At 42.2% G+C, this 222,000-nt stretch overlaps 6 protein-coding genes and 1 long non-coding RNA gene across 15 annotated transcripts; 3 read left to right on the forward strand and 4 right to left on the reverse strand.

Annotated features, from left to right (window-relative positions):
• Window positions 1–11,495: 11,495 nt before the first annotated feature.
• On the reverse strand, window positions 11,496–17,285 carry LOC309528299. 2 transcript variants are annotated; one of them, XR_014217627.1, is made up of 2 exons: window positions 17,042–17,285; window positions 11,496–12,413 (listed from the first exon to the last, which is right to left on the reverse strand). It is a non-coding gene; the product is annotated as an uncharacterized lncRNA (long non-coding RNA). The 2 variants fall into 2 exon arrangements; XR_014217628.1 differs by having other exon boundaries at window positions 16,396–17,285.
• A 170-nt stretch (window positions 17,286–17,455) lies between these two features.
• On the forward strand, window positions 17,456–33,131 carry YWHAQ (tyrosine 3-monooxygenase/tryptophan 5-monooxygenase activation protein theta). Its single transcript, XM_082215668.1, has 6 exons — window positions 17,456–17,686; window positions 19,036–19,423; window positions 30,178–30,301; window positions 30,448–30,611; window positions 31,583–31,678; window positions 32,058–33,131. Exons 2-6 carry the CDS (start codon window positions 19,130–19,132, stop codon window positions 32,115–32,117), a joined length of 738 nt encoding a protein of 245 aa, XP_082071794.1. The 5' UTR covers window positions 17,456–17,686; window positions 19,036–19,129; the 3' UTR covers window positions 32,118–33,131.
• A 5,535-nt stretch (window positions 33,132–38,666) lies between these two features.
• ADAM17 (ADAM metallopeptidase domain 17) lies at window positions 38,667–65,792 on the forward strand. Of its 2 annotated transcripts, none has more exons than XM_082215515.1 (19): window positions 38,667–39,232; window positions 46,679–46,811; window positions 47,729–47,862; window positions 48,348–48,436; window positions 48,847–49,018; window positions 50,237–50,364; window positions 51,643–51,732; window positions 52,293–52,406; window positions 52,795–52,939; window positions 54,664–54,755; window positions 55,547–55,699; window positions 56,279–56,478; window positions 57,001–57,104; window positions 58,183–58,317; window positions 59,277–59,407; window positions 60,788–60,866; window positions 62,882–62,970; window positions 63,217–63,273; window positions 63,976–65,792. In XM_082215515.1, the coding sequence occupies exons 1-19, from the start codon at window positions 39,073–39,075 to the stop codon at window positions 64,327–64,329; spliced, it is 2,559 nt and encodes an 852-aa protein (XP_082071641.1). In that variant the 5' UTR covers window positions 38,667–39,072; the 3' UTR covers window positions 64,330–65,792. The 2 variants fall into 2 exon arrangements, with proteins under 2 accessions (XP_082071641.1, XP_082071640.1); XM_082215514.1 differs by having other exon boundaries at window positions 38,668–39,232; window positions 50,234–50,364.
• Window positions 64,815–75,948, reverse strand: IAH1 (isoamyl acetate hydrolyzing esterase 1 (putative)). Its single transcript, XM_082215702.1, has 7 exons — window positions 75,531–75,948; window positions 72,406–72,458; window positions 71,774–71,922; window positions 69,911–70,072; window positions 68,668–68,789; window positions 68,146–68,369; window positions 64,815–65,878 (listed from the first exon to the last, which is right to left on the reverse strand). Exons 1-6 carry the CDS (start codon window positions 75,618–75,620, stop codon window positions 68,184–68,186), a joined length of 762 nt encoding a protein of 253 aa, XP_082071828.1. The 5' UTR covers window positions 75,621–75,948; the 3' UTR covers window positions 64,815–65,878; window positions 68,146–68,183.
• Window positions 75,949–78,238: 2,290 nt separating this feature from the next.
• On the reverse strand, window positions 78,239–94,935 carry CPSF3 (cleavage and polyadenylation specific factor 3). Its single transcript, XM_082215530.1, has 18 exons — window positions 94,747–94,935; window positions 90,542–90,605; window positions 89,783–89,880; window positions 89,436–89,564; window positions 89,062–89,239; window positions 87,912–88,001; window positions 87,092–87,242; window positions 86,771–86,946; window positions 86,251–86,409; window positions 85,283–85,429; window positions 84,483–84,635; window positions 83,671–83,779; window positions 83,308–83,406; window positions 82,950–83,044; window positions 82,455–82,542; window positions 80,762–80,831; window positions 79,960–80,056; window positions 78,239–78,442 (listed from the first exon to the last, which is right to left on the reverse strand). Exons 1-18 carry the CDS (start codon window positions 94,815–94,817, stop codon window positions 78,338–78,340), a joined length of 2,079 nt encoding a protein of 692 aa, XP_082071656.1. The 5' UTR covers window positions 94,818–94,935; the 3' UTR covers window positions 78,239–78,337.
• A 51-nt stretch (window positions 94,936–94,986) lies between these two features.
• ITGB1BP1 (integrin subunit beta 1 binding protein 1) lies at window positions 94,987–108,476 on the forward strand. 3 transcript variants are annotated; one of them, XM_082215684.1, is made up of 8 exons: window positions 94,987–95,060; window positions 95,871–96,082; window positions 96,749–96,850; window positions 97,498–97,576; window positions 98,559–98,695; window positions 105,936–106,028; window positions 106,639–106,788; window positions 108,101–108,476. In XM_082215684.1, the coding sequence occupies exons 3-8, from the start codon at window positions 96,779–96,781 to the stop codon at window positions 108,170–108,172; spliced, it is 603 nt and encodes a 200-aa protein (XP_082071810.1). In that variant the 5' UTR covers window positions 94,987–95,060; window positions 95,871–96,082; window positions 96,749–96,778; the 3' UTR covers window positions 108,173–108,476. The 3 variants fall into 3 exon arrangements, with proteins under 3 accessions (XP_082071810.1, XP_082071811.1, XP_082071812.1); XM_082215685.1 differs by lacking the exon at window positions 94,987–95,060 and adding an exon at window positions 95,181–95,205; XM_082215686.1 differs by lacking the exons at window positions 94,987–95,060; window positions 95,871–96,082; window positions 96,749–96,850; window positions 97,498–97,576 and having other exon boundaries at window positions 105,940–106,028.
• A 641-nt stretch (window positions 108,477–109,117) lies between these two features.
• ASAP2 (ArfGAP with SH3 domain, ankyrin repeat and PH domain 2) lies at window positions 109,118–216,598 on the reverse strand. Of its 5 annotated transcripts, none has more exons than XM_082215481.1 (29): window positions 216,214–216,594; window positions 181,093–181,165; window positions 177,698–177,843; window positions 173,931–174,005; window positions 171,953–172,002; window positions 165,871–166,000; window positions 162,064–162,149; window positions 153,325–153,400; window positions 152,564–152,650; window positions 148,707–148,810; window positions 148,209–148,278; window positions 139,627–139,714; window positions 136,698–136,746; window positions 135,856–136,022; window positions 134,724–134,857; window positions 132,675–132,769; window positions 131,357–131,413; window positions 128,875–129,064; window positions 126,917–127,002; window positions 126,616–126,731; window positions 125,307–125,374; window positions 124,834–124,947; window positions 122,676–122,928; window positions 118,632–118,793; window positions 117,487–117,649; window positions 116,815–116,867; window positions 116,054–116,154; window positions 113,915–114,037; window positions 109,118–112,740 (listed from the first exon to the last, which is right to left on the reverse strand). In XM_082215481.1, exons 1-29 carry the CDS (start codon window positions 216,337–216,339, stop codon window positions 112,666–112,668), a joined length of 3,117 nt encoding a protein of 1,038 aa, XP_082071607.1. In that variant the 5' UTR covers window positions 216,340–216,594; the 3' UTR covers window positions 109,118–112,665. The 5 variants fall into 5 exon arrangements, with proteins under 5 accessions (XP_082071607.1, XP_082071609.1, XP_082071610.1 ...); XM_082215483.1 differs by lacking the exon at window positions 216,214–216,594 and adding an exon at window positions 188,749–188,809; XM_082215484.1 differs by lacking the exon at window positions 118,632–118,793 and having other exon boundaries at window positions 216,214–216,598.
• Between the last annotated feature and the right edge of the window lie 5,402 nt (window positions 216,599–222,000).

Genomic DNA, 222,000 nt, shown 5'->3' on the forward strand with positions numbered 1-222,000 from the left:
ATGCGCTGCTCTGGGGGAAGCAATTTTGGCCATTTCCTCCTTCTTCCTCTACGCCATGAAAAACCTCTTCCAGAAATGAAAGGGGATCTTCCATTTGCTATGAGCATGTCCTGCTATAAGTTCTTCTAATCGCTTAATTGCACAGTTGTTTCAAAAGGCTATTTGAACAAGTACAGTAGTTAAAATAAACCACAGTTAACATCTTTGTTCTGGAATCGGTAAGAAGGAGAAAAGTAGGCAGAGTTCTGCAACAGAAGAGTTGCTATGGCAATTCCGCTCTGAAGAAGAGCAGGATAATTAAAACATAACAAATCCCACAGAATATGTCAGTTCCTTTGCCACCTAAAAGTTACGCTGCTTCGCCCTTCTAGGGCGGTGCTCGGGTCTTATGGCACAATTCCCTTTTTCGTCCAGTGAATGAGCATTTCTCTCTCATTTGGTGTACACAGTCTGCAAGTCATCCCTCGAAGCATCACTGCTGTTTTTACATTACAAGCATTACATTTTCCAAAGTGATGAGTTCAAATGGTAATAGCCTCAGACTGGGACAATGCAATATTCCCTCCGATAGTTCATTTATGACCACACAGTGTGGCAGCAACCAAGCCTGTGGTGGGAGTGCTCCAGGATCCTTTTAAGAGAAAAACTATGTGAGGAAACACCAGCAAGCTCCCATTCTAGTGAGCCCCTTCTGTTTCTCAAGTCACCTTTCTTTCCTTAGGCTTCAAGTGTTTGGCTTCGGGCTGTGTGACTCCCTACTATTCAGAACTGGAGCACATCACCCCTGCATTTAAATCAGGAAACACTGGTGAGTGACTGGTTCGCAGCACCCTCCTGTTTTACAATTTAAAACACTCACTTTACGTCCTTAAGATATCAATGACTTCCCTTCTTCCCTTACCATGCTTTCTTTTACATTCCACAAATCCCTGCAAATTTTTACAAAAATTCCATTATTGCATCCATCAAAACTTGTTTACACTGTTGAATTTATCTTAATGCTGCCAGCGTTTTCAGCTGTACACAATTATTTCCCAAATAATCAATAAACGTTTTCCAATCTTCTGTAAACGTATGTTCTTCTTGTTCTCTTATTCTATATATTAAGTCTGCAAGTTGTGCATATTCTGTCAACTTAAGTTGCCATTCTTCTTTGGTTGGGACCTCACTTGTTTTCCATTTTTGGGCTAATAAAACTCAGGCTGCAGTAGTGGTATACATAAATAACCTTTTTTGACACCTGGGAATTTCAGTCTGAATTATCCCCAACAGAAAGGACTCTGGTTTTCTGGGAGGAAGTACTTTTAAACATTTTTTCCCCAATTCATTATGGATCCTTTCCCAATACTCTTTCACAAGTCCACCACATATGAAAGAACATTCCCTCCACCTCTTTGCATCTCCAGCACTTATCCGATTCAGATTTATATATCTTAGCAAGCCTACTCGGAGTTAAATACCATCTGTAAATCATTTTCAGGTAGTTCTCCTTCAAAGAATAACCTCAACCTCCAGCCCTCAACCTCGGCCCTCCAGATGTTTTGAGACTACAGTTCCCATCATCCCTGACCACTGGTCCTGCTAGCTAGGGATCACGGGAGTTGTAGGCCAAAAACATCTGGAGGGTTGAGGTTGAGGAAGCCTGAATAACATGCTGTAAACTTTGAGTCACTTTTCCAGAGTTTTCCCCAGAGGTTAAAATCTATATTGTGCCCTAGATACACACTATACATTTAAAGCACTATCATACCACTTTAAACAGCCAAGGATTCCCTCAAAGAATCCTGGGAACTGTGGCATGTTAAGGGGCTTGTTTGGAGACCCCATTCCCCTCAAAGAGATGCAGTTTCCAGAGAGGCTTAATAATCAACCCCTCTGATCACTGCACTCCGGGAATTGTAGCTCTGGGAACGGAATAAGGGTGTGCTAACAACTCTCAGCACCCTTAACAAACTACACCTCCCAGAATTCTTTGAGGGTAGCTGTGACTGTTTAAAGAGGCATGATACTGCTTCAAGTGCAGATGGGGTCAGATTCCAGCGGTTAACGTAAATGGGAGTACAGCCTAAAAAGTTGAGGAACTGGCCAAAGTGCATATATGCTGTGAATCCTGCCACTGTGGGAAGGGTGCTGCCTTGGGAAAGGAAACTAATCAGTGTGGAAGGTGTGGAGACACCCACAGTAGCCTTAGCAACCCCATTCACAGCAGACAATACAGAGACAGCTCCCATTTTGGGTGGCAACCATGCCCATGGCTACCCAGGCACCTAAATATACACCACACCTGCCCCCTACTGCATATCAGCATTTAAAAAAACAACGTGGTGGCAATGGCACTACAACTGCACATAGATTTCCCACCCACACTGTCACAACCCTGAGATTAAGAGTCTCAAGTTCTACCAACTGAGCGATTCACAGGGCTCAGTTGGCTTTTACGGTAAGTCTCTGCTAGAAGTCTGTACAGTGGTACCTCGGGTTTCAGGTTAAGAACGGACCTCCAGAACGAATTAAGTTCTTAACCTGAGGTACCACTGTATTTTATCAAGTCTGTATAGTGGTACCTCAGGTTAAGTACTTAATTCATTCTGGAGGTCCATTCTTAACCTGAAATTGTTCTTAACCTGAAGCACCACTTTAGCTAATGGGGCCTCCTGCTGCCGCCGGGCCGCTGGAGCACAATTTCTGTTCTCAACCTGAAGCAAAGTTCTTACCCCAAGGTACTATTTCTGGGTTAGCTCCATTGATTCTAGAATTAGATGTATTGTGTAGACAGCCCAAGGTTTTTTAGTTGGCTTGTTTCAGTAAACCGTAGCTCGAAGGCTCACCACAGTTTGTCCAGTTTTTGACATCATGCTAAACTGTGATTAATTCGAAAAACAGAAGCAAAACCTTGCAATCTCCTTTTCACAGCTCGCCCAGAGAAATAGAGGGGAGCAGGAATGCACAAGCCTAGACTGGCCTAGCTTCATTCATGTCATGATAAATTATAATTTATAGTTACGCCCAAATGCATCCCAAGAGTCACTGAAAGGAATGCCTTAAAGGAGTGATACCAGGATTCACTTGGCATCCCAAAGATCAGAAGGGAGAAACCCGATGGAAGCAGATTCCCTCTGGTTTCATTAGCTGATTCCTCAAGACCCGTAAAGACTATTTGAGTGATAGCCAACTAAGTCATACACAGAGTACACTTATTGACATCAATGGGCTTAAGTTTAATCTTTTGGTTTCAGCAGATCTTTTCCAAGGATGACTAACATTGGTTATCACTACTTGTTCTGAAAGCTGACTTCTTTTCAAAATCCCATTCCCTGACTGGATGACTCCTGGTGTAGAAGGCAGTATCTCAATTTCCTGTCTTTAACCTCACCATTTTCCAGAAGTATTGTTTCTTTTCAAAGACGAACAGCATTTCAGCCTTACAAGCATTCTCTTTGTATGTTATGCACAATGACGTTTTGCTCATATATTGCTCCAAATTTTCTATCCAGACCATCACAGTCAGTTCAAAATTGAAGGAAAACCTTCCCCTGAAATGTATACAGTGGTACCTTGGTTTTCAAACTTAATCCGTTCTGGGAGTCCATTCGACTCCCGAAACCATTCGAAAACCAAGGTGTGGCTTACGATTGGCTGCAGGAGCTTCCTGCACTCGATTGGAAGCCGCGGAAGCCATGTCAGACATTTGGCTTCCGGAAACCATTCGCAAACTGGAACACTTAGTCCCGGGTTTGCGGCGTTTGGGAGCCAATTTGTTCGACAACTAAGCCGTTTGGGAACCAAGGTACCACTGTATAGCCGGTGTTTTCTTTGGATGTCAGCAGTGTAATTAATTCTAGAAATCAAGCTATAGGAAGACCTTACAATAAGACTTCAGAGGAGTAGGCTTGATGAACCAAAGCTTATTGAATCAATGTTTTAAATTTTGTTCTTTTGTAGAAAACTATGGATTTGAAAATATTGCAACATCTGATGTCACTGGTCTATTATGTTTTTCCTTAAGTTTCTTGGGAGGTGATTTTGGTCTTTTCTAGGAAATCTATCGGTGTTCTCTTGCTACCTTCAACATCTTCTTTTTGTCACCCTGAGGACTGAGTTTCTTCTTATGCATAAACCATGTTACATACAAGCATGGCTGCATTTCAAAGCCATCCTACCAAAGAACAAGGCCTCCTTCTTCACAGTCTCTCCTGTATGGTGAGATTTCAGCAGCCGTTTTTGCAGTTCTTCCATTGCTTCTGCGATAAGTCAAAAGCAGAGTTGTTTTCTTAATGGCAGCAATTTGTGCAGATGGCGTGATGGATGAGGGGACCACACAACGGGATAATGTCAAACTGATATGAATATAAATATTGTGTAAACATATTGCATAAGAAAGCAATTGGTTGTTCCCAGCACACTTCCAAATGGAGGCCCTCTCACATTTCTCTGGGTATTCCTCCCACCCAGGAAAGCTGGAGGTGGGAAGAGAAAACAGATGTTAACTACAGATCAGAAAAGGGTTTCGAACTCTGACAATGTGAGTCTGGATCAGGAAGCTCCTGTGTATGATAGATCCCAGCCTCAAGTTTCAATCTGGACATTAAAATAAATTAATTAAAAAGCACTGCTGTACTGTAAGCTGAGGAAGACGTCATGCAGTACTGGGATATGGCCTCATTCAGAAAAGCAAAACGTCTTGCTGAACAATTTACTGGCTGTTATCCAAATCCCAGAAGAAGAAAAAGAAGAAAGAGACCATCACTCAAAAACATCATCCTGACTAAAGTGGTTTGCAATAAATTTCCCTGCAGGCAAGCAAAACATGCTTATTGTTCCTTAAGAACGACCTTAAGTTCCTTAAGAACGACCTTAGCTGGCGACAAAATTCAAGGTGCATGAAAAGTTATCTGCATTTCAGACATGAGGGTGGAGAGAGGTGAGCACATTTGCCTCCGTGTTCCCACCCATTTAAAGGTGGCAAATTGTTAGAGAAGGAAGGAAGAAATCCAAGGAAATCAACCTGTAGGAATCCTGCTCACCATAACAACCTGGAAAACAGATGTTTTCCAGTGCAGGCTTGGTGCATAACAGAACATACCATTAACATTCAACTGCAGAAGCAATTTGGGCAGAAGATAATCGCAGCAACAAGTTAAGGCAATTCCAGGGGAGGATTACTGCCATCACACCAAGGAGAATGTCAAAGCATTCATAAGAGATGCAAGGACTCCTAAGAGATGCATCACTAATCTTGACTCACTGTGGGTGTTTTATTCTAGGGATTAAGGTAGGATTTCAAACCCCCTTTCCCCCTGTCTTCTGCATTAGTCATCACCCTCCTGCTCCTTGAAGGAACTCTGCCCCTTTTCCCCTGCCTACTTACATCTGTATACTTGGGACTCCATCTCGGAACACCGAAATCTCTTGTTCCTTTCGCATCTGGCACTATTTTCTGGTGGGATTCAATCACATCTTGGCAAATTCAGGCTGCTCAGTTGAAGCTGATTAGGAGCTCTTGTGCAACAAACCCTAATCCCCGCAAATAACTGACTTTTTGCAAGAAGGAAAGTGATTGGGGAATGGACAGCAAAACGTGGCAATAACATTCGCTTGATAACAAGCAAATTGAGATACAGTGGTACCTCGCAAGACGAATGCCTCGCAAGACAAAAAACTCGCTAGACGAAAGGGTTTTTTGTTTTTTGAGCTGCTTCGCAAGACAATTTCCCCTATGGGCTTGCTTCGCAAGACGGAAACGTCTTGCAAGTTTGTTTCCTTTTTCTTAACACCGTTAATACAGTTGCGACTTGACTTCCAAGATCAACTCATAGAACGTGGTGTGGTAGCCTTTTTTGAGGTTTTTAAAGACTTTGGTGATTTTTGAAGCTTTTCCAAAACTTTCCCGACACTGTGCTTCGCAAGACGAAAAAAATCGCAAGACGACAAAACTCACGGAACGAATTAATTTCGTCTTGCGAGGCCCCACTGTACGTGCTTAATAGTACTGTCTAACAAACCAGGCTGCATGCTCGTTAAACAGGCTTTCTGTAAGTAACATGAACAAAGTTTTTTGGGGGGAGAACCTGTGGTCCTCCAGATGTTGTTGCACCCCACTGATACCATTCCTTACCATTGGCCATGCTAACTGGGGCTGGTGGAATCTACAGTTGACAACAACACACAGGCACCCCATCTTTGGCCTAAGCACACAAAACTAGATTTGCTCGTGCTAATCTCTTGTCACCCTTGCTTCCCAAATCTCCCCCTCACTCAGTTATTGTCCACTCACCAACTCCCACACAATTTCAATTTAGATCATACATGGTTTGGGGCAGGGACCTGGCTTTTATTTATATAATGCTGCAAACATCCTATGTACACTAATAAAAGGGAAAGAAGCTACCATCACGGACACATTGAAACTTGTAACTTTTGCTCTTGGCACCCGTCTGTCTCATGAGACAATGGAGTGCACCTCGGGGGGTGAAGTCAAACCACTGTATTTAGCAGCAGCAAAGTGGCCTCCCCAGGGCGCATGCCTGGACTGTATGTATGGAGGTCCTAGGCCATCTAGACAATAAGACCCCTCCTCAGCCTCACTGATGTGGTCTAAAGGAAAACAGAGCAATACATTTGGCACCAGCTTGGCTGAAGGAGTTGCCAGAAAGAGGCATGCAAGGTGCCATCCAACCGCCTTAGGGTCTCCACTCTGGATTTGTGTAGGGTTTATGCCATAGCCTTTTCTTCTCCTAAAGAAAGGCAGCAGATGTTTAGAATCAGTTTTTCTTTTTCTAGATTGACTACCTTCCCAGGCTGACGAGCCCAATATGCTCCTCACTTCCCTCTAGCATCTGCAGAAACTGCCTTCTTGACTGTTGGATTAGCTATTGGTCTCGTCTGCTCAATCTGCTGGAGCCTGTCTTTGCATGCAGGGGAATTTCCTAATTCACAGAGGGTTTGAGACCCATTGGCTACACTCACCTAGTTTAGCCAAAATAAAAAAATTCCTTCCTGTAGCACCTTAAAGACCAACTAAGTTAGTTCTTGGTATAAGCTTTCGTGTGCATGCACACTTCTTCAGATACTAGTTTAGCCAGCCATTTTAAGTCATTCCTGGGGTGTAGCTGCTGTCGCATGCTGGCAGCCTCCAGGGGGCGCAGGTGAGACTGAGTGAGGAGTGGGGACCAAAGGTGGACAACCCCATCCCTTTTAACGCTATAAGTATAAATCCCCCCTTTTACTTTTAGCATTCCAGAAGCTGCTAGAGCAACTGCAGCCCAGGTTTGACTTGGGGTTCCTCTGCTTCTCCCTGGGTGGGTGTCTTCATTCACATATTATATGCTAGGAATGTGCAACCTATGTACCTGTATGCACAAATAAATAAGCTGTACATTTATAGTTGTTCACATGTAGTCTTCAACAAGCGTTTTAATAAGTTTAATAACTTCCCACTCCTGCTCTCCCAAAGCTGTTTTCAAAGCTAAGTATTCAAAGAAGGGGAAAAGGTGCGGTTTTTATGATGAGCTAGCTGATACATTCCTGCCAAATGTCTTGCTGTAAAACAACAAAGCTTAGCAAGTGAAAGCAGATTGTTTTTATTATCCAAGTGAGCTTATCTATGCAACAGTTTTATTGATCTATTATCCCACCCTTCCTTCAAGGAGCATGGCGGGGTGGGGCTGGAGTTCATGGGGCTGCCCCCCATTTTATCACCACAACTGGTATGCTAGGCTGAGACACAGTGCCTTGCCCCCAAGTCATCCTGCAAACTTAATATCCGAGGAATAATTTGAAACCCAGTAATTTATTCATTTATTTCATTGATACTCCACCTTTCCTCCACGCAGCACATTTCTTGGCTTAGAGTTTGGAAAGAAATTGCCTTCCTCCTCTCTGGTTGTTTCTAAGCAGTTCTCACATATAGTTGTGGTGGTTTTTTCCCCCTTTCTTTCTTCCATTTTACACCAGCCCCAGGTGCCAAAGAGCTGCTGTTATTTACTCAACCGTGTTCTCAGCTCCCAGCTACTGACCTCCTACAATGACTTTCTCCCACTATTGCTGGAATCCTTTGCTTGGTGACTGTTATTTTCTCTTACACCAGGAGACCTCAGGCCTCAAATGCAGCCCTCCAAGGCTATCTGTCAAGCACTCAGGACTCTCCCTAGCCAAACCCTCTCTCACCTTAGGACATGCTCCTAACCAGTGCTTCTTCACAAGTGTTTTCCCACCCCTGGCTGAAATGTGTATTTGAACCCTGATAATGCCTGGAAAGGTGTGTGAGTGTGTTTAGAAACTAGCCTGATGGACTGAGGTAAATTGTATGTTCATTGCTTGGCCCACTTTCTCCTCAGGCCCTGCCCACCACTGCCATGCATGCCCCCCCCCAAAGGGAGTCTGGCCCTTGGGGTGAAAATGCCCCTCCTCCACTCTATAGTGTCAGATGCTTCGACCTCTCATCACCTCTTGCACTTCTTGAGCAACAGCTCAGTCTGTAGAGGCATGAGACACTTACTTTCAGGATCATGGGCTTGAGCCCTATGTTGGGCAAAAAGATTCCTGCATTTTGCAGGGGGTTGGACTAGATGACCCTTGTGGTCCCTTCCAATTCTACAATTCTAACAGCAGAAGTGTGTCCACAAAGTGTTGCAGAGAAGGGGAAGTCACCCAAATCTGCTGCTGGCAGCAAACATGACATTGTGAAAACTTGAACATCCTCAGGAGAGGGCAGGCTCCTCAAAAGGGTACCTCTGTCACCAATCTTGATAAATTCTTAGGCTTTAAAATATTTCTGCCTTAAACCGTTTGCCCTTTCAGTGACACATCGACCATCACGGGGCAGTAGGAAAAGGCAAAAGCCTTTCGGCAGGAATAAAGGTTGTCTTGTTGCATAAAATATAGAACAAAGGCCTGTGAGATAACCCACACAATCAGCTGCAATAACTGTGAATCATTGTTTCTGTGGGAAATAGTGGCAGAGGAGACTGCAGTGTGTAGGAAACGCATTAGCTGTGTTACATCATCCCATTAGAATGAATACAGATAAAGTAATATACCAGCCCGGCATGCTGCACATATAAGGGCATCCGAAGCCCTGTGAGTAACAAGGGAGTGCTTGTAACGTGAGATGCTGAGGTCTGTGCAAAGTTATAACATCTCTTTGAGGAAAAGGTGGGATTCACTTCTAGATTAAAGTGAGCAAAGCGTTGCTTTGAATCAAAGTGTGAAAATATACTGTGACAAATGTCAAAAGGCAACCTAGGGAAGATTCTGTTGCCACTCACATCAATGTTAAAACCCATATCGATCTCAATAGGTGCTTGTACTAGATCTGGCTTTGCTTCCTTAAGGTGCCAGGAAGATCTTTTGTTGTTCTAAAGTGTACATCAGTTGTTTCGGGCTCATCAATGACACCTGGAAAAGTTGCTGGGATTTCTGACAGACTTGTATGTGTGCTAGCTCAGCATAGAATAGGGAGGGATAGAGTTGTAACATCAAGGACAGCCACCTCATTTCCAAATTGGGTGCGAGCTCCTTTGTTGAGATATTATCATGGGCATTTGGGAGTGGTGTCTTGGGAATTACAGGCAGAATGTGCCTGTACTTGTCTCAATTTCTGTGGCCTCAGGAGTGAGAGGAAGCCCTATCGGAACAGGTGGCAAACCTATGCTGATGGTGCCATAGTTAGATATGTAATACTGTAAGTTAAGTTGAGCCAGAAGTTTTAATAGTTCTTAAACACACAATATGACCCTGTGATGCTTCACCACTATTAAATGGAAATACTTTTGAAGTAGTATCTTGGAATTCAATATGGCAGCAGCAACCCTTATCCTTCACTAAGGGTAACACATGTACCTAAACAGGAATCTCTTTTATCTAATGCCACAGTCTTGATCCGTACTGGGTCCCTACATGGGCGCTAGTTGTAGAAACTTTAAATGAATGTATACATCTCCTTCACAGTTCTTCGTCTGGCCCTAAGAGCAACAGCACAAAAGTTTTTTCCACTCCCTCAGCAATTCTCGCACTGAAAGTTGCGATGGATTGGGAAAAGCGGCACCAGTTTCACCACATGGGTCTGAAACTTAAAACCAATGAAGGTGTTGGGGTGCAGGCACTCTCGCCATAGCATGTCCTCTTCAGATGGGCATGATGAAATATGTTCTCACAAACAGGTGGGAAGGGGCCACAAGCAATGTATATTTAGAATCCCCTCCATGGGACTGCAAATAATTAGTGGCACTTTTGATCCACAGACCAAGTCAAAAAATCTAGGAGTTCCAGTTGCCATAGAGAACACTGAAGTTTGCTCCGAAGTAATTGGATAGGTAGACAGACGTTCTCAGAAGGTGCAAGATCCTGCAACATTCACAATGAGTTTGTTCTGCCTCCATCCCTCCCTAGTGTGACTTGCAGGTGAACTACAGTACATAATTTCATTATTCCATTCTCTGTTCTCTGCCAAAACCCATGCTTTGTGAAGACCAACCTAACATAAAAGGGGGAAATGACTGATTTAATGGTGCCTGATTCCCCCCCCAAAAAAAACCCCTGCTACTTGACAGAGTATAGTTCCAAAATATACAGATCTTTTCCTTGCAGCTAAAAGTAAGCTGACTTTTCATGATTGAAATTTTGTCATAGTTCTCAGAGATGAATGCTCTGTCAACTGAGCACAGCTCATTCTGTCTTGCTGCTATCAAGCTACTTTGAAAAGAGGCGAGTGGGACTCACACTCATATTTAAATGTGAAAAAATCAGCTGAGTAAAAGCTGTTGCCATCTTAGCCACATCTTTTATTTTGTGCCATCAACCAAAGAACAGACTATTTGCAATGGAACCTCTGCATTTCACTACTCATAGCAATGCCTAGTAGTACAGTGGTACCTCGGGTTACATATGCTTCAGGTTACATACGCTTCAGGTTACAGACTCTGCTAACCCAAAAATATTACCTCGGGTTAAGAACTTTGCTTCAGGATGAGAACAAAAATCGTGCTCCGGCGGCGCGCCAGCAGCGGGAAGCCCCATTAGCTAAAGTGGTGCTTCAGGTTAAGAACAGTTTCAGGTTAAGAACGGACCTCCGGAACGAATTAAGTACTTAACCCAAGGTAGCACTGTAATTGTTAACCCTTTGGCTGTCTTTAGACATCTGCTCCTCCTGAATTGAAAAGTCAACAAGATTCTCCCTCTTGTTCCTGTTGGTACCTTTCTGATCTGCAGAATACACACAAGTGGAGCTTCTAATAATTGTGTTTTTAAATGACTCCCAAGTATTTTGGAGTGATTTGAACCCACGTGACTTTGGCTTTCAATTTCATTTTTTACCAGTTCCATCATTTGGGGAAACTTTCCCTTTTTACATGTATATTTAACAGCTCTATGGTCACTATACTCCCAGCTCATTCAACAAAACATCTTGCACCAGATCCTAGGTGCAGCTCAAGATTTAGACCAGGGTCACCACCCCTCTAGTTGTTTCTGTGACCAACTATTCTAAAGCAGAATCATTTAGGATATCAAGAAATGTTACCTCTTCGTTGGGAGTGTAACACATATGAAGCCAGTTTATTTGAAAGTAGCGGATGTTACCCATTACTATGACATTTCCTCTTTTAGGTGCTTCATTGATTTCATTCTTCATCTCAAGATCTCACTGAGTATATTGATCAGGGGGACAGTAGCGCATCCTCTGTACTCAATTCCTTTTGGGACCTGTTTTCACCACCCATGAATCTGTGGAGAAGTCCACCCAATTTTTTTTAAGCTTGCTGGATTCAGTGCCCCCTCTGACATACAAAGCAACACCACCTCCCCAATGTCCTACCCTGTCCTTCCTGTAGAGTTTGGAAACCAGGGCAACACCACTGAAAAATCCCTCTCCCTTGTGCCTTCTTCTTCTGATCATGAAGGCAATTGGGGGAAGGGCTTCAGTAGCAGATCTGAAGACCTGGGCAGGTTGTGCCAAGCTATTCCTTGAGAAGACCTTACTTTTTGGTACTGAAAGCCAGTCTGAGGAAGAAGGACTGTGGCTCAGTGGAAACACCATCACAGATGGTCTCAGTTTCAATCCCTAACAGCTCCAAGCTGGGCTGGGAATGTCCCTGTCTGTCTTGGTTTACAGCAGCTTCCTATATTCCCTGTTTCCCCTCTGTTATTGACAGCCTTGTCTCCTGTCAATAATTAGCTGAAAGGCTCGTTCACCTTGAGACTCTTTAGCTTTCTTGGCAGGCACACTTCCTGTTTCTTCCTCTGCTGCACAAATTATAGCTGCTTTTGGGTCGGCAAATCAGGAAGTCTGACGAGTGCTATTTTTGCACACTTCAGCTCCTTGTTTCCGTTCTCCAGAGACTCTTAGCAGTGCCTCTTCCCATGGCGATGGCAGATTCATTGGTACTGTCTGCTGCTGCTGAACTGTAGCTCCAAGTCTGACCAGCAAGAGAACAATGAGCATTAAGCTTGTAGGCAACAAAATCCACTACACCGCAGCAAGTGCTGAGAATTACTGCATATTATCAACTGGAAGAGTGGGGATGGGGGAGAACTGGCCAGAGTAATCATATTGTGCTGCTACTAAGGGGTGTGCAAGGAAGGGGGGAAACAAAGTTTTGTTATTCCATTCATTTCAAAACTTCTTTAATTTCGCTATTCATTCATTAAAACCACATTCCTTTCATTATCGTTTTTATGCCATTGCATACAGACCATACATTTAAAGCACATTTCTGCCTCCATTTAACAATAGCCCAGTGCTACAAACAACCTATAGAAATCCCCATTGAAATCTGGTTAAATAATATATGGAATGTAGCTCTATCGGAACACCTTACAGTGGTACCTTGGGTTAAGAACATAATTCGTTCTGGAGGTCCGTTCTTAACCTGAAACTGTTCTTAACCTGAAGCACCACTTTAGCTAATGGGGCTTCCCGTTGGCGCCGCAATGCGGCGGCGCAATTTCTGTTCTCATCCTGAAGCAAATTTCTTAACCCGAGGTACTATTTCTGGGTTAGCGGAGTCTGTAGCATCTGTAACCTGAAGCGTCTGTAACCCAAGATACCACTGTAGTTGTTAAGGGTGCTTGGAACTGTAACTCTGAGATGGATATACTACAGTTCCCAGGATTGTTTAGGTGAAGCCATGTGCTTTACTGTATGTGGCGCATGCAGCCTGAACTACAAAGTACCTTGTTGAAAGCTTCCTCAACCACAATTCTGGGGGTGCCATAGGCAAACGCCTGGAATCTCATAGTGCTCAGAGATTGGGGTGCAGTGTAACAGTATCTATAGCATCATTGTGTTGTTGCTTTTAAAGCCTAGAGATAACAATTTCCCTAGGATTTGAAACATAAGAACATCTACCACTTGCACTATAAAACTAACTGTACTAGCTGGCAGGCCCTGTTAAATCCTGCAAGTGTTTATTATCAAAACTGCTATACAAAGTACTCTCTGACAAGACTGTGGAGAGCAGAAGTTTATCTCCCCTTCAACCCCCAATGGAAACCTCCCAAGAGATACTGAATTACAATTCCATGCAATGCTGTATGTTTCATCCTTTTTAAATTAGCATGTAACAATATTAATCAAATGCAGAGAGCAAAGATGCACTTGTAGCATTAAAGCGAATCAATACTTTTGTCATCTCATTCATCATTTACAAGTTATAGCAACCCATTATACTTACCCAGGGCTACTTAGGGAGTTTATTGCTAATGTTAGATTTGACCCTAAATCTATAAGGCCCAAGTCCAACATAATGACTACTAAATTGCCATGGAACAGAGAGCTACTGCAATGCTATTCCTGCACATCCTTTTTGGGTTTATTGCAAAACCCACCTTAAAAAAGAAACGAGAGAGACCTCCTTGGCCACATACTGCTTCATACAAGGGACTGTGATTCCTGGACTATGTGTTACCTTGTGAAATTACTCCTTCCAGAATGACACTTTCTCCCTCCCATCTCTGCACCAGTATTTTCTTTAGGTAAATGAATGTTGAAAGCGCATGTCTCCTTATCAAGCACATAAATGCTTATTTGCAAGTTTAACATCACTTACCAATGAAGATGGGATGCGGGTGGCGCTGTGGTCTAAACCACAGAGCCTAGGGCCACATGACTCGGAAGCTGTACGCCAGCTCCCTTGGCCAGTAAAGCGAGATGAGCACCGCAACCCCAGAGTCGGCCACGACTGGATCTAACGGTCAGGGGTCCCTTTACCTTTACCAGTGAAGATGGGTAAAAACTCCCCTCCACCCTGCACACAAACTGACAACTGATTGATTTGAAACTATATTTAAAATGACAGCACTACAGCCGACAAATATCCAACTTAGTCTGTCTTCTATTTCTACTAGTTTAGTATATGCTGGGCAACACTGTCTATAAAGTGTACTAATGGCTATTTGGCACTAGCATGAGTCTGCTGAATTTTCATATCTGGATACTATTTTGACATGCTGCCAATATTTCCCCATGGAAAACAATTATGAGCTGTATTAGCATGGGACTTCATGGGACTATATAAAGCAATCTTCTCAGTACAAAAGGCTTCCTCTCTGTCAAAGTTTAACAGTTAAATACTTAAGCAGTTAAGAGTTTCTTTTTGAAATGTGGCAAAATGCCTAATATTTTCTATTTTAAGCAATCTATATATAATACAGTGACTCCCAAGGACATTTGGTGATTGTGAATGAACAGCTGGCCAAAAAAACTTCAAAACACCATCCATATATAATCTGCTCCCCTTTTTTTACAATACTAAGTTCAGTGCTAGTATTAACTCCTTACTGTTGAGAGCGTTTCCCAGACCAAGGCTGTGTACACACTGTAACTTTAAAGAACAGTTGAAGCACATTCCCCATCTCAAAGAATTCTGGGCACTGTAGTTTGTTAAGTGTTGCTGGCAATTGTAACTCTGTAGGGGGCAAACTACAGTGCCCAGAATACTTTGAGGGAAAGATTGTGCTTTTGATGAGCTTTCAAGTTACGGTGTGTACACAGCCCAAGAAACACACCATTTACTGAGGCACTATTTAGGAAAGGAAAGCGCTAACAGTTCCCATTTAGAAATGCCCTGGATTCAGGAATGACCTACACCAGGGGTCAGCAACCCGCGGCTCCGGAGCCGCATGTGGCTCTTTTACACCTTTGCCGCGGCTCCGGGGCGGATACTAGCGAGGGGAGGAGGCGCATTGTGCGCCCCGACACTCCCCAGTGTCGGGCGCTGTATTGGCTATGACGCCGCATGGGGGCGGTGCGTGCGTTAGTTATGCACCGTCCCGACGTCACCTGCCCGCCCGCTACATTGTAAGGGGCATGTACGCTGGTCACTGCATTGAAAGGGGGCATGTACGCTGGTCACTGTTTTGAAGGGGAGTGAAGAACACACACACACAAAAAGGTAACTTGTTAATTTAACGTTTATTTCTATGAGGAGGAGTAATTCTGAGGGGTCAAACAAAGAAATAATAAAAAAGTGACAAAAAAGTTATTTTTATAATGACGAGTTTTGTGGCTCCCAGATTTTTTTTCTTCGGAAACGGGTCCAAGTGGCTCTTTTTGTCTTAAAGGTTGCAGACCCCTGACCTACACTGTAGCCAATAAGTTTATTTACTCTGGTTGCCCCCAAAAGCAGCAGTAGTTCCAAAATGCTTTAATAAACCCAAGCATCTTTGAGAATCTATTCTGCTGCTTTGTCACAGAGGGATATAGTTCGATGGTGTGTGCCCTGTCATCTTACTGTACTATAACTGGATGATGAGTTACACCATTATCCTCTGCTCTGTTGTGGTCCTGGCGAGAGATTGTTGGGGGGAAGCACTTTAAAATACTCCCCTTCATTGAAATCAATGGGGCACAAATTGCTTACATCAAGTTTGGGACTTTTTAAGAAGTTGCACAGTTACAAATGGTCGCATTTGGAGGCCAAGTCTGACAGATGGACGGAGCCACCCACCTGAAGTCACAATTATGTCAAGGGGTTTTTTGCCCATAGGGATCCTCAAAAGTCCTATTTAAAGTGTTATCTTGCCCAGCACTTTTCACAGGACTTTGTGGGCTCTGCCAACCATTGCTTCCTGCAAGGACCTCCATTGGCTCAGCCAGGCTTTCACCTGCTCCACACCTGATGTTGTGCGGTGGCTTGGCTGAAATGGCCTGGCAGGCCTAATTAGGTCTGTGAGCTGGAACATTCTGTACCCATGGTCTACAATGACTGGCAATGGCTCTCCAGGGTATCAGACAGGGGTCTCTCCCAACCATACCTATCAATGGCTACTAGCTATGATAGCTATGTCCTAGCCCCATTTTTTGAGGCAGGATCCTTCTCAATACCAGCAGCTGGAAATCTTACATAGGGGAGAATGCTCTTGCACTCAAGGTCCTGCTTGTGAGTTCCCCGCAGGCACCTGGTTGGGTGCTGTGAGAACAGCATGCTGGACTAGATTGGGCCATTGGCCTGACCCACAGCACTCTTCTTGCCTGGAACCACTTGCATGCAAGATGCATGCTCCACCCATGGGTCTTCTCATGTGCAAGTGCATTGCCTGACAGGTTGCTTTTGAAGGAGCATCTTCCAAGTGCCCATTTTTTAAAAATCGCCACGGGTAATTTTGCTCTGGGGTTGACAGTCCCTGCCACGTGGCCTGGAACATGAGTTCTTCAGCTTGCTGTGTGGAACCTCCCAACCGATTTCACTTTCAACCTGATCTTGAAAACGGCTACAATCTCAGGAAGGAGCAGCAGATTTCCAAGCAGGTCTAAACGGGGCTTTCCGCCTCCAACAGCATCCTTTTATTTTACAACTGCCATGGCTGTCGGACGTTTGCATGGCAGCACCGCTGCTGAAAAAGGAGGTTGGTGGTCGGCGGAACCAGTAGCGCGTCCCGCTCTGCACCATCGAAGCGCCTCTGCAGCCCTTATCTCACAGGCCCGCACTGCAAACCCCATGATACCCTGACATTCTCCTTTCCTGCGATTGCAGCAGGACCAGAAACCCGCAGCCGTGCTCTCCCCTTTCCCGCTACTCTTTCCCTCCGCAGCAGCACGAGACGCCTTCGCCTCGCTTCCGCACCGTCTCGTGCCTCGCCCTGCCCAGGGAAGGAGAGAAGAACACGCGTGAGAGAGAGAGAAAAGGGACAGGCGGAGAAAGGGCGGGGAAGGGAAGGAGAGGAGAGGCGGTGGTGGGGCGGCCTTGTAGCAGCATCGCCATGGCGACAGTGACGTCAGCCCACCCTGGACCTAATTGGAGGAAACCCCGTGGCCCCAGCTGCAGAAGCAACAGTGCACGGGCCAACCGAACTTGCGCGCCCTCCCTCCCAGCCGCCCGCGACTTTTCTGCTCACCTTCGCGGCGGCGCGCAGGAGGGCGATTGGCCGCGCCGCGCTCAGGGGCGGGGCACGGGCTCGGGCAGCGTGCGCCGATTGGCTGAGCTGCAGGCGAGCGCGGGCCTAGCAGCAGGAGAGGTTCGCTTTGTGCCAACGCCCTTTTAGCAGCAGCAGCGGCGGGAGCAGCAGCAGCAGCGCTGGTTCTGTGGCTGGAGACGGGAGCGGTTCTCTCTCGCTCTTTCTCTCTCCCCCCCTCCCTCCTCTCCTCCTCCTCCTCCTCCTCCCCACCTTCTTGATCCAGCCCCGGAGCGGAGCGAGCGCAGTCGACCCAGCAGGCGCCCGCCGGCCCGGCCTAGCGCCTCAGCGGACCCAGGTGAGAGGGCGGCGGCGGCGGCGGCCTTCGCGGCTAGGCGAGGCGCGCTTCCCGCTTCTCCCCTCCCCTCCCTCCCTCCCTCCCTCCCTGGCTGCGCCTTCCCTTGCCTAATCCCTGCCGCGTCGTCCATTTTGTGGAGGCGGCGCGGAGCTCCCGGAGTCGTCGTCGTCCCCTCCGCCGCCGCCTCCGCCATTTCGTACCGGCCCTGCAGAGCCAACCCCGGCATTTCCTGACGGACGGCGGGAAAGGAGACGGGCGGGAGCGCGGCTGAGGGCAGGGCAGGCGAGGCTGGGTGGCTGCCACCCGCGCCTCACTCGCTCCCTCCTCCGCCTGCGGGGACAAAGGCAGTGCGGAGCCGCCGCCGCCGCCTTTTCCCTTTGCCTCCGTGGGAGGGGGAGGGGGGAATCGGTCCTTCTCTCGCTTCTCCCCCAACCCAGCACATTTTTATTATCCAGGAAAATCGGCCGCCTTTTATCTCCCTCCCCCCCCCAAAAAGGTTCGACACTCCTTTCTCCTTCCTTTTTGTTTTTTTGCACACCGTCCTCCTCCAACGCCAAGCGAATCGCCCCGGGCTTCTCCGCATTCACTCTCTTTCTTTTCTCCCATCTTCCTTCCCACCCCAGTCCCGCCTGCCAGGCATTGCTTAGGGATCTGCTCCTGAGAAGAGTTGCTCGCCCTCTTCTTCTCCCCCTGCACCTTGTGCCTTTTCTCTCCCTCTCTCTGCTCTTTTTTCCCTCCTCCCCTTACTCGCCATTCACAAGTCCAGGTTGTAGGTCACCTATGGTGCCACTTCCATTCTCCTCTTCTTAGTCTGCTTTCTTACAAACACTGCATTGGGTTTGTGGGTGGGTGATTTTAGATGTAACGTTTGGATTCTCTCCCCCCTCCCTTAAATGGAATCTTTTTTGTGTCTTGCGTCTTTAAAAAACACAAACCAGTCTCTAGTGCCCAACTCCAGCATCACACACCTTGGATCTGTATGCCACACTACTCCTGACCGCCATTTCCAAAGGCCTGGCATTTCCTGTCCCCAAGGTGCTGGAAATCTCTTAGGTAGGGAGGGCCTAATCACCTGTTCTGAACATGAGTGCTTCTTCCACTTATGTTATCTCGACAGGCCCTGTTAGTGTTCCCTGGTTGACAGAAATGTTTTGGGAATGGTACATCTTTTTGTCAGCTTGGTTTGAGTTGAGGCTTTTAGTGACTGTTTCTCAATGGCCTTTGTTTAAGTTGCTCTGTCTCTTGTGGTTTGGATTTCCTAAATCTATAGGAGCTTTTTGTATGGCTGGTAACTCTGTTCTTTAGGAGTACTGTACAGGTTTCAGAATATTCGTCTCTTCCTGTTCCAGGTTTTGAGGTGCCTTCTGACTTTGTGAAAGGCCCTGCTGTTCCTTCCCCCCTACTAAATCAGTTGCCTTGCTGCTTATACCATTGCTGGCCAACATGGAAAAGACCGAGATGATTCAGAAAGCCAAGCTGGCTGAGCAGGCAGAGCGTTATGATGATATGGCTACCTGCATGAAGGCAGTGACAGAGCAAGGTGCTGAATTATCCAATGAAGAACGCAATCTTCTCTCTGTGGCGTACAAGAATGTGGTTGGGGGAAGACGCTCTGCTTGGCGAGTGATCTCTAGCATTGAGCAGAAAACTGACGGAAATGACAAGAAGATGCAGCTTGTCAAGGACTACCGAGAGAAAGTGGAGTCTGAACTTAAGTCCATCTGCACTACAGTTCTGGTGAGTTTGTTAAGCATACTTCACCTTTTTATTTATAGCTGACTTACCTCAGGCTTCGAGGCCTAGGAGTGGGATGAATTGCATTTTGTGAGATGTAGATTTAAAATGTAAGATGTTGAATTTAAATATAATATTTTGCCATACCTTGCCAGGAACAGTGAACGTACGTAAACAAATGTTGACTAAAGTGAATTTACTGCAAAAGTGGGTTTCCACTGACAGCTACTTGGAAAATGTGAGAATGGGGATTGAACTGTAAAAGCTGTTTAATCAGTAGCAATGCACTCTCATAATGCCTTGTATTAAAAAGTCTGTATTTGATGAAGTAAATAGGCTGAAAAAGCTACATATAGGTTCCCCTGGGGTTATATCTATTGCTTTGTTCATTGAAATATAGAAGCTAGTATATGCTAAATCCTAAATTCTATACGCTAAATCCTAAATTCATTGAGTAGAGGATATTCATGGAACATAGTTGGAATAAATCTCTGCTTCTAATAGTTTCACTTGCATTGCTCTTGCCTGTTTCTTCTATGGGTTCTGGCAGTAGTTTCATATTACCTACTGCAAGTGATGGAGAGCTAGCACAAGGTTATGAAGAAGAAAACACAGGTTGTCTGTTTCATAAATATGTCCAAAGCAACAGGCAATACTCTTTAGGCATTCGTATTTGGTCTTGGATTCTTTAAGTAGCTATTTTGTTTTTAATAAATCATGGTAAATTGACATGCCAAAGCTAGAATACAGTTTTTAACTGACCCACCAGAGTCTTCTGTGTTGCTGATAACTGTAGTAGTAATACTTGCTTTCTCTAAATTCATATTTTTGTTGTTACAAATCTGCAGTCATTTGATACATTTATTTAAAGTAATTTTTATATCTATCTGCAGGTAGGCTAGGATAATTAGAATTCGTTTGAAGTTTTTCTCCCATTTACTTTATGCCACCTAAATTTTGATTTGGATTGGGTTAAGGAGGTTGGCAACCAGTGAAGAACAAATGTCCTCTGGTACTTTGTTTCTGTCTGCAAAAAAGTGTTTCTCTGATCCTTAGGGCACCATCTCAACTCCTAGTGCATATTTATTTTGTAGGAAACATTGTACATGTTTGCTTCTAACATTTAATTCCTTTCACCAAAGGGGGGCTTTTTGAGTCTGTAAAATAAAAGACAGCATTGTATACTATGCAGCAAAGCACTTTTGAAGTTATGGGGAGTTTTCAATGAAAAGTAAAAGATCTCATTAGGCTAGCCCAAGCCCTTGGGTGTGTCTAAAGTAGCTCTTTGGATCCTAGCCACTGTCCTTAGTCATCTCTTTTGCATACCAGCAGTACAGAAATGCTCTTTGATTTCAAGCTTGAACTTTCTGGTCGAATATATGGCTATTTGGGGTGGGGTAAAGTGACAATGAATGATTCTAATCTTTCAAAAAAAACCACTGCACTATTTTTGGTTATTTTTAACACAATTATTTTGCTACAAATGTAGACATTTATATTGGTGTTTCCTTTTGAACCCTGCACATCCTATTCCATATAAAATTGTTATATTTGAATTGTCAATATTTCCCTAAATATGTAGTAGTGCAAGAAGTATTCTAAATTTTGTTGGCCCATGGTCTAGCTCTACTCTAAACTTCGCTTGAGCAGTGAACTGTTGGAAAGCTGTGTAAACTAATGATATGTAACAAATAAATTGTGACAAATTGGTTGATACTTGGAAAACACAAGAAAAATCAGTAAGCAGTCATTTGTTACACATCTTAGAATTGAAGAGTGAAACTGATTATAATGGAACAGATTGTGTGTCAATAGGACTTGCTGATCGGAAGGTCGGCGGTTCAAATCCCTGCAATGGGATGAGCTCTCGTTGCTCGGTCCCTGCTCCTGCCAACCTAGCAGTTTGAAAGCACATCAAAGTGCAAGTAGATAAATAGGTACCGCTCTGGTGGGAAGGTAAACGGCGTTTCTGTGCGCTGCTCTGGTTTTGCCAGAAGCGGCTTAGTCATGCTGGTCACATGACCCGGAAGCTGTACGCCGGCTCCCTTGGCCAGTAAAGCGAGATGAGCGCCGCAACCCCAGAGTTGTCCACGACTGGACTCTAACCTTTAACAGTTCATTAAATGCTTAGTCATGTTTAGGGACCTTCAAAAACTAGTTTAATACTGCCTTCAGTTTGCCAACAATATGTATAGTTGATGCTAGATTCATAAAAATGTATATATGTTTACCCGGCAGTACATAGAAAGCTTGCTAAGTCATTGTCCAATCAGCATAGTGGAAGCAAAGGACTTTCCCTAGTGAGAAACTGAACATACTTTAAGCAGTTGTGGTGACTCATGCCCATTAAATGCTGTGTTAAAACTAATTACGCAGGTGTTTGTAGGCACAGTTGCATTTTCCGACGTTACTGGACATGATTAGTTGGTCCTTTGAGCACCATGAGGTGGTGGGGAACTTAAGGCCCCAGGCCTGAATGTGGTACTCCAGGACTCAAATTTGACCGTGGGAGCCCCCACCCCCTTAGTCCAGGCCACACTCATCACTCTTTCCCTGTCTCTTCCTTGAGTACTTTTCTCTGGCTGGAGTGTGTCATTGAATTAGTAATGTCTTGCTTGTCTTGATGAACGCTGGGGAGAGGTGTGTGTCTGTCTAAAACTTTTAACTGACTGGTGTGTAGCTTACTGTACAAAGTGGCCCCACCCACCCCTGACATGTGGCCCTTAGAAGCTTCCCCATGAGGAAATGTGACCCTTTTGCTGAAGAAAGGTTCTTTGCCCCTGCCCCAAAAACAATGTTCATGTTCTGAAAACTAAAGTTTAGTGCATGGACATCTTTCCTGGGAGTCTTCTGCTCACGTGCACTTTTTCTCTCTGAGCTTTTAGATAAGGCTGCTTGCGGCAAACTATCTTAAAACATTTTTCCAAGCATGATGATAGGAAAGTACCTCATTTGCAGCAGTGAACTGTGTATATACCCCTGTATCATGACCAATAGCTGCAGACTGCAGTCCTCAGTTGGGCATGTATTGTGGAATTTAGGCAGGTAAGTAGAAATGGTCTGTTAAAGAGTAGACAGGAAAAGGAAAGCAGACAGCTGCTTCATATTTTAACTAGGTGGATTTTAAAAAGTTAAGAAGATACTATGTCTTGGTAACTAAGGGAATTCATTCCAACCAAGGTTGGGCACTTTTAAGTGATTATTTTGAGGGAATTGAGCATGCCCATAGGTGAAATCTGTGCAGCTTAAAATGTTCTGCTTTATATTTCATATTTAACAATCATATTTTGTTGATCATTTCTAGTTTTGCTAGTCTTCTAAGTTCTGTGCTGAAATGTCAATCAATAGCAAAACATTTTGACATTCTACCAGAAAACCAGAGATTCCAAACAAAGTCTTACTGGTGGGAGAAATGAGTTCATATATTTTGCAGAACAAAATGCTATCAGTTTCCATTCAAATGAGCAATGCTAAAAAGGGTAGCAGCACTTGTGAATGGCTTGGATTCTTCTATCTTTTTTTTACATAAAATCTGGATACAGTAGAACTTCTAGTTATGTACGGGCCTCCTTATGAACGCTTCAGGTAACAAGCTCCATTAACCCAGAAGTAGATGCTCCTTGTTGCGGACTTCGCCCTGTGATGCAAGCGGAAGTCGTGCGGCAGCGGGAGGCCCCATCAGTGAAAGTGTGCCTCATGTTAAGAAAAGTTTCAGGTTAAGAACAGACCTCCAGAATGAATTTAGTTCATAACTGGAGGTACCACTGTACTTGAATATCATAAGCTTTTTAAGTCCGGTTCCGCAATGCATTCAACAAGCAGGAATGCCTAGTATCTATGTACCATTTTCAGATGTCAGAGACTAATGTAGTAACAGTTATTTTAATTGAATTAGGATGTTTATGGAATAAAAGGATGTTCCCAGGCCTGTTGGTTAAAACTGAACACTGATAAATTGTATTTCTGAGAATCAGTGAGGGCTTAAATATACCAGGGCTTTTTAATTTTTAATATGGTTACTTCATGAAGAAACCTTCAATATCTCACCTTTTCACTGTTGTAGCAGTCCTTATGATGTCATACAACAACATAAAACGACAGAATAAATGATTACTGAATAAACCAATTTAATATTTGTGTATGTTCATCTCCTCATAACATGAATTCTCTAGGTGATACGCAACAGAAATATATGTATGCAGAAATATAGTTTAATATAATATAGAAATATAGTTTAATATAATAAAACACACAAGTATAGCAGGTAGAAACAGCTTAAAACTAGGGATCAGTATTGGGCCATTGCTACTAATGTATTGTTGGAGTTGGTTAAAAATAGTTTAGGAATAAATCTATGCAGTGTGCGCACAGAGGTACTGATTAGGAAAGGAATTTTGATGTACGCTAGTATTGTAATGAACTGAAATGCTATGACAGATTTAAACAGCCTTATGCTAACCATTTTGTGATAGGTGGAAAAGGGAGAGAATGCCTTTCTGATTTTACTAAATAAAATTAGTTTTGTCTCATGACCTTCAACAGCTATTTGGAGGTTTAAGCCTTGGTGCATGAGTAGAACACTGCATGTGCCTTTTAAGACCATTGCCGTTATTGATAGGTTGGCTATCTCCTTTTTAAAAAAAACAACAAAAAAACCTGTATTAGTGTCCTAGTTAGAGCTTGGTGTTACAGTTTAGTAACTAAGAAATGATCAATTTACATGCGTTAGTAGAAGGCACAAATCACTCCCTGGTAACAGAGAAGACTGTCAACCACTGGATAGATTACCACTGAGACTGAATGCAGGATTGTAACATACTTCAGTACTTTTTTTTTACTTACCATCCAGTTGTAGTCCACTGACTTCCTAATGCTTTCCAAATCAAGAAGCTTAGTGCTAAGAACCAGAGTACAATTCTGAATGCCAAAAGCATTCTTCATAGCTGAATTAAAGTGCAACATACTATTATTTCTTCTCCAACCTCTCCAAAGTGTTTTTATGGATTTCTGTAGTGGGGACCTATTAGTTCATTAAACAAAAGCTTAAAATATGTATTTAAACACTGCTACATCAGAAAACATAGCAAAGTAGTTTACAACATTAAAAAGGTGGAAACCATACAATGGAAGCATTAAAACATATCTCACAATATCTTTCAAAATGATAATAATTTATTATATAGGGTTGCATGTAGACATGCTGAGGTCAGAAGTATTCAACAAGTTGGGAGTAGCAGTAGCAGTAAGTAATTGGATTGGGGGGGGGAATACTTCGAAATTCACTTGAAATATAATCGTATTAACAATTTTGAAATATATAGTACAGTGGTACCTCGCAAGACGAACGCCTCGCAAGACGGAAAACCCGCTAGACAAAAGGGTTTTCCGTTTTGGAGGCGCTTCGCAAGACGAATTTCCCTATGGGCTTGCTTCGCAAGACGACAGCCCATAGGGAAATATCCGGGACAGCGGGGAAGCGCAGCGTGTCTTCCCCACTGTCCTCGGACCTCCTCCGAAGCCGGGCGGTGGGGCGGGAACGCCTCTTCCCGCCGCTGCCGGGCTTCGGAACGCTGCTCCGAAGCCGGGAGGCGGGGCGGGAACACCTTCTGAAGGCGGGCGGGGGGCGAAAGTCTTTGTCCCCCCTGCCTGCCTTCCCAGGGGCTTTTAAATCGCCCCGGACAGCGGAGAAGTTTTTAAAAATGCTGGGGGTGGGAAGAAAAGCCCTTGTTCCCCCCCCCCAGCCTTCAGAAGAGGTCCGGGGACAGACTGTCCCCGGACCTGGTCTGAAGGCGGTTTCCCTAGGAACGCATTAATTGATTTTCAATGCATTCCTATGGGAAACCGTGCATCGCAAGACGAAAAACTCGCAAGACGAAGAGACTTGCGGAACGAATTAATTTCGTCTTGCGAGGCACCACTGTATGGCAGTAGGAACATGTGTGCATCAGATCCACAGGTGAGCCAAAATTGCCACAGAATGCAGTAACAGGTGCAGAATTTGACTTCTTTCAAACAAAAGTAGTTTCTAGTTCTTATGGCTGAATATATGTTTAAGATATGATTGTGTAAGCTATGATTGCTGAAATTTCAGGTGCCATAGAAATTACTTGATAAATCCCACACCAGCCATCATAACAAGTGATCTTGTTCCTCACTCAGACAGTTGGCCAAGTGCAGAATATTAAGTTGTGTTAAGAGTACACATGTGGCCCTGATTAGTTAAACCTTAGGTGTGTTCCTAAGCATATTTGCTTGGAAACAAGTTCCATTGAAATGGACTTCTTTTCAAGTGAGAGTATTTGAGATTCAGCTTCGTACCTCTACTGCTGGAGCACTTAAATGTTTGAGGTTAGTTCAGTTTCGCAAGCTGATTCATTTTTGCAATCTGATTCATTGGGCTTGAGAGTTTCTCACAAGGATGATTAATGTCATGTGTTTTTGGAGCAATTAAATATGTGCTGGTACTAATTTAGTATATTCTAGCTTACAATAGAGAAGGGAGTTGACTATGCACACCGCTCACATTACAGTATTAGTATTTTATTTTTATTATTAAATTTGTACACCATTTATCAGATCACAGGGCGGTTCACAACATAAAAATACAAAACGAAAGGACAAAAGACCTAATAAAAACAAACCAATAGCATGCCCCCCAACAAGGACATTTAAAAGGCCATAGAATGTTAATCAACCGAAAAGGTATGCTTATAGAGAAACATTTTTGCAACAGAGAGCCACTGTAGAAAAGGCCCATTCTTGAGTTGCCATATGCTTCAGCTGAAATAAACTTTGCTACTTGTTGAGGATTCAAAGAGAAAGTGAGGAATAGATTAGATCAGGAAGTATATTACAATAAACCATAGTCCATAAAATTGACTAGTTGATTTTACATGCAGAAAAGAGTTGACCCTAGCTATTAATTGCTACTATAGGCTTACTGTACTTGAGGTTAACATTTGGCTACTAGCTGTCTTTACCATCTCCTGCTGACATTCAGTCCTTGTTACCTGTCTGTGTGATGCATGTTTGATTAACCCACACTTTCCGCACAAAAGTGTTAGATGTTGCATCTGGTTAGACAACAACGAGACATTGATTATAAATCAGAGGGGTAAGTATAGAATTGGAATAACTATGCATATATCTTCTGTGGATGTACCTCCATCACTGAAGCTGGAGCAAACAATTGGTATAGACTGAGTTGTCACTTCCCTTTTAGATTGAAGGGCTGAGTAGACTACTAGGCAGTGTAGGCCAGTCTGAACTCTTAACCTGTCTCCAGGTAGGGCTGGGCAAACTCTTGTCTGAAACCCCAGAGAGCTGTTGACAGTGTAGACAATACTGAGCCTGGTCTGATTCAGTGTAAGGCTGTGTTCTATGCTCTTAGCTCTGTGAGGGAGTGTAAATTACATTTCCCAGAATTCTTTTTTAATGAGAATGGCAATAGCTCAGTGGCAGAGTGTCTGCTGTGTATGCAGTAGGCCCCAGGTTCAATTCTTGGCGTCTCCATGTTGGGAAAGACTTCTGCCTGAAATCCTGAGCGGTGGCTGCCAGTCAGTTTAGACAATGCTGAGCTAGATGGACCCAATGATCTGACTTGGTATAATGCAATTTCCTTTGTTCCTATGAAATGTGTTATTACAGGATATACAATATTAAATGGCATCTTCGTCATTTAAAAACAAAATGAGTTGAAAAACCACCTGCATTTCATTAGGTGACTTGGGGTGATAACCACGGAGCACAGTCTTTAGCAGAATGGCACTATTAGTCATTTTGCAAGTGCATAAATTTGACTATAAGTTATAATTGCTAAAATAACAATTATAGTAGCTCTGCATGTAGAACTTAGGTCTAACCTCTTTGCAAAAAGCCCCATCCATGTTGGTACAGCTGGGCTAAAATGGTAGTCTGTAGGCTATACTGAGAATGACTCCTTCCTCTTTTGCCTGAACAAATGGTTTATGCTATATTATTACCAGACAACATCTTGCTGTGTGCATTAGTCACACCATTCAGATAAAGTAGTAAAGAATACATTCTGAAAGAAAGATATGGTATGTCTTTAATTCTAATAAATATATGAACTGTAGAACAGAAGATTTATTAACAGTAGATTGCATTTAATGATATTGGTACTATATATTTTCATAGAAAAGCAGGCATTGAATGCAAACAATATTTTCAAAACTTTCATCTAAACATCAAAGGGAAAGATGACTGTATTGAGAAATAAAATTGCTCTCTACTTTCTGAAGCTTAAAGGATCTTTGTGCAGCTCTTCAGAAACTCAGAGCAGCTTAAAGAGTCCGAAGACATTACCTGTTCTTAGGCTTACTTTCTAAAAGGCATGAGACAAAATGAAGAGGCGTGGATGTTGGAAAGCAAACTCAAGCCCCCTAGAGTTCTTTGTTCTTCCAGCTGGAATGGAAGCAGTTCATGGAGGGGAGGAGCTAAAAGTTACTAGTCTCAACAGAGCTGATAACAGTGTCTGCTTCCATTCTCCCTCTGCTGTAGCATGATAATACTAGTCTCTTGGCAGTTAACAGTGGAACTTAATGACATTTTAGAGCAATTCCATTTAAGAGGGGAAAGTTTATTCCCTGCTTTTGTCCGATTCCTTGAAAGCTTTGATACATATTCAAAATCAAAACATTTTGTGCATAGGGTGTGAGTCATTTAATAATGAGTCCTGTCAGCCCAATACAAGGACTTCTGCTCTCCTCCCCTGTGCATCCCTGAAACTAACTCTGTGTGTGTGTCAGGAGCACCCCTGGAACAGCATGTGGGGGCAAGAGAAGCAAGGATTGTTCATCTGGTAAGCTGAAATGCTTGTGCTGATCAGAAGAGTGCAACACTGAATTTCTCCCCTAGTGGCAAATTAAGCATGGTATGAAAATACCATGTTGCTAGCAAATGTTTGACACTGGTGTCTTGTAGGGAAAATAGGTCTTCTATTTCAAGTCTCTAGACTCTAGGATTATCTTGCTGGTCACACTTATGGCTGGTAAAAATATAAGTGTGTTCTTTCAAGTTAGTTTCAAAATATGTATCTGCCTCAAGTTCTTTTAACTTGCCTAGGTGTGTCTAGTTCTGACCATGCTGCTTCGTTACCCAGCATGTTGATTAGCCTAAAAATTGGCTGTCCAGTGACAGACGTCTGATACCAAAGAAGGTTCACAAACTTTAGTATCTGCGGAGGATGTTAACCAGAACTTTAGCATGACTGTTTAAGACTTTCTCTCGTAGACATACAAGGCTAATAGCCAAAGGTTCCAACTGGCTATTCTTTCTCATAATTGGATATGGTGTGCATACAGTTGGACTGTGGGTGACTTGTCAGGGCTTCAGACATCAACTTACTATTTACTAATCAAAAGCAGAAGTGACTTTAAATCTGCTAGAACAGCTGAATTAGATTATTCTCCACTGTGAGGAAATAGAAATCAGCTTAGTGGGAGGGGGGCGGGGAGAGCGACTGTGTGATGTATCATAGTGATCCTTTATGTAGGGGTGGCTTTAGCTAAAGTTTATGCTTCAGCCATAATTTAAATGCATATTATTGGCAAAAAATAGTTACCGTATTTTTCGCTCTATAAGACGCACCAGACCACAAGACGCACCTAGTTTTTGGAGGAGGAAAACAAGAAAAAAAATATTCTGAATCTCAGAAGCCAGAACAGCAAGAGGGATCGCTGCACAGTGAAAGCAGCGATCCCTCTTGCTGTTCTGGCTTCTGGGATAGCTGTACAGCCTGCATTCGCTCCATAAGACGCACACACATTTCCCCTTACTTTTCAGGAGGGAAAAAGTGAGTCTTATAGAGCAAAAAATACGGTAATTGAATCTGTACATTCCAATTCAAAAAACCCTCATTAAACAGATCTGTGACTAAATCAGCACAATTTTTTTAGCATGGCACATAAGGCAATAATTTCTATTTGAAAAATAAACCATTTGAGCATTGAACTATTTGAACTATATTGAATTGCTTGTGCAGTAAGATGATTGGCTGAAGCTGCTAAATACTTAAAAAGTAATCGTGGAGTGTCTGGATGGAATCATTACTTTGGGCAACTGTCACAGGTATAAGACAATCAAATGAACTGTGGCTGTGTTGTTGGCAGTGGTTTGCTGCAGAGGTGATGGGTGTAGCTTTTATATTCAGTGCAGCACTTAGTGTGCTTTAAAAAGCTATTGCTTCAATTTTTAATGCAACACTTGGGTATTTATTTTGAGAAGGAATTAATCAAAAGTGGAAACAGTGGAGAAATAACTAGGAATAGTACTATGGCCAAAAAAAAAATCACACTCCCTATACTTTATTTGTAAAACCTGTTTTTCTTGCGAGCTGTTGATTATGAATTTTTCTTTCGTAAGCAGCCTCTTATGTCAGAAAGTGATGTATCTCATAGTGAAAGAATGGGGTATTGGGCATGTGACCACAATTCCTAAAGGTTTGCTTCATACTTGACTCAGTTTTTACTCCAAAAAGTAAATCTAATTTTGGTTACAACACTTCAATCCTTCATTTGTGTTTCCCATCCTGAAAGGCAGTCTCGGGGGACCAACAGTGCCACTTCTTAAATTGAAACACCATTTCTCTTGCTACAGGGTCTTTATCTACTTAGTGCATAATATATAAAAATGGCATTTTAGCAATCATTCACATTGTGTCGGAACACACATCTGTGGTAGTATTTATGGCCTTACTATTGAAATTACTTAAAATTCCCCCCCCCCTCTTTCGTTAGGAGTTGCTGGACAAGTACTTAATAGCTAATGCAACTAACCCAGAGAGCAAGGTGTTCTATCTGAAGATGAAGGGAGACTACTTTCGATACCTGGCAGAGGTTGCCAGCGGAGATGACAGAAAACGTGAGTACCATATTAATTTAAGCCTCTGCTTTACAGTAAAGGTATATCTAGTCTTATAAATAATAGTTACATGTTGTGTGTGAAGATAATGTTAAGAACCTGCTAGTTTGTTTCATAATCCCCTTTGCCTTGCTTTTTCTTAACAGAAACAATAGAAAATTCACAGGCGGCTTATCAGGAGGCATTTGACATCAGCAAGAAAGAGATGCAACCCACGCATCCAATTCGTTTAGGCTTAGCGCTTAACTTTTCCGTATTTTACTATGAGATCCTCAACAACCCAGAGCTGGCTTGCACATTGGCAAAGACGGTAAGTTGACTTTGGGTGTGTGTGGGAAAATTAGTTTGAATAAGGGAGCAGGACTCCTTAACCACATTTGCTTATCTTCTTGGATACTGAAGTTGTATATATGGGTGTGTTCACTTTACCTATTCTTCATTCAGGGGACTGCGAGTATGATCTTGCTTCTACTTCCTCCTTGTGGCATTCTGTCGCCTGATAGAGCATGCAGAATAATTTTAACAGTGAAAGCTATGAACAGGCACATCATTGATGGCTGGTCTTAAAACATTTTTGTTTTGAGAGGCTAATGTTATTGTCTTAGAAGGGTTTCATTTCTAGGCCCACTTTGGGAAATAAGCACCTTTAGTCACAGTAGAACATGAGCAGAGTGAACATAATTTACCGTATTTTTTGCACCATAACACTCACTTTTTTCCTCCTAAAAAGTAAGGGGAAATGTCTGTGCGTGTTATGGAGGGAATGCCTATGGGTGGCATGCCTACGGATTTTCCTCCTCTAAAAACTACATGCGTGTTATGGTCGGGTGCGTGTTATAGAGCGAAAAATACGGTAGGTTTGATCTAAAGTGGCATCGTTACAATATTCCCCCATATTGCATTATTGTTCTCCAAAGGAAAGCCTACATCCATGTATACTCCTCTGAAGAGTTGAATGTTTGAACACAACCACAGATGTATAACCCCAAGTTAAATACCAGCCCACAGAAAACCTAAATTGCTGTACATTAAACTTGTAGTAGGAAATGTTCACTGAGTACCAACTTCTCTTGCTTCTGAAATGTCTTCCAGAATAGGCTTTGTACAATGACTATGCTGATAATCAAATCTTGTTTATCCTATATCAAAGCAATTTATGTAAAAAAGAAACAGCCTAAACTTCTGAAGGAATACCTCATCTGATGGCTTGTTTTTAAAACATATCTACTTTGGGGGGTTCTTTTGCCTAAAGCGTAAGAATAATCTGAATGTCTTTCCTAGGCTTTTGATGAAGCCATTGCAGAACTTGATACGCTGAATGAAGACTCGTACAAAGACAGCACTCTCATCATGCAGTTGCTTAGAGACAACCTCACAGTAAGATGTGCCTGGTCTTTCTACAGTCATTGTGCTTAGACTTTGGGTTCCCAAATAGTGTCAGCTAGGTTTTTGTAGTAGTACTCCTGCTGCATTTATTAAAAGGGAGTGGTGAGCTGGGGTTGTGATGTATGTAAAACTGAGAATAAATACCGCTTGCTTCTAAAAATATTGCTCATTACTAAATTGGAGATTGTACATCTAGGCTTGATAGACTTAACAGATATATTTAGAAATATAATAAGGTGCAAGTAAAACTACTGCTTTTCATGTAGTTTACCAGATGAGGCAGGTCACTGATTATACTTTTGTGCCAGGCTGCTAATGAGAATGGTGTTGCAAGTGAACCATACCTGATTATGGCTGTTCTTCTTTCCAGTTATGGACATCAGACAGCGCAGGAGAAGAATGCGATGCTGCAGAAGGTGCAGAAAACTAAACTGCATATGGAGTGTCATTCCCCTTCTCAAGAAACCTTTTTACACGTCTCATTCCTTATAGCTCCACTTGGATTTCCTATAGCAAAGAGAAGCCATCCATGTGTATGGAAATCAATTTATAGTCTTTTCACACTGCAGCTTTGGGAAAACTCCATTCCTTGATTTGTGTTTTGTCCTGGCCTTCCTGGTGTGCGTTTACTGCTGTAGAAAAGTATTAATACTGGCTTAATTTCCATATAAACATAAGTAACTTCCAAACACTTATGTAGCGGACTAAAGTTTCTGGTATTTAAAAAGAAATCTGAACCAGTTCCTGCAAGCAACTGTGGTGGTTTTTTTTTTTGTTTTGGTTTTTTTTTTTTTTGGTATTACAGTGATGAAATGAAAATGTAGTTAATGCAACTAAAGAGTGTTCAACACAGTTCAATTCTCCACATTCCCTTTTTATTCTGCAGGGGTTTCTTGGTGATTTGACTTTCCCGTGCTACTGTGTATTCGTTTCTGTAGGATCTGGGGTGTCTTGGGCCAAATGGGAAGCATGGCAGAGTGGCTTCCTATATGTGTGTACAGCAGGAGCTACTGAGTGTTTTAAATACAGGGATTCTTCTTACTCTTCAGTTGCTGCTGTTCAACTGCTATCCCCTCCCAATAAAATTTCACTTACACTCCTGCCTTTGTAGTTCTGGTATTCACTTGATTATGTACTAGAAGCAGCATGTTACTGCCAGAATACAGGGAGTGCCTTTTTGGCAGACTAAATTGCATGTCATTTCTTAACACTGGAATGGGGGTGGGGGGGAAGAGGTCATATGTCCGAGTATAAAACTTTTCCATGCAGATTTGTGCACATGTATGAAGGTGTCAAGTTCGTCCAGTGATTGTTCCTTAGATAGATGGACCACTATTGTGTGTTGCTAATCATTGATTGTAGTCCCAAAAAAGCCTTGTGAAAATGTTAATGCCCTATGTAACAAAATAACATTAAATAAAATTACATTTTATAAACCACTAAACTGTTGCGCTTTGTAACATTTGCATGCAGCTTCGTCTAGGAATAAATCCCATCTAAACTTGTTCTACTATGCTGTAACGGAACAGTTTTCAAACCTGTAATGCTTGCATCGTGTGTGTGTGTGATTGTGGGCGTGTGTGCACTTCTCTGATGCATTGCATGAAGTGAGATGATGTTCTGCATTCACTAAAGTTTTTAACATATAGCATGCATTCTCATACATATGTAGTGCATTGCAATGCTACTGTTACAAGAGGTATTCATACAGGTAAATTGAAGCATTCTGAAAATACTACCTGCTTTGACAGGGGCCTCCTACCTAGAGCCACATTTAATTAGCTTTAGGAATGCTCCAGCATCAGACCCAATCCCCTGGACCCTAAATGGAAGCATTTCTAAAAGCAGCTTTTAACAGACATAAAAGGCAGAACTCAGGTCATGGGGAAAATGCTTATCCCAAGACTGTTCCGCATGCACTTGCATTTGGTGTGCTGGACCATTTACCATATAGTTTTGCCATGCTGACTGTGCAGCTGATTGGGACCTTCTTGTTGCTAGGCACTCAATTTTATTTATTAAGACTGCTAATCGGCCACCTTGCAAATACACTCAAGGTGGTGAACATATATACAGTGGTACCTCAGGTTAAGTTCTTAATTCGTTCCGGAGGTCCGTACTTAACCTAAAACTGTTCTTAACCTGAAGCACCACTTTAGCCTATGGGGCCTCCTGCTGCTGCCGCACCGCTGGAGCACGATTTCTGTTCTCATCCTGAAGCAAAGTTCTTAACCTGAAGCGCTATTTCTGGGTTAGCGGAGTCTATAACCTGAAGCATATGTAACCCGAGGTACCACTGTAATTTAAACCTGTAAGAACAAAACTGCATTGAGCCAAATAGCTGGATGAGCCAAAGCTAAAACTACAAATACATATTCCTTTCTGCCTTTCAAAGGTAAAATGGGAGGACTGGGGGGAAGCTTAGTCCATTGAGGGAAAATACCCTGGTTTTCTTTGCCTGCTCTTAAATTTCTGGACGATGGTACTCAAAGCAGAGCCTGATCTGAGCACCACAGCTTGCATTGCGAACAATGTAAGAAGCTGTGCTCTCTATGTTAATTTGGGATCAGGTTGTGAAAGGTTCTAAACGCATGCAATACTTACACAGGCAAATATCCTGTGTCCTGTATATTGTTTGTTTTGGGACCAAAACCTCACTGCAATTCTCTTCAGCTTTTGTTACCTATGTTCTTTAACATCCTTTGTCATCTCAGTCAGGTGCCAGTATTCTAAAGACAAGTATTTTCATTCAGAAAAGGAATACTTGCAACATTCCCTTTCTTTCCCATATTCTGTCTAGCTGCTTCACTTGGGTTTCCAGTTGAGCAATTTTGCTTTGGTAGGCAGGCTACAAATAATAATTTTATTATTTATACCCTGTGTATCTGGCTGGGTTTCCTCAGCCACTCTGGGTGGCTTACAGCATATATGGTAAAACATCAAACATTAAAAATTTCCCAATGCAGGGCTGCGGTCAGATGTTTTCTAAAATTAGGTAGTTCTTTATCTCGACATCTGAAGGGTGTTTCACAGGCAGGGCACCACTACTGAGAGAAGGCCCTCTGCAGATTAATGGTAGATTAATCACAAAGTGTAGTTCGCATGTTAAGGTATTACAATTGTAGGGTTGGTCTAAGGAGCCACAAATTAATGGAGCTTGGGAATGGTTAAACAAAGGTTTAGAAATTACATGCATGAAACGATAAACTTACTAAGAATCTATAATCTGTGACTTCACACCTCCATAGTGGGCCGAATGGCTATAGCATATGCTGGAGTCACTAATGTGTGCTGCTGTACACAGGGAAATTGCGCCACCACTTTTAAGTGTACACCCTGGTGACTGCTACAGTGTAGAACAGCAGGTGAAGTTTAGCATATTGGTGGGAGTCCACATATTTGGTGTCATTGATGATGGCTATGGCAAGTGTGGGGATGAGGAAGCTTTGTCAAGTTTTGTGGCGTAAACACTCCACTACTAAGTGGCATGTATTGTAGAAAATGGGAATAAGGATGTGATCCTGTACATGCTTGCTTAATAAAGTGGGTGATGCTTGGGGGTTGGCTCCTGTTAACAGTATACACTGAATCTTCTCAGTAGTTAAACAAATGAGTCATTTGCTCATTTTCCGTCACCACTTCCTTTGAATACCTTTGAGCTGTCATTAATGGTGAAGCAAAACTGCTTCCAAAGAAAAGGTTGCTTTTCACTTCCCCATCTTCTGTGTAAGGTTTTCCAAATCTTGCCCCTCCAGGACTAGTAATCCAGACCTTACGAGACCACACTTGGCGGCTTACCCCTGTGCTGTCGCTTCTGAATTGGATGAGAACCTACAAGCAGCAACCTTGACCATGACCTGTGATTAGAATCTTGAATTTATTAAAATAATTTAGGAGTAGAGTGCCCTCACTCATTCCTCACCACATCCTTAAAAAAATTAGATGGCAGCAAGAATGTAAACCTGTGGCAGTTGTGAAGCTGTTATGCCTAAAAGGCTAGGAATGTTATGTGGTGATCAAGGTAGAAATCGCTTTGTTGTTGTTGTTTAGTCGTTTAGTCGTGTCCGACTCTTCGTGACCCCATGGACCAGAGCTAGAAATCGCTAGAAGCTCCCAATTTATAACAGGAACAGTGAAGTGAACCTCTTTGATCATTCTGTGACAGCCAGCAGGTGGCACTGTTGATTTTTACCAAAACAGATTGGATGGAAATGCAAGTTTCTGTGCCAAAAGCCAAAGTGGAGAATAACCTTGAGGCCTCTGTTCTAGTTAAAAGGTAAAGGAACCCCCTAGTCGTGGCCAACTCTGGGGTTGCGGCGCTCATCTCGCTTTATCGGCTGAGGGAGCTAGTGTACAGCTTCCGGGTCATGTGGCCAGCATGACTAAGCTGCTTCTGGCGAACCAGAGCAGTGCATGGAAACGACGTTTACCTTCCCGCCAGAGCAGTACCTATTTACTGGCACTTTGACATGCTTTCGGGAGCTCACCCCGTCACAGGGATTCAAACCACTGACCTTCTGATCAGCAAGTCCTAGGCTCTGTGGTTTAACCCACAGCGCCTCCCGCGTCCCGTGTTCTAGGTAGCCCATTCTAATTTAAAGGAAAGGGCAACCACTAGAGCTGAGTATTTAGTGCACTGTTAGTAATGAAGGCAAATAGCTGTTCAAAATGATTACACCAGTTTCACAAGGTGAAGTGTTCAACCTGGAATTTGAGGAACAGTCATAACTCCTGGCTCTTCCAAATGCTGAAATGTATCTGATTGGGCAGGGGAAGTTATCATTTCTATCAACAGCTATAACTTAGTGACCCTTCTAAGAATAACTGACAACAGGAAAGTCCCGATGACTAATTGGAAGAGCTTCAGTACTATTTTTTATGAGTTCTGTTAATAATGAAGTGGGAAACGTTGTGGCATTGTCTATATATTTAGAATTAAAAGGGCAGAAAGAACACAGTTCTTAGGAAATTATGCCTCTACCTGGTTACTCCCATCCCCAATATATTTATCACACTCCTTATCTTATTCCTACAGTAACAACTTTATTTGCTTGCTTCCAACCATATGTAATTACATGCCATTTTATATTCATTCTGGCCTAGTAACTCTTCATGCAATGCATGAAAAGGTCTCTCATAACCTTTCTTGCTGAGGAAGGAAATGTAACTTGGGAACATGTGTAAGCAAAATACCCTGTGTGCATAATTTTTCATTTAAGAAGGCATATGGAACAAAAAACGTGACAGAACAAAAATGTAACAAAGCTGTGGCAACTGCAGCTTTCCACGTTTCATAGATGCTGCTATAGGTCTCACACGTCTGGAATGGGTAAGGGATGCTCTTTTATCTGAATGACTTGGGTGGCTGCCTGTGCAGAAATGAGAAGAGTGGCAATGAGTAATGGGTAGAAAAGGAGGAGGTGCTAATTGGGAGAGGGAAGAAGGAAACGGTATTATCACTACAGTGGTGCCTCGCAAGACGAAAAGAATCTGTTCTGTGATTCTCTTCGTCTAGCGGTATTTTCGTCTTGTGAAGCAAGCCCATTGACGGATTAGTGGATTAGCGCTATTAGCGGCTTATCTGCTGATCAGATCAGCTGATAAGCAGCTTAGAAAAAGGGGAGGAAGGGGAAAAAACCAACAGGAACTCGCAAGACATTTTCGTCTTGCAAAGCAAGCCCATAGGAAATTCGTTTTGCGAAGCACCTCCAAAGTGGAAAACTCTTTCGTCTAGCGAGTTTTCCGTCTTGCGAGGCATTCGTCTTGCAGGGCACCACTAGTCTCATCCTAGTTTCCCACACTCTGCTAGCCACATGGGGGGGGGGGAATCTAAAATAGGACAGTATTTATCCACCCATTAGGAGGGGCTGCGCATGAACAAAACTGGATGGCATCTCTTTAAATGCTTGTTCCCAATCCTATGTTTGCCTGGATGAAGAAAACATTGGAAGATTTACACCTTCATAACAAAAGTATTTTTCCACCCACCCGTCCAGATGGGGGAGGAACTTGAAAAGTCCCTGGGATATGGAAAAAGTTACACCATCTCCTTGCAGACTGCCCTCTGGGTTGTTGTTTTTCTGCCTCAACATCTTGTTTTTCAGCCATGGGAAAAAAACTAATGACTTAACCTGGCGTTCTTGAATAAGTCTAGATTCCTGGAGAGTCCCTCTTATTAATGGGAATAGCAATAATTCACACACAGAAAAGCATCCCTCTATTCCTCCCTTTCCTTTAGAAGAAAATGTCCAAGGTGGCTAAGAATATGAACATACAATAAATAAAGCATTATCACGAGTCCATTTAATTTCAGTGCACACAGGTGGTGTAGTGACGATAAAGTTTTATTTTTATTATACATGTTTTCATTTATTTATTAAAAAGCAATAGACTCACAGGAGGGGGGCGCAATGAGCACAGCTGGCGAAAACAAAAACCACTGGATTTGCTAACCGTATCTGAAGAAGTGTGCATGCACACGAAAGCTCATACCAAGAACTAACTTAGTTGGTCTTTAAGGTGCTACTGGAAGGATTTTTTTATTTTGACTATGGCAGACCAACACGGCTACCTATCTGTAACGTGCAGTCAACAGTTAGCCCCTCGGAAATGCGCTTTAGATCCCGTTTAAAGCTGCACTCCTAAACACAGAGTTACTAGAGAGCAGGCACTTGGGGGAGCGGGCCTTTCTCCAGAGTAAATGTGCAGGGGGTCGCGATCCGCTCCTTCTGGTAAGGCTAAGCTAGGCAGACGCAACACACACACCGGTCCCTGTCCTTGTAGATTTGCCACCTTTTCTCCGGCCTTAGTTTCTGTGTCTGCACGAAAATAAAAACCCAAGCAACCGGGAATAATAATAATAATAATATTATAATAATAATTTATTATTTACACCCCGCCCATCTGGCTGAGTTTCCCCAGTCACTCTGGGCGGCTCCCAATCAAATGTTAAAAACAGTACAGCATTTTAAATATAAAAAACTTCCCTAAACAGTCCTTTCCTCTGCTTGGGAGGCACGCATCTGGCCCGATTTTCCCCTGCCGCGCCACAGCTTCTAAAGAGGCTTTTCTCCCGCACCCCAAGGCCGGCGCGGAAAGGGAAGAGCGCAAACGCCGCCGGCGCTTCGGGGCGTGACAAGGCCGCGTCTCGGCCTCCGAAGCGGAACAAAGATGGCGGCCGGCGTTCGCGCGCCCATAATGCTCCGCGGGAGGCCCAGGCGGCCGGGCGGTTCTTCCGGACTCGGGGCGGCGGCGGCGGCGGCCTCAGCTGGGCATCGCTGAGAGAGAAGAAAGAGGGCGAGAGGAGCGAAACTTATGTGAGAGAAAGAGGGAACGGAAGGGCTTGTCCGTCGGTTCCCTTCTGCTAGAGGAGGAGGAGGAGAGCCATGAGGCGCCGGGCGCCGCCGAGCTCCTTCCCGCTCCCCGCCCTGCTCCTTCTCCTGTTGGTCTTCGGGGCTCCCGAGTTGGGGGCGCTGAGGCACCCGGCCGCCCCTTCCCCTCGGCCCGCCCCACAGCACCGGGGCAGGCACCGGCCGCCGCGATACGGTGAGTTATTTGAGAGAGAGAGGCGGACTTCCATAGACCCTTCTTCCCCCCCCCAGGCACTTTCAGGGTGCGGGGGGGGACTTGGGGGGGCGCCGCCAGCCAGACCTGCTCCCCTCCCCCTCCCCCTTATCTCTCTTCAGGTTAATAGAAAATTTAAAATGAAGAATATGGGATATGCTGTGTTTGACGGGGGTTGTGCTGGGAGAGTCTCAGGCTGCGCTTCGTGGCTGCTCCGAAAGCTGTGCGCTGGAGAAGGAAAGCCCAGCATCCGAGGTGTCTTTGGTGGGGCTTTGGGGAGGGCAGGTCGCATACTTCTGAACATGCCTACTCGGAAGTAAGCCCCAGTTCGTTCAGTGGGGACTTGCTCCCAGGTTTGGCGTGCCTAAGGTTTGCAGCCTGAGTCTTTTTTTCTCCCCACTCCCCCCACGCCCCTTTGCTGAATTCATATAGTGGGTGTAGTGACTGGGTTTTGGAAACTCTGCAAACTGAGAAGCTGCTCAGTTCTTTCGGTTTGGTGGGGAGGGGAAAAACCCCAGCCAGTCTAAAAGCTGATTGCACTAGAGTAGGGTTTCCCAAACGTGGGTCTCCAGCTGTTTTGGGGACTCCCATCATCCCTAGCTAGCAGGACCCAGCGGTCAGGGGATCAGTGGCGTAGCGTGGGTTGTCAGCACTCGGGGCAAGGCAAGTAATTTGTGCCCCCTAACCCGTGGATTTGCGCCCCCTAACCCTAATCCCCAGATGTTGCGCCCGGTGCGGCCGGCCCCCCCCTGCACCCCCCACGCTACGCTACGCCACTGCAGGGATGATGATGATGATGATGGGAATTGCAGTTCCGAAACAGCTGGGGACCCAAGTTTGGGAAACCCTGCTCTAAGAGAGCAGGGCTGGGGAAGCAAGTTGCTGCCTGGATGCAAGTTGGACTGCCAGTTTCCATCAAAACCCCCCCCCCCCAGAGCCAGCGTGACCAATGGCTAGGGGCAGTGGGAGTGGTAGTCCAACCATGTCTCTCTAGGGCACATGTTCTTCTTCCCTGTTCTAGGAGCATGGAAGAAAAGATACACAGTGCTGATGTTGCATGAATGTTAATTAACTGTAGTGTTAAGCCTGTGAGGAAGTTGCTGGTTTGCCTCAGTGCTTTGTGGGAGGAAAAGGTTATTGTACAGAGGAAGGGGCTGCTCAGAAAGTGTTGTTGTATTTGACTACTATTACTAAGTCAAGAACTGTGGCTGCATATAGTACTGCTAAGCTCTCATTGTTATATCTGTACAGTATTGGATTTGGTCATACAGGTCCTGGAATGGGTGGTGGGCAGAATAAAGGCCCTTAAGCTTGAAACTGAATTCTTACAAGACCGAGCTCTTGTTGGAGGGGTGGCTGTGTATGGGAACTGAGCAGATTGCCTGTTCTGGATGGGGTTACACGCCCCCTGAAGGTTCCGCCACATGTGTCACTGGAGGTCCAAGTGGCCGCAGTGGTGCTACATGCTCTCTACTGGCTTTGGCTGATATTCCAGCTATGATAGTTCTTCATCCAGGATAACCTCACTATTGGTAACTTTAATAAAGTGCTCTAATTGGGGCTTTTATTGAGGTTGTTCTGGTAGTTGTAACTGGAACGGCGTGTAGTTACTGGCTAGATCAGCCAGCTGTGAGGATGTTACCCCTATTGCTTAAAGCAGGGACATCCAACTCCCAATAGACTGCAATCTACTCACAGTATAAAAAAACTGGCAGTGATCTACCCATTGTCGTTGGTTGGAACACAGTTGTGGAGCTTTTTTTAGGAAGCCAAAGTTGTGGAGCTTTTTTGGGAAAGCCAGAGTTGTGGAGCTTTCATTTTTTGGGTGTGTGTGTGTGTGAAGGAGATCACTGAGGGGCCAAAGATCTACCAGGAATACCCCATGATCTACCTGTTGGACACGCCTGGCTTAAAGCATTACACTGGCTTCCAATTTGCTCCAGGGTCAGTTGAAGCTGATGTTACTGTCATATAAAGCCCTGAACAACCTGGGACTGGGTTACCTAAGAGCATGCCTTTTCCTGTATAGGCCTGCCCGTTCTATGAGATCACTAGAGCAGGCTTTCCTGGTTGTCCTGCAGCCTGCATAACTTATCAAATGACAACCAGAGGAAGGGCTTCCTCTGCAGTGGTGTACAACCTTTGGGATCATTTCCCACTAGGTTTCAGGCAAGGTCCAGCCCTGCATGTAAAATTGGCATGTCTTGTTTTTATGGAAAACAGTGTAAACCATCCTAGAATTTTCAGTGAATAAATAATCACACTTTCATACACTGTAGAATTTCTTGTTGATAAATGGCAGTTGATGTTTTAAATAATGTACAATTCAGAATCATCACTTGCATTTGTATCCCACATAGCAGATGGTGAGTGAATTGTGTGTAGAAATTGGGGCCTGTAATGAGTTGATTATTTATAACCTATGAGAAATTCAGGGATGTTGTAATAATCCTCTTCCCAAATGAATGAATGGATGAGTAATAGAGGCTACAACTGGTACTGTTCATGAAAGGTTGCTATGTATCTTTGCCTCTAACAGGAGTGCTCTTATTTGAACTTCCAGCATTCTCCTTCTCCAGAATGTTATCTTTTGTAAGGAGAAGAATGAATTGTTAGGAGCAGGGGAAGGAGAATTTCCTTTGACTGGCAACTGGCTCCAGTGTGTGGTGACTTCCTAGCTCTAGGGTGATGATGTGGTAGCTGAGGGGTGGGGAGAGGGGGCAGTAGAAAGGGGGATAGTAAGGATTTGGGGTGGGGAGTGAGGGCAGCAGAAGTGGGGGGGGGAGGTGAACACAAAACAAAATGGATCAGTGAGGCTGAGGAAATAAGCAGACCAATCTGCTTTGAAAGATGGAAAAGAAAAATAGGAATCTACCCCCTAATAGCTATTTCTGAACCCCTGGTGATTGTCAGGGAGGCTAGAGGCTGCCAAGCCAAGGGGATCCCCAGCTAGGCAGGGGATTCAGGGAGCTCTGGAAGGAAAACTAGGTGCAGATTTCTGTATGGTTGCCAAGCAGGCAAGGTGCTAAAGATACTCTGCCCCAGGTATGTATGTGGCATGCAAATGCTCACTTCTGTCTCTAGCTTCCATCTCCGCTCTCCGCTTGGCTCCTGTTTCCTTTCTTGTCATTCTCCTCTTTATTCTGTTGCTGCTTCCTTTCCTGTGCTTTCATTTCTTCCGTGTTCCTATTATATTATAACTATAACTATTATATTAAATATAGCACAGGATTTTTACATTTGTTGCATTTACAAAGAAGTTTGGAGATGCTACTGTATCAAAGCTGCATGCTGTTTGAAAGTGATGCAAAGCAGAATAAATCTGAACAATGTTGCAGAAAGAAGCCTATGCATATTCCGAGTTGTTCTTCCTTGCTTGCTTCTCCCCCACCTCTCACTGTCCTTTCCATTTCAGCTTTCCCTTCTTCACCACTCCTGCCTCTTGTTGCTGCTTCCTCCTCCTCCCTGCACTCAAAATCAAGAGCCAGGATGCTCATTTGGCTATAACAGTCAAAATGTGGCTCATACTGCATTTGCTCCCTGCTCTTTCACTCCAGCACAAGTAGAACAGCTTTTTGGGTTGTTTTTCTTTTACTCCTCCCCTTTTCTTAAATATGTTTTGTACTTATCTGTATACCTTGGGAGTTCACTCTACTCTCTTGTTACCTTGCTTGTATGTGTGTGTGTGTGGTGTCATTTGGGCTGTATAACAATGACACTCTTTTCTTTCCCTGAAGATTGGAAGTACGACTCTTTTCCTGTGGTAAGAGGCAAGTGGTGGCCATGTGATAAACAGCTGCCCCTTTGCACCTAAGAGCTTCAATTTTGTATCTGCATGTGGGGAGTGGGGTGACACTGGATTGCAGCCTACAAAAAAATGCTCATTCCATTTTCGGGGCAGGGAAAGGAAGTTGCAGTCAATTTTTCTCTTTATTGTCAGTACTGTCTTTACACTTGTAGTTCCTAATTTCGCATGCAGCAATACACTGAAGCAATGTTGAAGTGCCACTAGCTCTGTGGAAGAGCATGTAACTTTGCATGCAGAAGTTCTCAGTTTGATACTGGTGGCGCTGTTTAGAACAGGCTTCCTCAAACTCAGCCCTCCAGATATTTTGAAACTACTGTTCCCATCATCCCTGACCACTGCTCCTGCTAGCTAGGGATCATGGGAGTTGTAGGCCAAAAACATCTGGAGGGCCTAGTTTGAGGAAGCCTAGTCTAGTTTAGAAGAACATTGTCTCACAAGGCAGGGAAAGACTGACAAAGACTTGGGAGAGCTGCTGACAAACAATGCTGGGTTAAGTGGAAAAATACCTGATTTGGCGTAAAGCAGCCACATATATTCATAGAACGATATCTTTTTAGTGCTCTTGAGTGTATTCTCATTTTGTGGGAAGGGATGGACAGGCAGTTGTAGGAGCAAATCCTGGTAGCTGATTACTTAAAAAAAATTCTCTGGAATGGGGTGTGGAGTGTCTGGTTTCATTTCCTGGTTTTGCCATAACTTCCAGTATAACAACTTGCGTTATGTGTACATCATGCTTCTTGGGCATGTGGTTTCCACACAACTCTCTTGAGAATAAAATCATTGACTTCTAAAGCACCTATTTCTGGGCTTGCTTGGAATAAAAAGACCTGGGGAAAATATTCTTCACAAGAAAAACAGGCACTATTGCGTGAATGCAAGGGCATTCTCTAAATTATCTTTACCCTGGCCTTTGACAGTTAAAGTATTTTGTTTTGTTGGACCTACCTCTCTCGCTTGATTTATACTGCTCTGCTCCATTTGGAATGGTGTGGCTTGATTTATGGCTTCCCCTGTTTTTAGATTTGTGTATTGTTGTAATCAACTCTGAGACTTTAAGTAGGAGGGTGGGTAATAAATCTTAAATAAATAAAATAATGAGTGTTCAGACTATTTAGAGCTGAGCTATGCAATCTGCAAAACTCAGGTGCTGCTGCTTGACGGGACCACTTTTGACTGGCCTCGGTCCAGTATACCTGAAGGAGCATCTCCACCTCCATCGTTCTGCCCGGACACTGAGGTCCAGCACCGAGGGCCTTCTGGCGGTTCCCTCACTGCGAGAAGCCAAGTTTACAGGGAACCAGGCAGAGGGCCTTCTCGGTAGTGGCGCCCTCCCTGTGGAACGCCCTCCCACCAGATGTCAAAGAGAACAACAACTACCAGACTATTAGAAGACATCTGAAGGCAGCCCTGTTTAGGGAAGCTTTTAATGTTTGATGTATCACAGTATTTTAATATTCTTTTGGAAGCTGCCCAGAGTGACTGGGGAAACCCAGCCAGATGGGCGGGGTATAAATAATAAATTATTATTATTATTATGACTGGAGGTTGTAAATGGCTGATTTGAATGCTCTCAGTGTTAGCATGTTGGCCATAGGCTTTAGCATGACCTTCTTCCTGGGAGTGAAGTTTTGGACATTATTTTGTATAATCTAAACATTTAAATATGTTAAATGATATGAAGAAATGCTAACACAGAGGTCAATGTGTGTGTCAATAAAAGCATTCAATATGCTACTGCTAAATGTATACCCCTCTCCTTTTGTCCAGTTTTTGAATTCTAAAAATAACTGCTTCCCTTGAAAATAATATTAAAATGTTATGCTTGCAGTAATAAATCAGCAGTTGTTATACCTGAAATGGACAGAAAATAAATGGAAACAAATTGATTTTAAATGTCACATTTTTAATTTATTTACGTAATGTGTTTGTTTGCCTTACGTATTAGTGGTTTAAACAAGCAAACATTTATAAAAGCCATTTGCAATTACTTTTGTAAATGCCAACTGTTATGGAAAGGTTAGAAATTGTTAGATTTTTCAGTTGAACTGATCTAAATACTGCTGCTCTTCGGAACAGATGTAAATAAGTCATTAACGTGTCTCAGTGTAGGTTATGATTAATGACAAGTAGTTTCTTGATCAGGTTTTCAGTCTTGGGCATATTATTGGTCTTGGGATATTATAGACATGTGGAAGATGGATTTTGAAAGTGTGCACTACTTTAACTTGGGGTGGTTGCCTGGACTTAGATTCTTGACATAGATCAGCCTTTCTGGAGACTTCTAGATCCTAACTAGATGCTATCTACCTTAGATACAAAGACGTGTGGTTGTGAGGGCTGATGATGGCTCTAAACTTGCCTTTTGTAGTACTTATGTACACTAAATGGAATAATGTGTAAATGGAATAACTCTGATGTTAATATTTGCCACTTAAATACAGAGATTGATGGCCAGTTAAGCAGTGGCAGGCTTAGTAACACATTTGGCAAAGGATGATGAATGATGTGGATGGCCAAAGTGGAATCTTTGAACGTGTAATTTGCATAAATACCTTTGGGGTTTAACAGAAGTTGAACATTTCTGCTAATAGGCTGATTCTAAGTTTCTTGCATATTTTTAACCCTCACAATGAAAATATCTATCCACAATGAACACCAGCAAAGTGTCAAGCGTTAGGTTTTATTCTTGTTTATGATCAATTTGTTAGTACGGTAGGTTATATTCTTGCTTTGTGAAAAATGGAGAAGAAAGTGGGTTAGATGGCATAGACTAGAGAGAGATGAATTAGTACATCTTTATTGGTAAAAGCTATGCATTAGAATGTGTTTCCTCAGCTCTTTGTGGAACTATCTATCTATCTGCATTTTTTTCAGTGGATGTATTTTGTTTTATTTCTATGCTACAGTATAGTAATCCACACTCACCAGGATTTTTCTTGCCTATAGAATCAATTTGAATCTAATTAGAAACCTCTGGTTATATTTCTGAGTCACTGATTCAGACTAATGCTTTATCCAGGGGAACTTGATGACTGGAATGATGAAATGGTTCACTATTTAAGTAGTGGGAAAGGGGAATCCAAAAAATAACAAATTTTATGATTGGACATAATGGGCATAATTATGGAAACCATAGTTTTCCTGCTATATGAACAAGCCATAGCAAATCTCAGGCTCAGGTTACATATTTCCACTTCCTCTTCCCCTCTCCTCTCTTATGGCTGCAAGGAGGTGCTTGTAAACCTCTACTTTGTTTTTCAACAAACCACAGTTCCCCACTGCATCTTAACTTGAGAAGCTGTGCATTGCTTAAGCTTTAGGTAGTGAACCAGGATCAGAAGCCACAATTTGATCATTGTTGCTTCTCATGAAATAGAGTGAAAATCCCTCAAGTTTAGCTCCTCAAATATAATGGAGAGCTGTGGTTCATTTAAAATTGGAAGCTAAAGTTCTGAGCGCCTACTTCATGTGTGCAAAAGCAGTAGAGCGACAGTGGAGTGTGTGAGCTTGAGGCATGCCATGGCTGATTGATGTGGTGGGAATTCTTGTCTTTTTATTACATCTAACAAGGACATTTTTCTAGCTGTTCTCTTGTTAAGCCTTCTATTTCTTCCCCACAGAGAATCTGGAATCTGTTCTCTCAGACTATGATATTCTTTCGGTGTCAAACATCCAACAGCACTCAGTAAGAAAAAGAGACCTGCAACCAGAATCCCATATAGAGAAACTCATAAGTTTTTCAGCATTGCATAGGTGAGGCATCTTTAGTGAGAAGTTTGACTTAATATTATCTTACTGATTCCCTTTAAATTGTTGATTTCTGTGTTTTTCTCTCTTTTTACGCATGCTTTTTTCTAAGTTCTGCTTTAATTTCAGTAATTGGCTTTTGTTTGCATTGTTGGGAGGCCTATAGATCAACAAATTTATTCAGATTATCATTAAAATTCTGTAGTGTACAGTTGCCCCAAGAAAGGTGTCCGTTCCCGTATTATTGAATGTTTACAAATTCTTATGCATTTGACTTTTTTGAGAAAGTAGAATAGCTATACACAGGAACAACTGTGGTAATTTGGGTTTCTCAACACCAAATCTTCAAAGAGGAAGAAAGAACTAAGAGTGTGCAATCATTACAATCAGCAGCTACTGCTCTCTTTTATAAATCTACTCTCCACTTCAGCACATACAATGTATTTAAGCAAAATTGTTCAGTTTGTATTATTGTATGAATTTTAGAGCATTAAGCACTCCCCTTGAACACACACAGTAGGTAGAATCGACACACATTAAAAAAACCTTCTTTTTAAAAAAAGTGTTTTTAAAACTACATTGAATTTTCCATAAGGCTCACCATCACTATCTAGTGTCACATTGTATATTGTACTTAAAACACACTTAAAACCTATTAATTGCAGCTGTATGGCTGAGTCCAAAGACTCAAGGTGTCTCTGAGCTAGGAAAGGGGACAAGGGTTGGGCCTCACAGCTGTGCAGAGCCTCAGGGACTCAAAGCACCTCTCAAGCTCAACTTGATACCAAATGTAATATCCTAGTGAATTTGGATCCATTAAATGTATTTGAACACCAAATGCAATATCTCAATGTGTTCGGATACATTAAAAATATATAGCTGATATAAATCTCAAAATTAAATGGAAGCAAATTCTTTTACAGGCATTTTAAATTATACTTAACTTCAACTGCGGACCATTTCCCCAAAAACTTTCAAGCACTTATAGTGAATGGCCAAGGCAAGGAAACCGAATATCAAGTACAGTGGCAGGAATTTTTCACAGGACATGTTGTAGGTGAGTATAATAAGTTGTTTTCGGCGGGAGGGGGAAAGTATTACTGGATTTTTGTATTGTCATAAAGAAGTGTTTTGTCATAAAGAAGTCATCTCGAACTGGCATTCTATATTATCATGAGAACTTCAGACATTGTTACTGGTTTAATCAGACCATTTACAAATGGTGTCACGTAGAAGTAAATGAGTTTATACCTATTTAAAATAATCCTTTGGGGGCTAGTTGGCAGATGATCTGTGTGAATCAGAACCTCAGAAGTTTAAATAATAATTCTTGAAAAATTGATCTGAAATGCTATCGTCTCTAGTATATATTTGTGCATGCACTGTTTTTCTTAAGGACAAAAAGATGTTGGAAGTCATTTGATTCATGGAATGAGATGTGAAGTGATATGCTTGTGACTAGGAGGAAGTGGTTGTTAAATGTTACAGCTGATGCTCTGGGTTCGTACCCAAGTTTTCTTTCCTCCTCTCTCTTTTCCTCAGGTCAGAGCAACTCCAAAGTTACAGCACACATAGGTGAAGACGACTTCACAGTGAGGATCAACACTGATGAAGAAGAATATAATGTTGAGGTACATCTCTCTATTGGAATCTAGATGCAGACAATATGAACTTTCAGTCAGGTTGCTTCCCGTTGTTTAATATTTCTAGGGATGGAATTGCTGTTTGTTTTAACCCTGTGTCAAATGTTTCTGCCAAATGTCTGTGGACTGATAGAAACAGCCATATTGACTGGGATGCTCATGTGAAATACTACATACGCAGGCAAAACTTACATTTGGTTTATGTACTGACTGTGCCGTTCCTTGAGGCTGGTGGACTGAGGCCTTTTGGTCAACTAATCTATTTAGTCTGCAGTCCTATATACACATATATATCTGGGGATAAGTCCCATTGAACTCAGGGGAGCTTCCTTCTAAGAAGACATGTATAGGATCACACTGTGAAAGACATACTTAGACATCTGTTTCTCTACCTGTAGCCCTTGTGGAGGTTTCTCAATAATACACAAGATGAAAGACTTTTGGTCTACAGATCAGAAGACATCAAGGATTTCTCACGATTGCAGTCCCCAAAAGTATGTGGCTATGTTAAAATGGAAGAGGAGGAGGAGCTTTTGGGTGGAGGGCTGAAGGAGAGTAAATTAAATAAAGGTGAGTGTTAAACTGCTTGCAATAATCTTTCCCAATCGAACTAGAATTTTTCACTGTACATTAATGTATGTAGTGAAGTGAGTCTTATGGACACCGAAGAGACAGAATGCATACTTCCTAGCACACTGAGACTTATATGTAATTTTTATTTAAGACAGGCATAAAAACGATTAGGGTCAAAGATTTATACGATCTGAAGAGAAACCAGAATATTCTGACTCTTTGATGTGGAGAGAGAGCTTTTTCCTTACACTTAAGCAAAGCAATTATTTCCGTATAAAAATAATAATAAATAATGAGAATAATAATAAATGGACTTGCTGCCTTTGGCTTTCTTTATGATACAGTAAGAGAGAGATTTAAAAATTAGTACTTCTTTAAAAATATACTGGTGTGTATTAAGAACTGAGAGCTCTTTTCCAGGCTATGGTGTTATGTGATTGCTTTTTAAAAATACACCAGTCCTTTAGTTTGTAAAAAGAAATAAAAATAATGTTGAACAATGTACCGGATTCAGCAAATAAAATCATTTCCTGAAAGCATAAGTTAAGGAGATCTTTCTCCTATTAAAATTTATTTAGTAATGTTATATGGTACATTGAAATTATCAAGGAAGTTGTTTTAATACAGTCATTTAGTTTCGCTAAAAAATAAAAATAAACATTCAGAGGTATGTATAAGTGAAATTTATCCTCTTACATTTGGATATTTTCAACGTGTTAAAAAAATGTAAATAATCTCAAAGGCACAGTATGTCTCCTGAAAATCCTAACAGGGCCCTAGGTTCCACAGAAGTGCTTTGCGATGTTGCCCTATATTTGATTTACGTGTTTCCTTGTTTTCTACAACACTGAACCTAAATAATTACTTTGTATACGGCGCAGGTTTTAAAGATAATCTGTTAATGTAATACAGTGGTACCTCGGGTTACATACGCTTCAGGTTACAGACTCCGCTAACCCAGAAATAGTGCTTCAGGTTAAGAACTTTGCTTCAGGATGAGAACAGAAATCACTTGGTGGTGGCGCGGCGGCAGCAGCAGGAGGCCCCATTAACTAAAGTGGTGCTTCAGGTTAAGAACAGTTTCAGGTTAAGTACGGACTTCCAGAATGAATTACAGTAAGTACTTAACCCGAGGCACCACTGTACTCAGTTCAACATAAACAGGTCTTAAATGGTGACAGCAACTTGGTATCTCTTTAATTGTCACAATAGCAGATGTCCCTCGAAGAAAAAGAGCTACCCCAGACCCCTTGAAGAACACCTGCAGGATATTGGTGGTGGCAGATTATCGCTTCTTTAAGAACATGGGCCGTGGGGAGGAAAGTACTACAATTAACTATTTGGTAAGCGTTATTGTCTGCTCTTGATTCCTTGATGAAATATGTCTAAAAAAACCTCTGTTGTAGTTAGAAAGCTAATAGAATGTCACTGTTAGACATAAGAAGAGTATGTTTAAGTATTATTTTACGGATATGGGTGTGTTTGTGTAAAGCCTGATTTGGGGTAGAGTGCAATAATTTCATTTCACTTTTAATTTGTACACTGCCTTTCTATATTACTATGCACAAGGCGGTTTGCAGCAACAAAATATGCAACAAGGAACACACACCATATAATAATCTGATCCAATACAAAAAGTCACAATGAAGCATAACTTTAAAATGGAACAACTTAGTGGTACCTCGGGTTACAGACGCTTCAGGTTACAGACTCCGCTAACCCAGAAATAGTACCTCGGGTTAAGAACTTTGCTTCAGGATGAGAACAGAAATCACTTGGTGGTGGCACGGCAGCAGAGGGAGGCCCCATTAGCTAAAGTGGTACCTCAGGTTAAGAACAGTTTCAGGTTAAGAACAGACCTCCAGAACAAAGTTAATAACCTGAGGCACCACTGTATATGGAATAAAAGTAATAATCAATAATCAATAATAAAATATCAATAATATTAGAATAGTACATAATAAAATTAAACTCTCAAAACATCAGCAAATAATAATTAAATTGAAAATCGCTCTTAATAATTGCAATAAATCACTACTAAACTATGACCAATAGAAATAACTGCAAGTCACAATGCATAAAACAGGCTCTCTTACGCTTAGAGTTTGTGTATCTTGTTACTTGGGGATACTGTTGATCCAATTTGATTTGCTGTTTCCTCCCACTGTCTTGTATAGTGTGTTTTACCCTGAAGGGCTCTCCAAATGCTGAACAGCAGTTTAAAATATAACAATGTGTATTCTGAAAGGAAGAGGTCATGGTGGTTGCACATGTTGCTTAATTTTACCCTCTTCCTCTCTCCCCCCCACCCCCACCCTAAACCAACAACATTGGCAGCATTGCCTACTAAATCAGAGGTGGAGATCCTGGCTTGCTCCAGATATTGTTGGTCTCCGACTCCCATCAGCCCCCGCCAGCATAGCCAATGACCAGGAATGATGGGAATTGTATCAATCTATGTCACAGATTCCCCACCCCTTGTACAGAACTTTGGAAACCTCTTTCAAAGCTCCTTGAAAGCTTCCCTTGGGTTTTTCTTTTCTTTTCAAGTGTTAAAATATGTTTCAGAATCTACTGACAAGAGACTGGACCTGAATAACTTCTCCCTTTTCTGTGCCTAGATTGAATTAATAGACAGAGTGGATGACATCTATCGAAATACATCATGGGATAATGCAGACTTCAAAGATTATGGCATACAGATAGATCAGGTATTTAGAAAATACTCTTCGGATAATGTTCAGATTTGATCACAGTTTATTTGTGTGTGTGTGTGTGTGTGTGTGTGTGTGTATACGCACACCATTGAATGCAATGGACCTTATGAAAACATAGTCAATAGTAGTACAGAAGAGCAGGCTAGAGTGTCATTGATAAAATTCTTCATCAAGAGAAATCCAGTTCTGATGGTACACACGAACGATGTAAATCGCAATTTTTTGCTTGATATGTTTAATTATACAAAGTTGCATCAACTTCTGGTTTACTGGAAATTCTGGGCAGCTTTCCATACACTCCCCCCCCCCCCCCATTTATAGTAAAAATTTTCTGCCTATAACTAGGATGTTCAACTTACAGTAAGTTTAAGGTGCAGTCTGCACTGATTCCATTTAACAGCATGCTTATTAGGTGCACAGCGTAAGCAGAATTCTGACCTAATTTTCTGAATCATCTGAGTTATAAGGAGAAAGCAGTGTGTGTATCAAAAAAATTGCTTACTGAGGCATCTGAACTAAATTACTTAAATTATTTATATATCTTTTGAATCTAGATTATTGTTCACAATGAGTCAAAAGCTGTACGTGCCGGGGAAAGACACTACAACATGGCAAAAAGTCCTCTAGATGACCGTGAGGATGCTTGGGATGTGAAGGAGCTGCTGGAGGTAGGCTGCATGTGTTCTATGATGGATACAATGGAAGCACCCCACTTATTAGAAAGGCTTGTCTTTCTAATAAACTGAATGCTTACTACAAGTAATACCGCATGCTTGCTAAAAGTAATACTGTGTGTTAATTATTTTAATCCAAGAGGCTTATCTAGGAGACTCCAAGTACCCAAGTACTTTATTTCAGGAATTTTTTAAAACTACCTGTTAGTAACTACAATTTAAAAATGATTGAGGGCAAGTCACTGTTTTTAGACAAGGATGATGGACCAGGTGATCGCTATTGAACGATGCTGCAATCTGCAAAGCTTGTTAACCAACAGTGTCTCATTTATGGAGTAAAAATTTTCCCTAAACTGTGTTTGGCACATTTCCCTCTTCACAGCAATTCAGTGCTGATATAGCAGACAAAGCTGCTCACGTGTGCCTTGCGCATCTCTTTACCTACCAAGACTTTGCTCTGGGTACTCTTGGACTGGCTTATGTCGGATCTCAAAGGCCAACCAGCCATGGAGGCATCTGCCCAAAAGGTAATGTTTTTTCCCATTTAACAAGTTTGCTTATTGTTTGTCAAAGTGCCTAGAGATAAGTGTACATCCAGGATATGTACTTTTAAAACGGGTTGGTGGTCTGTAGATTTACTTCTTATCCAGAGGCTGTTCTAGTGAGCAGGAGTTTTGCTCAGCATCCCTATTGCATTTGCAGTATAGCTTCTTCATTCATGGTATCCAAGTTGTGTTAGTGGGACACATCATGGAGGAGGAGGAGTTTGGATTTGATATCCCGCTTTATCATTACCCTAAGGAGTCTCAAAGCGGCTAACAATCTCCTTTCCCTTCCTCCCCCACAACAAACACTCTGTGAGGTGAGTGGGGCTGAGAGACTTCAGAGAAGTGTGACTGGCCCAAGGTCACCCAGCAGCTGCATGTGGAGGAGTGGAGACGCGAACCCAGTTCACCAGATTACGAGTCTACCGCTCTTAACCACTACACCACACTGGCTCTCATGGGTGGGCAAACTAAGGCCCGGGGGCCAGATCTGGCCCAAGTGCCTTCTAAATCTAGCCCGCGTGTTTTTACATGAGTAGAATGTATCCTTTTATTTAAAATGCATTTCTGGATTATCTGTGGGGCCTGCTGGTGTTTTTACATGAGTAGAATGTGTCCTTTTATTTAGAATGTATCTCTGGGTTATTTGTGGGGCATAGGAATTCCTTCCTCCCCCCCCCAAAAAAAAAAATATAGTCCGGCCTCCCACAAAGTTTGAGGGATAGTGGTGTTGGGATACTGTACTGCCAGGGAGATAAAGTCCATCATGGCCCCCAAGCCGTGTCCGGACATCCATCGATCTCCCGTAGACACGCAGTATCAGCAATTAGCGACATGAGCTCCAGAAATAGACTGACACATTCTAGAGCCGATGCACACTCTGTTAGCAGATAATGCACAGCGGACGTCGCACTCAGGAGAGCATTATTTACAAGTTTTATTCAGCGTTGATCAGAACAAAGAAAAACATGACTGCCTGCTTCAGTGTCTCCAGACACAGAGAGAGAAACGAAACAATAGGAAACATAAACATCCTGTGAACAGGAAATGCGCAGACTCTGTGACTCACAAAGCCTGCTCCCTTTTAAGGTGGAACGGAAATATCCTAACAAGTGGACCTGCCCCCTGCTGAAAAAGTTTGCTGACCCCTGGTGTACATCACCAGTCCAACACTATGCGTTACTGATACTGTAAAGAGACAGAGGATGCATTAATGAGGATACAGATTAGGGTTTTTTTCCTGGGGGTCGTGGTGGTAAAGGGTGGTGGAGAAAAACCTCAATTTCCCCAAAACGTCTGTCTTTCAGCTATCTAGCATATCGTAGCCACTGCTTATAAGAATGAAGTTCATGGTATGTGTCCACACACTCCAGTGTGCTTTAATGCACACATGCAGTTCCTCCCCAGTGACTTGGTGGGGTTGTGAGGCTACTAAGACAGGAAGCAATAATTTGCAAAATAGGTGGTTTCAAATGTAGGCCTGCCTCTACTTGTGAACAGTTCACCTTCTGTCCAGTTCTTGCTCTGAATGCCGCCCATGTCATAAGGTCGCCACCAGGGTTAGAGAATATATTCATCTCAGCTGAATCTGATAAGCCACTGAGGACTGCAGATGTTCTCAATTTTAGGCAACAGGCAAGGTTATCAAGGCTGTGTAAATGAATCTTAAATGCTGTAACATGATTTTCTACCTTTTTTTTTTAAAGCTTTTCCTAGTCCGAATGCTGGTGGAAAGAATGTATACCTCAACAGTGGCTTAACCAGCACAAAGAACTATGGCAAAACTATCCTTACAAAGGTATTGGAAGGAGTTGTGGGAAGTGGTTTCTTAACATGCCTTACAATTCCCTTAGTAGCTTCTGAGCTGATGCCCTATTAGATCTATTTTTTATTTGTCCAGTTGGTTATTTTCAGTTAGTTTCAAAGCTTGTTTTCTGTAAGTCCTGCTTGATATTTTTGAGTACCCTAGTTACCTCTGTGAGCAATTCTGTCCCTCTTCGGAAAGCTTTTGACCTTTTGGTGCCATTGTCAATCTGTCTCTTGGCCCTTCTCCAATTGTGCTGTGAGATGAAATTCTCTCTTACACTTCAAAGCAAGCTTTGGGCATCTTTCTTTGAAATGTTTATTTTCTCCATACATGTCCAGTATTAATTCAAAAAGGATTGTTTAATTAGCTCCAATTAGACACATCTTTTTGCTTTTATTAACATGGGTTAGTGAGGAGTTCTGGTGTTACACTGCCGTTTTCAGTTGTGTCATCACTGCCCCCCCCTTCCACTTGAAGACATGATTATGAATCATATTCACCTTTTGCTGCACCAATAAAATTTTAAGAACTTTAACTACCACTAGTGAGCAATCTGGCCGTTTCTGTGTGTTAAAGTAAAATTATCTGGTAGTCTTACATTTATAATACATTTAGAGCGCTACACACTTCATTAGCTTCTCAAAGGCAGCCTATAAAAGACTGTGTGATGTTAGCCCCAGCTACTCTGCGTGGCTCCCAACAGATTAAAAACAGAATAAAGAATCAAACATTAAAAACTTCCCTAAATGAGCATGCTTCTTTTGTGTGTATATTTTTATAAGGAAGCCGATTTGGTTACAACTCACGAGCTGGGACACAACTTTGGGGCAGAGCATGATCCTGATGGCTTGCCAGAATGTGCCCCCACCGAAGATCAGGGAGGAAAATATGTTATGTACCCAATTGCTGTGAGTGGTGATCATGAAAACAATAAGGTATTTTTTAAAATCATCTTTCTTTCTTTTTCTCTCTACGTGTGTGTGTGTGTGTGTGTGTGTGTGTGTGTGTGTGTGTGTATGCATATATTACAAACCTATGTAGGCAACTTGGTTCCCTACATATGGTAGTGTTGAATGGAAAAGGGAAGGAACCTGGAGGTCATTATTTTACTTAATATTTGCATTGTCAAACTATTTTTTAAAAAAATATTTTGTAAGGAAGGACCAGTGTGGCAGAGGATAAGAAAAGGAATGGATAGAGGAAAAGATGTCAAGCTGTAGATCAGGTTGTGGATGGAAGATGAAGGCTAAGACCTAGTATACATGGGAGTTATATGCCAACCAAAGTGTCTTATTCTGCTTTCTGAGTTCTCACCAGATACACTTGTTTCCTTTGAATTTGCAGGCAAGAAGGCTGCCGATGAGAAAGGAATAAAAAAAATTACCAGTTTAATTCCGTACCATATTTTGCACTTGTGCGGCAAAGCTAATAATTATATATAGGTTCGCACAATCCTGAATTAGTAGCTCTCTCACCACTAATTTGTTTCTTCCTCTTCTTATTGACACTTTCAGATGTTTTCAAGCTGCAGTAAAGAATCCATCCTTCGGACTATTGAAGCCAAGGCGCCAGAATGCTTCCAAGAGCGCAACAACAAAGTATGTGGCAACTCCAGAGTGGATGAAGACGAGGAATGTGACCCAGGCCTCTTGCGTCTGCACGTTGATCCTTGCTGCACATCTGAGTGCAAGCTGAAGCCAAATGCCAAATGCAGGTGAAAGATATTTCCTACAAAAGGGGTGGTGGTGGGAAATGTGGGGCTGGCAAGAGAGTTGTTTTTTTTTTTTTCATAGTTGAGGAAACACATGATTATGCTTGTTTACTTTTATGATGCTGTTTATTTTAATAACATACATTGTGTGACATGAGTTTAGTGAACAAGAGGCTAGTCCTTTGAATAAACTCTGATAGTTCATATGTCTGCCTTATTGAATTGTTGGTTGCCAGCTACTTAACTCGTAGCAAAGATGTAATTAAGTATTATGCCTCTTTTTTATTACTGGTGGGGTAGTTGGTGATTGCATGTCTAAATTAAGTGTATAGATAAATATTTTAGAACTGCAGTGTGTGTCTGTGTGTGTGTGTGTGTGTGTGTGTGTGTGTGAGAGAGAGAGAGAGAGAGAGAGAGAGAGAGAGAGAGAGACATTTCTGACCCTTCTTTCTGCTACTATTTTGGGTTTGTAATCCTGAATATTCAGATGTCTAAGTTTATTCTTTCTCCCTTCTCATCCCCTAGTGATCGCAATAGCCCCTGTTGTAAAGGATGCCAGTTCGAAAGCGCACAGAAAAAGTGCCAGGAAGCCATCAATGCCACCTGTAAAGGAGAGTCCTATTGCACAGGTACATCACTGTAGTTGTTAGTTACTCATTCACTTTTTGTCTTACGCATGTTTAGAAAAGTGTGTGCCTGTGCATCTTTTGCTCTTTCCTAATTTCCATTTCCATCAGTACAGTGTGTTTACCTTGTTTTGGAATAATGGGAGTTACTTAACCTTAACGACACATTTTTAAGGCTGTCCCAAGAAAGGTGCATTCTAAGAGATGCATGTTTCTGACTTGGGAATCACCTGGCGGGCGGGGGGTGGGGGAGTGTTTGCATTAATATGTGGCATTGCAATAAAGCAAAAATGCTTTGGCAGGCTGCTGATTCTGGGATGTTGAACATAAACAGGCCTTTCCTATAGAACGTAAGAGTGGAGCCTTTTTGGCTCTGGGAACCAGATCTTTAGCTGGATCCACTCCCATTGGCCAACTTTGACAGGTGCAGTGGTACCTCGGGTTAAGTACTCAATTCGTTCCGGAGGTCCGTTCTTAACCTGAAACTGTTCTTAATCTGAAGCACCACTTTAGCTAATGGGGCCTCCCGCTGCTGCCGCGCCGCCGGAGCACGATTTCTGTTCTCATCCTGAAGCAAAGTTCTTAACCCGAGGTACTATTTCTGGGTTAGCGGAGTCTGTAACCTGAAGTGTATGTAACCCGAGGTACCCCAGTATTTAGCTCTTTGGGCTGTGCTGATCATAGAATTGGCAAAGTCCTTTCTTCATATGGCCATCAGCAGATGGGAAGCAGGGGCTGGGGGCGAGAAAGAAGCCTGCTTTTTGCAGGCATCAGCTGCGTGAGGGAGATGTCCTTCTTTCAGTGGATGCCTGCAAAATCTAGTGTTGCCTCTTGGCATCTGTAGTAGGAATCTTCTTGAGGGAAGTCTTTCAGAGGGACTTGCTGTGTGAAGGAACTTGTGAGGATCTCTTACCTGTCCTTAGCAAGCCATAGAAATCCTAAACATGTCTGCTCAGAAGTATGTCCTGTTAAATATACTGGGACTTCATCCCAGGTAAATGGGATTAGGATTGCTGCCTTACTTTATTTCCAGATATTCGTATCCTGATGCAAGGCTTATTCTCACTAAATCTCTTCATAGGCAATAGCAGTGAATGTCCTCCCCCAGGGAATGCCCCAGATGACACTGTCTGTGTGGATTTGGGCAAGTGCAAAGATGGCGCATGCATACCCTTCTGTGAGTGGGGGAAGAACCAGAGTTCATGCGCCTGTAATGGTAAGGAGGGTTCCCTTACATGATGAGCCAGGGCTTACTTGACATTGGAAACTGATTGCTCAAGCCATAGACATAGCAAAGTGAAGGAGAGCAGCATGCATTTTCCCTTTAGAGCGCTGCTTCATTAGCTAGAGGTAGGCAAGGTCTCCTGTTAACAGGCACTAATATTGTCTGTGCTGGGGTCAGGTCAAGTTACAGCTTGAATGAACTGCTAGACTTTGATCAACTCTCATCATCCCTAGCTAGCAGGACCAGTGGTCAGATTATGGGAATTGTAGTCCAAAAACAGCTGGAGACCCAAGTTTGGGAAACACTGTTCTAGACCTTTGGTCAGATGGTAATGGTAAGTATTTCTCTGCTAGTGCAACGAAGCTGTCTTATATCAAGTCAGACCACTGGTCAATCTAGCTCAGTATTATTGGTAGAAGCTCTCAGGTTTCAGGCAGCAATCTTTTCCAGTTGTACCTGGAGACACCAGATAGAATATTTGGCCTTTTGCATTCAAGGCATGTGCTCTATGCCCTTCCCCAGTTCCCTGCCTACTCATTTACTTCTTGACCTTGTTTATGTGGCAGCGCTAGTACTTTCCAGTGCCACTCTTTGGAATAGTTGAAATAAAATGTTTTATTTGGTGGTGTTGTTACTTGGGACTGATTGGTAAGGAAGCTTTAAATATCTGTTGCAGGGGGACTAACCCTTGAATATCTCCATTTTACTCTGAGTTTAATGAAGTTTCTTTTTCCTTCTTACCAGAGTGGAGGGTGCTGCTTCTTATAAATTTTAACTTGTTATCTGTGTTTGAGTACCATCAGGAACTTGTTCATAAAATAGTGTGGTCTTCAAGAGTAGACTAATGAATTGAAAAGCTGTATGATCAGCAAAGGGAAATTACTTTTTCGTAAAGGAGTAATGCATACATATCCCAAAAGCTAACTAGGAAGTTGCATGTTTAATTTCAGAAACGGATAACTCTTGCAAGGTCTGCTGTCGAGACAAGGATGGGAGATGCAGCCCAACTGTTGATGACAACCGGAATTTCCTGTATTTGAGGAAAGGAAAGCCATGCACTGTGGGATTCTGTGACATGAATGTGAGTGTATACAGCGTTAGGATAATATTTTTCATCTCCTCAAAGCATACTGGTGCAAAATCAGAAAATAGATCACTGTGAAATTTTGTTCTTCTCGCATCATGTCCTAAAATTGGTCCCAGAGCAAAACCAAAATGGTCAGCTTAACACTGTTGCTGTGGTTTTTGCATCATTTGCCTATTTTCTGATTCTTCCCACTATCCCATCTACCTTTCCCCCCTTTCTCTTTAACAATATCCATAGAACCACTCAAGTAGTTTCATATACCATATGGGATTTTAGGCAGATTTTTGAGCAGTTTGTGTTTATTTAAACTGGCCACCTAGAGCAAAGTGTCCAGTTAACACCCATTGACACTACTTAATTTCCTAAGTAACGGTGTGAATCTGCTCACTAAACAGTGTTAGTTTTACAGCTAAATAGAACATGATTTACTGTGTGTCATTTTTATTACCATGTTTTGCATCTCTGTTGCGCTGTGTACATTTTGCATTTTCTTTTCTTTTTTTAAGCTATGGAGGGAAATGTATTTAAAATATTCTCATATAGGATCTCTTGTGACCAGTACCCATGGCAGTTTGATAGATTAAGTATTGGAATATAAGAAGCTGCGCACTGGGATATTCATATTTTCTTCTCCCTGCCCACCGTGTAAACTCCATCCTCACAAAAAATACTCAAATACTGATAGATATTGAGTAGACTGTAATACTTGCTTTTCAACACCTATGCTTGGCTGGTAAACTATAAATATTCATATTTGGGAAATAATCAAATTGGTTCCTTGTTTGCTTAGAAAATCTTTCTCTTAACTCAGTATATCTGGCAGAGGCAAATACATTGGTAAAATTCAATTTAAATTTGAAAAACCACTGTTTTTTATGCATTATGATCTACTGTTCAAACAAAACAAAATTACTTTTGGTTATGCCTAAAGTAGGCCTTCAGATTCCAGCTGAAGTGTTCCACCCACACAATATTCCTTGCCCTTTCCTCACAGTGTGACATGTGGCTGATGCTCTTGGTCACACTTGTATTGAGCTCATAGTCATTTCATCAGGGGAAGAAAAGCCCCTTTTAAATAAAGCTCTGTATTTCTGCTCATGCCCAGCTGCAGTCTTAATTCACATCACATATTTTCCTTCCAGAAGCTTCTTCAGTGTAACAATAGCATTGCCCAAACAAATTGACTCTGTAAGTTCCTACCAATTCATGCTGTGGTTTGAGCAGAAATATTAGGTGATAATTGACACCCAAGCACATAAAGGGGCTTCCTCCCGATCTTTACATACCCTTAAACCATAACTCATTCCCTCAAGATGGAATGACTGAAATTTACATTGCATAAAATGGCTTTCTAAGAAACATTATGTCTTGCAGGGTAAATGTGAGAAGCGTGTGCAGGATGTGATCGAGCGGCTTTGGGTTTTCATTGAGCAGCTAAGCATCAATACGCTAGGTAAGCTTCCCTTGAAATCCATAAACCTGTTCTTAACCTTGCTGTTCTGCATTCAGTGCCTTTATCTTTTGATTTCAGAGTGTGAGCATTGAAAGCAGGTGTTTCGGTTACCAATTTTTATGTCACCATGGGTAGTGGTACTTAATGTTGTTTTGTAAGTGGTAGCAGGAAAGTGCAAGACTGTACTTCAAGGTGTGTCTGAAGATCATACGTTGCCAAGCTGAGAAGATGCTTCAGGCCTCATGATCAAATCTAATGAAAGTGGGTGCAATACAACTTGTATGGCAGTACAAAGCATATTGCTGAATACTTAAGTGACCTTGATAACACAACACGAACACAGGTCATCTTTGCATATTGTAGTTGAACTGTAGCCCATTTTGCTTTAAGGTTTATTTTATAAGCATGTATATGTTGAGAGTAGAAGAAATCAAACATTGCCTTGCTTGGTCAGGCTGGGATCTGTTTGGTGAGAGTTTGCTAGCAGAGCATGAAGGAGATGGCTGTCAGAGAGAGAGAGAGAGAGAGAGAGAGAGAGAGAATCCTTCCATGGGAAATTTGGACACAAGAGTTCAAATTTGCCTATCTTGGCAAACAGTTGTTGATGGGCCTGAAATTGTCTTTAAAGAAATTAAAAGCTGCCTAAACTAATGGTAGCCACCACCACCACATCTTGTGACCACAGATGACTGACTTGATGTGTACATGCATGCACTTGTTCAGTGTAACAAACAACATTGCAGTGTGGAATACTCCACTCTTTTAGCCAGCTGTGCTTTAAACCCGAACACTCCATTCCATTCCATTGGACTGTGTTTGAGGGGTGGTTCCCTCCTGTTTCTTTCTGTATTTTTTTATTTCTGAAAACCTTGGGGCTCCTCCAAGTCTTCTGATATCATCTCAGTGGCTACATAAAGAAGCAGTTTGGAGACTGGGTTCACTATTAGCATAGAGGGAATCAAGAACTCCACCCCCCCAAAAAAAAATTTGAACTTGATAGTAATCAATTTCATTGGGTGATGCTGGGTCCTGGTACTAGGGGAGGGACACTTTATTCCATGCTTTTATAATGCTCAGATTGAAAACGAATCTTCAGCTTATAAAAGAACAGAATAAAGTGTCAATGAAAGAACTCCCTCCCAATGAAATCACCCAATGAAATTGATTACTAGCAAGTTAAAGTATATTTTACATTTGTGGAGATAAAGCTCATCAATTGGCTTAGCTGAGTTATTTATTAAATGCTTATTTCATGCCGGCAGCATGCTATGGCACTGTACAGATTAAAATACTTAGAATGTTAGATCCAATACTGATAAGGTGAAGACAATTTGATCACACTTAATTGATTTCTGCATGTTTAGTTAAGAAAAGAATTCAGAGTAGTCTCTGAGAATGAGACTATCAGCTGGTTTAAGTCACAGAAAGGAAACACATTGTAGAATCTCTTTCACTAAAGTTATGTAAAAACACTTTTTTAAGGCCATTTAACTTGCTTGTGTATAACTTGTTTCCCCCTCAGCACAGGTAAAGTAGATTTCCAGAGTTACAATCCTACTATTTGAAAGTTGGCAGGTAATAAGGTAAAATGGCAGTAAAAAAGATCAACTGTTGTAGGGCAGAATTGAAATAGTTTAAAAACAACAACACCCACAGAAGTCTTGGAGAACTAAGAGAACGCTCACTTGCAATTCCACAACATTGGGAAATACAGTAACATTTAAACATTTTGAAGATAAAGCACTATATACAACTAAGTCATAATCAGTTGTACTCATGAACATTTTCTTGGGTTTTTAAATTCATTCTGATCAACTTTAGTCCATTTCAGTGGGTCTACTCTGATTTAAAAACAAGTCATTCAGAATTGTATCTACTGAACAAATTATATGATCCTGTGACAGCAGATGGACTAGCTACCACTTGAAAAATATTTGTAGAATTCTTAACACTGGACCCAAATATATTTTGTCTGCCTCTGAAATTGGGTGTATCTTTTGTTTTTGTTTTTACAGGAAAATTTTTAGCAGACAACATAGTAGGATCTGTGCTTGTATTCTCCTTAATATTTTGGATTCCTCTAAGCATTCTTGTACACTGTGTGGTAAGTTTCAACTACAAAACCTCATGAAACAGATCTCTTTAATTTCTGCCCACACTTAAATTAAAGACAGGTGTTTATATTTTGCTTCATTTATTAAACACAATGTGCAGGTGAATATACTTGAGCTTTACTCATGATAGTGGGTAGTTAAACATTTAGGGAATGTTCTACCGTGAAGTTAATTGGAGTGGACAGGGGTGGGTGTCTTCCATAGCTGACTTGTTACATTTTCCCTCTTTTTAATAGGACAAGAAGCTGGATAGGCAGTATGAAGAGAACACCAAATCTCTGTTTGGCCCCAGTGTAAGTTTGCTTTTTGCTGAATAATGTTTTCAGTATCCTATTAGTTACAAAACAGATGTGACAGGCTTGCAGAGACTTCTCAGTACTGAGTACTATTCATGATGTTTAGGATGAACAAATTTCCATGGACTAAATGTATCTTCCAAAAGTTTACACACTTTTGGTAAACCACGCTGGAAGTTTTGTAGAATTGTGGTCTATACATCTTTTTGTTTTTAAGTCATGAACTTGCTTTCTGTTCAGCTGAACGCTCTAATTTTGTAGTACTAGGAATTCCTGTTCCCAGGGCATTTACACTTGTCTACTCTCATTATTTGGATTCTGCTTTATTTGAATCGGCTACCGTTATTGATGGAAAGTTCCAAGCACCAAAACATCTATCCCCCATACTCCTCCAACATGTTAAAAAGATATTGAAGAAATGAAACTAAAGTTACTTCAAGATCCTACAGTTCATAGTACATCAAAATTATTAAAGTAACTTGCTCCTCTGCCACTATTGATGCCAGGATTTGTATCTGCCAGAATTCTGGGATTGGTAGTGCTAGTCAGTCTTCTGCCATCTATGTTGAATCTTAGTACTGCCTGGTAGCCCTACAGAGCATTTATGGACAGCTTGCCCAGAGATTGAAGAGGTCTGGCACTGTGTTTTCGGCCACCAATATTGTTCCGTAACTGTGCTGCTTGTTTGTGTCCTTGCAGAATGTTGAGATGTTGAGCAGCATGGATTCGGCCTCTGTTCGAATTATCAAGCCGCCTCCTGCTGTGCCATCGACTAGCCGGCTCCAGCCCCTGCAGCCTATTGCACCAGTCTCTGTGGCAGCGGTAGGTCCGAAACTGGACCATCAAAGAATGGACACCATTCAAGAGGATCCTAGTACAGACTCTCACATGGAGGATGATGATTGCTTTGATAAGGTTCCTTTCCCAAACAACAGCACAACTGCCAAGTCGTTTGAGGATCTTACAGATCATCCTGTCACAAGGAGTGAGAAAGCATCGTCCTTCAAACTGCAACGCCAACACAGAGTGGACAGCAAAGAAACGGAATGCTAGTCTCTAGCTGCCTTTGGAGCTGTTGGCTCTGATGTGCAAAAATCATGTTCAATTTGATGAACTAAAGCCATTTCATTATAGAAATATCTTGTATGTGTATATATTGTATTGAAAAACAGAAACAAGGAAGTGACCTACTGCAGATGCTGGCCATGTGTATGATCTTCTTTAGTTTCAGTGTGAGTGCTATGTACACACAGACTCAAGTGTACTGAAACTTTTTGAATTTTTTTTCTTGTAGTCTTGATTTGAACATTTCCTTCAGCCTGTGGCATAGAGGCATAATCTGCCTAATACCAATTGTTTCTTAGTATTTTTATAAAGTGCCTTTTTGTAGTTGAACAGCACTGCAAAGTTTTTAGAATACAGAAGCCCCAATATGTAGTGATTTACCTTCTTGTATTACAGCATTCAGCAGTATTTTTCTTTTAAAATGGAAAAATGAGGTGAACATTTTAAATTAAGAAAGACTATGAAGTGTTATGGGGGAGGGGTTAAGGTAACACAGCAAATCTGATAAATGTGTTCATGGTCATTTGAAACAGGACTTTTAATTATGCAATTTTTGACCAGCAGCTAGTAGAGGCCTAAGCAATGTTAAAAGTTCCATTTATTTAAGCAGGGCTTTAAGGGCACATGACAATGTCATGGATGATGGCCTTTTTCTACAAAACCAAGTGGGTAAAAATGTGCATTGAAACTTTACTCCTTCAGCTGTGTGGGGAGATAATTTTATTCTAGCAAATTGCTGCCTGCCAAAATTTGATTAAAAATAGTGCTGCTGATCGTGGCTTTCATGTGATACAAATCTAGAAAGGAGATGTCATGAAAGCATATAGATGTGTAATGAATACAGTTTTTTGCTTGTTTGAAGGGGTGAGGTCCAAACAGAGTTCCTGTCCCCTTCCCCAAGCAGCCAGTTTTATATGGATGGTTTGGACACCTCCTGAGATCTGCAAGCAATAACACCACCATGTTGGTTGCTGAATTCATGTGGTCACTCCCTACCCTTTCTTATAGTTGGGGGTGGTGTTGAGACCCTGCAAAGTTTTTTTCCCATATAAATTGGCAGCAGGAGACTGATTTCAATACTGGGGCCTGTGACTATAGAAATGCATGGCCAGAAAAAAGTGGTGTTACTGCTTAAATAACTATTTTGCAACATAATCATGTCCTACATTAATTTGTGTAAAATGTACACATTTAATAGCTGCATCAAAAGCCAACAAAGTATAAAAAAATCCTTAGTTATGAAAGACTTGTATTTTTTCATATCTGATCAACCAAACCTGTGACAAATGTGTCTTTTTCATGGATATTTGTTACACTAATACTTGAACTTGTGCCCTTTTGGTATTTGTATCTATAGTCTGATTTTAGATTTCTTACTTAGCAGTAAAATTGTGTGAGAAGTGAACTCCCAATACAATGTAATAAAGTGATTTTTATACCTCTCCTTAAAAGCGCTGTGTGCAAGCTGACTTCTCTTTGTAGTAAATGCACCTTCTGTAGAGGTGTGATTTAATCAAAGGTATATTACCATGATTGCCTGTAATAAACAAAGAATGGATTAGTTATGAATTCAGGTACTGTTCTTCCCTTTTTATTGCATTCTGAAATTGATTAGGATGTAGTATTTCATTTTAGTAGTTGGGTTAACACCAGCATTTTGTATGCTAAAGATAAGCGACTGAAATAGGATTTTGGCACTGCCAGAACTTAATGTTATCTGCCATTTTCCAATAAAATCCTACTAAATTATTTCAGTTCCAAGATTTAAGTGATGGCTAATTGCTAAAGTTTTTTATGAAGTGGGATTAATGTTGGTTTGTACATTAGACTTTTAATTAGACACTGGCCCAATTTTGCAGTCACATTAAATCATAAAGCATGATAGGAACAAGTCACAGCAGACACTGAGCTCTTATGCTCTCCCCTTGCCCCGACCCATATTCTCCAATATAGCTGCAAGGAGTTCAGAATTTAATTTTTTGCTCTACTACTTATGTCAACAGTAACCACAGTTTTGTTAGTTTGGACAATGTAAGTTGTGCTTAAGTAAAAATAGAAAGAAAAGCTTCTGAACTCCTCATGGCTGAACTAAAGCAGCAAGTGGAGACCCTGCCAGGAAAACATGCTAAATTATGGTTTAGCATGATGTCTGAACACAGCCACTAGGAGGCTGTCAGCTCAGAGAGCCTCTCTAGTTACATTTAATTACAGCAACACCTTTCAACCCTCTTTTAGGCTGTATCTCACTTCCTTTATTTGTCTAGCAAAAAAAGCAACACCACTGAAAACAGAAGTCTGTAACTACTACCATGCTTTGACCTCATTTCTCTTAATAAAATAGCCACATGCAATCAGAAACTACATAAAGAATATAGATAGGGCAATGATATCCAACAGTATGCAACCAAAGAGCACAAATGGAAGAGCTGAAGGCGGCAATCCAGGCTTTAAGTAAATATGTGGGTTTCTGGGAAATGGTCGCTTGCCTTAAATAAACTGATATCTGATTTTATAACTAGAAATATTCACTAATCTTACATGCCGTGTAAAATATCTCATAAGTTATTTGAATAGCCAAAGGCAGTTGAGTTGAATATTTGAATAGGACAAAATCGTCAAAGAACACAGTGTGGCATGAGTGTTCCAGACAAACTCAAAACTTACTTTTTGTTTTCCAATTCAATTTTTATTGAAATGACAAAATATAAACTTCCCTTAATCTAAAGAATGTAAGAAATGAATTTGTTGAAAACTAATAATATTAAGTAAACCTGGGAGGCAAGTTCTTAAGTTTATGTGCTGCCTGGAGATAGTAATCTAAAATTAATTACAGCTTACGATTCAGTTCTAGTGATCAACTTGACCAGGGGTTGGCAACCTAAGACCCATGGGCCAGAAGTGGCCCACGGAGACTGTTTAACCAGGCCATGCGCTGCCCCCAAACTCAGCTGCCCATTCGGTGAGCGAGTTCCCCCGCGCTGCGTTAAACTGGCACAGTGCAGGGACTCTCTTCCGCGGCTCTGGAAATCGCTTCTGCGCAGACGCCAAAAATCACTTCTGCGCAGGCACGGTTTTCGGCATCTGGGCAAGCGCAGACGCAATTTCTGGCGTTGCACTGAATCTCCGCAGGAGTGATCCGGCCTATGCCCGGTAAGCCTTGCCGACCCCTGAACTTGACATTCAATGTGCTCATCTGCTATGGGCATAGGTACAGTTCCACCAGCCTCCAGCTGTGGAGTGATGCTAGTGTTGCTCTCCCCATCCTACCCACTAAAGTCAGTGAACTTCCTGCTGGGAAGAAGCTGAGATGACCTACGATCCAGAGCTGGTTCCACTGCTATGACTTAAGAGACATCAACTCCAATTGCTATGCCAGCTCCAGGCTTCTACCTGCCAGTGTGAACCTGGCCGGTGTAAACCTTGGGACTGAATATGGGAGTGGCTCTGCTGCCAAAAGTCTGGGTAAAAAGCTGGTCACAATAAAAAGAGCATATAAACTACTTGTTTTCTGTAGGAAAGATCGAGACAGTAAACACCAGTAGCTCAATGTTAATAGGAGTTCAAATAATATTAGCTAAAACACAAAATATTGTGTTAAGAAGCTTATAAATGATACAGTTACTATGGAATCACTCTGCTTCAAGTTCAGTTGGTCACTGCAATTACTGGATTGTTTAAATATGCCTTAAGTATTGCTTGAGGCACTGCTACAGCTTAATGCCACTGCTTAATTAGGAGGAAAAATTGAAATGATTCAGACAATCTAAAAATGTAGGAAAAAATATTTTGTATTTGAAAAGATACCTGCTGTTTTCTCTCCAGCAGCCACTGTTTTATAACTTTTATAAATCATGAAGATTCCCCTGAAGGCTAGCTTCAGGGTTGAGATGATCTACATCACGCCAGTAGGGAAGCATTACAGGAAGTGCTGATGTTCTTTGTTCCAGGAGTGACCAAAGCCGGTTTGCTAGAAAATTGTTTCCTTCTGCTGATAAATGAAGTCCATCGGAGAGGTAGCAGCCAAAGTCCTAAAACGGATGTTTTCAAAAGATACAACAAACTAGTCTGGTGACTTTTTAGAAGGAAACCAAAGCCAAACACATTTAAGCAAGCTACTACTGTTCTACAGAACCACGGCATGGGCCCTTTGAATCAACCTTTGCTTCAGTTTAATGAGTGTCCCAAATTGACACATTGTTTCTAATGACATTCTAAAAACTCACTATTAAAATGTCTAGAGACTGGTTTGGTTGTAAGTTGCTTTGGGTTGTTTTGCCCAACATAAAGCAACCAACAAATCCAATAAATAAATAAAACGGGTCATACCTGGTTATTTTTTTGCATAAGTGTCCACAGATCAATGATGGAAGTGCCACACTCACTGGCTACTTTAACACATGCCTTGGCATATTCTCCTGTGGTAGAGTTGAGGCGGTTTAATTTTTCACCTGTTGAGAATTGGGGGTTGGCAGGGAGGGGGAAAGGTCAACAAAAGAAGGGCTTTAGATTTTCGCTTCTTGCTTTGATAGCACAATTATGATTCAAGGTCCACATCCAAATATAATTTGAATATGGCTTCAAGGATCCATATGCCTAATTGTGGGTCAATATGAACACTTGCTAGGGTAAGTCAGGTTGCTGAAGTAATATCTGAGCTTTTCATGTGGGCAACTTTGCTCGCATTTTGGTCTGACCTGTTTGCTTTTCATACATCTTCTGGAATTTTTATTTAGTTTTTTGTGATTTCTGCTGTGTAATGACTTGATGTTATATATTATAATTCAATGTACCTTGAACACTCCATGTATAATTAGAAAGTTGGAGTAGAAATAAACTCGAGTGTGGAAAGGAGCCACAACAGTTCCCCCTTAGCTATGGGCACCAAAACCAGGCTGTTCTCAAGACTTCCCTGCCTGCATTTCCCCTTGGAAAACACACTCTAGCTGCTTGAAAAAAGTCTCCAGCGGCTCCACAAGATGCTTTTAGCAAGCCTAAAACCTTCTTGAGAGAGGGCAAGGAAGGGGCATGGTGGGCTGGGCAGCGAGGCCCCAAGGAGTTTTAGTTTTCCACCCCTGGAAACTCAGTACACAGCAAAATATTTTTGTTCACATACCTACTGCTGGGTGGTGGTTTTTTTCTTTAAATAATCGGATCTACATCCACAATGCTGCATGTTTTCATTCTTATTTTGAAGGTGTTGGATGCACAGACACGCACTTCAATTTAGTGAGGTGTGGATGATGGAACAAAGTTGGCAGAGACCATGTGAGCGGGCTAGTGAAAATTAACTTATAGCACTTCCCAAAACTACATTTGCCACAATACTAAAAATATGTTAAGCCTATTTGCTTGCTGTGCAGAAGCATCAGCTAATCAAGACATTTTGCTTTGCTTCTATAGCATTTAAATCATAGCATAGCAGTTCTATGATCACACAGCAATGGCCACCAGTTGTCACTTAAGACAGTTGCTTCCTATAGAACATGTAATAGGTTGACCACTAGAGTGTTCAGAGCTTAGGTACACTGTTTTCTTAATCCAAAATGAGAGGAGATAAAAACTCTCTTACCTTTGGCAATGCACTCTTTTTCCCAAGCTGCTTCATGCAGGGGTGGTGGCGTCACCAAAATTATTTTATCCTCTGTAATGTCCACAGACTTTAGGTACTGTATCATACTTTTCAAATTGTCTGCGTATTCATCCAGTGGCACATGCTGTTTAGGGTTCACATCTGTTCAGGCATGATAGTTTACATTTAGGTAAGATGGTTCACATTACCTTCCCACCTGCATTGCTATAATGGGCCATGTGTGCATCCATGCCCATTGATAAACCAACTATATGTTTACATTACAACAAGCTGCAGAAGAGGAAGGGGAAGAAAGGAAGCAGGACCCACACCAGCTCTGCAGAGAAGCCAGGCTCCTTCCTCCAACAACTATTTCCTGCCAGCAGCCATTACATCGGGTTTCAATAGAGAAAGGGAAGGGAGGTGGGGTCACTCCATTGGTGTAGCTGAAACCAACAACTTTGGGCTCCTCCTGGCCAATCTGTGACTAGGACGTTATGACCTGAGGGTGCTTATCTTCTCCCTCTTAACTCATTTCCCTTTTATGTTGTGTCTTTTTTAAGTTTGTAAGCCTGAGGGCAAGGACTGTATATTTGTCACTCTGGCAACTTCTTAATTTTTTTTTTTTTTTTTTTTGCTATAGAGTGGAATAGAGGCAATTTGAATAAATATTGAGCCATGAGTTATTGAGACAAGACAAGAAATACAATAAATTATCATTTTAAGCAAATGTAATTCTACTTTTGCTTACAAATATTACACTATTAGTTAGAGAGAGATGGACTGAATAGGCACAAACTACGTGCATAGACAACACAGCCCTGTTCTCTTCCTACACACATGCACAAACACAGGCAGAATGTAGAGGGAGATTTGCAGTCATGAGTGCCTCTCATTGTTCTACCCAGCTCTCCCTCTCACCTTGGTACAAGCAATCCTAGAATCAACAGTGCCTGCAGAAGCGGGACAGGTGTGCACTCAGTAGATATCCAACACCTACAGTCCACAAATGTCCGTGGTTTTATCTTGTGCTCAATTCCCTTCCTGTCATCAAAGCATAAGAGCCCTGCTAGCTCAGGACAAGAGCTCATCTAGTTCAGCATTCTGTTCTTACAGTGGCCAGCCAGATGCTTATGACAGGCCAAGCAGGACCTGAGTACAATGGCATTCTTGGGGGACCCCCCCCCCCAGTATTCAGAGGCATAATGCCTCTGACAGTGAGGGTAGAGCATAGTCACCATGGCTAGCAGCTGCTGATAAGTCAACATTGCCCACACTCCTGGCATCAGTAACTGCAAGCTGTGCAGTGCTCACATGGCATGGGTTGCACTTTTAAACCATAATTAAAGGTGCCTACTTAGAGCCACTTTCCAATCCTCTAGCTTACCACTTAAGCACTGAGCTAAGTGCATAGGAAGCTACAAGTGTTACAAGGCCTGGAATTTGCTGTATGTTTGGCCATAGAAACAAATAAATGTGAAATTCATTGCTGCTTTACTTAGTATTTTGTTTTGGTTCTACGCTGCTCAGAAAACATGTTTTTTATTGAAAGGTAGCACATAAACCCTTAAAAAATACGTTTAAAAATAAAGTGTTTGAAATGCTAACTCTCAAATATCTGTTACAGATAGGTAGCCGTGTTGGTCTGCCATAGTCAAAATAAAAAAATCCTTCCAGTAGCACCTTAAAGACCTTCTGAAGAAGTGTGCATGCACACGAAAGCTCATACCAAGAACTAACTTAGTTGGTCTTTAAGGTGCTACTGGAAGGATTCTCAGATATCTGAAATTACATGTCTACTGCAACCTGATGAACTATTCTGGAAAAAAATAGTGGGAAGGGGAGAGTAAAACTATACTGCACCTTTTAAAGCACCATCATTGGCTCCAAAGAAGACAGTTACAGCAACAGTGTTCTTAGCATCAGAATCTTTGCTGATCAATCTTGGCAGAGCAATTTTTGCCCACCTTGTGTTATAGCCAGAGAGTCCGCGATTCAGAACATCACATTTTCTAAAAGGAGTATATTTGGAAAGAAATGTCATCCTGTAATAATACCATGCTCTGAATGTGGAAGACTAGTCAGCTGTCTGCACAAGTATCTACTTTCTTTTCCTCCACTCCTCACAGTAAACTACATTTCACAATGTTAAAACAGAATGCCCTATTTTCACAGCATGTGTGTGCACTTGTGTATCTACAGGCAGAATTCACTCACATTTCCTGATTTATGTGATTGCAGGCTTTGTTTGCATTATCTTCCTTTTAGTATTAAGCAATTGCTTCTTAAAAACTGAGGCTTTACATTTTCAGTAAATGTTTCCAATAAACTTCAGAATTAAGAAGTAAAAGAACAAAATTAGCAGGGGGTTTTTATGTTACGCATCAAACAAATGAAGGCTCTCAAAAGAATAATTATTTTCAGATTATCTTCCTAAACACCTGAGATATTTCATTTTTAAACCCAGCTGAAACACAACATTAACTATGTCTTACCTAGCCAAGCGGTGAGCAAGTGAGGCTCCCCATCCATTTTCTTGGAAGGAAAACTAAACGAGAGGAAAGTAATGAATATTTAACAAAATTAATTTAAGTCGCACGTCACTGGATCAAATAATGCATTCCTGCCTGCTCTCCCTAGCGTTCTGGTCTCTGTGGTACTGTTGCTCTATCATCACTCCGCAGACAAGTTGGGCTTGCTATTAAAACAATATACCATATTTTTCCGTGTATAAGACTAGGTTGTTTTTCTTAACCAAAAAATTAGGTTTAAAATTGGGGCTCATCTTATACACGGGTAGTGCTGAGGGGTATTTTCTTAATTTGGAGTCCCCAAAATTGGGGGAGTCTTATACATGGGGGGCTTCTTATACACAGAAAAATATGGTACATCAGCTAAGGCTACCTGCTAGGACGCAGTGCCACTTCTTACCTGGTAACTTGCTGCTCTAGCATTGCTCCGAAGGCACTAAATAGATACATACATTAAAGAAAGGCCAATTAATGCAATCAACAGAAACAAGCAGCAAAACTTTTCTTGAACCTTCCCATGTGTGCAGCTTTGCGTGCTTCAGTGCTTTAAAAAGCTTAAGCCCAGGCATTACCCTATAGCACTACCTTTCCTCCACCCTCCTATTCCTTTTTTCCTTGTGTGCTGCACAATTTTAAATTGTAAGCCTGATGGTAGGGACCCTTTTAACACCATTTTCTGCAAACAGCTCAGTGGGGGGTGAGGCAAGAGAGGGGGGATTTAGGATGCTAATAAGTAAATAATGAATGAATGAATGAATGAACTATAGGATGAATGCAGGAAATGATTGCTTTCCTTTCCACGGAGGAACATTCGGAAAAATCTTTGTGTTCGTATGCAGATTTTGTAAATTATGAGAGTAAAGACAGATGAAGGGCAGGGGGTCTGGCAACAGCAACCCCCGTTATTAACAACACCACGGTTGCTTTTGCACGGTGCCACTGCTTGGAGAGTTTAGAGGACGCCCCACTTATCTTTACCTGCACTGCAGTGGCAAGAGAAGAGGCCTCAACCTTGAGCCAGCCCTAGGCAGTTGCCATTGTATTAAACCAGCATTTCGAAAACAGATGCCCCAGTCCACCAAGGCTGAATCCACATACAGTGGTACCTCGGCTTATGAACTTAATCCATTCCAGAAGTCCATTCTTAAACCGAAACTGTTCTTAAACTGAGGCGTGCTTTCTCTAATGAGGCCTCCGGCCGCCGGTGCCCTTCCACCGTTCGGATTCCATTCTTTGACAGAGGTAAAGTTCTCAAACTGGGACACGACTTCCGGTTTTGCAGAGTTCATAAACTGAATCGTTCTTAAACCGGAATATTCTTAAACCAAGGTACCACTGTACAAGCAGCAGGCTTCACTGTGTCTGTCTTTTAAACTCCACTTGCTAAACCATTTCAGATGTGGCTCCCAGCCTCTCACACTCAGTTTGGCCTTCAATGGCACTTTGGGCCACCAGGTAAAAATGTACCTCTCCCCCTCCCACCACGTTTTATTGGAGGGTGTTAACTGCAGCTGCTGAAACTTTCTGCAGCTGCTATTGCATGTGTTAACATGCTGCATGCGTTCTTGCCAAATTTTGTGCAAAAATGCATACTTGTGATTTTAAATCCTGTTAAGTTGCTCGGCAACCTTTTCGCAGGACGAGCAACTAACAACAACGATGATGATGATGATGATGATGATGATAATGTTATAAGAATTTTTTTTTGCTCCCTTTCCCTTATGGGGTATTCATATAGAGTCCTTGGTTTCCTATCCGTAGGAGAAAGAGGCCAAGCAGAGTATATTGAGCAAAGTGGCTAGTAAGCCTGATCTTTATTAAAGGAACTGTTGCAACAGGGTCCCTACTCACCACACATAGGAGGGAGGAGAACCCTGAACAATAATGCACAAGCCCTTATACAGACTTTTGGAATTGCCTACCCTGTAGCCCAAGTCCACCCTGCTAAAACATCATACATCATACATACATCACAGAAGGAAGGGGTCTACAGCAGAAATCCTACCTGCCAGGATACCTGACAGTGGTCACTGATGGCAGTACCTGGGCAGTCTGGCCATTCTTTTGTGATGGTCAATACTTTAGCTCCTGCGTCCAGGTCACAGGCTTACTATAAAAAGGTAAAGTACCCCTGACAGTTAAGTCCAGTTGCGAATGACTCTGGGGTTGCAACGCTCATCTCGCTTTACTGGCCAAGGGAACCAATGTTTGTCCACAGACAGTTTTTCCAGGTCATGTGGCCAGCATGACTAAGCCGCTTCTGGCGAAACCAGAACAGTGCATGGAAACGCCATTTATCTTCCTGCCGGAGCGGTACCTATTTATTTACTTGCACTTTGATGTGCTTTCGAACTGCTAGGTTGGCAGGAGCAGAGACCGAGCAACGGGAACTCACCCCATCAGGGGATTCGAACTGCTGACCTTCTGATGGGCCAACCCTAGGCTCAGTGGTTTAAACCACAGCGCCACCCGCGTCCCTTTATTCATACACAAATACACTCTTAAGACAGGCTCACTTTATTCATACACAGATATGCCCTTAAGTCAGGATCTGCAAGCCAAAAGACAATAGGAAGGCTTCCCCCATTTGCCTTCCTTACTGCAGAGGAGTATTTAAGGTCATTGGGAGTATCAACGTGACTTCAGGATTGCTCTCCCATACTATTTCAGACACATGGTTCATATATATTTAGATAGGTGTGCATTTATGAATATTTATTCTATATTTGAAACCTCAAAATTATAACAACAACAATGCTGAGATGACGACGACAACAACAAAGGCGATTTCCCCACCCCAGACCCCACTTCTGTGTCTGCAGCAAGACAAAACCAGCTTCCATGCCCGCTCTCCTCCTTCCTTACAATTCTGCTTCTCAGTGGCTCGTAAACGGGTGGCGGGTGGGAACAGGAGCCGTTGTTGTCGGTGGGGAAAGCAGAAGTGGGGTAGGAAAAGGCCCTACGGCGAGGCGTCAGGGGCGAGGCTTTGAGAAAGAGCAGGCGAAGGAGGCCCCTGGGCCGGCCTTGGCTGCCGTGACCCGCCTTCCCAAGGAGGAGGAGGAGGAGAAGCCGCCCCTCGGGAGAATTACCTCAGTGATGGAGTCTCCGAAGAGGATGACCCTCGGTGGGGACCACAGCAACAGCCGCCTGCCGCAGGCCTGGGCCTCAGAGAGGGCCATGAGAGTCGGTCGCCTGGGCGGCGGAGAGGCGGGCCGGTCTTGAGGCCGCTCTTTGCAGCGCTTGCCTTCCGCTCCGCTGAGCTGAGGAGGAGCCGCCGACGACGACAAGAGGGGCTTTAGGCGAGGCTTGCCGCTTTCCCCGCCGGCATTCAAAGGGGAAAGTGGGGCGCGCGCGTGGAGGCCTCTCCCTCCGTCTCTCCTGGCCGCGTTATAGCGAAGGTGGCGTAAAAAAACCTGAAGGCCAACCCGACGCACCTGGGGAGCCCCACACCTGCAGCAGCAGCAGCAGCAGCACACGAACGGTTCAAAGTGTGGCTGATTTAAGCAGCTGGGTGATCAGGGTTCAAATTCCACCCCCTGAGCTCCATGGCCTAGTCAGAATTTGAACCCTGATTTCCCAGCTGCTTAACCACACACGCACAATTTTTATTGCATTTTATGTTTTACAAGTTAGAATATTCATTTAACCAACCTTAAAATATCAATGACTTCCCTTCTCCTTCCATGGTTCATTTTGCATGACATAAATCCCTGCCTATTTTATATAAACCAAGCCATTCAGTATTCCATTATTACATCTTATCAAAACTTATTTACACTGTTGAATTTATCTTAACGTTTTCAAGTGTACACAATTCCCCCCCCCGTGTATTCCATAAACATTTTCCAATCTTCTTTAAACGTATGTTCTTCTTGTTCTATGTTAGATCTGCAAGCTGCACATATTCCATCAGTTTAAGTTGCCATTCCTCTTTAGTTGGGACCTCGCTCGTTTTCCATTTTTGGGTTAACAAAACACAGGCTGCAGTAGTGGCATACATAAATATCCTTTTTTGACACCTCATAGTGCAAGTATCGTTTATTAAATTTCTATCCTACCTATTTAATCTGAAGATCACAGGACGTTTTACAACAGGAAAAAAGTGAAATATATACATGGGCATAGCCAAGGGGTGGGGGCCAGCTGCCCTCCACCCTAGATCCACAAACATTATTGTAAAGCATTGAAAGCACTCTATTATTTGAGGTTGTGACACTCCCCCTACAGCAGAAGCCTGCCGCCCTCTAATGTCCGCTTCACGTGGGTATTTTTATCTGTGATTTTACAACTTTGATCTCCTAAAAAAAGAAAATTTGGCTGCCCCCCCCCCAAATACAGGATACACCCATGAAAATATAGGATAATTAGATGAAGCGAGCCAGGTGTAGAATCGTATGTGCCACTTTTGTCTTCTTGGAAGAAAGGTGGATATAAATTGTATTTATTTATAAAAGTATCTATACACCACCCCCTCCTCAAAGGACACAGTGGTGCATAGCAATACATTTAATGGCTACTGAAGAAAATTAAAAATGGCTGCATAGGCCTGCTCCAGGGCACCTGCCAAATTGGTTGGAAGTATTCCACAGCATGAGGATTTATTCCCTACCCCCTACAATTAACCCGTGTATCACTTTTAAACTAGAAACTGGAGACATTGCATGCCCAACTTCTGGTTGAGGTCAGTCGGGCCTCTGTAAATGCAATAAATAATGCTAACAACATTAATAGCAATAGCACTTTCCCACTCATGTTCCTAAGCAACTTTAGGGTGAAAGGTGGGTAATCGATCAAAATAATAACTGGTATTCAGTTGCATACTGTCTGATGCTGGAGGTTATGCTTAGCTAGACCTGCCCTCCATGAAGTTGTGTTATCATCTACCCATTTCTGCCATTGCCACCCCCATATTGTGTGAGAGCAGGCAGTGTTGTGTGCAGAAGTACTTTCCTTTTTGTCCATCTGGAATCTTACTGCCAATGAATTTCATGGAGCAACCTCATTCTAACATCCATCTCAAGTCTCTTCCACCTCCTCCTTGTGTACTCAGTTTGCAACTTGCTACACAGCAAAACCTAGCTGCTATGCTTTTAACAGCAACCTGATATGCACAAATCAAACAAGAAAACTTTTTGCAAAGGAGCTAAGTGCTAAAAAGCCAGGGTGGGGAGGGGAGACGAACCAAGAGCATAGCAGCTAAAATGTCTTAATTCACTTTGTCACTCTTGGAGTTAAGAAGCTAGCAGAGCCAGGAACGTTCTGGTGCATGTATGTAATTTTAGGTCTGTGTGATAATTAATGACTTGTAAGTCAATCAAGGACACAAAACACACATTGGGTCTAAAGAGGTGTATGTATCATACACATTCTAGGACTTTCCCGAAATCCAACTGTGACCTCTGGTGTCACATCAGAGATAGTTTCTAGTGTCTTGGAGCAGATTCCCAGGTGGTGCAGAGGGCTATAGTTAAAAGAGGGAGCTTCTGAAGCTTATTGAAGTTTCCACAAGTTACTTGTGATTTTGGTCTTTGTAAGTTTTATAATCAGGCCATTAACAAGAAACATATTTTTAAATATATTTTTAAAAGATAACACAATTACTTTGTTACAGAGGAGCTGTCCCTAACAATATGATGTTATCTTACACCTATAAGAGGTTGCATATTTCTGCTTCTTAGACCTTATTAAAAGGATCACTTCCTATAATATATTTCCATTTTATATCAATAAGTCTGCTATTGCCATCTGCCCACCTGCGGCTAAAACAGTTTTATGGCTAAGAAAAAGGTAAACGTACTTTGTTAAAGAACATTTATTTTTTTAAAAACCACATCGAGAATAAACAGATTTGTAACAATTTTTCTATAGGCCCCAAAATATACAATGGACAATCAGTTTATTGCACAGGGGTAATGGCATCGTAGAGTCGCTGTGCAGCTAACTCCACCATTTCCCGAAGAGTTTCATCATCATCTTCACATCCTGGTTCATGGTCAACAGTCTAGAAGAGAAGAAAATAAGAATCAATTTGCAAATCCCTAATTTATTTTTCAGATCTTCTTGAGAAGACTCTGCATATGGCAGAAATGACCGGCAGAATCCGAGACCAGGGAAAAGAGACGGCGGAAGAAGATTGGAAGAAATTTAAGAACTATCTTAAGAAACATTGCAAAATTAATGAATGTTAGAATGATGCTGGTTTAGAAATTAAGTGGATTACAGTTGTAAGGATTAAGTTAAAAGAAAATAAAGGTTAAAAATTAGATAAATTTAAGGGTGAGGATTTGCTGAATTTAAATTTGAAATTGGAATGCAGAAAGGGGAGGTATGAGGAGGTCGGAGAAGTAAGTTATAAGAAAATAAGGGTTTGAAATTATACTTGTTCTTTTTTTGTTTGTGTTTGTTTGTATTGTTGTGTTTGTCTGTATAATTTGTGAAACGTTAATAAATATTTTATAATAAAAAAGAGAAGACTCTGCATAGAAGCCAGACAATTTTTTAAAAATCTAAACACCCACCCACATAACTCATTCCATGAATCCAACATAAATTTAGACTTAAATTCCCCTAACTGCTCATGAAATGTGGTCGAAACTTTCAACGGGCTACCACAAACCCCTACATCTCAGCCTAAATGGCTTTCTAGATCTCAGCCAAAGTCATACAATTATGTAGCCAGTTACTCTTGGTTAGTACCATTGAGTTTAACAGCCTTAAGCAAGCTTGACAAGGCACTTTAATTCTAGGTGCTATGCCAGCAATAATGTGCCCAATTCATTCTTAATTAATTCATTTAAGAGCACGCAACCTCAATAACTTTGACTGGGTAGGTGGATGTAAAGAATGCCGTGAATGCTGAATTTGTTTAGTATATGTGCTGCCGAAGCGAGCACGAATGCTGAATTTGTTGACTATTTCATACCTATATAAAATGTCTATCAGGGAACATTGTTTGCCGTAAAGCAGCGGCATCCTGACGTAAGAAATGCCGGAGATCTTCTGGGTTGTTCCTCTTATATTGGGAGAAGTAGAGTGGGACTGCAGGGGGCAGGAGGAGTCAGCAAAAGTTGCCTCCCCTCCCCACTTCTCCCAATATAAGAGGAACAACCCAGCAGATCTCCAGCATTCCTTACAAAACATAATTTACTGTAATCCTTCTGAGTATTTAATTTATACACAGTACTTTTTAAAATTAACAATAATTGCAAGTCCCTTTATGAGCTTTAGTTGGAAAGTGAGCAGAAATTTAAGAAACAATTCTACATCACTCTATCATTCTATTTCGTGCTATCTTCTAGCAAGTGTGATCAACCAAAAGGTTAAGTGTTGAAAGTGGAAATGCAATAATGAATTGGAAATCTTCTGAAAAGAACGATTTATTCTGACAATGGTCACCAAAATGCATGGTTAGCTGTTAGATTTCAGAAAGCCTACTGAGGTGCTGCATACATTCCTAAGCATAAATCTCATCGGCTACACAAGACACAATACATCAGCATGAAATTTAGCTATAAATACCCGTGTATCCAATGAAAGATTTGCTGTTTTTCCATCCACAGTGATGCTCAGTACATTATCCTTCTTAGCACTTACACAGTCTTCTCCAAACATGTCCCTAGAAATGAAAGATTAATCATTAATAAACAGAGAATGGCACCAAATTATATAACTATTTAACTACAGTGTTTTCTGTTTAGCTGTGTGATCCTTTGTATCAATCAATCAATTAATTAATTTCTATACTGCTTTATATTTTTAAGAAAAATCTCAAAGCGGTTTACAACATATTAAATCAATAAAACAATTTGAAAAAGTCAATTATATACAGTCAAAGCAACATAACAGAAAACTAAAATATCATCTTAAAGATTTCAAAATAAAACATTACAAAGGAGGTCAACTACAGAATACATATTTAACATAGTAGGGCTGGGTGAGTGTGGGCCCTGCCCCCTAGGGCAGGTGGAAAGGGCCTTGCAGGGTGCAGCCTTCATGCCTCACAGCCAGGTGATGTTCCTCCGGCTTCTTTTGCAAAAATAAGCCCCACTGATTTCTATAGAACTGTAGCCTAAGAATCTAACTTTCTGTTTCAAACAAATTTCTAGAAAAGAACCAAATTCAAACCTTTTTAGAATGATTTCCATACTATTAGATGGATTTTAACACTTTAAAAATGTTGGGCCTTTCAGTATAACCGCTGGTCTAAATACAAGGTTTTGAGCAAGCCCCCCAAATTAATTTTGTTCAATAACAAAGGTACTAAAATATATGATAGTTATCTTTTGTGGGAAAGAGAGGGTTATGTGATGTTATAACTTACTGAAGCATAATCTCCATCTTCTTGTGATATGCATCTATCTCTTCTTTTTTAGGAATTTTATGTACCACAGCTGGAAAAAAACCCATACATTTTACATTCCATTGTAATTGCCATTTGTTATAATGTAGCTGGGCTACATATATGTAGCTATAATGTAACAGGCATTAAACGACAAGGAAAATATTAGCACATACTACTGAGTTCCTACAAGTCTAAATAGTTTCTTGTACATTATTATGTAAATGAAGTTGTGCTTAGCTAATTCAGATCATGCTGGTGTGTGTGGAGGGGAATAGCTGGATCTGAACTTCATGCTGTAATTATTGGATTCTTAGACATGCATTAGGTTATAGACAAGTATGATCATTATGGGCTGAATCCAGAATTTGCTGTCTGTTGCCAATTGAAGGGCTCCTTCCGTCCCTGGAAGGCTTTTGATTCACTGGAGAGATCCTCCTCACCAGTGGGGCAGGGGAGGGCAATGGCTTTTGCAGATTCTCCCTTCTTTTTGAGGTCACCAGTGCCACCTCCCACACTTTTCCAGGGGCAAAGGGGAGGAAAGAGAACCAACAAGGTCTCACACACCCTGTGGGTGTGAAATCTGTATCCAAGCAAGACACCGAATGAGCTTTGTGATGTTACAGGCTTCTGTTTCTTAACATGAAACGAGTTTGCAGCCTATTGGCATTTACAGAAGAACTATTAACAGCTCAGCTTTTAATAATAATAGTTCTTCAACTGATACATTTAGGAACCAGGTTTATCTAGTACCATTTCATTACAGATAATACTGTGAGCCCACATTTTATGTGCATTTAGCTTGTGCGCATTCAGCTTTATGCGCACAGCATAAGTTTTAAATTTTTTTAAAGGGGGCTGGGTTCTGGGGAAAATGACTTTGGTAATTCCACTCGCCACTGAACCCATTTTGGATTTAGGCATGATTTCCAGAATGTAACCCCTGCGTAAGTTGTGGGCTTACTGTATGTTTCTGCTCTGAAGATTAATTTCCCAGAACGTTAGATTCTGAACATATTTGACCTATAGTAAAAGGTAAAGGGACCCCTGACCATTAGGTCCAGTCATGGCCGACTCTGGGGTTGCGGCGCTCATCTCGCTTTATTGGCCGAGGGAACCGGCATACAGCTTCCGGGTCATGTGGCCAACATCACTAAACCGCTTCTGGCAAACCAGAGCAGCGCACAGAAACGCCGTTTACCTTCCCGCCAGAGCAGTAGCAGGGACCAAGCAACAGGAGCTCACCCCGTCACGGGGATTTGAACTGCCGACCTTCTGATCGGCAAGTCCTAGGCTCTGTGGTTTAACCCACAGCGCCACCCGTGTCCCTTATTTGACCTATAGAATTCCAATTAATAACATGTTCTATGACTGACATGATTTAATTTAGAAGAATGTCCCTGTGTTTTAATATACCTATTTGCACATGAAATTGACTTTAATAATGCTACATTATACATGCCTCAAAATCCAGTTTCATATTAAAGGGAGGAGTTTATATAATTCTGTTTATTTCAGCCCTGCTAAAAGTAATGGGAAGCCAGACAGTGGATTGTGTCTCAGGACCCTGGGCTTGGCAGAACTGTATTCTCCAATATAAAATTAGTTCACATCTTTTCACAGAAACACACACTATTAAAAGTATACTATATATAAAAATAAAAAGGGAGAATACCTTTATGAATTTTGGGATTGGACTGAACTTCCAGTATCACTGTTTTTACAGTGTCTGCATACATATCATTAGCAGGGTTTGCTACCCACTGGAGGGAGAAAAAGCAGAATGAGAGGAAAAAGAATAATTAAAGAGCACATTAATTGTTGGAATTCCATTTGAAGTAATTTTGTTTTTGGCTTTCTACATTTATTTGGTTTTGTAGCTGGTTTGAAATTCTGGTTAAGAGGGAAACTATGTTGGCTTTAACTATAAAGTTCAAAGTGGTTGCGACTAGGCTATTAGAATGGCTATGTTATGAGTCTGCCAATCTACTACATTCATCATTATCGGCCTTGCTCCCTTGTCCCACTGACTTCAAAGGCTTGGTTACCTGACATTGTATGTGGGGGTATAAGATTATAGCACTCCCTCACCTCAGGAAGCCCAACTATGTTTCAAAGCCTCTTGTATGTTATCACAACAGTTATACAGAAACTTGTATTCTGTCCTTACCTCCAGCACCACCATACCCGGCTCTTGGACCACAGTAATGTTTTTAAAAACCTTCAAAGCTGGCTTATCCTGGACGTCTATTTCTTTTATGTCACCTTGAAAAATATAAAATACCACAATAAATGCATCACTGCTTAAATATTTCTTGGGCACACACTGTACATACCACTTGGGTGCATCTATTGCAACTCATGAATTCAAAATGGTCCTAAAATGTGCCCAAAAATCTCTTCCAGCTGCACAGTGGGTTATGCTGGATGTTGTTTCAACAGTTTGTTGACCATTACTGATCTTTTCATCAAGCAAGTTCCAATAATAATTTTGGAGAGACTTCAAGCGGCTTCCTCTAGTTACGCACCTGTTAGCTTTTGTAGCTGATAATAAAGCAGACTGAAAGAGCCTGTGTATGGAACAGCTTGTGTTTGTGTCACAGTGCTCATAGCCAGATCAGTGTAATCTGTAAAAAAAAAGGAGAGCAAAAAAGACAACATTAGACCCTAAGTTGTTCCTCTGTAAATTTCTGCCTGAAATTTCCCTCCTCCTCACCAGCTGCACTGTCCCACACCAATTCCAGATTTTGGGGACCCACATTCACAGGAGTAGAAAGAAGAAAGATGCAAAAGCCCCTTCTGTGAACAGGAACTCTATACTGTTTACATAAAGAAAGTTAGGGATCCAAATCAATGGAACAAGGATAATAAATGTTTTCACTTTCACTTACTGGAGAGGTCACATGGAGCAAGTATGTGATAGTTAAAATTTCTCTTAACTAGTATCCCTGAAACGCGCTGCCCTTGTTCTGGTTTCTTATCTGCTAGTGAGCCCATAACCTAGAGAAATCACAAGAGAAAAATCAAGACTATGTGTAAGAAAGTGTATGGGAATTGCAAATAGGATAGATATTTTTAAATGGGTGGTGATGAAAAACAGTCCCCATTTGAACAACTGGATACAGCATCGCTTCTCATTCTGTGTACTAGACCATGTACCAAAATTTCAAGGTGAATTTATCAGCAAGCATGACTCAAAAGTACCCATCAATTACAAAACTCCCTTTACAAGCTGCCATGTTCTTTCTCAACTTCAGAATGGACAGCCCACCAATAATCCCATGTGATAGTTCTCTACGTTATGATTGGCCTATTCTTGTCTTTTTCAGAATCACTAGTTCTCCCGACCTCTCTGAGTAGTGGTCCTGGGTGGGGTCATAGACAAAGAGTGTGCACATGCATGTTATTTGAAGCTGTTAATATATTTCAAAGGCTTCATACAACTGCAACCCTGCAATATCCAACAGCAGATTATGGAGCATACTGAGCAGTGTATTTGTAATGGGCTGTGGATGAGAGCAAGAACAAGTTTCCTAAACAAAGGCAAGAGGATGCTATGCTTCCTGATATAAGAGCTGTGTGCTGTGTTCATCATCCAATATACTGACTTGTCCCTTTGCAAGAATTAGATATATTTTTGAAGAAATAACCCGATGACTAGGTAAATGTGCTTCTTGTGATGAAGAAAACATTAGCCTTTTACCTTGGCAAGCTTTTCTCCTCTGAAGTTTAGTGTTACGGCTTCAGTATTTCTAGGATTGTGGACTTCTATGTGAACTTCATCATTATCCTCATATTCACGTATTACTGCCGCTTTCAGCCTGGCCATTTCATTCTGCTCACCATGAACCAATATCTGCATGAAAAAGTCATTGTTAGTTGTCAAAATATAGGCACTCCTGATGCGTTGCCAGGAAGGTGGCAGCTTAGGGAAGAGGAGGAGAAACAGCCCTTCTTTACAAAAGGAGTGGTGGTGTCATGAATATGCGCCTGTATCCTACACCTGTATATGACTGAGAGCGCTTCACAAACCAGAGAAGCTTTTTTGAGTGGATGCTATGGGCTGCAGAGAGGGTGAAGTGAGACAATCCCTGAAGTCCACACAGCTCTTTGGAACTCAGCTCTCTTTGGATTGTTCTTTGACCCTTTCCCACATCATCTCCTCTCCATTTTTCAACCACTTTATTTTCCTGCCTCTTCTTCTATCTTCTTTCATTTCATGTTCGCTTGATTTACCTCCAAATCATTTTAGACAATGTAAGTCACATATTTTCTTCTGGAAGCTACAAGCTTTACACACTGTTTACAGCAGCACTCTCCAGAAAAATCACTTTTGTTTCAAACGTGGAAGAAAACCTAAAGCATAGTTTATCATGGAAGAGGAGTGGTGCTGCAACTTTGAATTACTGTTCACCTCTGGCTAGTTAAAATGGAATTTGTTGAACTGGCATTGGTATTTGACAAAAACTGTACTTCTTGAAAATAACAAAAATAAACGCTAACCACATGGGGAGGTTTTAGTGCCCGGATGAACTCGCTGGTTTGTTGGTAATCTGTGTGTGCAGAGAAAGAGATGTAATCCACAGACATCTTCAATGGGAGTTTCTGTCCTGACATAGTTGTAATTTCTTCAGGTTCAGACATGATGTGCTGCAACAATAAACAAAATGCACCCATTATATTATTTCATTCAGAATATTTATTTATTATGAAGATACACATTAAATATAAAGGTAAAAGCAGTAAAGGATCCCTAGACGGTTAAGTCCAGTTGAATTCAACTATGGGTGTGGCGCTCATCTCAACTTTCAGGCCGAGGGAGCCAGCGTTTGTCCACAGACAGCTTTCCAGGTCAGCATGACCAAACCGCTTCTGGCACAACAGGACACCGTGACGGAAGCCAGAGTGCACGGAAACACCATTTACATTCCCACCACAGTGGTACCTATTTATCTGCTCACACCGGTGTGCTTTCAAACTGCTAGGTTGGCAGGAGCTGAGACAGAGCAACGGGAGCTCACCCCGTCATGCAGTTTTGAACTGCAGACCTTATGATCGGCAAGCCCAAGAGGCTCGGTGGTTTAGACCACAGTGCCACTGCATCCCTACACTAAATATATACATGTATAAAAAACAGTCAATACAGAATTTCTTCCCAGCACAAACACACATTTCTATCTAGCAAAATATTGCAATTGTCCTATTCTAATGCAATTCACCGTGACATATCTAGTCTCCTCTGAATATATTCCATCACTGGATTCCAGCTTTGAGATTTTTCATACCAGTGTTTCTTGGTATTCTTTCATTCAGAATAAAAAAGGTACAAACTGAAGTATGCATCAGACTGTAAGTACAGGGGCACCAAAACAGTAGCCCAATTCACTCCAGATTTCCTGGTAAAATAATTAAGTCTTTTAAGCTGCCTGCCCTTCATATTAACATATACCACTAGTCAAAATATACCTCACCTTAGCAAGTGTTCCTTCCACACAGTATCCTGCTATGATGACTCCATTCCTCTTGTCAGTACACCAGCTCTCAAATAACTCTCTGGATAATCCACTCTGCATCATACCGGGGGAAGCCATTACAACACTTGGGCCAATGTCATCAAAATGATCCATGCTCTAGGTAAACAAAGAATAATTATTATTCCATTTTATGAAAGTCAGAGAAAAGTGTTCCACCTTAACTGTTACCCTTGCTCTCAGGGACAAAAAGTCTTTTAGTGATGTATTTTTATAAAGGACTCTATGGGATCCTCAGTGAGCTCAAAGTATTTCTGCAGGGTTCTGGCAATGATGCCATATACATGAATCCCAGAAGGATGCTTATCAGAGGCATGTTTAGTGCTAGTCCCAGGTAAGAGTTGCTGGTAGACTGAATTCTTCTGAAAAGGGTTTGATGCCCAATTTTAAGTCAGAATTATAGTTCTTCATAACCTTTCTATACATTCACGTTATTAAAATTTCATTTATTCACACTGACCTTCAGATTACTAATGTGCTTGAATACAAATGGGTTGTTGATGTTGATTTGCTTGCGGATTTTATCATTCATGGCATTGACATAGGTCTGATACACGGCCATGCATTTCTTTGCCAGAGAGGAAGCATAGTATATAGGTATCTCATGAAGCTCAGGATGATTTTGCCAGTATTCATCTAGGTTTTTTAAAAAACAACAACAACACAAAACTTTAACAAATTATGAAAACTAAGAACAGTAAATATAATTTAGATGGACATGTAGTTTTTTCAGACACAATGAACATGTAAAGTTGGAAAGAGGTGATGTGCAGGTACATACCTAAAATCAAAAGCAATTCTTGTGCTCTTCCCAAAGCAAACACAGGAATAAGACCTCTGCCTCCCCTGTTTACAATATCATGTACAGTGTTGCAGAATCTCGCCTCCCTCTCCTCACGTTTTTCATGGATGTGTGTACCATAGGTAGATTCCTAAGGCCAAAAGACACACCATTAAAAATAATGATGAGACACATGACCAGAATGGCAGTGTGACTATGCCACAATCTAGTCACAGCCTCACTATTCCTATTTGGGATTACTAAAAAATGCCACGGGATCTGCCACCCACATTCCAGAACATATGTAGACCAACTGCTCACAAAAATAGGAATTGCTTCTTCAAACCATCAAAAATGTAATGAGTTGTGTCGATCAGCATGGCTGTGGCACTATACCTGATCTCAAACATGTCTAGCATGAGAATTTAATAAACCAGAGCTAAATTTTGATATATTGTTGTAATTTTCTAAGACAAGAGTGTACAACTTATTTTGTATGATTAATCATGAATTGTAGTATGACGATAAACTTTGCCCTATGATTTCCCCCACAAAAAATATTCTTAAATCATATTCATCCCATATATACACATACAAATACACATATACGCCATTTAAGGGGTTTATTTTTCAAACTTGCAAAAATTACTTTTTGATCATACTTTATAAAATTACCAAAGAGCACTCCTTTTTTTTAAGTGCACTGCACTATTTGCCCACTTCCAGAGTGTGTTAAATAGAGGTGCCTTAGTTTGAAGGAGTGTGAACACTTTCTATGTTATTCGAGTTTTCACTTCGAATTATTATAGGAGAAGCTTACAATTATAAGAATATCTGGTTTAATATTGGGAATCTCAGCTGCCATCAAGTGCCTATCTTCTTGTCTTGAGAAGTCACCTGTGTATAAAAGCTTTGACAAAGAAACAATGTACACTGTAATTAGACAGAAAAACTAATATAAACCATGGTAAAAAAAATAAATTAAATTAAAAAAATAAATTAAAGGTCAATGTCTATTGGTTCATCCATAGTCCTTCATGGACCAAGCAGTAATTGCTTAAGGGGAAGCCTGTATCACAAATTATGATGGGAAGTTGAAATTTCATGCATACTACTTGAGCACTACAGATGGATAACCCTTAACTTCCAATAACAATAGCTTATACCAGGGGTGAAGAACCTTTTTTAGCCAAGGGCTGCAATTCCCTTGTGAGCAAACTTCAACGGGCCACACTCCAGTGGTGGGCAGAGGCAGAGGCAAAAGGTGGGTGGAAGAATCATAGAAATCTAGGATATGCTCACTGGAATTAAAGGAATCCCTAAATGAATGAGATGCGAAAGCAGAACTTATTCTGCTGTTATCACTACTTCTGATGCTAAAATTACTTCTGCTGAGAGCCTGAATATGTGCTAATCTTTCTATCCTGCAATAATAAAAGCTGGCAGTGTTTAAACCTGCTATTGTGTGGATTAATAGGTCCTTGGGAAGAACTGAAAATACCCATTTCCAAAAACTAAGTCCTTCATAATAGATCTGACATAGACTACATTCCAGTTGTACAAAATTCAGGTGCACACACATTTAGAATAAACACACATGAACACATGAAAGCTTCTTCACCCTCTATCCAGGCAAGCAAGGGGCATTATCAAATTTTCAGCCAGCAAGAAGTATTATCACACATTCCCCCCAAGCTAAAGCACTCAATGAAGCCATGGAAAAGGGTCAGTGAGGGCTGGGTGTGTGGCCAAATGAATGTCAAGGGCCAGGCAGAGAGGACTGGAGGGGTGCAGTTCCAAGGTTCCCTACCTCTGACTTACACCATGGAGCTTTAATGTGACAGGTTTAATAGAAATGTGATGGTGAATAAATCCTATACCGACAAAACACACTGAAGAGGTAAATTAATATAAATAAAGGCCCACTGATAACACGCCTACTTGGATTATCTAGTGAGCTAAGGAAATACCTTCACTCCAGCTATTTCAATCATAAACATGGCTGCTCCCAGAACGTGGCCTGCGTGGTAACACCAGAACTTGATTCCCGCCACCTCTTTCACTTCATGGAAGTTGATAGTTTCTATTTTGTCCATGCTTTCTTCCAAGTCCGTCTCCGTATACAGCATGTCATCTGCTGATATATTGCTGTATAAAATAGTAAGGCAAAATGTCATCCTGTTGCCCAGTTTTTGAAGATAAGATTGTGCCGGACTCAGAAGACGGTCGCCACAAAGTGCACAAAGGGCAACAATGCAACAGGCAAAAATATTACACATCCATTGTTCAAATTACGGTATCATTTCACAAAAGTTTTATCCCACAAGTATGAGGATGAACTCACCTAACTTTGACGTAATCTGACAGAAGCCACCTATAAATTGCTTTTGTAGCATGGGTCATGAAGGTCCTCCCTTTAAAACTTGTCTTCTGCAGAAACCATGGCAATGCCCCACAGTGATCCAAATGGAAACTGAAAGAGGCAAGATCAGATTTCAGAATCAAGCCCTATAATACCATGGCATGCAGCTAGATCATTTTTGTTTCAACAAAAGATCAAGTAACAAAACAGCTAACACTTAACACTTCAACATCAGCAAAGCTTAACAAATCTGTTACAGAGTCTCAGCATTTTAAAATAAAAACACAAAATCCCCCTCAGCCTTCAGCATCGAGCAACACATCACTTACTGACTAATCAAGAGGAGATCAATCTCAGCTGGGTCTATCAGATCGATATATGGAAGTGCATCCATTCCTTCTAGGCCAGGGTGGATTCCACAATCAAGCTAAAAAAAAAGATGACCGATAATTGTATTTCTACAAACAACTAGTATATGGTATTAACACATATACACTGATGATTGCTCTTTTACATCAAAACAGTAAAGTTTATGTTGCATCTTGATATTTCAAATATTTAAAAGCATGTGATCTTAGGTGTAACCCAAATGTTTCTCCTCTCATTTGAAGGAAATGGGTGGGGGAGTGACCAGCACTGTTGGCAATGCTCCATAAAAGGAACACAACTCTGGAAAGTTTCCATGTCAGCTCAATGCATCCCTGCACTGTCACTCGGACAGTGGCGGCGGTGAAGGCTAGCTTGGCAACCCCCGCCCGGCACATGCCTGCCCCAGGTGTTGGCAACCAACGTTATGCCACTGCTGAAAAGTGAGCAATGTGGTAGCCCTACAAAACTTCTGGGGAGGGCTTTCCTCAGTCTGGACACTGAAAATGAAAATGTCCCATGTCCATCCCAACTCATCAAAGTTCAGATAGTGTTTATGTGGGCTGTGCGTGTGAAACAATACAAGGAGAGAGCCAGAAGAGGCTCATATGAAAGAAGGCAATCCTTCAGAGGTTTGCAGTGGTAGAATGCTTTGAATATTTACTGTCAAAGATGTGTCTACTGTGACAAAACGTTAATAAATAACTTAGATCACTGATTACCATTATCTTCCTTCCTTTAAATTCCAGAATAATGCATGATCTTCCTACTTCCTGCCCTGCACCTCTGTGAAAAGAAAGTTGTGACAAATTACAAAAAACAATCAACAACCCACTGATATAAAAACAACTATATGTAACTGCCCAAGCAAAGTGATGTCTTTGGTTTAATTCCATGGCCTGATTTGGATGTAATGCCAAACTATGGTTTAACATTATGTGAACAGCCCTGGGCAAGCCTCAGGCTCATGTGCTCCCCAAGGAGAATGGAAGCTTTCATATTCGTTTTTAGCAATACATCTGAACCCTAAACTGCAGCTAATTTTGAACTATTGTTCCTTCAATCAAGCCTACTATTTAGCCCACATTTTGAAATAACTTCTGAGTAAAATGTATACAAGACTAACCAGAGTTTATACATGATTGGGCATAACATTTAAAACAGTTAACAATTGAAGCAAAATATTATAATCACCTCCTCACAACTAAGATGAGAGAGTATGCAAGTCCAAGGCTTGCCCAGGTTCATTCATATTGTGAATTTCAACTAGGAACCCAGTTCAACATCTGCACCCATTTTCAAAGAGAGGAACCAAAATTGGCAATAATGTGACATGTGAACTGAAACCTCTTGAAAGTCGTGCTTTACAACAGCACAATCCTAACCAGAGTAAGTCCTATTGAACTTAGTGGAGGTAACTACGAGATAAGTGAAGATTGTACCCCTAGTTATGTAAGTGCACATTTGGATATAAAGGCATACCACATTCTGTAATGAACTCAATTATAGTAAGAGACGTAGTTGGTCATTTAAATCATCTCAACAATTATTCCTTCTATAGCTCATCAGATTCAAGACAATTTGGGAGAAATGAGTTGCATTTCATGCTCCTCAGATTTCTAGAGATTTTGCAGAATGTAATACGGAACAAAACAGAGTTGCAAATATGGCTACAGGGGTCAGCTAGTCTAAAACAAATTTCACGAGGACACCTGTCCATACACACTAAGCCTAGTCATTTTTGGCTTCTGCGGAGTCCTAAAGCAAAAGAACCAACACACCACCAATTTACAATAGGTTTCCTGCCTGGTTGCCTGCAACATATCCAGGCAACTAGGAAAATGGTTATTTAGAAGCCAGCTACAGAATGTGGTATTTAAAGTAAACAAGTCACAATTTTTATGTCTATGGTGTAACTAAATAAAGTAGCAGAGATGATTAAACAAATCCAGGATCACAGTGAAACAGGCTCGTTCAGAAGTACATTAAATTATTACAGTTGAATGAAAGGTCATATGTCTAGAACCAAGGATTGTAGGTCACCTTTAAAGGATAAAGGGCTCCTTGTTGGAAAACAGTGAAAGAGAAATGATTAAGGGAGATGACGGATTAAAAATTAAGCATGAGCTTCCTATGAGCTGTTGAAGCTAAGGCCTTGTCTAGACAAAAGATGATGAGGTAATCCTATCATGAAATCAATGATGCTTCATCCATTTCGCTTAGCCAGCTAGAATGAAAGTTTCTACGATAACGGCCAAAAATTGTACAAGCTGCTGAGGCGTATAAGGATAAATCAGAAAGTTGGTGAGAAAAGAAAGGCTCCTTGACTTCTAAGAGTAAATGTGAGCCTTGCAGAGAAAGGTCTAGAGTAGATTAAATGTAGTAATGTATACACTGGTTCTATCAACAAAGTGCTTTGAAAACATTTCAGGCTGTTTCAGACTGAGGAGCAACAGTTATTGTAGCAACTTACCAATAAAAGTATACTAGCCTACTTCCTAACATCTTAGGGAGGAAGGATCTACAGTGGTACCTCGGGTTAAGTACTTAATTCGTTCCGGAGGTCGCTACTTAACCTGAAACTGTTCTTAACCTGAAGCACCACTTTAACTAATGGGGCCTCCTGCTGCCACCGCGCCGCCAGAGCACAATTTCTGTTCTTAACCTGAAGAACTATTTCTGGGTTAGCGGAGTCTGTAACCTGAAGCATATGTAACCCGAGGTACCACTGTACTGGGAAATGAATCACTAGATCTACCAATCCCACAAAATGGTGGTGACTCAGCAATTAATAAGATGAGAGATACACATAGCCCTGCAGTGGGGGGGGGGACTGGACCTGTGGGGGCATGTCTCATGTCCAAACATAACAGGAAAACATAGCAGCAGCATGTGACTCAGCATTTTGCTCTGCCATCTCCACAACATTTCTGACGATAGGCTTCCAAAATAATACCTGACAGCCTGAAAGGATTCTCATTGCTATGAATGAAAGAAAACAAAAATTCCTATTGACACCTTGTCTCATGAAGCATTTGCCTGAAGACATAAATGTGGAATCCATGAATGGGGGAGAAATTCCACTAGCATTGAGTTTACATCCTCTAAGAGAACACTGGAAGCTGACAGACTTTGTATTATTGTCTTTATTTACAAAAATGCAAGCTGACAATAACTGGGGACACAAGGCAGGCAACTGCTACTAGAGAGAAGGCCAGTTACCCCACTCAGATCCCCATAGAGTTCCTGCACTCTCAATGTGGGCTATCAACCAACTCAGCTCTCTGCCATTTCTAAAAGTGCTCCCTCGTCCACTTAACACATCTGTCCCCTATTCAAGGCTTGACAGAGTATCTCATTCAACACCACAGAGAGAATCCAAACAATCAAGGGACCATCTCCTGAGTCTAACCATGATCCCCCATAAAGCTTGAACCCTGGACTGTGAACCAATAATTGCTTAACAACACCATGTTTGGGATAAATAAAACCCCTCTGTGTGTGTGTGTGTGTGTGTGTGTGTGTGTGTGTAGATAGATAGGATTAAGTATGTACAGTGGTATCTCGGGTTAAGAACTTAATTCGTTCTGGAGGTCCGCTCTTAACCTGAAACTGTTCTTAACCTGAGGTACCACTTTAGCTAATGGGGCCTCCCTCTGCTGCCGCACGATTTCTGTTCTCATCCTGAAGCAAAGTTCTTAACCCAAGGTACTACTTCTGGGTTAGCAGAGTCTGTAACCTGAAGCGTCTGTAACCTGAGGTACCACTGTATATGTTTGTGGCTGGCATCTGTCTTGAGAGGCAATGGAGGAGTGTGCCTTTGAGAGTGAAGTCAAACCATTGGAGAGTTACAGAGCCTGTTGTGGCTGTAGAGACCAATACACTAAATAGGACAGACATGTTTCGCTGCAGCTGGGGCAGATATAAGCATTTGGTTATGCTGCTGTAGATGCACCATGGCGTTTCTTCTCTCTGTATGTCTGCCTTCCTCCTCTGGTTGCTACTGTAGACACACAACTTCTCTGTCTTGTCTCCAGGGACTGCAGTCATCTGCAAGGGTTGATGTTGCCAGCCTTCCTCATGTCTCCCTTGCAGACATCTTTGTAATGAAGAGTTGGTCTGGTGCCTGAAGCCAGCTCCCTGTAGAGCACTGTCCTTGGAGATCCTGCCATCTTCCATTCTGTGGACACGACCAAGCCAATGTCGCTGAGACAGGAGTGCAAACATGCTGGTTTTTTTGAGATCTGTCCCGCCATGTGATGCCCCAAATCTTCCTGATTTGCATAGAGATATATAGATAGGGACACGGGTGGTGCTGTGGGTTAAACCACAGAGCCTAGGACTTGCCGATCAGAAGGTTGGCGGTTCAAATCCCTGCAATGCGGTGAGCTCCCGTTGCTCAGTCCCTGCTCCTGCCAACCTAGCAGTTCAAAAGCACATCAAAGTGCAAGTAGATAAATAGGTACCGCTCCAGTGGGAAGGTAAACGGCGTTTCCGTGCGCTGCTCTGGTTCGCAAGAAGCAGCTTAGTCATGCTGGCCACATGACCCGGAAGCTGTACGCCGGCTCCCTTGGCCAATAAAGCGAGATGAGCACCGCAACCCCAGAGTCAGCGACGACTGGACCTAATGGTCAGGGGTCCCTTTACCTTTATAAATATAGATACTCTCAGAGATTTTATTTATCCAGAACATGATAATGTTAGGCAATTATTGGTTCACAGCACAGAATTGAAGATATCCTTCTCCTCCCTCCCTCCCACTCTATATATATGAGAGAAATGCTTTCGTGAGGGTTTGCAACGGCAGACATGGGAGCCCTTTAAGCTCTGCGCGCGAGGGGGCAGAGCGAGAGAGTGCGCACGCGCGCAGCAAGGGCGGTTGGTCAGCCGAAGGCCGCGGCGGCGCGAGACCGTCCCAGCCACTCACAGGGGCCGAATCAACAGCTGGTCGCTCTCCTCGGCGGGAATGAACGCCTCGGTCCTTCTCCTCGTCGCCATCTCCGCGAGGAAGAGGCACGGCGCGCCCTCTTGGCTTGGCCCTCGCCGGCACCTGTACTTCGTCCACAGCCTCGCTCGCGCAGCCGGAAAGTGAGCGTTCCCTCTCCATCATTTCCGCACCACCATAGAGTCTCTGCGCTAAAAAAGTCCTTCGAAAAGTCCTAGAGCGGACGGTTGCTACCCGGAAGCAGAACGGGGAGGGGCTTCCTTGTGCTCAGTATTTCATTGTGGTGGGAATGAAAGGTAGGGGTCATTTTTGGGTCAGGTAGGGGGTGATGCTCCTGGTGCCCTTTCAGTTCTGCTAAGAGCAGGGTAACTGGGTCAGTCTCTGGCAGCAAAGCCAGCAAAGTGTCTTGTGGCTCCTGAAAAGGCTGACCGACTTATTTAGGCAATATAAAGTTTCATGGAATGGAATCCACCTTGCCGGATCTACGAAGTACAGTGGCACCTCGGGTTACAGACGCTTCAGGTTACAGACTCCGCTAACCCAGAAATAGTACCTCGGGTTAAGAACTTTGCTTCAGGATGAGAACAGAAATCGTGCAATTGGCAGCGCAGTGGCAGCAGGAGGCCCCATTAACTAAAGTGGTACTTCAGATTAAGAACAGTTTCAGGTTAAGAACGGTTAAGTTCTTCACCCAAGGTAAAGGTAAAGGTACCCCTGCCCTTACGGGCCAGTCTTGACAGACTCTGGGGTTTGTGCGCCCATCTCACATTTATTGGCCGGGGGCCAGCGCTGTCCGGAGACACTTCCGGGTCACGTGGCCAGCGTGACAACGCTGCTCTGGCGAGCCAGAGCCGCACACGGAACGCCGTTTACCTTCCCGCTGGTAAGCGGTACCTATTTATCTACTTGCCCCCGGGGGTGCTTTCGAACTGCTAGGTTGGCAGTGGTACCTCACCCGAGGTACCACTGTATATTTGAAGGTGGCGAGTGAAAGAGGATTGTAAGGAGCGAGGTCGGAGAGAAACGAAATGCAGAAAACTCCAGGCAGTGGAAATGATGTTAACAGTGACCAAGCTGTTGGTTTTTGTTTTCTTTCCTTTTGGCAGGATTTGCGGCGACTGCAGCAGTGGCAGCTTTTTTCGCTGTGGTAATGTAGTGAGGCGGAGAATCTTCATTTGCTGTATTTCTGCCTGCGATGTCCGCTGTTGACGGCATAAAGAAAAAGAGAAGGGGGAAAGGGGAGGCACCCCTCTTCTGAAATCATGTGGAGAAAATGTCAGTTCTGAAACGAGCCAGGCTCATTCCTTCCACGCTGCAGGTAACGTCAAGACAAGTACAGATAGCACTGTAGTTTTTCAGAACGCCTTCCTCCATTAATTGTACTTTTAGTGGAGAAATGGGTTTCAACAAAAAAATCTGTGTAAACCTGCATGTTAAATATTACGTGTTTGGAATATTTACAAACTGTTAAAGCATAGAAAATGTCATGGTGATGTACAATAGCAATAAAATGGCGACAAATAAAGAGATATCAAGATAAAGAGATATCAAGTATTGCTTGTGTGTCAGCTTGTCCTTCTAGGAAAGTCTGTAGAAATTTGTTAGCATCCAATGAAATGTACACAATTTTAAAGGAAGGCATGGTTCTACAAGCATTCATACTGTTGACGGAGTAGTGACAGTAAGCATCTGCTTTTAGAATATTTTGAAGAACCTTTGTTTGAGTTTCGAGATATTTATATTCATTACTAATAAGCAGAGATCACAACCATGAAACATATATTTTGTTTTTCAGTTTTAAACTTGGCACTGTGGAAACCACAGCTTGACAGTCATTTAACGGCAGTTGCTTGACTCTGCCTTTTAACTGGCAGATTTGAACCTCCATAACAAATGTAAATATATATCTATGAGGTGTTTATGTGTATGTAGAATTGGAGTTATATTGGGGTGGCAAACAGGAGTCTCTTTTCATTCTTTACAGTATTCTCACTGATTCTATTTCAATTTAAAAATGTTCAGAAAAGGAAAAAAGCGGCATAGTAGCAGCAGTTCACAAAGCAGTGAAATTAGTACCAAAAGCAAGGTAAGCAAATTTGGGTATGCCTCCTTGAAAATTGACAAATTTTAAAATATATTCATATCAGTCAGTTATCCCTTGTATGACATTGTGGAAGTTTGGCATCTGCTAAATGGTGCATTCAGATGTACATCCTGAAGATATTTAGAGTTAGGGATGAATCTACATTTACAAAAATGTTCATATCCTTTTTGTTATACTTGCTATTTCTTCATGCAGACTTGGCATTCAAATTGAGAATAATTGATGTTACTAAAGTCAACCAGCTACATTAAAAATTGTACATATTTTGTACCGTCATGACAAAGAAAAATAACTCCTACAGTTATCTTAAGTCCTATAAGCATAGATGCAGCCACTGAAAGTGAATTGTAAATGATGAAATACTGCTTAGCTTGTGGAATAGAGAGAAAGAAGGAATTTAAAGTGTTCTTATTGTTGAAGGATGTTGTACTGCAATGTGATGTGTTATTCCGTAGCTGCATTTGGATGTAACAAACTATGGTTTATTGTTATAGGAATAAGCCTTCATTAATCATGCTTCTGGTTTAATTCATGCCTTTAATTCATGAGTTTATAAGAAACCACACTTTTAAATATTATTTGACCTGCATAACTTCATAATGCTTTCATATGTATTCTTCCTTATCTAGTCGGTGGATTCCAGTCTTGGTGGGCTTTCACGATCTAGTACTGTGGCTAGTCTAGATACAGACTCCACAAAAAGTTCAGGTAGGAAATTGATGATGGCCTAAAGACATTGTTATTTGTCAGAATGCATAGATGAGTTTCATAACTAATTGAAGCTGTATCTAGAAATGTGAACATGCTGACACAGAACTTTACTACTTTTTTAAAGCAGAAAACAACACTGAGTCTGCTGTTACTTACAAATTATTACATCATCTGTGCATATACAAATAAAATTATGTAATATAACCTTTGCAGTATATGCATCACATTTTTATATTATGATGTCAATCTGTGTGATTTGTTGTCTTTTTGTATAGATCTGCTGCCTTTACTAATTTGTATAATTTCCTCTGTATCTGGTATTTCTATGGATGGGCAAAAAGCTAGACAGGACTTCAGAATCCTGTTTTGTTCATGATGGAAACTTTGCTGGGCAGCTCCTCTGCCTTTTGAAATTTCACTAGAAAGTGTCCCTATTTTCAAGCTTACATTTGGTGTAATGTTGTGGTCATACCATGTTCTGAGGTTTCCTTATGCTTCCATGTATCCAAAGCAACACACTTGGTTTTATGCTCTGTATTTGCAGAAACCTCTGGTACCCCAATATAAGAAATTTAAGTCATCCCCCGATTCAGTTCTGCTTTCTTGCAAGATAAATATTTTAATGTGGTTGGAATAAGCCTGGGGAAAACAATAAATCACTTTTAGGTGACACTTTTATTTATTTCTTTTTTTTTTAAGAAAAGGGACACAATTCAACAGTTTGTCCTCACGTTCTGTTCCCATCCTCCCCCCATATGCTCCCCAAATCTGTCCTGGGGCTTTCTCCAAACCCGTGGAACAGATTTTGGGACAGTGCAAGGGGGGAGGTATGGAGACCACTGTTGCACAATAGAAGTAATTCCAGTTACAGTTATTTAGATAAATACTACACTGAGTCATTTTAAATGGTTGAATGCCCAATAAGTTTGCCAATTGATAAAATGATGGAGTAATGGTTTAAATGTCTGCTTCTTTATAGGCCAGAGCAATAGCAACTCAGATACTTGTGCAGAATTTAGAGTAAAATATGTCGGTGCCATTGAAAAACTGAAGCTTGATGAAAGCAAGACTTTGGAGGGACCATTGGACTTGATAAATTACATAGATGTGGCACAGGTAAAGACTGACTTTGGCTATATGTCCCCTTGGGTCTTTTTATGGGGAAACTGTGGCCCTGGGAAACTATCCTAGTCTAAGCCATCTTTATTTTTAAGAATTGGTTTCCAGTTCTGCTGAGTTCCAGATGACTGTTCCTCACTGGTATTGAAAGCGGGGCTGGGAGTCTGGGAAATTGGCTGTTTTCGATAACCTTTTTCTTGGTACATTGTAATGTCTAAACATTTGCTGTGGCTGATGGTCTCAAGATAGAATAGCTGAGCAAGGGAGTTAAAAAAAGGATCATGCTCCAGGAAACTTTGGCTTGTTTTGGAATCACTAGAAAGCATTTATTTCTGTTCTGCTTCAGAAACTTTTTTTTTTTTTTTTTTTTTTGCATTTTAAAATTTTATTGGTTTCCAACCAGTTATACATTTTTATCCATATCATAACATTCTTATCCATTTTGGACTTCCTTCAACGTTACTGACAATCATTCGTAGTTTTCCCTTTCATACGCATTCCGTTCTTACATATTGCCGTTTTCCCTCCCTTCCTTCATTATTTCTATTCGACAATACTTATTAATTCTTTACAGTGCCTCTTTTAAACCCACCAGCGTTGTATTTACATCACAGTTGTTTTCCAGATACCCCACAAATTTCCCCCAGTCTTGAATAAACTTTTGGTCTTTCGTGTATCTAATTTTCCCTGTTAATTTATCCAATTCTACATATTCTATCAATTTTTCTCTCCACTCTTCCACCGTTGGAATTTCCTCCTGCTTCCATCTCTGTGCTAGCACAATTCTTGCGGCCGTTGCCGCATACTGAAAAAGTTTACGGTCCTCTCTTTCTATATCTTTTCTTACAATACCCAATAGGAAGATTTCTGGTCTTTTAACGAAGGTATATCTCAGCATCTTTTTCATTTCGTTATAAATCTCCTCCCAAAATTTTTTAATTTTTTTGCATTCCCACCATTGATGGTAAAATGTCCCCTCTGTCTGTCTGCATTTCCAGCATTTATTATCTATCTTGTACATCCTTGCCAGCCTTACTGGCGTCATATACCACCTGTAAAGCATCTTCATCATATTTTCTTTCAAAAGCGTACAGGCCGTAAATTTTATGTTCACCTTCCATAACCTTTCCCAATCCTCCAATTGGATATTGTATCCAAAATCCCTTGCCCACTGGACCATCACTGATTTCACTTCCTCGTCCTTCGTATTCCATTCCAACAGTATTTTATACATTTTCGACAGATTTTTACATTCATTATTCACTATCTCCTTTTGATACCTAGACTCTTTTTCCTCGTAACCCCTTTCCTTCACCTCCTTTTTGAACATTTCGTTAATCTGAAAATAGTGCAACCAATCATATGTAAAAACTTTGACCTGGTCATATGGTTTTATTTTCCACTTTCCTCCTTCGTTTGTCACCATTTCTTCATATTTTCCCCACTTTCCTCTCATGTTGATTTTCTTTACCCCCATTATCTCTAACGGAGATAACCAGTGAGGAGTTTTGGGTTCTAATATGTTTTTATATCTATCCCAAACCTCTATTAGAGCGCCTCTGAAAACATGGTTGCTAAACCCCTTGTGAACCCTCTTTTTGTCGCACCAGAGGTAGGCGTGCCACCCATGTCTGTTATTAAATCCTTCCAAGTCTAAAAGTTCATTATTCTCTAATTTTACCCACTCTTTTATCCAGCACAAACATGCTGCCTCATAGTACAACCTCATGTCTGGTAGGGAGAAGCCACCTCTTTCTTTTATGTCGGTCAATAGTTTGAATTTAATTCTGGGCTTCTTCCCTTCCCAGACATATCTTGAGATCACCTTTTGCCAGTCTTTGAAATCTTTTGTGCCTTTTATTATGGGTATAGTTTGGAACAAAAATAACAGCTTGGGGAGCACCATCATTTTAATCATTGATATTCGTCCCCAGAAAGATAGTTTCATTCTGGCCCATGTCTCCATATCTTTTTTTATTCTATTCCAAACTGGGGTATAGTTGTTTTGGTACAAATCAATGTTCTTTCCGGAAAGCCATATTCCCAGGTACTTAACTTTTCTAACTACCTCAATCCCTGTTCTTTGCTGCAGTAGTTCAATCTTATCTTGGTCTAAATTTTTGACAATCATTTTTGTTTTCCCTTTGTTCAATTTAAATCCTGCTAAATTTCCAAATTTCCCCATCTCTTCCAAACTCTCCTTTATGCTTTCTATCGGCTCTTCCACAGTCAAAACCACATCGTCTGCATAGGCTTTAACCTTGTACTCGTTAGCCCCTAATGTGACCCCTTTAATTTGTCTGTTTTGTCTTATTGCATTTAGTAAGGTTTCCAGAATCACTATAAATAACAGTGGCGAAAGGGGGCATCCCTGTCTTGTTCCCTTAGCTATTTTAATATCTTCAGAAATGACGTTGTTAACTATCAGTCTTGCTTTCTGTTCTGTGTAGATTGCCCTTATACCATTCAGAAATTCCTGTCCCACCTCCATAACCTCCAAGTTTTTCAACATGAAGTCCCAGACTACATTGTCGAACGCTTTCTCCGCGTCTACAAAAATTAAGCTTGCTGGTTTATCGCACCTATCGGAAAGGAATTCAATAATGTTGACTATATTCCTTGTATTATCACTTATTTGTCTTCCTGGCAAAAAACCAGCTTGGTCTTTATGTATGATTTTTGATAGTATCTTTTTTAATCTTTTAGCTAAAACGCCGGCAAAGATCTTATAGTCCGTATTTAATAGGGAGATAGGTCTGTAATTCTTAATCTGTGTTGGGTCCGAATCTTGTTTTGGGATTATTGTAATAAAAGCCTCTTTCCATGTTTCAGGAATGTCCTTTTCTTTTAAGATGTTATTCATTACATCGGTCAGCGGGGCTATCAACTTATCTTTCATTTCTTTATAATAGCTTGATGTAAACCCGTCTGGGCCCGGTGCCTTCCCTCTTTTCAATTCTTTTATCACTTCTTCTACCTCTTCTCTACATATTAAGGCATTAAGTTGTTCTTTTTGGTCTGTCGGGATCTTCTTCAACATCTTTTCTTCGAGATATCTTTCTATTTTCTCCTTATTATTCCTTTCATTGTTCCTATATAGTTGTGTATAAAAGTCCACGAACCCTTTCCTAATTTCTTTCGGGTCTGTAATTTCTTCCCCATTTAATTCAATTTTGTTAATTAGTTTTTGTTCTTTCCTTCTTTTTACCTGCCAAGCAAGCCATTTTCCAGATTTATTTGCAAATTCAAAATTTTTTTGTCTTAGCATTTTTATATTCCATTCGACCTCCTTATTTATTAGCATTGCAAATTGGGTTTGTAGAGCCTTTATTTCTTGCCTTATCTTCTCATTATTAGGTTTTTTAATCAATTTTTGTTCGTTGTCCGTAATTTGTCTCAAGATCTCTTTTATCTTTTTTTCCTTGTTGTTCCTTTTCCATGCATTTTGTTGGATACATAGACCCCTCATCACTGCTTTGGATGCATCCCATACTACACTCATTTTTGTCCCTTTATCTAAATTATCTTGAAAGTATTCTGACAATTTTTTCTGTATTTTTTCAACAAATTTTTGGTCGTCCCAAAGATTATCATTCAGTCTCCATCTGAAAGTCCGTTCTTCGAATCCTTTTAACTCCATCTTAATCGGGTTGTGGTCTGAGATAACTTTAGCCTGTATTTCAATTTTTTGGATTCTTGGTACTAATTCATTCGACACCCAAATTTGGTCTATTCTTGACATTGATTGGTTTGGTTCTGAATGGTACGTAAATTGTTTTTCTAACGGATGCCTAAATCTCCAGATGTCAATTAGGTTACAGTTCTTAATCATCATAAAAAAAGTCTTTGGCAACTTCCCTTCTTTATTCTTTGTTTCCCTCAATCTATCCATTTCTGTTGATACCACGCCGTTCATATCTCCCATTATTATAATTTTTTTATCCATATATTCAAATAATTTTTCTTCCAATAATCTAAAGAATTCTGTCTTGTTCCCATTTGGGGCGTAGATTCCAACAATTATCAGTTCTTCACCTTGCCATTTAATCTGAGCCGCTATTATTCTTCCTTCCTCATCCTTAAATAGTTGGCGGGACTCAATTTTATTTTGAATATATAAAACCACCCCTCTTTTTTTCTTTTTGTCTGAAGATACAAATTCGTTCCCTAACCTTTTATTGATGAGGATCTTCCTGTGTTTTTTGGCCACGTGTGTTTCCTGTAAGCATATGATATCCAAGTTCTTCTTCTTTAAAATACGTTCAATTCCGTTCCGTTTCTTCTTATTATTCATTCCATTAATATTCCAGTTCCATAATTTTAACGTCATTCTCCTTGCCACTATCTGGATTTAAGAATTTAAACTTAAGGTCTTTCTGTCTCTTCTCCTTCTTCTTCTTCTCCCTCTTCGTCCGACTCTCTTCCGCTCTGTTCTTCTTCTTCACCTAGTTCAGATTCCTCCTTCTTTCTTAGTCCTCCTTCTGCTCCTTTAATCTCTTCCTCTCCTTGTTGTAGTTCTTTGTATCTTCTTGTGAATTTCCCTATTTCCTCAGGGCTTAACAATCTTCTTTTAACTCCTTTGTAAAAGAAAGAGACACCCTCCGGGAATTCCCATCTAAAATCGATCTTATTTTTCTTGAGTAGTTGCACCAGTGGTTTGTAAGCTTCTCTTCGTTTCAACAGCCTTATTGGAATGTCTTTAAATATAATTATGTAATTCCCGTCAATGTAAAGTCTCTTCTCTCTGTTCCTTTGCAAAATCAAATTTCTCATCTCTCTATCCTTAAAAGTAATTAGACAATCGCCTGGGAATTTCTTTAGTCTATTTGACTTAATTTTCATTCTGTAGGCATTCTGTATTGTCATTGCCAAATCCTCTTCCGGAAGCTCCATCCACTGCGCAATTTCTTTTATTAATCTTTCTCTTATATTTTCGTTTTGCATTTCTGGAACTTGCCTCAGCCTTAAATTAACCTCTCTCTGTTTCAGTTCATTCATTGCGATAGAGTCCTTTATTTCTTCTTGAATTTTGTTTAGTTCTGCAATCTCATTTCTCATTTTCTCCTCTTCCCTTTTCATCTCTTTCATTTCCTGTTTTGTCTTTTTTAATCCTTCATCCACTCTCCTTGAGACCTCCTTAATCTGTCCTTTTAATTCACTGACTGTCTCCTCAATCTTCTTATCCATTTTTCCTATTTTATTATCTACCTGTTCTAACTTCATCTCCAAATTCTTTTCGCTTTGTTTTATTTCTGCAAACATCTTCAATATTTCTGTTCTAAATTCTGTTTCCTGTTTTGAAGCTCTCCTGTCTGTTGGGGTCCCCCCCTCTCCCCCTTTTTTCTGTGTGTGCGACATATTCCTCAGTGTTTCGATAACAAATATGTAAACTGTGTTTTCCTGTGTAGTTATAGTTCCAGCACTATTATATACTGTTAAGCACTATTAACCTGACCATCAAAAACCAGGAGATATCACCTGTATAAGGGGAAAGAGCAGAGAAAAGAGAAAAAACTAACGCCTAAAAACTGTAGACACAAAAATTGCAGAACACAGCTTCCTTACACTTTCACCTCAAAGTCCTAGATATTATCTTAATTATTGTCCCTTCCCCTGCCAATTTGAGGGGGTTAGTTGTCTGTCCACGTTCTTCTTGCCCCTATTCGGGCTAATCCAAATCAGGTTGGTCCAGCTGACCTTCTTGCCCCTATTCGGGCTAATCCATCCAGAGCGTTAAACAGATAAAACTTTAGTTATATTCTGAGTAATCCAAAAGGCAATGTCCTTTGTTCAAGTTACAGTCAGCTTACCACTTCCAATATGATCCAATGTAGTTCAAAATTTTAATATTAAAACTGAATAATCCCAAAGATGTAATCCAATAATAAAGGAGGTATCTCTCCGACACAGTTATCACATAAATATTTCTCAAGGCCTAAGTTACCTCCTTCTAAGTTTCAGCTTGATATTGGTTTAAAACACTGAAAGGATAGTTCCACCAACATCAGCCACTAGGGGGATAGCTCTTCCAACTTAGGGAGAGATAGTCTTTACAACATATTCCACACTGCCTATTTCCAGCTGTTCATTTTGGTTTAGTTTAATTTTTAACTTTGACTCTCATTTATTTAAAGTCCTTAGCAGAAATTTAGAGAGAAAAAAGTGAACAAAAACAGTGGTGAACAAAAAAGGGGAACCTTCAGATGCTTTTCCCCCTTATCTGAGAGTACTTTAAAGTAATTTAATATGGCGTCGGAGGTCCTTCTTACTTTCCAGTTAATATGGCGTCGAAGTTTCTTTAAACTTAGTAGCCTCTTCGCAAAAGCGTTCACCAATAGTCCTCTCTGTTTCCTATAACTTCACTTATTGTAGCTACTGAGGATCTTTAATTCACACAGTTTCTCTGCTCCCCCTTTGTTCCTCCCTTTCTTCTTTTTCTTTATAAGAAAGTTACTTTTTAACTTGGCACAAATCCAAACAAACACAGGGGAGACAGTTACAATAGCCGCTAGCGGCAGCTTACTTTCACTTTTGGCTCTGCAATCAGCGCTGCGTCTTTTTCATTGAAGCCAGACAAACCGCTGAACTCGGAATCTTCTCCTTTTTAACCGGAGGCTTTCTTATTATTTTAAATCACCAGTTCTCAGGATCTTAAGTAGCAAATCCGGTTTTCTTTGTATTGAGAGCGGAGCGCTAATCCCTGCAGGCTCGGGGCTTCGCTATTCTGCCGCTGCAATGGCTGCCCGATTGTCTGCTGCCCGTACCGTCGCTCTCTTCACCTCCTTCCAGAGGTTACCTGGCGACCAGGCGGACAGCTTTGACGCCGCCGGGAACCTAGACCTCTAGACACCCTCCAGAGGTTCGTCGGGGGGTTTTCTGCGCCCTAAAAACCCCCCTTTTCGGCCAGAATAGCTAGGGCTTTCTCACCGGAAAAAACCCTCGCCTGCCGCGGGAGCCGCGCTCGCACCGGAAGTCATCAGAAAGCATTTATTTCTGTTCTGCTTCAGAAACTTAGCGTGTGTGCAGTACCTTGGCTTCTGCGGTGTAAAATGAAGTAGCAAAGTACCGTATCTATTATTGTCAATAAAGTTTCACAGAGCTATTGTCACTCTTTTGACTTATTTTGAAGGCTGTTGCTGCTTATTTATTTACATGAGAACATACAAGTTGTATCAGACTTGTTTTGTCATCAAACTGTCTCTGCCTACAATAATTCCTTTTTGGGTTTTTTCCAAAGCAAGATGGAAAGCTACCCTTTGTTCCAGGGGAAGAAGAATTCGTTATGGGAGTTTCCAAGTATGGTATTAAAGTCACAACTTTGGACCAGTATGTAAGTTGCTCCTGGTTTTAAATATGCCTTATTCAATTTATCCAGTAATACAATCTCAGAATATTTCTGACGATAATTGTGATATGATTTTTTTTCTCTCCTGAAGATACCAAAATGGACTTTGATTATACGAAGAATTCCAAGTTCTGAGTTTGGTGTATTGAAATTTAAATCCAACTATTACAGTTCTGTTTCTTTGCAGTAATAACCTTTTTCCTGTTAGACACACATTACCATCTTTTTGTAGACATTCTTGACTATAGTCTTTATTACCTTTTGCACAGTTCACTTAATAACAGATTTCTGTATTCACTCCAGATTTTTTTAAAGTCAATCAGTTCAAAAGCAGATGGTTTCTGGCTGATGTAGACAATTTTGCTACCTACAGAATAGCTTTGTATGTGCTAGGAGGTAGAGAAAGTTATGGGTGACTGCCAAGGGAATTTCTAGATTTGGGAAACTTCATAATTTTAAGTTTTGGCAATTTGCAGTTCTGAAAATTGATGTTTTAATTTACTCTTAGGTTGTCTTTTTTGTTTTTGTGATTTATATTGTAATGCCCATTGGCTGCAAGCAATGAAACTGACAAATTAACACATGGCATTTTCAGGATGTTTTGCATAGACATGCACTCTACCTAATTGTTCGGATGGTCTGCTATGATGATGGCCTTGGGGCAGGGAAGAGTTTACTGGCTTTAAAGACAACTGATACAAACTATGAAGAGTACAACCTTTGGATATACCAGTGTAATAGTATGGTAAGGTTCATGTTTAATATTACTTTAAAAAACACTTGCTGGATAATTCTAGGTTGACAATAAGTCATAAAATATGCAAAGTGCTATCATATGCTTGTGCCTTATGTCTAGCTACATGTACTGGACCAAAACATGACAAAATAGGTTTGTACCATTGCGGCCTATATAAGGAAATGTTGTGCAGCCATCTTGTGGCACAGGCAGATTTCATGGCTTGGTCTGCCCTCCCATATTTTGCTGCCTGTTTCCCAGATCGCTAGAATAGAGACAGAATTAAGATAGGAGCAATTACATGCATATACTAGAGTAATACTACCTCCTACTTAAGACATGATTTGTGGCACACCGGCCAGATTGGCCAGGCACCGCTATATGTGCAAGTGTCAGAGCGACTCTAAATTTCATGTGCATTTGTTCCTGCCACAGCCCTTATCTCCTGTAGCAGCAGCAGCAGCAGCAGTGCAAGTAGCAAAAGAGCAGGAGCCCATGTGAAAATAAGATAGTGGCAGTTCTGTAATTTCAAATTAATTGCATATGCTTCTTTGGTACATTTATTTTCTCCCTGTCAATCACTCCACCTTACAGATTTGTGGGATAAAGTACCCCTTTAATTAAATCTGTGGCTTTATTAATTAAAGGTGGGTGGCATCACCAGTTCACAGGGCTTCAAGTGGAAATTTGAACCACTAGGAGAGCATAACACTAACCTTTATTCTCATAGCTTTGTCGCTGCCATATATTTGAACTTTAAATGCACCAGCCTGGCTTTCCAAGTGCCATATGTATGCTAGCAAATACTGCACTAATATCACTTGGTGATAGGCTTTGAGTTTAAATGCCCTGGAGCCCTATACTGGCAACTGCTTGGTAAACAAGGGAAACCCAGTATACACGCAGGAGCTGTCCCTCTGTTAACAAATAGCCTATCTGGAATATCAAACTCTGATGATACGTTTCTGCTGGCAATTTCTAAAATAGCAACTCTTGTTTGCAAGTCACATTTCTGGACTGACCCCACTGCTCTACATAGAATGCTTTAGATCAGGGATAGGCAACATGGTGCCCTCCAGATGCTGTGGGCTGGAACTCTAATTACCTCCGCCACTGGTCATGCTGGCTGGGGCTATTGGGAGTTGCAGTTCCAAGTACCTGGATGGCACCACATTGGCTGCCTAGCTTAAGATAGGAAATGTCATCAAAGCAAAGCATGCTATAAGGGAAATGCTGAAACTTCGAGATGGGCTTGAGGCTGAATGCTTCTTCATGTTCATGAAAACAAGTATGAGCCACTCTTTCTGTTTATAAAATGCAGGAACAAGCACAAGCTATTTGTAAGGTGCTGTCAACAGCCTTTGACTCTGTTTTAACATCCGAGAAGTCCTGAATTTCTACAGCTGCACTTCATGCTGAGAGGAAGTACTGCTTGCTGTGACTGCAGCAAATGGAGAAAAATGAAAACAAGTATTTTGGAGTAGATGTGAATTTTTTTTGTTAACTGCTTGAGCATACTGTTCAAAGGAATGAAGGTTTTTTTGTGGGTTTTTTTTTTTGTAAAATACCATTTGTTTGTTTCCCAAACTGTCACTCAGAGCTCAACTGACCGTGCTTGAGTTTCTGTGCTAAATATCAAATCTTATGTTTAAAAGATTTATACCATTTTTGTAAATGAATAAAAAAAATGAATAGAAGGCGTGTCTTTCTAAATATGTTCTAATCTGACTACCCCCAGATGCCATTGCTTTTAGCAGTGGCAGCAAAAAAGGAAAATAGAGAGAGAGAGAGTGTCAGATATAGTAGGTCTCCCTTTCTGCTGGTGGAGGAGGAGGCCTGCTCCTTGCAAGCTGCCTTGCTGCAGGTATGGAAATTTACTGCTACCCTGCTGGTAGTAATGACAAAAAGGGATGTAAAAGAAGGTGTATCAAGGGAGTCTTTGAATCAGCTGGATCCAAAGCCCCCTTTTTCCCATGTCTCCAGCACAGGGAGGAAAGTATACTGGCCCTAGAGCCTAGCATATCTGGCTGTGCCCTCCCATTAAAGAAGAAAAACCCCCAGAAAAATGTCATCTTCCATTTTCCATCAAGGATGAGCACAGCAGGCTTTGGGTTGGGCAGTTTCTATACTTTGCATTCTCCTGCTCCCCATACAATTGAACTGTAAATCATTTAAAGTCCAAAACAAGATTTAAGTCCAAAAACATTTAAGGCAGGAGTTTGTCAGCAGTCTTCTGATTTGTCTTTAATACATCAAGGCTGAATAGCGGTAATCACTCAAGTTTATTCTAGTGTGGCTCATCTATAAGTGCTTTCACAATTAATAAAAAACGTCAAGGTGAGGCTTCAAAGCTGTTTATTTTTCCAGTCAAGAGACTGGCTTAACGTAAGTGAAATTAATCATGCTCCAATTATAAATCACTGCATCCAGACACTAAAAATAAGAATTGATTTAGGTTATATAATATATACAGTTGCTCTGCAACTAAACAATCAAAACCATCACGTTGAAAATTATACATCTCAAGTAGCATTCTGAACTGCATTTTAGGTATCTTATGCTCCTTTCTTAAACATTTAAACAAAAGTAATCTTACATGCTCACTAACAGTTTGTTGAACACCATCATCCCCTGTTGTCAGCTGTGAAAGAAGACCTGAACATTTTAGCATCTGTCATTCCTAAAAATCCAAAATGTCTCCTATTTAATTGGGTGAAATAGTGCCACGGAAACAAAAAAGAACTCTTGAAACAGTCTTACGTTACAAGCCTAGTGTCTGCACACTGTAGTGTGAAAAAATACTCTTACTCAAAATCTTTTAGTGGCCACTATTTAAGATTTTTCCAAAAGAGCTGAAAGCTCACACACTATGGCTGGGCTCTAAACATCTAAGGCCTTGGGAATATTCAAGTTAGAGTTGAAAATCCCCTGGGTTTCACAAGATGTTTGCCAGAAGGCGCAACTTTCACCCGGGTGCACACAGCTATTTGTGCATTTCCTTGGATTCCGGCCAGTGTGAAATTTAAGGGCCACATAAGCTTCCAAAGCATATGGTATTAACTAAAATTCTGTGTCAAAAAATACTGTACATAAGTGAATTGTGCAAAATAATGTGCCAATTTATTTGCTAGTTTACTAGGAATACAAACGTAACCAATAGTGTCAGTAGCCAAACTGAATTCATCAGCAGCCAGATAAACTTGTAGTGGCAAAGTATTTTGTTTCCTAATATACATATATATTTAGTGGGAACTTTGAATATGCAGACTTAGCTTTAAAACTTGCAATCAAAGCATCTCAAAGCATTCCAGTTTGTCCCCATATACAATGCAACAGCTTGTACGAAAGTGAGTTTTAATATAAGCCCACCGGTTTGCATCCGCAGATCTGACAAGTTGCTTCAAATGTACCACTTTAGCAAGGCAGTTTGAGATACAGCATCCCACCCCAAATATAAATATACCAATTGGCTTGTCTCCCCACCCCCCCGCATCTGTTTCAACCTATGCTAGCCAATATGTACATAATTTCTGTGTCAGAAATTCAAAGTTCTCTTGATAAATCTAGAGATACAATAGTCACAAAACTTGTGATGAAAGCCAATGTGACCTGGACGTAGATATTCTAATCCTATGCTACCAGTGCACAGTTTCGGCAGCATATGCAAAGTAAAAACCGTTAACAGTTATCACAATATACAAACATTAAAAGGACATTTTTGTAATATTCTGCAATAGTCTACCAATTTGGAATTATGAAATCTATTCACAATTATTAACAGTGTTAACTACCATGTTCAGGAACAGAAGTACACAGTGTGCATCTGCAAAGAAATAAGGAATTGCTTGCAAGACAGAAGTGTGTACCTTAATACAGAGGGTGTTTGGATGAATACCCTACTACATTGTCCTACGACAATAGTCTTAGGTGTGAACATAGCCACCGTGGTTGTTTTTTTTTAAATAAAAATAATTCTAGACAACACATTTTTTTGTGTGTTCGAAGAAAAGAACTGCAACAAAAATTTCAGCAAATGTGTAATCCACATTTATTTACCAATAATATTGTCTTGGGTTTTGTTACCTCAACGATGACTTAAGAATAGAATAAAATATACATTAAATGTATATTTTGTATAGAAAAGTATGACCTCGTATTCCTCATATTTACAAATTTGAGGTAAACAGGTTCAGGGTTTAAAGTAAATATCTACATCCAATTATTAAAATATCTCTTTAATGGGCCTTTCTAGACAAACTTTTTCATATGATCTAAGTATGGAAATACTTGTTCCTTTTGGGTAAGTGCGAGCATGTTGCATTTCTCCACATTCGAACAGCTTGAAAAACAACATTTCCTTCTAGAGTTCATGCTCACAGATCACAGGAGGCAGCCCTGTTACCCTTTCCCTTGAAGCCAATTCACCAGCATGGGGAAATGGCAGAAACTGGATATATGACAGGCTCTGTTTCTGCTTGTGTTATTTCATGATAGTTCCCTGGGAAGAAGGGAACGCCACTGTCCCCTTGGGCTCAGGGGCTTTCCCCATGCTGGCCTAACAAGTCAGGGGAAAGAGACTTTACAATAACTTTTCCCTTGAGGGGATAAACAGAGCTGTAGCATGTACTTCTGATTGGAACCGCGTCCTCTTATTGAGTCTTCCTTATCATAGATATAGGAGAAGTAGGCAGGGGACACACAAGCATACTCTTCTTTCCTGGCTGCATAAATTGACGATTCTTTCCCATCCCTTCATCTATGGGACAGGATATTAGATCCTATTAGCACCTACATTAGGTGTTTGGGCCCCACTAGTGCTGTCACAGGAAAATGCACTGGGGCTTATTGAGAAATATTTGCTAGGGTTTGGTTGTTAGATCTGAATCGCTTTAATCGTTGCTCGGGCAACAGATTTTGGTCCCTGGTTGGACTCCAGCTTTGCAAAACCTTTTAAAGCATTCTGCTCAGCTAAGGGTGGTTGGCAGGTATATCATTATCACTCATATGGAGTGCCTACAGCAAATTCCAATGCAATCAAAATGAATGAGGCTTCAGTAGGAGAATTATTGCGCTGGAAGAAAGAGCCCAGTCCTTTGTGGATGATGCTTATGTCTTGCCTGAAAACATAAGCCACTAAGCACCAGAGACAAGCAATCTGAAAAACTCTGTGTTCTGCCCTTTGTTATTACTTAGTGCTCTTTTAGGAGTTCTTTGTACTTTTGCAACGTAGTCAAGGACTCCACCCTCAAGTCCGCCAACCTCTTCAACTTAGCCAATCAATGGATGTGGACAAGGAATCAGTGATGGGTAGATTTTCTAGCCTCATGTTTTTGTAGTGTACTAAGTAAAGTGGAAGTAACTGCCACTCTTAAAACTGAGTTTTCACTGCAGCTACATTGTCCTGAGACAGCTCTCAAAGACACTGAGTGCAAACAAAGATCAGATATGCATTAGAGGCACCTGAAATTGGCACTGAAATGTAATATATTAGTGCAGTCAGGCCATTAATCTCTCTGCTAGTCTGCCCACTTTTAAAATTCTGAACCCTGTGGTGTGCATCAGAAATTCCCTTATTTGCTGAAGAGAGAAACTCTGGTGCATAGGTTAGTGAGAAAGTCTAAAAGGGAGATTTGAAATCAGTTTCACATATTTTTTTGGCGTTAATGGTTTTTTTATGGTCTTCCAGAATTCACAATGAAAATAGTTCAAGTGGATCTGCCTACTACAAAGTAAATCTTCCTTGGACGATTCAAAAACCTTAAGTTGCCACAACAAAGAGTCCACAGTGGTGTAACATTCATGAAGTATCCTGATGAAGCATCTAATTCCGGGCAGAGAGCTCCAGTGATACCTGGAAATGCAGTCTCTCCACCTGCAACGAGCAGTTTAATCAACAATAAAGTGCACAAATGATACAGGGAAAGCTCCTTTGTGGTTGGGATCTCCATCAATATGCCCAATCTGGAAAAGACAGAACATTTTAAAGAATTAAAAGGGTGAAGCTTGTCTCTATCCAATTAGGGGTCACTGAAAGTTGCCCTCCACTGTACTAGTTGCAACCATGTGCAATTGTCCCTCCAAACAAACAAGTCTTTAGTAATAAAGGAAAAAAGCTATACAGTCAAACGCCTTGGGAGCCAAACCTTTCGGCGCCCGGACGATCAAAAACCGGAAGTGAGTTTTCCAGTTTTTGAGCGTTCTTTCGGAAGCCTAACGTCCGATGGGGCTTCTGATTGGGTGCAGGAGTTTCCAGGCAGCCAATCAGAAGCCGCGCTTTGGAAGTCAAATGTTTCGGAAGTCAAATGGACTTCCGGAACGGATTCTGTTCGACTTCCGAGGTACAACTGTAGTTTCTTTACTATTAAACAATAAAAACCAGGCAATGCTGCTTTTAAGTGCAAACTAGTTATTCAGAGGATAGGCTGAAACAAAATAAAGAATAGACAGTAAGAACACATGCAATCTTTCATTTAAAAACAAAGGTTTATTATTATTATTTCCTTCAAATTTTCACCAAAAGCATGCAAATTCAAAGTTCCAGTGGAATGATATTTCTTAAGAACTACTGGTCCTGACTGTAATAAACAGATTGATTGATTCCTTAAGAGCCCCAAGTGGTATATGACACAGGACAATAATAAGGGGAAGACATATATATTTATTCTCTGTTTTGAAGTTCGCTTCAAAAAAAATTGACACAGGGAGCAAGGAGCCCCTATTTGAGAAGAAACAAACCTTTAAAATGCAAAACTAGTTGTGTGATTCTTTGGATCCTGGCTTAAGAGGAAGGGACTGTATACATTATAGATAACAAACTGGGTTTTCAGAAACAACGGTGTTTTGCAATATTATTTTTTAACCATATGTGTTTCTGCAGAAAGGATGAGTTTCAAAAATCTGTATGGTTCAAATTCAACTGAAATAACGCTGCTCCTCAATATTGCGTTCAGTGGATACCTCTGAAAATAACTGAATAGTACTTCAGTCAGGGATTCAGTTCTGCTGGTTGTTAAGAGATCAGTTCCCACCAACATACATAGTACGTACGTAATTACGTACGTACGTGTGTGTGTGTGTGTACACACACGACATACACACTACAGCCCTTGGCATGATTTAACTAATAAATACTTACCCACCACTCCTGATCTTCCTCACCATCAACTATGATGATATCGCCCTCTGAAAATGTAAGCTCATCTGGATTATCAGCTACGCAGTTATAAATGGCTTTTACTCTCTTGGGCTTTGTTTTTGACTGCAATACAGAGAAGAGCAATGTGTTGGAAACATAAACCAGGTAAAACAGAGAATACCATTAGCTGCAGTGAGAGGACAGCAGTTCACCACTTTTCGTCTACAAGAAGCTCAGGTAGCAGAAAATAGGAAGTCAGATAATTGATCCATTTAGCTTAGTACACTGACAGACAGCAGTTCTCCAGGGTTTCAGACTGAGGTGTCTCCTGGCCCTACCTGGAGATTGTACCTATCACCTGCTGCATGCAAAGCATGTCTTAACAACAACCTGCCCCCTACAAAAATTTCCGTACAAATATGCACACATGTTTAAAATCATCCCAATATACGTGTCTGATCTAAAATACTTATCATGCTTTGCTATTCACAAATTACAAAGGGGCTCCCTTGTGCACCACCACTTAATTAATACATGCAGCAAAATAACCTACGAAGCTGCACTCGGTGCTTTTGACTTTCAGAACAATTAATTTGGAGGTCCCGCTTTGGGTTTTAATACACATTAAGAGCATCCAGCAAGGGCATGCTATCGCAAACAGGCATTTCATTACATGTACAAACAGCTCCCTGAACATCGGTGCACAGCGGAACAGACATGTAGGACCTTTCCAACAAGGCAGAGTGCGCTCTCAATTCATTCGGTGCTTAAACTTTTCAAAGCAGTGACGAAATGTTGAGGCCAAGGCTCGTTATATTAACCCCTGAGATGCTAGTTTGGGAAATAAGAATGACACCAGGAAGCTAGCACGAGGCATCTGGGAGAACATCCACCTTCTAGAATATTCTTTAATGGCGCCATTCAATCTTCTTGAAATAATGCAACCCCCATGGAATAATAACCAGAAATTCATGGAATTTTCAGAAATTCATGGAATTTTCAGAAATTCATGGAATTTTCAGAAATTCATGGAATTTTCAGCCCTCTTTGTTTTATTACCTACCATATTTATGTCCAGTTAAATTTTCTGGTCAGCTTACAATGGCAATAAAAAATTAACTCACATTAATTTTGTGATCTGGCAAATGCCTCTGCCAGCAGGAGGAGGAGGAGGGAGGTGATTTTTGCAGATTCCCCTGGAGCCAATTTTTTAAGAGGCAGTGCATCCTGCAGGGGACAGCAGGAATTCGCAAAAAAAACCCCCAAAACCCTGCCTCTCCTTTTATTCCACTGGTTACTGGATCAAAAGCTCTCCTGTGAGAACAAGGCAGCCTTCCCTAACCTGGTACCTTCCAGAAGTTTTGGACTCCAAATCGTCATCATCCCTTAGTATTGGCCACACTTTTAGCCAGGGCTAATGGAAGTTGCAGTCCAAAATATCTGGAGGGCAACTGTTTGAAGACGGCTGGTACCAAGAGCACCAGCTGGATTCTGCCTTCTAATTTGTGGCTTGTTTCCATGGTAACTTTGGAAACCTTAGCAAAAAGTGGAATGGGTTACTTAGGCTGCAATCTTATACACACACTTGTTATTCTGAAGTCAATGGCGCTTAAGTATGAGTAGACATGCACAGGATCGTACTGCTCGTAGGTTATTTAGCGGACTTGGTTTAAAGCTGAATTCATCTAGCTAATGTCCTTTAGCTGAGGCCTGTACTAAAGCTTCAGCTAAGATGATTTACTGAGATCTTTTTAGCTAAAGCTCTTTAGCTCATTCTATATTCTCTCCCCCACCCCCCCACCCCATTCTCTCTTGCACACATACGCAAACAAATATTATGGATTGACCTTTGTAGTTAGGAATCAAATGAAACTAGGTTCCCTGAAAGGGCCCAGTGTACAAGGGACCCCTAAGTGAACAGTATCTGCAGCTCACCCAACAAAAGTTGTTGGTTGTTTACAGCTACGCCACACTAACTAGTTTCTAAGAGGTTTCTAAGAAGGACTATAAAAGGACCCATGTAATCTGAAGAAGTTGCTCACCCCTTTTGGAACCGTCAGATTCCACACAGTGCCTTTATTCCCAACGCGAAGAGCTGCCAAACACAAAAGAGATTGACCTAGATTCTTCACGACTTACTATTTGAGACTTCCTTGGCATTGGAGCTGGAGGTTGAATGTTTGCAGAAGGGACAACTTGGGATCCAGAAATCTCAGATGCAGATGAAGATGAAGATTCTCCTGTTATTAAAAATAAAGCAAATATTTTCAGTTAAAAGTGGCTCTTAGAAAGCTCTGTTTTTAGATAACATACTGTGCTACTTCTCTCTAGTGTACCAAGCCATTGTTTGTGGTTTCCCAAAAACGATCACTTTTTGCACTAAGTCCCATCAGCTGTAGGTCAGTTGTGTCAGAACCAAGGGTGCAATCTACACATACAGAAGTTGCCAAGTTCAATCCCAGGTATCTCCAGGTAAAGGACTGGCAATGTCCCCTGTCTGATATCCTGGACAGCTGCTGCCAATCAGTGTAGACAGCACTGACCTAGATGGAGCAATGGTCTGACTCGGTATTAAACAAGGAGAAGGGGACGACAGAGGACAAGATGGTTGGACAGTGTTCTCGAAGCTACCAACATGAGTTTGACCATGCGGGAGTTAGTGGAAGTCAGGAGTGCCTGGCGTGCTCTGGTCCACAGGGTCACGAAGAGTCAGACACGACTAAACAACAACATGTTCCCAAATAAATTTTAAAAAATAAAATACAGCAAAGTCATTGTGGTTAGGTTTTACTACCTCCCAAATAAACCTGTCAACAGTGCCAACAGTTGCTACTAAAGCAGGTAAATTAAAATCAGGATTTAATAATAATAATAATAATAATAATAATAATAATAATCACCAGACGATTGCTGCAGAGATCCAGGTCCTTTACTCTTGGCCAACCTGTCAGCCCTATTCAGGAGAAAACCAAACATGCTTGTCATTACGTCTGCAATCTGCTGTGTCTACGGTAATTTACTTTTTGAAACAATAATCAGAATGGGATTCAGTTAATGAGTCCCGTGCAAGGACTTTTACTTGTGCAACAGGGCTTGCACACACATACACACCCTGCACACACCCCGCCCCCCCCCCCGCAAATGAATTGTGAAGAAGATCAGAAGAATGCCCAGAAGAGTGCAGAGGGGGCAGGGAGGAGAGGGACAATTATTCTATCTGGCAAACTGAAATTCTTGCCCCGACAGCAAGATCACCAATTGCTATGTTACTTCAGGTTATCAAAGTAACACTCTTAAATGGCATTTGCTGTTGGTAAGTAATTATCTGTTGTTGTCCCCCCCCCCCTTGCTGCTGTCCGTATGGAACCTGTCCAACACGTGAACAGAACAAAACACAAGGTGAAATCTTCAATAAGGATTAAATAACTTCAATTCTCTATTAAATAGGGAAGCGCAAATGACATTTCTGCACAAGTGCAACAAAGCATGGACTGCCATAATCAGGCAACAAGGTGAGCACACTATCTTTCAGCAACCTGCAGGTCTTTTAGGAAGAAAAGGCGACACATTACCCAGAAGCAGGCTTTTTCTGAGAAATTCTACTTGGAGGCTGGGGAGGAAGTGGCGGCGGCGTAGGCTTGGACTGTGGCACCACTGGCTGTTTTGACTGCTGGCTCAAAGCTTCAAGAACACTGGCTGTCTTTGCAACGGGAGGTGGTGCTGAAGAGAGTATATCTATATATATAAAAATGCATGTACAATAATACGATGATGGTGAATGCTGGAATGTTTGATACGATTCCTACAAACAATACTATTGCTACCTAACTTTGTAATTTCTAAAATGTAAGCCAGTCCTTCAAAAACTAAGGCTCAAGACACAAGGAAGCTGCAATCCTATTCACGTTTCTGGGAGTAAGCCCCACATTGAACTGAACAGGACTTATTTCTGCCTGGGCACATGCTATATTGCATTGTGAGAGCCTGGACAAACTGGGTTAGTTTTAACTATGGTTTAATTAAATGAGCAAACTTATGAAGTTGGTTTGATTCATTAAACCACAGTTAAGACCTAACCACAGTTTGTCTGGGCTCAGACTGTCATTAAACTGTGGTTAGTAAAAAACCGAAGCAAAAGCTTCTACTTTTCTTCTCCGACAAGATGGGAGAGTGCAGAAGTTTGAGGCTCACTGGCTTAATGATAAACCAGAGTTTATAATTATGTCTGAACATAAACAATGCAGTGGGAGGCTCTGGCTAACTCATAGATTAAAACTGGAGCCAACAGTAGCTTACCTGCTATGAGGTACTTGTACTGGCAGTGAGGCTAATCTTCATGAGAGGTGGTTTAACATGAGTAGGTAATTTTAAGTCACACTTTTAGTTGTGCATCTGTAATATGCCTTCAGAAGTAACCATTAATAGAGGAACGAGGAACATTAAAACCACAATCTTTTCATCTTTTTAAAGAAACTTCCTAAAAGTTCAGGGAACAACCTAAATTCCTTGCAAAACTAATCTGAAATATCCATTCCTCAACAGTGTGTCGCAGGAAGTCTTAACAAGCAGCATGTTGAAGAAGCCAGATGGAAAAGCAGCAGGCTGAAAACTACATCCACCAGTGAGGAAGAAACATGAGTTGTGGAATGGGAAGTTGAGGCCAACCATGATTAGATGCAGCAAAAACAAAGGAAGCAGTGGAAAAGGGCAAACATACTTGTAGATGTTACACGCAATGGCGGAACAGGGGGATGGGCAGTTGGTGGATCGGATGAAGACCTTTGCCTGCTTATGCTTTCCATTCCTAAAGAATTTGTCTTCCACAGTGTGTTCGATGAAGGAGTTGTCTGAACAGCACTGCCAAGAAATGAAGACTGAACTAAAAAGAAAGGAAAACACTGTGTCATTATCATAATCACTGCTGGCTGAGAAGCGATGAGAAAACAGCACCTTTTTCTTAAGTGGACTGACTGGCTGTGAGCCAGAGGCACACGTACGTCTGCACAAGGACTGGGTCATTTCTAAGGACTTGTTCACACCTGAGTGTTTCATCACTTGGTGACTAGGCTATCACAGGATAAGCACGAGTGAATGAGCTGAAATGGACCAATCATCAGACAGAAGGCTTTTGCATCATCTCAGAACAATACTTTTCAATAGGGCACACATCAATTGATGCATAAAGCGCCCTCTCCCCCCCCCCCCTTTGCAGCTGCTTGGCTCCTGCCATACAAGGCTAAGCCTATTAAGATTTTACTTTAAAAAATAGTACAATTGGGAAGGAGAAACTAATTAGGTGTGGATGTTGTTGTGGACATCACTTTGCACAAAATAGGAGATGTAGTGCTCCCAAAATTCAGCAGCGGGAGTTGGTAAAATAGGCTGGTGGTAAGAAACAGGCTTGTCTCCTCTTATCCCAAACAATGGGCTACTAATCTCCTGATGCAGTGGGACAAGATAAGGCTGTGGTGGATATTCTACCTGTTAGCTCCCACTTCCTGCCATCTGCCCTTCTCTTTTGCCTGTGGTAGCAAGTGGCTTTCCAGGTATGCCACGCAGTAGTTGAGGCAAGGGGTATGTTGGCAGGGGACGCAAAATGGGCAGAGACGGTCACTGCTATTTTTGTCCAGGAGGTCTTTATCCACATAAGGTTTAACAACGTACGTGTGTGTGTGTGTGTGTGGAGTCCTAATAAAGAATATGGCAATACTGTACATAAATCTCTTTGAACAGTAGTAATCGTAGTTTGCTGATGTACAGTGGCAGATTTTTATTTTTTTTAGCAATTGTAATAGGAAAGAAGATTGCAAAGTTTTTGTTAGTTAATGAAGAAGCAAGGCCTGCAGCCACATTTGCTGAAAGGAAGCGTTTAGCCAGACAGCACATTATTTATGAAAGCCACCAGGGCCTTATTTGGGTACAACCGACCACACCACTGTTAGCTGTGTGAAGGGAGACAGTGGGGTCACCTCACCCCCTCCTGGCTGCTTCATCCCACAAGAGAGCCCCCCAAGCTGCCCACAAATTGGGGGCATGTCTACAGTGGAGCTGCCTGACAAACATGTGCAGGCCGTCACCCTGAACATTCAAGGCCCATTCAGCTCTGCCTACTCACATTCAGCTGCCCCATAGCATACATGCTATGCATGTGGACAGCTTTAGGGGCAGGAGATGGGATGCACACATGGCAAATGTTCCTGGCTCCACTCTCGCAACTCAGACAGTCATATAATCCTGAATGTTTCAATAGGGCTTCAGGAGAATAAAAACAATAATCTGTTTGCGACACGTGCTGTGTGACTTCATCTTTTTAAGCCATTCATCCTGAACAAAGGAATATTTAATACATATTTTTGTCTCCAATAACTATAGGACCATGAACGGTAAGTGCCCTCTCTTGCAGGACCTATGATGCCAAGACCAATAGGAGTGGGGGGGAATTTACCGACGTGTATACTAATCATGGATTTAAAGCGTGTTTACACACCTGTGTGTTTTTAGATGCCAATTTCAATCACAGCTGTCATCTGTGAAAGGAAATTCAGCTCTGGCAGTGTTTCTTATAGGACTCCTATCTTCATCTCTAGATAGGCACAGCAATCCTATACTGACAATGGGACAGGAACGGAGATATGCCACCACCATTACACTGACAGAATGGCTGTCCTATGCAATGCATGTTCTCGCTGGATTTGGAATGATTGCTCTCATTCATGAGACTATGCCGCTGCTGACACCCACACAAAGAGAGCCAAGGAACATATGATGATCAGGACATGCCCCTGTGCCCCAAATTGCACAAAACACGCAAGGCCATAAATTCCAGAGGCACAGCTAGCAATGCTATAGCTAGTCCCCAAGCAACCCTTAAGACAGAGGGCTGTATCCAACACTACAGCTCCACTGGTGCAATCAACTTTCACGAGCACAAGAAGAGTTACTGCTTTCTCTCCTGTCCCCTCCACCCTCACAATCATCACAGGAGGGTTGGGGAAACCTGGACCTGATCTGGGATGGGGTGGGGTGGTGGACATGGAGGTCCCATTGCACTGACAAAGCACATCCACACATGGCACAGCACTGGATGAATCCCCTTAAGCACGGTTTTGGAGAAAAGTGCACAAAGGGGGAAGCAGACAGTTGGGAGTCCATGGAGCATGTACATTCCTCTTGGGACAAGGGTTCAAGACCCACCCAGGGAAAATCTCCCCAGCCAAGCGGGGAACCAGGGCATGCCACTAGGGCAGCCGCAGACACACACCGGCAGCGGAAGTCACCAGGACTAGTTGGGAAGCAGGAAACCCACCCTGCAACCACCACACAGCGGTTCCCTGACTACTTAGCTGCTGCAGGAAACGGGAAACAGACACATCATGGGGCAATCACCAGGAACAAGCCCTAGTTGGGTGCAACAGCTCAGGTTTTACATGCTGGTTTCAATCCAGGGTATAACTCCACACTAAGAAATGATAAATGGTTCCATCCTCAGCACACCATGAGCCAACCAGAGGAGCAACAAACGGGCCAAAAGAATTGTAGAACTGGGAGGGACATCCGAAAGTCATCTAGTCCAACCTCCTGCCTGAGCAAACTTGCCGTTCTGGTGTCTACCCACTCCTGTGGGGCAACCCACGTGACCTCCTCCCCAGCACCAATAGGACAGCTGTGCCAGGAGTTTCCCAGCAGGCTTGTGGGGTGCACTGCCTAGGTACCCCCTAACTGTTGGGAGTGGAGTTCAGTGCTGGGTGTTTGTGCCTGGAATGAGGGACTTGCAAAGGTTTTAGGTGGAGAAGTGTTAACAACGGGCTCAAATTCTCACGAGTGTCAAGAGGGCAGGCAGTCTTCTGCCGAGTTCTTGCGTTGCACACAAAGTCCCCTGGTGCTCTGCGTCTGCTCACCAGAGTTCTATAGGGGCCCAGTTCCACGTGACCCATCAGCTCCGTGATGGAAGTCCCATTTATAAACTGGCAGCGGTGTGCTGTGACTGGACCATACCCTACAGCAGAGAAACTATGCTCTGTCATAGCAGCATGAGTGAGCCAGTTGTCTGCAAAGGGGCAGCTATTTTTACCCCCACCTCCATTTTAATTTGAAGTCAAGAAGGGCAGCCAAGGCTGTGCTTTTGACAGGGGCATGGATCAAAGCAATCGAGGGCATCGTTGCAAATGTGCTGCCCACAACTTGGCCACATTCCAGTCATTCTGCCAGTATATCCGAGGTATATCCACCAGCATCTTTTATCGCAGTAGCAGCATATCTGGCATAGTGGGAATAAAAAAATTCCTTCCTGTAGCACCTTAAAGACCAACTAAGTTAGTTCTTGGTATAAGCTTTCGTGTGCATGCACACTTCTTCAGATACACAGGAAGGAATTTTTTTATTTTGACTATGGCAGACCAACACGGCTACCTATCTGTAACTGGCATAGTGGGGTTTCTGCTAAAGCTGCTACTCAGCTGGTGTAACTTCAGCACAGGATTGCACCCTGAGACATTGTGTCCCCGAGAACCAGTCATTTGATTATGTGATTCTTTTCCTTTCTTTTTCCTCCCACCTCTGCACTGTGACTGTCCAAAATAGAAAGTGCAGATTCATCCCAATTTGAAAGAAAAGGAGGAAGAGGAGGAGGAACCCTCCGACCTCCCATCGCGCAGCAATTTATAGTTTCAATATACCTACCTGGAGAAAACAACCGTCAAGCTAAAATCTCCAAGAGAGAAAGAAAACTGTTGAACTCCACCTCCTGCAAAATGTTAGTTACCTTTCCCAATATTCCTGGGAGGCAAAGGAGGTGCACTTGTGACTGGTGCAGCAGGCTGCGAAGGAGGTGGGCTGCTACTGAGTATGGCTCCATAGGTCTCGTTCTGCAAGAGGCTCGGCATAAACCCTCTTTGCTTGTCCTTGGCTATATTGGCAGCATCTCTAGCCAAAGATGCCACGTTAGGCTGAAGCTGGCTCGATCCTAGCTGATAGAAACTCACAGGCCTGTCCTCTCTTCGGTTAGGGCTTGGTTGCTTAAAAAGGAAGGAAGAATACAAGAGAGAGTGATGTGGGCAAGTGTTTCAAGACCGGATATTAAAAAAATGCAACACACACTAGGGAGCTAATATTCATTTTGCTTTAACTGAGGCTGAAATCCTAAGCACCCTGGGCTAGTTCAGGAGGAAGGGCAGGATATACAATAGGTAAAGGTAAAGGGACCCCTGACCATTAGGTCCAGTCATGGCCGACTCTGGGGTTGAGGCGCTCATCTCACTTTATTGGCCGAGGGAGCCGGCGTACAGCTTCCGGGTCATGTGGCCAGTATGACTAAGCCGCTTCTGGCGAACCAAAGCAGCGCATGGAAACGCCGTTTACCTTCCTGCCGGAGCGGTACCTATTTATCTACTTGCACTCTGACGTGCTTTTGAACTGCTAGGTTGGCAGGAGCAGGGACCGAGCAACGGGAGCTCACCCCGTTGTGGGGATTCGAACCGCTGACCTTCTGATCGGCAAGTCCTAGGCTCTGTGGTTTAACCCACAGCGCCACCCACGTCCCAATAGGATATACAATAAAACATAGTAAAAATAAGTAACAATCGGGCGCAGGTGGTTAGCTTGTGGCGTCTCCAGTTGTGGGATTCCAGTTCCCATCAGGCCCAGCAAGCACAGCCATTGGTCAAGGATGATGGGAGTTGTAGTCCAACAACTTCTGGAAGATCACAGGTGGCCCATTAAATCCAGTGTTACTGAGTAAACACACACAGGTCCATACTGTTAAGGCCATGTGTACTCACTGTGCTTAAAATCAACAGCCATTTCTAACAACAAAATGACACTGTTCAAAATTTCCATTGGATATACATTTAAAACTAGAATTGAAGAAAACATTCATTTTTTAAAAAACAACAACCTCCCAATGATTAATAAAAGCAAAACCATCTCTCTCTCTCTCTCTCTGGAGGAAAGGGACATGTTTTAAATTAATCACTTGCCATTTTTGACCCTTAGCATGCTAACTTTGGTAAGAACTTTGCTAACTTTCTACCTGATTTTGTTGTTGAAGGTTTTGTTGTTTCAGAGAGACATGTGTCCCTATTAACTTCTGACTGAATCAAGGCAAATGGCTGGTGACTTTCTAACATTTCCCGATAAAAAGATCAGAGGAGCTGACCTCCATTTTTCTTCCCTACGAAGACAATACTAGCCCAAGTCAAAGGCAAATGAACACACATGCAGCGGACACATTCAGCCATGTCATCAAGCACAGAAAAGACATTAGTTGTGTCATTAATAGCCCTTAATCTTCTTTTCAAGAGTCCCTGGGGCCTGAAAGCCTATTAATAGTGAGTGAGCAGCAAAATGCTTCCTAATTCCCACCTTCACCACTGAGTTGGAGAGCAGCAGAGTTGAGGTTGAACAAAATGGCTGAGCGAAAACCTTGAAAGGCAAGCACAGGGTTTTGCAATACAAATACCACTTCCTACTTAAAAGGGGAACCTTCTGTTATGTTCCCAGGTACAAGTTGCAGCATGTACAGGTGGGAATGGGAACATCCTCTGCCTGACAACCTGGAGAGATGCAGCCAATCACTGTAGACCATACTGAACTAGATGGACCAATGGTCTGACCAGTTATGTTGGCTTCCCATGTCTCTAACTGTTCTATAATCTCTTCCTTCTAAGCAACCCTTACATCCATCATTTAATTCTATCTTCATCAGGAACACAATGGTAAATGAGTTTCGTTTATATACTGCCTTAAATTAAGCTGACTTCAAGCCAGTGCAAGCGGAGTGCAGCACCATTAAAATTCTCAGTAATTATTTTTTTTTTACAAAGAACACAGTGGTGATGATATTACTCTTGTTCCAGGCAGGAACATTTCCATTTTTTAAATTTGTTTTTAAACGTTGGGTTTCTGATCTTCTAAATGCATACCTGTAAATTTCCATCCACATCATCATCACTTTCGTCCAGGTCTTCATGAAGTAATCGCCACTCGTATTCTACATGAACATGAGAATTAAGTCTTCCAGCCAGAGCTTGGGTGAGCTAAGGTACCAAGAATGAGACACTATTCAGCACAGTCAGCTACTACAAACTGCCCTGTGTCCTTTGGATGAAGGGCAAAATATAAATTCAATTAATTAATGACATCAATTCCCTTTCTTTCACATTATGTGAGATCTTGATTCCTTTTTTTCTTTAGAAAAAGCCACAATTTAAGTACTCAATGGATGCAAGGCACATGTCTGTTGTTTTCAGGTATCTTAAGAGGTCAACTCAAACAAATATTTATTTACAAATTTTCCACCATTCTTGACTACCACAGAAACCTCATGGCAAGCTGCTAAATAATCCAGAAACAGTTCAGCTTTGGAGAACACACAGAAGAAACAAATAAATCTTACCAGCTCTTCACAGCGCGTGTGTTTTAAGCGTTTAGCTATATCGAGTGGCGTCTCTCCAGCTTCATTGGCTAAAAAGCAATGGGAAGAAAACGTCACATTCTTTCTTGTCTGCAATCTTATGTTGCTAAAAATGAATGTGACTTCTGAATCTGAAGGCAGAACTTGGGAGTTGGGGGGGGGCAGAGTGTGCATTTTTAGGAACCGCTCGTTCCAACAGGAGACAGAAAAATGCTTAACTCCCCAATAGTATAAAATGTGCTGCCTCAGCTTAGTGGAAACATTTTGCTCATAGTAAATATTCCATCATATTACCCAGTTGGATTCTGTGCCATTGGGTTAATACAGTATTTGTTATGGCAGGTTGAGAGGAGCTCCCTACCAGGACAGACTTTGCTCGTGTGCTCAAGACATGGATTCCATAAAACATATTTTGTTGCACTGTGCAAAATATGAGCAAGCCCGGGCTGAACTGATACTACCCTTGCTGGTACCTTTCCCGGGAAAATCAGAGGCTCACTATGTCAGGTTCCTATTGGAAGACCGGACAAATGCTAGAACATTAGCAGTGGCAAAGTTTTTATTGGTGGTTACAAGAACCAATGATCCCTATATTCTGAACAAAATGCTTGTTTAACCTGGAGGTAGGCTGTATGAATTGTGTATTGCTTTGTAACGATTTGCTGGGTCTCTGGACCATAATAAAGATTATTGTTGTTGTTATAAACATTTAGAAAACATTCCCATAAGCTGCTGCTAGCTTATGGAATAGAGTGGCACACAAATTAAATCAAGTATGTACATAAATAACAAAGAACGATGCCTTGCAGGCACTATGAAAACTCCATAAAAGCAGTGGTAACATAGTAAGCAAACATTTGACTTAACATACAAATTTCCACACGGTCTCAGTAATCTTCATTTCAAGTACAGTGGTACCTTGGCTCTCGAACTTAAGCCGTTCCAGGAGTCCATTTGACTCCCGAAACCGTTTGAAAACAAAGATGTGGCTTCTGATCGGCTGCAGGAGCTTCCTGCACTCAAGCGGAAGCCGCGTCGGATGTTCAGCTTCCGAAAAACGTTCGCAAACTGGAACTCTTACTTCCGTGTTCGCAGCGTTCGGGAGCTGATTTGTTCGACAACTAAGCCAAGGTACCACCGTATTGCCTTCTAAAGAGCTCTACGTTAAACATGTAAAGAAACTGGCCAAAGTCACCGCAAGCGTCCATGTGCCCCTATCACCAATTGTCTGTGTGTGGCAGGGTTGCGGGATTGATTTAAAGAATAGAGGAGTCACTCTTTACCCTTTTACCTATTTCGATGGAGGCCTTCCCTCTCAGGAGCAGCTTGAGGCACTCAACATTATCTGTCAAGCAACAATAATGAAGAGCAGTGCTACCTTTGCCTGTCTGCTTGTCCAGGTTGCCACTATGCAGAAGCAAAAGGGTAAAAGTTTAGTTCATACGCACAGAGTAGTACAGAGAATGTGATCTTGCTTTCATGCTACCAACAAATATTACAGCAGGCTTGTTTTCGCTTTCAAACTAAAACCTTGCCTTTCTTAATTCAAATATGAAAATGAAAAGTGTTTAAATAACGTTAGAATCGCTCACCTGTTTTGCACCAAGAAGTCAACTATGTGGAGTGAGGTCCGATCAACAGATCTCACAGCGAGATGAAGGGCAGTTTCGTCTTGTTCCTGAAATCATATGGTGTGTTTTGACCAATAGCAAGCAAGGAAGGGTTGTTGTTTTTTGGGGAGATACCTCCCTATTTTTTGTTACATTATGCTAAACAAAAATTTAAAAAACTTTACTATAGCTGGCTTTGGTCATCACTATCAAAATATGGCTTTGATTTAAGACAATTCATCCCTAAGTGATGATAATGTTAATTGTTCCAGGTCATCTAAACGGGGAAATGGTAGAAATATTATAATGACCATAACAATAATATTTATACCCCTGCTCATCTGTCTGGGTTGCCCCAGCCACTCATCTCACGAAACCAAAGGAACATATAGGAAAATGTACATGCATAGGACATTTAGAGAAGATAACATGTACAGCAAAGCTTCCCAAACTTTTCATGTTGGTGACACACTTTGTAGACATGCATCATATCGTGGCACAGTAATTCAGTCTTACTAGCAAACTGGAGGTTAAGCGAACCCCTTTCCAGCCCTGGGAGGAGCACGGGGTGTATGTGTTCGTGCAACACACCTACACACTGCAGCCGACACACTAATGCATTGCAACACACAGTTTGGAAAGCTCTGACGTACAATATAGGTATTTATAAACCAACACTACAAGCCTCCAAACTCAGAGGGGACTGTTTGAGTGCTTTGTGCTAAACAAGAAGATGGACAGGGCAGACATGTCAAAGCACAGAGAACTGGTGGGATCTGGCTATCCCTTGATACAAATAACACAGAAAGCTCAAAGCTTAAGAGTTGGGATGGTGCTGTTCTTTACTGGCAAAGAAGGCATATAGGGTCCAGCAAGTAAGTTAATTAGAAAAACAGCGAGCTGAATTATTTTATGCTAATTTATCAGCCAACTCATTAGTTTTACAGAACTAATTGAACAGTATTAAAATGTATAGAAGCAACTATCATAGTACTTCTAAGGATTAAACCACTCTGGGGATTTAGCACTTGGCTAATAATGGTTATTTAATTTTCGACTGTTACTAGGCTAGTAGGATGTTAAGCCATGCTTCATTAATAATGGCTAAACAGGATTTGTAATTGTACTATCAAGGATGGATCAATAGCACGTGGAAACTCAGCCACATAGCAGTAGCTGTGTGTGAATATTCTGTGTGCTCGCTTGCCAAAGAGAAGGAAGAAGAAAGAGGGTGGAGAGTGGAAGATAAAAGCAGGTTTAGCAGGAGGCCCAAGTTCAAAAAATTTGAGAAACAGAGATGCAGAAGTTACACTCATCCCATAAAACTATATTTTCAAAACAATAGACCTGAGATGGATCCAAACTTAGCCGTGTTTTGAACAGATCATGATTAATGCACAGCCCATTGATTTCAACAGGTCTACTTTAAGCATGGCCATCAGTGCTCCAATGTGGTCTGTGCACAAGCAGAATGGACTTCTCTTGCGCAATGGAATTTCACATTCTTCTCTTCCTCTCTACATGCCCTGAAAATCTGTTTTGGAGTATTGGGAAGCCCTCCAGATCAGTTGGGAGGGGGAGGGGTGCGCAGTGGGGAGGAGGCGAAGACCCCTTATGTAAACCGAAGTCTGCTCATGGGATGTCAGATTTCAGTCTATGTCTGGATCCATCCCCCTTTGTTTGGATTTTTGTATGCTCCCACCCATATCCAGTGGAAGGTACAAAATACTTTCACATTTATGTTTTACATTTTCTATGCTTAATAATGCAGTTTGATAACAGATGGATGAGCCATTTTGAGAGATGCAGTTTTCCTGACTTCTTTAGCAAACAGTCATCCTTTTAACATTTCAAGTGAGCGACTGAGTTACGATCTCACTTCCACAAAAACAGCACATAACATGTTAACATGCCGGGAACAGAAGACATTCTACACTTACATGCCCATTTGCGAGTGGAATTTTCTCTGTGAGATCCACATTCTCAGCATACACTTGAACCAATCCAAAAATGTCTCTGGTTCTGACTGCTTCACAGAGGCTCTGCAGTTTAGCCACGTTGTCTGAGTGTTTCTTCCTTGCATATTTTCTTTCAATATATTTGGCATTAATATAATCTTTTCTTGCATTCCTGAAATGAGGTGTGATTTTATTTTATGCAAACTCGAAATGAGACTCGCTTCACAAACAATATTACACAGGCTGCAATTCTTCAAATTACAAAAAAAGTCTGATGGGAATGGTTTGGGTTTCACTTTGAATGGCCTTGTTTGCATATCACAGTAAAGGGTTTACTAAGAATGCACTAATCTCATCCACTTTGCTTCCCTTCCCTGGCCCATAGGAGAAACAAACCACAATCCCTGTCTTATCATAGCATCAGAACTACTGATCATGGTTTATTTTGTTCCAAACAAACCTTGAAGCCAAACCAACCAACCTTGGTTGAGGATCATGGTTTGCTTGGAGCAAATAAAATAATAGTCCCTGGGTTTGGACATAATGCAAGGCCAGGGATCATGATTTGGTTTTCCCGTGTGCTAGCAGGGAGGAAGAAAGCAGGCGAAATTGGTGTGTTCACAGTAAACAGCTAACTATGGCTAACCACAACATGCAAACAGGGCCACTATGATCACTTCCCTCCATCTTTGTAACATATGTGAAAGTTTTGTAGTTATGACTGTTTACTTGTAGAAACAACAAACTGATTGATTGGGGTGAATGAATAAACTCTACTCGCTGCCATAAAAATCTGTTTTCTTTAGGTCTTTTTCAGGAAATGCATAAAATTACTTTGCAAATTGAATTAAAACTAATTGCAGGGTTATTCGATGGATGTGCTCTTCCAACAATTCAAGGAAAACCCCCTGCACTGAACTTAAAAGCCAGACTGTTCTGTTACCATTTTACATTATTTATCTTGAGGTCAGTTGCTTAAGTTTGCTGTCATGTGTGATTTAACATGGAATCTGTTACAGATTACAGAGGATAACCGGATCTCGTACGTTCCATTCAAACACCAGCTTTTAAGGCTTTAGTCTGCCTTTGTCTAAAAAACTGGAAAATCTGCAAGGTAATTTTAAGTCCCAACTTTTCTTCTTTGCTATCACTGGAGGCAGGGAGGAGTGTGTACCTATCAATTCTTCCTTTCTTGTTGCGCTACTTGATCTTTTCAAGCTGTTCACTAGGTTACTTTTAATATAAATGAGGAACAGTGTGGTGTAATGTTGGACTAGGACCTGGGAAGCCGGAGTACAAATCCCAAATCAGCCATGAAGTTCACTGGGTGATCTTGGGCCAAGTCACAGTCTCTCAGGCTAACCTTATCTCACAGGGTTGTTCTGAGGATACAAGCATGCCTGCCCCCTTGAGCTCCTTAGGGGAAAGTTGTGAGATAATTTTTTTAAAAAATAAATTATTTGCTACTACAGTGGTACCTCGGAAGTTGAACGGAATCCGTTCCAGAAGTCTGTCCGACTTCCAAAACATTTGGAACCCAAAGCATGGCTTCCAATTGGCTGCAGGAAGCTCCTGCAGCCAATCAGAAGCCGCGGAAGCCCCATTGGATGTTCAGGTTCCAAAGCATGTTCACAATCCGGAACACTCACTTCCGGGTTTGCAGTCTTCAGGAGCCAAAACGTTCGACTCACAAAGAGTTCGGGATCCAAGGTATGACTGTATGCTGACATTTTATTCAGAATGCACCTCAGCAGACCACGGCACTTTTCCCTGCCATTTCTTTACAAGCACAGATACCAAGAGTTACCTCTTACGTTTATAAAAATGTCACCAAACTGGATAGGAAAAAAAGATGTTTGATCCAGAGAGTTCTTGTGAAATGCCACTTGCAGGACGATCCCACAAAAATAAAGGGATGTGCGATTTTTTGCTGATTCCTCCTGTCTCCTGAAAAGCTGCTCCAGAGGGCTGGGGAAGTAGGGCAAATCAGGGGGGGGGGGGAAACCCCACCTGCCCTGCTTCTTCTAAGTCCCTTTTGTGCACAGAAGCAGCTCTTATGTTTGTGGAAGGGAAATAACTATCAACTTTATTTATTTGTTGATACAATTCTGATCTGTTTTCAGTCCTGTTATTTTAGCTTTTTGAAAGTTTTACATTGTTATTCATTCTTCTGACTGATAATTTTATAGTTTTAGCTTTTTCATAAATGGCTTTGGATTCTTTCTTTCTTTTTTCTTTTTTTACAATCGTGCAGCGTATAAATTTCATGAAATTAACAAAATAGGAATTTGTGTTCCAGCAGAAAGCCATCCTTGAAGTTTACGCTCACACTGTTAATGCTGCTGAAGTTCCCTAACGAGCAACTTGCTTAATTTATTGAGCTATGCCCAAATTTCTTTCCCCTCCAATTGCTCCTTTAAATGAAGCGAAGGAATTTTATGAGAAGGCTTTGAGAGTCACTTACATCTGAGTGAGAATGTGATCTGTACACATGTGGAGGTTGACGTTTTCAATTTGATTCCTAAAAATAGCAATTTAAGCTTATTTTAGTCATTAAACAAGGGTTATATATTGGCATGACTTCAATGATCATAGTTGACTTTAATGACTATGGTTGCCAGATGTCCATTTACCAAAGCGTGGCATTATCATAAAACATAGCTGTTTACACACAAGGAGATCTTAAGCTTTAATTTGCTATCTGTTTTAAACCAGAATTAGTTGTTCCGAGAGAGTCATGATTTATTTATTTTAAAAAATAATAATTTAGGTGGGATCCTTTTGCTAATTGAGGGTTGCTGTATTTCAAGAAGTAAAAATCCAGACACAAAAAGTTTTTTGGGGAAATTTCAAAAATCCGGACATTTGGCCAAAATTGTCCCCAGAAGCTAAGTCCGGCATTGGAATCCCAGACAATCCAGACATATGGCAACCCTAACCAATTAATGGGATCCTCTTTCCAGTCAAAGAGTTTATGAACTCAGGACTTTTTTGTTCTCCAATACTCTCCTTTTTCTGAGACTATTCTCTTTTTCCATCCTCTCTCTGGCAAACAGGAGCTGTTAATGGAACTATTGCTAATAAACATTCACATATATCCTCTCAGCAATCCTTAGAACAGTCCTATAAGTTCATATTCCTGCAGCCCTGCTTAAGTTTCATGCTGATTGTTGCCTATTTAGAAAGTGCTGACTATTGTGGGCTTTTCTGTTTCTATAAACTGGTCAACGGCTGCAATAAATTCACCCAAATTGCAAGTGGGGGTGGGGTGGGGTGGGCTTGGAGGCAGATAGAGCAGTGACTTGCTTTAGGTCAGGGGTCTGCAACCTTTAAGACAAAAAGAGCCACTTGGACCCGTTTCCGAAGAAAAAAAACCTGGGAGCCGCAAAACCATTGCGACATTTAAAACAAGTATAACACTGCATATATTGTTTCTTACCTTAATGTCCGATCTGCCAGCGGGTGGGAAGGTGATGTCGGGACGGTGCGTGACTAACGCACGCACCGCCCCCATGCGGCGTCATAGCCAATACAGCGCCCGACACAGTGGGGAGTGTCGGGGTGCACAATGCGCCTCCTCCCCTCGCTAGTATCCGCCCCAGAGCCGCGGCAAAGGTGTAAAAGAGCCACATGCGGCTCCGGAGCCACGGGTTGCAGACCCCTGCTTTAGGTTAACTCGCAAGTTCATAGTGAGGGCAGTATTTGAACAAGGGACTGTCCAACTCACATTCTTAATCACTACACTGTAAAAGCTTTCCATACTTTCAATGTTTCATACTTACATATCACTGCTTGGGTTGGGTTTGACCATTTCATCTGCTGGCAAACAAAATTCCATAATTTCGTTAAATCCCGCATTCCCAATATTTTTGGCAAGCTACAAAGGGAAATATAAACACACCGGGCAAAGATTAACATAATCACGTCAAGCAACTGATTTCAGTAGCAACCCATTTTCTTGATTTTCCAGTGGAGAAAGAACTTAAGGTTAAAAAGTTAAATCTTAGAGAATTCTGGGGGTTGTATCCAAAGAGTAGACCCATTGAAATTAATTTCCACAACAAATTTAAGAACATTACTTTCAATAGGTCTAAGTTCCGAGTAGAACGTAGTTGGATACAACACTGAATCTGTAGTTCCCTTGCCTGCTCAGATGGGTCCTTTTAACACATGAAACCAACAAACTTTATTAAACAAAGCTCCAATAGCGTGACTGCAGTTCCTATAGAAACAATTTAGTCCTGATATACATATATATTTAATTGCAATAAAGGAGAGAATTTCTTCCAAGAAATTTAAAAGAGATTCTATTGTTGGATGATCTCCAATAGTAGCCATACTTAGACTTTGAATATGACTTACGTAGCTGTATACCACTTATAGAATAACAGTAACAGTGTACACACAGAGACTCAGTTTGCATATTGTGGTAAGCTGTTAAGTGCTGATCTGAGGTGTTTCGTTCCTCCTAACTGCTGTGCAGAGGATATAAATGACATGGTTTAGTGTTACAACCAACCAGATATCATGGTTTGTTTTCTCCAAACAGACTTATCAACTGTGGTTTTTTGAGGACACAATTGTGGTTTCGTTGGGGGAAAACAGTCTTTGTGTTATGAGAATTATAAGGTCTAAGATATAAAATAAATTTACCAGGCAAACACATATATAAATATATAAACCACATGTCTGAAACAGTACAGGAAAAAAGTCCTGAAACTATTTTGTCTCTCCCAAATTGACCTCAAATATTTCTCTGCAAGGACAAAGGAAATGGGAAAACCTCCCCATTGTCTCTTTGCTCACAAATTAAGGGCCTATCTGTGTATGAATAGGGTGAGTCTGTGACCTGGATTCAGGAACTGAGTATTTACAATCACAAAAGAATGGCCAGACTGCCCAAGTAATGCAATCAGCGATCATTATCAGGTGCCCTGACAGACAGGTTTTCTGCTGTATACTGCCTCTTCTGTGATGTATGTATGATGTATTGGGGGGTGGCCTTAAGCTTAAAGGTAAAGGTAAAGGTACCCCTGCCCGAACGGGCCAGTCTTGACAGACTGTGGGGTTTGTGCGCCCATCTCACATTTATTGGCCGGGGGCCAGCGCTGTCCGGGGACACTTCCGGGTCACGTGGCCAGCGTGACATCGCTGCTCTGGCGAGCCAGAGCCGCACACGGAACGCCGTTTACCTTCCCGCTGGTAAGCGGTACCTATTTATCTACTTGCACCCGGGGGTGCTTTCGAACTGCTAGGTGGGCAGGCGCTGGGACCGAACAGCGGGAGCGCACCCCGCCGCGGGGATTCGAACCGCCGACCTTTCGATCGGCAAGCCCTAGGCGTTGAGGCTTTAGCCCACAGCGCCACCCGCGTCCCTTAAGCTTACAAGGTGTCAATTTCAAAAAGTCTATATATAAGGGCTTGCACACCATTGTTCTGGGTTCCTCCTCCCTCGTGCATGTGGTGAGTGAGGACCCTGTTGCAACAATAAAGATCAAGCTTACTAGCTGCTTTGCTTCTCAATATTCTCTGGTTGGCCTCTGTTATTTTCTACCGATAGAGAACCTACAAAAGGACTCTATATAGGCTCTTGGGTACCCCATAAGGGAAAAGGAGCAGTTTGTTTTTTTCTTATAACACTTTGATTCAGACATAACACTCTCCCAGGAATCATGGCCTGTTTCTCCCCGGTGAAAACAGAGAGGAGTAAAATGGGTATGGTCTGTTTATATGTGGTCAACCATTAACTGTGTGTTACCATAATGAGCAAATACTGCCACCAGCTACACACCAAGTCAGCTTTCGAATGACAGAAACATTTTTTACTTTACCAGCAACTCAGATGTTCCCAGCACATCTAACGTGAGTGACTGCATTCTGGAATAGTGGACACCAAGTTCCCGATGGATTCCTGAACACTCAATGCAAGTTAAAATGCCTAGGTTTGTTGAGAGCCATGTAGGATCTAAAAATGATAGAAGAAAAAGAACGTAAGTCACACAGGGTAATGAAATAACAGAATCCCTTCATGGGACATAAACCCAGCAGCTAGATTTTGCATCCATACGAAGCAAAAAAATATGTATAAAGCACATGATTAGTTGATGTTGGTTTTCACTGTATTGTTTTCTGTATTATTGTAGACTGATTTGATATTTTTTTCTAAGAAACAGTGGTATATAAGTATTTTCAGACAGATAAATTAACTACAACTGCTGACTTAACAGATGGGGCAAGGTTCTGGGACAATGTGGTGGAAGTGAGTTGTGGTGGGGTGGAACGTGCACCCCTGAATGGGCCTCTCCTGGGATTATCTGTAGGACTCCACTACACAGACAATTTCAAAACTGAAAATGGAAAAAGCAGCATCCGTAATAGTGTGAAAGCATTAAGGCATATAAGTTGTTCTAACTCCCCTTTTGGAGGGGAGTTGGTAGATAGGTTTCTGCTTTTTAGGTAAAGGTAAAGGGACCCCTGACCATTAGGTCCAGTCGTGGCTGACTCTGGGGTTGCGGCGCTCATCTCGCTTTATTGGCCGAGGGAGCCGGCGTACAGCTTCCAGGTCATGTGGCCAGAATGACTAAGCCGCTTCTGGCGAACCAGAGCAGCACACGGAAACACTGTTTACCTTCCCGCCGGAGTGGTACCTATTTATCTACTTGCACCTTGACATGCTTTCAAACTGCTAGGTTGGCAGGAGCAGGGACCGAGCAACAGGAGCTCACCCCGTCACGGGGATTCAAACTGCCGACCTTCTGACCGGCAAGTCCTAGGCTCTGTGGTTTAACCCACAGCGCCAACCGCGTCCCTGCTTTTTATGTAGGATTGTCTTAAATTGCATTAATTGTCCTATATGCTTATGATTTGTTATTAGCTGTTTTGAGCAGCTAGGAAAAACAGGTGGTGAGAAGGACCCAAAACTTTAAACGGGAAACAGCACATCGTCACTTTAAAAAAAGTCACCTTGTGCCCCACAGTCACAGCACGTGTCATTCCCAGGCATCCGCTGTACATCAGAGATGATTTCCTTTGTCAGTTCTTGGACAATGTTGTTTTCTCCTGTGTTGTCATCGCCTTTGAATGCATTATTTAAAGCTTCTTCTTTACTGTTCTGCAGCACCGATATCCAGCTTGAAAAACAAAGCACAACAAATCCCATTTCTCTGTTCAACTGGTAAAAATGCACTACTGTCCTCCAGAGAAAAAAGTTTAAAGGAAGGCAGACAAGGCTTACAAGGCTGAGCTTAGCTCTCGCTTACAGTCACAGGGAGGAGGCAAACGAGAGTCAACTCAAAACTTCAGGGCGGGCTACATGACCCCACTGTCACAGAGGAGGCTAAAAGAAAAACTCCCACTGGAGTTTAAGGGCCGTGACAGGTGTGTGGTTTTTAATGCTAAGGAAAGGAATTCTGGCTAGGGTTGAAAATCTCCACAATTGGAAATTTGGTGGCGCTGGTGGAAGGCATTTGTTTCCTAAACATTAAAATTCCATGGTTCCACATTTATTTGCATTGCTGCCTGTAGAGCCAATATGGTACCCATCAGATGTTGCTGGACCAACAAAGCCAAGGGTCAGGGATGATGAGAATAGTAATCCAATGACATCTGGATGGGACCACATTGACTATCCCTGCTGTAGATGAACAGAAAGTTTAGTCTTCCTAGCCTGTCTAAATAATGGCTAGAATTAAGGATTATCTTTCTCCACAGTAGAGAAGCAGTTGTTTTATCTACTGTAGACACCACTATCATGAGCAAGCGAAACCGCAAAGAAAACAACAAAAACCACTATTAATGCAACTTACATTTGACAGTCCTGTTCATCCTCTGCTTGGAAATGATACGTTCGGTCATCTACAGGAAGATAAAATGTTTCTAGTGTAGACTCCCAGAAATGTTTGGATAGTTCATCTCATCATAACAGTCATGACCATTTCCGAAACTCATGTACTAGATACTGGTGGTTGTTACTGGAGTTAAAATTAACTGGGCAATACATTACCCGGGGTTAAAATCACCCATATATGGAGATGATGCAAGTAGGATTAAATGGCAGGCTCATGTATAACTTCCCTGCTGATATGGTTGCTTATTTGATCAGACCAAAGACCACCAACAGAAAAGTTATTGCAAATGTTTGCTCAGAGCTAGTTTAGCAATGCAGGGGTTAAATACAATGACACCATCAGCAACTGTTGGTTGTGTAACTATTTTCCATCCATCCTATTTCCCTAATGTACCTGGAATGTGAGTGCTCCTGCCCAGATGGGGGAAGTCTTCCTACATTTTTTTTTTAAAAAAATGCTCAAAATAATGACATGCATTATTGTGGGCTTCCTGAAAGCATTTTGCTGTCCACTGTTGGAAACAGGATGCTGGGATTGATGGACCTGATCTAATAAGGACTTTATGTTCATTTTACATTTTTACAGCGCAAGTTCCTCCTGACTCACTTCCAGCAGTTTTTTTCCTCCACCTTCCAACCATGGCAATACAAGGAGATGTTTTATTTTTCTTTCTAGAACCCTGATAGCGCCCTTGCCTGCTTTTCACTTGGGCGTTCTTTTTCTTTGCCACTTTGCTTTGTAACATTTGCTCTTTATTTCCATGGTGTTGTTTGGAGGGGGGGTTGGAAACACCCACCGATTTAAATATTTCAAGCCAAACACGATGGTAAAAAATGCCTCAATTTAGTGCAACCACAAGTCCACAGCATGTGAAATCGGAAATAATTCTCAAACGTTTTCCCAAGGTTGCTCTCTCACATTAAAGCAGACCTTTGAAACAACTAATCAGACCTCTGAAAGCTATTATAAAAGACTTGTACAGTCTTACGGCTACATCTCAGAGGATTGCATCATAGCGTACGTCACACCTGCTGGCTCAAGCTGCGCCTCTACTGGCTGGAAGTGCCTACATATTTCCACTTCTCCAGAAACCTCAAGTCCATGCAGTTGCGTATGTCTCTGCGTGTAGAGTGCTGGATTAAAACCAGTGTGTTTGCCATGGACCTGACTCATACACTACCAGAACAGCACAGAAGCCATTGCTTTGTGTTTGTGTGTCATGCCTTTCTAGTAACAACTGAAGAGAAGCAATCACACGGACAAGCTGATGGGCATGACCAAACAGCCGTGATTCCCATGTTGTATCCAGTTAAAATGTTTGGAATTCTACGTTAGCAGCAAAGTTGTATTTGCAAACTAATTTGTTTAGAAAGTCTGCCTTTGTAAAGAGAGAGAGATGACTTGGATCTAAAGACCCTGCTGTAGCCACGCATGCAGGTTCTTCCCCACCCAACTGGCTGGCCGCCCTCTGAGATGTGGTTCGAGAAGGTCAGGAGACTCTCAAGAGCAGCTTGTGGGAAGACGCAGGGGGGCTGGAGAAACAGGAAACTCCAGTAGCCACATCTGAGTGGGAGCATCTCCCCCTCTCCCTCTTGGACATATGGATCCAAGCCCCAGTTATGAACTATATAATTTGGCACAGCTATCAACATGAGAAGCTTAGGGTGGCATAATTGTAAAAAAAATATGTAGAGAAAGGATGCCTTAGGAAATCTTTGGCCTTCCATATGTTGTTGGACCATATCAACCTCATCCAGCATGGCTAACAGGGCTGATGCGAGTTGTAGTCCAACACCTGGAGGTCCCCCACTTGGGAGATACGAAGTATAGAAAGGTTGCCCAGAATGTATGCAATAAGATTGGCTGCAACATAACAATTTGGTGGTCAGTGAGCAAAACAGGAAACCCCCTAGAACCAAATGAAGGACGAGGAATGTCAGAAGTATGACAGTGTTAGAAGTATGGGATTTATTGTGCACATGATCAAGTTCAGAAAGATTCCTCAAGAGAAAGGTAGCCATTTTGATCTGAATCCCAAAATCTTAAATGGGCAGAAGGTGTAGTATGACTTGTGGATATTAGCCATGTGGGGAGCTGCAAGGATCAGAGCATGTTCCTAACTAGAAAGTCAGATTTGGTGAACCTACAGAAAAAGGGGCAGACCATAAACAGAAGAATGAATGGCTAAATGTTGTAGCCAGCTCAAGGAACAAGTGGCCTATACTGAAAGAACAGTGCTAATTTTGCATCTAGAAGAAAACGAAAGAAAAGAACATCTGTATCAAAGAAAGTGGAGGGAGAATGTTGGCATATTCAAGAGAGGAAGGTGTGAGGAAGAGAATGGCACACAATACCCCAGTTTGCACAGTATGATCTTGACTTATATATCTTTTTTCTTTCAATAAAAAATATAAAAACCCTATTATATGTATAAGATGCTACAAAACTCCTGGTTCTGAAAGAAGAAACCCCCATGATCAAGAAAAGGAATTGTTGTTAAATATTAGTTATTTATAATTACATGACTTTTCTGATAATATTTCAACAATATATTCTATACAGGCTTCATGAATGATTTTGAGATTTGGTTCTGCAGAGAAATCAGGAAAGCATACCTAAAATAATCTGAATAGGGCACCCAGTGATGGCTAATACAGCAACAAAAACTGAGACATATAAACAAATAGTTTATAATGACAAACATATAAGAATGATATGTGAAATATATGAAAGGCAAAAATGTTCAAACAAAGCAAGCTCTGATAGCAACATTTTCCAAATGTATCAGACTGATTTTTGGAATCTCACCATTAACTTGTTTTTTCCCCCTGAAACAATATGGAGATTTTTAGAACTAACTAATAGAAAGTACCTACAACAAACCTACGTGATATGAGGTCAAAACATTTTTTCTCTTCTGGGTTTGTTTTCACTTGGCAAGTTAACAGATTGAGCTTTGCAGGAGGCCGGTTTGCCTGATTAAAGAAGAAAACAAAACAAAAAGGAATATTCCTTAGTAAAAATGCATAAAGTATAAAGACTTTCCTGTTATCATGGATTTCAAAAGGGAGAATCCTCCTGCATACAAGACACCCAAGATATGCCCATGGAAATTACCAAAATAGGCAGATATCCAGTTCTTTTGAATAAACTACAGGAAGTGGAAATGATTAGATCTAGGGCAAGTTCACAGCAATCTGAACTGTAAGGAACGAGGCAAATTGCTACTTCCTGTATTACAGTGGTACCTTGGTTTGCAACCGCTTTGGATTACAGCCATTTTGGATTACAACCACGTCAAACCCGTAAGTGCGTGTCCCTTCTTTTGGATTACAACCAATTTTTGGGGGGAGGTCCCAATGGCGAAAGCACATCTTGGGTTACAACCTGTTTTGGTTTACAACTGGACCTCCGGAACAGATTATGTTTGTAAGCCAAAGTACCACTGTACAATATTAAGATGTGTCTACACCTCAGAAAGATGTGAGCCTTGGGAAGCAGGTCAAGAATGGCTGGATTTGTTCTAAAGTTCCATTCAGAAATATAGTCAATGGGTACAACTCACACCACTGCCATTTATGCTTTATGAAATAATTGTGTGAGCGCTATAATTTACTCGTGAGCACATACTCCTGCTGCAACACTTGGCCAATACAGGAAGCATCTACTTTAGTAATAAAGGTGCATTAGACTAAGTTAAAATGATTTGAACTCTTGTAAAGGATCCAAAGGACAAGGTAACATTTGGCTCTCCGACTTGTTATAGTAGGCACTAGAGACAAATAAACTATTAAGAGTTATTGACACAATTAACATTACATGCATATATTTACCATAAAAACATAAGACAAAGCAGTTCCAAGAGATGCAGCGTGAAGAAAAACTCATACTGACTATTGCAGTCGGACATTACACAAGAATATTAGTGGCACGTTTCATAAACAGTAAAGGCAAACAGAGATATTTTTGCATGTGTTCAACTCTTGACAACTATGGTGCGAGTAAATATTTGCAAAAACAAAGCTATGGTGGATTCCTCTTCCTAAGGATACATCTTTTCATCATGACTGGTTTATGAGAACATTATGGGCTAGTTTACACCAAACGATTGCATTCAGATTTTACACATGGTTAAGGCATGGGAGCAAAAACATTTAGGGCTCATCAACACTGGAGTGTAACATGGATTTGAAGCTGCTTGCGTCTCGATTTTTTGCAGCAACTGGTACTTTCCTAGGCCACAGATAAAAGAAGAATATGCAATATAAAAATGGTATGTTATCCAACTGCAGATGGATTGAATTGCATTGTGTGGGTGGACTTCTTTTTTAAGTGTGATAATGTTTCACTGGGTGTGGTCTGTTGCCACATCCCGTTTCCATTTTGTTTCTATCAGTGTAAAGCAAAGGCCTGTCCGTTATCACCAGTTGTTCCTGAAGGCACATTTGCATTATTACTGTTTTTAAAACAACTCTTCTGCCTGGAATTACTCTTGCATAACCAGCTGTATTAAAAATAAAAATGACATTTGCCCTGGCAGGTACAGGAGACAGGAAAGAAAACGAGGAGGAAAAGAAGGAAAGAGGAAGAAGAAGATACAGCATATATAAATACACAGCAAAACATCAAGCATTAAAAACTTCCCAATACAGGGGCTTTAAAGAAAGTGATTCCCAATCTTTCTTTGCCTGGCTTGGAGCGACACATGTTTTTTTACATCTCTCTTGAGCAAATTTAGTATATTAGAAAACCTGTATTTTTTTTTACAAAAAAGCATTTTAAAGGTGTGTGGCACAGGTAAACATCTGTTTTCATGCCTACAGGGGAACGGTCAGATTTCCTTGCTTAGAACAACACACCTGTATTTTAAATTTATTTTTTAATGACTGATTTGCACAAACCTGGCATACTGGAAAACTTGTATTACAAAAATAAAAATTGGACGGTGGGCACCTGCAGCTAAGCAAATAGCATGTATATTCACAATAGACCTCAGGTTTCGTGAACTTACAGTGAGTGAGGAAGCACTAATTGAAGGAAGTGGGCAGCAACACAGAGGGAAGACATCCCATTCAAGCACCAGCTACAAGTGCAGACAGGACATCAAGCTACATTTCGGAGGCATAAAATTGAAAGCGCTTGCGTGTGGATGGAGATGCACAAATGCACGCACGGAAACAGCAGCCCAAGTACCCATGAATGCTGTCGTGTGGACAGAGCCTAGCCTACACCAAGGCCAGTGTGAATATATTTACACCGACAAAACACAACAAAGTTAAAATTAGCCCCATGTCTCTTTGTGAAGCGAAAGATAATTGAATGTTTCTCTAGAGAAATAAAAGAAGAAACTAATTAAAACAGGGCAGGCGTAACCGAGAAGAAAACAAACAATCACTGTTTTATTTTCCATTTTTAACCACAACAACAACAAAGGACAATTTAAATGACTAGGAAACACATTTGGCCAGGGTTTCCATTGCATTTAATTAGAAACTTGACCTGAAGGGTTTTACTGAAAACAGCAGGTCAACAGACTAGGACTATACAGACTAACTGCTGAATTCAGCGCTGCACCATAACATTACACTACAATGACATTATAATGTTGGCACAGCAAACAGGGAAGTTGGTGCATGTAAAACATTCTTTGGCCTGGCATTTCTTCCTTTAGATTCTGGAGAATGGAAAGTTCCTATCTGATCCACTGGCTCAACCTTACTCTCTTTTTAGAAACAAAGGTAATCTTCAGAATCCATCTACAGCTTTGGTATTTGAAAAGGAAGATGTGTAGCAATAATTGGCAGAGACAAGAAAAAATACCAGAATCTGTTTGTATGTTAGAAGTAGCCAGGGTGGAGTGGTAAAGGCAACGTGATTTGGGGTGGAAGGATGACCCAAGTTAAGGATAGCAAAAACAAGGCTATCCCACATAACTAGATCAACATAATTGCACCAGAGCTAAAGCGCACATGAATAGAGGAATGCTCATCTAATGTTCTTGGAGGAGGAAGAAAAAGGACAATCTTCCTTTCTACAACATGGGAACTGGGAGGCACAATGCACACCTTAGAGAACGTGAAAGGTCAGAAAAAAATGGAACTGCCCCAGACCAAGATCAGTTCAAGAGCCAGTGTAACTCAGAACAGGAGCTAATTTGATGACCTAGCGCACAATCTCAGACCAACTATGGTCATACTAATGGAGTGGTTCTCCGCATGTGTGTTCCTTTTTACCCACTACACAGTAGCCACGCATGTACTGATATATATCTGGCATTAAAGGCAAGGCCTACCAGACGTGGGGAATAACATTTGGAAGGCCTTAACACAGCAACAATGGCAGGTGACCCAACAAAACACAGCAGAAAACAAGGAATGATGCCTTTAGTGTGAATGACCACACCAAAATGCCAAAAGAGGAAGAGGAAGTTTAAACAGTTCTGCGGGCCACAGCAAAAGGTAGATCGGAGCTGAAAACCATAAGAAGAGCCAATCTAGTCAGTCTGTCAGAGGCCTATCCTGAAAGGGCAAGGAGCCACAGGCACATGTCCAAGGAAGAAATTCAGGGCATGCAGCCATTCTAATGATTCTTAATATGCATTAAGGCAAAGTAACCTCAATCCCTCAAATGCATCAAGCATCTAGTATCTGAGAAAAGTGCAGATTTTGCAAGTACCAGAATTTCTGCATCTGGTTAGCTGTCCTGACTGGATACTGGAGAAAAGGGCTTTTTTAAACTTGAGAGCCGCACAGTTGGCATATGTGTGGTAGAATGTCCCAAGTGACAATAGGGTGGATTGCAAAGATGAAAATATGTTGAATTGTTACCCATGAACTGCTAAATTTTTCTTACTGATAGAGAACAATAAATTTCAATCGTGTTGATCTTCATTCCTGCTTGCTAGAAGGCACCAGCCAATATTTATCAGCTGGTAAAAACACAAGAGAAGACAAGTGTTGATCCTTTAGTACCTATGTGTATTGTAAGCCAACTACACAAAGTCTGTATTTTGAGACTATCTATTTCACCAGACAGAAAAAAGTCTGCACAAACTAGGGGCCATAACCAACAAAGAAGTCACTTCTAGCAGTGTCCAAGCAGAATTATCAACTATGTGCACAGCATATAAATTATTCCCAATCCTGCTGTAAAGATGGTATTCCCAGAAAAGTATAGAAGGCCCTAATACAATTAAATTTACAGTGAAAGAAAGGAGAATTAATTTAGATCTTGGGAGAACCCCGTCCATGTTTGAACGAACTGTATCCACTCTGGCACATGAGATTTTCAAAAAACCAACCCTGAATTCGAAAGGAATTTGGACTGCAACCCCAACCTTTTAGTTTTTACTTTGCAAAACATATTTAAAATCCATCTAGTGCTGGAAATTGGGGGCCACTTCACCTGCAACAACTATTTTATACAAAAAATGTTATTGTGTAAAAAGAATATGAAAAAACCATATCCATATTTAGTTTCCTACACATAAGTTGTATAAGGCTGCAACTTAAAGTCAGTGAGACTTTTTCAGGGTGGACATGCATAGGGTTGTGCTGTAAGCATTGGAAATAAGTCCTAGGTAAAGCAGTTTTGAAAAGTCAGTGGCTCGATTAAGATAAACCTTCACACTCACACCATGGTTTGGAAACCAAACTGCAGTTTCGCATACTCTCCCCCTCCCCTTTTTACATGTGGCGCTCTCTAGTTTCCTGTGAAACACAAACCTCAGCTTGTCGGTACACCCAAATTAGCAAGCTAACACATGCTTCAAAAACAGAATTAGAAACCACCATTTGAAGCGGCAGAGTTGATTCTGGCTGGGAGAACAAGTGCTAATTATAGTTGGCCAATTTGGAATTTACGGCAAGCAATGGTTAGCGATAAACAGGAAACTGATGTCAGCAAAGCCATGTGCAAGGGAAAGGAAATGAGAATGTGTTAAGAAAAAAGTTTGTTCATAACCCCCCCCCCAAAAAAAGATATGGTTTTGAAGCTCATCAGAAATAAGCCAGTATGAAATGAGAACAAAGGGGGGAAGTATAGAGAGGTAACTGTCTTGAAAAAGGTAGAAAGCAGGGTTGCCATAATTTGAAGAGCAAAAAAAGAAAATTTCTACTTTTAACTATGGATCGCTATGATGACTCTAACCATTAAAAAGAGGACATATGGCAAAGTACAGCTGTGCATAAATGTTAAAGGCAAAGAGAAAACAGTAAAATAGTCGTCTTTCACTGCTTCTTTCCCATTTTAGGTATCAGGCAGAGTTGTGAAAAATAGTTTAGTTTAAAAATAATTTTAGTTATTTTTAAGAAATAAGAATAGTTTAAAAATAATTTTTTTAAAAAAATTAAAAAGTTTTAAATATTTAATTCAAAATCCTTTATTAGGCATAGCACACCACACATTAACAAACAAACATCATATACAGACTGTATAAAATACGGGCTCAGCAAACACAATTTATCCCAGACCTATTCTTAACTCCAGGAAATAAATCGATGTACATAGATAATATAATACAACACAGCAACATCACCTACCATTAAAAACCACTAAGTCTCTTTATCATGGCCCATTCTCTCTTCATGGACAGCATTTAAAAATTCAGCCGCTATTAAAGTAATTTGGTCATCGCTGTCCGCCAGCAGGTCCTGAACAGTTGGTTGTGTAAAAATCTGTCTATTCAATTTTAGGGCCTCAAATAATTGTTTTCTGGCATGACTGCCAAAATCAGAGGAAAAGAATATATGCTCTAGAGTATCGGTTTCCTGTTTTCTGCATTTGCAGAGACGCTCTGATTCTGGGTTAGCTAAACTTTGAAATGAAAAAGTTTTAAATATATATCTCTCATTCTGTTTTTTTGAAAAACAGCTGTTCTTTAAACAACATTGTCTAAATGATAACTGAACATAATAATACAAACATCATAAAATCTAATTCCATGACCTTCTGTCTCACACACTGTTGGTTGCATTTCTACATGGAAGAAGAAACTGGGGCTAAAACGTATGTCTTTTGAGGCCAAGAATTACAAATATTACACAGTAGGTCACGTGATGAATCTATTATTATACAGACTATGAATATTTAGACAGTCACACAGCGCAGATATTAGCTTTCCATGCCACGCTGAGGAATGGGCAGCTTCAAAATGACATTAGATAAATGAATGAAGAATAATATTTCTTAATGGCTGCTATTCACAGTGGCTATTTATTATCACCAGTATTAAGAGGAAGAATGCCTCTGAATATCAGTGGCTGGAAGGCAAACAGAGGAGAGGGCTGTTGTATGCGTGTCCTGTTCGTGGGCTCCCCAGAGGTACCTGGCTTGCCATGGTGAGAACAAGATTCAAGCCCCATGTTAGGACAAAAAAATTCATGCATTGCAGAGGGTTGGACTAGATGACCGTCATGGTCCCATCCAACTCTACAATTCTCTGATTCTAAGATGCTAGACCAGATGGGGCCATTGGTCTGATCCAACAAGGCCCTTCTTATGTTCTTATGTAACCTGTCTGCACAGCAAATACCAGTCCTTGCTTATGACACGTTTTCAGTTAAATGACCTTCTTAACATCCTTAGAGGTGTACAGAAAAAGCCAAACAGGTTTTTTGTTTCATTTAAAACTGGTAACTTAAGCAGATACAAATTCTGTAGTACAAAAGGCATATTATTTATTTTATTTTTTCAATTTCTATACCGCTTTATATTTTTAATAAAAATCTCAAAGCGGTGTAAAAGGTAAAGGTACCCCTGCCCGTTCGGGCCAGTCTTGCCAGACTCTAGGGTTGTGCGCTCATCTCACTCTATAGGCCGGGAGCCAGCGCTGTCCGCAGACACTTCCGGGTCACGTGGCCAGCGTGACATCGCTGCTCTGGCGAGCCAGCGCAGCACACGGAACGCCGTTTACCTTCCCGCTAGAAAGCGGTCCCTATTTATCTACTTGCACCCGGGGGTGCTTTCGAACTGCTAGGTTGGCAGGAGCTGGGACCGAACGACGGGAGTGCACCCCGCTGCGGGGATTCGAACCACCGACCATGCGATCGGCAAGTCCTAGGCGCTGAGGTTTTACCCACAGCGCCGCCCGCATCAAAGCGGTGTACAGCATATTAATAAATCAATAAAACAATAGCCAGGCGATGTTCTTCCGGCCTCATAAGGAGCCTCTTCAGTAGGGCTGGTGAGTGTGGGCCCTGCCCCCTAGGCCAGGTGGAAAGGGCCCTGCAGGGAGCGGCCGTCATACTCGTAGCCGGGCGATATTATGGATGGCATTACCTGACTTTTCGTCTTAAGCCTATTCTGTGAACCGCCCCAAGATCTTGTGATAGAAGGGGTGGTTTATAAATTTAATTAATGAATAAAATAAAATAACAAACAAACCTTCTAGGTAGTATAAATGATCTATTTATCTGCATGATTGTTCATGGAATATTTAACTGTTGAAAAGCGCTGTGGTTTAGCATAATATATCTGGGCAACAAGATTAGATTTTATTTTGTTTCCTCAACTAATTTAAAGATTACATGGCAAAATAATAATAATAATAATAATACAAATCCCATCCTAACACCGGCCTAAAAAGTTCGAATTAACAGCTTTCATTCTAGCTGAGATGGATAAAGGCCACAGGTCAGTAGGAGAGAATCTGCACGCAAAAGGTCCCAAGGTTCAATTGCCAAATAGGGCTGGGAGAGATCCTGCCCCAAACCCCGGAAAGCCACTGTCAGTCTGGGTAGAAAATATGGCCAGCTCCCTGTATTAAGCAGCTCCCTGTGTCTCTAGACCCAATCACTTACTTTAAAAACAGCAAGAACTCTACACTTAAAAGGATTCCTCTTAGAAGAAGAAGAAGAAGAGTTTGGATTTGATATCCCACCTTTCACTCCCCTTCAGGAGTCTCAAAGCGGCTAACAATCTCCTTTCCCTTCCTCCCCCACAACAAACACTCTGTAAGGTGAGTGGGGCTGAGAGACTTCACAAAAGTGTGACTGGCCCAAGGTCACCCAGCAGCTGCATGTGGAGGAGCAGGGAATCGAACCCGGTTCACCAGATTACGAGACTACCGCTCTTAACCACTACACCACACTGGCTCTCAAACTGGCTTACACACTGGCTTACAAACATGATGCCGCAATAGCAGATTATTTTCCAGAGCATGTCACTTATACTTTCCTCATCCATCTGCCCAGAACAAGAGCTCATTATTTTTAACAACATAGTAAAACATTTGGTTGTTTTCAAAACCCATCATCAGGCACGGTAACAAATGAGTGGGCGTGTATTTAATTCTCATAGCAATTTGGCCAAGTTGTTGCTTTTTCGAAAAGTTAAGTGATCTCAATGAACATGCTCAGTTAGGGAATCTGGCTGATACTGTAACTATAAATACAGAGGCAGCCTAATTTGGCTTCCCCCCCCCTATTAGCAACAGGCTGTGTGCATAGAGTACTATAAACAAATACTTACTGTACCATGGGAAATTGTAAGGAAACCATTTTTAACCGTGCACTTCCTCTTCTGCCACACTTTTCTGATTCTGTTTATTTTTTTAAAAAGAGAGAGAGAGAGAGAGAGAGAGAGAGAGAGAGAGAGAGAAGGAGATCTAAATTTTGGTATGACTCGTATTGTTGCAAAAGACTGCCAAGCTCTTTTTCTAACTTTTCTTTCAAAGCTACATACAGTGGTACTTCGGGTTAAGTACTTAATTCGTTCCGGAGGTCTGTTCTTAACCTGAAACTGTTCTTAACCTGAAGCACCACTTTAGCTAATGGGGCCTCCCGCTGCCGCCACGCCGCTGGAGCACGATTTCGGTTCTCATCCTGAAGCAAAGTTCTTAACCCGAGGTACTATTTCTGGGTTAGTGGAGTCTGTAACCTGAAGCATATGTAACCTGAAGCGTATGTAACCTGAGGTACCACTGTACTCATCACTTAAAAAAAGAAAGGAAAGAAAAAGCATACACACCCATCACTTTTCTTATAGAGGCTGCCATCTCTTTCAGTGCCGTGTTCCTTATTTCCCTGAGGTTGATGTAAACTATAAGTCGTACTCTGACGGAGCTGAGAATCCTAAAGGCAAAAAATAATAGATTGGTTACCAAAAAAACCCCCACTGTTTCAATCCCAGCTCAAAACTCCATCACATTCCCATTATTCATAGCCCAACCAGCTCGGATGATGACAAATGATCCATAAGCAACTTTCACTTTTTCTTTTTTTCACTCTGCAGCAAAATGGGCCACTTAAAATCCAGGCATCGCCACCATCAAAAAGACCTGGTTGTCTAGGCCCTTACTGGTGGACACAGTACTCAAGACTCGCAGCTCAAGCTTTTGGCAAATGCTTTAATGCACATACAATACACAAGTCAGGTTACAAAGCATTCACAATTTGTTTTCAACTGCAAGCACGATGCTGGGGCGATCCTGTGGATCTGACAGTCCCATCATGACTACCCTGCAAAAGCTAACTTCTTTAAATACCCTTCTAGACTTCTCAGTAGCACATACAATCGGTAGCGACTCAAGCGTTGCTGCAACAGTTAATTTAGCTCAATACAGTGTCTCATTGCACTAAAGCACAATTGTTCAGCAATTTGATTAAGCAGAAATTCGTAGGTTTTTATGTTGCGATCTCGCTGCATACACTTTGCAAAAACTGGCTCCTAATAATTCAGTTATGAATTTGATGCGAATGTATGTTCTGATAAGCCAGGTTTTGCTTACAAGAGAAAAGAATGGACTCTCAAAGAGTAATTAAGTATACATATGAATATTTAAAGCAATGAATACTCAACAGGGACAACATACATGTCAATTAATCTATGTGCAAACAGATCTCTCACGCATCCTTCACAACACAAAATACAAGAGAGCCCAAGGGACTCACAGACGGACAAAAGCCAAGCAACTGGATTTCAGCAAAGGAAATAATTTTCAAACTAGCCTGACCTGCAACTAAACATTGCAGTGTGAAGTGCTCCAGCTAAGGATTTGAGACACTGCATTCCATTCCCCCCTCCTCCTGTTTTGTTTTTCAAATTTCCACCCAACAGTCATTCAGCATTCCATTGAGCATGATCAGGTTCCATTAGGCTGTTTTTGCCACAAGGATTTTCGTTGCAAGATCTTATTCTATTTTATTTTATTCCAAACTTTGGTGTTCCCCCAGTGCCTGCTAATATTTTCCTCTTGTGAGTGGATGATGCCATTTTGGCTATAGAAGGATCAGCACTCAAATAATTAAGATCGGTATCAGTGTATGTGCTTTGCCTTGATTTAATTTATCCACCTTTAAATAGCTAAAATATGTTCACACAATTTGCAAAATATGAAACAATTAGGCCAACAGATTATGTTTCAGAAAAGAAGACCAGTTACTTGAAATGCACATGACAATCATGCAATGTACCATTTACGAAAACATTCAAAGGACTTACTCTCCTAGACTTCGGTCACAAAAGGCAAATGCATTATAGGAAGAAAAAAAGATCAGTTGCAGTGCAAAAAACAAAGCAGTAATGGATAGTACACCAGAGGGATTCTGACTTGGTTTAAGACACATTAAGGCCCTAATAGCACAGATCTGAAGGTATCTTTTTTGTGCATGTACCCAAAACTAGGTATCCAAATTATCTATGCACAAAAAAAATAATTTTCCATTCATTTTAGGGGTAGCGACTTTCCATGACCTTGCTTCATACATACCACTGGGGTACCCTGGGGATGTGGAGCCAAGTGCACTTGAAAGCCACTCAGCATACGCTTTTAAATCTAACAGCACCAGATACGACAAAATCTAATTAGACATATAGTTTTAAATGCTTTACTCCATGCTTCTGAAAGATAAGGTGGTTCATCCTAATCAGAAATGGAAACTGTCCCCCTAGGGACATTTTAGATGACATTCAACTAAGTTTTACTTAGTGTAGATCCCCTGAAATTAATGGACCTAACTTAATCAAGTCTATTAATTTCAATCGGGCTACTCTGGATAACACTTAGCTGAATACCACCCTTTGTCTCAACCAAAACTCCTGCTCAGGATTGAAAACCATAAGCCAAAAAAACAATATGGCCATATATATAAAGGTAAAGGGATCCCTGACCATTAGGTCCAGTCGTGGACGACTCTGGGGCTGCGGCATTCATCTCGCTTTATTGGCCAAGGGAGCCAGTGTACAGCTTCCGGGTCATGTGGCCATATACATACAGCTGCATAAACAGCTACAGATTTCTTTGCAGCTCCACTACTGAAGAGGCCAAATGTTCTTCATTCCAGTTGAGTAATCTTGCCTCTTTAGCAGGCTATGCCCAGAAGTCAACCCAATCACTGGTGTGACTTACAAGCAGCCACCCTAAACACTTTCAAAGAGGGAGACAGGCCAACTAAATTGGGAGAACTAGTGGTGAAAGCCTATGTACGCACTGGACTCGAGCCCCGTTGACTTGAACTTAATGGTTATGAACGTGCTGAACCGGAGACCTCTGGGCCACAACCCCCGGAAACGCTCAGCCTCTAGCCAACAAGGGTTTTCATGCTCCCCCGGGGGCCAATTGCAGGCAACAGGAAATAGCAGAGAGTCGCTGGTATGTTAAACTCAGGGCTGGAGAATAGCTGCTTTAAAACTCCCCAACCCACAGGAATGCGATGGAACCCAGGAGAGGGAATTCAAGCCCATGGGCTCCCAATCTTTCCTGAAGAATGGCAGGCTCTAAGGCAGCATGTGGACTGCATTGCTAAGTGCACCCCAGAAGAAGGAAACCCATGGTGACTAAAGGGTTGGCTGCATCTAGAGATGTTGCTCAGTGGTTATGGTCATTCTGGTTATACACATGTGGGAGCTGAAGGCCCTTAATTTGAGTAAGGAATGATCCTCTGCCTTAGCAACAGAATCTTCTCGTTCTCATCTGCCCTTTGTGAGTTTTCATTAGTAAACAATTCTACACATAACTGTCCAGTCTCCTCCACAAATGGACTTGGATGTCAAGACAGAAGTCAATCCATCATATGTAACATTCTAAGAAAGCTCCACAGATTACAGCTTTGGGGAGGGGATGGTATCTCATAATAAATAAACTGCTCTCTCAATAGAGGCAAATGTGGGTGAAAGAGGTTTTTCAATTTTGAAGGCATTATGCATAATCTTATTGATGATATAATTTCTTTTAAAACAAAGGAGGCGGCTCTACAAAAGACACAGAACCCTTAGGAGGAACTCAATAGAGACCATGAAGAAGTGTGCTTTTTGTCTGAAAATCCACATAGTTTATTCGAGTGTGGTACAGGACCCACCACATAGTATAGGGATGGAGAGGCTGCCGCCCTCCAGATGTTGGACTACAACTCCCAACATTCCTGAGCATTGGCCATGCTGGCTGGGGCTGGGGTAAGTTGGGGGTCTAACAACAGCTGAAGAGTCACAAGTTCCCTCATCCGTGTATAGCTCTGGTCTTTGAACAAATTGCATAGATTTGACACGTTCAGGCAAAATCTGTTTTTCACTTTTATTCCTCTCTGGGAACTATTCCAAAAGCCATCACATAGACACAAAACATGAACTCTCCCAGATTATTTTTTCTTTAAAAACAAAAAAACCCAGTCTACATTTCCAGATTCTCTACCATAACACCCAAGTGCCAGGCAAGCAATTAAGAAGCAATTGTGCAAGAAATAGGGAGTGGGTGGGGAAGAGAAGCTTTGCAGAAACCTTAACAAGATCACCTTGAACCCAGAACAAATTCATACAACCACTAAAACTATAAATGTTCCCATTAAATTAGTAAAAAAAAAAAAGTGTGTTAAATCACCTTAGATGCTCACCTCTTTCTGCTCAACCTGAAGTGCGGTTTTTAAAATGTCCCTAAGTTGAATTAATTGCTTTCTTTCTTCATCCTGCACTTGCTTAATCTGCAGCGAAGACACAACAAAAGCTTGAAATAAACTGGGAGGGCTTCCACTTGTCAGTACAAGCCTTGATGCCGGGGTAATGCTCCTGTACCCTTAAGCAGCACATCCACTGACACTTGGGAGTGGGGAAGGCCAGGAAGGGCCTGCTCTCCCCTTCACATGTTCAGGCACCATCACACAGGTGCTTCTGGTTCCAATGGACAATCTCCTCCCCGCCCCGTACAACAGTCATACAATAAGACCAAATGCCCTGCAAGACAGAACTAGGAGAGGGAGGGAGCCAGGGCTGGCTGGCTGGCTAAAATTCCATCACATGGCTGCTGCTGGATTAGGTGAGAAATTGCCCTTTCTACTGGTCCTCCTCAAGGTTTGCTAAACCTTGTCCATCTGCAAGATAGCCGTTTTGAGCTCATAATTTAAAAGTTGTGTTTCTTTTCTCTCTCTTTCATTCTATTCTCCACTCTCTCCTGAATACTGTTCCTTTACGGGTCCATCTCTTTCCCGCTGAAATTTTTAAAAGTTGTGAAGGTGTGTGCTGCTTTTTGTGGCTTTATTTTGTTCTTTAGATGGAATTTTTAAATTATTATTAATTTTATGAGATTCTCTGGAGTCTCCAGTTGGAAAGCAAAGCATGCATGTGTAATAAGTAATATGAGGGAGATATGGTTACTTACTGTGTGGAGATCTGTGGAGAGCTTCTCTATTGATGGTTTTAAACTTTCAACTGCTTTCAGGCCATCCTGAAAGAAGCTTTGGAAGAAAAATAAAATAAAAAGGAGTATAAAATTAATTTAAGTTGCCTGAAATTTCCTGAACGTAAAAGACGAAGCATCGAACAGTGTGTGTGTTTGTGTGCACGTGCATGCAACACACTAATTAAATGTGAAAATCTGTAAAGAAACTTGATCACAAAACACATTTCCTTTAGGCGCCTCTGCAATATGGAATCTACACCCTTTTTGTGAAACAAAAGGAACAGGCAAGATTCAATAGTCTTAGGGAAGAGGACAGTTGACCTATATCTCTTGGGCTCCTGTGGGATTTTTGAGATTCTCATGACAAGAGCAGAATTCAAATGAGGAAATGGAAAAATGCTATTTGATGTTTTGAGAAAAAAGGCTGATTAAAATATCCCTGTCGCGATATTTGATGCAACAATATTTCGCCATCACTATTTTACCAACTAACCCAAACTTAACGAAAAGCAAGAAGACTGAAATGGTACAAAGGGGTTTCAAAACAAAAGGGGACAAGTATTCTCTCTTACATAAAATAAAAATGCGCTCTTCATGACTTCATTCTGGAGTTTCTGGCTGTCATCCATAGTAGTCATTTAAATTCAGGTAAAGGAACAGCGCCCATACAGATGTATTGGGGATTTTCATTGCTGTTCTGCCCAATAAGGCAAGTTTGCCTTTCAGTTGTTGCTGCCCGAGAGAGCTGCAGCAATCAAAACCACAAAGAAATCTCTGTCTGCTTGTGTGTGATTTTCTGAAACGCATTCAAACTCCTGCTCTGGATCATGGCCACCCAACAGTTGTTTACATCCAATATTATATTATCCTGGGTTTCTATGGGTTCATTAACATGTAAGTCAGTATATGACCCAAGCCTGTTTTTGTGCCTCTATATGAGATGTGAGAACAGTGCCAATAGTTCACACCATATGCACTGAATCTGGTAGATAACTAAGTGTCAGGGAACTGACATCGGAGGAAAGGGAAGTGGTAAGGCTCCCAGAGACTGGGAGAGAGTCAACAGCCAAAGCAGGGACCAGCAGGGGGAGCGCGGGGTCTCTGGAGGAGGATCTCAGTAATGCTGAGAGAGACGCAGCAGCCCAGGCAGGAAGCAGCAGGGGAGAGAAAGGGGTGAGAGACACTTCGAGCGAAAATAGCGGGGAGGTGTCAGAAGCAACTGCAGGGAGACCCATGCTTCGCCGGAAGCTGCCACGTCGTGAGTCCAGGAGACGCGTTTCCGTTAAGGAACTTCTTTGCTGGAAGCGCTTCCGCAGACAGCCACTGTCAGACTCTACTAGTGACTAGAGCAGACATGTCTGAGGAGCTCTGTCACACACAGAGGTTTGTGGGGTCGCACAAACTCTGAAGGGGCACAATTTTAAGCACAAGCAGCTAACCATCCCCTGACAGCAGTCTGACAGTCTCTGTACGCTGCCTGTGCAGGAGAAAGCATCATGAGCAACCCAGCCGGAACCGGAGACGCAGGGGTTGGAGCTGGTCCAAGCTTGGAAGAAAGGTATCAAGCTCTGGAGGTCCAACTTGCGCTGCAGACGGCGAGGCTCGAGGAGAGAAGGGCTCAGGATGCTGACAAAAAGGGGAGAACCACTCAGTTCCCCAGAAAGGTACCAGGATTGGTGCAGAAGTTTGGGGGGGACCCCAAGGATTACCATGCCTTTAGGACTGAGATGCAATATGCTCTGAATGTGCAGTTTGATGAGTTCCCTGATGAGGAATCGCGAGTTGCGTTCGTAATTGGGCATCTTGAGAAGGGGGCGCGGGACTGGGTTCGACCCCTGATGGCAACGCACAATGATATCCTAAAGGACACTATGAAGTTCTTTCGTGCAATGGATATCATGTTTTCCAGCGATATTGAGGAAGGGGTGGTGCGCAGACAGCTAATGGCTTGCAAGCAGGGAAGCAGATCTGTCCGTGAGTACTGGACTGAATTTACCATGCTGATTCACAGATTGGGGTGGGATTTATCGGCAGCACCCATTCAGATGCTATTTGAAGAAGGTCTTTCTTCAGCTGTGAAAGACGAGCTGGCCAGGAGCCCCAGGGCGGTGTCTATGGATCAGCTGACCAAATCTGCGCTGACCATTGGAGCGCGCCAGGAGGCAAGAGCCATGGAGAGGCGGGAAGGGAGAGGGGAACGTTGGAAGGAGTTACGCATTCCAGACATTCCTGAGCCAGCTTTCCCGCCGGCAGAGCCGATGGAAATCGGAACAGCCCGCGCGCGCGCATTTTCAAAGCCCAGTGAGGGGGCGAAGAAGGAGGGAAAGGGAGCCCGGAAATGCTATCTCTGCCAACAGCCAGGTCACTTTGCCAGAGTCTGCCCCCAGAGGAAGGAATGGCAAGGGATGGTGGGAGCTGTTGAGGGGGAAGAGCAGGGAGAAACGGAGCAGGTAAAAGCCAACGCCTGGTTGCCAGCAGGGCACTGCAGCCAGGCCAAAGAGCAGTGAAAGTGCCCCTTCCCCAAGTGCCAGTGCCAGAAGCTCCTCGACCTGCTCTAGTGATTGAAGTGTCGCTAGAGCTGCAAAATGGACACCCCCTAAAAATAAAGGCGCTGTTGGACTCAGGCAGCTCCTGCAATTTCATGAGCAAGGAGTTTGCTGCTGAGCACCAGATACAGACTATCCCTTTAAGCAACCCCCTGCAGGTGACCACGATCGATGGCAGGGAACTGTTGGGAGGAGGCGTCAGCTTGCAGACCGTCCCAATGATAATGAGGGTGGCAAGGCACACAGAACTGATAGCGTTTAATGTGGCCACCTTGGGAGGCGCTCCCATTATTTTGGGAATGAGCTGGCTAGCCCTACATGATCCGCTGGTGGGCTGGCATCAAAGAGTGGTTTCCTTCGGTTCAGCACATTGCTTAGAACACTGCAGGGTGGAAAAGGGGTCAGCAGGGGCCCAAGCCACCCTAGCAGGGACGGAAGTAATGGAGAAGGGGAAGGTGCCACCACAGTATGCTGATCTCAGCGACGTGTTCAGCGAGAAGGAAGCGGACCAACTACCCCCGCATAGGCCCTTTGATTGCCAGATCAATTTACTCCCTGGAGCACAGCTTCCTGTAGGCAAGTTGTATGCCATGTCAGACAGGGAGATGCAGGAGTTGCGAGCGTTCATTGACAAGAACCTGAAGAGAGGCTTCATCAGAGAGTCCAAGGCAGCGGGGGGTAGCCCAGTGTTTTTTGTGGATAAAAAAAACACGGACAAGCCGAGGCTGGTATGTGACTTTCGGGCCCTAAATGCAGTGACAGAGCCAGCGGCTTTTCCTATGCCCAGGATTGATGATATTTTGACCAGGGTGCGAAAAGGAAAGATTTTTACAAAGCTGGACCTAAGGGGGGCGTACAACCTGATACGTATAAGGAAAGGGGATGAATGGAAGACCACCATGTTCACCCCTTTGGGGGCATTTGAATACCTCGTTATGCCTTTTGGATTACAAACAGGCTCCGCGTGTTTTCAAGCCTTTATGAACCATGTACTGGGGCCTTTGCTCTACAAGAATTGCGTGGCCTTCTTAGATGACGTGTTGGTGTATTCGGAGAATGAGGAGCAACATGTGAGAGACGTCAGAGAAGTGTTGAGCAGGCTGCAAGCCAACAGACTGTGGGTGAAACTGGAGAAGTGTCAGTTTCATACCAAGGAGGTGGAATTCCTGGGGTACCGCTTGTCAGACAAGGGGTTGGCCATGGACCCCGGCAAGGTTCAAGCGGTGCTGGAATGGAAAACACCCAAGACCAAGAAGGATGTGCAGAGGTTCCTAGGGTTTGGAAACTTTTATCGTAAGTTCATCCGAAACTTCGCCCACCTGACGGCGCCCATCACGGACTGTCTCAGCAGCAAAAAGAAGTTTGTTTGGACGGGGGAAGCGGAGCGAGCGTTTGAGGAACTGAAAAGGGCCTTCGCCTCTGACGAACAACTTCTACATGTGGATTTACAAAAAAAGCTGAGGGTCGAAACAGACGCTTCTGACAGAGCCATAGGGGCAGTGCTGCTTCTGCAGCCAGGGAAGGAGGGGTCAGAGTGGCGACCGTGTGCCTTCTTTTCGCGAAAGCTGAACAAATCTGAGAGAAACTACACGGTGTACGACCGGGAACTTCTTGCGATTTATGAGGCCTTCCGGAGATGGAGGCACCTACTAATTGGTGCACAACAGAAGGTGCAAGTGTGCACGGACCATAAGAATCTAGAGTATTGGAGAACGGCGCGAGTGCTCAACCAAAGGCAGTTGAGATGGGCCCAGGAGTTCTCCAAATTTAACTTTGAGATTTGTTACGTACCAGGCCCGGAGAACGTTAGGGCGGACGCTCTCTCACGCAAACCTGAATATTTGGAGGGAGAGGGTGCACCCGAAGAGACTCATGTCATTCCCGAGGACCGCTGGGTGTGTGGGGCGGCTTTGGTGGGGCAAAGGGAACTGGTAGAGGGAACGGTGCAGGATGAATACGCCCAGGACAAACTCAGGGGTCTCAGGAGGGAGGGAGACAAACCCGGGGGTTTTGAGGAGAGAAACGGGGCGTTGTACTACAAGGGAGCGTTATACATACCTGAAGGGGAATTGAGGGAAAAGGTACTCAAGCAACTGCACGATAGCCCCACAGCAGGGCATTTTGGGCAACACAAAACCATGTGGCTGGTTACCAGGGAATTCTGGTGGCCCAAGGTCAGGGAAGATGTGCGTGAATATGTGAGAGGGTGTGACCGATGTCAACGAGCCAAGGGGGAGAGGCGGGCACCGGCAGGTTTATTAGAACCACTACCCACGCCGGAAAGACCATGGGAGGCAGTGGCAATAGATTTCATGACTGATCTGCCCAGGTCCAAAGGGAAGACAGCCATTATGGTTGTGGTAGACCTGTTAACCAAGATGGCCCACTTTATAGCCTGCTCACATGCGGTCACAGCAGAAGAAACCGCCAAATTGTTTGTGGAAAATGTGTTTAGGTTGCATGGTGCCCCCTTGAGGGTGGTTTCGGACCGAGGGAAACAATTTACTTCCAGGTTCTGGAGGAAGCTCATGAGCTTATTGCATGTAGAGGTGAATTTTTCCACTGCCCGTCATCCAGAAACCAATGGGCAGGCGGAAAGAGCTAATGGTGTCCTCCAGCAATATTTGAGGTGTTATGTGAATGACAGAGAGAATGATTGGGTGGAGAAGCTGGCGTTGGCAGAATTTGCCTATAACAATGCAGAGAACGTGTCCACGGGGATGAGCCCTTTTTTGGCCAATCACGGGTGTCATCCCCGAGCCTTCCCAGGGGGGGAGGGGGAGAACTGGAGCGTTCCTGCCGCAGAACAGTTCGTTGAAGAAATGGAAGCGATCCATCGCCAGCTCCAACTTAATTTAAACAGGGCGAAGGAGGAATATAAGAGGCAGGCAGACAAAACCAGAAGGGAAGGGGAAAGTATTAGGGTGGGGGACCAGGTGTGGCTGTCCACCCAAGGGTTACCATTTAAAGGAGGTTGTAAGAAGTTAAGACCCAAAAGACTGGGCCCATTTGAAGTCACGCAACAGGTCAACCCAGTGGCTTTCAGACTCCGGTTACCGAACCACATGAAGTTGCACCCAGTGTTCCACAGATCATTGCTGTCACCGTATATAGGGGACAGAGAGGGGAGGGTCAATAGGGGACCAGCTATGGAGGAAAAAGAACACAGCTACCATGTAGCGGAGATTCTCGATTCCAGGTGGAGGGGAGATCAAGTAGAGTATTTGGTAATGTGGGAAGGGGAGCCGGAGTCGGAAAACACCTGGGTCAGGGCAGAGGATGTAGATGACGAGGTTTTGATTGAAACTTTTCATCAGAGATTCCCTAGAAAACCCCAGCCAGTGGCGAGGTTCCGGAGGGAATACTTCGCCACCACCGACGACGAAGAAGAGTTGGAGGGGTTCGCTGATTCCGAGGTGGAGGAGGATTGAGCGAGTCGGAACGAAGACCGATGGAGGGAATTGTTCGAGACGTCTGAAGATGAAGAGGATTCTTTTAGGGGTTTCAGCTCCTCACCGCCCAGAGGAGAGAGTAGGGGCGGGGGAGAGGGGGGCCCTGGAGGGGAGGTGGATGTCAGGGAACTGACATCGGAGGAAAGGGAAGTGGTAAGGCTCCCAGAGACTGGGAGAGAGTCAACAGCCAAAGCAGGGACCAGCAGGGGGAGCGCGGGGTCTCTGGAGGAGGATCTCAGTAATGCTGAGAGAGACGCAGCAGCCCAGGCAGGAAGCAGCAGGGGAGAGAAAGGGGTGAGAGACACTTCGAGCGAAAATAGCGGGGAGGTGTCAGAAGCAACTGCAGGGAGACCCATGCTTCGCCGGAAGCTGCCACGTCGTGAGTCCAGGAGACGCGTTTCCGTTAAGGAACTTCTTTGCTGGAAGCGCTTCCGCAGACAGCCACTGTCAGACTCTACTAGTGACTAGAGCAGACATGTCTGAGGAGCTCTGTCACACACAGAGGTTGGTGGGGTCGCACAAACTCTGAAGGGGCACAATTTTAAGCACAAGCAGCTAACCATCCCCTGACACTAAGGATGCAATCCTAACCCCTTTCCCCATTCCTGGTGTGACTCTGCGGAGTGGCACTGCCACTGCCACCATCTGCACTTGGCAATTATGGCGAAAACATTGGGGGAGAGGCAATAGTCTGATCCCTGCACCAGCTCCAGGTGGCCCACAATCCAGGGTTAGCTCAGTCCCATTTTGCTCTGTTTCAGGTCTTTCTATGAGCCTCTACTGATGGGGATACTACTAGCAGACCTCCCTCCCACCTGCCCATTTGGTGGTCAGCAGGAGGCTGATTCAGCTGGCAAAACTGAAGCAGAGGCTTGACAACCATATGTCAGGAGTGCTCTGATGGTGTTTCCTGCTTGGCAGGGGGTTGGACTCAATGGCCCTTGTGGTCTCTTCCAACTCTATGATTCTATAAAAACTGAGCAAAGGGGACCTCCATACAGTTCAACTCTCACACACACCCACACCCAAAATCCCCCAGAATAAAGGAGGTTTGGATTGCTCTGTCTGCCATCAAAGTGAGCCATGTTTAGATTAGACTTGGCAGCTGCTTGCGCTTCCAAGAACTTCCACAGCTATGCAGAAAAAGAAAGGCCTTTCCTTCCCATTTTTTGTTAGGGTCATCTCTGAATGACAGCAAATAAACATGGAGTGCGTTATTCATGTCGGAGCGCCATGTGCATAAGGGAGCCCCTTATGGAGCTCTTGACTGGGAGGGTTATATTCATTGCTACTGGTAGACACAAAGACTTTGCCTTTGAAATATTGACATTTGGAGTCCACAGACATCTATGATTTGGGAGTTTTATACAGAACCATATCTCTATCGTTCTCCCTGTCTCTGTATTACCTTAGCTAAGGAAGGTCTGGAGAAGAAACCTTTGGTTCCATGCTCATTCACCTGGGCTAGAATTCCTTTCTCTTTTTGAAGGCAGCAATACAAATATTGCGTTTAAATAATGCATGGTTTTTTTAATCGGTTGTTGCATGATTGTCCATTACAGAACTTAAACCTTTTGCTTTGGAATAAAAGCGTCTGGAACATCTCACTGGGGGGCGGATCACATTTCATCTTCAAGCTCTGCAGGGCAATGCTAAGTCTGAAACTTTCCATATTGTGTGGTGGAACATTATTTTGCCTGTTAATACCAAGCACTTAACAACCATCAGCGGCCTCTTTTTGAAATGCTCGATAAATACTATGCATTTGGAATATATTTTTATCGTTGTCCCTTTCCCATTGTTTGATCTTTATCCCGTATGCCATTTCATTTCTTTTGCTGGGCTTTTGGTTTTATTGCATCTGCATATTTGGAAAAAAAAATGCTTCATAAAAATGATTCCACTCTAAAAAGACAATACTGTACAGCAAGGAACAAATCACAGAATGCATATTTCGAAAAAGGGGCATAACTCAGAGCATATGCTTTGCAAACAGAAAGTTCCAGGTTCTAGGGAAACCAGCCAGATGGGCTGGGTATAAATAATAAATTATTATCATTATTATTACAATTTCCAGCACCTCCTGGCAGGGGTGTCTGAAACCCCAGACAGCCACTGAACATCAATGTGTAGACAATACTGAGAGATAGATAGATCCATGGTCTGACCCAGAATAAGGCAACTTCCTACATAAAGTGTATTGGTGACTTGACTGGCTGTTAAGTGCTCAACTCCCACTTTTAAAACATCCACCCTTTGGGAAGCGGGTGCTAAAAACGAGTGAAAAGCCAGGGCTCTTGGCGCACTGTTCCCAACGGCGTGCTTTTCCCATCCCTGTGAAACAGAACTCCTGTCAGTCGCTAGACACATTCTGCAAAATACGAGAGGTGGTATAGCTGACATGCCTCATTCCTTTTCGCAGATTACTAATCATGCCAAATGGCCATGTGGAAATTACGAATGAAAGACAACTGCATGGCTTGGTATTATCTGAGCCCAACGCCTCATTTCATTTGTAATAATACACCCGGCCGGCCATAATTGACCTTTTAAACCATTCAGTCTGACGGAAGAACAGTAGTGAAATATACGTACAGCTGAGCTTGACAGATTTGCACATGTCACCTCCAAAAAAACATTAGTGCTACTATTCTGTCAGAGAAAGTAGGAAGAACAATGTTTTCAGAGAGCATACAGTTACCAAGAGACAGAGAACGTACTTGCACTGTGCGTGGAAATACTTGATCAGGTTTTGAAGCAAGTCAACTCCTTTTTTAATCTTGATCTCATTGACTTTCAGCAGGTACTGTTAAAATAAATAAACAAATAGTGCACACAAAAACAATTATTAATTACTGTTTCAGAATGAGGGTCATAGAGCTAGTGACAAATAAACCATTTCAATTCTCAACAGTTCAAAGAAAAGAAACAGCATTTTTTGGTGGGTGTACGGGGTGGGAGGAATCCACCACAGATGGAGCAAATGCTGAAAAGGTTTTCTTCAGCTATCTAGTGTAAGCAAGTGGAACTAGTTCTGCACATCCAAAGCTTTATTATACAGTGGTACCTCGGGTTACAGACGCTTCAGGTTACAGACTCCGCTAACCCAGAAATAGTACCTCGGGTTAAGAACTTTGCTTCAGGATGAGAACAGAAATTGTGCTCTGGCAGCGCAGCAGCAGCGGGAGGCCCTATTAGCTAAAGTGGTGCTTCAGGTTAAGAACAGTTTCAGGTTAAGAACAGACCTCCAGAACGAATTAAGTTCGTAACCGGAGGCACCACTGTACAGCAGCTCCCTCTGCCACACGGCAAACTACTTGTTGTCTTTTGTGAACTGCTTTGTGAGGTCCCCCTGAAAAGCGGTATATAATGAATAACTTAAATAAAACAAACTACGGTACTTTTGAAAGCAGGGAGCATTTCTAAACAATTTGTGGCACAACACTAAGGATTTCTCAGATGATTGTATCCATAATTCTCTGGAGTACTGGGGAAATTTTTAATATATGAATAAAAACTGGTATTTAATTTAACATGACATGAAGGCTAAGTCTTCAACTTCAGTTGTAGCCTTAACATCTAAAGCATACAGTGGTACCTCGGGTTAAGTACTTAATTCATTCCAGAGGTCCGTTCTTAACCTGAAACTGTGCTTAACCTGAAGCACCACTTTAGCTAATGGGGCCTCCTGCTGCTGCCGCGCCGCTGGAGTACAATTTCTGTTCTCATCCTGAAGCAAAGTTCTTAACCCGAGGTATTACTTCTGGGTTAGCGGAGTCTGTAAACTGAAGCGTATGTAACCTAAAGCTTATGTAACCCGAGGTACCACTGTACTTGCTTGGAAATTAGCTTAGTTGAAATGTATGAGAGTCATACCCAACAGAGTGGATTTACGATTGCATTGTTGATCATGGTATCTCACCCACCATGAATGTGGGCACCTGGTAAAAGTAAAAGGAACCCTGACAGACACCCAGCTCACGTAAGCAAGGCACTGCATTGATGCTGCTATTCCCTCTTCCTTTAATTAATTTACTACATGTAAGGTCTCCAGCACAGCAGATTCAAGTTTAATTTACTGCGCAAACAAATCTTCTTTAGTAGCTCCTCACAAATTAAGACCAAGTATATTGATCCTAAGCATCTAGCACTAATCAGCTTTGTTCATGTGAACACAGTATCAACTACTCTTCATTTTGGAAGCCCTACTAAAAAATAGAGTCAAACCATGGATTCTGAACGCCTCCATTTCAGAATGCTTCAGCTTCCAAATGCCGAAAACATGGAATTAAATGCTCTAGTTTTCAAACGTTTTTCGGAAACTGAACATCCAATGCGGCTTCCGCTGAATGCAGGATGCTCCTGCAACCAATCGGAAGCCGCGCCTCGGTTGTCGAACATTTTGGAAGCCAAACAGGGCTTCCAGGACAGATTACGTTTGACAACCGAGGTTTGACTGTACCACAGAAACTATATACGACTTACAATAAGCTTTTATGCACACACCAAGTGCTTTTTCTTACTTTTCTACCTTACAATACAATATCAGGAGCTGCTATATTTCTGGTGGATATTTTAGGACTGAAGAGTTATTTGTACTTTTATATGGTGGTGGATAAGATAATAGAGGAGGAAAACCAGAACAAACCCAAATCCACACATTAAAATTGTCTCTCTGTGTCACAGAGCTCCGAACACATCTTTTTATATTATTTATGGTGTCTAAAACTCCCCAACTTTCTGCCTTAATTTTCTCCATGCAAGTGTTTTCTGCTTCTAAACTGCTATAGGTGTCATCCTACTAGTGCGCTCTATGTGGGGCTACCTTTGAAGGTGACCCGGAAACTACAACTAATCCAGAAATCGGCAGCTAGACTGGTGACTGGAAGTGGCTGCCGAGACCACATAACACTGGTCTTTAAAGACCTACATTGGCTCCCAGTACGTTTCTGAGGACAATTTGAAGTGTTGTTGCTGACCTTTAAAGTCCTAAACGGCCTTGGTCCAGTATATCTGAAGGAGCATCTCCACCCCCATCGTTCAACCTGGACACTGAGGTCCAGCGCCAAGGGCCTTCTGGCGATTCCCTCACTGCGAGAAGCCAAGTTAGAGGGAACCAGGCAGAGGGCCTTCTTGGTAGTGGCGCCCACCCTGTGGAACGCCCTCCCACCAGATGTCAAAGAGAACAACAACTACCAGGCTTTTAGAAGACATCTGAAGGCAGCCCTGTTTAGGGAAGATTTTAATGTTTGATGGATTACTGTATTTTAATAATTTGTTGGAAGTTGCCCAGGGTGGCTGGGGAAGCCCAGCCAGATGGGCAGGGTATAAATAATAAATTATTATTATTATTATTATTATTATTATTATTATTATTATTATTATTATTATTATTATTCGCTTGGTCAAATTCTTTCAAGTAGAAGAAACTTAACAGTGTCAAATCTGAAGATATTCTGCTACACCAGTTCGACTCAGACAATCCTCAGATCATGGTCTGGAGGGACAGACATACGCTAAGAGCTCAGTGTTGTATCTCTACCTTTCATCAGTGCCTATTAGCCACAACGCCTATGTTCCGCTGTTGGAGGCACTATGCCTCTGAATACCACTTGCTGGGAATCACAAATGGGGAGAATGCAGGCTCACTCAGCTCCCTTCTGTGAGCTTCCCATGGGCATCTAGCTGGCAATTAAGAGGCCAGGATGCTGACCTAGATGGGTCATTGGCCTGATCCAGCAGGGCTCCTCTTATGTTTATTTTCTCTCCTCCATTTCTGTTTATTTTACATATACAGTTTGCCGCAACAACCAAATAGGTAAACTGTGTAGCCCCCAAACTACAAGTTATAAGCCAACTCTAATCCATTATTTCAAACAATAGTTTGCAGGTTACTGTCAACCGTAGTTTGCAAACTATGATCAGAGCTGCCCAGAAATGTGAGGAGAGAATTGGCACGTGAGAAGCGAGAAGAGAAACTACATTGAGGCGAGGGGAACTCAAAGGTAGCACATTCCCAGTCCTACTAACGGTGGATTCAAGGACAATCCACACAGGGCTACTGCCACACAAAACCAAAGAGCAACCAAGTTTGAAACCGAACCATTACAGAACAATCCCCAGGCAGCAAATTCATTGCAGCCCTTCAGGGCATGAACAGCTCTTTCCCAACAGCTGTTAAATTTCCCTACTTAACCAAATAAAATGAGATTTTATTTTTCCCCATCTCTCAACAATACTGCAGCAGATGGCAACTTGAATGGGCGCAGGAGACAATCCCCTAAGCCTAGGATGGGAATGCTTGCATAAAGGATTTGCCTATTTGGTTTGTTTATAATCTGCGCGGGCGCGCACGCACGCACACACACACAGGCTTCACGGGATGCCAGTTGATCATTAATAAAATAACTGCGTAAAAAGCAAGAAATTATTTCCTAAAACTGGAACCATCCAGGTTAGCTTCAAAATTCCCTTTACTTCAGCACTTGCCACAGAAAATAAAAATAAAACAAAATGCTCACTCTTACCTCACACATTTGTAATTGGAAGAACCTCCTCTCTTTCTCCATCTCTTCTGCTATTTCAGCCCCACTTATTTCTGTACGTATCATCCCGTGTAATTTAGCGTGTTCCTTTTTCTCTTTCTCTATTTTTGTCCTGTGTGGAAGAGAACCAACGAAAGGGCCATCAGCCTGAAACCTCCTTCTTCTACTTGTTTCGGTTTTGTTTCAGGGTTGTGCTCGACACCCAAAATTAAACGGCAACCCACCCAGTATATAGTGGAGCCATCCTGCTGAGCTCAATAGTACTAAGTTCCAGATCAACAGAGTTTTACGCTCACACTAAAATGCTCCTCACTAAAATCAGGCTAACTTGCACAGGAATTGCTAAATTCCGTATTGTGCTGCAGGTATGTAATCGGTTTCCCTTTTTTACAGCCATGGAGCCCTTGGATAGTATGACGCCATCATCAACTAGGTGTAGGGTCTAAGGAACAAAATGGGTTTCTGAAATACTCTCTGAAGAGTGGGACTGGTAATAGCCTTTTTAAAAATGTGCATGAGATACCAGTACAATAAAGTATCCGCAAAAGAGACACACAGGCACTCATTCTTGTCCTTGCGAATGAAACAATGAGCTAAAAAACAACCCCAAATCACTTATTAACAAAAAGTTGGGTCACTGAAAGGTGGATGGAGTCCACTGCAAATTAAGATATCTCTGAAGCCAAACCCAGTTGACCACCTCTGTGTGTTAAGATTATAAAATTTCTTCACTAAGTTGCCTCATAATCCTCAAGAACTAGTTAATGGAACATTTTACAACCAAGTGGCAAACAATCCTCACAACACGGCCCACATATTACACACTCTTTTTCAGCTGCTACACTTCCTTAGCCAGTTCTGTGAGCCAGCTTTACACAGCACTCCCTTGTCAGCCGAGTTTACTTTCTTTGAATGAAGCCAACCCTTCCCCCATCAACCCAGAGCACAGCTGTCTTCCCTTCCTGTTCCTGAGCCAACTTGACATTGCAAATGCAAGCCAGAAGGGCTGGGTTGGAGGCTTCCGAGTCTTAGTAAGCAAGCTGCCCTGATTACCCAAAGGTCACTGTCGACCAGCATGGGCAGCAGCAGTGCAGCAGAGAACAAAACAGCAACACCAAAACCTACAACACATAACTAGGTTACTGGGATTAGGGGGCAGGAGTCTTCATTTTGCACTGACATTTGTGTTTACGGTTCCCGCTGAAGCCACTGAACCACATGCGATAAAAATCAAAGGCACGTTGTATTTGTTAAAATTATTTGCACCCATGAATTGCGGAGGGGCAGATTCTTAAAGAGGGAATGAGGCTCAGTATAAAAAGGATGCATATGGACACAAGGCACAAGGTATGATTCACACTTCTGTGATTCAGGAAGGGACTTGTTGCCCTAGGATGCTCTAGGCACAAGCCTGTGTCTGGTATTTCAACATTTTCATACATATCTATAATTTCAGACATATGCAAAACCGTGCAGCATAGAGAAGTGCTGAGAAAGGCTTTTTTATTCAGAAAATGTAGGCAGCGCAGATTCCTTCGTTTGCATCTGTTATACACTTGCATAAGAACTGACATAATGGGTGACATCCGTACTGTCATCATTTCCGCAAATGTGGATGCTTCAGACCATTTTAACAGCACAAGGCACTAAGGAAGTAAAATACTCCATTCCCAATCTTGCATTCTTAGTTCTGGCAACGTTATCAGAGAACACAATAGGCAATCATTTCCCTCTACGCTTGCGTTTTTAATAACCGTAGTTGGATTAGAAGTGGGTCCGCCAACTGTGGTTTGGGCTACCTGCAAATAGCATTAACACCGGAGCACATGTAATGCAAACCATAGTTAGCTCTGAAATGGAATAAGGAATGGCTAAGCAAGAGGAGGGGTGCACAAGGTTGCCAGGTGCTATCCTGACTGCTAACCCATAGACAGGAGATTAGGCATTATAGTTCTGCACCAGGCCATTGTGAAAGGGTCAACAGTTTGTTTCTTGAAAACAAGACCAAAGGAAGGTTTGCGTACAAGGGCAGAGGAAACACTATTTACCGTTTTAGTTACTATCCGCTGTCATCTAAGGCTACTGGACCAAAGCAGTGGATGCATTTAATTAAACCTCCATTGCTTACAAGGATTAAAGAATACACAGAATCTCCAGGGTTGCAATTCAACCCCTTGGGCAAACTAATCATCAATTTATATAATTTCTGTTAAAGAGGATGTCTGGAGCCAATCTTACACAGGCAGCACAGAAACCCAAGTATTATCTTTCTCCTTCTCTCTCTCTGGAAACTGAATTCTTGGAAGGAGTACACAGCAGCTATGTAAAAAAACACACAAACCAGCTCCTTACGGAATAATTTATTGTTCAAATGATGTTCGTTATATGTTTAACATGGGCACGTTTACTATAGTCCTCTAGCACAAGGTACTTTCCAAGAGTTGCCTCTGAGCACAGCAATTTTTTCTTTCTGGCAACATAACTCAGATCCATGAAAAAGGAAGTGACGGTATCCTTGCTGCAGGCAGGAGAGGGGCTTTTTTGTCTGTTTGTTTTAAAGGCTTTTGTGCTGCAAAAGTTCCACAAAAGAGCTGGGATATTGCTGGAGGGAGAAAGAGTCATTTCACTTAAAGACCTCGGTCAGCCTAAAAAGCTTTCTGATTTGGATTTACAGAACATGGTGAAAGGAAGCAGGGAAACGATTTCAAAAGGAAAGATCATAACTCCATACAGTCATCCCTTGGTTCTCGAATGGCTTAGTTGTTGAACAAATCGGCTCCCGAATGCCAAAAACCTGGACGTAAGTGTTCCGTTTTTTGAAGCACCTGCAGCCAATCGGAAGCCGCACCTTGGTTTTCGAATGGTTTCAGGAGTCATACGGACTTCCAAAACGAATTAAGTTCGAGAATCAAGATTCTACTGTATTCTGAAAGCCTATTGTAGTGTCTTCTATAATGCTTAAGCAGCAGACGTCATAGCAAACCAGGGTCTTCTTCAAGAATTCTGGTACATAATTGGCATCTGAAGCACGGAAGAGGCAGTTTGTCACAATATCAAGTTTTAGTGAGAAGGCACACTCGAGCTTGGGAACCCATAGAAATGTAGGAGGCTGCCCTCTACAGAATCAGCCAGCTGGTCCAGTTAGCTCACTTGTTGTCTATACTGACTAGGAGGCTCTCTAGAGCTACAGACGAGGGCATTTCTCAGTCCTTCCAGAAGATGCCAAAGACTGGGCATGGCATTTTTGCATGCAAAACACGTGCTCAGAGTTTACAGCTCCCTCCTGTCTGCTGAGAGTGCAAATTATTTTCTTCTACTGTATATGCTTTGTCTGCATACCATGCTGTTAATGTTCAATCTTATAAAGGACAGTCTAGCAAAACAAAGGCAAAGCGAGCACTCAGATTTTAAACCCAGCCAGACCTACTCACAGGTCCACAGTTAATTACTGGCACTTTTATCATAAAGTATTGAATAGTACTGTTGCAACAACCACTTCGAGGCATTGTCAGAAGCAGCTTTTCCTTTAGTGCGATCACAAACGCATCACCAAGAGGCTGGTATTTCATCCGCGTATAATAAAAAGTGATGGCAGCCTTGCTGCAGGCAGAAGGGGAGCTTTTTGTTTGTGAGCTTTCAAGGAAACATGCACTGCAGTACTGCATGGAGAGTGGGAAGCACACCAGGCTTTTAAACAAAAAACCCACATCAGATGTAGCGCAAAATGGTGTGAATATTGCTGGAGGGAGACAGGGCCATCTCATCCAAAGGCCTCCTGTAGCCTAAAAAGCTTTCTTGCTTAGGACTTCTGATTCACAGAACATGGCGGAAGGGAGTAGGGAAGCTCTCTCAAGAGAAAACATTATAGAAGAGTGTCTTAAAGTATTCCATGGATTTGCAATAATAACACCGTCCAAATGAAAGAGCTGGTGCTGGGCACGTCATCTTTCAGCCCCAAAACCTCAACTTTCATTTTTTTTTTGGGGGGGATGGGGGGAAGGGATACTAATGTGCTGCTGGTTTGCGTTCATGCTGAAATAGTTGTTGACCATTTTTACTGATGTTATTGCTATTCTGCTAGGCGTTGTGTTATCAACACAGCTATTCTACTGTCAATTTCACCATTGTTCTATGGTCTCGTTTATGCGATAATTTATGCATTTTTGTATGTTGGAAGCTACCTAAAAGGCAGCCTCAAATATATATTAAATAAATAAACAGATTTCACTTCCTTGAACACAGAGGTAAATTTGGCAACAAGCAGACAAACTCTGGAGAAGCCTTGGACATGGTAGAAAATTTAACAATGGCTTCCAGTGGCCAAAGGATGGAGCTTTCATGCCCTGCATGGCTGTGTATTCCTCTTGCCCCTCTTGTCTACAATGACTACTGGTCTGCTAGACCCTTTTCCATCCTTTGACTGTCCCCAAAAGGAGTATTAAATTCAGAATTGGTTTTCTGTGCCAGGGGCAGATGGGGATGGGGCTCGTCAACCTGGGAAGGTAGCCCATGCAGCAGAAGGAAAACTCTGATCCTAAACCTCCGTTGCCTTGCAGGATATCTTTGGGAGAAGGCGGGCTGAGGAGTAAACCCTACACAAATCCAGAGTGGAGTGCCTACAATGGGTCGATGGTGCCTTGCACGCCTCCTTCTGGCAACTCCTGCAGCCAAACGTATTGCTCTGATTTCCTTTGAAGCACATCAGCAAGGCCGAGAGGGGTTTGTGGGTGTTTTTGTCTGGGCAGCTCAGGACCTCCAAACACACTGCCCAGGCTTGCACCTCAGGGAGGTCAACTCAGTGCTGCCAACACAGTGGTTTCACTTCACCCCCGGAGGTGCACTGCATTGTCTCTCAAGAAAGATGGATGCCAACAAAGGTGTCGCAGCAACATGAAGCTAAACCAGCAGGATTTCTCTCCCTTCACCTGCTACACACGTTGAAGGAAACTAATCTTTCCTGGCACACTCAATTTATCACTGAAAGGCCCACTACACTGCACAGTAATAAGATTCCAAGTTGCAAAGCAAATTTTCAGCATTGTGCACCAACAGGTTCATACAATGAGAAGGATTCCCAGTGGTTGCTCCACTCTTATTTCATCTTAGTACCTCTTCAGGGGTTTTTTAAAGCTAGAATCACGCAGCATTGGGTGACTTTACCTTGATGTATTTTACTGTGCCTGTGCTAAAGACTTTGCCAGATTATGTATTCTTTTGAAACAGTCAGGCGCAATTGTTAAAAAGCAACATAGCGGGTTCATATGTTAAAAGACACGGGCACATTCAAAACGGTTTTTACACGAGATAGTATTTGTTTCTTAATTGCTCCCGAGGAAGCTCTTTGACTCAAAATGCCCTGGGCCTTAATAAACAAAGAGATTCCTGTGCACCTTTGAGATTTCCTCATTTTCTATACTGGTGTCCTCCCGTTTCTCAGCCAGTGCTAACCTCTCAAAATAGCAATCTGGTATTGAGAGCTCATGAACAGGAAACTAGTATAAATCATACAAAACCAATGCATGCACATATAAAGAGCATACTAAGTATTTCTGGCAAGGTATTAGCACACATATATGCTTTCAACTAATTATGTTTTTAAGAAAACCTTAGAAAGAAGTTATACCAAGTGATAATCAACAATTAGAAACTATATAAAGTCCCACTGATTTCAAGGGGACTGAGATATGTTTGCCACTCAAATACTGCATCATCAAATGATGGTTTGCAGATGTCAGGCACTGCGGCTCAAGCAGTGCCGTAATTTTTTATATCAGCTTGCCTCACCTCCTGCACAACACACCTTTCAACTAAACCACCTAACCAATTCCGCTTCAAGCCATTAAGTAATAAACACACACATGAATGGATCAGCCTCAGGTAGCTAAACTGGAACTGCACTGACCTAAATCCTTCATGAATTAAAAACTTGGGTTGCAACTTTACGCAGTCCTGAGTGCGGTGAACAAAGTGGCTCTTCCTTCTGAACAAATGTACATTGCGGGGGAGGGAGCTATTTAGCAACAAATCCAAATTACTGGCTATTTGACAGAAAGAAAATACATACACTTTTGTTTCATAGTCTTTCCACGCTTTATCAAAAGGTTTCTTCAGATCCTGCAAAAAAACAAACATTTTTAAAAGGTTCATTCTGAAGCATCCTTCAAATCACCCAAACCAGTATTTATTTATTTTTGCAGCCAGAACACCTTTGTCACCCTTTGAACACCCACGGGTTTTGATTCATTCCCTAAGCTTCTAATGACGTCCATTCAGTGGGAGATTAAACAACAGGAAGTCCAACATATACCCTCCATTGATTTCTGTGGGAGCAAAGATCAGTACACCGACCCAAGCACCTGCTCAACACCAATGTGAACTTGGGGTAACTCAAAGTATCTGAGAGATAGCTGGGTCTGAAGGAGCAAAGCAGCTGTGAATCTCCACTCCATTTATATGCTATTTCCTATCTTGCAGACACTCCCTGGAGTCTTTTCACTCCATCTCGTCTGTTGACCAATCACAAAAGTAGCTCAAGCAGAAAAAATAAGAGAGAGAGAGAGAGAGAGAGAGAAAGAGAGAAAGAGACTTCAATATTTGGCTCTATCTTCCTTGCTCCACTCTTTTGATCCCCTTCCTTCCTTCCTTCCTTCCCTCCCTCCCCACATGGAAATGCCTTTCTTTCCTAAAGCCACAGTGTGAGGCTCCTTGCCCCCCAAAGATGGTACTTTTATATATGTAGCAGAACGACTCATTCTTATTTCAGTGGTACACAAAACCTTTATATGTTCCATATCCTGTTTGCCACTTAAATAGCAATGCAGATCGTATTACCTCCAGCTTACCTGTAACTACATCCACTGCCTATGACCCCTCAGATTCCACTTACCTGAGTCAGACTCAGACCCTGCTGCAGCCTACTGCACAGCTAAGCTAAGCCACCAGCCTGTCAATGTTTTGGTTTTGTTTGTTTTTTGCTTCCAGGATTCTCCCTGAGGAGAACATTGGAGGCAGACCTTAAGCTGACAAGCATTCTACACTGTTCTCCTTTCCGTTTACTGAGGAAGGGAAATAAACAACCAAACTGGGAAATTGTGAGGTTATTTAAACATGGATACTTTGATAACTGTGAAAGGTTAAGTTCTGTTTAAAGTGTCTGAGAGGTGCATGGGACAGAGTGAACAAGTCCAACCCTGCCCCTCACAATATCTCCCAAAGGAGAATTCTGGGTGGGAAATAGCATCGAAACAGGCCCTTGGTGCCTGTTAACTCATGCTAGCCAAAACATAAATATAATTTTCCTGCCACAGCAGAGAGGAGATCTTTGCTAAGTAGTGTGCATGTTTTTAAATGGGTAATAAATCTTTAAAATGACATAATCATTGTTTTATGGTCACTTGCAAGCATCTCCAGCACTGTTTTCTTTCAATGCCCTATAACATATGATGTATTTTCAAGCATTTTGCAAAAGTCAATAAGCGAATTCTTCATTTGTGTTCAAATGTGATTATGGTGTTTATTATGGATATTAAATAAGAAATTGTCAGGGCTCCCATCTGCCTGGGAGCCATACTTCTTAACACCAGGAAGCAGAATACTCATTGTTTTAGATACTCAACACTTAGAAGTACTAGCTCAAAAAAACAAAAACAAAACAAAGCAAATTTAAATAAGATACTATATCTAATACTATGGATATGACGGGTTGTAATGGGTGGTTCTCCAGCTGAAATGTGCTTATGCTGATAAGGGCAACAACATAAACCATATACAGTGGTACCTTGGTTTGCAAACAGTCTGGTTTGCATACGTTTTGTATTACAAACACGTCAAACCCGGAAGTGTGTGTCCCGGTTTGCAAACTTTTTTTGGATTACAACCCAATTTGTTTGGATTATGAACAAATTTCTTTTGGAGGCCCCATTGGCGAAAGCATGCCTTGGGTTACAACCTGTTTTGGTTTACAAACAGACCTCCGGAATGGATTATAGTTGTAAACCAAGGTACCACTGTATTGGTAAAATATATAGATATATGCAACATACCCCTTTCACTCCTTTTAGATCTCCTTTCAGCAAACTGTCCAGTGGAAAAGTGATGATGTTGTTCATGTTCTGGATCTACAACGAGAATTGCAATAGTTTTAAAACATGTTCGCTCTTAGGCTCAGTAGCCTTACTTTCCCAGACAGAAATAGGAGCGTCCAAACCTTGGGGAGCAGCAAGTCAAAAACAGAACAGTGTGAGTGCACATAACATATCATTATGAAAACATAGCAGAGATAGCTTTCTTGAGCAGGCCCCGATTCCTTGGGGAGACCTCATGGTGCCTCTTCCTGTGCTTTGGTCCCTAAGAGGTGCAAGACTCTAGTTTCCACATTTGAGGAAAGGGAAAAGATAATGGCAGATTCCCTTCTTAGAAGTTTGCAGGCAGCCTTATTTCATTATTACTAACTCACAGTGCACAAGGTGTGGCTGTATTCTCTTGCTATTGCGTTAAATATTAACTTCATCCAAATAACAGGGCAGGCTTGCTGGCAACAGATGGAGCATTATACTGTATATGTATGTGATCAAAATTACAGATCCATACCTAGAAGTGTGGCTTTCTGTATTTTTTTTAATCACTAATTCACCTGATGCACTCTGTAGTGGTCTGTGATCATTCTCTATTTAACAAACTATAATGATAAAAGCACAGAGGAAATAAAGGTTTTGAAACAGGTGTCTAAGCAACTGTAGACTACAGAATAAAGTGAATCAACATATGCCAGGAATATATAACAATTCAATCTGATGCTAGCATCAAGAAGTGAAGCTCAAACCTAAAAAGACCATTAGAATACAAAAATAATTGGTGTTGGCTTTAGCAAGAAACAATCCAAAAGAAAAACAGGCCTTCCCAAAGCTTTTTTCTATCGCCACATAATCAAGGAGCCATTTCAGGTGCAGCACAAGGCTATGGGTCAGTTCATGTGTAACACTAAACCAAACCATGGTCAATGTCTAAACCAAACCATGGTTTAGTGTGAATGCCTAAGCGTATGAGCTCCCAAAGAGGAGCAAAACTAACCACCAACTCAGGTTCAGAGCGAAGCAGCCATGATCTCTTCTTTAGAAGCCAGCAAAATTGCACGTTCCTGCTAAGCCAAGGTTAGCATTACATGCCAACTAAGTCAATGGCTGCATTAACATGTAACACTAAACCGGGGTTTAACAATATATAGATGAGCTCCAGTGAGTTGGCTGCAGTATTCCAACACATACTGCTACACTGAAAGTCCCTTCATATGGTGCACATATGAATAGATCTTTAACCATAATGGATGTAAGTACGACAAGATGGTTGAGGGGTATGCTATCAGCATTGAGTAAACTTGTCCATACAATCTGCCAAAGACAAACTAACCAAAGTTACCTGAGACTGTCACCATACAACTGTCCTAAAGAAGGTTGGAGGGAGTTTACACAAGTGTATTATTCAGTGATCAGTGCCAAATGAATGACAGAAGCTTTGGCAAGGAATAATACTGTGCTCTGCCAAGGAAAGTGTTTAATTACTTTTTTCTGGAAAGTGCTCCACGTACTGATATCAAGGCAAACAATAAAAGGGGTTTCACAAAGCGCTTGGAAATATTATACACACAACACAGAAGTGAGCTCTCATAAAAAAGGAAGAAAGACACAATGTATTAATTTTCAAATTGATTAAACACACACACACACAATGACTCTATTTGAAATTTCATTTTCATGAGTGGAAACTAAAACAAGTGTTTTTGAAAACAAGAGTTTAGCAAGAAGGCTTGTAAAAACAGTAAAAGCTAGGAGCTCTATTATATGGTTTTAAATTGTGGAATTTCAAAACTAAGGTGTTAGGTGTTTTTTTGTAATCTAACCAACCCAATGCTCAACAGAGCTTATTCCACTACTCATTTCATAGAGGACTGCACGCTAATTACTACAAAAGATCAACAAAAGGAATCAGTCACAAAGGTGATGGAGGGAAAGGTGCATTTGGAGAAAATAAGTGTCTGGGGGAAAGGGATATTGACATTTGTCCTTATATACCTAGTCCCTGTGATGTTTTATAGTAAGCTTTAAAAAAACCACAACCCACTGGTTTTATTGGCTTTATTTCAACCCAAACACTCCTAAATCTGTCCACACGCTGTGTACCCCTCGCCACATGTCTGCTAATATTTGACATCTGCAGCACAACACGTTAACTGTTTCCATCTGATATGAACTTCATTTAAGGTTAGCGAAGCTGCACTCAGTCCTACTGCCATACCCTTCTTGGTTACTGTTTTAGGATTATGCTCAATTGCTCAGTGATTAGGTATCGTTAATGGCCCTTCAATGCATACACTTTTTCTCTGGATGCTGCCAAAATCTGGCATCTTATGTGAGTCTAGGAAACAAGTACCATATTTTTCCATGTATAACACGCCCCCATGTATATGATGACCGCCTATTTTTTGGAAATGGGGGAAATGGCCCAGAGTTGTTGAGCTTTTTTTGGAGGGGGGTTTGCTCACTTGCCCAATCACCACTGACAATCTCCTGCTCACGGATGCCACCAATCGCCCATCCCCCCCTCTACACTATCCGTGTATAAGGTGACCCCCAATTTTTTACTTTTATTTATAATGAAAAAACATTGTCTTATACAGTTGTACCTCCAGTTACGTACCCTCCGGCTACATAAACTTCCAGATACGTAAGCGGCAAACCTGGAAGTATATTTCCGGGTTTTTGCCATGCACACATGCACAGAAGCAGTAGACAGCTTCTGCACATGCGCAGAAGCACTCTACCGCCATGCGTGCGTGCACAGAAGCGGTCTCTCTGGTTGCAAAAACCTTGGGATCTGACTGGAGCTCCGGAACAGATCCCGTCCGCAAACGGAGATACCACTGTACACGGAAAACTACGGTACTTAGGATAGGATATACTTGCCAGTGCATCGCCAGAGTACTCCCAGCTGTGCAGGGATACCACACTAGCATCAAAGATAGGTGTGCTGCTTATATGTAGAGTGGGATGTTACTGAGAAAGGAATTTTTTCAACCATTGGACAACTGAGATGACAGAGCAACTCACACAAAAACGCCTTGCTGCTCACTCTTGAGGCACTAAAGTGTTGTAATACTGGAAAGGGCTTGTGAGTGGCACAGCTGTCTTTTTTTTAAAGTATCTTCTTCCAACATCCGAACAAACACTATCAGTGCCGTTCAACACAATCATACTGCGATGCAATGTGGAGACCAGGTCAAAATGACTCATCCTCTTCCCCCATTTTTCATTCCCAGCCCCCAGGAGAGGGTTCGGTTCAGTCAGAGGATAGCAATTAATGTTATTAAGAGTTTAAAAAGAAACCAATTATAAAAGAGGCTGGAAGTCTCTCCTTGAGACGGCTAGATAACAAAGTTGTCTTTACAACCATTTACAATATCCACTGCATGCACACATGAAACATTTCCCCACAGTAATCAGATTTCAATTCTATAGACATTCACATTTCCAAATTAAAGCTCTGTTAGCTAAGCTTCAGAAACAGCTATTCAGTTTTCTTTTTTGAAAAAAACACCACTAAGTCAAAGTATATTCTACTGCCCTTCCTCAGATGCCACTGGAAGGTTACTGCAAAATTTGAAGGGTAGCTAAGCTTAATGTCTATCAAAGCTTTGGACTTTGTATGAGATCAAGTATTAAAGATTAATTTATTCTGGTTAAAAGCTAAAGCTACACCATTCAGTTCCAAGTCTACATATAATAATAGTTTTAGGGAGGGCCAAATTATTTCATACCAAGTTTTTGAAGAGTGCCGTCAACTCCTTTGTAAATACTGCAAATTTTAGAAATGCTGTTCCTAAATCTGGATCATCCCTGCAGACGCAGTTTCCTCCAAATTTCTCCAGTGCTTGAGTGTACTGTTCTTCATTTTCCACATGAGCTTCAAAGAGAACAAAGATTATATTAATTTCAATAGCTGCAATAGGGTCTCCAATGATGTAAAATAGCCCCTGCAGTTGGAAAATAGTTGCATTTGAACACTTTCAATTTTGTATTTATATTTTAAACATTTGTTAAGATTCAAAGCAACCCACTAGATGCATTTGTTAAGATTCAAAGCAACCCACTAGATGCATAACAGATAAAAAAAGATCTCCAAAATGGAGGTAAAGGTCGTCAAGGTGTCATAACATGCTAACAAAAACCCCTCTGTTCCTTAGATCCTGGCAAATCAAACAGCTCAATAATTTAATAACAATCACTTATGTCTTATACATAAAATTCTAACAAAACTGGCTAATTAATTAACAATTACTTAGTTGCATGTTTCTGAAAACCTATGTCCTGCCAGGAAAAGCATCCCATTTCATTTCAGTGGGGAAGTATCACTCTGCAGCAAAATGAACAACGCTGCATGTATAGGTATATACAAAGTGCACATACAAAGTGTATGAATCAGGGTCCAAAGTATCAAAACAGCTCTTACAAAGGTAAACAGGTGCAGAACATAGTAAACAGATAACATACAGGAAGAGTGAACAGAAAATTCCAAACATTCAAAGATATAAAAGTAAGCCAGCCTAGAGAGGCAACTGTCCTTTCCAACACTGTCCCTCTAACCTAAGTGTGCACAATGTTTTACCCACATTTGCAAAGGTTAGGAAGGAGCTGCTGCGGCCAAAGCTCCCTTGACTGGTATAGCACTTTAGGGGGGCTAAACCCATGGGAACAGTGCCTCAGGCTCCGTTTGCTGCAAGGTAGTCCCACCTCTGAAACATTGCAGTCTCCGTTGCCAGCAAGCATGCCCCACAGTTTGAGAACTACTCTAGTAATGTGCAGTTCTGGTGTCGAATGCAAAAGACCGAACCTGGGATCTTCTGAATGCAAGCATGTGCTCTACCACGAGCTACAAATATTTTACTCTATATTTTAGGGTTGTCACACTGGTCAAATGACCGGTCAAATTTGAGTTATATTATTTGCCAATGGTCAATTGGATTGTCACCTATTGGACTGTCACTTATTGGATATGCTGTAACAGTGGATTTCCTTTAAGGAGTAGGGCTATCTGACTTTTGAGATCCCTTTCAACTTTATGGCCTTGTTCATACATCATAGTGAGCCAAACTATATAGCTTGTGAGCTTGCACGGCCCCTGGAGAGGAGCTCAGAGCTGCTTTGTTCATTGTCAAGTCCTTTTTCCCTTCCGATGAGCTAGGCCAAGGTTTGGCTCAGCGTGTCATCCAAACCAGATCTTGTGGTTAAACTCCCTCCTCGCTAACCGCAAGCTGTATCCATGAACAAACCTTGGCATGGAAGTAAAGAAGAGAGGGAGGAGCAAAGGGTCTGTGAGCTCCTCTCCAGGAACCTGCATGACTGAGCAGTCCTGATAACCCATAATTTGGGTCACCATGATGTACAAACCAGGCCTATAATTCTGTAACTCAATGAGGCCAAGGCTGCCACTGTCTTGGAAGCAGCTTACCTTTCAAATTTTGTTGTGGTTTCATTTGCTAGCAATGAGGACTTGCTAACCCAACACTACCCAGGGACAATCGAGCTACATAGCTGTGAATCTCCTACAGGGTGCTTGGTCTAAGCTGCAAAGATCTCCAAAAGAGAAACACAAGCCTTGCAGAAATCTTTACCTCAACACTCAGAAGGAAAATGAATTGATATTGAGTGTGCTTTCAAACTGCTAGGTTGGCAGGAGCTGGGACAGAGCAATGGGAGCTCATTCTGTCGCAGGGATTCAAACTGCTGAGCTTCCGATCGGCAAGCCCAAGAGGCTCAGTGGTTTAGACCACAGTGCTACCCGTGTCCCTCGTATATATTAGTAACTTTGTATCAAGTGATCAATCAATCAATACCTAACTTATAGCAATTGTTTACATTTGTTGTTATAGATGTCTAAAGTCTCTTTTTTGTTTTAACAAAGTCAATATTTTTTAAATACTTGGCCATAATTTGATGCCATTTGACTGGCCAAATAACCAACTACATGGCAGTTACAGCTAGTGTAGGAATTACCATAAGCATCACTTGAAACCTGCATACAGATCACCAGGCTGCAGTATTGCACTTAGATGGCATAACACATTACAGTGGAACCTCTACCTGCAACCATAATCCATTCCGGAGGTCTGTTTGGAGGTCAAAACGGGTCGCTGGGAGAGGCGCCGTTGTGCGCAGGTGCAGGCAGCGATTGCCCGCTTCTGCGCATGTGCAAACGGTGATCTCCACTTCTGTGCATGCGTGAACGGCAGCAAACCCGCCAGTTACTTCTGGGTTTGCCATGGATGTTGGGCGAAATGGGCGCAAGCGGAGGCGGACGTAGGAAGACGTTTGACTGTTTATGGAAAGTTACTTTCAAGTCAGGAGAAATGCGATGCTCTATTAGTGAAACCCATAAAACTAAGTTTGAGGTCTTTGCAAAACCATGACTAAACTTGTTGGCTGTGGTTCAGAATTATTGTCTACAAATGTCTTCACAATGGCCCCACACTTGCTCCTGGCAAACTGTTATCTGCAAAATGGAACCCAACTTTATGAACACACATTATCACGGTTTGGACATTATGCTAATCTATGATAATTGATATACCCAACCACAGTTAAGACTAGAACAGTTTCTCCAACTGTGGGCACAGATTTGTGGTTAATTAGAAAAACAGGATAAAGCATCCCATCACCAGTAGAGGAGCGGGGAGTATTCAAGCCCAAGGCTCATTCATTTAACATTAAACCACAGTTTAGAGTTACGTTCTAACAAGGCCACTCCCTCTCCCCTCCTCTTCCAGGACCATTTCACTCTTACTTCCCAGTATCTACTATGATTCTATATTACTTGTGTACCAATTCAAAATTTTCATTTTCAACCCCATGCCAAACCATGTTTTCAATCTTTGATTTGTGGGGAACCTATGGATTTTATCAAGCATAACTTGCATCAGTGCATATGTAAACAAAGAACCATGGTTAAATCTAGGAATGGAAAGCACTCAAGAAAGAGGCAACATAAAGTGCTTATTCATGAGCTTCTGGTTGGCAAACCAGGGTTCATGGGGAATCAGCATTATGTCTGCACCAAGCACATCTATAACACTTTCACAGATATTCACAGCAAATGCTTAAGTAGGGCAAGTTTTCAAATACTTAGTTTTTAGCAATGTAGTTAGTCTGTACATACCAAGCCCAGAAATATTTATGGCTTTTACGGATTTCTTCATTTTATAAAGAACAGTTCGGTCAACATCCAGTGCCTATAAATGAAGGAAAATAAGAAGAAGCTTTAATATTTATAAGAAATCAGCTCATTTAAATGGCTACCAGAAAAAACACGAAAACCCTTACATAATGCAGTAACATACTAACCAGCTATTGATATAATTTAAATATATTTATGTAGAATGTTCATTAGAGGATCTGGTTAGCACACTCCATTATCCTCAGGAAAAAAGGAGGTGAGTGTTCTCCAGCGTGCAAAGCAGATTAATTTGTATTATTAATATTGCCTTAATAGTCCCAACATGAGCCATATTGTTAGCATTCCTACAATTTTGATCTAATATGGAAATTTCCAATAGAAATCTGAACTTCTATGTAGCTGACGTAGCAAACAGACCAGTATATTAATAGCAACATTAACAACAGACTTCCATTGGGTTTTATATGATTTATTTTATTAGAACACCTGACCATATTAACTTGCTGCCTGCTGTGATCCAACGAAGCAGACACAGCTTTCAATAATGCAATGTTTTCAACCAAGGCAACATATTCATGAGCTTCCAAGAGCATCATGAACGCCCTATCAAAGAAATTAAAAGATGCTCTAATGATCTTGCCTCTAAGCATGAATAGTAAAATAATGCAAGGCTACCAAAAGCCAGTGTAAGTGAAGCAGAGCAGGCAAATCAGTAGTTTAATTCTCAGAAGAGTGACAAATCTTCATTTGGTCTACAACACTCCAACCCATTTCCACAATACACTGCAAACAATGCCAGTGTTGTGTCGACGAAGCTTATTTTGTGCCTCAGGGAAGTCCCTAAAGGTTAGATGAAGTGTCCTTTAAACAATCTCTACTATCTACAAGCTCTGTTTTCATCCATCTGATGAAAGTAATAGCTGAGAGTTGCTCAGTGAACTATATTAGTGAAATATATCTTGCATGATTTCCATTCCTTAAATATGTTAGGTGTACCTCAAAAACTAAAATACTTCCAAGAATATGGCAGACTTTTCATAAGAAACCCTCTGCACACAAACACATACATATAAACTTGTATTACTGTCACCAAACTCAAAATATAGAGAAAATATGTAATTTGGCATGTGTTCAGTTGTTTAAATGATTTGTGAATTCAAAGGATTTAGGATTCGAAAAAACAACAACCCAGCAATGACATTCTATGTATATGTACTTTCATATGTTCATAATATAAAACATCACTGTAACCAGCAAAATTCATGTCAAACTGTCAAAGATGACAGCAGTATACATGCTTTGTTTTGTTCTTCACAGGATACATTAAGCATTTAAATCACGCTGAAACCCTGCTGGGTTATGTATTTCTGTACAGTACACTGAATAATTAACTTTACTACAAAACAAAAGGAAACACACACACACAAACTGGAGTTTCCAACCAAAGCTACCCAGACAGCCTTGTAAAATATGCCCCGCTCTTTCCTTTGTCTGTTTTCACTTTTTAAAATAATAATTTTAAAAACGAGCATTTCCCCCAGTGATTTCAGTGGAATTGTTCCTTTGCGGCAGCGGGGTAATTGAGTGGTGACTAAGTAAAGCTTTTAAATGTCTTAATGGGGCTTGGTTTTTGTGTTTCACTCCTCTTGTGTGAAGAGCATTTCCCTTTAGTCCTTTCAGTGCCTTCGCTCCTTCCCAGCACCTGCAAATAATTTTCAAGGAAGCTCAAGCTATGCATTTCATCTTCTGCTTTAAGTCTAAAAGCATATGGATGCTTCCTTTTTAACTCTAATAAAATGCATGGCAAGATGTTTTCAGTTCCCATTCAGTTCCTATGTCTCTTTTGTTCTCCAAGTGTCAGAAACAATGATTCTTAAAATGGCTTCTGGTAATGCCTTGTAGGACAGCCATGTTCACTGAGGTACCGCACTCCTCCATTTTCTTTTAAACTGGAAGGAATACGTCTTTTGAACATTCAAATATCAAGTCAAACCTGATGTTAGTTATAACATCTGGAATATATATATATATTAGGACAGCACAGTCCCTTCACCTGCTGCAAACAGATCTATCACACTTCCCAGCCAGGGATCTTTAAGATAGCATATTATTTATTACATAATAATAATGTGATTAACAGTGATAATAAGGTGATTAACAATGGTTTTAAAAAACAATGTTAACTTCCTTAGCTTGGCTTTGGTCTCAGCAAACAACACACATTCCCAAAATTCCAAAATCTGGATCCTGTGGAACACCTGATGACAGCAATTGGAACATGACAGATTCTGAAGGATTCATCTCAGCCATTGGAAGCTCACAAGCCCCTGAACCCTTCTTCAACTCACTTCCATTCCCATTTCCTCAGAGATGTGGAAATGGAAGTATCACCAGAGGCCTCTCTGAGAAATGTCCATTCCCCCCACCCCCACACACTGTGATTCCTTGAGAGCTGTAAAGTCAATACAGTGGAACCTCATGTTAAGTACTTAATTCGTTCCGGAGGTCCGTTCTTAACCTGAAACTGTTCTTAACCTGAAGCACCATTTTAGCTAATGGGGCCTCCTGCTGCCGCCGGAGCACGATTTCTGTTCTCATCCTGAAGCAAAGTTCTTAACCCGAGGTACTATTTCTGGGTTAGCAGAGTCTGTAACCTGAAGCGTCTGTAACCCGAGGTACCACTGTAGTCCAAAGAAATGGGCCCTGGAAACTGGCACTTTTTGGAGCACCTGACTCCTCAGTATGAATATCAAGTTCTCCAGAAACTGTATGTTCCAGGGTAGCATGCTCATAACAGCATCCTTGGCACAAAGGAATGCTGTTTATGGATCCTGAAAATTACTGATGACTCCAGTGCCCTGGAAAACCACATTCCACAAAGCCCCAAACACCAGTGGTGTGGTCCCGCCCCCCCCCCCAAGACTTCAAAGCACCAGAAGACAGAGATGTGTGCAGTCACACGCTGCATTGAAGAAAAATTCCTGAGGAAATGTAATGCAATGTAGTGAAGTACTATAATCTGGACCAGGCATGGGCAAACTCAGCCCTCCAGATGCTTTGTGACTACAACTCCCATCATCCCTAGCTAACAGTACCAGTGGTCAGCGATGATGGGAATTGTAGTCCCAAAACATCTGGAGGGCCGAGTTTGCCTATGCCTGATCTGGACATATTCATATTCCGAGCTAGTGCATTTGAATGTTACAACAATTCTATTTGCAATGGAGAAAAAGAAATAATATTTAACTCACAGTGCCCTACACTTATTATAGATGTGAAGTTTAAAGTTTCATTTAACACCTGATTAAGATTAATAAGGGAAGCGGGTGGTGTGTAAATCACTGAGCCTTGGGCTTGCCGATCGGAAGGTCGCGGTTCGAATCCCCGCGACGGGGTGAGCTCCTGTTGTTTGGTCCCAGCTCCTGCCAACCTAGCAGTTCGAAAGCACGTCAAAGTGCAAGTAGATAAATAGGTACCACTCCGGCGGGAACGTAAATGGTGTTTCCGTGCACTGCTCTGGTTTCGCCAGAAGCAGCTTAGTCATGCTGGCCACATGACCCAGAAAAACTGTCTGCGGTCAAACGCCAGCTCAATCGGCCAGTAAAGCGAGATGAGTGCCGCAACCCCAGAGTCGTTCATGACTGGACTTAACTGTCAGGGGTCCTTTACCTTTACCTTTTTAAGATTAATAAAGATTTGGCAGCGGAGAGTGTCTATACATATCAAAGATGCATTCCTCAATTTCTTTCTATTTCAGTTGGTGAGTAAACCTTTTAATAAAGTGGTACCTCAGGTTAAGAACTTAATTCGCTCTGGAGGTCCATTCTTAACCTGAAACTGTTCTTAACCTGAGGTACCACTTTAGCTAATGGGGCCTCCCGCTGCCACTGCGCGATTTCTGTTCTCATCCTGAAGCAAAGTTCAAGGTACTATTTTGGGTTAGCGGAGTCTGTAACCTGAAGCGTATGTAACTGGAGGTACCACTGTACTGCAAAACATTTCAATTACCCAGGTTTTATTTTATAAGAAATATAGAAATGTATCAGATCTTAAGAATGTCCCTTTTAGAAACACATTCAACCAGCTTTTATTCAGAGCAGCACCCACTAAAGTTAACGGGCCTAAAGTCGTCACGTTCACCAATTTCAATAAGTCTGCTTTGAATACAACTTACTTGAATCCCACTCCTAGGGAGGAATTCACCATAGTGCATGTCAATCATTCTGTTGATGCAAGCTTTTCACCTTGCCAAGCAAGGCAACCCCCACTCTCCTCTCACTGGGTGCCATTCTGTGCACTCTCCCGCCACCCCCCCCAAGCCAATTTTGGGGGTCCACGGGGGAGAAGGAAGGAAACTTCATTGCATTAGTGGAAGTCCTTGTACAGGCTTCTGTTAGCAGGCCTAATTAGTTGAATCCTACCCCCAGGGTTGTATTCAACTCAGTCCTACTCAGAGTAGACACAATGAAAATAACAAAGCTACATTACTAGGACAAACACTGAGCACCACCTTTACTCAGAAGGAAAATTGCCCTGAGCCTTTCTCTCCTCTGCTAACACTCAGTCTACACCCAGACATGTCTAAGTTACATGCCAGACAGTCAGACCATTACAATGAGTCACAATATTGTTCCATTTCTTTACCGGGTTCATTTGACACTATTTTTACAACCACCAACATAACCAACTTGTGTTGCGCATCCTGGTTTTTATATCTGTGGAGCACTTCAAACAAACCCAGAAAAATAACTATTAGTTATACAGATTGGCACAAGCAGGTGTAGCGATTTATTTTTAGCTGCCAATTAAGTGACTAGATTTCAGGTTGAGGGTGCTCCTGTAAGCAGTTCTGGTTAATTAGCCATAATTAGAAGTTATAGTCTCCACAGCAACCTCAGCTCCGGCACACATCAAGAAGATATTTTAAGTGATCCATTGAGCTGGGTATTCCAAGTGCAAAGACTCTGAAACTCAAACTCAGAAGTTGTTGTTGTTGTTTAGTCGTTTAGTCGTGTCCGACTCTTCGTGACCCCATGGACCAGAGCACACCAGGCACTCCTGTCTTCCACTGCCTCCCGCAGTTTGGTCAAACTCATGCTGGTAGCTTCGAGAACACTGTCCAACCATCTTGTCCTCTGTCGTCCCCTTCTCCTTGTGCCCTCCATCTTTCCCAACATCAGGGTCTTTTCCAGGGAGTCTTCTCTTCTCATGAGGTGGCCAAAGTACTGGAGTCTCAGCTTCATGACCTGTCCTTCCAGTGAGCACTCAGGGCTGATTTCCCTAAGAATGGAGAGGTTTGATCCTTCTTGCAGTCAGAAGTAGTAAGCATAAAACTAAGAGCAGTGTCCTGCCACTGATAGGAGGCTTTCATCCTTTGGAGGCTCTGACAATAGATAATTTTTGCCAATATACTCTTCCTCTCAGCAGTTCTCCATGCCACCTTCCACACCAGGTCACAAAGCTCACATGTAGGGTCAAAGCAGACAGCAGACCAGACCTTGGACAGCTCCTGAAGCTCTCCCCTTCTAAGGTAGCTACAAGAAGTTGCAGTGGGGAGCTACAGAGCCACCTGGGGCCTAATGTGGGCAGATAAGGATGAGTGCTGTAGGCTGCACTTCACTGGAGGAACTGGTTGGGTGGCTAAAGAGCCTTTGCCTTATTTAAGCAGTATTCTAACTTCTGCAAGCAGAGACATCACCTTGCCAACAAAGGCCCGTATAGTTAACACTATGGTTGTCCCAGTAGTGATGTATAGAAGTGAGAGCTAGACCATAAAGAAGGCTGATCACCGAAGAATTGATGCTTTTGAATTATGGTGCTGGAGGAGACTCTTGAGAGTCCCATGGACTGCAAGATGAGCAAACCTCTCCATTCTTAAGGAAATCAGCCCTGAGTGCTCACTGGAAGGACAGATCGTGAAGCTGAGGCTCCAATACAGTGGTGCCTCGCAAGACGAAATTAATTCGTTCCGTGAGTTTTTCCGTCTAGCGAATTTTTCGTCTTGCGAAGCACGAAATCCCATAGGAATGCATTGAAATTCAATTAATGTGTTCCTGTGGTCAAAAAAAGTTCAAACAAAGCCAAATTTGGCACAACAAGAGTTTATTAAGTGCTCTTTAAAGTCACACATACTGTAAAGAGCATTTCAAAAATTGAAGGAACAATAAATTAAGTTTCTAAACATGACAGAAAAACATTTAAAAATCAACAAAGTGTACAGTACATTTTCTAAGACTCTGGGGGACAACTCGAAGAAGGTTCCTCTTCCACTCTTTGCTTCTTGCTGAAGAATCCCCTCCTCAACTGTTCCCCCAGCCACCCACCACACAGAAATTCAAATCCAGATTTTTTTTAAAAAAACAGCAGAGTGGCCCAATGGTCACAGAAAATCATAAAAATGCAGAAAAAACACACACAAGCTTCCAGATTCTTGCAAACCCCTCCTCAACTGTTCCCCCAGCCATCCACCACACAGAAATTCAAATCCAGAATTTTTTTAAAAAAACAGCAGAGTGGCCCAATGGTCACAGAAAATCATAAAAATGCAGGAAAAAAACACACAAGCTTCCAGATTCTTGCAAACCCCTCCCCAACACCAAGTCCTTGAATTCCAAAAACCCCAACTCAAAATCCACCCCCCCCAAAAAAAAAAGTTTTAAAAGTTTAAAAGAAGTTTTGGAAAAGCTTCAAAAATCACCAAAGTCTTCAAAAACCTCAAAAAAGGCTACCACACCGCGTTCTATGAGTTGCTCCTCGAAGTCAAGTCGCAACTGTATTAACGGTGTTAAGAAAAAGGAAACAAACTTGCAAGACGTTTTCATTTTTCGTCTTGCGAAGCAAGCCCATAGGGAAATTCATCTTGCGAAGCAGCTCAAAAAACGGAAAACCCTTTCGTCTAGCGAGTTTTCCGTCTTGCGAGGCATTCGTCTTGCGGGGCACCACTGTACTTTGGCCACCTCATGAGAAGAGAAGACTCCCTGGAAAAGACCCTGATGTTGGGAAAGAAGGAGGTCGCAAGGAGAAGGGGACGTCAGAGAACGAGATGGTTGGACAGTGTTCTTGAAGCTATCAGCATGAGTTTGACCAAACTGCGGGAGGCCGTGGAAGACAGGAGTGCCTGTAGGAGACAGATCTCTGAGTCAGGGGATGGAGGCAGGACTGAGTCCTCCTTCTTGGCTTCTGCCCAGTGAAGCTACCATTACCTCTTCTGAGTCCTCCACCATGCACAGCAAGGCCCCCAGCTTGTGAGTCATCACGAGAGGCATTTGAAATACATATTTTATCTCATGTATGTACAACATTTATAAATATATTTTACCCGTAAATAAGCAATTTTAAAAACCTGTTTGGGTTTTTTTTAATGGAGAACTACATTGAAAAATTCAGAGAACTGCAAAACCCTGCGGGTTATGAATTGCATTCCAATGTACACAACAGCTGGGGAGGTGTGCGGATCAGGCCCATTTGCATAGGAGAACATGGAAATTAAGTTCCTCAAAGGTCCCCAGTGCACAGATAAGCAGCGCAGAAACATGCTCGAGCTTAATGTTCAGCAAATAAAGCATTTCTCTCTAAGAACAATGTTAACAACACTTGCGGGCCCTATAAAACATTTGCTGCACCCAGGCTGACAATTACCTAGTGTGCATCAGTCAAGCATATCATCACGTGGTTTCACTGCACAAAGAATCTCCCTTGTCCTCTTCAAGAACCATATCCAGGTACTTTAAAAAAATCCAACAAAGGATTTTAGCACACTGAAAGCTATATAGAAGAAGAGGGACAGAAGGTCTGTCTGTTTTAGCTATTTATTTTGTGTTTTTGTTTTTGCTGCTCTTTTGGTTTTGTTTTTGTGACTGTGTGGAACCCAGTTCAACTACTGATTAATTGTGTGACTGCAGTACATTGTTTATTGCTCTCATTTTATGGATCAATGGTCTTGTTATAGTAAAATTCATGTTAAATTACTGTTTTAGGGGTTGTTTTTAAAAGTCTGGAACAGATTAATCCAGTTTGCATTACTTTTTATGGGAAAGCGTGCCTTGGTTTTGGAACGCTTTGGTTTTGGAACAGACTTCTGGAATGGATTAAGCTTGAGAACCAAGGTACCACTGTACTAGATTTGCATTGTTACTTGACCTATCCATTGATTATATATATATATATATATATATATGCAGGTTTTGGTGTCTTCGGGTGTCTTCCCGTGTAAGAGTCGGGGTGTCTGTGCGACGTTTCGACGAGGTCTCACTTGTCATCTTCAGGCTGGTGCTTTCGGCTTCTTGTTACTGGAACAGAGCAGAATCTGGTGTTTGAGTTCCTATAAATACTGTTGAGGGGTGTGGTGTATAGCCTCCAACGTTCTGGGCAGAGAGGAAGTTCCTAGATTAGTGTGCCTTTTCTTCTTTTGTTCCTTAATTACTTGAGGGATATCTTGGGTGATTTCATGAGTGATATTCTGAATACCACTGGGTGGGTCATTAAGTGTAGATTAGTTGCTAAAGCTTTCGTGTCTTGACCTCTTGAGCTTGTGAAGAGTTTTTCTGAGAAGATGGCTGTGCTGCATTTAGTTGTGCTCTGGCTTGGCTTCGTGTATAGGGGCGAGCTGTGGTTTTGTGCCTTGTGCCAGCCAGATCTGTGTAGGGATTGCAGGGGGGTGCAGCATCCGGAGGTGCCACTATAGTTTGGCTACTGGATGGAGTCTGTAATATGTCTGTGGAGAGGGTCTGGGTTTGGGTCTGGTGTGGTTGATTGGTGACGGCGTTCTGTGTGCCTCTGGTTCTGGTGTCGGTTTTTGTGGGGAGGGCTAATTTCCAGATGTCTGGCAGGCGGGACGTGTCGTCACGCTTGTTCATGTTGTGAGGGTGTTTCTCTATCTCGATGGCTTCCATGATTATTCTCTTGTGGTGATGTTCCATGTTAAAGAGCAATTTGGAATCTGCAAAATTAATTTCGTGTCCTGTTTCTTTCATGTGTTGGAAAAGAGAGGAAGTTTTTTCTTCTTTTTTGACGGCATTCTTGTGTTCTGCGATACGTGCATTTATTCGTCTGTTTGTTTGTCCAATGTACGTGGCTGGGCAGACTTTGCAGGGTATTTCATAGACCCCTTGGTTTTCCAGCTGGATTTTGTCTTTTGGGTTTCTGAGGATATTGGCTATTTTTTGGTTGGTGCAGAAGGCTGTTTTGATATTGTGTTTATGGAGGATTTTGCTGATTTTGTCTGTAGTGCCCTTGATATAAGGAAGGAGGGCCATGCCATTGTTTTCTTCTGTGTCTTGGTTTTTGGGGGGTGTTTCTTTTTGGATTAGCTTCGTAACCCTGTTTTTCTGGTATCCATTGGCGATTAACACATTTGAGAGATTCTGTAACTCAGTTGTCAAGTGGTCTTTGTCAGCCAGGCGTTTGGTTCTGGAGATGAGAGTCTTGGCTACGGAGTTTATTTGTGCAGGGTGGTGGTGTGATTGTGCATGTAAGTAGCGGTTGGTGTGTGTTTTTTTCCGGTAGATAGTGTGTCCTAGGGAGCCATCAGGTTTTTTGTAGATTAGGACGTCAAGAAAGGGGAGTTGGTTGTTGTCTTCTATTTCCATAGTGAATTGTATTTTGGGGTGTAGGCTGTTGAGATGTGTGAGGAAGCTATCTAGTTTTTCTTTCCCGTGTGGCCAAATTACAAAGGTGTCGTCAACATATCTGAGCCAAAGTTTGGGTTTGTGTTCTGACTTGTCTAAAGCATTGGTTTCAAAGTGTTCCATGTACAAATTTGCGATGACCGGTGAGAGGGGTGATCCCATAGGTGCTCCTTCTATCTGTTTGTATCTTTGTCCATTGTGGATAAAGTACGTGTTGGTTAGGCAGTGGTTGGTCAGGTCCAGGATGTATTTGGGGGGGTTGTATTTGTTTTGAATGGCTGTCAAGGCTTCATTAATGGGCACTTGAGTGAAGAGAGATACAACATCGAAGCTCACAAGTAGGTCATCGGGATGTAGGTATTGCTTCTTTATTGTTTCTATGAACTGGAAGGAGTTAGTAACGTGTGAAGCGATGGATTCTGCATAGGGCTGAAGTTGCTTAGCGAGAAATTTAGCGAGATTTTGTAGAGGAGAGCCTATGGAGCTGACTATTGGTCTGAGTGGTGTTCCTTCTTTGTGTATCTTGGGGAGACCGTAGAGTTTGGGGCATCTGGATGATTTTTCTCTGGGGATGATTCTTAGCTGGATTTCTTCACTGATAGGAGAGGCTTTTATTTTGGATTTGGTGGTTTTTTCCAGATAGGTGGTGGGATCTGTTTTTATAGGTTGGTAGGTAGGGTCTTGGAGTAGATTTGATAGTTTTGCTTGGTAGTCCGATGTGTTCATCACAACAGTGGCGTTGCCTTTGTCTGCTGGGAGAATGATTATGTTGTTGTCTTTCCTCAGGTTGGTGAGTGCTTTCTGTTCTTCTTTGTGTAAATTGCTTCTGGGTGGTTTGCTGGAACAGAGGATGTTGGTGACTTCAAGTCTGATTTTATTGGCTTCATCTGGGTCGATTTTGGTCAGGCTAGCTTCGACTCCGCATATGATGTTTTCCGTGGGGATGCGTCTCGGGGCGACTGCAAAACCAAACTGAAACCCAACTGAAACCAAAGTACTCTCCAAAGGTTTCAACTTTGCAGTCGCCCCGAGACGCATCCCCACGGAAAACATCATATGCGGAGTCGAAGCTAGCCTGACCAAAATCGACCCAGATGAAGCCAATAAAATCAGACTTGAAGTCACCAACATCCTCTGTTCCAGCAAACCACCCAGAAGCAATTTACACAAAGAAGAACAGAAAGCACTCACCAACCTGAGGAAAGACAACAACATAATCATTCTCCCAGCAGACAAAGGCAACGCCACTGTTGTGATGAACACATCGGACTACCAAGCAAAACTATCAAATCTACTCCAAGACCCTACCTACCAACCTATAAAAACAGATCCCACCACCTATCTGGAAAAAACCACCAAATCCAAAATAAAAGCCTCTCCTATCAGTGAAGAAATCCAGCTAAGAATCATCCCCAGAGAAAAATCATCCAGATGCCCCAAACTCTACGGTCTCCCCAAGATACACAAAGAAGGAACACCACTCAGACCAATAGTCAGCTCCATAGGCTCACCTCTACAAAATCTCGCTAAATTTCTCGCTAAGCAACTTCAGCCCTATGCAGAATCCATCGCTTCACACGTTACTAACTCCTTCCAGTTCATAGAAACAATAAAGAAGCAATACCTACATCCCGATGACCTACTTGTGAGCTTCGATGTTGTATCTCTCTTCACTCAAGTGCCCATTAATGAAGCCTTGACAGCCATTCAAAACAAATACAACCCCCCCCAAATACATCCTGGACCTGACCAACCACTGCCTAACCAACACGTACTTTATCCACAATGGACAAAGATACAAACAGATAGAAGGAGCACCTATGGGATCACCCCTCTCACCGGTCATCGCAAATTTGTACATGGAACACTTTGAAACCAATGCTTTAGACAAGTCAGAACACAAACCCAAACTTTGGCTCAGATATGTTGACGACACCTTTGTAATTTGGCCACACGGGAAAGAAAAACTAGATAGCTTCCTCACACATCTCAACAGCCTACACCCCAAAATACAATTCACTATGGAAATAGAAGACAACAACCAACTCCCCTTTCTTGACGTCCTAATCTACAAAAAACCTGATGGCTCCCTAGGACACACTATCTACCGGAAAAAAACACACACCAACCGCTACTTACATGCACAATCACACCACCACCCTGCACAAATAAACTCCGTAGCCAAGACTCTCATCTCCAGAACCAAACGCCTGGCTGACAAAGACCACTTGACAACTGAGTTACAGAATCTCTCAAATGTGTTAATCGCCAATGGATACCAGAAAAACAGGGTTACGAAGCTAATCCAAAAAGAAACACCCCCCAAAAACCAAGACACAGAAGAAAACAATGGCATGGCCCTCCTTCCTTATATCAAGGGCACTACAGACAAAATCAGCAAAATCCTCCATAAACACAATATCAAAACAGCCTTCTGCACCAACCAAAAAATAGCCAATATCCTCAGAAACCCAAAAGACAAAATCCAGCTGGAAAACCAAGGGGTCTATGAAATACCCTGCAAAGTCTGCCCAGCCACGTACATTGGACAAACAAACAGACGAATAAATGCACGTATCGCAGAACACAAGAATGCCGTCAAAAAAGAAGAAAAAACTTCCTCTCTTTTCCAACACATGAAAGAAACAGGACACGAAATTAATTTTGCAGATTCCAAATTGCTCTTTAACATGGAACATCACCACAAGAGAATAATCATGGAAGCCATCGAGATAGAGAAACACCCTCACAACATGAACAAGCGTGACGACACGTCCCGCCTGCCAGACATCTGGAAATTAGCCCTCCCCACAAAAACCGACACCAGAACCAGAGGCACACAGAACGCCGTCACCAATCAACCACACCAGACCCAAACCCAGACCCTCTCCACAGACATATTACAGACTCCATCCAGTAGCCAAACTATAGTGGCACCTCCGGATGCTGCACCCCCCTGCAATCCCTACACAGATCTGGCTGGCACAAGGCACAAAACCACAGCTCGCCCCTATACACGAAGCCAAGCCAGAGCACAACTAAATGCAGCACAGCCATCTTCTCAGAAAAACTCTTCACAAGCTCAAGAGGTCAAGACACGAAAGCTTTAGCAACTAATCTACACTTAATGACCCACCCAGTGGTATTCAGAATATCACTCATGAAATCACCCAAGATATCCCTCAAGTAATTAAGGAACAAAAGAAGAAAAGGCACACTAATCTAGGAACTTCCTCTCTGCCCAGAACGTTGGAGGCTATACACCACACCCCTCAACAGTATTTATAGGAACTCAAACACCAGATTCTGCTCTGTTCCAGTAACAAGAAGCCGAAAGCACCAGCCTGAAGATGACGAGTGAGACCTCGTCGAAACGTCGCACAGACACCCCGACTCTTACACGGGAAGACACCCGAAGACACCAAAACCTGCATTCCTGTACCCGTGAAAATCTACGAAAGCATATATATATATATGCTTTCGTAGATTATATATATATATTTCGTAGATTATATATAATTATTCTGTTCCAGTAACAAGAAGCCGAAAGCACCAGCCTGAAGATGACGAGTGAGACCTTGTCGAAACGTCGCACAGACACCCCGACTCTTACACGGGAAGACACCCGAAGACACCAAAACCTGCATTCCTGTACCCGTGAAAATCTACGAAAGCAAATATATATATATATATATATATATATATATATATATATATATATATATATAAAAATAAATCCATATATATATCCATATATATATATAAAAATAAATCCAAACCCACTCAAGGTTCTAATTATTCATTTTATGTTTTTAGTCAATACCAATTACTGAGTAACACTGAAATCCTAGCTATGTCTACTCAGAGGTAGGTTTTGCTGAATTCCATATGGTTTATTCCCAGGTAAGTGCAGTTAGGGTTGCAACCTAAAACTCTTTACAGCCCAAAAGGACAAGTCAACATGCATCTTGGAAAATGTGCCCCATTCTTTGCTTTCAAATGGGAAATCTGGCCATTGCTAGACGTAATGCCATCTCACTGATACTAGGCCTTGCCCCTCACAATACGTAAAATAAACTTCTCGAACAGCAGGCAGAGTATAAGCTCCACTTGCGCCATGCAAGACGCCATCATACTAAGTAGACAAAACTCTATGAATCTGGCAAGAATCTCTCTGGGGAATTATAGCAGACCATTCTTCTACATTAAAATTTTATTTTGGCACTTTGCTAAATGCACATTTTACAAGACAACTTTGCCATTAACAGATAAATAAAAATACTTTTGAAATATCGTTGATCCATTCCACCAATCTAGTTAATTTTGTCTATACATGATATATAGATACAGTCACATACACACAAAGTAAGAAAATTGATTAAAAAATGGGTTTTGCTGCATTATTACGTTTCTCTCATCTACCAGGTGTCTTCCCCTCCCATAACCTGGGCCTGTCCTTTCTCCTACAAAATATTTTTTGCTAGGTAATTGAAACATACTAGCTGGAAAGCCATAGCCATGTCAGCAAACTGCCTTTGAAGTCTGTGTCTAGCCACACAGAAGATGCTAAGTAGTTGGAGGGGATGAATTAAAAGCAAAGCGAAGCCACCAAACAGAAGCCCTGGCTTAACAGGCCTCAATGAAAAAAGTAAGGCAACATAACAACACGTACACATGAGCTAACAGATCCTAGGAAGAAAAAAGACCATTCCATTATTTTAAAAATGCTCCCTTATCCATTTGCCTTCCCGGTTCAGAAACCCGGGCTCAGGGCAGCTAACAACAAATTTAAAACACTTAATTGTAATACAACATAAAAGCAGCATAAAATACAGTATAAAAGCATGAATAACAATAAAATTCAAAGTACAAAAGTCAATTTGAGGGAAATCCATCCAATAAACATTAGATAGTCACCAGGGCTAGCTGGCTAAATTAGACCTACTTGGGCCAGCGAGGAGGCCAGTGGAGAATTAGCTGTGGGGTCTCAGAGCGGGTAATCTTCATAAAAGGGGAGGAAGGGGGAAGAGAAGGGAAATAAAAGATCAGGCTGGATTCAAATTAAAGGCCAGGTGGAATAGCTCTGTCTTACAGGCCCGGCGGAAGGAGGTTAAATCCTGAAGGGCCCTAGTCTCATGGGACAGAGCATTCCACCAAGTCAGAGCCATCACTGAAAAGGCCCTGGGCCCTGGGGGAGGATAGTCTGACTTCCTTAGGGCCCGGGACCTCTAAACTATGGTTATTCGTGGACCTTAAGGTCCTCTGCGGGGCATACCAGGAGAGGCAGTCCCGTAAATACGAGGGCCATTACATTTGTAATGTAATGCCTGATGCCTTATCCTCTGGGGTCCATCATGCCAACAACAGCCTGGACATGAGAGCTACTACGTAGATATTCCAGGAAAAATGAGTTTCTCATAGTGGTAGAACTTCAAGGGCCTCTGTCACGGTATCAATGGTTACACCAGACTCTATCATTATGGTTATCACAATTATTTTTATTTATCTATCTTGTTTATAAATCACTTCCCATGAGGCATACCAAAGCCTTTTTCCAATATAATAAAAACATGTCTAAAACAGTTACATATTATAAAAACATTTAAAAAAAATAGAGTTTAAAATAGCAACAGCACATACCCATATTTTTCGCTCTATAACACGCACCCGACCATAACACGCACGTAGTTTTTAGAGGAGGAAAATCCGTAGGCCTGCCACCCGTAGGCATTCCCTCCATAACACGCACAGACATTTCCCCTTACTTTTTAGGAGGAAAAAAGTGAGTGTTATGGTGCAAAAAATACGGTACATAAAATCAATTCAAACCCAATACCAACTGTGATAAATATCTCCTTTCAGAATCCACTTAGAATTTTTAAAAATCCATTTAGGATGTAGGGTCTGGATCAGGGGTGAGGGGAACCTTGTAGCCCTCTCATCAGCCCTGACAAGCAAGGCCAACGGTAAGCAATGGTGGAGGCTGTTGTCCCACGGCATCGGAAGGCCACAGGTTCCCTATCTCTAGCCTAGATGAACACTGTGGCACCTAGCACTAAAAATCTAAGTCAAAGTGAATTAATCAAGTACAGTGGTACCCCGCAAGACGAACGCCTCGCAAGACGGAAAACCCGCTAGACGAAAGGGTTTTCCGTTTTGGAGGCGCTTCGCAAAACGCATTTCCCTATGGGCTTGCTTCGCAAGACGAAAGCCCATAGGGAAATCTCCGGGACAGCGGGGAAGCGCAGCGCGTCTTCCCCACTGTCCTCGGACCTCCTCCAAAGCCTGGCGGTGGGGCGGAAAGCCCTCCTCCCGCCGCCAGCCTTCGGAAGGATGCTCCGAAGCCTGGCGGCAGGAGGAGGGCTCTCTGCCCCACCGCCAGCCTTTGGAAGGCTGCTCCGAAGGCTGGCGGTGGGGCGGAAAGCCCTTCTCCCCGCGCCAGCCTTCGGATGGCTGTCCTGAAGACTTGCGGTGGGAGGAGGGTTTTCCTTCCCACCGCCAACATTCAGAATGCTGTTCTGAATGTTGGCGGTGGGGAGGAAAAACCCTCCTCCCACCGCAAGCCCCGGAAACAGAGGAGAAGCGCTGCGCCCCTTCCCCTCTGTTCCCGTACCTGTCCTGAAGGCTTGCGGTGGGGAGAAAAGCCCTTCTCCGCACCGCCAGCCTGGCAAGCGGTTTCCATAGGAACGCATTAATTGATTTTCAATGCATTCCTATGGGAAACCGTGCTTCGTAAGACAAAAAACTCGCAAGAAGAAAAAACTTGCGGAACGAATTAATTTTGTCTTGCAAGGCACCACTGTAACTTGTATCAGACCTATTTAGGCTTTTGTTATTTTACAATGAGTCACAATGCCCTCCCCAATACACCCTTAGCTTCCCCTTCCCTTAAAATTCCAGCCTTAGGCCCTGCTATGCTGCCGCAAAAATGAAGGCCACAGTAACCGAGCTGAGAAAATTCTGTGAAATGGTGACAATTTATACTGTTATGGAATATATTGCACATGATGTGCCATCATGTGAACAGTACAGTGGTACCTCAGGTTACATACGCTTCAGGTTACATATGCTTCAGGTTACAGACTCCGCTAACCCAGAAACAGTACCTCAGGTTAAGAACTTTGCTTCAGGGTGAGAACAGAAATCGTGCTCCGGCGGCACAGCAGCAGCAGGATGCCCCATTAGCTAAAGTGGTGCTTCAGGTTAAGAACAGTTTCAGATTAAGAACAGACCTCCAGAACGAATTAAGTACTTAACCTGAGGTACCACTGTACCATGTACTGAGGTTGCAGGAAGCCATTGTTATCAGTCTTACCCGTCCCTAAACCTTTCCCCTACCCTTATCATTAAAGCAGCAGCTTGCTAGTTAAAAGCAATTAGGTGATTCCCACCCCCCAAGTGTTACTTGATCAACAACAACAATAAGAGTCATTCTCCTTGTCTGATAAGAAGAGCTGAGGCTCAAACCAGAGCACCATTTCAAATTTAGATAAGAGATAGTATCATTTAGCCATTTAGTGTGCAAACCAAAGATACAGGCAACTCCAGAGGCATGATCACATGTGGTCTGAAACCATGGCCCAGTTCACACATCACGTTAAACCGTAATTCCAAAAACTATGTATTTTTTAATGCCTACAAGCAGCATGGTGGCGCATGCTGCCGCTCCTCCCTGTTGCACTGCCAGGAAACAAGTCAAAAGTCTGGCACGCCATGACAGGCTCATGGCTTGTTTTCCCCAAACTATCCACAAGCAGTAAGCCAAGAACAAACTTTTTTTGGGGGGGGCGGTGTTCCTTGAAGAGAAACAAACCATGAGCACAAGTTTAGATCTCGTGGCAAGCCAGACTTGGCCTTGTTTCCTGAGGGTGCAGCAACAGAAGGAGAGGAGGGAGAGCTTTTCACCAGTACGCACCACCATGCTGCATTTTTATGTTGTTTCTAACTATCTTTTATTTTATGGGACACGGGCGGCGCTGTGGGTTAAACCACAGAGCCTAGGACTTGCCAATCAGAAGGTCGGCGGTTCGAATCCCCGTGACAGGGTGAGGTCCCGTTCCTCGGTCCCTGCTCCTGCCAACCTAGCAGTTTGAAAGCACGTCAAAGTGCAAGTAGATAAATAGGTACCTCTCCGGCAGGAAGGTAAACAGCGTTTCCGTGCACTGCTCTGGTTCGCCAGAAGCGGTTTAGTCATGCTGGCCACATGACCCGGAAGCTGTACGCCGGCTCCCTCGGCCAATAAAGCGAGATGAGCGCCGCAACCCCAGAGTCAGTCACGACTGGACCTAATGGTCAGGGGTCCCTTTACCTTTAACTATCTTTTAATGCGGTATATGAACCTAAGATTGCCATATTTGTGTGTGTAAAGGAAATTCTGGACCTACAGCAACCCTAAGAACCAGGCCAATGTGTTGGGGCAAAGAAGGAGCTCAACCACCTAATCAAAACGGTTAAAGGCCTCAAATGTAGGACATGGAAACGCCGTTGAGTTAAAGTCACCAAGCTTTGGACAGCCTCTCACCAATCAGTGTTGACGTTCTCTATACAAACAAAGATAAATCAACCGCAGCATGCTTCTGACTACACACTGCTGGCTTTGTGAGCAAAGTTTTAATGAAAACAGCCTTAAGCACCTGAGACAAATTCATCAATAGCTTGTCCACATAGATTCTTTCTAGTCATCAATCTACCGCCTTCATATTTCCCTGGCTTCCTGTTCTCTTCTACCCTGCTAGCAATGACCTCTGAAACAGTTCTAAGATTAAGATATGAAAGTCTCACCCCACTTCACTGCTACTCTGAGATAAGCAAGGTTAACAGGCTTACTCACTTTTGACTGCTACAACATTGTATTTATTGCTTGTGAACGTACAAATTGTAACAGACCAAAGAAGCAGAAAACAGGAGGCTTACTGTGATTGGGGGTGGAATATAACACACGTGCAAGACACTTTTCTTATTTAGTGTATGACTCAGTGTTTGGGTTTGGAATTACTGGTGATTGATTGCATGCTCATAGCAGCATTGGCGCTAGGCACTTCTCAAGTCAAGAGTACTTACATCAATGGCATAAGCCTTATTAGAAGAGACTAAGAGGAGCTGCGCTGGCTCGCCAGATGCAGCTTCGTCACGCTGGCCACGTGACCCGGAAGCGTCTCCGGACAGCGCTGGCCCCCGGCCTCTTAAGTGAGATGGGCGCACAACCCTAGTCTGTCAAGACTGGCCTGTACGGGCAGGGGTACCTTTACCTTTTTTTAAGAGGAGATACGATAGACGTTTTCAAATATCTAAACAACTATCACATGGGAAATAAGAGCAAGCTTGCTTTCTCCTGCTCTGGAACGTAGAACCCAAATCTATGGATCCAAGATAAAATGAAGGAGTTTCCAACTAAACATCAGGAAGAGTTTTCTGACAGCAAGAGCTGTTCAACCGTGGAGCAGAATCCCACAAGAGGTGGTGGACTCTCCTTCCTTGGAGGCTTTTAAAGCAGAATTTGGATGGCCATCTGTCATGTATGATCTAGTTGATATTCCTGCATTTCAGGGGATTGCACTAGATGACCCTCAGAGTCCCTTCCAACTCTACAATTTTATGATTCTATGAATTAATGTACCACAGTCCTAAGGAAAAAAATGATACAAGTGTACTGCAGAACAAGCAGCATTAAGCCGTCCATATTCATAATTTGTGTCTGACCAAGTTCTGTATTCTATTTCATAATCTAAATGAGTAGATGCATCTCACAGAATGCTACCGAATCTGCAGGACCAGAAAAGATTTACAAGGAGTCCTGGTGGCAGCGTGCTTTATGACGTATCTCAGACGTGAGCAAAGTCTACAAAGGTAGCGTGGACTGGCCCTACTGCTCTTTATTCTTTAGCTAGACTACAGGTAGACTCCCTTCTGGTCCAGAATCAATGAGAAAGGCTATGGCCTCAACTCCACATTTGAAGCAGTATCATGCCACTTTAGACAGTCATGGCTTCCTTCAATGAATTCTGGGAGCTGGAGTTTGTTAAGGGTGCTGAGAGTTGCTAAGAGGCCCCTATTCACCTTAGAGAGCTGCAATTCTCAGAGTGGTCTAAGAGTCAATCCCACTCTCCCAGCAAACTTTGCAAAGTTAAAGCACACGGCTTTCTCCAAAGAATCCTTGCTGGAGAGGAGATATGAGCTGGCAACTTTTGTGACCAGATCATCCTCTTCGATTATGCAGAAAGTCAATTCCAATTGTACAAAAAAGGGAGTAAATCCAGTGTTCGCTATAGAACACAATTCAAAACTGCATTCAAAAAACCATGGTAAAGTCTTTGCTTGTTTGATTCCTTGTTTATTTACAAGTGTGGGGTGTATTACTTCATGACTTCCCCTTGCTCCATGACGAGATTCCTAGGCTTGTAACTTGTTTCAAACCCACGGGAAGACTTTCTTGCATCAGTGAGCAACACAGATCAATGGCCACCCTGGCTGGGGCTGATGGGGCTTCTGGTTCAAAACATCTGGCAACCCACATTGGCTACCCATGTAGTAGAGGCGTACCCCTTGTCTTGCACATGTTCCCAAAGAGGACAAGACCACCACGTCATACCAATCCATCCTCAGTGGCAGCACCTATCAATCATCTTGCTTCCTTTGGGAACCATTTCCTTTGCTTCCTCTCAAGGAATAACAGCCTCTGAATGCACCAAAATCAGGAACAATGCTGAAAGCAAACTTTCGGGATTTGAAAATCCACAGGAGAAAACAGGAGATGATACTTTAAACAAGACAGCCACACACACCACTGATTCTACCAACATTTATAGCCACAAGAATGTTCGCTGTATCAGATTTATTTGAGCTTCCATAAAATAAATGCCAGTCTCCAGCGTAAGACGTAAACTCAAACACAGCAACAGTTCCGCCCTTCCTGCAACAGTTGGCAAGCATGTTAAGTGGAATCAAACTAGACAGCAAAGGAAGGTTCCTTGTGCCAAGTTCGGCCACTGGCCCTTCTGTCTAAGTATTTATACTGGCAGAAGCTCTTCAGGGCTTCAGACGGGAGCTGTTTTCTCAGCTCTACCTGAAGATGACAGGGATTAAACATGGGAATTTAGCAGACCCACCTGTGCATATTATAAACTGATTCTTAAATAACTAATTCATAAGGTGTTTTTTAAAAAGTGATACAGAAATATAAACCAGACATTGGTCTAAGCACACCTGTCATAGACTAATACCTTTCCATCTAACTTTCTCTTACAAATGATCCAACTATGCTGAATGCTCTGAGGCCGGCTCACTTTGCCCGATATAAGAAGCAAACAGTATACAAAGCAATGGCCTGATTCAATGCCATCTGTGCCAAAAAGGACTAACACACATTCCTATATGGTTTTGGTTCAGTGTAAACCATTGGCTACAGTGTACGCAGAAGTCACTATGAATTTCTGTCCCATCATACCTTCAGAATTTGGGAGGGATTGTGCATATATTTTCTAATTGTGGAGCTAGTCTCATACTTCATGAGGTTGCTGGCAATGTTTAAACTTTGCAGGTTAAAGAGTCTTATGCAAAAGAACTCCACGTGTTCTCCCAAAAACTGTGATGTCCAACGATCCCTTCTAGCTCTTGACTGTCCAACTGGGCATGGCTCTCTTCTGGGTCTTAGTCGGAAATCATCCGCACACGTGCTACATGAGACCCTTTTAATTTTAACTAAAAGTGCCACTGGCTTAAAACCGGGACCAATAACTGAGAGAGATGGCAATGACGCAGCACAAGTGAGTACAGGTATGTGCATAATTCAGGGCCCTGGGCAACTCTGGGAGGAAGGTTGGGGTATAAATTTAATTAATTGAGTTAAAATGGACCCTGATCCCAAACAAGGTCATGTTGGAGGATCCCCTTGTCACATCTTTTGAATACCATCCTCTTCACAGGTTGCAGCACTATCAGCAACTTAGAACAGTGCAGGTTTCCAGAGGACATTCTCAGAACACTTCTTAAGTTTGGCAGACACAGAATTTCCAATAAACTATTTTACTTGAATCTATCCTGCAGCTGATAATTTTGAATAAACGTATATACACTTTATAAAATGTAATAATAATTCAGGCAGTATTTGGAAACTAATGCATTGCTTCTGAAAAAGATGTCACACACTAGCATATGGTCAGGAAATCAAAAGGAAACTATGAGACAAGTCCTTCCTTGGATTCTCATGGGCAAAACAGAAACTAAAATCGCCCATCTTCAGTTTCGAAAATCAATGCCTAAATGGAAGTAAAGGTGCAAGGAACATGTTCCTAGAAATAATTAATGTATTTTTACCTTGATCTGAAATGTGTTTGATTGTCGATAAATGTTTCCAAATAAGTCTATCTAGCACTGAAGTCTCAAGCACTGTTTATTTATTCCCTCCATACATAAGCTGAGTGCAAGGAGAGGGATTGTGGGATTGGTGCTTGCTGTCCTTCCTCCAACAGTGTGAAAGGGGATCTAAGTTGCACACAGGCGCACATAGCTAGGCTCCTCCGCATGATTAGGGACACGGTGTGCAGCCATGGTTCACAACTATCCTGCAGAACCCAAGTGCATAGGCACCTAAGCCCCACTCACGCTTTCACTGAACTCATAGAATATAGGGATAGGACCAAGAAGTGTGGGGTCCTACTCTCCTCTCCACACAGCCATTATATACACGGTGTAACAGCCTATCCATACACAAAGGCACAAATCTGTCCCAATCACGCACAAAATACAGACGGAGTCAAATATTAAGAGTAAAGGTTGCAGAGGTGAAGAGTGTGGCAGAGAACTCCTTCCCATGGGCACAGGTAGGATTTTTGTTGGGGGGGGGGCAAGAACCTCAGTCAAACTGCAAGGAGACCTATCCCAGGCAGAGAGAGGATTCTATATTCATCCATGCCCTCCTTTTCCTATTTAGAATCTGGCAACACACTCACACAGTTTATACATGACTGAGGGCAGAGCAGATACAAATTTAATACACATGCATTATGCATTATTCAGTGGTTGCAGGTAAAAAAAATACATAGGACTTGCTTCTTCTATGTGGAAGTGTTTGAAGACTGGAGGGCAGGGAGCAGTACCCTACAAAATTTTCTCTTAATTTTCTACTTCTGTGTCAGATCAAAGGAATACTTTTTAAAATGAAAAACAGATGGAAGAGCAGGGATTATGGACTTGTGAAACAAGGCTGAGTATTGCACTAAACCAACTAAAACAAATTACTCTTGCTGGAGAGGAGATATGAGCCGACTACCTTAGCTGCCAGATCATTCTCTTCTATTATGGAGGAAGCTTTGTATTTGTAGTATATTTGTATTCTACACAAATACAAAGAGAGGGGAAATTCTACTTTTAGTTGTATTAGGTACAACAGGCACCTTCTGTACCCCATGGAACGAAATGAAGTAAAATAAGAACCCAGCAAAATTCTGAATCTAAATTAGGGAACAGGGGTCAAGAAAATGGATATATGCATGGCAATGAAATTTCCACTCTTCTGCCTTTGTTCAAATAGTAATCCTGTCTGATTGATAGGGATTAAAATGATTAGTGAATGTATGCTGCTTCCTAAATGGCTTTCCTCAAAATAGATTTCACTAGGGCTGTCCCCCCCCTTTTTTTGTAAAGTAAGTTTTCACTGAAAATGAACCAGAGCAAATAATGCATGCTTCATGTCCACATTGCTTTCATGCTCCCTTATTTCCCCTCTGCGTCTTTTAAAATACATAACAAAAGCTTTTCAGGAATGCACAACTAATTTGTTCCACTACAATCTCTTCAGCTGTTTTAAGGTAGTCACATACATACTTAACATAATGCCTAGACAAAATTATAGACTTCCAGCTGGAAAAAAAACCACACCACAGTGATAATCTACTCTTTACTCTGGTGCAAAAAAAGGGGGGCATCTGCACAGCAGGTGGTTTTATACAGCACACTACAATTCCTAGACAATGCTAAGGATTAGGAAACCAAGTCACAGCCTACGCTCTAATTTCTGGCTTTTGTTGGTTTAAAGTCAGATGCTAACATTGAGGATGCAGCTGTAGGAACAGACATTAAAGAAACATGACTGCCAAGAGTAACAGCTGTAACATTTGCACAAATGAACCAGACTAGACATGTGCAGGAAAAGTTCAAAACTGATAAACCAATCATTACAAACCCTTGAGGAAAAAGCATTCACTGGACTGGAGGACCAAACCAACAAAGAATACCCACTCTCTGTTCTACTGCTACCTTTCGATATTTGCATCTTCTCTGCACTTGTAAATCATGGGCTTCTCAAGGCTCTTATGAATGGTTAACAAAGCTTCGCAGACAAAAAACAACAACGAATTCTGCTGTTTAATAATGACATCATAACCAATAGATGTGCATCCTCTTATCCATATTGCCTTACTGTCATCCAAGAGCCAGCCTACTGAATCCCTTCGGATTAGGTCTTGGATCATTATCATCACACACGGCCTCACCAACAATGTGTTTCACTGGAGCATTTTTCAGACAGCATTTTCACTGGAGCATGTTTCAGACAGCTTGCAATGGTGCACAGGATAACATCAGCTGGAAGGAGGCTACAACCCATTTACTGAGTTTTTTATACAAGAGTTAAGATATTCATGCACCTCTGCAAGTCAAAAGCAGTTGGCAAAGACCCGCAAATCATTACAGAAGGGGAACTGCAAACCTGCATAAATTCCACACGCACACCCATTGTTAAACTTAGCTGGGTTGTGGTTCAGAAACCCTTTTTAGCGCAACAGCATCTTGATCACATATCTCATCAATAACTTGTTTTCCATTAAGTAATATATTCCAAAACATTTATGAATAAGGTCATGGTTGGTAGTAGCAGCCGGCAGCATTGCTATCCTGGCTTCCCAGTACAATCTGTGTATTCGTTTACATCCCAACTCTTTCTCTAAGAAGCTCAAGGTGCCATACATGGTTCTCCCCCTCTTCATTCCTACAACGACCCTATAAACTCAGTAAATTAGGCTGAGAGACAGTGACTGGACCAAGGTTACCGGGTGGGCTTCATGGACAAATGGAGATTTGAACCCTGGTCTCCTGGGTCCTAGCCTAGGACGGGGTGACATAACTGAGCCCCATAGGTGTACTGCAGAAAGAAGGTAGTTGGTCAAGGGATCCCTGACTCAAAAAGGTTGAAAACCTCTGGGTTAGTCCATGCAACTACACATACATAATCTACCTAACACTTCTGAACTTGCAACAGAGGTAAGCAACTGTAATATAGCTGACATCAGAAAACTGCTCCTTTACAGACCAATGCTGAACTTGCACTCGGCACTACAAAAGGCAGAATTAATTAGAAAGGATTGAGAAGAAAATACCAACCCTACCACAGAACTAATTTCTTTGTGTTATCCTCCAAGGCACCAAATCTAAACACATGCCTGAATCTCTGCAGAATCAGCAGGAACCCAAGTCATCCTGAACGTTGAGGTGAAAACTGTCCCTAAGAAGCACCCCACATATGGCTAAAGTAACCCCTCAAAAATCGAAAGGAAAAACCACTGCAAATGATCTGCAGTAGGTATGCACCAGAATAGAATCAAATTCTTCTAACAATCCAATCCTATGCAGAGAAGTGAAGTCTTCTTTGTTCAGTGGGTTTTATTCTAGGAAGCAGCAGATCAGTAATTCAAGAGCAAAGGACCCAGGGAATAACAGATGTTGGAAATCCAGCAGTAGCTACAAGAGAACTGAGTTTTCAAAGGAATGGGGCTGGGCTGGGGGACTGGAAGAAGAACAGTTCAAGGGGAAATGACAGTAAGTTCCCCCAAGTTTCCTTTTAAAGAATTGTGGTATCACTCCTTTTCACTTCTCTGGAGATTGGATATATGTGCAAAGCGTTTGGATGGTACCTTTTCAGAACATCTTCTATCCAGAGATTTGTTAACTGTCAATAATTAAGTATTCATTGGCCTGCGTTTTAATAGTTTGTCTTGCTTAGGCTGCCATTCCACACGTTTGTCTGGGAATTAATCTAACCATATTGCCTGCTTGTCCAACAACTCTCCATTTCCTTGATTTCTTCAAACTATACACCACTAGAAGCATTTGCACACGCAATGTGAGCTCCCTGCACCATATGGTTGGCCACAATGGGAAGAGAGTTGCAGACTAGATGGGACTTTGGCCTCATCGAACAGGGCTCTCTTATTATGTTCTTATGTTCAAGCACTTTTGCAATAGGTATTTTTACATTCAGTTGTAACACATTGACTGTTGCTAGTCTAAACAGAAACCATCTCCTCTTTTTATGGCTACTTCAACACATGAGGAAAGCTGAGGCTAGCCTTCCCAAACCAGGCACCTTCCAGATGTTGTTGGACCATCACTGACCATTAGCCATGCTTGCACTCATGGAAGTTGTAGTCCAAAACATTTGCAGTGCACCAGTTTGAGGAAAGGGCTGGTCTACGCTGTGCTACCCTCCAGCTGCTCTATTCTATGCACAAAGCTCACACCAAATTGTTCCAGGGTGTGAACTCTCTTACCTGAGAGTTGTTTGCTCACCGGCATCACCCTCACAAGTGGCAAGCAGGGCCTTTGCCATATATCACATTCTGATGTAAAATACTGTAGCAGAATCTGTGGTGAAATGGTACGGCTCATGGTGAATTAATAAATACAAGCTGCCATACATACCCTGGATTTGGCATTGTGGCACACCACTACTAATGCCCATTCAGAGTTGTTCATGCTTGGGCCCCAATATTTGAATCCACTGAGCAACAGTGCACAAGCTAAAACAAGCCAGAACACAGTCAACTTTATTCTGTGGCAACCATGCGCCTTGTAGTGAAGCAATGCGTTTGTAGGCCAACAGCTAAGTTTTGCCATTGTTCCACCAAGAAATAGGGATGGGCCGAGAGAGGAAAAATAGCTGCTCCATCTTCTATCATTTCTTCCACTGCTAGCACTATTTGGAGACAACGCCACAGCTTCTTCAATTTCCAATTTGTCCAATCCTTTCAGCTTTTAGGTCCTGTGCTAAGTACAGTGCTGCCCCGCAAGATGAATGCCTCACAAGACGGAAAACCCGCTAGACGAAAGGGTTTTACGTTTTTTAGCTGCTTCGCAAGACGAATTTCCCTATGGGCTTGCTTCGCAAGACGGAAATGTCTTGCGTGTGTTCCGATTTTCTCCCGCTCCCCCCCTTTTTCTAAGCCACTAAGCCGCTAAGCCGCTAATAGCCTTTTAGCCGCTAAGCCTTTAATACCCGCTAATCCGCTAATAGCGCTAAGCGCTTCGCAAGACGAAAAAAAGCTAGACGAAGAGACTCGCGGAACGGATTATTTTCGTCTTGCGAGGCACCACTGTATTGTTGTTGGTTCATGTCCACTCCCTACATTCATCACCACTAAGAAAAACAAACACTGACCTAAGATTATTCACATTACTGTTGTTGTACCCATCAGAATTCCTAACTAAAGCAACCTGCATGCATTGGACGCTGCCTTATGCCAGTTCAAAGCTCTGGACCATCCAGTTTAGTATTACCTACACTGACTAGCAGCAGCTCTCCAGGGTTTGGGGCAGGCAGCATGCCCAATCCTACCTAGAGAACCCAAGAACTGAATCTGGGATCTTTTGATCTATCATTGAGCCGCAGCCCCTTCCAATCATTATGAGAACATGTGGGTCCACATCATAATCATTTTCACAGAAGCTATGTAGAAAGACTGTGTAAGAGATTATGACTCTTAAGTGGAAGCAGGAATAAAACCATGCAATTACATTATTTTCTAGCAAAGGATACTGCTTTGTTATTGATGCCATTCTGTTTTTGAAGGCAAACTGCTTTTTTTGCAATTCGTAAGAAACATAGCAAGCTAGTTGCCTTAAACTGAGTCCAATCCATTTGCCCCTCTAGGTCAGTCCTGCCTACAGTCCAGTTTCTCAAACTTGTGTCTCTAGCTGTTGCTGGACTACAAATCCCATCATCCCTAGCTAGCACGGCTAGTAGTCAGGGATGGTGGGAGTTGTAGTCCAACAACTACACTGAACGATGGGGGCTTGCTAAGGTTTCAGGCAGGGAGCATTCCCAGTCCTACCTAGGGATTGAACCAGGATCCTTCTGTAGAAAACGCTTAATACAAACAAAGTTTTAATAACAACAACGAAGTTTTCAAGAGTTCAGAAAACTCCATCACTGGCACTGAAGGTAGTCACAACACTGTTAGTTATGCCTCATAGCTCTTTGTACATAGTAGTTCTGTTTAATAATTTAAAAATGTGGTTTTACTTAAAGCTTGTGCAGATGTATCTAGGATTTAGGCCAAACTTTAACAGGAAATGCAAGCGGGGAGAGGGCAGAAAAGTGAGAGAAAATAGCAACCCATTCACAACTTCAGATCTTAATTACAGAGATCTTTTAGGAAGAAGAAATGTCTATGAAAAGGAAATTCCACCTCCTCCAGCTCCTAGTTTGTTTGTTGTTATTTTTAAGGACTAGGCATCAGTGGCAAGGTTAACGGATTAAATTTGATATTTAATCAGTTAACCTCAACCCATTGCCCCCCCCCCACCTCCGAGGTTGCCTTTCAGAATGATTTTGTGACATGTTTCAGGACCAGAACTAGCTTACAGAATTTTTTCCATACATGCCTCTGGACAGCAGAACAAGACAGCTATTTAGCTACTTTAAAAGTCAAGGGTTGAAAAATAAATGAATTCAGATTTCTAAGTGCCTACCTTGTACACATGGGAAGAGAAATACTCTGGCAAACTGAACTAGATATTTTACAGATATGCCACATTTACATGCATCCCACACGCTATACGCAATGCAGGCTTCAAGAGATGCACTTTCTAAAAATGGAGCACTGGGATGTCTGACAGGATTGACCAGGGCTAGAATGCTAAGAATTTCTCCTTTGTTGGGAAACTTGATCAACAGGTTTTTTCTTTTTCATTGGGATAACTGATTACCACATCTAGGACCAGAAAGGAATTTCCTCCAGGTCAAATTCATTACACCCTGTTAAACAAGCTTGCTTTAATTATCTGGGTTTCTTTTACTAAGCTTGTTCCTTGAACGGCAGGCAACTGTCCTGTGGAACACCTCGATCTGTCCTGTACTCTGCTGTGCACAATAATATGAACATAAAGTCAATCATTGGGGAGTGCCCAATATGGAGAACGTTGCTTTGATTTATCAGATCCAGACATCTTGTAGATGCCTATGTAACTCAGGATGCATACTCTGGAACAGTGTCTGAAATTCAATACAGTCCCAGAAATAAAAAATATTATTTGATTTATTTATTTATTTATTTATTGCTTACTAAAAACACACACACGCAAAGCAACGTACAATTAAAGAATAAAATACCAAATAAAGAGATTTAGAACATTAACTAAAAGTGCTTATCCTACAATGGCATGAAAAGGAAACATCTGACTCCACCCAACGAAAAGGCAAACACCAATTAAGAGCAAAATAGTTATTATCAGACACCCTGTAGTAATGTTAACAGTAGTGTCTATTGCTGCAGTAGGTTTGCAGTGATTCCCTGAATGCTTTAGTAAGACAGAAAAGCCACACAAAAATACTTCTTTTAGTTTAAAGACTTCTCTGTGTGAGTGCACCACAATAGAAAGAGAAGCTCGGGCAATCACTCCAACAACTTTTTAAAAGGAAACGTCAGTATCAGTGGAAAAGAAAAGAACTCACTCTGAAACTCACTTATAGATGGTACCTAACATCAAGGAAACTAGCGCTGATACACCCAGGAACCTCACCAAAATGCTGGAGAGGATGCACCTCCACAGGCACATACCTCCACATGTGGTGGGAATATCCCAAAATCCAACTCTTCTGGACATCAATCATACAAGATATATGCAAAATAACTAAGCAAGTATTAGAAGTCACCCCAGAACTGGCCCTACTAAACATATTCCAAGCTAATAATGCCCACTTACATTATAGAGAGTTCATAACCCACCTGCTCTCAGCAGCCAGAAGCATCATAGCCAGACACTGGGGAAACCTGTCAGCAGTGAGCATGGACCAATGGTATCAAACAGTACAGTGGTACCTTGGGTTACATACGCTTCAGGTTACAGATTCCACTAACCCAGAAATAGTACAGTGGTACCTCAGGTTACATACACTTCAGGTTACATACGCTTCAGGTTACAGACTCCGCTAACCCAGAAATAGTACCTCGGGTTAAGAACTTTGCTTCAGAAATGAGAACAGAAATCGTGCTCCAGTGGCACGGCAGCAGCAGGAGGCCCCATTAGGTAAAGTGGTGCTTCAGGTTAAGAACAGTTTCAGGTTAAGAACGGACCTCCGGAACGAATTAAGTAATTAACCTGAGGTACCACTGTATGGGAAACAGCCTTGTTAGAAAAACTAACCAATAAACTGAAACTGACACGGGGACAAATAGAAGACGCCTTCACCCCAGTATGGTTCCGCTTTATCACATACATAGCCCAACAAGACAACAACAATAATCCACCAACAGCATACAAATCAATCTGGCTAACCTGATCCAAAACACACATACACACACCCCACTCACACACACAAAAAAAATCTCACTATAGCCAACCAAAGACAACCAACCACACCCTAGGCCGCCCCCAACCTCTCTCACCACCAAGGAAATACAACAAGTGAATAGTAAAAGAACACATTCAAATGACAATGACACAAAACCCCACACATACACTAAGGCAGTGGTGTCCAAACTTTTTTCAAAGAGGGCCAGATTTGATGAAGTGAAGGGCCAAAAGGGCCAACCAGAGTTGTTAACCTTTTTTTAGGATTGAAGTTGTTGAGGTTCTTTAAGGATTTTACCCCAGGAAATAAACTGACACAGGGACCAGATTAAACCGACCAGCGGGCCGGATTAGGCCCCCAAGACTTTGGACATGTCTGCACTAAGTAGAAGAATAGAAGCATAACTACCCAACCCAACCCCACCCCACTCACCACTCTCCCTTTTTTCTTCCTAACCTAACACTGTATGCAACACTAATGTCTCACAACAAATGAAACCTATCTGTAGAAATACAAAACTCATCCCAAAATGAGATTAAATCTCCTTCATGAGGTTCTTCATTATTAAGAAAAATCCACTGATCCTACCTCTGACCTATGGGACACAATGGACAAACATAGATTCATCAATGCTTTACTGTGTCACAATGGAAGTGTGAACTCAAAGAGGAAATTGGGTAATGTGACAAGATCATCAGCATGCCAACGTTTGTTGGGAGCTGCTGTGGTTTATTGTTGCAACAGAAAATAACAATACTTTTTTTTAAAAAAAGAAATCAAGAAAAATCCACTAAAACCTGCAGGCTGAATTCTCCTTCCCCATCCCCCACTTGGAAAAAGAGACCTTCAGACGGCAGGTAAAGTACCTAAACAGGTTTCCAGTATTTCAGTGACTCATCATTTGCTGTAGCTTAGTCTTTCCAGCCTAGTTACTGTTTTACCTGGCGCAAGCAGTCCTGCTGGCATTTTAATATCATGTATATAAACAATACAAGGCACAGATACACTTTCTGAAATATGTTTGGGAAGCATTATGCAGGATCAGGCCAGGAGAGCAAGTTCTTTCAAACTACTGTCTCCCCCTTTTTTTTGCAATTAGAAATTGGATGGCCTAATTCTAATCATAGCATCATCTCTACAGGCTTGAAAAACCTGCTAAATGGCGTTAATACTGTAAAGGGTGTGACCTGTATTGCTGCAGCAGAAAAGGCTGCAGAGATTTACACTTTGAAAGCCACAGCTATTTAGGCACTTGATTCTAGGCTAAAATGTACTCAGTTTAATTAAGCCATTTCAGAATCTCAGTGTGACCAATTCAGAACGGCTGATGTTTTGCCAACTTTTACTGAAGAAATTAATACTAGTAGATGAGCAGAGACACTTTGCCAACACAAGCCTCAATTAATGCAGCTATGCGTAATTCTACTCACCCGTAGTGAGCAGTTCTTGACAGGGCAGTAAATGTTTAGTTTTATTAGCATTTTCCTCCACCGCACTGCATGATGTAAGATATTGTCTTGATATACATGACAATTAACTATTTCATACTACTGTCCACTGGAAATTTCTATCTTAGTATTCAAAACCCAGAGAACAGCTGAGATAAGGCATACTGACTGCACTGCTTTGGAAACTAGCTTTCGACTCAATATGTGACCTGCACCAAACATCTGTCAGACAGATTGTGTAGAATCAAGCATGCTTTAGGATTGCTTGCTTATTTGTTTGTTTAAACAGCCTGCTTTCCCATTTATAAGGGAAACAAGCTTTTGGCATGTTCTTTAGAGAGATCCCTTCACACTCAAAAACTCAAATTTATCACCACTCCAGAACTGTGATTGACACTCATTCACGAATCAGGATGCTCTGACTTCTGACTCATGAGATTAAAAAAAGAAATCTCATGATTCTAAGCTACAAAGTGACAATTTGAATGAACTCTTTCTTTTCTTCTTAAGTCATTCCAGGCTTTATAACTCAAATGATGCTGCTGTTCCTGGAATAGGAATTAATAGTTTTTGGGAGTATTTTCAATTCTGGACATCATTTCTTAACGTGCACCCTGAATTGTGGTACCATAGACAAAAGCATCTCTCTGAAAGAGAGTTTAATCTCACGTGGTATATGTGAATATGTTCTTCAAAATCATAAGAACTACAAGTCTTTTTAAAGTAAAAATAAAGACCTGTCACTCTCACAAAGCCCCAAGGCACAGGAAGTGTTGGCTAACCATTTGAGAGTTATTTATAAGGCCAGTGTCTGCAGAACTGTGTCTAAAGGTAGAAAGGAGGATGGAATTAATATTATTTTTTATTCCTTCAAGCTCTGTGATCCAAGAGTTATGAGAAAAATCCTGGAAACAGAATCATTTCTTCATTGTTTTAGACTGGGATTAGGCAATGCACAGACAGCAGGCCACATTAGCCCTCCCAAGGCATTTCTCCATCACATGGTAACTCACCTGCAGGCCAGTAAACCTGGTGAAAAGAAATGGGGGGAACTTGTGTACTTAGCAAGCTGTATGTTGTTATTAACCTATGCTTTTGCTTCTGAGTCCCCATGCATGTTTGCTCAGAAGCAAATCCCACTGTGTTCAATGGGACTTGCTCCTCAGCTCATGTGCTTTGGATTGCAATTCAAAAACTCTCAAAAAGTTTTCAAATCCCAGATTGTTTTAATAAGTGACACCTTGCCCCGCCCCAAAGGACTGCTTGGTGTTTTTCAAGATTCAAAAAACCATATATTTTGAAAATATAAAGGTTAAGAGCAAATTTGTAAGGGGGAGGGGATTTCTTCGCAACAGCAAAATAATACTTCCTCCAATCTGGACCAGCTAACTTGAATTCAATAGTTTTTCATCTTTTGAAGAAGAATACAGAACCCTATGAGTCTACCATAACAAAGCACTGTAGTGAAAAAGACAGACTGGACACATTGCTTTTTACAAGTTAAATGAACACTTTTATGAAGCAGCCCAGAAAGGCTGTGTCATTCAAATAAAAATGCAAAGTAACTCCAGAGTTTATTACGTGTCAGTGAGATATATTCAAACCATATCTGGATGTGCCTCGATATTCGTTTACATGCCACTGACAGTGAGGGAGGGAGAGCAGGATAGTATTGATCCTAGAAATAGTCCAGTTTTTATTTGGGAAGGAGGATTCTACAAGAGATGTTGAATATTTAGACAGATCACATCTCAGACATTGTTTCTTTTCTGTAGGGTAAATCCCAATGAAGGTACACAAAGAAGCCTAAAACTATGATTTATTTATTTTATGTTTAAAAAAAACATTACGCCAAAGCAAACTGGCTACACTCTTCACAGGGGTAAACAAAAGCTAATCCAGTGCTAAATCCCTTTTGCCTTTAAACAGTACTGTGCACAGTGAGAAAGTGCACCTTTCACTTCTTTTGTGTGAAGGGAAGAGTGCTTTAAATCCCATGTGCCAGGGTCTGATACAACTTAATAAAGAGAAGAGGGAGGAAATGCTGTGGTGTTAGTAAAGGAGGAGCCACAAGGGGACAGAGGCTTTAGTAAAGCAAGTTTATGATCTTGTATTAGTAGTGGTCAAAGACCTAACCCTTTTGTTTTGGTGACATAGGCATTTTAATTCCTATAAGGAATACAAGGGATGGAATACTCCATGGGTCTCCAACATAGTGGGCCTTGAAAGGGGAGAAAAGATGAACACTTTTTTTAAAAAAAAATAGATGTTACTTATGTGGATCTGCAGCATTTATTTAACCCCCTCAGTCCCCCAGATGGGAGAGAAAAAATATCCAGAGTAAAGCTTACGGTCTGATCCTATGCATCTTTCTTTACTCAGTAAGCACTACTAGGTCCAACGGGACTTACATCTTAATAAGTAATGCATAGGAGGATAGACAGCTTTGGGATCAAGCCCCAGTGAACACAGTGGAATATAATTTCTAAGTAAATATGCTTAGGGTCAGGTTGCACATCTCCCAAATCCCATTTTTCGGAATAAGCCACATTGGAGACAGCAAAGATTGCATGTGTGCGCGCGCACACGTTATGTATACACACACACATATATATACATGTATATGTATATATGTATGTATATATATGGTTAAATATATACATTTGGAGAGTTCCTCTCCCCACTGAGACGGGTTAGAAAATGCCATCAAGAAGTCTTTTGGGAGGGTGGGGGTGGGGGCAGGTTTCCAAAATCTTTGTGTCAGGAAAGCTCATTTGTGTAGTACTGTATGCAGCTCGTGTAGAGAGGGAGAGAAATGGTTGAAGAGAGCCTTGCCCAATACAGTACAGGTGGATACATGGTGGGCCCCCTCCTCGGGGAGGGCTGAGGGAATTCAAGCCCTTTGTGGCAGAAAGGGAAAAAAGCAAAATATAAGAATAATAATACCCCACCCATCTGCCCCAATATCGAAAGCAAAGAGTTGCTACAGAGGTGTATTCTGAGGGAAAACGATTTAGGGGAAAAAAGGCGGGCAAAAGGGGAAACAGGAGAAAAGAAGGGGCTGCTGTGACTGTCGCCTTTCTTCCCCCCCGCCCGCCCGCCAAAAAAAAGCGGGGCATAATCCTCTCAAGGAAGGAAGGCACCCAAGGGGTGCTGAGTCGGGCACGAAGCCCCCTTTGTGCCAGAAGGCGGCAAGAGCGACGGAGGAGAGGGGAGGAGAGCGAGCCTGGGCATGGCTGGCGGCTCCTCCATGCTTCCCTCTTCCCCCGAGAAGCCCCATAGCCAGGCGCGCCGGGGGCTGGGGAGGCACACGGAGCCCGGGGGCTAGGGGGGCTGGGGCGGGCTCGGGGCGGCGGTCGAGCCGCCTCCTCCTTCCCGCAGGCCAGGCGGAGGGGCTGGTCTGGGCTCTGGGTCTGGGCTCTGCCCCCTTTCGGCGCCGCCGCCGCCCGCCCGCCCGCCCGCTCACCTCCTCGATGGCGGCCACGGTGTTCCGGCACTGCACCATCCGGGTGGTGAAGTTGGAAGCGGTGGGCGACTTGTAATCCTCATTGGTCTCGGAGACGAATTCCGACACGGAGATCTGGTCCGGCATGGCGGGGGAAAGGGAGGGAAGGAAGGAAGGAAGGAAGGCAGGGAAAGAGAGAGAGAGAGAGGAGGAGGAGAGCGGCGGGGCTGGCGGGCAGGAGGCTCCGGCAAGAGGAGGGAACGGGGTGGGGGGAAAGCGCTGGAAGGAGGAGAGAGGCAGAGAGGCAAGGCAAAGGCGAAGGCAGGCGAAGCTGGAGCCTCCCCGCCTCACATCGCTCGGCGACCGGCTGCGGCGCGATCTCCTTTGCAAGAAGCGAAGCGTCAGGGGGCGGGTGGGAGGTGATTATTGTGAGAGAGGCAAGCGCGCACAGACACACACACACACCCGCGCGCGCGCCCAGACGCACGCGAGGAAATGCCCTAGTTTTTGTGTGTGTGTGTGTGTTCCCCCCCAGGAAGGGGGAGAAGCAGACATACAAGCCCTCCCCTTCTAATCACGCACAAGGAGGGCGGAGATGGGGGGCGCAGACCAGACAAACACTCCTCCCACTGTAACGCGCGCGCGGAGGGAGAATCCAGTGCCGCCGCCGCCGCCGCACACGCCCCTCGTAATGCCGAAGGAGAAACACCTCCCTGGCCGCGGAGGAGGAAGGCAGGCGCTCACCTCTCCGTGGTCACGTACAGGGAGGGGATCATAGTCTGTGTATAAACACACACACTCTCTCTTTTTCACGTACATGACAAGAAAAGACTCTCCCACATCTCTTCTCCCCCCCCCCTCGCCCGCAGAGCTGCTTTTACGCAGCGTTTTCATTCACGCCTTTCCATCTTCGCATCCCCTCATTCTTCCAAAAGGGCTCCCGCTGAAATGTTTCTCAGTGGAGTCGCTATTCACTAACCGGTAGCCCTTTGAAATCAAGCATGGGACGTGAACGTGTGGATGTTACCACATCTACTGTGGGTTACCTGGAGGTTGTAACGTTTGAGTTAACACACCCGGCTCTTAATGCAGTGGTCTTGAGAACCTCAAGAAACCCAAGTCTGGATGAAGGTGTGAATGGGCTCAAAAGGAGCTGCTGAATTACAACTCATTACCAAACTTAAAACCATGGAGAGACCTGGTCTGAACAAAGACATTGGATTCTTATCTCACTATACATGACTAAGCCATTTTTCACCTTCTCACCCCTTGCCTTTTCCTGTAAGACCTATTGCAGTCGTTAAGAGTCGTCAACAGGCTCATCTCAGCTATCTGCCTATCTCCCATTCCCACCACCCTTCTGAGTAATACCCCTCCCCACCTTCTCACTATATAGAAGGATCTGGCAACTTCTGTTTCAGTGTATCTGAAGAAGTGTGCATGCACACAAAAGCTCATACCAAGAACTAACTTAGTTGGTCTTTAAGGTGCTTTTTTATCTCAAAAGGAGAGAGAGAGAGAGAGATAGCCTGGATGAAGATGTGAATGAGCTCAAAAGGAGAGAAAGAAAGAATGAAAGAAAGAGGCTTTGAGGTCATGCGAGGAAACTCGCTTATATTTGGGTTGGCTTATTCACACATGCAAGTTCACACAGTCATCAAGTTATGAATCACACATATTTTACGTGGCAAATATTTCTTTCTCGCTGTATGCACCATGTACTTCAGTGTCCTGGCAACGTGATTCACCTTGAGTTCTCATTAAGGTGTCAATCCTTGGAAGTAGTTTTGAGAAAGTCAAAGATTATTGATCTAAGTATGCTCAAAATATATTGGGAGAGCAGTCCCCAGAAGGTATCTCCCCGAGTGTGAGGGGGAAATAAATAGGTGTGTATTCAATAGACTGAAAGCTGCCATACTGAGTCAGACTATTAGTCCACGTAGCCCGGTATTGTTTGCACTGACAGGCATCAGCTCCCCAGAGTTTCAGAAGAGGGTCTTTTGCAGCCCTGCCTGGAAACACCAGGAATTGAATCTGGGATTTTTTGCATGCAAAGCAGCTTCTCCAAATCTTGGCTCAGTCTCTAGAGCAGGAGACTCTTAATCCAAGGGTTGTGGGTTCGAACTCCACGTTGGGCAAAATATTCCTGCATTGCAGGGGGTTGGACTAGATGATGCCCTTCTATGAGTCTTCCCTTGAGTCCACTCTACTTTCTTATTTAATGGATATGCGCTCAGAGCTTCCAGAACAGCTTAGATAAGCAAGATTAAAATACGTAAATATAACAAATTACCGTACATCGTGCTAAAGAAAACAAAGTGGGGAAAGAAAAAACGACTTTGCCCGGCACCAAACGGTAAACAATGTTGGTTCCATGTGAGGGCTACCGTGGGGAGGGAATTCCATAAGTGGGGTGCCACCACCGAAAAGACTCTCCAGCCACCACCTGCCTTACATCAGTTGGCAGGAACACCTGGAGAAGAGCCTCCCAAGATAACCTTGATATATGGTCCAGTTTATAGGGAAAACGTGTGCCCAGTATGGGATCACATCGGCATATCTAAAGGCTGAGCTGCATTGAGGTACATGTGCATATGCATCTAACATGAGAGCTGCTTCCTTGATGATGCAACCCCACTACAATGGTATTTTTTTTTAATTAGAAGTTTAAACAAAACATATTATCCAAAAATATCACATCCTTAATTTCCCCCATTTTCCTCCCTCCCCCACCCTCCCATAAAGGACCCCCCATCCGACTCCCCTCAATTCCAATCTTTGGTTTCTCTGTGAATACTGTTCTCTGCTTGTTACAAAATTGTATAAATCCTTAAATTGTCTGATTGTCAATAAAGAGTTTGTGAGTGTTTATTCAAAACCTGCCAAGGAGTCCAATTCACTTTGTTGCAACATCAAGTACGTTGTAAAGGGTTCCCATTCATCTTTAAAGTCACAGTTGTCCTTGTCCCGTAGCTTATGTGTCAATTTTGCCAGTTCTGCATAATCCATCAATTTCTCTCTTTTTTAAAAAAATAATATTTATTAATAGTTTCAGAGTTACAGAAAAAAAAACAAAAAACAAAAAACAACACTGCAATACATAGAAAAGAAGAAAAAAAGCAAAACATAAAAACCAATACAACAATACAGCAAAAAGAAAAAAAAAGAAAAAAGACACAAATCCCATATTACATATCTTTAACTTCCATTTGCTTGTTTCATTGACCTCCTCACAACTCCCTTTTTGTGTTCGTTTAGTTATTTCAGCAAATTTATTTTAACAATTTAACCTATTAATTAACTCAACAAATCTTTCCATCTTTTCCCCATATTCTGTTATTCAAATTACCTTAATTTATTTAACCTTATCTTACCGTAAAATACCTTATAGCTTGAAACTTAATACTCAATTATACATAACTCCTGATATCATTTCTACTAGAGCCATATAGTTTCATTCCAACATTTTCCCTAATATTCATTAATTTTAGGCTAATTCCCTAAATAAAAATTTTTCTTTATAAATTTTCTTCCAATCTTCATCCAACGTCTCTTCTTCCTGGTCTCGGGTCATGTCAGTCCTTACTGTCCATTCCATCTAGTCCATCAACCTGGTAGTCTTATGTCCGAGGCCCTTAAGTCTCTTCCATGTCCCTTCTGCAGATCTTCTTCTTCTTGTTTATACCTGCACTTTTCCTTGTCTTTTGTTGGTCTCTTTCTTAATTTCTTAATTTCTTTCCTTTCTCATTGAGGAGTAGGTCTCTGGGAGGTTCCAACCCAAAATTATCTCTGTCTCCCTTCATCAGACCAGCCCATTCCCCACAATCCCACTCCCCACAGTCATCAATGTAATCCAAAAAATATTTAAAAGCATATTTCAAAGTCTCTCCAAAATTAAGAACCTCCTCAGCTCCAGACTCCCCCTGGCCCACTTCAATCTTCAAAAACAGCGGCTTATGCTCCTGTAAGGCCTCGGGTCTCTCCATTTGTATTATTTGAGGTGCAACCGCAACCTCCTCCATTATCTTCTGCACTTGCCCAATCAATACAGGTTCCTGATTTGGTCCCTGAATGGTTTCTGTATCAATATTCCTTGTTTGTCCACAGTTATTGACCACAACAGTCATCAAATCCATTTTCTCATTAATCAAATCCACCTTCTCATGCATCTGTTCGAACAAAGCACTTGTCTTGCATAAAGCAAGCACCAAAACTTCCTCCCAGCTCATATTTAGTCAAGGTCAAAAGGACTGGTCCCATGATCTTAATCTCACAGCTGTAGTGTCCTCAAGTAGACTGCAGCAACAATTTAGCAAGCTCCCTCTAGAGGAGACAATTTCTATTTGTATCCATCTTTTTAAAGCAAGTCCAACAAGGGAAAATTACTTTCATTTTTCAGATATTTTGTTTCTTTAGAATGCAAAAGGCAACATTGGAATCAGTTTATTTCTCTTCTTTAGCTATCTATAAAAGTATTCCATTCACAGTCAATAAACTTCTCCAACAATTTCTGTCTCTGACACCCCGTTCCCAAGTTAGAGACGATGGAAACTTATCTTTCTTCACTACCTCTCCTGCAGGTGTTAAACAAAGTCCCCCCCCCTTTCTCCTGCTTCCAAGGGGGTTTCAGTAGTTATAAATGAAGGAAATTTAGACTTTTTTAACGACTTTCCAGGCTTTAGCTTACAAGGTTTTTGCTTCAGTCTATGTACAAAAAGCGGAAGGCGGACTTCCTGTTTTGAACCTTCCCGCTTCGGTACCAAATTAAGATATTTCTTGATCCAATTTTCCATTTCTACTCACGGGTACTTGTTTTAAATCCAATTGTCCACAGGAAAAAGTCAATGCTCTCCGGCAATGGCTATGCGGCTTCACTCCGTGGAAGTAGAAATCAGTTCGCAGCACCGCGCCGCTCACCCCACTTCACTCCAGAACCCCGAAATGGGGTTCCCCGTGAGTAGGGGGCGCTCCTGGTGCCCTGCCGAACCCCAGGTTCCCAAGCTTCCTCCGCCTGGGATTTCTAGCGGGTCCCCACCTTCGCCGCGGCGGGAAGACCCAGTTTCTACGGAGCCAGTTCCTCCGGTCGGAGGAACTCCGCCATTCGCCGATGGCGCTAACCCGGAAGTCCCCCATAATCCATCAATTTCTCTTGCCATGATTCTTTAGTTGGGATTTCTTCGTTCTTCCAACCTTGTGCTATTAAAACTCTCACGGCCGTTGTCGCATACATGAAGATATTTTTCACCATTTTTGGCAGGTTTTTTCCTACAATCCCTAACAAAAATGCTTCAAGTTTTTTTTACAAATGTTAGATGGAACATTTTCTTCAATTCATTGTATATCATTTCCCAAATTTTTTTGATTACATTACAATCCCACCACATATGATAAAATGTCCCCTCCTTTTCCTTACACTTCCAACATATATTTGAACTAGTTTTGTACATTTTCCCTAACTGCACTGGTGTCAAATACCATCTATACATCATCTTCATATAATTCTCCTTCAACAGGGAACAATCTGTAAATTTTAAACCAGTTTTCCATAACTTTTCCCAATCTTCCATCATAATGTTGCCCACCACAATAGTATTAACTGGCATAAAATCATGTAGGGTTTGGGATTTTTTTTTCACCCATTGCTGATCACGTAAGTGATTGGAGGAAACCTACAAAAATTGTCCAGGCTTGCAGTTTCCTTAGTCATACTCAGAAGCAGCATGAAATCATACCACAAGGAAGCAACTCCCGCTGGCCACAATGAATGGGCCAGTTAATAAGCCTGTCTGCCCCCATGGCCTGGATTCA

The sequence above is a fragment of the Podarcis vaucheri genome, assembly GCF_965113315.1.
Source record: "Podarcis vaucheri genome assembly, chromosome: 3".
NCBI lineage: Eukaryota > Metazoa > Chordata > Lepidosauria > Squamata > Lacertidae > Podarcis > Podarcis vaucheri.

What these genes read in the sequence shown, in the direction of transcription:
- YWHAQ (XM_082215668.1), top strand. Translation starts at nt 19,130, where the DNA reads ATGGAAAAGACCGAGATGATTCAGAAAGCCAAGCTGGCTGAGCAGGCA. An exon ending in CTTGCACATTGGCAAAGACG is followed by an intron (nt 30,612 to 31,582) that starts GTAAGTTGACTT and finishes TGTCTTTCCTAG; the next exon opens with GCTTTTGATGAAGCCATTGC. An exon ending in TGCTTAGAGACAACCTCACA is followed by an intron (nt 31,679 to 32,057) that starts GTAAGATGTGCC and finishes TCTTCTTTCCAG; the next exon opens with TTATGGACATCAGACAGCGC.
- ADAM17 (XM_082215514.1), top strand. Translation starts at nt 39,073, where the DNA reads ATGAGGCGCCGGGCGCCGCCGAGCTCCTTCCCGCTCCCCGCCCTGCTC. An exon ending in TTTCACAGGACATGTTGTAG is followed by an intron (nt 47,863 to 48,347) that starts GTGAGTATAATA and finishes TCTTTTCCTCAG; the next exon opens with GTCAGAGCAACTCCAAAGTT. An exon ending in ATGTGAAGGAGCTGCTGGAG is followed by an intron (nt 52,407 to 52,794) that starts GTAGGCTGCATG and finishes CCCTCTTCACAG; the next exon opens with CAATTCAGTGCTGATATAGC.
- IAH1 (XM_082215702.1), bottom strand. Translation starts at nt 75,620, where the DNA reads ATGGCCCTCTCTGAGGCCCAGGCCTGCGGCAGGCGGCTGTTGCTGTGG. An exon ending in CTTGCTCACCGCTTGGCTAG is followed by an intron (nt 71,923 to 72,405) that starts GTAAGACATAGT and finishes TACTCCTTTTAG; the next exon opens with AAAATGTGATGTTCTGAATC. An exon ending in CAATGATGGTGCTTTAAAAG is followed by an intron (nt 70,073 to 71,773) that starts GTGCAGTATAGT and finishes ATGCCTGAACAG; the next exon opens with ATGTGAACCCTAAACAGCAT.
- CPSF3 (XM_082215530.1), bottom strand. Translation starts at nt 94,817, where the DNA reads ATGGCGACGAGGAGAAGGACCGAGGCGTTCATTCCCGCCGAGGAGAGC. An exon ending in AACCAGATATTCTTATAATT is followed by an intron (nt 87,243 to 87,911) that starts GTAAGCTTCTCC and finishes TTTTGGCCTTAG; the next exon opens with GAATCTACCTATGGTACACA. An exon ending in GAGGAGAAAAGCTTGCCAAG is followed by an intron (nt 83,780 to 84,482) that starts GTAAAAGGCTAA and finishes TGATTTCTCTAG; the next exon opens with GTTATGGGCTCACTAGCAGA.
- ITGB1BP1 (XM_082215684.1), top strand. Translation starts at nt 96,779, where the DNA reads ATGTTCAGAAAAGGAAAAAAGCGGCATAGTAGCAGCAGTTCACAAAGC. An exon ending in AGACTCCACAAAAAGTTCAG is followed by an intron (nt 97,577 to 98,558) that starts GTAGGAAATTGA and finishes GCTTCTTTATAG; the next exon opens with GCCAGAGCAATAGCAACTCA. An exon ending in ATTACATAGATGTGGCACAG is followed by an intron (nt 98,696 to 105,935) that starts GTAAAGACTGAC and finishes TTTTTTCCAAAG; the next exon opens with CAAGATGGAAAGCTACCCTT.
- ASAP2 (XM_082215481.1), bottom strand. Translation starts at nt 216,339, where the DNA reads ATGCCGGACCAGATCTCCGTGTCGGAATTCGTCTCCGAGACCAATGAG. An exon ending in AAAGACTATGAAACAAAAGT is followed by an intron (nt 166,001 to 171,952) that starts GTATGTATTTTC and finishes TCTTCCACACAG; the next exon opens with GACAAAAATAGAGAAAGAGA. An exon ending in GACTTCTTGGTGCAAAACAG is followed by an intron (nt 126,732 to 126,916) that starts GTGAGCGATTCT and finishes GCTTCTGCATAG; the next exon opens with TGGCAACCTGGACAAGCAGA.